The sequence below is a fragment of the Cibotium barometz genome, chromosome 26, assembly GCF_041138505.1.
Source record: "Cibotium barometz isolate CiBa-2024 chromosome 26, ASM4113850v1, whole genome shotgun sequence".
NCBI classification, from domain to species: domain Eukaryota; kingdom Viridiplantae; phylum Streptophyta; class Polypodiopsida; order Cyatheales; family Cibotiaceae; genus Cibotium; species Cibotium barometz.
Genome location: NC_141071.1, coordinates 54231184 through 54519541, shown reverse-complemented (window position 1 = coordinate 54519541; position 288358 = coordinate 54231184). Strand labels below are relative to the sequence as shown.

Below are 288358 nucleotides of genomic sequence, written 5' to 3'. Positions count from 1 at the left end.
TTGTCGACCTTTTCTGGATGGTAGGTGACTTCGTAGCAAACACCATCTCCACCCATGTACATGTTACCCTGGTCATTGACTAGAGGTGCTCTGTCAAGTTCTGAGAATATGTCGGCGATCTTAACAAGGTAGCGTTGTTGTGGGTCCCTAAAGATCTCAGCTCCTTGAGCATTTGTGTAGACATATTGGAGTCGCACATTGAGTGTTAACCCCATGGTGTCGGCCTCAAATGGATTAAAGGATCTTGTGGGTGTCCTATTTTGGGCTACGGGATAACTAGTTGATGGCCCTAGATTGTCCATGGACAATGAACTATTTGTTCTGGAGGAAAGGGTATCGGATTGGGATTCAGATAGGGTTTCAGCAATATCTGCCAAATTGCCTACCGATTGGGTCCCACTTTCCTGAGTAGGCACTCTAGAAGGTGCCCTAGGTCCTATGGCAGAATCTACAAGACGTCCCGACCGTAAGTGCATAAGGTCAAATTTTGTTTTGGTTTTTTTTTTTATGTGTTTGTGTTTTGTTTTAGTTTTGGTTTTTGTGTTTTGTTTTTTTGATAAAAATATATATATATATATGTATATATATATATATTTTTCCCTACCTAACCACTAAAGGCAACTAAAAAGAATATGTGGGGCGTAACTATCTATCCTAAGTTTTTTATTGTTATTATTATTATTATTATATATATATATATTTTTAATGATTTTATAATTTTTTTACTTTTTTTTCTCTTTTAATAATATACACAAAATTATGAATACTAACTATGCACAAAGTTACAAAAATTAAAAAATGCAGGTTACACTAGTTATGCAAAAAAAATTTTAAAAAAATGAAGAACTACAAAATAGACTCCTAAAAAATCAAAAATTTTCTTTTGTTTGTTTTTTTCTCCTTTTGTTGGTTTTTATTGTTTGTTGGTTTGTTTGTTTTTTATTATTATTATTATTTAATAAAATGAATGAATTTCGTGCCAAATCTAAAAATTATAAATCTACTAATTATGCACGTAATTACAAAAATAAAAAATGCAAGCTACATAAATTATGCAAAATTTTGTACACAAATAATGAACAAGGGATTCAAAAAATTGTTTTTTTCTTCTTTTTCTTTTTCTTTTTTTTTTCTTTTGTTGATTTTTGTTTTATATATATATATATAGATATATATATATATATATATATATATATTTTTAAATATATTACAAAAATTTAAAACAATGCAAATTACTCTAAATATGCTAAAAAATACAGAAATGAAAAAATAAAAAACATGCACACAATATGGACTCCTAAAAAAAATAAAAAGATCCTTGGCATTTTGGAAGCCAAATTGATGTTGCACCCTCATAATAACCTTGTGCTTTAAGAACCCGTTTTGGGACCCATCGAGTAACAATTTGAGATTTAGGCTTGGAAATGATGTGCTTCTTAAGAGGCTTAGCAACTGGACTAGATGGTACAAGTTTGTACGCATCTTTGGGTAGCCACATTGATGAATCCTTCTTGCCCGGCCTTCTTTGAGCAGCAACTAGAGTAGTTGGAACATGCCAGCCATGGCCCTCACTTGAGTACTCATCAATTATCCACATCATTAAGAAAAAAAGAGATTTTGAAAAAAGAAAAAAAAAATAGTGGAAAATCTTTTTAAAAAAAAGAAAGAAAGAAAAAAATTAAAATAAAAATTAAAATAAAAAAAAATTCTTTTTATTTTTTTTAGGAGTCCATATTGTGTGCATGTTTTTTATTTTTTCATTTCTGTATTTTTTAGCATATTTAGAGTAATTTGCATTGTTTTAAATTTTTGTAATATATTTAAAAATATATATATATATATATATATATCTATATATATATATATATAAAACAAAAACCAACAAAAGAAAAAAAAAAGAAAAAGAAAAAGAAGAAAAAAACAATTTTTTGAATCCCTTGTTCATTATTTGTGTACAAAATTTTGCATAATTTATGTAGCTTGCATTTTTTATTTTTGTAATTACGTGCATAATTAGTAGATTTATAATTTTTAGATTTGGCACGAAATTCATTCATTTTATTAAATAATAATAATAATAAAAAACAAACAAACCAACAAACAATAAAAACCAACAAAAGGAGAAAAAAACAAACAAAAGAAAATTTTTGATTTTTTAGGAGTCTATTTTGTAGTTCTTCATTTTTTTTAAAATTTTTTTGCATAACTAGTGTAACCTGCATTTTTTAATTTTTGTAACTTTGTGCATAGTTAGTATTCATAATTTTGTGTATATTATTAAAAGAGAAAAAAAAGTAAAAAAATTATAAAATCATTAAAAATATATATATATATATATATAATAATAAAAACAATAAAAAAAAACTTAGGATAGATAGTTACGCCCCACATATTCTTTTTAGTTGCCGTTAGTGATTAGGTAGGGAAAATATATATATATATATACATATATATATATATTTTTTCAAAAAAACAAAACACAAAAACCAAAACAAAAACACATAAAAACCCAAATGCACCACAAGATCATGTTCACAAAGATGATGATACTCACTAAGAGTAATGAAGATGAATCTCACACAAATGAATGTGATTCTACTTAGAAAGAGCTTGATTAGGGCTTGATTAAATGCTTCAAAGTGCCACTCAATGAGTCAAGGAAATCAGCCACTCTTGCAACAAATGCAATAGAGAAATCTCACAAATTGTAAGAGAGAATGATGATGAACAAATCACTCATGAAAACCCACACACTTCTCACAGAGAGAAAGCTCCCAAGAAGGGAGGCTCTGAATGTGAGAGACTAGACAATAAACATTATGAATGAAGATGCTAAAAAATGAACACCATGATTACCTTAATGCAATAGAAAGAATCATTTTTCCCACAAAGGAACCACCAAGTATACTGCCAACAAATGGTATGTAGCACAAATCAAGAACAAAGTCTCCTCTCATCTACACAATGAGTGTAGATACCTCAAATATATAGATCTCCATGGAGGTAAGCGCTTAGGATTCCTAAGATGCCTCTCCTTCCCTTGATTGTCTCACCAAACTCACCATAAAGTGACTCCTCAATCAAGGGTGGTACCTACCATGCCTACTCTGATTAAAAAGGGTAATTGGAGAACTTATGACCTTAGAACTTCTATCCCTAAGGTGTACATAGCATTATCCACTAAGGGCAAATATAAATGGATGCTAGATCACTGAAATCTCAACAAGAATGTCATTAGAACTAGCAAGTGCAAATAAAAATCTTGGAAGAGATTTCACAAACTCATCAAGAAAGGTTTCCTACCTTCGACAAAGCTAAGGCTCGACAATGATGGTCTATATTTAGACATCTTGACATAGAGAATATATCGGCTTATGTGGATAGGTTTTGTCAAACTTTGTTACACCAAGGATCAAAGAAGGAGGTTCATAGCAAGTTTGAAACCTACATTTTGATCAAAGGTGAATATGTTTTGACCCCTAGTCCCTTAGCTCGACTATTTCATTAGCCTTGAATTGTGAAAAGAAAAATGGTTTTCTTAAGAAACTAATGATAGCCCAAACCTCAACATCAACATTTTTAAAGCCTAAAACCTTTCCAAAATCATTTGATACATCTCTTAATGATAATAACACAACTATTAACACCAAGATAGATAATTCAACAAGCTAATAAACATGTTTCAAAGAAGTGTTACGGGTGTAACAAGATTGGACATATCATATCAAATTATCCACACGGAAGTTAAGGTTTATTTTACTTGGATTAAATATGATTGATGATAATGATGATGAAGAATACCACGATGACTACTCTAACTCTTGAGGTAACCTATTTATTTCATTTGATTATTTTTATAGTAAATTTTATTTAAGACTTTTTGTAAATTTCAAGGAGAGTGTTTATGCAGCAAAAGTAGAACTTCTTAGAGGAACTGGGCCTTCCATCTTGAACCATAGTTTATGAATTTTTGGTATGGGGACACTAGAAGTTATTACACATAGAAGTCCTTGATACAATGCCTCTTTGTTATAATTAAAGAAGATACTCGAATGTATATATTATAAGACAATTGATCTCCTTTGCTTGCAATAAGCAAGCATGCAACTGAGGTCAATTTCTTATCCACGCAGGAGGGATGTTACATAATGTCCACCCTTTAGATGCACAGGGACGCCTGGACACTAGTGTGCCATCCTAGTGAATTGGTATCATGGGTGAACTCACATTAAATATTGGTTACCTAATGTTATTGGTATAGATTTAGACCATACTTGATGGGTGTATGTTGTTGAGGTGTAACAAGTAGTGCCATGCTTGACAACTGTATTATGGTCAAAGTGAAACAAGAGGACTATGCTAGACAACTGCACTCAGTTGAAGCGTAACATGTGGTTTATGCAATTGATGTGCCATGCTAATTAAAAGTGTAACAAGTGTGGTATGCCATGCTAATTGAAGTGTAACAAGTGGCAATACATGCCATGCTAAATTATCTGTATAATGATACTCTCATCGTAGTGAAACAAGTGGTAAATGTATGTTGTGTTTGTGCCTATCAATGTTTTATATTGGGATTAATTGTAGAGAAGAGTAATTAATTGAAACAACTAATGTGTTTATATTTGTGAGATAGGTGATAAGCAATGCACGTGTCGCACATGAAGGATCTTGTCTATATCATCTTGAAATATTATTATTTCGCATGATTTTGTTGGCCACATGCGAAAAGATTGTACATATTTTTTATGCACGCTTGTGCATGGTGTTACTATATTCCTAGCACATATGTTAGAAGAGTTTTGATATTTACACTTAGTGTGTGGATAAGCTCTAGTGTTTGAGCTATTTTTGTAAAAGTGGAAAATCAAGCCCAATTTTGTAGACAACTATTATTAGCTCCTTGGGCTATTTATTGAATACAATTCTCAAAATACTCATGTCATGGAAGTTTAGCTACACACATGAGGAGGGAGATTGCACCCAGTAGTGTCTTAATAGTAATGTTGTTCTATTTCTCTTGTTTTATGCTATGTTATGCTCTATCATATCAATCTGATTCAAGTCTATGCTTTAATCTTGGATGTATATGTGAGCTTTTAATTATTTCCTCAAGAAGTACATAAGGTCCCGTGACATATGCTATGCTCTATCATATCAATATGATTCAAGTCTATGCTTTAATCTTGGATGTATATGTGAGTTTTTAATTATTTCCTCAAGAAGTACATAAGGTCCCATGACATATGCTTAATTTATACCTTCCCACTATAAGGTAGATTCCAACAATTGTGACATCTATGTTGCATGAATGTTATAATCATTAAAGTCTACCTTACCTTTTAGTGGGGAAGGCATAACTTAAGCATATCAACTCCAAATTTATCGAAGGTGGTAGATTTAGAATCTACTTTCCTAAGGGATTTCCAATGGTATGTCATATGTGGGGGTTTTAATGTAAGATATATAAGATTCACCTGCCACGGCCCCCTTTTTTTAATAAATTGATGATACGACTCTTCCTTAGAAGTCCCTTTGCCTAATGGAATGCCTCACTAAGTAGTAGCAACTGTAGTTTATGTAATGAACAGAACCCCCCCACTCTATTAGTTCATGGCATGATGCTTGAACAAAAATCTACTAATAGAAAATCAGATTTGGTACACTTGAAAGTATTTGCGTATATGGTATCTGATCTACAAGAGGTGATCTCTTTAAAATTCTTTTTTGTAGAAAGTTATTGTTGCTATGTAGAAGGGTTTGGCCCATTTTTGGAGAAGCTTATAAGCTTCTATAAGCTTTAAAGCTTTAGACTTTGTGTTAAATCTTTACCCTTTACCCAAAGTTTTTTAAGCTTTTCTTCTCTTTGCCCAATAGACCAAAGAAGATGCTCTATTCTCCCCTCAAGGTTTGAAAATTGGTTTGTACCCTTGGAGAATGAACACACTCCGAGTGACCAAAATCGACCAGGAAACATCTCCAAGTGAATGCAAAAAAACCCACTAATCAAATTTTCCAATGATAATATTACAACATACATTTTTGTGTTAAAATAAAGAAGCCAGTGGAGCACAACTTTCTTATCAAGCTAGCATCAAAAATATCATCTTTTTGGCTTCATTGTCACCCTTGACCTATGCAAGCTACAAATATATCTCAGGCATAAGATAGAGATGTGAAGCAGGATCACCATAAAATAAGGCTCATTTGTCCTCAATACACTCTTTGCATAAGTAGCCTATGATAGTTTCAAATGACCAAATAACAGACAAACAACCCAAACCCAAAACTTACTTCCGTCCAACACCACAAAACAAGACTCATTTGTCCTAATTATCATTTTCTTTAGGGGATTATGATGTACCATCTAGCATCATGACATATTATCAAGGTGTAGTGTGAGACCTGCATCCTGACAAGGGCTAGAATAGTTCCACCTTAGATAGAGCAGCTTGATGCATGAAGGAATGAGTCTGTGCATCCAAGTTTAGCACTTGCAGGAACACAAAGTGCATGTTTTTACAAGGCACACAAGTAAGGTCATTTTTGAAAGTCCTCTCAAGTGCAACAAAGCTTCCAAATTATGACGGAATAGTTCACACCCTTAGCATGAAATCCCTCCATTCTAACATAAAATATGTGTGATTCATTGCAAGACGATTGCTTCCCAAACCACTTCAGCTGAGATATTTTTTTCTTTTCAATTTTTTCATTGAACTCTTTAGTTAACTCCTCCTTCCATCAAACTACCTTGCTGTCTCTATATTTAGGAAGCACACTATTGGTTGACCTTGGAGTAGTGTGGTGATCTCTCTAGCTATTAGAGGCTGAGCTTCTTCTTTCCAAAACAAAACCACTTACACAAAGATCGTCAATCTCAATGTTGGTGAGACTTGTCCCAGTGAGGCAATCAGCCCACTGACCCGGTGGCCCCAATACCTGGGACGTATCCATATCCCATGAGTGTGTATTAGTGGAGTTATAAAACCATATAAAACTCTCCATTGTACCACCAAGGTAACAATGCCAACCCCAAAAACTAGGTGCAAGAACACCCTCATCTGTCGACTTCCCTACTGCAGGGTTGATCAATTTCCCACACCTCATCTTGCTCTTCGAAAACAATCCAAAACACATGACCATGCTATGCAGTTCCATTCTTCAATAGCTCACAAGGTCTTGCTAGCATCTACCTCCACAACATCCATACTAAATTGTCTTTTTGGCACATGTGGGCCCACTCTGTGATTCACTATTAATGGTCACGTGCTTCGGCGTGTGACTATCATTCTCAAGAACAATAACGGGAGTATTCAACATTGGACACTTATTTCACACACTACATTGTTCCCTATAAACATGCTACATCTCAAGAGAGTTTATGCCAGCCTCTTCCATTGTTGAATTAACCAAATCAATAAAATTTTTACCAGAGGTTGCGGGTCCCCAACCACCACTACATAAATTCTCATATGTCCTCAAGTTGTGGACCACTTCCCAAGTGCTTTCCTATAAGGAATGCATTGTAGTTTGAGCTTTACAAAACTACCAAGGACAAGTCTACACCATCAGCTTCATACAAAGAGATGTGGTTTTTAAATCCCACACTTGCTCTCATGCTAGAGTGCTTTGCCTCAACCAAATTTTTTGTTTGGACATAAATAATACATCCTCATTTTGCGCAAGAAACCATGACCCCCAATGGAAGGCCCTAACATCCCACCATGCTAGCCAAGTTTCTAAGCAAGGATTCTCTCCCTTCATGGCATGATTATTTCTCCGAAAAATTTGCAACTCTTTCTTGCACCATTCGGCAACCACATTTATGGGGGCTTCTTTCCATTTTCTGTACAAAACATTATGGTCCTTTTGCGAGGATGCACATATACATTTCTTTGTGTTATTGAGCATTTCTTTGTGTGATTAAGAGCATGTTGTGTTTCCAGTGGAAAACACAAGATCTCTCCTTACTCCATATGACCTTTTAAGCACCACCACCATTGTACATGGACTACATAGCTAACCAGTAGCACTAACCTCCTTGGCCATGAATCCTCGAAACTCTAGAGTTCCAAAGCTACACTTCTTCACCACAACATGCAACATTTTCTAGAACTCAATCTGGGCATGCCTATCCTCCACCTTAAGCTCACATGTGGCTATTGTCAACAACTCAAAAATGAACTTGGGGGGTTCACTGTATGTAAAATCTCTATATCACATGCATTCAAGGCCTAATTTAAAAACCCCTTATCTGTAATTTTTTCATGAATAAAATAAACCCTTTTTCTATTCAATCTGTAAATACCCCCTCTAAATGGCACCCTTGTGTATGTAAAAAATCTGTAAAAAAAGGATTTAAAAACCCATTCTGTTGAACCCATGTGCTACGCTTACATATGTATGAGTGACCCCCCTAAGCAAATGAAAGGGTCATACACACGGGCACCCATTGTAGACCAACCTTGAACTCAATGCACATGGTCAAAGTGAATCCACATATCTGTAGATTTCCACTAGGGTGCATTCTATTGACAAGGTCTAAGCCACTCCCTATTAATAGTGGACATTTTAAATACATGCAATTGGTGTGTGGTGTCTAGTTGATTAGGAAATAGAGAGGATTAACACACCTCGAGTGACCGAAGCTGAGCAGGAAGCATCTCTGATCGAGTCCAAAATAATCTGACCAATGATGATATCAAAACATACATTCTTCGTGTTAAATACAAGAAGCCATCAGACCTCAACTTTCCCATCAAGAAAGCATCCAAAAATATCATCAACTTGGATTCATTGTCACCCTTGACCTATGCAAGCTAGAAATATATCTCACTCGCATGTCAAAAATGGAATGCTACACCATCAAACAAACAAACCTACATCCAACACTACAATAGAACTCTCACTCGCCTTCATATTCCTCCCGATTCCTCAGAAGTAATTTTCTATAGCTCCATATTAGCCAGGGATTCATTGCAAAAAAATAAAAATCCACTGATGTGGAACACCTCAAAATAAGGTACATTCAACCTCAATACACTCTATGCATAAATAGTCTACGAGGATTTCAAAGGACCAAATTACAGACAAACAACCAAAACCCAAAACTTACTTCCATCCAACACCACTTCAGCCGAGAGATTTTTACCATTTTCAATTTTATCATTGAACTCCTTCGTCGAATCCTAATCCAGCAATGTGAGGGGCCATGCCAACCACTGAAATGGCCGACTCATACCAAGACCACAGGTCTATGCCCAACCTAGGATAGGAACCCACTCACCACGGAGTAGAAACCTCCTATATCAAAGGGAGAGAGGCCACCCTTAACAATCCTATCAACATGCAACACCTAGGTCCCAGTAATACCCACCTCTCGTGGAATGTATCTTGGATACCACACATGGGACCTTATGAAGTTCAAATTGGTCCACCATTGAGGCCAAGGACCACTAATGGTATACTATCTGCTCAGCCCAGCTCACCTGCCTATCTTACCCTAACCCTCACTAGCCCCAGCCATGGAAGGATTGACTCCATAAATGTTAAGAATAGCCATGGAAATAGGGAGGGGGTAGCTGCAAGAATAACACCACCAGCACCGGCTCAACTGGCACAAGGGACTAGACAGGAAAGAAATAAACCTACCCACATCTCTAAGTTGATCATCAAGTTTGATGGAACTAGATATCCCATACCGCATTTGGAAATGTTTAATCAAATTTGTGAGGCATTTGGCCATGTGGATGACCAGGTTAAGTTGAGTGCCTTCGGCCTCACCGTAGATAGAAAAGCTAGGCAACGATTTTGATCATTGAAAGTAGAAGATAAAGCCACCTTTGAAGCCTTAAAAAAGGCTCTCAAAGTGGGATACTCACAGCAAGGAACTCGATGGAGCCCACTTAAACAATTGCACAACTTAAGACAAAAGGATGGAGAATCCATTTGAGACTATATCAACCGGGTGAGATACCTCCATTCTTGTTATAACGGCAGAGACAAGTTCTCGGATGAAAGGTTGATTGGGAGGTTCCTCGAGGGCCTTAATTCCTTATACTCTCTAGCCCACACCTCCTTTGAACAATGTTGCAGGAGTGCTATGGACTTTAAGGACAATTTCAAGGGAAGTCATTCCCGAGAACTGCATGAGGGCACATCTAAGGCATCCTTCAAAACTACAAGCACAAGATCTGAAGGGAAAGGGAAAGAGTCCTCTTGAGGAGAATAGGTGGAACAGCTAGCAGCAGCAACCTTGATGCAGCAAATGACCCAACATTGGAGAACAGGAAAAGGCTAGGATCAACAACCCCATAGAGCGATGTGAGTATGGACATGGCTGACAGGTGCTCTTTGTTTTTTTCTTCTTTGTGTGATAATAATGATTTGCCTTCTTTGGAAGGTTTGGGAAACGATTCCTTTGAGTCAAAAAATGTGGACGGTTTTTGTGCGGAGCTTGCTAAGCCTGAGGATGTGGGTGGCTTGAAGGATGACTCATATGGGTTATATTTGGTGTGTAAGGATGATGTTGGGAATGCTGTGGTGGATGAAGAGATTGCAGGGATGTGTATAAGATGGTGTGGGGTCAATCCAAGGTGACAAAAGGAGCCTGGCAGTGGCAGCCCGGCTAAATTTGTGCAGGTGCATGAGAATGAGAAAAGAAAGTGCATGGGCCAACATAAGAGAGCCAGGTGGCGCGAAGAAACAAAGGTGGCGGCAGGGTTCAAGAAGGGGAATGGCATTCATGAGAAGAGGACTCCAAGTCGTGGTGGTGGCTAGAGATCACAAGAGAGACAGAGGAGAGCACCGATTGTAATGGAGTGGAATCCTACAATTCCATTTTCTTGAGTGAGGTTGCAGGCTAGAGATCCTACAGATGTTGAAGATCACGGAGAACAGCATGGTGTGAGAAGGCTTGTTTGGGTCAGATCAGAGGAAGAGCTAGAGATTAGAGTCAGCAAGGAAGTGTATGCCCTTGGACTTCTGTACAGCACCTCTGTAGATACTTGATCTAGATCAAATTTTCCTCAACTATAGCTGCTTTCTGTTAGCTGAGTCCTAAATCCTGTAAAGTTTGAAGTCGTGGGTCTATCTATGAAGGACCTTGAGGGTTTTTTGATTTTTTCTTCTTTTTCCTTGAAGCTTGTTTGTTTGTTTCAGTGAAGAATATAGCGTGTTGAGTTCTTTGTGAGTTGATGAGTTTTTATGCCATGATGCTTTAATTGTGTTGTCTTGATGAAGATGATAAAGGAGGAACACCTATGAGTACAAGTCTATAGACTGTTGGGTCAGTGCTGACTCAGTTAGCTTTTGTTGAGAGGTGACATGGTCAATTTTGTGTTAGTTAAACATCAGAACCATCAGCTAGAAGTGTGGGGACCCTAGTTTGGCTGGTCTGAGTGGGTGATAAGTGCTTGTGACTCTGGTTTGACAGTCATAACTGTCAGCCTTACAGCAGGGTCTGAGGTCGGGTTGGTTTTTGCATCAATTGTGTGTGAACTGATGTAAGCTAAGTGGTTATGAGGTTGGATATATGCCTAGTTTGAGTCTTTTGAGTATCTAGAGGTGTCAACAGATAGAAAGGAGAGAAATTTTACTCTATTTCGGACAGTCGGCAAGTGATGCAGTCTGAAGGGAGTCAAAGAAATGTCAGCAAAGGGCACTTGACCAGTATAGAGAGCTTCTAAAGCTAGGTTTCAAGGTGAGCTAATGTTGGAGGACAGTAGATGATCTTGGAGGATAGGTTTCTAACTGGGGACTAGTGGAGGATAGGTTTCTAACTGGGGACTAGTGGAGGATTTTGAAGGTAGAATCAGCCATTTCTGTGTCAACTGGGACTTGTTTTGGTTAGTTGGATATTAACTGAGATCAGGAGAAGTTCAAGGTGTATGATCAAAGGTGCTAGAGGTCTGAGCTAACCTGAGAGGACAATTTGAGATGGCAGCTGGATCAAAAAGGGAGGTTGGGAAGGTGTTGAGGTGTCCCTTTAATTCAGGTGGAGGGACGAGGATAACAGCTGTGTTGATTGGTGCCCTTGGAGTTGGGATTTGGGTGTCCCCCAGTTCTTATCCCATTGTGTATTCTTCGTGTGTGCCTATAGGTGGTGTAGTAGAGGCCATCACACCCAGCCACCACATAATGGATTCATAGAACCACAAGGAATCACCGGTGTTGATGGCACGGAAGCGGTAAAGCTGTTTACGCCTTTATAGAATGCCACACTTCCACACACGCATGCAAACACACCAGAACACCAGACCAGAGAGCATGAACAAGACTTATATTTCAGAACAGACCTTTATCTTTACAGAGATAGATATCCCAAATATCCCAGACACCAGCTTCATCAAGCACCCGCTCGCAATCAGCCCTCTCCAGCTCCTGGTCGCTCCCAATCCTTTCGTTCTTTTGCTTCTCTGCCGACCTTCTCGTTCTCTGCTCTGCACCTTAGCTGAAGTCCTCTCTGCTACACCACCAGCTCACTGCCAGTCCTCAAGGCAAAACCACAGTTACACCTTTAAACCTTCCTCTCTTTCTCTTGTAGTTCCAGCCTGTTAACATCTCTTTGTTTTGCAGACGACCCAGCCTCTGTAGCAGCTCCGCCAGCCCACTATTCCATCATCTCTCTCTTTCTCTTTGCACCAGCTACTCTCACCAGTGCCCTCCACGCTCACCACCCCAACAAAACCAGCACTAGGCTCTACTCCCTCCTTCACACGAACACCTAGAACCCACACTTACCTGCCCGACTTGACTCCTTTATTTGTAGCTCCAGCCCCACCAGTCGCCTGCAGCATCACCCTCAAGGCGGCTCCTTCCAGCTAGTCGTCAGTCACCCGGTCTTCGCCACCAGCCACAGCAGCGTCGTAGCAAGCCCAACTTGCCCCCACTTTCTCTCCTTCGTTGCCAGCTTCTCTGCAGCAAAAACAGCGTCCTCTCCACCTCTACCACGACCCGTCTTCCTTCTCTACTTACAGGCGCCTCACTCCACACGTCGGCACCACTTGTTTCCGTCACCACTAGCCTTCGCCGGCGCCAAGGCTCCTTGTCCTCCACTCTTTTGCTACCAGCTTCTCCCCTCTCGTCATCTCTATCCGCCACCGCTGCACCAACCCTTTCTCAGTTGCCAACTGCCGCGTGTATCCCAGCCATCGTAGCCACTGTTGGCAGCCGCACCGTCCTCTGCGCCAGCCTTCTCTGGCTCTGGTCCTGCAGCTACACCCGAGAGCCCCAGAGAGTCCCCCCCCTCAAACAACTCGGTGGCCCTCTCCACCTCTACCACGACCCGTCTTCCTCTTCACGCTTCGCCAGCTTCCAGAATTTGTGCTGGCAGCTAGAAAAAAACTCCACGTGGTTTACCTTATAAGTGGCCACGTTGTTTATCTTTTCTTTCATTTTGCTTAAAACCCTATAGATGGCCACCATTGCTTTTCACACTCATGCCCAAGGCAACCTTGGCCCTTTTCACCCTTTTTTTCCCCCATGCTCCACATATCTCAAATGCGACCTTCCAAGTGCCCATTGTATTATTGACGCGCCCACACATATTCAGACATCCGAGCAGCTGACATCTTCTCCAGCCGACCACTTTCCGGACAAGCTTGTGCTTCCAGAATTTCATCTGTTTTTCCTGCATATTCACTTCCATCAAAGCCAAAAGCCTGACTGCTACATCCACGACGCCCACACTGAGTCAATGGGTGCTCCCATGACCTTATCACAACACGAACATCACTCATGTACACATGTACAAGTTGAGTTTGAGGTTCCCCAAAAACTTCACACATATTTAGCAACCCCCTTTCTTCTGCTGAGACATTCATGTCCAGCAGCTGCATTAACAGAAACCATTTATCCTCCTGGATCAAACAGAAACCTCGGTGCATCTACCTTCCAATCCCTCAAGCATTTTCCTCCATCCAACAACTGTTGATACACCCTGTCATGATCCTCTGCTTTCAGCAACCCCCTTGGCTCTTTGTATATGGCATCATCACCATCCACTGTTGCACTTCCTCCTCCAAACCAGCTCACATAACCTTGTGAGGGAAACAACCATTCCTCACCTCTACTCCCCTCTGACACATTTGAGTCCCACTCATAATCATACACCGAAATAACAGACATCTCATCATCAACTCCCATCTCATGGTCGCAATCCAACTTGCAGCCTACATCATTGGCTTCCAACTCTCCCTCTGGACAAACTGCCAAACAAGGACTATAGCCAAACCACTCATCCATATGCTGAGCATCAACATGGGGTGTGTCCTTTATAAACCCATTTCCCTTCAGCCCATCAACACTAAACACAGCAACTTCATGCACTACTGCAGACTCATCATTGTCGCTTTCCTGCAGTTTCTCTAGCTTCAAGACCATTGGCGATCCTTCAAGATTCTCCACATCTTGCAAAGGCATCTCTACCAAGTCCAAGCTCCCCAAACTGCTAGGCAAAGCATCTTGGTCCCCCTGACCAACAACAATAGCCTCACATGCATCCTCACAACTCACAACCGACTCATTCTCTTGGGCATGACAAGGAACACACACCTTATGATCAGCATCCGCACCTGCGAAATCTATCACACCATCATCCAAAGTAGCATCCAGCTCACCATCAGTCACACCATCACTCCCTTCCTGCTACACAACTGGCATGCAAGTAGTCTTCTCCAAGGAAACCAATTTCAACAAATCATCCAGTGCATTATCAAGAACACTGTCCAACTCACCATCCACACTCTCACAGGCTGCAATATCTAACTCATCACCCAGATCATCCATGCATACTCCATCCACAGCATCTTCATTAGTAACACCTTGATCATCACACTCTACCTTGACTGGCTGAAGTACTGGCACCTGCAAGTCGTTACTCTTTTCTGAATCAAAAAGATCATCCAAGCCATATCCATACTCAAACACGTCAGGCTCCACAGCACTAGCATCACTTTCACAATCCACAGCTCCATCAATAATCTCATCCTTCTCCTCCTCACCTCCTGAAAGCTCTTCAGGGCTAATTTCAGAAACCTCATCCTTCTTCATTTCCAACAGGCTAATCTGTCCCATATCCTGCTCTGCAAATGTGACCTCACGGACCTCACAAACATTGGGCTGAATTGCTTCCTTCACCTGCATATTAGGGCCAATCACCCTATCACTCATTCCCAAAGACAATTGATATATACCAACATTAGCTTTGGTTGGTCTCTCACATTGCAGACTAATATGACCCCACTCACCACAATTGCGGCATTGCACATCACACGGATACCCTCTCTGTTGCATGACGAATGAAGATCAATACAAGGATGCAACAAAAAAGACACTTAGGGCTCTTGAAAAGAGTTCCAAGTTGTGGATGAGTGTGGGAGTGGGTTTGACAATAATCCCACATGGGAACTTTTGGGAGTTTTAGAGTTTTTGTATAAAAAGTGGCTCATTTGAGAGCTTATGGACACATTGGGCAAACTCATGTTTGAGCTCTCTTGAGACTAGCTCTCCCTCTTCTTCCATAGAGGTGCAAGCTCTTCTCTCTCCCCATCTACATTGTTGTAAGTTCTATTCTTTTGTTAATTCAATGCAATGAGTTGATATTTGTCTCTCTTCTCATGTCAATTCTCTAGTGTGCATGTTTCTTATTGATAGCTTCAAGGGTTGTGTGCATGCTAGGGAAATGAGTATTTGAGAATGAAGAATGCTTTGATCTTGTGTAAGCAATAGCTAAGCTTTCTTCTTGTTTGGATGTATGGATGAGTGGAATGTGGAGTTGAGTGAGCAATAGCAAGATTGAGCTTGAGTGTGTGTTGAGTCTATGTCATTAGTAGTAGTTTTCCTAGCATTCTCTCCATCAAATGGATAAGCTTTTGTGCACCGGTACGGGTTGAATCCCTAGCTCCGAAAGGGATGCAAATCCCATTGGATTGAGCTAAGTGTGGATCATACTACTCTTGCTACAAGTGAGAGAGTATTTCCGTCTCTCCACCCTCTTCCAATATCTGCTGAATTTCTTTCAAAACCAGATGATGCATCAGTCTTCCTTCCCATAACACTTATGCCTCTTCCTCTTCCTGCAGACTCTATCCAATTCATGCTTAAAGACTTCGTGAGCTCCACTGCTTCATGAACCTCCCTCTTCAAAGAATCCTCCTGTCTAGGAACAACAGCAGCTTTTCTTCCAGGATGCATACTGTCAGGCGTTTTTCTGAGACGTCTTTTTGGCTAGTGTATATATGGTGTGCATGGCAGTTGTGAAGGGTTGGCTTTGAAATGCGTCTTCAGGTGTTCAGGGTGAACAGTTTGGTGTTGAGCTTGTTGCAAGCTTGTCTGGTGAAAGGTCAGATGGAGGTGATATCAACCATTTGGCAGCTCTCCGTGTGTACGTGTCCCCAAGGATCGTGGGTTGCATTTGGAATGAGTATGGAGGCATGGGCATTAAAAACTGAAGGGGCCGGTGTTGCCTTGAGAAAGAGGTATTTGTTTTAATGATTGATAGGCTAATGTAGCCTTGGGCATTAGGTGGAAGGAATTGGTGGCTTTAAAGGGAAAATAAAAAATAAGGATGAAATGGCCAGCTGGTAACGTTGGCGTGGAACGTTGAAGGGCTGCCAACGCGACGTTCCAGAAGACGGTCGAAACTGGCGAGGCAGCGTGCAGTAAAAGGGAAGTCGCCGTGTTGTTTCGAGATGGGGTCCTCTCAGCAGGTGAATCTGCAGCGTGGCTGAAGCACCATGTGAAGTGATGCGCTGCCGTTGCAGCAAAGAGGAAGGCGCAGCAGGCAGGTGGCCGTCGTGCAGAGAAGCTGGAGACCTCCCGCGTGAAGAGCAGCACAACAACTGCAGAGTTGAGCGTGTAAAGAGCAGCTGGTCGAAGGACTGACGAGCGGCAGCCCAGCCGGTAGTAGGGCCGTCGTTTGGTGAGCTGTAGCAGAAACGGGTGGAGCCTCCCGTGTGAAGGGAGCGTGGATGCGTAGGAGACAGGGCTGCTGGACGGCTCTGGTGCGTGGGGTGAAGCAGCCTGGGCCGTGAAGGCTGGTGAGCCTATAGGCAAGGTAGGTTCAGAAGTGCAGCTGGAAGACAGAGCAAGAGAGGCCGTCTTGGGCCAGCGTGTAGTGGGTGATCAGAGAGCGTGTGGTGGGCCTCCCTTGTGAAAAACAACGAGGACTGAAGGGCACGCGTAGGCAGAGAGCTAAGAGAGCAGCCGTGTGTGGGAGCTGCTGAGGGCAAGGTGCAAGGAAAGAGTGGGCCGCCTTGCAGAGGCGTGGTGAGAGAAGAAGAGAAGTGGGTTTGTGGCTGTGGACAAGTGACAGGTTGGCTGGTGTGGGCCGCCTAGGAGACAGGGCAGTGGACAGAGAGCAGGGTGCTGAGTGAAGAAGACAGGGACAGGTGTTGCTGCTTGGTGGTGGGCCGGTAGCAAGGCAGATAAGCTGCCTGGGTTTGTTGTGAAGCTGGCAGAGGATCAGCACAGACAGAGACTGAGAGAGAGATGATGGGTAGCTGCTGCTGACAACACATGCAGAAGTGATGGGTCGCAGAGGACTCGAGGGTTAGCTGGTGTGGGCGCCTTCTGGAGCGAGAGTGGCCGGGTTCATTCTGGTGTGGTTGGTACAGCAGGCAGACGAGTGGATCATGTGATGATCGGGGATGTGGTGTATCCTCGGCTGACAGGCTTGAGTGTTGTGTTTGTGGCTGTGTGAGTAGGCTTCTGTGTTGAGAGAAGCTTGTATGAAATGTTTTGATCTGGGAATATAAAGATGGGTGTTTGTCTTGGTTTATGGTGCCCCTGTTTTGGGCTGTCTGTCTGGCGTGGGTTGGGTGGTGAGTGCGAGAATTGTTCCAGCCGGTGGCTGGTGGTGCCCCCGTTCGTGTGTGTTATTCCAAGTTTGCGAGGTGGAAGGGCTATAGAGGCAGGGTTTTCTTTCTTTTTTTCACCTCACACATACTCCCAATCTTTGGCATCTTCACAAACCTCTTTGGCTCTTCCCGCATTCCCAACTGCCTCAAACGCTTCACCTTCCACTCCTTCTCACACGAGCAACTCTGACAGCCTCCTCAAAGCTATCCAGGTTCTTCAGCTCCACCTTCAGTCGGATTGTTGGCTCCAGACCAGCCACAAACCGCTCCCTCTTTATCATCTGCGGGGGTACTTCAGGAATCAGAGCCTCACACCATAGACTCCACAGTCCACCAAACTCTATCAGATACTGATCCACATCCTACCGTCCTTCTGCTGAATGTTACACAACTCCTTCCACACTTCATTCGGACTCTTCACATGGACAAACTGTGCCAAAAATGCAGCTCTGACTACACGGTACTCAGGATCCTCTCGATGAACATTCCTGTGTGCAGTCACAAACATCTGCAGCCATGCTTTTGCATCACCCTGCAAGCAATAAGCCAAAATCTGAGAAAGGATCTCCGGGGTTGCCCTGTCTTTCATCAAAGCTGTAAACTCCATCTTCTCCAGGAACCTGACTGCACTCTCCTGTGGCAATCTCCAAAACACCGGAAAATCCTGAGCCATTTCCAAATCTTGCTTCACACAGTCCCTGTCTTCTTTCTCAAACCAGAGGAAATCTCCTCGTCTGTGGAGGCACCAAAAAGTGATGGCACGGAAGCGGTAAAGCTGTTTACGCCTTTATAGAATGCCACACTTCCACACACGCATGCAAACACACCAGAACACCAGACCAGAGAGCATGAACAAGACTTATATTTCAGAACAGACCTTTATCTTTACAGAGGTAGATATCCCAAATATCCCAGACACCATCTTCATCAAGCACCCGCTCGCAATCAGCCCTCTCCAGCTCCTGGTCGCTCCCAATCCTTTCGCTCTTTTGCTTCTCTGCAGCCGACCTTCTCGTTCTCTGCTCTGCACCTTAGCTGAAGTCCTCTCTGCTACACCACCAGCTCACTGCCAGTCCTCAAGGCAAAACCACAGTTACACCTTTAAACCTTCCTCTCTTTCTCTTGTAGTTCCAGCCTGTTAACGTCTCTTTGTTTTGCAGACGACCTAGCCTCTGTCAGCTCCGCCAGCCCACTATTCCATCATCTCTCTCTTTCTCTTTGCACCAGCTACTCTCACCAGTGCCCTCCACACTCACCAGCCCAACAAAACCAGCACTAGGCTCTACTCCCTCCTTCACACGAACACCTAGAACCCACACTTACCTGCCCGACTTGACTCCTTTATTTGTAGCTCCAGCCCCACCAGCCGCCTGCAGCATCACCCTCAAGGCGGCTCCTTCCAGCTAGTCGTCAGTCACCCGGTCTTCGCCACCAGCCACAGCAGCGTCGTAGCAAGCCCAACTTGCCCCCACTTTCTCTCCTTCGTTGCCAGCTTCTCTGCAGCAAAAACAGCGTCCTCTCCACCTCTACCACGACCCGTCTTCCTTCTCTACTTACAGGCGCCTCACTCCACACGTCGGCACCACTTGTTTCCGTCACCACTAGCCTTCGCCGGCGCCAAGGCTCCTTGTCCTCCACTCTTTTGCTACCAGCTTCTCCCCTCTCGTCATCTCTATCCGCCACCGCTGCACCAACCCTTTCTCAGTTGCCAACTGCCGCGTGTATCCCAGCCATCGTAGCCACTGTTGGCAGCCGCACCGTCCTCTGCGCCAGCCTTCTCTGGCTCTGGTCCTGCAGCTACACCCGAGAGCCCCAGAGAGTCCCCCCCCTCAAACAACTCGGCGGCCCTCTCCACCTCTACCACGACCCGTCTTCCTCTTCACGCTTCGCCAGCTTCCAGAATTTGTGCTGGCAGCTAGAAAAAAACTCCACGTGGTTTACCTTATAAGTGGCCACGTTGTTTATCTTTTCTTTCATTTTGCTTAAAACCCTATAGATGGCCACCATTGCTTTTCACACTCATGCCCAAGGTAACCTTGGCCCTTTTCACCCTTTTTTTCCCCCATGCTCCACATATCTCAAATGCGACCTTCCAAGTGCCCATTGTATTATTGACGCGCCCACACATATTCAGACATCCGAGTAGCTGACATCTTCTCCAGCCGACCACTTTCCGGACAAGCTTGTGCTTCCAGAATTTCATCAGTTTTTCCTGCATATTCACTTCCATCAAAGCCAAAAGCCTGACTGCTACATCCACGACGCCCACACTGAGTCAATGGGTGCTCCCATGACCTTATCACAACACGAACATCACTCATGTACACATGTACAAGTTGAGTTTGAGGTTCCCCAAAAACTTCACACAGCGTCCCCACACTATTCAAGTCAACAGACTACGGCAATACTTCAAAGGAGATGAACTCAATGCAATGCAACACTACCCTTAACCTTTGATGGATGTCAAGTCACCACCATCCTAGATGAAGGAGAGGGAGTGAGCATTATTACTAAACAATGTTGGGAGAAAAGCGGAGAACCTTCCATGGTGGGGATGACACAGCTTTACTTGTGAAACTTGCTGATGGAGCCACCGCAAGGCCCATAGGCCTTCTACGGGATTTGAAGATAAAGATCCTCGAAACCAACTTTTGGCACACCTTCGTGTGGTGATGAACTTTGGCCAACAGCATGTTTCCTATAATTGCATCCTAGGATGTCCCTTCATGAGAGAAACCAAAATGATCCACGATTAGAACACAAATTATATTTACATATGCACTTGCAAAGTCCATCCTATGAGTGGCCGACCTTTAGCACAAGATGCACTAACAATGACCTAATCCACTGCAATCTACTTGTGCCAAACATGCTATAAGACGCTCGATGAGGAGCGGGAAAGTGAAGAATTTGTGCCTCTTCCAAAGCCAAAGACTCTGAGAATTGGATGCAAATCCTTGCTACCTTTAACATACTTCCAAGACGCATTAGTACCAGATTTTCTATAGCTAACATGCGAGAAATCCCATCCCTGTACATACTAAGTGCCGCCTACATGCCCAATGCCACAAGCCATGAACCTGAGAGTGGCAGTGATGACGGAGAACCACCATTATGGGGAAAGCATTTGCATAAAACTCATAAACCAAATAGTTTTCTCAGAAAAGATGCATACATCTCCCCAATTAAGTTGGAAGAACATTGGTTCAAATATGTTGGAGCTGTCAACATGCATGCTTACTTCTACCAAGTTTGGCAAAAGGATCTTGCCGACATTCCCATTCCCGGTCAATACGGTCACCTCCAAACTGATGGAACCCGCTAATTCCCACCTTGAATCCCAAAATCTTTGCCTCTCTATGCGCAAAGCATGAAACAAAAAGTTAGCACTCATGGAAAAAGAGGCCAAAATTTTGATAGAAGAAGAAACCATTAAAGCCAAGGAGACTAAACAAGTCTCCAAACACTTCGGGGCCTTCAAGGTTATTGATTGTTTTATACAACATGACATAGCCCAAAGAATCCACGATGGGGAGCCAGGGACATCCTATGATGGTCCAGCCAAAGTTAGAGAAATTAACCTGGTAGGTCCAAGAGAAGATCCAAAAAAGACTTAGTCGCTCTTCTCACGGAATTCCAAGATTGCTTTGTATGGAATTACACAAACATGAAGGGTGTACCTCCCAAGTAGTCAAACATACCATCCCCATGGTAGAGAGAGTGACACCAGTGAAGCAAAAAGCCTACCCTATGAACCCCAAATATTCGAAGATGGTGCGGGAGGTAATCAAACAACTTATAGATGTCAGATTTATCTATACGAGATAGAGCACACAGAATGGGTTGCACCCATAGTGATAGTGCCCAAAAAGAATGGTAAAGTACGAGTGTGCATGGACCTCAAAAAGGTGAATGCCGCCACCATACGGGATCACTATCCCCACTACCTTTCATAGAGCATTCATAGAGCATGTGCTTGAGAAAGTCACTGGAAAGGAAGCCTATAGCTCCCTTGATGGATTTTTTGGTTACAATCAAGTGTTAATCGACCCACAGAATCAACATAAAACAGCTTTTGCTACTATTGAGTGGGGCACGTATGCGTACCGAGTCATGCCATTTGGGCTGACCAATGCCCCAAGCACCTTCCAACGCCTAATGTGCATAGCCTATAAGGAATATCCTTAGAAATTCCTTGAAGTCTTCATGGATGACCTTTGTGTCAACTCTACGTGTGGAAAGCACACTTAGAGTGTTTACGAAAAGTGCTAGCGAGATGCCGACTCTACCAAATATCTCTCAATCCTCTCTAGTGCCAATTTTGGGTTCGACAAGAAGTAATCTTAGGACATATTTCTCAAAGCATGGAATCTCCATGGACGACAGCAAGGTACAATTCATTCTTGAGTTGCCACCGCCGACCAATTTCAAAGGATTCTAGTGCTTCATGGGACGTGTCGGGTATTATGGACGTTTCATCTTCATGTACGTCGACATTACTCGTCCTCTCTATGGACTCTTAATAATCTTTGAATGGACAGAAGAGTGCCAAAAGGCATATAATTCCCTAAAGAAAGTCTTGGCAAGCGCTTCCATCTTGCGGTCTCTAGATTGGGAAATCATATTTCACGTTCACATCGACGCCTCTACCTTTGCAATTGGGTGTGTATTGGCTCAACCCAATGGCGCGAATATAACAGGGGTTTCCATATTAGCTTTGCCAATCACCAATTAAACAAGGCAAAACAAAACTATACCACCACAAAAAGGGAGGGGTTAGCCATGGTCTACACGGATAAAAAGTTTTGCCATTATCTTTTGGTGGCGACTAAGTTCATTTTCTTTGTGGACCATCAAGCTCTCTTCACATTGTAAATAAACCCTGCACCACTAGTAGAATCACTAGATGGCTGTTAAGTCTGTTGGAGTTCGACTTCACTGTCATGGTGCAGAAAGGCTCACAGCATGTTTTGGCAAACCATATGTCATGCAGCCCCAATGGTTAGCCACTGGTGGGTGTTGATCATCACTTGCCAGATGCTGCCTTGTTCTAGGCATGTTTTATTCTTGAATGGAGAGAGGAAATTGCAGACTTCCTCACCAATGGCCTCACCACCGAACCATTCCTCAACAAGGACCGAGCAAGAAGCCTCATTAAAAAGGTTGCCCCCTATCAATTGCATGGTAACTTTATAGGCAAGGAAAAGATAAAATCATGAGATGTTACATCTAAGAAGAAGAATATGTCTTTCTTCTAGAGCACGCCCACTCTGGAAGCACAGGTGGACACTTTGCACGACAGACATCACTAATCAAAAAATCCTCCTTGTTGCAGGATTGTGGTGGCCCACCTTATTTGGATACGCATGGGAATATATCAAATGATGTGATGAATACCAACATGTGGTGATTCCTTGAACTAAGGACAGAATTCCCCTGAACCTTATCATTTCCTTACAACTATTTAAGAAGTGGGGCACTGACTTTGTATGACCCACTATTACAGTGGCTTGACACACACAAGTGTGATATATCATAGCAGCCGTAAAGCCGATGCAAGATCCACAGCAAAATTTCTTTATGAATATGTAATCACTCATTTTGGCTGCCCACTCTTGAGTTGGTGAGTGATAATGGCACACACTTCATCAATGAAGTTATACAATTCTTGCTACAAGAATTCTTAGTCACTCACAGGAAATCCTTCCCCTACTACCCCCAAGCCAATGGCCGAAGCTAAAAGCACGAATAAAACTCTATGTGCTATCTTGACTAAGATAGTAAAGGCCAACCAAAATGATTGGGAACTTAAGTTACCAACTGCACTCTCGGCATATCGCACAGCATACAAAGTAGCCACAAATGCAACACCCTTCAGTTTAACCTATGGCACTGACACTCTCATGCATATGGAATTTTTAGTACCCATCTTAAGGGTAGCAATATGGGAAGCACTCACAGGCAATCTCCTAAGCTATCGACTTATGGAACTAGAAAGGCTTGATGAAACACACCTCAGAGCCGTGTACGGTATGATCATCAAAAAGCTAAGGCATAAATAGTGGCTTGATGCCCAAATTAAGGATAAGTAAATGGGGAGATATGGTCCTCCTCTACAGCACAGAATCACAAAAAGAAACTCAAACACAGAGGATTGGGAGCCCTATTCACTTGTATATTTCAACACCTCCCCTCAAGTGAATAATCCTAACACACCTGGACCCTATACCAAGTTTCCCTCTTACTTGATAGTCCGCGACCAGTGCCTTAAGTCCCTAAACTCATAGTCCTTGACACTCTCTCTCTCTATGTGTCCAAGGCTACTACAAGTGCCTGTGACCTTGACTAAAGTGCTCACACATACATCTACCACATGGCCTACATCATTGGTGGCTCAGAGGTGGTTTTACTCTGTTGGGGCAGGTTACATTGGGTTGTGGGGTCTCTCTCTCTCTCTCTCTCTCTCTCTCTCTCTCTCTCTCTCTCTCTCTCTCTCTCTCTCTCTCTCTCTCTGAGATTTTTACATGGCTCCTCACTTCTTGGAGCCTCACATCTTCTCTTGTCTTCAGTCTTCTTATCGTGGCAGCTTCTCTTCACGCGTCCATGTCTTCCTCTTCTTTTAGTCTTCTTGTTGTGGTAGCTTCTCTTCATGCGTCCATGTCTTCCTTCAATGCTTCCTTTAGCTCTTCTTCTCGGTGTGGATCTTCCTCTTGGAAAGAGATGTTCTTCTTCTTTCATGGCTGGGGCCATGAGCTTGACCATCAGTTTTTGCTCCATGTGAGCAACATGGAGTAAGAGGCCATCAGCTTGACCATCAGTTCTTGCTCCATGTGAGCAACATGTTTTAATGTATTGTTGACAGTTCTTTTGGGATTTCGATGTTTATCTTGTGTCATTATGCAATGCAAACCTAAATCTATGCGGGAGGTCTTGCCTCTTGCCTTATTTTGGACAAGGGTAGTGTCTGATCCCATTTTTACAATGATGTAATGTGCCCAATACATAATGCGTATAGCATTCATTCTTATGCACATTCCCAAATGCAACTCTGGCTGTGAATAATCTTGAATTTGAGTGTGATTTGCAGGCATTAACCAAGGGGTAAATGCAAAATGATGATTACCACAAATTTATCAGCATAATTTTACCAGAAATTACATAAATCAAGAGTAACGTACAGAATGGTTGGAGTATCAAACCATCTCCGAATTGCAATATGAAGCTATAGGGATCTGTATCAAATACCTAATGGTTAATTTGAATCCTCAATTGCACCAAAAATAATGATTAGCACTGATTAGCAAATTAATCCTATGTTTTCTGTGCAAAAAACAGAGTATGCGGGGAGCCCAGATCTGAGGCCTTAGAGTTCAAATGAGCTCAAATCCTTTCAAGGCCATAAATAGCAATTAGTCTAGTAGAGGATTAAGCCAAGAAACACAAGATTTGACCAAACATTAAATGCTTAATCTCTGCTTTACCAAAGTCACCTGCAGATTTGATAAAGAGCTTGGATCTCACTGTAGACTTGATCAAATCAAATTTTGACTTCACCAACTTGTAGAGCACCCTTGAAAACCCCTAGGACCAAGAGGAATTAGACCCATTGCAACTGATGAAGACAAGATCTCAGATTTTCTTCAGAAAAGTGGCACCTGCAAGATCACGAAAATCAACAGAAGCAGCGCGTGGCGGTTTGAGGTTTTGTTTAGATGGGCTGGAGCACAAGTGTGTTAGCTATGATTGCCTAAAGTGGCTTGAGCTAATTTGATGTATGATGGGAGATAGAGCTCCTCCACCAGCTAGGGGTACAGAGGGTTTGTTGAAAAAGAAGTAAAAATATTAATTATCTACTAATCCTAATTAGCGAGATGATTAGCAAGATAATGGGCTCACTAATTGATGGATTCTAGGCTAGGCTCTGATACCATGTTAAAATTATAGCAATGTGATGAGCTATGGTGGATCAAATGCTGGAATCAACATCATTAACAAAGAGATTAGATGATAATTAAGACGTGATTAGTGAGTAATTAACTGATAGCTTAATGTAGGCATGGATAATAAAAAATCAACAAATTCTCATTAGGCCAATGCCTCAATTTATAGAGTTTACATCCAAGCATCCAATCCCACTGATTTCTCCTTGATTCACTCCACCTCTTTTGCTTGATTCTCTCCACCTCTCCTAGAATATCTCCACACCTCTTTTGCTTGATTCACTCCACCTCTTTTGCTTGATTCTCTCCACCTCTCCTAGAATATCTCCACACCTCTTAAATCTCCTCATGCTACCCTTTATTTTCTCCCAGTGGATTCTTATCACCTTTTCACAGGTTCTCTCACATTTACAGATTCTCTTTTACAGCCTCTTGCCCAAGGGCTTGTTCCCGCACACACCCTATTCACTTGTATATTTCAACAAGGCTAACGAACCAGAATGGCTAAGTGAGTACGTTGATGTATTCCCAAAAGAGCTAACTAAGATGCCTCCAACTCGTGAAGTAGATCATGAGATAGAGCTAACCCCCGGAGCTCAGCCAATAGCCTAGCGTGCATACAAAATGCCAGTTCCTGAAGCCATAGAACTAAAGGAACAGTTAAGACAACTACTAGAGCAAGGATTCATAACACCCAGTGTTTCACCTTAGGGTGCGCCCATTCTCTTTCAGAAAAAGAAAGATGGAACGTTAAGACTGTATTGATTACAGAGGATTAAATCAGTTTTGATAGTCAAAAATAAATATCCTATCCCTAGGATTGATGAACTTTTGGAATAGTTAAGTGGAACCCAAATGTTCACAAAGATAGATCTCAAATTTGGATATTACCAGATCAAAATTAAGGATCAAGATATCCCCAAGACAACTAATAAATACTTGATATGGGCATTATGAATTTACAGTCATGCCATTTGGATTGATAAATGCCCCAGCAATGTTTAATCTTCTCATGCAGGACATTTTCAGAGAATACTTGGATGAATTTGTTCTTGTTTTCTTCGATGACATCCTGGTATACTCCAAGAAATCAGATGTGCCGATTACCTTCATAGAATTGTTGAGCTTGTAGGAGAGGCTTAGGGATCCACCTATAGGTAGTCGCGAAGGTGCGAGGGGGGCGAGGTTGGTGGTGATGAAGGTTTTGGTGCGTTGAAGGTCTTCACCGGAGGTTCTCCTACATCCTATTTGCTTGTGTGGCTATCTTGTGGGAGGACAGCGCGAGGTACGGAATAGTTGGTCTTGCCAGGGTGTGAATGGGGGAAGTGGATTGTCGGGTAATCCACAGAGTTGTAGCGCCCTCATAATATCCTTAGGCTACAAGGATCTTCTTGGGCACCCTAGAGTGAGACTTTTTTGGTTGGGTGCAGCCGAGGGGGCCGAATGGTTACCCCTGCAGTTTGTTAGTTGTGTTAGTGGGGTTAGCGGTGGTAGTATCCTCTTTATTGTGGGATTGAGCTGTTGATCGCTACAGATCTTACTGTAGATGAGGTTTGGCGAGGTGATGGGGTATTTAGGAGGGGGAGAAGTCTCTTTTTAAGTGGCATAGTTTTATGTGGATTAGGGGGCAGGGCGATTAGGTTTAGAGGAAGAGAGTGGTCTACTTGGGGTGGGTGATTGGGTGGCAAGGGGGGTTCTTTGTCTGTCATCATCAGAACTGTAACTTGCTTTGAGGTGAGTTGCAAGGTTGTCATCCTTGCATCCTAATCAATTTGACATCGATTGTGCTCCATCCATCCATGCATTAGAAAGATCTCTTCTTGCATTGTTCATGCATGCATAATATAAAACTTTCCTTCCAAGGGGTTATTTCCAATGTGAAGAAAAATTGTAAGTGTGCCTAAACATTGGACGGTATGTGAAGTAATAGTGGTGAGTGGCTGGGGTGTTCATTAGTGTTGGCCTCCCTAGGGAGTGCCATGTGTCATAGGACATCAGATTATGATTAGTTGGTGTGTCGGCAAGTGCTAATTTTGTGTGAAGCTCACAGGGTGGTCATGCCTAACCACAACTGATCGGGTTTCACTTTCCAATCCTCTTCTTTGAAGTCCACTACCTGGGCCATGTTCACTCTACTATGTGTGTCCCTAAGTTTTGCTTGTTGCCGTTCTTTGGCTTCATGCTATGCGGTTTCTTTCATTTCCTTGTGCTGATTTTTTCACTATTTTTTGAGGTGAATGGTTGTTAATGTATTATGAGTGAGTGGGTTGTAGTAGTGTTTTAGTTTGCTACCATTTGTGCGGGAACAAGCCCTTGGCAAGAGGATGTAACAGAGAATATGTAAATGTGAGAGAACTTGTGAAAAGGTGAGAAGAATCCACTGGGAGAGAATAAAGGGTAGCATGAGGAGATTTAGGAGGTGTGGAGATATTCTGGGAAAGGTGGAGAGAATCAAGCAAAAGAGGTGAAGTGAATCAAGGAGAAATCAGTGGGATTGGATGCTTGGATGTAAACTCTATAAATTGAGGCATTGGCTTAATGAGAATTTGCTGGTTTTTGATTATCCATGCCTACATTAAGCTATCAGTTAATTGCTCACTCACTAATCACGTCTTAATTATTGTCTAGTCTCTTTGTTGATGATGTTGATTCTAGCATTTGATCCACCATAGCTGATCACATTGCTGTAATTTTAACAAGCCTTACATTTTCTGTCTACTGGATTCATTTTAGACATAGACATTTTGCTTCTTTCTGAGTCCCTTGAGCAATTTGGAAGCTTTTACTAACTGCAGAACTGGGGATCCAGAAATTCCAGTTCCTTGAACTTGATTCCCGTGAAGGTCGAGGAAATTGATGGTTCCATTGTGACAGTGAATGTCAGCCTGATTCTTATGGAGCCAATCCTTTCCAAGGATTCCGTCATAGATTCCTAAGGATAAGACTCTGAAAGAACTGGCAGTCAGTTACATTCCCATCTAGATTAAACTAAATACGGTATGTCTCATGGTGTGTGAAAAGAATCTTTCCACTGGCCAATTCTACTTGCATAGGTTTCCCTATTTTCTGATCTAGGACTAACTTACGCAAGCATCCAGGGGAAATAAAAGAATGAGTACTGCCTGAATCAATCAAAAGCTTAAAGTGTTTACCCTTGTATTCTGCTGGAGTCTGAAGAACTGAGAACTGACGATTTTGCCCTTGATGTTCAATGGCGGCATAAATCTATCCTCTTTCTTCCTCCACTGCATTAGTTATAGTGACGGCTCTGGCTGTTGCCGTCTGGGGTGGGATTCTCTCTCTCTGGCTCCCCCAATTTTGGGAGGGGATTCTGAGACTACTTTGCATTGAGGCTGTAGGCTGAGCTAGCACTCTTCTAGGGTTGCCTTGATTTTGGCGAGAGGGACCTTGATTTGATTGATACGAAGGGATCGGTCTCGGCATTCTTGGACCTTGGCTTCCCTGGCCCATTGTCATAGAAGGAGTTGGGCAATCCTTGAGCTGGTGTCCAAAACCTTGACAGCCAAACACTTGTTCTCACTTCGAAGCTCATCATTCTGCATCCTGGAAAGAGCTGGAGTTCCAGAAAAATGTGCTCCAAGGAAAAGGCCTTCCTTCCATTCTAGAACTTCTCGTCTCCTGGTTTTGATTGGGACCTTGATGTCTCTTAGGAGGTGGAAAGTTGGAAGTGCTCCCTGGAGTTTGGAATCTTTTGAAGGACGAGGGAGCTAGCTTTGGCAGGACCTTGACAACAAAGGCCTTGGCGAGGTCCTTCGCCATCCGCACTGCTTCGGCCATGGAAACTGGCTTGGCATTCTTTACCAGGGTGTCCAAAGGTTTGTTCATTCCTCAAATGAACCTAGCCATCAACTGTTCCTCATCCAGCGGTGGCGACTATTTAAGGAGAAGAGCAAACGCTTGGTGATATTCTTCAGTAGTTTGACTCCCTTGGGTTAGCTTCAGGAATTCATTCATCTTTGTTTCCACGAAGCCAGGAGGATAGAATCTCTTCCTGAGGTATGCTTTGAGATAATTCCACGTTTGGGTGTTCCGATCCAAATGGTTTATCTCTCACAGTGGTTTCTCCATGCAACTCTGGCTATTTCTACAATCTTCAGCCTAGCAAGAGCCACTTTACTTTTTTCATTGTACCCAGTGACATCGAAGTATTCTTCCATGGCTTCGATCCACTTTTCCACAGCCTCGCCTAAGTGTTCCCCTTCACCTTTGAAGGGACCTGCAGTGAGATCTGTGAAGAGCTTTGCGAACATCAGGGTCAAACTCCTCCTCATTCGTGAGAGGATCTGACTGTCTACCACGATTCGCACATCTCGTGATTCTGTCAAAATGATACATCGTTAAATTTCTATTTGACTTCGTCTCAAGATCCTAAGACTTAAGAAGTTCAAAAATAATTACTTTAAACAAGGTAATCGTTCTTACTAAAGATCTACAACATACGTCCGAGAAAATAGATCTTATTTCTTTAAACTCGATATCTGGTAGTTAAAATCACTTGAACAACTGGAATTTTTGCAAAACATTCTTTATTTACATAAGGTTTGCAATATATACATAGAGCAACATGGCTCCATAAAATCAATGCCTCAATTGCATACGCATGAAATGGCGATACTGCGCTGTGGACATGCCACGATGCAATTGTTTGCTTACCACTATTGGTGCTACAATCTTACTTCGCGGGATAAAATGGCTAATAAGCCTGAAAAGATGACAAGTAATCCTAAAATCTCAAGCTGTCGGTGGTAAAGAATAACACCACGAACCACCTTTAGCCTTAACAAGACCATGGCTCAAGAGACGTTCTGCCTCAGCATCTAGTTGAGGCATGGATATATTGCTCTCCGAACCACTTATGCTGTCGTCTCTCAGCTAGTTCTGGAAAATATAGCTCCTCGAAATGATTAGCAAGACTCGCCCTGCTCGTTCGAGTTCATAGTAGCGGAGGAGAGGATATGCTCAAAAGCAAAAGCAGTCATATCTTGATTTCGAGTAAGATCAGGGATACCGGATCAGTACGGGGCGTCCATCTATAAAATCCAATTCATCAATTAAAAGACTTCATCAATTAAGCTTAATCTGAATGAAAACACAACATGAAAATGCACCTTTCTAAGATTTTATTAGAAAATTCATCTTTGATTCTTGAGCTTTCAACAAAGCTCTGATACCAGCTGTGAGACCCCTACCCCCCCTCTGCACACCGAACTCTAGAGTGCTAGCAACAGAAGTAGCAACCTCTTGCGCGGGGCAGGGTTTCCCACACTCGGGGCCTCGCCCGCACGGATGTCCAGGGAAGGGACTAGTCCGAAGGTTCTCCCAAAACCAAGACCAGAAAAACTTTCCTCACCCAGAAGACACGGGCGATTCCTCCAAGAAAATCTTCTAATGAGAATCTGTCTAACGGGGTGGTCAAGAGCCTTGATTATCCTTTCTATTTCAACCGAACCTGTAGGTCACATGGCTGAATCAAGAAAGGGACTTGCACTTGGTTCATAGAAATCATCGCTTTTTTTCCCTTAAGCGAGGCACAACCGTTGCTTCTGCTCTCTTCCAAACTTGAGCTGTAGCCTAGGTAACCTGGAGATCTGGCAGTGTAGTAGTCTTCAGGCAGGTTGCAGTCTGGATGGAGTGTGTTGGGTAGGAAGGGATCAGAGGGGGAAGGAAAAGGATGATGGGAGGGTGCTGGCAGGGATGAAAGACGGGGAGGGAAGAGTGGTTATGGATCTGATTATGAAATCATGACTGGCACAAGTTCCAAGGCAAAAAGTGCCATTCACATGTGCCAAGTTTCAAACTCCAAGAGATCTGGGTCCCATCCACACGTGTGAAAAAACGACTCCATTCCACACGTGTGGTATTTAGTAGCTGCTTTGTTTGTATTTTGCACTAATCTTTTCCCTCCTGTTTAATCTCTCCTATCTTGGCCCTCCCCTCTCAGCTCTTTGCCTCTGTACCTCCCTACTCTGGACCATCAGCATCCTGACCAACAGCACAGGTTCATCCCCAGCACACAGGGTACTCATCACCAGCACAGCACAGCACACCTACAGATAGCTTCCAGGTCAGTAAGACTCTCTATATCCTTATCTTCTTGTTTAATAGTATATTAGGATAAGGTACTGAGTGATGTGATGTAGCTTAGATGTTAGGATAAATATTATATGCATTCCTTAGCTTTTTCCACTGCAACCACAAGCAGGAAGACTTTTGAATTGGGCTGGTTGAGTGAGAGATTGATCACTTCTTGCCTTCCATAGACTCAATCCATCCTGCACCAAGTTGCAAACACAGTGAAATGACTGAAGGCATGTTCTAGTATGCTGCCTCATGAATTTTCAGGAAAACGTGAGGAGAAGGCTTTAGGAATTTCAAACAGTCGAAATCGCATTTTGTTGCAAATATAAAACTGTTGCTTCATCCACCCCTATCATTGTGATTTTGTGTCTTTCCAAGTTATCCATGGCTGTACACTCCTTGCATAAACTCAATCCATATTGTATTTAGTTGTAAAGACAGAGAAATCACTGTAGGAATGTAATAGCATGTTACTTCAGAAGTTTGCGAAAAATGCGAGAGTGAGCTGTTAGGAATTTCAAACTGTCAAAATCGCGTTTTGTTGCAAATTTATAAATGTTGCTCCATCCACCCCTGTCATTGCCTTCTTGTATCATTCCATGTTCTCCATGGCTATAATCTCTTTCCATTGCTTTGTATGCAGCTTGTCAGAGTGATGGCAAGAACCAAGTCAACTGCAAGGAGTGCTGGCAAGGGGCCAGGGCTTGCAGCAGCAGCAGCAGCTGGGGCAGGTATCAAGGAATTTAGTGTGCCTCCAAAGGGAAGAGTTGCACATGGCAGGAAGGGGAAGCCAATGAGCCTGCTCCAGCAAAAGGCCAAGAGATTGAAACATGGTGCAGGTGTGCCAAAGGAGATCAGGAAACAACGGAAAGCTATAGGCTTTGCAATCCCCAAGGCACCTTTTCAGAGACTAGTGAAAGACATATGTAATAGTTGGCACCTTGGTTTCAGGTGGAACAGGACTATCATTCTTTCCTTACAGGAAATGGCAGAGGATTACTTGGAGAAATATTTTGAAGATGCAATGCTGGTAGCAGCCCATGCTCACAGGGTAACTCTGATGGCCAAAGACCTCAACACTTTGTCTAGAGTGAGATGGAGGTATGACAAGCTGGTCCATCCTATGGAATGGCAGGACATCAAAATGAGAGACATATTATTAATTCCACCTACAAGAAAGTTGAAGGTAGATGAGGTTAAGGTTGTTGAAGTAACCCACTCAAAGAGCACCAGAGAGAAAGCTGCTTATGAGGAGTCACTGAAGTAGCAAATAAAAGAATCCAAATCTGTTATAGATGTGGAGACTGTACAGATGGAGCTGCACATACAGAGAAGGTTGCAGGAGCTGGGCCCTAACATAGTTGTCCATATTGAGGATGAAACTTCAGTGAATAATTTTGACTTGACAAAACCATGCTTGGCAGCATTGTCTCATAAGAATGAGTATTGCTCAGATACTATCATTCTTGCAATGCTCTAGTACGTGTCTTTTATTTTATATTTGTTTGCAAAACAATCCTTCTTGTACCTCCTTTACACCCTACCCTAATTATTGTTTGGTCCAATGCAGCATGATGAGAAGCTGGCTTAACCACGCTGTACAGCATACATTTCATATTATTGATCCTGCCATTTCCTTCAAGTTAAGAGATGCAAAGGAAACTCCCATGGATATTTCCAATTGGTTCAGACACTGCGATTTTGATGTTGTCGATGTTTTGCTACTTCCATACCATAACAAGTATGTGGGTGACTGCTTCTTTTGGGATTTTTCTTTAAGATTGAGAACTCTTGTAGCCTTTGATTTCTTAATGCTTTTTTCCTTACGCAGTGACCACTGGAGCTTTGCTTCTATTGACATCCAGCAGAAGCAATGCTTTTTATTCAACTCTCTTAAAAACACACACAGAGAGCTGAAATTATAAGTAGTGGTGTGTGCTATTTTTAACTTTAAACTTCATTATTTTGATTTAATGCACACTAACTGAATTATATGTATTGCAGTTGTATTAGAAGGCTTCTAGATGCATTGGATCACTATCCTCCTAATGTCAATCTTTTGGATTCAATAGAGCCAATAGATTTAGAGGTAGAAAGTCGTTCCCTCTACTGATGTCTATTTCATGCTATGCCTTTGAACTTATTGAATAATTTTGTTTTGTTCAGATATTAACAGTTTCTAACATATCTTTCCAACTATACAGACACCACAATAAGATGATTCAAGTAGCTGCGGTTGGAGAGTGCTGATCAATGCCAAATATATACTTTCAAGCTATTTTGAGATAGGACAGCCAGACCTTGTAAGAAAAAATAATTTTCATTTAGCTTCAAAATAATTGATATTGGTACAAAGTGTTCTAAATCATCATATGCCATTGCAGATGAGAGAAGATAGCTTCAGCTCGAGCTATGTATATAGTTTCAGAGCTGATACAATTTGGAAGTTTTTGAAGTATGCCTCCCCCAAACCTATTGTACCAGCTACTGTCGAGTTGGGTGAGAGCTCTAAAGTCCGAGAAGGTGTCATACACCTTGATGACACAGATGATGCTGATGTGGTGCCACAGGAACAAGGACCTAGTGCTGATGAGGAGAAGCCACAAGAACAAGGACCTACTGCTGATGTTATTGAGGAGAAGATGGAGCAGCAGCAAACAGATGCTCGAGGGGCAGTAGAGGAGACAATGGAGCAGCACCAAGAGATTGTACACGACAGGATGGAGTAGCAGAAAATAGATTCTCCAAAAAAAGATGATACGGTGAGCTTGGACCATGTAGAGCAACCTCTGGATCAGACTGTAGATAAATAGAAAATGGTTGTCAAGAATATGTTCTACATATACAATTAAACACTTCTGTACAAAATTTTACTTTATTGAATATAATACCTTTGTTAATGGAATCTGTTATCTCAATTTTCAAATTTTCAATGTCTTTGCATTTTATTGAACTCTCTCTTCTTTTGAGCACCTGCAAAAAAGCAATATGAAACAATAGGGTAAAGTAAACTAATAGCAGTGCTTAATGAGACTAGGATAAGTCAAATGGTGTACCTTCTTATTGTTGTAGATAAATAAAAAGTCCTTTGAAATAGAACCTTCTGTCTCAAACAGAATGTCATTGCGCAATTGAGCTAGGGAGCAACATTGTCTTAATGAGATATTGACTAGCACATCACCATTCTCAACAACATTAATATCAAGAAGTTTATTTTCTGCACCAAAAGAATCTTCATCTTGATCCACTGGGACTAGTTTTGTGCTTAGCATTCGACTGCGCTTATAATAAAAAGAAAAAATAAAATTTTGTGATGCAACCATGTACTTCAGTTGCATAGAATGTTGGACAACCTCACAAAACACTGAACTACATGTCTTCTTATCCCAACCTTTATCCAAAAATTGTGGCATGCATGCCAGACTTGTTGCTTTAACTGTGAACATTGTTTTTGAAACCTTCACTGGAAAGGTATTAAACAAGTCTACAAAAACTGTGAGAGGCATGCATAAAGAAATTTTTATTATCCTTGTGGCAATATTGGGCCTCAGAGCTTTCTGTACTTCTTTGAAAAGCTTGGCCCTATATGCCTCTGTAACACTAAAATGTGGGAGAGGCCAATCCACTGAATTCCATGCCGGAAGGTCTTATTTTCTTAACACACCATGTGTGTTAGCATTGTCCAGCAACAACTGATAAAAATGATCAGTAAAAAATATACCCGATCGAGCTAGCTCTGTTGCACATCGACCTTGGTATTGTTGTTCTCCTATCGATCCATGCAAAACATCTATAAATCCCAGAATACAATCGATGTTTTGCCATGTCTCATACGATGAAGGGTATAAATCTGAAATAAAATAACACAAGAATGTTAATAAGCAAGGAAAGAAAGCTTCATCTTAAAAATCCATACCTCATAAAGAAGAAAACCACAATAGAAAAATATACAATTAGGCCTGTGTTGCGGAAGATCATTTGGATAGTCTCACAAGACAAGTTCTTTATGCATGTACACATGCTGAATCAACTTCTTTCACCGGATATCTTCCCTCTGGTGATTTTAAAATCTCGTACTCTTCCCTTCCATGACACTAAGAAAATGTTTTTTGTCTGGGGTCTCTTTCTTTTGCTAGGTTGCATGAGCACCCATGCTCCTTTCGAAACACTAAACCTTTCCAAAGTTCCTTCCGTTTTGACTGTACTTGAATTCTCTACTGAAGAAATAGAAGAAGCAGGTCGACGGGATAAGGATGTGTGGTATAATTCTGCCTTCATAGCATTATCATCCACAGAGCGTCTTCCACAAGAACGGCCATAGTTTTTATTCACCATGGAGACCTTGTGAATCTGTAACAATAGCAAAGTAATGTAAACAAGATAACAAAGTGAAGTTTCAAGAAAGAGAAAATGGGCAGACAGACAGTTGACAAAGAAACATCTTACTCTAAGCCAAACAAGATCAAGGGAGCAGTTTTGGAAAAGAAGAGGCTGCCAGTGATATCTTCCTCAACTCCTCACCCCAATCGTTAGAAAATTCATCGTGTACCTTAGTGGCTTCGAGGTATCTAGGCATCCGTGGGTTTTCTTTGTAATAGGGCATTTCGTCGGCGGGTGTTATATCATTTCTATTTTTGCCATCTTCTAAGGCATTGAGCGTTGGTACGGCCTTGTGTTACGGTCCCTTCTATGCTAGAGGTTTCCTCTTTTGATTCTTCATCAATGGTTTGCCACTTAACCATACATATAGAGGTCATAGAGACATTACTAGATTCCACATACTGGGTTCCCCTAGGTTACATGCATCCAGTTTTCACTAAAGTCCAGAGGAGGAAGTGATGCATACATTTTCGTTTCCTCTTCTTCCTTGGAATTTTCCACTATGGTTTGGCATATTTGTACAGATGCAGTTGTGACCGAATCATTACCCAACAGTTACCCTTCCATATGGGATGTGCTTTCCATGTTCTCAGATCTATCTTTAAAATTTATGAATCCCTATGCACATACACATGATCTAATGCCCAATCATGCACCAATTGGGATTCCCTCATGAAGGATCTCCCCAATATTATGTCATATGAGTCAGGTTGGTGCAGGAAGTCTATTACCATAAATGTATGATGGTAGCAAAACGTAAAGAGTTTGAGTTTGACATTCTCCAGAAGTCCAATGGGCCTTGAAGATGTTCCGTCAGCCATTTTAACGATTAGATCTGCCCTTTTTAGATTGGGTTTTCACCAGTTCTCCCATCAACGCTTTGTGATGATGCTAACCTCTGCCCCACCATCCAAGAAAGCCGCCATGATGAATCGGGATTGTAGTATTTGTGTCGTCGCTTTCGTAACATCCCAATTGATTAACTGGTATCTTGACGACTCTGGTTTTCCTTGTGTGTCTTAAGATTCTTTCTGTCAGAGGTGGCAGAACCATCTCGATAGTATTGGCTGGATTTAGTCCACCTTCTATCCATTCCTTTATGTATGTCCATAGGGTTGGTGAATTGCGTAATAGTTGCCCCAATGGCATTTGTACAGGTGTGGATAGTACAGCCACGAGACTTTCGATATCTCTGGGTTCTCTAGTGATTGAGGGTTCCTCCCAAGTGTGTGTCTCATATTCATACATAGGGAAGGAATGGATGGACTCACCCATCACATTTTCCTCAAACATTCTGGACATTGTGTTTGCTTGAGATCCCTCTTCTGTTACTTCTGGAATAGGAGTAGGTACGTCCAATTTCCCTTCCCTTGTTGGCTCATTTCGTGGATACATTGTATCCCTGACCCGGTTAGCCCTTAGCTTGGCTTCATGAAGCCGTTGACATTCTTCTACTAAGGCCTTGGTGTCTTCAAGCTCTCTTATCTCCTCATCGGCATTGGGGTACTCATCGACTCCTTTTGGAGTTGAGGGTCGCTCCCTTTGCTCCTCTAGGTCTGGCTCTTTGTGGTTGATCCTTTGATCCCCTTCTTCTCTCAAATGGGTGGATCCAGTGTCGATTGTATCTTCTTCAGATCCATCTTGGATTGTGACCCTTGTGTCACCCTTACCTACTTTTTTCACTCTTCTCCTACAACCAGTTCTGGAAATGGTCGTATCTGCTCGGTTCTTCCCCTTGTCTCCCAATTGGGCTTGGACTCATGTCAAGACGTTGAGTGGTGGTTGGACTCATGTCAAGACGTTGAGTGGTGATATATTTTCAGGCTGTACACTAATGGTTCGGATGGTGGCCTGATTAGCAGCAGTGGAAGTAGAACCACTTGCGCGATATGGACAATCCTTGATCAAATGATCAATGACACATTTAGTACAAGTGAGTACTAGCATGTCATTGGGCGTAGCAGTCACTTATTGGGGTTGGTGCGTATGAACCATATTCTTGTTTGGGCACTCAGTGATTCGATGTGGCCCTCCACAACCAAAACATTGTAGCGGTCCTCTCCTCATGTTCGAGTTCATGTCCTTGCCCTTCCACTGTACCGTGGTTTGAAGCACAGGTACTAGCATGTTATTCTGTAGGACTTAGAATTCAGGCGTGACTTCCGTAGTTTCCTCATAGTACTCTCCGCTAAGTTTTACTTCACGTACCATATCAACATCTTTTGATGGCTCTTCAATCAATACTTGGTTGATTAAGGCCTGTGGTGGTTGTGGTGGTAGAGGTGAAGTGTCATGTACCTGGAACATCCCCCTAGGTAAATAGAAAGAGTTGGGTGGAATAGCAGTAATCTGTTCAGGAGGTGGTGCTGGTAAAGCCAATGGAGCTCTAGGTACTGGTAGCTATGCAACAGTTTGGAATCTTGGATATCTGCACATTGAAGTGTCATGATTCCCTAATTTTACACAGTGTGCACAATAAAGTAATGGCCTTGCTCTTAATTGTAGACATTCAGTGGTAGTGTTATTCAATCTGCACATAGAGCACCACACCAATTCCCTGCGGGGGTAAAGATGGTTATGCCCATGCCCAGATGTTTCTCTTCCCTTCTTTATCTTCAATTTCTCTAGTATTGCGTTACTGAGCTCGTCCATAGTCATGTTTCCGACTTGCTTGCTTCTAGTTCCAACATCTTGGTAACTCGAGACATGAGAAGTCATAGTTGCTAAAGATATTCTGACATTTTTCGGCGGTGGCAATTCCAGCATATTGTCTTCATATTCAATTGCCAATTTGCAACATGCATCTAGAGTGGTTGGTCGGGCTAATAATCATGCATCTTGTGGTCTCTAACCCCTCTCCGGAAGCAAGGCAATAACTGATTGTCTATTAACCTCTCTTGTAGCTTGCACCTTGAATTTAAGTGCTTAAGTCAAGACACCTAGTCTCTCATTGACTCCATTTCCTTTTGTTTGATATTGTGCAGCTGTGCCAACAAGTTCCATCGATCACCACTTTTGGCAAAGCTGGGTACAAACACAGTCATGAGTCGTGTGAAGTTAACCTTATCCTCAGGTTTGAGGGTTCGGAACCACTGATGCGCTTTCCCTTCCAGGGTCAGTGAGAAAGCATGAATCATTGTCACAGCACTGACAGGTCCGCAGGTTTTGCATGTGGATTCAAAAATCTCTACATGTTGGATAGGGTCTTCGTCCCCAAAGAAATTTTGGACGAGTTTGGAAATGATATGTGGCTTTATTTGGGAGGGTCGGGATTCTAGAGTGGTGCCTAGTTCCCTGACCATTCCTCTGCCCATCTTTGCAACCATATTCAACAGATTCGTCCTTGTGGTTGTATTAAGGTCAATGGGTGGATCCACCCTTGGTCTTTGAGGAATTGATCCCCCCCTACCGAAACCTCGTCCTCTTCCTGTGTTGGCTCTTCTAGGTATCTCCAATCCATGGGATGTTCCTGCCCACTGCACCTTGGAGTGGCTCATCATTAGTTGCCTCTGTACGCCTTTGTAGAATTAAAAGTTCCATGTCATGTAGGAACGTAGGATGATTGATCATTTGCTCAATATCTTTTTTGGTGTACAAACGGTCCTCCACTTCACCCGCTATTCTTGCTAGAATATCCTCTTCTTCTATGGCTACAAACCCCTCCTCAACTTTGGGCTCTTCATTTCCAAGTTTGGAATTTCTCCCTCACTTCTTCCCATGACTAATTTCGGCTCCTTACCCCATGATTGGAGTAAGTTTAAACCTCCCATCTCCTTTAGTTCAGCTCTCGTCCTTCGAGTGCCGAGCTCTTATTTCCTTAAGCTCAACTCTCGTAACTGTCGTTCCACCTCGATCCTTCTTAGATTTAACTCTACTTCATCTGAGGTGGGGAAGAATACTTGACCCGTCCTGGTCGCACTTTCCATGTCCCATCTCATTCGGGGGGTGCCAGTGTTTTACAGCCTTGAATTTGACGTTTGGATGGACACTTCTTGTCTTGGACCAAGTCCAGTGCTGGTTGACGGATCCATGCCCGCAGATTGTGCTTCTTCGTCATGACTGGTTTGGAGACCAAAAAATCCCCGAGCGATATCAATAATACCACTGGACCTGGTTGGGGAGGGCGGTTTCTCCTCTTTCCCAAACCCAGAGTACCTCAGCCCTTCTTTCATGGACTCTTCACTACTAGTTTCAACGGTGGTCAGGTTTCTTAAGACACTCAAGTGAGTGCTTACTGAGTGACCTGAACCCACACTTTTTTGATAGAAAGATCCTGGGTGATTCGATGCACTATCGTCAGGTGTAAGATCGTCTCCAATGAGCTTTCCAGATCGTAAGTGCATGTATGTATGATTTGATACGCTACTTTGATGACCCAATTTAGTTTTGATCAGATTATGTCGATCTATTTCTAAGGCTCTAAGATTGCAGAGAATAGTTCATGGCGTGAAGTGTCAGAAAACAGTTCACATCCTGAACGTTTTTTTGCACTTTCATGTGTTCAAAAATTTTTGCTCTTAGGGTCAGAATTCCTCGTCCTTGTTGTAGGTGTCACTCCTTTCCAGACCTTCATAGCCTTAACCTGACTATACCAAAGTCATGCGTTGGATTGGAGTAAACCGTGAGTTTGCAGGAAAATGTTCACGTCGTGAAAAATAATGGGTTCACGCCGTGAAGGTCTTCTAAATTGGTTCACGCCGTGAAGAGTTCTGAAACAGTTCACATCATGAACAAATTTCTACACCTTCATGATTCTTGATTTTGTCAAACCTCGTGGCGTCAGAGGTGTCAGGATTCACGCCTTGAACCGCTCTTGACATCAGCATCGTGAGATTAACACCGCAAATCATGGGATTACCTTGCCAGGATGACCCGCACTTGGACTATCATGACTTTCTTTAAGAATTTGGGCCCGAAAGTCACCAATAGTTGGTACACATACTCTACCCTTGTAGAGTAAGTACCTGTCGTCAATGGAGTAATTAGCATATTTCTCCCCCCGACGAAGTTTATCACTCCCCTTTGAAGCCGTGGCAGCAGTCAAAGGTGATGAAGGGCCTACGTCAGAGCTCTCCTGCTCCAAACTATACCCAGAAGACATGGCTAGGCTCTGATACGAGTGTTAGATTACTGTAACACCACTACGGGCGTTGCCACAAGAGGGGACGGCCTCTGGCTCACCACCCAGCCATAGAGGAAGAATGAGTATTGCCCCTCATCCCCCAGGCTATATAGTGTGTGGCCTGCCGTCCACACTAGCCTGGCTGCCCATGACTCCGCATGGGCATCCTCTCCCACTGAACCCCAGATGGCCACGTCCTCGGCACTCCGGCTGAGGCGTTGATGCTAAAGCCCTGTCTGGCCATCCGGTCTGCCGTCGGTCACAGGCGTTACAGCCTACGTGACACCGACGCTTCAAACTTGAGTCCCTTGAGGCCTTCAAGCTCACTTGTTAAGCTCCAAACCTCCAAGATCCACCTCCACACTGTCATCGTAGAGTTGCTCACACCGTCACATCGTAGAGTTGCTCACACCGTCACATAAGGCAATCACTCTCTCACTCTTCCACAGAAGCATGAATCATATAAGCATAGAAAAGGCACAATGCTATAATGCTCTCTCTCTCTCAATCTCTCTCAAGACACAAGGAAGAGCTATCTATAGCACAAAAGGGGATTGTGACTTTTCATTATATGAGAAAATGCCTTATATACATTTAGCCCTTATTCACACTTGGGCGCCCAAAAACTTACTTAACTAGGCCTTGGGTGGCCAATATCTCATAATGTACAACTTTTATACTGCTGTTTCATGACACTTATTAATATCCTCAATTGGAGGAGCATGCTTGTTAATCCAAAATGGGATCAACACTCCTACAATTAGTTATTGAGTATTTCTACCTGTATGTAGCTTCATCTTCTTGTAGAGAGCGTCATACAAAAAAACTTAGCCTTTGCAAGTAAAAGTGGAAAGATTACAAGGTCAACAGGTATGAATACTTGATTTATAAAGTATTAGTAAGGCTTGTTACTTTATCACATTCATGATTTGATTATGTCTCTTGAAGCAGGTGTGCAATTTTATACATACATATATGTGGTTGTAGGAGATTTGTTTATACTAGTAGATAGACAACATGACATGTAAGGATTGCATGTTTGCACACCAATTATTGTCTTGATCATAATACATGTACGTTATCGAATGATTGTTTCTTTCAGGATATCTGACTTCTTGGGCCAGGAGGATGCAAAGGACTTATCATATAATGGCTCACCTAGTTGAGAGGTAGTGAACCTAGTATGGGCTAACTTCCCCACCATAGGTTTGCGGGTCGAGCTATTGGATTCAAATGAGGTTCCGGAATGGAATGTCTTTAATCGTGATCTCTCCTTTTAGGTAAGAATAATGTTTACATGGAATGTCTTCAATCACTACTCTATTTATGTAGAGTCATCATTAAGAGGGTTGTTTTCCTATAGGTTTCGAAGTTCGCGCCTAACTATACTACTGATGAGGGATGGTACATTACATGTAGCTTGGTAGACCAATTCTCTCTTATATGTTACAATTCCAAGAAGCTAGTATTTGGTTTGCATCGGATATATATGTTGATGGTGGACCGTGGATATGTGTGTGAGAGGATGGGGAACAGGTAACATGGAAACTCTCATTATTACTTTCTTGCCTATTAACTATGTTGTGGAATTTTGTTAATGGATATGTGTTCCAGGCGAGAAGTTTACTCTTGGCTCTCTTTTGGTGAGAGGGATACCCAGTCCCAGATATGAATCGAGAAGCTGGAGAAGAGATAGACAAACAATTATTTCCCAACTCAAAGTAGTGTTTTGAGAGAGAGTCATCACGGAACGACATTCAAGGTAGATCTTATGTCGGGAGAGGTTCTGAGAGATCCGAGAACATACATAGGTGAGTGGATTCCACTATAGTGTTTCTATAACCTTAACATCATTATTATGATCTTGATATGTAGCATGTGAGAGAAATGAATATTGTATTTTACTATGCTAGGTAGTTACTATGCACCTTCACCGAGCTAGGGGATTCAGTGATCGATGTCTTTGCAGGATGTGGAGAAATGGGATGGGCATTAGGGGATTTATTCCACCACTGTCTCTGCATTGAGAAGGATGCTAACATAGTCCATACTCACCTCTTAGACCTTCCTTGTGAGCCAAATTAGTGGCATTATGCTAGCCACACTATATCTTTTTGTCTACAGTATATGTTTTGATCTTTGTGTTGGATTCAACTAGGGTTTTCCATTGGATAAACATGTTGATTTGCTATTTTGCTGAAATATCTATTTCAAGGATCTACATTTTCTTTCTCCATTAATTATATGCACATGCACTCGCGTCAGCCTCTAGTGCTTCTGTGTCAAGGAAATGCTAAGGTGTTGTCTCCACATCGAAGAAGATGAGTACATGCCTCACACTCTTCTTTAGGATGTTCCATGTGATATCCAAGTAGGTTTCACTTGGACAAGGCCCACTCTTTGATATGTATGGGTTAGATACTTTTTTTCAGCACTTTTGGATAGTAATGCTTTATGGGATGTTTATCCTATACTTGATATATAAGGATATTATTTTGCGGTATAATACATCGTGGTGTATGTTTTTTAATGACTTAATGGTTGGTGTTGTATCTGTGGAAGGGTGGTATTCTATATGTTATGTATAGGTTTTCAGAACTTTGAAGGGTGGTATTCTACATGTTATGTATAGGCTTTCACAATTTTGAAGACTATTACATGAGTTAACGCAAGGCTAGGTGATGACTTGGAGGTTAATGAATGCTTGCATGCTATAATGGGTTTGTTTTTTGTCGATCATATCTATGTATAGAACTTGCTTGGTCAATAGATCTTGTGTGGTGGTAAATTGTTTCTTTTCTAAAGGACATATCCCATGAAGGTTGGTATTGGAAATTATGGCATGAAGGTAGTGCATGGTGGGAACTTACTAGAGGTAGTGCATGATGTAACTAAAACCCTTCAATCTATTATGCAATGTAGTTGTTGCATGTTGGCCATGATAGTGCTATGTTATGAAGAGTGTGTGTATAGATTTGATGGAGTGTGTAAGCTTCAAATCTCTAGTTTAGAAGCTATTGGTTGGACTTTCTGCAACAATAGATCTTGGAATTGATATGTAGGTTACAGAGATGTTGGCAAAAGCTCGGAGATTACGTAGATTGTCAAAAAAGCTCGTGATAGAAAGGTCACAGAAAAATCATACCCGTGGAGATGCTCTAGGCTTGTAGCATACTACATGCACTCCAATGGGAGGTGTAGGTTCTTGCACTTCTCCTTCCTACAACACGAGGTGGTAGTGAGACCGCGTGAACAAAGCCTTAATGTCTTTGGTGGAGAGAAAACAAGTGAGGACTTGTTTTTTTGACTTATTTTGCTATTTTTTTAAAACTTAAAGCAAATTCCCTTGGTAAGTGTTCACGCGGTATCCCTTGGCGTGGCAGGTGCGGTCATGCAGAAGAAGGGTTTTCTCGCAAACCCTTGCGATACACTAAAGAGAAGATCTTCTAGAACAGTTCGTTAGAAGAAGGGATGGTGAAACCCTAGTTTCTTTCCAGGCGCCCATGAGCAGGGGAGAAGCAAAACAATCTCGTCACAGTAGCATGGAAAGAGTAACGCAGCAAGCACATACATCACCATCACCATCAGCAGGTACTGTTTTCCGTTTCTTGCCTGAAGATCTGCTTGAAAGAGTATTTTCTTTCCTCCCAGTGCCCAATGTGTTCCTTTATCGCCTTGCTTGTAAGCGTTGGAATGTGCTTCTAAGATCACATCAGTTCCTGCTGAGCTTCGATGGTCGAAACCGAAACCTTGAAGAGAAATGGATCACAGTCTTCGATGGATTAGGTTTCCTGGATGAGAGATCCCTTCTCCTATACGACCCTACCTTGCAGAAATGGCGGCGCATCTCTCTCTCGTTCCTCCCGACCCAGTTTAACATTGCCATCGCTGCAGCCGGTGGGCTGTTCTGTGTGGCGAGCAAAACTGCGGAGGACCAAAATGCAATGTGCATTTGCAACCCATTCACAAAGGCATATAAGGAGCTCCCATCTTTGCAGCTTGATCTTGTGGAACCTCATGCTATCATGGAGCGAAAAGACAATGGTTCATACAAGGTTTATGTAATGTCCTCTGGCTGTATGGCAGTTTATAACTCAAACAATGAGTATTGGGTCAATCTAAACATAGGACAGCCTGCGAGACCCCGCAGCCCAGTGATATGTAGCGGTGCAATTTATGGACTCCGTGATGAAGGATCGCTCTGGTGGCAAAGTTGGAAGCTTATTTCCTCTAACCTAGGCACCCTCTCTACGACAGATGATAGTCTTAGTGATGGTGGACTTTACGCCGGCAGTTGCAATTGGGCTGTCTTGAATCAAAGTGAGTGGGGTGAAATTCCGGCGCTCATTCGCCGTCCACGTCTGTTAGGTGCAAATGGATGTCTTTTGTTGATCGGGGGGCTTAAAAAATCTGTCCTTAGCTATTCTTGCTCAACATTTATAATCTTCAAGTTTGATTTTATGGCGCTAGAATGGTTGGAGATTGCAAGGATGCCTCAAGATCTGTACTGGGCATTTCAAGACATAGCATCGGTAAAGATCTTTGGAAGCACTCGAGATGTCTTCTTTTTTTGCGAGGGCTCCCATACAATGGTGGCTTGCAGTCTCCCCAGTGGACAGGTGCTGTGGCGCAAAATCATTGACTGCCCCAACTTGAAGTACTGTAGTTCTGATCTATGCAAAGGATTCACTTTTGATCTCAAACTTGGGAGTGTTGTACAGTTATGAAGGTTACAGAGATGGAATAAGTCAAGAAACCCATGTATGGATGGCTAACCATGCCTATTACATTTCTGAGGTGTTTTCTTATTCCTGCTGTAGCTGCATTTAGCACCAGTGTGGATTGTAGATGTGCCAGATTGTGGCTGAAGTTACGATCTAGCTTAGAACTCAAGACAAGCCTGAATTTTAGTTGTATGCTTGATATATTGTATGTAGTGGATCTGAAATCTTAATTGGATTGTCTGTTATATACTATTTTCAGGATGAAAATTATGCGTCTTGCATGATAAGTGATGTTTCTGATTTGCATCTCGTATAATTTGCATGGTGGCATTGAAATGTTTGAACAATGCTCCAATTGCCTTTGACATTAGTAGAATGAATTGCTGCTTGAGAGCTTGGGAGTTTAAGATCGACCTTCTTGTCCATGGGCATGTAGCCTGGTGGTAGATGTATTGTACTTGCTAGGCAGGGAACCTGAATTCAAATCCTGGACACATGTAGCTAAATATATAATCTCTTTCTAGAAAAATGATTGACCTTCTTAAACATGGAGTTTTAGTTTACTATCATATGGTTTTTTTGTAGTGCAACACCGAACTCCCAAATGCTCCTTACACTAGGTATCATTCTTTACAATGGATTATTTACGAAGAAGTCATTATTTCAAATGGTATGAGTGGGTGAATGGTGCTGTTGTCACTGTCAAGCTTTTTTCATTGAAGACAAGGTCACATTGTAATGACCATAGAGTATGTATGTGATTATGCATTTCTTACAAAATACATGTGTTTTTGGGACTCTTTAAGATTAGGAGTCTTCCTTGATAGTGGACTTTGGTAGTGCCCTACATTTGATATTCATTTATGTGTCAAATAGCTTAGCAAGCTAATCCCTTTAGATAAGAGTTTGTTGCTCAAAATGCAAGTAAACACAAAACATCCACATCTTTGTCCATGCATGACATCGGTAGTAGGTCCCACTGTCGAGGAAGGATAGATCATTTCAAACATGGGGTCTTTAGTATGCTTGTTAGCTTAGTTATCATATGAGAAATCCTTATCTTATTTTTGGGGTGCTGCAACTCTCAAATGCTCCTTGAATGAGGCAAATGTAATTAACATAGTCACAAGGGACGGGGGACGGGGACGGGGACGGGACGGGGGACGGCCATAAGTAGGGAACGGGGGACGGCCATAAGTAGGGAACGGGGACGGGGGAGGGAACGGCACTCAAAAAATACTTTTTTTTTAAAATTTTTCTACCCTACACTTATTCTACTTTGGAAGTACATCAAAATGAGCACAAATTTACACTAAAATGGTAAGCTTTTGAGTCATATTAATAATTAAGTAGATACAAAATGAGTCATGACTTAAGAGTCAGGACTAAGCCTTAAGGAGGCAGAATACATGGACGGACTCAAATGAGTCAATGACAAAAAAGTGCTGAAGACTAGAGGCTAGAGGCTAGAGCTAAGTAGTCATGATCCATGAATGATCATCCACGTGAAGTGCTCGCCTCATGGTCATGGGTAGCTTGTGCCAAAGAAGCATCAAGCTCATCCTCAGTCTCATCCTCACTGGCATGCTGCTCCTGCACCTCATCCTCTTGTTGCTCTTCTTGTTGACTCCTCTCCCACTCGGTGAAGGAATCTGCCTTCTTGGTCACGCTCTTGCAAAGCATTCGCAAGTTCGCGCTGACGGACAAGGTCATTGGCACGCTCTACCCCAAGTCGGTTCCTCTTCCTAGAGGCAATGTGGCTGTAGGTACTCCAAAGTTGCTCTAAAGTTGCTCCAAGCAAGAGGAGCTGACGGCCTGGCTAAGTATGCGGATGGCAAGCTGCTGCAGCTCCGGTCCATCTGAACCAAAGTCCTCCCACCATAGAGCAACACCAACTTTGGAGCGGTCAACCTGTGCATCATGACAGCCATAGGAGCCATGAAATGACCTGTACATCGAAAGCTGGTCCCTGATCTTGCGCCTAACCAATGCATCAGGCACAAGACGATCCAAGATGATCCTCCATCCAGCGCTCACCTCCCGGTCGCTCTCCTGCTTGTTGCCTTGGAATTCTGGGTCCACCACATAAGCTGCTGCATGCAATGGAGAGTAGTAGGAATTCCACCTTCCTAGACACAAGGCATGGATCTCCTCGTATTTGTCTTCGTCAGGCACGAAGTCTTTCAACTTCTCTATCATGCGATCCATGGCCTCGTAGACCTTGCCTATGCATGGTTGCATAGCGTCTACAATCCTCAATAGGTGGACTATGGGCCTCACCATAGCATTTGTGGTCTTCACACGCTCCCACCAAGAGGCGTCATCCGCCCGTAGCCTACACTCTTGGCCAGTGTTTGTATGGGACTCTTGCATGGCGACAAACTCGTCGCTAAGGAAAAGCCCCCTCAAAGCACCGCTACAATCCTTCAACCGGCCCAACATGAGAAAGTTGTAGGCAAACCGGGTGTCGGAATATTTGAGGAGAGAGAGACAGGACCTCTTGTTGAACTCATGCTGAAGTCTTTGGTGGTTGAGGACAAAGGAGACCATGGTGTTGGCCTCCTCAATGAGCGGGCTGATCCATGGTAATGCCCCGATGTCCTTGAGGAGGTTGTTTAGGCAATGAGCCATACAAAAGGACACCGTGACATGTCCATACATACTTTGGAGAATAGCTCCCGCTGCCCTATTGGAAGGCTCCCCATCCGCAACAAAGCCCACTACATGCTCGGGGCCAACGATCTCCATGGTGGTAGCCCACTCCGCCGCAAGCACATCCGCGCTCTTCCCAGTGCCAGATGCATCATGAGATGAGATGAAGTACATCTCTGCGCGGGAATATGCAACCATGCCGTGAATACTCCTCTTGCGGGTGTCACTCCATCCATCCACAATGAGGGAGACTCCGTTCCTCTCCCATTGCCGCTTTGTGTTGTCGGCCGCTTGCTCTACAATGCGCTTCTCCTTGTCGAGCAATGTAGTGCGCAAGCTCTCGGATGAGGGGGGCGTATAGGTTGAGCCATACTCCCCAATCTTCTTAACCATGACCTTGAAGTATTCCGACCTATTCAAGAAAGTAATTTACTAATGAGAAGGGGACTAGGATGATGAAAACATGAATGATGAATTGGCAATGATCGATTGCACTTACCTAGCCGCTTGAAAGGCAATGTGGTCGTGGAAGAAGAAGCGGGCCACCGCCATATCCACCTCCTCCTTCAACTTGGGGTTCCAATTCTCCCCAAGTGTAGATTGTCGCCGTGGGCCACATAATGATTGAGAGGCCGTGGAGATGGAGAGTGCTGGTGTCGTGGATGGAGTAACATTCCGACTTGATGGGGTGAAGGTGATGGTGTGCATAATCCCGATCCACCACATGACTCCATTGTAGAGGCTTGAGTTCCTCTCCCCATCGTCGCGGGATCCACGGCCACTCGTGGTGTCCTTCTTGTCGCTTCGACCGCTTCGTAGACGCTAAGCTTGTCAAGAAGTTCCCGCCTCTTCTCGGGCGTGACATTCGTGCAAAACCTCACCTCATGCCCACTCTCATGCAAGAGGTGGGCTTGCACTTTGTCGGCGCCACCCGTTCGCCGGTACGGGCAAAGCTTGCATACCCATGGCCGAGAACCGCCTCCATGAACGGATGTGGTGTAGTTAACCTCCTTCCACCATGTCCATCCCGTTGTCCTTCTACGAGAAGCCTCGGCACGTGAGGAGGATGCCATGGTTGAAGATGGCTTGACTCTTGAGCCTTGAGGAATGAGAGAGAGAGAGAGAGAGAGAGAGAGAGAGAGAGAGAGAGAGAGCCTTGAGGAATGAGAGAGAGAGAGAGAGAGAGAGCCTAGAGGCTTGGAAGTTGGAAGACTCGAAGAGTCAAGACTCAAGAGGCTTGAGGGAGAGGTGAGAGCCTAGAGCTTGGAACTTGGAAGTTGGAAGAGAGAAGATTCAAGAAGCTTGAGCAATGAGCCTTGAAAGCTTGAGCAATGAGCCTTGAGAGTTGTGAACTTGTGTGTGCTTGTAGCCTTGTAGAGGCTTGTTCTTATATAGATAGGCAAGAGAGAGAGAGGAAAGCCTCAAGGGCAAGAGAGAGAGAGAGGGCCAAGCCTCAAAGAGCCAAGGCCCAACAGCCATAAACGGCTCGAAAGGAGCAGGCAGGCGGCAAGCAGGCGCAACGGCCAAAAACGCAGCAACGGCAGGCGCAACGGCTCTCTGCCGTCCCCGCACAGCCCCGTCCCGGTAGGCGTCCCCGTCCCTGCGCCGTCCCCGTCGCCGTCCCCTGTGAGAAACGTCCGTCGGGGGACGTCCGTCCGTCCCCGTCCCTGCGCCATCCCGTTTCGCGATCCCGGCGTTCCAAGGCTCCGTTCCCTTTCGTCCTCTAAATTCCGGATCATGCACCTGTATCTAGGGATATCCCGTCGATACAGGACATGCAAACGCTTCCTATCCCTAAGAAACGTTTACGTCCTTGAAGACTATTAGGGAATCTCTTCATTAAATTGTTTACCTTCTCCCAAGTTGAGCTTTCTTGTGGCCTATCCTTCCACTTAACTAAATATTCTTTGTACTTAATATGTCGTGTATGTCTGGTTCTTATATCAAGAATTCTTTCTTAAGTTACTTGCATGAAACACATGATGCTTTTTGCATCCTTTTGGTAGTTTTAATTCATAAGAAATCTCACATGCCTTTCTAAGTATGGTGAAAGGGCCAAAATACCTAGGAGATAGCTTAGATAATTTAGAGCGTTTTTAGGTACCTTTAAAAAGACTTTATAATCTTTAGTGAACTCTACCCTTCTTTGGTGTAGGTTTATGTAACTTCTTGCTCTATCTTGAGCTTTTTTAATGCTATCTTGAGCTACTTGATCATTTCATTCATATCCTGAAGAAAGTCTTTGGCCGATCGTACCTTTTCCTTCTGTAACCAAGATTGGAGCTTTATGTCGGAATCCATATATCATCATAAATGGACTAAAGCATGTTGTTGAATGTTATTGTTATACTCTTCCCAATCGGTTTGCCTTTATTAACGCATGCACAAAGCATATCTTCAATGATTTGAATGACCTCTTGGTGAGACCATTTGTTTGTGCATGTTCAACTGCTTCGTATCCAACCTTTGGAAGAGCCCTTCAAAGTGACTATCAAGCTTAATGTCCCAGTCACTACCGGGTAGTCCATAAAGTCTAAGTAGGCACTCCACAAATAGACGAGTCTTCACATCTTTTGGTTGGAATAAAGTTAGCCATTTTCGTCAATGGATCTACTACTACCCACATAGACACATGCCCTCTCTATGGGGCAGTCCTGTAATAAAATCCATGGAAATGCTCTCCCATCTGTTGAAAGATTGTGAAGCAAATAGAAAACACAGATATAGGTCCAAGTACAAGACCTGTAAATGTTGGAAATTGATGTTTATTGCTGAAAATTGAGCAAGAGGGAAGCCCGTAGGTGTTGTACAATGGTAAGAAGCAGAAGCAGCTGCTAATGACCTCAACAAGATGCAGAGAAATGAGATAAACTGGGGAAAGGGGGTCAGCCTTTATATACTCCCGCAGAGTGCTGGTCGGCCAGTTGTAGCAAGCCGACAGCAGGACAATAGAATAAAATGCTATAAAATACCTAAAAAATGGTAGAAAAATGTTGAATAATATCTGCTAAGATATGCCAATGCAGGGCCTCATAAATGGCCAATACAAGCATGAAAATGGTGATGTAGACCATCTGGAGATGATATAATCCAACACCTCCTCTTGAGCGCCAGAGGGGCGGTCCAATATCAACATGCTGAAGTAACACCTCCATAGTAGCTCTCGGAAGTCGTTTGGTGAAGAGATCAGCCACATTGTCCTTGGTAGAACAGCAGGCTAGTCGAAGAAGTCCCAACTCGATCCAGTCACGTACAAAATGATAATGCACTTCAATATGCTTGGATCGTCCCCATATCACAAGATTTTGAGCTAGAGCAATAGCACTTTGAGAATTTGAGAAGATAGTAATCGGGGAAGTATTGGCATAGCACAAATGCTCTAGAATCTGATGAATCCAAAGTGTCTTAGTGGAGGAGAGAAGATAACCTCGGTGGAAGAAGCAGAAGCAGTCCTTTGCTTTTGAGACTTCCAAGAAACCAATCTAGAACCAAGCATGAAGCAATATCCAAACGTAGACCTCCGAGTATCAATACAGCCTGCCCAATCAGAATCTATGAAGCCAACCGAATCAGCACCACAAGAGTAGGTGATGCCATAATCTGAAGTACCTCGAAGATAACGAAGAACTCTCAAAGTTACCTGCCAATGAGACCTTCGAGCGATAGATGAGAAGTGACTGAGGACACTCATAGCATAGGAGATGTCTGGACGAGTGTTGGCAAGGTAAAGCAATGAGCCAACAATCTGCTGGTACTGTGTGGAACCCACCAAGGGTGTATCATCCTCCTTGGATAACTTGGCATTGGGATCCATGGGACAAGAGAGAGGTATACAATCTGACAACCCATAAAGTGAGAGAAGCTTCTTCACATACTTTTGTTGAGAAATGAAGATATAGCCATCTTTCTGCCAAACCTCCAGCCCAAGAAAATAATGTAGAAGGCCAAGATCAGTCATCTCAAATGTCTCTGAAAGCTTGGACTGAGCTTGTGTGACCAACCTAGTATCTGAGCCAAAAAGAATGAGCTCATCAACATACAAAACAATGACACAAATATCTCCATTAGAAAGAAGCACATAGAGATTGCTGTTGCATATGCCCTCTCAAATCCAAGAGATAACAAGAAGGCATCAATCTTCTGATACTAGGCACGGGCTGCCTGTTTGAGACCATAAAGAGCCTTCTGCAGAAGATAAACATGGGTGTCCTGTCCCTGAATCACAAAACCAGGAGGCTGCTCAACCTAAAAGGTGAATTTGGGCATGTTCCTGGATTCATCTAGGTATATATATAAAATCTCCATTCAAAAAAGCAGATTTCACATACATCTGGAACACGGGCCATCTCAAGTGTGCAACCAGAGCCAAAACAATCCTGATGGTGGTATACCTAGTTGTAGGAGCAAATGTCTCATCAAAGTCTTCACTTGCCTTTTGAGCATATCCTCGAGCAACAAGGCGGGCTTTGTACTTGTCCAAAGTACCATATGCATGAAACTTGACTTTGAAAATCCATTTCACACCAATAACACGACGATGTAAAGGCCGTGGCACCAAAGACCAAGTGTTATTCCTCTCAATAGAGGCCATCTTTGCTTCCATGGCTTGTTGCCACTGCGGCTGTGAAAGAGCCTCCTCTGCATAGTCACCAGAAAGGTTTCGGGACAAAACGTTTGGTCTTTCGACTAAGAAACACAGAGGTTTCGTAGTTTTTTCTATATAAATACAATAAAATGGTTTAGAACTTGTAGTTTGTAGAATTTTTTTGTAGGCCTACCTAGTGCTAGCTAGGCACTTAAAATATGGTAAAAGCTTAGGCAATTGTGGTCACAATTGGGCAATTGGGGAGTTGTGGAATTATGACTCATGAGAAATTGGACAATTGTGAGAAATTGGGGATTTATGAGAAATTGGGCAATTGAGAATTTAGGGAATTGGGAATATTGGGGAATTTGTGAGAAATTGGGGGGGAGAGGAGGAGGAGGAGGAGAGGTGATTGCAGGCCGCCTGCAAGAGAGAGAGAGGATGCTTGGGCTGTAGATCGTGTGCAAGAGAGAGAGAGAGAGGATGCTTGCGCTGCAGGTCACGCGCAAAGAGAGAGAGAGAGAAAGAAAGAAAGAAAGAAAGAAAGATATATTAAGCGTCTACTAAAGACCCAATGGGTGTCATGTGCACATATGCCCATACAAGTTCCTCAGCAGAGTAGTTTGGAGATCGGGCCGGGCTTTCAGAGAAAAGGGTTACCAAGGCTGGATGGATGACAGAGGGACGTCGGGAAAAAGAATGGGATGATGACAGTCAACCAAGAGCAGGTTGGAATCCCGTCATCAAGTTTAGCAAAGGGGGATGTCATGTGCACATATGCCCATGGACAAGTTCCTCAGCTAGTCCAGCAGGGGCAGCCAGAAAAAGACCAGAGTTTAGAGCATGCTACAGTTTTGGGGCCAAGGTTGGACTTGGAGAAGGACGTGGATACTCTGTCGGTTGCATGACTAGGTGCTGTCGGCTGCATACAGGTGTTGTCGGCTGTACCAGAGGGGCAAGGCGATTGCAGGCGCTTTAGAGGACAGGGCGGCAGTTGGCGCATCATGATCAAAGAAGAACACCAGTCGGGTAGCGCTGAAGGGGCATTTAAAGCACAAATGACTGGCCGACCAGCAGTCGGCCAGTATACCAAGTGTCCAAGACCACTATAAAAGGCACAGTGTGCTCATAGATAGAACTATTCAATCCTCTAGGGATTGAGTCCCTTAGGGTCCAAGTAGGGACCAGAATTTTGGTGTTTATCACCCTTTTATGAAGACAGCCTAGGGCTGTAGCAGAGTACCCTTTTTGTATTATATGAATATACTGAATTTCCAGCATCTCTCTCTCTCTACTCTCTCTCCATATCTGCGTTTTTGCATCAGCATGTTTCCAGGAGTGTTTAGGGCTGAAAGAAGACTCCCAGAGCTTCGGCATGTTACAATGGGCCTATGAGACCAAAGTGATACAATAATGTCCATGGCATATCAAGAGAGAGAGAGAGAGCCCAACAGTAAAAAAAAACACTTACATAAATTTTTTAAAAAAGACAATTTGTTTTTTTAAGAAACGAAAAAAAATCCCGTTTCTAAAACACGTTTCTGGCGTTTTGGCCGTTTCGGGGTTTGGAGTTTCTCAACCCAGAAACGCGTTTCTATGTGACTGCTCCTTTGGACTCTAAGGCTCATCGATCTCCTAGAGAGAAGTCATGAGAGCATAATTCACTGTGATGAGATGTGGAAGCCCGAGATGAACGGCGAGGTCCAGGGGTGGTGGTAAACATCTGGTTATGGAGCTGTGCATCAGTGAGACCAGAATCTCTAAAGAGTTGCTGAACCGACCGAGGTAGGCCAGCCTTCCTCTCAAAGCGTGAAGAAGACGATCCAGTTGCAGTTGTAGTAGAGGACTCATCCGATGCTACTGGAAGTGGTGATGAAGTAAGCACTGGTGTGGGTAATCTTGGAGTCAAAGCAAGACTCGTAGAGGGACTGGGAGATGGAAAGGCTAGTGCAATAGGAACGGGAGGTTGTAAAGTAGCAGTTGGCACCGGGGTTGTAGCAGGGGGAGGAGGAGCTAGACGTGGAAGAGGTATAAGATCACTAGCATCTGCTGGGAATAGAAAGTTGGATGATGCATCAGGTGGAGAGGGATCAATGTCGTTAAACCGAGCATCACGGGAAATGATGATGTCATCAACCTCCGAATCCCAAAGGCGGTACCCTTTGGATCTCAAACTGAAGCCTGTGAAGATCATCCTCTTTGACTTCGGTGCGAGTGTGGTCCTTTTCTTATCTGGGACATGCACATAAGCAACACAACCGAAAACACGTAGATGAGAAATAGAAGGCTTGTGGCCTGTAAAAGCCTCCTCTAGAGTCATCCCCTCAACCACTTTTGTGAGAGTGGTTACTGAGATAAACTGAGGTAGCCAAAGCTTCACCCGAGAAAGCAGGAGGAAGTCCTGCAGGATGCAACAAAGCACGAGCCATCTCTTTGACGGTCCGGTTCTTTCGTTCCACAACTCTATTTTGTTGAGGAGTGCAAGGAACTGTAGTCTGTCGGTGAATGCCCTTCGAAGCAAGGAAGTCATCAAATGGTACAAGCTCGCCACCATTATCAGTCCGGAGGAATGAAACTCTACCCCTAGATTGATTTTCCACCCTCGCGATCCAAGTCCTGAAACTGGCAAAAGCATCTGACTTGCGAGCCAAAAAACATACCCAGACTTTGCGAGTGTAATCATCCACAAGAAGAAGAAAATATCGAGCCCCGCCAAGAGACTCAACCTCCATAGGTCTTGCAAGATTTGCATGTATAAGCTCCAGTCTTTGGGTTGCTCGATGAGTGGCCTCCTCTGGAAATGCATCTTGATGATGCTTGCCCATCATGCAGGATGAGCAAATGTGAGAGAAAGAAAGAAAGATATATTAACGTCTACGAGAGGCCAAAGTCGGCCTATGAGACAAAAAATAATACAACTGAGGTAGTCCGTTGACAACCTGCGTAGAATGGAACTTTTGTAAGGCAGCAATGGGCACATGAACAAAGCGAGAATGCCACAGAGAAGTATCTGCCTCAGAAACGAAAGCCATCAAGGGGGAGAAAAGCTGATGAATATGGGGATCAATGTGAGGGATCTAGGAAGAAAAATCGGTGATCTTGTAGAGACCCCCATCATGGACTCCATTGGCAACAACTGAGAGAGTCTTCTTGTCAATTACTTCGATGACCTTATCATCAAAGTACACACCAAGTCCCTTCCGAGAAGCTTTGTATACCAAAAACAGATTTTTGGAAATCCGTGGAACACGTAGAACATCATGTAAGGTGGCAGAGGAACCCAAAGAAACATTACCAACACCAGTGACAGGAAGCGAAGAGTTGTCGTCGATATGAATTGAAGAAGGGAGTCTCTGGTAGTCCTCCAAGATATGGGCCTGATTGGTCATGTGGGCAGAAGCACCACTATCACCAACCCATTCCACCGCTTCCAGTGTGTCACTAACCTCTTCAGGAGAAGTCATATCTGTAATCACGAGGAATGAATCCTGTGAAGAAGTGGATGAATCTGAGATTGCCATGTATGCAACTTTTGCAGTTCCCTCCTCTGAAACTTTGCCTTTATCTTTGGTGTTGTCCTTGTCAAATGCTTTAGAAGCATCCTGGGCTTTATACTTGGCTTTGGCTGCTCGAGAATCATCACAACGAGCAAAGCAGCGAGCCTCAGTATGACCTGACCTACCACAATAATCACATTCATTGCTTTTGTCCTTGGATTCCTTAGAATCTTGTTTACCCTTGCCTTTGCCTTTGCTTTTGTTGTTGTTGTTGTTGTTGGAGTTCCCTTTTTTGCCTTTGCCTTTGCCCTTGTCAGAGGCAACAAAGACAGACTCCGACTTGCCTTTTCCGCGAAGCATGCACTTGTCGTGGAGATAACTCACGACTTCCTCAAAAGGGGGAAGAGGATCACAGAAATAAATATTACCTCTAAAAGAATCAAAGGAAGCAGGCAACTTACCAAGAAGTTTATGGATGGGATTGTTGATGGTGCTCCCGTACTCCTCAAGCTAGAGCTTGATACGGGTGAACTCTCCAACCTTCTCAATCAAGTTATCTGATTCATTGATTGTAAGCTTCTCCAGATCTGACTCCAATTTGGCAATCTTCATTGTTGAAACTCTACCATACCGCCTCTGGATCTTTGTCCACATCTGATGAGCATTACTGCGGGTAGAGACAAATTGTGCTTGTATAGATGGAGTCGTGCAATGGATGATGATAAGACGAGCCCAACCATTCAATATGCTTCTCAAAGCAGGGTCCACCAAGTGAGGTGTGGAGATAGCCATCCACACACCGGCTCCTTCCAGCAACAACTGAGTGTAGAAAGACCAAGTATGATAGTTTGTTGTTGGAAGCTTCATGGAGTCATTGACTTGGGGAGGATTGTAGGATGGTATGTGGGTGTGGAGATAGTGAGGTTGCAGAGGTTACTTGGCAGGATTGGGTTTCCACTGGTGGAACCCATGGTCATCCAGAGGCATTTTGTTCGTGAAAAGATTGTTGTTGATGACATCTTGCTAGAGTTCTGGTCGACGGGTGGACCTCTTCACGAAGTCTCTATCTTAGGCTATGCTCTGGCGGCACTCCAGCTCCTTGGGGTTGGTTCCACATCCAGGAGCTGAGAGGGGGTGTTAGCAGTCATCTCCTGTCTGTATATTTACACCAGGGCCTCTGTTGTGGGTGTGCCCGCCCGATTTAGATGTTTTCTCATTTTTCCCCACTCTCCATATTTTTCCCTATTTTTTCCAGGTATGGGAGGCTATCCTGTGCTTGTTGGCTGGTCCAGACACTGGCCGATTGCCCCTGTTGCTCCCCGACCTTCCCTGTATGCTGGCCGACTGGAGTTGCAGCAGGTCGTGGACCTTTTGAGGCTCTCGGCTGTCTTTTGAGCAGGCCGACTGGCTGATGGGGCCATATAAAATGGCCCCTTGGCCCCCCACACTTTGTATTCAGTTTTCGGGATTTTCTCTTGTGTATATAGCAGAGTTATACGCTTTTCTCTCTCCCTCTCTATTGCTGTGTTTTTCTGCAGTGCACTTGCTCTAGTTTTTCAGATCTTGTCTTCATCTTCGCTGCATATTCTGACAAGTATGTGGGTAGGGGTGGGAGCAAGACCTAGATGAGAGAAACTCAGAGAGGAAAGATTGGGAATAGGAACCGCATGTGGAGCGGCGGGACAAGGGATGTGATGGTGCTGGAGAATCAACAATCAATAGGAGAGGAGCAGTAGTAGAGAAACCTCGTGAAGCCATGTCCTTTGACAAGAAACCTTCTTTGAAGAAAGGGGCTGAAAAAATCAGCAAGTCCTCCTCTCAGGCTGTGCACAGCAACAAGAAAGGGGAGGGAGGGTGGGAAACTAAAAGAAGATAAAGAAGGAAGATCTCTCCAAGATGTAGATCCTTGTCCTCAGTACCTGAAAGAGGGCTTCGGCAATCCAATCAGCATAAAAATCAGCAATCTTTGCTGAAAATTCAGAAATACAATAGTCCCAAGTGTCGAATGAAGAAAACGTAGCAATCTTGAGGAAGCCTTTGCTCCGGAAGAAAACGCAGCACCTTCTACGCTGAAATCTGCAGAAAACGCAGCAAACTGTCTAAGCCTCTGCTCCAAAACAGAAAATGCAGCTCTCTTCTACTTACAGGTCAGCGTTTTTCTCTGATACCATGAAAGAAAGTGAAGCAAATAGAAAACACAGCTGTAGGCCCAAGTACAAGACCTGTAAATGCTGGAATCTGATGTTTATTGCTGAAAACTGAGCACGAGGGAAGCCCGTAGGTGCTGCACTATGGTAAGAAGCAGAAGTAGCTGTTAATGACCTCAACAAGATGTAGAGAAATGAGATAAACGGGGGGGAAGGGGGTCAGCCCTTATATACTCCTCCAAAGTGCTAGCTGGAGCTGGCCGATAGCAAGACAGTAGCATAAAATGCTATAAAATACCTAAAAAATGGTAGAAAAATGCTGAATAATATATGCTAAGATATGCCAATGTAGGGCCTCATAAATGGCCAATACAAGCATGAAAATGGTGATGTAGACCATCTGGAGATGATATAATCCAACATCTGCCGCTTGGGCTCTCAAAGAATTTAGCAGACTACCTACTTAAGACGTTATGTGAAACTGATAGGGGACCCAGAGGCAATGGACAAACACTTCAGATGCCAACAAAGATATGAAAACACAATGGAAAATAACCATAAACAATGCTAAAGGGAACACAACACTAAGAAAAAGAGAGAGAAGAATACACCTGACCATTGTACCACTGTACGGTCTGCACTTCAGGAACAAGAGAGAGAGAGAGAGAATGTCAAACTGCTGCCCGCCAGTCGCCCAGAAGAGGGAGCAGGTGGCTGTCCATGCTGGACCGTGCTGCTATACTTGCCGTACAGTGCTGTTGTACCTGCTATACGGCTTGTACCAGCGAAAGAGAGAGGTGGTGAGCTGGCTGGCCTGCTGTCCACAGTACGACCAGTGCAAGAGGAGGAAGGAGCTGCCCGCAACTGTACCTGCTGTATGGCCAGATCATAGAAGAGGATCTGCTGCTGTACGGCCAGTCACTCAGGAGGGAGAAACAGAGTAGGTTGGCCTGTAGAGAGAGAAAGCCCCCAGTATGCTGAAGATGGATGCGCATGATAATAAAACAGCCCAAACCTGCTTTAATAGAGTTGACTAGCTCTATTTTTGAAGTACTTTTCCCCCTTTTTGACTAAAAGGGCTGAACCAGCCCAAAATATCCACTTTATGCTTTCTTTGGCTTGTACTCCAAGTTTTGGCCCAAAAATATCAACTTTATGCTTTTCTTGGCTTGATGCCCAAGTTTCATCTAGGCGCCTCCTTTTGTCCACTTGTCCAAGCCCAAAAATAATAATATGTCCAGCCCATCATTAATGATATGTGAACACACCGACTTATAAATATTATAAGTCACTTTGATGAATAAATTCCCATGCTGCTTATGTTGTATGGCCATCTTTTAGGCCAAACCATGCCAATAAAATGCTCTAGCTTTCTTGTGTGGAAAATTCCCGTTCGCACCTTGGTTCCGCTCAGTGTGTGAAACACTCGTCAAGATTGGTGAAGGGACCAAACGATGACATTATGTCTTCGTCACTTGACATTTCTGGCACTTTGAAACACAATCTTGGGCGTCCTTGTTCGTACTTGGCCATAAAATTGCCTCTTCAGAAGAGTATTAAGTCTGTTGAATTATGGGGTGTCTAGTTCAGGATTGTCATGACATAAAGAAGTTGGCGCTTGAGATCATGATCTCATGGTATGCAAACACGTCCCCTATAGAGCAGATACCCATCTTCAATAGTATATTTCTTCCATTTGAGTCCTTCCTCAACACCTTCTTGTGGTGCTTCCTCATTTGCACCCATCCTTGATGCAACTTTTAGAAAGCCTCTCTATTTGTATTCCTTTCCTCTCACATCCACACTTTGATCCGGTGCCACATTGCAGCTGCCTTAGTGGCAAAGTTAGAGGCTATATATGGGCAGTTTGGAGGAGTTTTGAGAGCCCTATCAGTGCCCAAGACATTTACCAATGATTGGGACAAGTATTGGGCACAATATGAACACATTTATTAACATTTTTAATGATGTTTTGTGGCCTGAAAAGGGTTGGCTGATCGACTTGCTATCAAAATCCCTATTTAAAGGCAGGTCAAGGGTAAAATTAGTGTTTTTGCATCAACTTTTTTGCTTTTTCAGCATAGTAGAGTGCTAGAAAGTCTAGATTTCACCTTAGCATAGTTCTAGTGCAACTCCGTGTGGGGCAAAAAAGGTTTCTCAAAACACCGGACCATTAATACAAAATTGTAAAAGAGAGATGTGTACATCTGACAATACACAGAGGCCGGAATGGGCCGATCCTTGTAACTACACCGGCTAGGTGTGAACGTTCTTGGGCACCATCTTGTGAATAATACGCACGTCACACTTAATATGTTAAAGCCACATTGCACATAACAATTGAATGATACATCTTTGCACTAGATAATATGCCAAAAGGGACGAGCATTGGACAGTACACCACCACTGGGGCCGTGAACGGACCAACCCCCCTCAATACTGAAGTATATTATTGGAGTATTTAAATTTGTACAAAGTTCCAAGGGCTTGCCAACCATATAATCCAATGCAATGCAAGTATGAAGACAAGTTACCCAAACAATGCCCTACTTGTCGAATGAGTCTAAATAGCCTAGCCACCAGCCTCATACACTTGGAGGGAAGTGAACGCAAAACTTAGTCCAAGGACCAAGACCACGCACAAACAGGCACTCTCGTACCAGAGCCTAGCTCACACCGTCGCAAAGACCATGGCTCAAGCCTCCTTGGTACGAGTACACAAACATGTACAGGTACGGGAACAAGTACGAGTACACGAACAAGTACTGGTACGCGGTGTCAATAGCAGGTACTCAAGCAGGTACACTTGGTGCCAGTTCCCAAAACATACATCTGGTACTGTAGATGTAGGATGATATTCAGCAGGTACTTGCAGGTACAGTAGAGTTTTCAGCATGTACTTGCAGGTATAGTTAGGGCTTCAGCTTGTACTTGCAGGTACAGTTAGGGTTTCAGTGGGTACACAGTCAAGTACAGCAGGCGGCTACAGCAGGTACATCAGGTACAGTAAGCGGCTACAGCAGGTACATCAGGTACACGGGGAGGTACAGCAGGTACAGTAGGGTTTCCAGCAGATGAACTTGCAGGTACAGTAGGGTTTCTAACAAATGTACTTGCATGTACAGTAGGTTTAAGCAAGTACTGCAGGTACTGTAGGGTTTCCAGCAGGTGTACTTGTACCTGCAGGTGCAAGTACAGGGCAGCCAGGCGTGTGAGCCGAGCAATGATGCGCTTCCTTTCCAATGAGAGAGAGAGAGAGAGAGAGAGAGGGGGAGAGAAGCACTCGTGGGATAGGTTGGTGAAGGGGTCCAACCCCCATCTGACATGTGGCAGTGTCCACCTTTAATGAAGGTGGGCACCTCCTTTAGTGCCCACTGAATAAAGAGGGTTCACATGAGCAAAAGGGTGCCCAAAGATTGGGCTGCCCATACCCCGCTCACTGGCCAGTGGCCGGTGCCCAATTTTAATGAATGTGAACAGTGAAGGTTATAAAATCTTTATAAAATTAAACAAGGGTTTAAATGAATACTTACCACGTGTTCACATGCCACAAACCATCCGCACTCACCTGGTTCACAGGTGGACGTCTCTTACCCATGAACTGGACATGTCATAGTAGGCAGTCACACGAAAACAAGTCACGCGAAAACATTTTCAAGCAGGCAGAGATGCGTGCACATGCATTATGCAATGGATATATCTTATGTTCTTGGAACCTGTAAATAGCAGGCCTTCCCGAGCACGGAACTGGCTCAGTGTGAAGCCTAAACTGGGATCCCTGACAATGGGTTCCATGTCTAGGCCACACTACGGGCGACACGAGGCCTGGCCCTCCGTAGGTGATGCGAGTCCTGGCCTCAGTACGGGCAACACGAAGCTCCCTGGCCTCCTGTACCTTGGCACAAAATAGGGGGAGACAACTTGGGTAGCCAAATGGTGACATCCCCACCCCCGCTCCCCCCCTCCCCCCCCCTCCGGCTTCTAAATAGTTGGCCCCAACTGAAAAGTTCCAAATATGCATGAAGAAGCTGTGGGTAATCTTTGAAGTAGTCTTCATCAACCCATTTTGCTTCGAGAAAGCTTACCGGCAAGTAAGCTTTCTCTCCTTGTGAAACACAATCTACTCAGGTTAAAGAACTTCCTCTAGCTCATTAACCTCTAGCAGCTCTTCTATGATAGGCTCTTTTGGCTCTAGCCCCACATACTTCTGCAATAGACTCACGTGAAAGGCATTGTGAATCGATCAGGCAATGCAAACTGGAAAGCAACCTCATTGATATGCTTTGATCACCTTAAAAGGTTTGTAATACCTGGTAGAGAGCTTAAGGCATGCTCCATTTGTTCCGCACGAACCTGAAAAGATTCTTGGATTTCGTGAAAGAAAATTGTGTAATACGCTTATCACGGAATACAAGATCAAGTGGAAGGATCGTGTTGAGGAGGACGCTACATGGGAGACATTGACTACTCTTCAGAGAGATTACCCTGGCTTTTTAGTGAGCTCAGGAGCGAGGAAGGGGAGTATGTCATGTGCACAGTGTGTATCTACCGTGTGCTACACGCACGCAAGACTAGTTTCGAGGCTTGGGGAAGCTTAGAGCTAGGCAGGCTGATTGGCGAGCTGAGTTAGGGATATACTAACGGGCAGGTACCCAAGTATGGACGGGCGGGCGTTCAAGTGTGGACGCCCGATGACCGGCCAAGAGGCTATAAAAGGGTGGCCAAGGTTAGTTATTGGGATATAGAGAGTCTCGCGAGTTTGTGAGAGCTCTATGGTCTTGGAGCCTAGATCTAGTGCAGACGTGCACCTGCTTTACGCAGCCGAGGCCGGCAGCAATCTCGAGGCCCGCGAGGGTAGCTTCGTGGCGGTATGGGACATCGCGAGGAGGAGATTGGTCGGTACGTCAACCTAGTTAGCTCAGCTCGTGGCTCGGAGGGGACAGCCAAGTCTGTGGGCTTGCCCACGGCTGTCATGGTTGGGAGGTGAGTCGGGCCTGCACCCCCTTGTTTGTTTGTTTGTAGGATTCGAGTCTCGTACCAGGAACGATCACGAGGAGATCCGTGGGGATTTGACACAAGGTGTTACCAATCATGATAGTCCTGTAGTTGCTGGGGCCCATGGGGTCACCTGCTTTCAAGATAGGTACAATTGTATTCGATTTTATGGAATGCCTTATTTCTGCTAATACTTGTCTAGTCTTTCTTCATAAACTTTGTAATGTGAGACGTATTGTAGATGACCTCTTTGTTCCCGACATTCCTTCCTTTCAAGAGTTTTTGTATATCAGTCCAAATTCCTTACGTGGAGGGATCTATCCCAAGGAATTTTGCGAACTTAACTGCACCTCGAATAGCGATAGTTGTGCTTTTTTAGACCTTAAGATCACTCAATCATCTTCAGGCTTCATAGTAGATATTTATGACAAACGCTTACAACCTGAATATGCTAACTTAAAGATCATTCGGATTCCACACTTTTCTTCCAATATTTCTGATACAACTAAGTATGGTGTTATGTGCTTTCAACTTTTTAGATTCTCTCGTCTTTGCTCTACTAAATTCGGCTTTATTTCTCAATCATGCCATCTTATTTTGCTGCTTGTCGAAAAAGGTTATAGTTTCAATATGATTTTGAAAAAGGTTCGTTCTTTCATGAATCGTAGTAAATTTATCTTTGGTATTTGAGCTTTTGGAATGTTTAAAATGATAAGGAGTAAGTTTTACAGAAGTGGGGAGTTGAAAAGCCCACTTAATTCATAATTCAATGCTCTTTTTTGCAAAAGTGGCTTTGTTCTAGCTTAGAGTAGGGTTTGTTGTTTTAACTTAAGAGTAGGCCTTGTTTAGTCTTTTTGTAGTTCTTTCTTGCTCTAGCTTAATATAGTCTTAGTTTGGTTATTTCCTATGTTTTGTGATTCTTTGTTGTTATACCTTAGAGTAGACTTTGAGTGCTAGTCTCTATCATGGCTGAGTATGCCCATCACCTCCGGAGAGTGATAGAAACTCAGTTCGCTGGTTTTATAAAGCATGTTCTTTTGGACTAACCTTATACAAACTTGCACCTACTCTTGGGCATTGATGACGTGAGTAGGGATGTCATAGCTTATTGTCCACGCTATGCATGATAGAGTTGATGAACCTACACTTCATGTTCGGACAGGCATTGGAGTTAATGGTTGCACTTTTGAGTCGAAGTCTTTTTTAAAGTTTAGCTTAATGTTTGGTTCTAGCTCTTAAGTTTACAGTTCTCTGTTTTGCTATTTTGTGTTGTTGTTTAGTATCTCAGCTCAAAAGGTTTAAGTTCTTATTAACAAGAAGTGTGTATGCTTTTGTGCGTGTGTTTTTTATTATTTATTTTTTAAAGTTTCTTTCATTCATGTAATTGTTTTGTTTTGTTTTCTTTTTTTTTTTTGTTTTCTTGTTTTTGTTTTTGTTTTTTTGTTTGTTTTGTTTTGTTTTGTTTTGTTTGTTTGTTTTTATTTGTTTGTTTGTTTGTTTGTTTTTTATTTATTTTTGGTTAATGTCTTAATTAAAAGTCTTCGTTTGATATTATCTTTTGATTTCATCTCCTTAGTAGCTAGGTTTGTTAGTTTATTTATTTTTGATCTTTCAAATGCTTTGTTTTTGTCTTTGTCCTTCTTCACTATTATTTCTTTCTCAAATCTCTCGATTCATAAGTTCAGATTTTTCTGACCTTATGAAGGTATATACAATAGTATTCGATGACTAGTTGGTGGGGAAGCCCTCACATAGAGCCTTGTTAAACATGTGAACCAGTAAAGGGGCTAGCGTGTCCCTAGCATGAGAGAAATGCTCGATGAGGAGTCCATCATGATCTTGTGCTCTCCCAGTCTGCATCTTGTCAATAACATCTCTCACCATGCTCAAGTGAAAGAAGGAAGAGTGTGGGGGACGAGGTTCGGGTGGATGGGCGAGAGCTGGTTGCTCGGGGGCATGGTAGAGAGAGGTGGCATAGGTGTGCCAGGTGCCAGGTGAAGTAATCGGAGTCGGCATGCTATGATCCTGGAACTAGGAAAAAAATAACTTAAAGATGGGGGTTGCACCGATAGTGACAGAGACTCTATTCCACACAGTGACATACTGGCATAGGCTATGGGAGCTTCCACTTGATAGATACCCCTGGCTAGCCTTGGAGTCCTCGAGACAGTTGACACTTGAGGGAGATACAGAGTGCTGGTATGCACAGGTAGGCACTTGGTTTGGCATGCACGGTATGCAGATGGAGGCACTCCCCCCCTTCCAGTATAGCATAGAGGCCCCGTCATTTGCTCTCAGCCGCACAGAGCGGAACATGGTTATCAGGAAGGACATTGCAGACTGGATACTCAGAGGACATGGAGTTCACCTAGTCGTCCACTGGGGACAAAGATGGCCTTCTACAGAGATCACCTCCTATGCCTGACAGAGGATGGGTTCATCATCCGTCCACGCTACATGGACATACACCTATCCTTTGGGGTGAGTTGTGCGATCGGCCAGATCCGCACCTCGTCCCACCAGCTAAGAGTGGAGACTGCCAGATATGGGCCTAGGGCGGCCGCACCAGAGGACAGGATATGCCAGCTCTGTCACATAGAGCCCGAGAAAGAGGACCATTACATATGCCGATGTCCCGTGTACTATGAGATTCGGGGGAGGTTCCACTGCCTCTTCCGAGCTGGGTTCGGACCACTTTCCAGGATCATGGACTTCCCAGATCAGAGATGCCTAGGACTTTTTCTTCTAGAGCTCCGTATACACAGGGAGTCCTTAGTGAGATCCAGATCAGCTGTACTTGCTCGAGGACCAGCACAGAGAGCTCTCACTGACTTCTTCCATACCAGCACTCCGAGGGCCGATCCACCCATCATACCCAGACCACAGGCTAGTGTAGGAGCTCGGCCGAGAGGTGTGACACTCGATAGAGCCACTGAGTTATGCAGAGCTCGACGCCCCAGACCCCATGGCCCTCGCCCACGGCCACGCCACCACAGGAAGATCCGGGCCATCATCTCCCATCATCGCAGGACCTTCTCGTGCCAGCTCAGTTTTACCACCTTGAGCACCATGTCATAGCAGCCCATGAGGGATGTATTAGGGTGATATGAGAGCTCTCTGTTCATGTACCTAGATCAGATTTTAAAGTTCTAGATTTTTGTTATCTTTCTTTATTACTATTTTGTACCCAGGATTATGTACCTCATGGATATGATGTAACCTTTTGGTCTCATAGGTCATTTTGGCCTTTTGAAGACGTTAATACAACTTTCTTTCTTTCTTTCTCCCTCCTCTCTCTCTCTCTCTCTCTCTCTCTCTCTCTCTCTCTCTCTCTCTCTCTCTCTTCCATGGACAGTTTTGTATCACCCCAATGAGATAGCTATATTTATGTTTTCATTCTGTTTTATTTTCCATTCCATGATGAGATATGCCATGGACATTATTGTACCACTTTGGTCTCATAGGCCCATTGGGTCTTTAGTAGGCGCTTAATATATCTCTCTCTCTTTTTATGTTCTTAGTTTTCCATGACGAGTTTCCATGGATAGTTTTGTATCACCCCAGTGAGATAGCTATATTTATGTTTTCATTCTGTTTTATTTTCCATTCCATGATGAGATATGCCATGGACATTATTGTACCACTTTGGTCTCATAGGCCCATTGGGTCTTTAGTAGACGCTTAATATATCTTTCTTTCTTTCTTTCTCTCTCTCTCTCTACTTAGAATTTAGTACCTGGAGACTCTCTCTCTCATGAATCATGAATGATCATTGGTGACACACAGACTCTATTTTCAGCCTATTTTCAGTCCTCTATTAATTTTGCATTTTTTCCAATCATTCCCTCTATTTTCGGAAATTCAGCCCCTTGAACAATCCCTTTTTAATGTATTTTTTCCAATCCTCATTTCCGAATTTCTCTATTTTCAAAAATTCAGCGACTAATGTGGCTTCTAATGTTGATTTTTTTTAATTGCAGCTTGTCCAAGATGCCAAAGGCACCAAATCCTTACTGGGCTGCACACACCATCATACTTAATAGCACATCATCAGCAGGTTCAGGCACTCGTCATTGGAAGTGCCGTTATTGTAACTTGCAGCAGTCTAGCTCGATCACAAGGGTCATCTGCCACATGTCAAAGTTGGGGGGCAAGGGAATTGGTGGGTGCCCAAGTATTCCACAGGAGATGGCTGATGCTATTATAAGGGAGAATCCCAAGGAGTTTCCACATGGCAGAGAGATTCGTAGCACTATCGTTGATGACGATATGTTGTTGGATCCTTTGTCTACAGATGCAGCACCTAGCAGAAAGAGGGCTAGGATTTCTGAGGATGAGGAAGTGCTTGCTTCTTCTGCACCTATTGGGCAGCCTTCTACACAACGCAACATTAATTCCTCCTTGCACTCCATGTCATGGATCAAGGAGAGGCAACGTAGGGTTGAGATTGAGATAGAGCGCACTCTCATTGAGTGTAATATCTCTTTCAATGTGCTACGCATAAACCAATGGAAGAGGATGATTGCCGCTGTTGCAGCTATAGGCAATGTGGATGGGTGGACATGTTTAGAGTACAATAAGATGAGGACCACCATGTTGGAGGAAGAGAAGGAGAGGATTGAGACTTCTCTCCAACCTATCAAAGAAGGTTGGAATAAGTTTGGTTGCACCATCATTTCAGATGGTTGGAGTGACACGAGGCGGTGCCACATAATAAATATCTTGGTCTCTTCATGTCTTGGAACCTACTTTTTGCGTGCAGTTGATGCAGGCAAGGCAGGGGAGCGGATCATAGCTGATTTTATCTACCACCACATTCGTCAATCTATTGTGGAGGTGGGGGTAGAGAATGTGGTGCAAGTGGTAACAGACAATGCCTCTAACTGCAAGAGGATGGGTGAGCTGATTGAGGAAGAGTTTCCAAGCATTGTGTGGACTCCTTGTGCTGCACAATCCTTGGATCTTCTTATGGAGGATATTGGGAGCTTGAGTTGGGTGAAGCCCATCATCGAGGATGCTACACGCATAGCTTCTTTCTTTAGAAAGAAGCACCAAGCATTGGCTATTTTTTGCTCTCATAGTGCGAAAGATATCATACGACTCTCCAAGACCAGATTCGCTTATATGTATTTGGTCTTGGAGCGTTTGTATGATGTTCGAGATGCTCTTCGTCGATAAGTGGTATGGCAGCACTATTGCATCCTCTCTACAAGAGTGCAGATATTTTCATGGACACGACGCTTCTATCCATGAGAGATCAGTACATGAGTCATGTAGTGACCGATGAGCAGCAGGGACACATTGATCGAGAGATGATAGGATACTCCAATAACCTTGGAGAATTCTATAGCCGCGGTGTTTCTATGCTGCCAAAGGTGTGTAAGATGCCTCTTGATTGGTGGGAGACACATGGATACCATCAGCCTCAACTAAAAGCCCTTGCACTTCGGCTATTATCCCAGGTAATAATACAAAATAGTAAATACATATTGATTATTGATAAATTATTCGGCTTTGGAGTCTTTAAGGACCCAGGCTTTAAGATTTGTTATGACTAAGACTTGAATCTTCGTGGATTTAAGGATTGTTTCTCTGGAGCTTGTGAGAGAAACTGGAGTTCTTACTCTCTTATTCACACGAAGATCCGAAATCGCTTGAGCACAGCTCAACTAGAGAGGTTGGTGTTTTGCAAAGCCAACCTTCGACTAATTCGGAATCTTCGAAAGATGGATAGACCAAAATATGTACGTGATTTACGACATACTGAATCCTGATGCACTTCAAAGTTCATAGTAAGCTTAAAGTGATTAGTCACTAATAACTACTAGTGAATACATGCTCCATAGGTTGATGTTGAGGAGTTCGAGCGCCACAGCCAGCAACATGCCGAGGAGAGCGACATAGTGCGTGATGAGCAGGAGGAGATATATAGACAGCTTCACAGAGAGCTCGAGAACATTGATAGCTGAGTCACTTGAGCTCGGTCTCGAGCTCTCACTACCAGCTCCCTTACTTCTTCAACTCAGCAGAGGCACCAGGGTGTATACTCGTGGTGCACATGCCAGAGGGAGAGCCGCCAGAGCGATCAGTAGAGGTGGTCCAGAGTACCAGATGCAGACTCTTCCAGAGGAGATACCTGGGACCTCTACCATTGTTGAGGAGATACCTGGTGATGTGGGGGAGCGGGAGGCACTATATGATTCTGATGGAAATCTTCTCTCACAGATGGAGACTACTCATCATCCTCATCTTCAGGCTTGGACGATGATGAGTGAGGGCCAGCCATATGGCTATTGGCGTTTGTACTTTGTAGTATGTAGTATGTACTAGGATTTCAGCTTCAGCATGACAATCCTTCATGATATATGCAGTGCAGCTCATTTGACATTTATATAGCATACATGTTTGCATTTCAATTGTTTTTTGTGTATCTTTGTGTACCAATGTTGCTAAATTATGAATGATTTATATAATGTGTTTTTTTAAATATACACATTTTTTTTAAAAAAGTGAACGTACTTAAAGTACTCATCCCGATGCGTACTCGTACGCATACCGTAACGTACCGCACCATACCTAAAGCACTCAACCACTATGGGATGAAATCTTTGCTGCAGATGAGTATGTTCGAGATCTGGATACAACTCTCACAGGTATGGACAACCATACAAAGAACTCGGGAAAAACATAAGAAAACTGCAGATAAACATTGCAAGTGGAGGAACACCATGGAAGGGTAGGTATAGACCTTGGTGTGTGTTCTAGGCATGGTTTAGTACATGTGGAAGGACTCCATGGAAGGATTGAAATCTTGGTGTGAGCTCCTAGCACAATTGGTTGCATGTGGAAGGGCTCCATGGAAGGATTGATATCCTGGTGTGAGTTCCTGGCATGACTTAGTACATGTGGAAGGGCTTCATGGAAGGGGGGATACCTTGGTGAGAGCTCCTGGCATGCTGGTGAAGTCTCATGGAAGGTTGGACAGCCTGGTGAGCATCCTTTATACCTTTATGGGCGGTGCCCGAGAAGGGTTTAGTACAAGATGAATAAGTTGGGAGATGGAATCCAGAATATTATGTATAAAGCATTTTTCTGTGTTTTGACATGCATGAATGACTTGTCTTGACTACCTGGACAATGCCTGGTATTTCTGCTTGTGATTGTCCATGGGCTCCGAGGATGCCTGGAAACCTGTGGGGACGCGTGTGTGCACACTTGTTTGGGACTAAGGCGGTGGTCTTATGTGTTTTGCAGGTGGTGACCCCAAACTCAATTTACAGCTTATATTTTATTATACTAAGGTTTATGAGTGCAGGTGTTCACATACACTGAAATTTGGGTGGACAAATTATAAAGTGTTCACATACACTTAAGTTTGGGTGGACAATTTTTAAAGTGTTCACATCAAAAGGACCAGTTTTTAATAAAACTTGGCCACTACTCAAAGTGGGCAGCCCATCTAGCCAAAAAAGCTCCACGAGTTGCTATTCTGGGGGGAAGGGCCAAAATCAACTAGGCACCCCCCTTTCCAGCTGTTTTTGGCGGTGGAACATCTTGGGCTTGAGATAGTTGTCAGTGGAGCATGCAAAAGAGCTTGGGAGAGCTGGTCGGTGATGGACAGGGCTGATTTATAGCTGGTCGCTTGCCTCCACAGATTCTACAGGCAAAAGTGATTCTTCTCTCCCATGAAGCAGGCGACCCCTTCTGGCTACTCTACAGGGCTGGTTGACTGCTGTACAGCAGGTTTCTAGGCTGAATTTTGATGCTCAGAAGGCTCGGAGTTCAAGGCAAATGACAGGGCACCCATCTCATCTCTTGGGGTGACCTGTACAGCATATTTGTGGGCTGAAAACAGTGTTGTCCAGTCCAATTCAGCAAGGTTCTTCGCGACAAATTTGAAGGCAAACAGTCTCTGAACCTATGTGAAGCCTGTGGCTCTAAAGATGGAACCTTCGGGTGGCCAGAGCCAACGTTTTCATGGTTGGTTATTCAGGACAACACTACTACTAGAGGTTGTGATTGTGATCACGTACTAGAGTGTGGCTGTGCACGAGGACCTTGAGTTTGAGGACTCTGGCAATTGTTTGATTTGTTTTCATCTTATTTTGGATGTATCTGGTGCCAATTTGAAGAGTGTTTACTCTCTAGCATCCGTTCTCGAGCACTCTATTGGTAATAAAGATACCTCAGGGGAGGCTGGCCCAACTTCAGCCCTAGTGCTGTGTTTTTGTGCAGGTGTTTTTCATATTGTTGTTTCAGTGGTATCAAAGTATGATGATGATGTTGTCAGATGCTATGTATGATGCCATGATGTTATGTATTGTCATGTGCATGAATATGTCATGGACATTCTCAGAGATTAAAGACTAGGACATGGAGCACTGTGTGAAGTGGGGACTTGGAGATGACTTGAAGATGCTGTCGGCTGTGTACAGGAGCTGTCGACCAAAGGAGGACACAGGAGCTGTCGGCTGAGGCGGCTGCAGGCGTATCTACAAGTTGGGATTTATCTCCAGTCGGCTGGCCGACTGCTGGTCGGCCAGTTCCCCAAGCAAACCAAAGGCCTATAAATAGGCAAAGAGGCTCCTCATTGGAACCATTCATTCCTTTATGGAGTGGATCCTTAGGGTCCTTAGTCTAGGACAGATTTTGGGTGTCAATCACCTTTTGTATAAGGCAGCCTATGGCTATAGTAAGAGGTACCTTTTTGTACATCAGAATATACTGAATTTTCCAACATATCTCTCTCTCTCTCTCTACTCTCTCTTCATGTCTGTGTTTTGCATCAACATGTTCTCAGGAGTGTTTAGGGCTGAAAGAAGACCCCCAGAGCTTCCGCATGTTACATTGGTATGAGAGCATTAGGCTCAGCAAAGCTAAACACTGAATCAGTCCCATATGATGGTGTACAAGTCCAAGGTACAGGAAAGTACACGGATACGAAGCCCAAGGCAAGGAACAGAGAATTGGGAAGCGCTCCCAGGAGGTTTGTTGGTGGTGTTCCACAAAGCCAGAGGGGATGACAGTCCTGTGAGCCAAATAGGTTCTCGGGCAACGATCCCAAGGGAGGATTATCCTCCAAGGGGTGATGTGAGAGTGCCAGACTCATTTCTCAGGAATGAAGACCAAGACAGTGTTCAGAGTTAGGGCAAGAATGGATTGGGGACTAGATGGAACAGATGCATAGATCTTATTCAGAGACAGAGTGGTGTTGGAGACCAGGCCGGGATTTTAGAGAAAAGGGTTTGCCAGGGATGGATGGATGACAGAGGGACTTCGGGAAAAGATTGGGATGATGACAATCATCCAAGAATAGGTTGGAATCCCGTCGTCAAGTTTAGCAGAGGGGGATGTCATGTGCATGAATATGCCATGGACATTCTCAGAGATGTGCCTGTACACCCAGATCCCACAACTTCACAACAAATGCCCAATGTGCAAATAGAGGCAACTGGCACCTCTGGTGAACAATCTGGTACAGTGGTTCAGTAGGTACAGAGGCTGGTACAGCAGTTACAGAAGTTGGTATAGCAGGTATGGAAGTGGTACAGCAGCTACAGGGCTGGTACAGCAGGTACAGAAGGTACTGAAGCTGGTACAGCAGACACGGTCGCCAGCAGCAAGTATATGGACCGGTGCAGCAGCTGCAGACAGGTATGGCAGCAGTAAGGAAAGGTACGGTAGCAGATGGTAGTGTACGCATGTGTGCAGGCAGTGTGGGCTAATGTGTGTAGCCTTCGTGAAGGGGGGAAAAGGTTGGCGAAGCTGAAAATGGGAGCCCTTTTATGTTTTTCATAAACTTTAGGCTAAGGTTTAGGTAAGTGCTTGTTGGATTCTCACACATAGAGGGGTCAAGTATTAAGGTTAGGGTTTGCTGCAGAGCAGTACACAGAACTTGCAGAGATAGAAAGAAAGAAAAAAGAAAGATATATTTAACATCTGCAAAAGACCGCAAGGGTCTATGAGACCAAAAGGTACAATGAATCCAATGGCCATCTCCAACTATGGTTTTGTATCGACATTGGGTAATGGTGATGGACTTGACATTAGAGATTAATGGGGGCACATTTGATTTTGTTAGTAACTCTTAAGTAAAAGCTCAAGGATCCACAAGAAGTGGGTGAGTGACACAAGTGGGAGAGTAGAAGCATCCATTGCATTTGATGCACAAGAATATGGTGGCCTTGAACCCACATGGGGCCTAGATCCATGGGAAAGAAAGTAGGGGATTCTTTGACCTCATCAATGATGACACATATCTTGTACCTCAAGCCTATAGAAGAGGCTTTTTCTTGTCTCACACTTTATTAAGTTTGTCATTAGCATTTTAATTTCTTCTCTCACTAATCATGTTTTTTAAAAAAAAAACCTCCATGAGTATTCATTGATATCCCTATTATTTTGTCTATCAGAGCCTAGTTCTGTAGTTCTAATATGTGCTCCTTCTGTCGAAGTAAGGTAATCGACTCTGCAGGCAACTCTCTGATTCCGGGATCTGAATAGTGTGCTAGAGCCTGCAAGATTAGTAAGCACCAGCTGTCCGCTACCCATGCGTTAATAAAGGAAACAAACTTTTCAACCTTTTGAGTGTAAGACCACATTAACATAAAAAGGTTAGAGGGAGCAATAGTGGCCTCACACCAAAAATCCTTCAATGCCTAGCTCATGTGGATCATCCAATGAGAAACATCTCAAGAAAACAGAAAGAAGAAAAAACTTACGAAAATTACAAAAACTCTTTATTCCACATTTACCAAGGCTTCAGGGTTTTTAGACTTTCTTTGTAATAATATGCACGTGTATGGTGAGGGAGGATTCTAGAAGCCAAGTTTTGATAATTTTGTAAGAGAGCTAGACACTACCTTTGAGTAAAAAGACAAGACTCTCTAAAAAATGACATCCACATCGCTTCCCATTGAAAAGTTTTCAGGTCATGCCTTTCACACTTGGCAAGTAAAAATGAAATTCCTCTTAATAAAAGAAGGTGTTTGGGTCATAGTCAATGGTCAAGTTTCTAATGAGATGGAGAATTTACATAGCAAACAAAAAATGACAAAGTATTAGCCATGATTGTTCTAAGACTTGATAGCTATATTCGTCATGTTGGGATTGTGAGTCATCTCAAGTTGCTTGGTAAAATTTAGACAACTTTTGGAGTCCAAGGACTTCACAACAAAATAAGCTTAAAGGTGGAGTTCTACAACTTAGACATGAAGATGGAAGAAACACTGGCATCTCACATGAACAAAATGAAGAGCTTGATGGCTCAACTAGGTGCCACTAAGACGAGTGTGATGTCATTGCCATGTTACTTAAGTATATGCCACTAGAATTTGAAAAATGTTTTGCCTACTTTAAAGTATATGAAAGATGAAGGCATAGAGAGTACCTTGTTTGTTGAAGAAGAAAAAAGGATCAAAAGCTACTCAGGTTTTGTAGATCTTAAGCCTTCTATACCAAATCATAAACAAAGAGCATTGGAAATGGTATAAAATTGACTCATGTGGAAGACTTGGACACAAGCTCAAGGATTGCAGGTTTAAAGACATCCCAAAGTTGGAATGAACCTATTGTGGTAAACTTAGACATGTTAAAGATACATTCTACCACAAAAACAAAGTGGACGTTAATATTGTTGAAGAAGCCAACGCTAATATGTTTGCGGAAGTCTTCACAGAAGAGGCTAATCTCACCCACAATGATGATTAATGGAGCTTTTAATTCATGTCTTTTATGGATATAGTATAATGACATGCTTTGGTTAACCCTTAATGGTTTTTGCCTTGAGTACAAGATGGTCCTCAAGACAATTACAGAGAAAAAATTGTTATCTAGGTAGAAGCTCTTGATCATAATGGGCCATAATTGCTTTGCTAGTGGTCATTATTGCTAAGCTGGTAGACCGTCGACGGTGAACCCTTAGAGCTGGTTCACTCGCCAACACGTGGCATGCTTGAGGAATAGAGCCCATGCTTTGTATCTTCAACTTGTTCGTGGTCTAGGAAGCTTTTCTAGATTCGGTTATCTTTTGTCCTAGCCTAGGTGGTTGGCATCCTCCTGATTATTATCTCCGGACACGAATTGTATTCTTCTGGTTAGACTGTGTCTAGAGTCATGCACTCTTTCTCTGTCTTTTTCAAAACAATGTATGCTGAACACTAATCGCTCGTTCTTTATTTCGCTCGTTTTATACCTCATACTTATGGTAGTGCTACATATAAACAAGAACTTAACCAAGGGCACTTTTTCCCATGTGTTTTTTTCCCTTGGATATCCAAGGTGAAACGACACGTTATCATGCCCTTGGTACTTGGATATCATATTGGATGTTAAAGTGTGCTAGGATCGACTTGCACATTCACCCTTTATGTACTCTTGGTGTCTCTCTAACCATCGTAGGAGACTTATCTTGCTTTTGACTCGAGATTCATAGCCGCCAAACACCACCAATGGGTTGGATATCATATTGGATGTTAAAGTGTGCTAGGATTGACTTGCACATTCACCCTTTCTTTGTATACTCTTGGTGTCTCTCTAACCATCGTACAAGACTTACCTTGCTTTCAACTCAGGATTCATAGCCTCGAAACACCACCAATGGTTGCTATCTCCAAGCTCCTATGCTTTGCTTCTTGTCACCACCAAGAATACTCTGCCTCCTTGCAAGGACTCACCTCTCTCACTCACTTACTCACTCACACGATGAGCAAGAGGCACACTTACCAAGAGGCATACACTCGACTCTCGACTCTCAACTCTCTCTCTCTCTCAAACAACAAGATAAGAGCAAGTAGATAAGCACCACTCAATTCGGCCCAAAGGAGGATTGTCTACTTCCTCTTATCTTGTAGAGAGAGAGAGAGAGAGAGAGAGAGAGAGAGAGAGAGAGAGTTGAGTAGAGTGCATGACTCTTGGTACATGTGTCTCGTGCTCATTGTGTGAGAGTGAGTGACTGAGAGACGTGAGTCCTTGCATGGAGGTGGAGTATCTCCTGCATGGAGGTGGAGTATCTCCTTGGTGGTGACAACAAGAAGGAAAGCACATGAGCTTGGAGCTAGCAACCACTGGTGGTGCTTGGAAGCTATGAATCCTAAGCCGGAAGCAAGATAAGTCCTTTATGATGGTTGTTGTTTATTCCACATTTTTTAGAATGGTAGAGTTTTGATGATGTTGTGAATGAGCAATAACATTTTTGGCACAAGTAATAGAACGAGGAACTAGGCTCTAATACCATATGACAAAATAATAGAGATATCAACGAATACTCATGGAGGACAAAAAAAGATTAATAATATGATTAGTGAGATAAGAAATTAAAATGCTAAAAACACACTTAATAACATGTTTAAGACAAGAATAATATGTTAATCCCATAAATTTTTCATTGAGATAAAGTCTCTTGTATAAGCTTGAGGTACAAGATGTGTGATATCATTGATGAGGTCAAAGAATCGCTTACATTCTCTCCCATGGATCTAGGCCCCATGTGGGTTCAAGGCCACCATATTTTTGTGTATTAAATGCAATAGATGTTTCTACTCTTCTACTTGTGTGAGGCGCCCACTTCTAGTGGATTCTTAAGCTTTTACTTACTAACAAAATCAAATGTCTCCTATTAATCTCTAATGTCTAAGACCATCACCATTACTCAATGTCCATACAAAAACCATAGCCATTAGGAGCCAACTTCCAACACCCCCGTTGCCCCCTCCCTTGGTTCTTACATGGCCATCTTTTGGGCTCTATGTGGACAACCAAAAGAAAGAGAAGGGCTAGGATATGGCCACCTCAGCTGCATGTGTAAGTAGTTGTAATGGACACACTTTTGCACGAGATCACATCACCTTGGCACAAAAAATGATGAGATTTCATTTACTTAATTAGAGCAACATTTCGTTCATAGATGGCACAAGGAGCCACAAACCAATTGCGACAATGAAAACATAGCTACTAGCTAATCGCATGTGAGTCACACTCATCATCGACAAACAAGTTACATTTGTGTTGGTGCTCTTGACATCCATGATCATATCTACCATGCGTTTTTTAATTTCCTCAGCATACTTCACATATACAAAAAATAACAAGAAAATTTTTTAGGCCAAGTTATCATCTATTCCCAAAATAACGAGGAATTTTAGGCCAAGTAAACGAAAATTTTTATCTCCTTCAAAACATCTTTTAATTAACCACTAACAAAAAAATGTTGATATATGAATCAATGGTGGAAAAACAAAAATCATTGAAAGGTGCCAAACACAATAAAATAGCACCACTGCACTTAAGACATAACCAATATTTCCATGCCATTCACAAATCCATACCAATAGAGTCACGGTAATCCACCCAAAAAAGTTCTAATAGTAAACGAGATAGTAATAATAGTGCAAGTGAATATGAGGTGAAGGTACTCACTAGTCGTACGAATTGCCCCCCACTAGTGAATATGTGAAGTACTGGTCTCCTCACCTCTAACTGTATTCTTGCTATGAAGAAGAGGCTGTACATAAGACGTGACAACCCTATTGTCGACATCCATCGAAATGCACATACGACCAGTGTGAAAATATGTCCTCAGGATTGGGGTTGTGCCGCAACCTAGCTCCACTGCTATACTACTAGAATGGCAAAACAGCTCCAAATAGCAAGCCATGAATGTATAGATAATCTCCATGCTCCCATGCCACTCAGCACCATAAGGTCCCCTAGCACTTGTTGCAGGTGGCAAATGATGGTATGCAACGGACTCCAATGGCCCGCATCTGAAGGTACTCAAATAGAGGCGTACTCCGACAAGAAGACGTGTGGATCCATCCCCCGTCTGCGGTTCATAAACAATGTAGATGTACTATACTGCAAGGACCCAAAAAAAGACAAAGAACATATTTAGTAGCTAATGTTTGCAAAAGTACAAAGCACAACACAGCAAAGCATCATTAAACACTAAAAGAAGAGTGGGTATACCTCTATCGTAGATCCCGCAGGCTTCACATAACCATAGGCAAAGTAATGCATGACAATAACTCGATGCCAAATCTTAAGATCACATACACAACAATACTTCTCAATCCACCTTACGGCATGCCCTAAAAGCAAAGCACATAAATTATAATTTAATTCTTTGGATCACACCAACGTTTCCCATACAACAAGAAAAAAAGATTAATCACACCTCCACTGGATGCCATAATGAGTAGCCATCCATGATCAAAAAGCAAAGATACCACCCATTGATACCTCATATCGCACGTGCTCCTCTGTGATCATATCCCATGATGCAGGTCGAGGTGAAGAACCATACATAAATCCACCAAAGGAGAGATCAAGAAGAATAAAATATGCAGTCCACCCGACAGGTTTCCCCTTCCTCACACACTCTCTACCTTGAGGCCAATATCTCATGACATGCTCATGAATCTCAATGTACATGGGATTCTTCCTGCTGCTTGAGAAATCACAAACAATGGATATACACGTATGCTCCATCCCAACAGGCAATGAATCCATGCTATGCTTAAGAACATAGACAAAAGTGCTTCTTTCCTTAGAAAGCACTCGGCGAGTGTTGTCCGCACTCCCTTCGAAACATAAACAATGAAACAAACCTCATTTGAACCAACTACACTAAACATATATAATTAAGGAGCATATGAGATGGAATGGCTTCTTACCGAGAAAAGAACTATCGTCCTTTGAATAATTAGGTTCTCTATCCTCTGAAAGGTCAGGCTCCTTAGCTCGATGCTGACTTTTCCCACGATCTATCAAAACCAATACATAGGCCTATAGTCAATACATATTATTGTCAATTTGTATCCAAAACAAAACACAATGATCCTACCATGCAAGTAAAGTGTATCCCTTCTACCAACTTGTTCCACATCCTTCTTGAATTAAGCGTGATCGACAACCATTGCCTTGCCCTTAGAGGTAGAGCAACAATGATTCCATTCTCTTTCAAAAATAGTAGAAACCTATGTAATTGCAAACACACTCTACCAAAGCAACTTAGAATACAACGAACAAACACAGAGCTGTCTACAAGCGACCACTCTAAAATAGTATACTTGTATACCAGTCTTTGAGCAGCCATCTGAATCAAGTCAAGCTTTCTTAGAGTTTTAGCTCCCTTCTCTTTTCCCTCCACATGCCTGACCATATGAAACAAGAACTTTCTTTTCTCAATCATCACCTCCTAGTAATAATCAAGGAAAGGGTACTTGTTAGGAACTCGAATTCCACTAGGCACGTCGATGAATGGAACTACAATTCCACAAGGCACACCGATGAAATCCTCAAGCACATCTTGAGCTCTCAAGAATATCTTCTCCAACACAACCTCTCTCTGAAGAAGCCAACTACAAAATGACAACATTTCCAAGATTACATGATATTCGTTTATTTAGGTACTCATTCCGTGTTCCTTCAACATGACAAAGTACTCGTAATAAAGAGAAAGAAAGAGGTTTACTTTCTATAGCCATGGTCCCCTCTCAGAAGAGAAAACATGGATTTAGTCGCCTTGTTTGCCTCAAATAGAGACAACCAATATAACTTTGTCTCATTGGAAATATTACACATTACAAGCAAGTTTAGCTTCTCCAATGTGGCAAAGCTTTCATCCCGCCACTTCAGTGCTAAGATTCATTTTCACCACTCTCTTCCCCAAGGGAGGGATAAAAAATATTCAAGATCTATCCACAACAAAAATAGTTAAAAAAACAAAAAATGAGATGTTAGAGCAATAAAAAGACCAGGGCATATTGTTGAAAGACACGATTTCCAAGTTGTCATAGAAAGTTACCTTTCCAATTCTTCTCAACCTGCGACATAACTTACTCCCAAAATTAGAAGGGACTCTAAAAGTGTCCAAAGGAAGTGTAAAATGTATTTTCCTACTTCTAGGGAGCTAGATCTTGAAGAAAGAATGAGGGAACTGCAAACCCAACTCAAGAGGCATGAACAAGAGAAAGTGAGCCTAGATCTTTGCAATAGCAAATTGGCTAAGAGATGTTCCTCTGATATGGTAATTCTTGTGAAAGGGTTGCCGCCTCAGTGGATCGAGACATAAGGAAGACCCGGTCACACGAGATAGTGTTAAAGAGATTAAATAGACAATGGAGGAAGGTATGCGACCTCTAGAACCTATTTTAGAGGAGTCTCGAGAAAACCTGGCCACTCTTGCAAAGAAACTCATTTAGGCAATGATGATCTATTAAGAGAAAACATAGAGAAGATCTACACTAAGGCAAAAGTGGACATGATGTTGAGGACCCCATAATTTCAAGAGTATATGAGAGACCTCATTGGTTCTACCTTCTTATGCAATTCTTTGAAGAACTAAACCTATGGAAACCACATTATGCTATCACCAACTCAAAATATCCAATTCATAGACACTTGATGCTTGTTGCTTATGCCCTTGTCTTATCATATATGAAAACATCTTAAATGGTAAAGTTACACATGTGAAAATGTCTTATAAACATCAAATAACTTATATTATATACCAATCTGCCCAAGTATCTCCGTGTTAATGGAAACCAAGGCTTAGCTCCCTTGGTGTACTTCTTCCGAATTTTTGCAATGAGGTTGACATCCTCATCGAGAAACTCTTTCAAATAATCTTTTGGATTTTCCAAACAAATGTTGGTTGCGTTCACCAATTCATAACTCAAAGAGGTGGTGACCAATGCATGCATGCTAAGGCTACATCAATCCAGACACACCAACAGTTTAAAAGTTTTTCATCAACACTTTAATCTTAGAAATAAAATTTGCCTTGCTTGGTCTTGGCCTTCTACTGCCCCCTCTCTTTGGAGACTTGGCAACACGTCTGCTACAAAAAAAACATGGTAATCTAATCAATTAGCAAAACATACAGAACAAATTTTATTCATTTTCACCAAACATACACAACAAATTTCAATCAAAATGCCAAGCAAAGAGGCTTTAATTCCAAACAAATGCAAAAACAAAAGGTCCCTTTCATAGCTTGTGCCGGCACGGTCCATATTGGCCAAATTATATTTCACCAAAATACACAACGTAATTTCATCAAATATACAAAAAGAGAAAATTTTATTCTATCATTAAAAAAACAAAGTGTCTGTGATAGCCCGTGCGGTTTACCCTAAAATTCTATCAAAATGCAAAAACAAGGTCTCTATTGTAACCCCCGGCACGGTCCATATTGGCAATGTTAATTCTCTTACAGTTCAACGAAATTCCATAAAAAATTACAGAATGGTTTACCCTAAAATTCCATAAACATGAACTATATATACATTCTAAACAGGACATCCACTACAGCTATTCATGGTATGACGCTTGAACATAAGTTTAGAGGCAGAAGACCAGATGAGTCTTACTTGAAAGTGTTTGGGTATATTACATATGTGCATGAAGTAAGAATAAATTTGGATCTAAAGGCAGAGAAATGCATCTTTATTAGTTATGCTATGGAGCAGAAAGGCTATAAATTCTATAACCCTAGTAATCATGAGATGCGAGTAAGTCACATCCTATCACATCCCATTTACATCTTTATCACATCCCATTTACATCTTATCACATCCATTCACATCCTATTCCTATTTAGTAGCTTTTTCTACCTCGATACCGATAATGGGACTTTTTCTAAATTTTTGCCAATTGCTTGGCCTAGATAAAGGTTCTTTTTCTTGTGACGACTATTTCCATATTCTTTCTCAATTTCTCAAATGAATTATATTCAATATTCCTCTTTTGAATAAAAGAGTTCATGGGATTTACAAAAATCAATTCTACCCATATTTTCACTTTTGATAAATAATCATAAATTGAATTATACTAAACATTCATCTTTTTTCCATTTAATTTCTTGGACCTCAAATATCATGGGAATTCCTCTTTTTGCATTGAATTATTTACATTCCAATGTCATGGGAATTCCTCTTTTATCATAAAATAAATCTATCTAAAATTCCTCTTTTCTTTAATAAAATATCCATTAATTAAATATACCAAGAATTTCACTTTTCCTATTTAAATGATTGAATTTCAAATGTCATGGAAATTTCTCTTTTATCATTTAAATATTTCTCATGCATAAAATAAATTTATCTAAAATTTATCTTTGAATTTAAATAAAATATCCATTAATTTTAATATTCTAGGAATTTCACTCTTCCTATTTAAATGATTGAATTCCAAATGTCATGGGAATTCCTCTTTTATCATTTAAATATTTCTCATGCATAAAATAAATTTATCTAAAATTCATCTTTGAATTTAAATAAAATATCCATTAATTCCAATATGCAAGGAATTTCACTCTTCCTATTTAAATGATTGAATTCCAAATGTCATGGGAATTCCTCTTTTATCATTTAAATATTTCTCATGCATAAAATAAATTATCTAAAATTTATTTTTAAATTTAAGTAAAATATCCATTAATCCCAATATGCTAGGAATTTCACTCTTCCTATTTAAATGATTGAATTCCAAATGTCATGGGAATTCCTCTTTTATCATTTAAATATTTCTCATGCATAAATTTTTTTATATCTAAAATTCATCTTTGAATTTAAATAAAATATCCATTAATTCCAATATGCTAGGAATTTCACTCTTCCTATTTAAATGATTGAATTCCAAATGTCATGAAAATTCCTCTTTTATCATTTAAATAAAATTACCATAATTTTCTCTTTTCTTAATTATTTAATTATACCTAGACCTTAAAAATCAGTTTTTCCTTGAATGTGATGAAAATCATTCTTTTAGCCTAGGATATTCAATCCTAGAATATGGTAGGAAGTCCTCTTTTCACGTTATGCATAAGAATGAATTATGTGTCAATTTCTTAAAAATTTTACCATAGCTCTGCTACTATTACTGATAATTTTTTATATTTTTAAAAAGAATAAGACTTAGTAATGTAATTATGATAGTATAACTATCTTTTAGCCTTAAATCCAACTTATGGATTTAACTCATAAAATTACCATAATTTACTACCATATAAGTATAAAAAACCATTGTCTTAACCTCTCTAGCTTCACAAGCCTAGAGTTTGATTTGTGAATTGAGAATTTCTCCATGAGAAGCATCAATTGAATAGAGAATTGGTCATAGGAATGACCATTCTTTGGGAGAAAGAGAGAGAGATAAACATAAAAGCATCCTAATTTAAGCATAAATGTAAACTTTTCTTAATTGTTCATTACAACTCTTAAGAAAAGCTTGATTTGCATTATAAACACATAATTAAGAAACTTCTCAAGCTTGAGAGGGGTTGAGAAGTGAAAACATTGAGAATAGTAGAGAAAAACCATAAAATTACACTTTACGTCTTGTTTTTGCTTACTTCTCTATCATAGAAGAAGCCCCCAACCAATCAATTTGTTTGTGTGTTAAAAAGAAAGCTCCAAGGATGGTTGAAGAGAGAGAGAGAGACTCCACTCTCTCCAAAAGTAGAGGATTTTTAAGGGATAATAAAAAATATCATTATTTTAGTATAATACTGGCATGGTATAGTTCACAGATTTTTTTACAAAGGACTAAGGATCTATTTATAGGTGAGGGAGGCCTCTAACCAAGTCCAACTAGGTTCTAGAATTTTCCAAGTTCAGTTTGGCTGAATTTGGACAAGATTTGGACCTAGTTTGGCTCCATTTTGATTTGGTTTGATCCAGGAGAGAGGAGATATAAAAATATCACAATTTTTTGAGTTAAAACTCCACCACATGTATGAAATAGGCGCCTCCTTGAAGTCTCCCCCCTCCTTGATTTGGGGCCATTGCATTACTATTTTTGGGGATTCAATTTATGCAGCACAATGATGGCATTGTTATGCTGCAGTCAATATTCACAAAAGCTATTGAAGAGGTTTAATCTTGAAAACTGTAAACCTATGTGGAGACAGGTACTCGACTTAGTCTTCAAGATGTAGGAGACTCTTTTAATGCTAGTTTATATCAGTAAGCTGTGGCCAGATATACAATATGCGGTCTCACAATTGAGCAGATTTAAGCATAGCCTAGGTACGAAGCATTGGCAGGCTGTTAAGTGGGTTTTTCTCTATTTATAAGGCACTCGGTATTTTGGATTGTTTTATCCAAAAGGGGGTGAGTCACAGTTACATGCTTTTAGTGATTCAGATTAGGTTGGATACTCTGACACATGAGTGAACTTTCACCTTGGTGATTCATGTATATCATGGCTCAGCAAGAAGAAGCCTACAGTGGCCACTTTCAGCTACTGTGAAGCTGAGTATAGGGCAGCTTTTAGAGCTACAGTTGAGTGTGTGTGTGGCTCAGATGTCTTATGGCTGATTTGGGTGTTGAATAGTCGTCTGGCACTACGATTTATTGACAGCCAAAGCGCATTAGCAGTTGCGAGGAACCCAGTGTTTCATGCTTGCACTAAGCACATTGAGGTGCATTACCTCTATGTTAGGGAAAGACTCTCTACGACAGAGATCAACTTGGTCTATGTGCCTACACGTGATAACATGGTAGATTTATTCACGAAGGCTCTTCCTCATGAAAAGTTTGAAGCTTTTTGTAAATGTTGAATCATGAAAAGTTGAAAGAATGTTGAATCAATAGTTCAGAGCAGTGAGATAAGTGTGTGACAAATCAGGAAATAGATTGGTTGGCGTGAAACTATAGCAATGTGCCTTGGAGGTGCTATAGTCCAAGGAGATCAGCGGGCGGGTCTGGACTAAGTTAATGCAGCAACAACTGATACTGTAGCTATCAACACCAACAACTTTTGAAGAAATATTTGATGTGGGAGCATATGGAGCAGTAGATACAGGAGCTCTGCATCTGAGACTTGTGCATAAAAAAAAAACCTTGAGGCGGTGACCTCCACCGCAGCCAACAAACAGTAGCAAGCAGCGAACAAAGAAGAGAGGCAGGGCAGTGGACAGTAGCAGCTAGATTGAATGTGACCACAGTTGAGCTCTAGCCATGGCTATGGTCATAGTAGCAGAAATGTGAAGAAGAAGATGACCATGTGCGTGGGTCATCCGGCTACGAAAAAAAGGTCCGCCCATAGTAAATGAGATGCTTGACGTCATGGCGCGTAGCAGAGCTTCAAGACTGGCATTGTGCGACTAGCTTTAACAAATGCATTGAATATCCTACAACTAGATGCGGTGTAGGTGCTGCATAGAAGATCCATCTTTTTGTGTTATCAATGAATTGAAGGATTAAAAAAAACAATGTTAACATAACCCTTAGAGTTGATTCACACACCGAATTTATAAACCTTCAAAAGCATGAAAGTGTTCACACACACATGGGTTTGTTCTCGGCTTTGGTCAAAAGGTTTTGTAATTTTTATTTTCACCCATAGTTCATGATGGGTAACCATACTACATGAGCCTGTGTGCTCAAAACGAGGAATGATTGATTCAGCCATGGTATGAGGGTTCTCTGCCCGAGCCCACTTAGAGGCTCAAAAGTGGTTTGTATGTATGTGTAATTCTCAATACACTTTGAGATAGTTGTGAGAGTAGCTGGCTCTCGCAAGTGGTGGTGTACATGGGTTTGTGCCTTTCTCGAACACTGCGGTGGCTCAAAAAGGATGAGGGTGGATTCTCCCAAGAAAGTGGTGCTCAAACAAACTTGGTGTCTATGTTGGGTAGATATGACACATGCACGTTGTCACATGCGAGGGGGTCTAGATGCGTCTAGACACATGATGACACTCCAATTTATCATTGAGGGGGAGTTTTGAGATATATATTGCATATGGGGAAATTCTAAATTGTATGGGTGATGGGTGAGTGAGATACACCTCGCTTAAGAGGGGGTGTTGAAATATTGTTATGGCTCACCCTAACCCTCCCTGAAACACATCTAACAAGAGATTACTTGGTGAACATTTATTTTCTTGAAATGATGGACTAAGTCCAATATTTTTTATTTTCTTGAAATAATGGTCTAGTTCAATATTTTCCAAAAGAAAAAAAAAGAATGTGTCATGTCTTCAAATATTTTTAGTACACGTTGTTGTCCTCCAAGCCCTCCCCAAGGCCTCAAGGAGACTAGATGGGCTCGATAGGGCCCAAGCTAGCACCAAGCTAGACAGGGATCCTAGTCTTGGGCCCAGGTTGCCCTGTGCCCTTTTGAGCCCACCCAGCCCCCGTGAGGCCTTGGAGAGGGCTTGGTTACCCAACAATGTGTATTAAAAAAATAAGCATGAAAATTGGTTCACAATTATTTATTCTAATATGTCTCTTAATTAAACATTTTAGTCCTCAATTTTTCTCTTAATTTAACATTTGATTTTCCAATTAGATTTTATACTAAAAATAAAAGAACCAAGACTAATAAGAAAGTTGTTAAAAACCTTAAGTGGGATAACTACATTGATTAACCTATTGAAAATATTAATTAGAATAACTATATAGATTAAATTGTTAAAAATCTTAATTAGAACAACAACATTGATTAAGTTGTTAGGAATTCGACAATAGCTACATTGATTAATGGCACACAACTCCATCCAACCTTGGCATGCACCCTAGAGCCCCTCGATTGCCCTAAATGGCCCCAGTTAGGTTTTAAAAAGAGGGAGGCTCGCATGGGGTAGCCTAGGCCATTTAGGGCAAGGGGGGCTTTGGGGGCATAAGGCCCAAGAAAAAATGATAGAATGAAATCACAATATTTTATCTCTTTAAAAAAAAATTATATTTCAAACCTATTAATTATAAAATGGCTCACATCATGATTATTCAAGCTTAACATACCAAAGAACAAAAAGATATGAACATTCTATTTAATCAAGGGAAAAATTTACATGCTGAGAACATTGGTTATGCCCATTACAAGTCATCACATTGCAAAAGTTGTGCTAAATTTAGATTCTTTATCATTATTGTATGCTCTTTACATGGATAGCACAAAGATTTACAAGGATACTGAAAATGCCTCTGCAGCTTCTTAAAGAGCTCCCAAGGTGAGACTTTATAGATGCAACTCTTGAGAATAACTCTACAAGATCTCCTTGACAATGATTGAGAAAAGGGCCTTAGGAATAATGAGATTAACCATATTTTCTAAAATTGGCGTAACATGGAGTGCCTATACCCCATCAACTCATACGTGACTGTCGCACCTGTGGTGGAGGCACCGTCGGGTTCTAAGGCCTTGTTAGCCATAAACATACTACCTTGCAAGAGAGGGAGAGAAGAAGATAAAGATGCCATGCAAGGGTCGATTTGGAGACTAGAACTTAGCCAACCTGAATGAGGGTTAACTCCCCCATGTGAGGCCACTAGGGGCTCACTCCACCTCCACTTGTGCCACTCAAATGGAGCCTCACAAGCTAGGTAGTGAGCAAAGAGGAAGGGAGCTATGGAGAGCTCTACCTCAACTAAATGCTAATGTGTATGCAGGAGGATACAAGAAGAGGGAGAAGAGAAGACAAAAACAAGAATCATCCACTCCATGCACACACTCTAGCAAGCAAGCATTCACCAATACAAGCTTACCACCATAACCACAAGAGAGAGAGAGAGAGAGAGAGAGAAGGCAAGACTTAATTGTGACAATGGGACTGTCCATTTTCATATTTCATAAATCACTTATATACCTGAGCTCACTTTTTACAATGGCCAGCCGTCCATTTACAATTGGGGGGCCAAAATTGGCTTCCTAGCTCTATGTACACCTAGACTCATTCCTGTGACCGCCATTACACAAGTCATAAGGTCGATCATCCCCTATATCTTTTTCATTACAAGCGCTTAGCAGGGTTGCATAACAATGGATTACACGAAGCGTAACCATGCTTGAAAAATGATGTTAACCAGTGTGGTTAACATACCCCCTCCCTAATTCAGATCCATTCTCGGAGCTAGCAAGAGTGCTTAGGAGTAGATGGAGTAGGTGCGGATGAAGTCGCACTGCGACTTGGGATGTGGGTGGGATTGACGGAAGACCTTGTAGCTCATCCGAAAATTGGTCTCCATCATGTCTTCAAAGGTTTGCATGCGCCAGGTGGTAGGAATCCATTGGATGCACTCGTTGTAGTGGTTATGCCCTCCATGAGGCCACAGTGGCCAACCATCACATCCAATGGGCCGCCCTGGAGGATCGTGAGCTCACCATCGCTAACACACTGGCCTTGATCAAAAACCTTTAGCACCAGCTCCTCCAAGTGGCCCAAGAGGTCAAATAGCAAGCTCTCCATGCCCTCTCTCTCACCTAAGAAGAAGCCCATGACCTTCAACAGAGAGTGGCCCAAGCTTAGGAGAACCATCAAACCACCAGCCTCTCTGTTAAAGCCCAGGACCTTCAATAGAGAGCAGCCTCTTTGTTAAAGCCCAGGACCTTCAATAGAGAGCAGCCCAAGCTAAGGAGAACCACCAAACCACTAGCCTCACCTTCCAACAGTACAGGGAAGTCGTCGAGGAAGCCCTCTGCCACAAAGACTCCCAACTCCAAGCCACCGAGGCCTGGGCTACCCAACCTCCACCTACCGCTTCTGGCCCTATCCCCAACATAGTCAAGAACAAAGTCGACGTACTCATGGACACTGCCACCAAGCTCCCCGCCCTCGCCATCCCTCCGCAAAACCCTACCCAACTCCTCGAGTTCAACTTTTGAGTCATCCGCTGTCGTGACGTGGGCGGTGTCGCTGGGGAAGTGCGAGACTTCTGGCTGTGAGAGTAGCTTTCAAATCTAGCAAGGAAACCAAACAGATAGCTCTTCAAGGAGCACCACCAACAGAAGCTGGTACCATCAAAGATCGAGTACCCAACTATACATGTGCATCCTCAAAGCCAATATTGGACACATGATACATATAAAAATTGACATTAACATGGCTTGTCTCATCTCATATGGCTTTGCATTCCAGAAAATCACCTCATGGTATTCACATGAAAGTTATACATGGCTATCATGGAGCATCAGAGGCTCAACATCCAACAAAACTATATATCAAACCCAACATAGACACCTCATATACATGACCAAACCAACCATCTTATGGTTCCTAAACCCAAGAAAAACCATAACATTGTGACCCCATGATCTCTGAAAGACATAGATCTTTGGGTCAGCCATGCATCAGCTTCACACCCATTTGCATATCAATCTTTTGGGATTCAAGGACTGCATTGTGTATCACTGCCTGTTTGGAATCCCTATAAGTTAATTCCCTGAGCTTGCCACAGCTTTGTGGCTGGAACATGAGAGAGCAATCATTTGTTTAAGAAAGCAGCAATTGTTTCCTTACTCGTGGAAAGTATCTCAAACCTGTTATCTTGGTACAGCAGCTAGGCCAGGCATCTCCTTTAACGCCAGCTCCCACACTTTATCTTGTAGCTGCTCCAGACCTTGCCCATAGGCGGCCTCTATACTACAGCCCACGAGTCAGCACCCTCAGCTGGCGGCCTCTGCATCCACTGTACTTGCACCACCTCACGCCCTTGTGGCCGCTGCTTGAGAAGCTTTCCCCTTTGTATACCTGCTGCTGCTGGTCACAGTTTGTGAGTGTCTGAGAGCACCAGCAGCTCTACACGGTGATCTGCACACTATCCTGCGCTTGTGGCTACAGCTCACCACACAAAAAAACACACACGGACCTCCTCTGAAACAAGACCGCCTCTTTCCCTGCAGTTCAATTAGAGCTCTTGACACACAGTCCTCTGCCAGGACGCTCCAGTTCCCTTGCGCTTATGTGTTGTAGACTAGTCGGCTTCCAGTCGAACCACCTGTCTCTCTGCTCTCCACAAGAGAGGCCTACCACCTCTGCAGCCCGTCAGTCTTTCGACGAACAGCAGCTTCCTTGCATACCCATCACTCTGCGCCCCAGCCTGTCAGCTGCTTGGCCTCCCCTACCTCTTGTGGCTGCTGCCCGTCAACCCCCCATCAGGCTTCACACCTTCGCCTTTTTCTTTTTGTTGCGCCCCTCAGCGCCACCTTATTCCAGCCCGTTCCCCGTCTGCAGAATCTTCTTCTACACTCTACTCGGCCCTCTTCTAGCATGCGGGTGACCTGTTCATGGACAATCTGCCTTCCCCACTCCTTCTTACCTTCTTGCTCTGTTATGGTCTGCTCCCAGAGAGCTTCCTCCGGCGACTTCACGTACCAGGCTTCAGCAGCCTCCTCCCCACACACAAGGCTACACCTCCCTCTTTTCTGCAGCAGCTGTCGCCCCCCTTTTCTCTACCCGGGGGTTTCCTCTCTAGGCGGCCACCTTCTCGATTTTTCGCCAGCTTCTAGGCTACGTGCTGGCAGCCACCATATCTTCCACGTGGTCCACAAGTTGGCCACATTATATTGTATATTTTTCATTTATTTTCTTTTTTAAAGCTTCATAATGGCCACACAATACAATGGCTCCTCCTCTTCCTTGTATTTTTCCTGGACAAACGGCGCCCACGCTTCCAGTACAAGAGCTGCCCATGCTTCCATACTACTTCAAACACAGCAAACGAGTGCCCACTCCATACACCTTCATACAGCTTCCAATGCCACTGTATCTGAGTGGATACCTTCCATATCTGTCCTTGCTGCTCAGGGCCCAGATTCCACATAAGTTGTTCCATGAACATGCTTTCACTGCATAGACGTGCCACAGCACGACATCCACCCCCTCTAAACCTGCACATGCTCCGGTATGTGCCACACAGGTCCTGGAATTCAGTGTCCATGCATTATTTGTACACCAACATTGGTATATGTACAAGCATCCAACTAGGCGTCTTAAACCCTGTCAAACCTTACCCAGTTGGTATCACCCTAGTAAACATGAAACAGTAGAAGAATATACATAGTGCCACTCACAAGGGGTTATCCTTTGTTGAAACATAGCATGACATCTTAACCTAACCCCCTAGCCTGCAAGATATTTATATCTTAGCAATCACATCTGAATGGTTCTGCTTTCCCACCTGGATCAAATACCAATCGCTTTTGGCATATGTGCCATATCCTTTGCTCATATGAAGCCCTATCCTCACTTAGATTCCCTGCATATGCATAATTACCCTCATCATTCAAAGTGGGATGCTCTTCAAAATGATTTGCTTCAAAATTTTCCTCAGGCCATGTTTGAAGCCTTTCCACCACATATTGTATGGCCACACCAAATAACAACTGCATTAACAGCATGGAACACACACTTGGTAACATCCCAACCAAATCTACCTTGCCTGGATCCAGCTCACCCACTGACAAACATTCATTCTTCTCATCCAAAGACGGAAAAGCATGGTCTTCATTGGCTTCCTCTATGCTATTATATACCTCTTCTTTAGGCCGTTGCAAAGTATGCAAAGCATCCACACCATCAACACATACAAAGTTCAACAAGGCATCATCGAGAATAGCCTCCAGCTCTGGATCAATCTCATCATAATCATTTGGCTTACCTAACACCTGTACATCCTCACTTGCAACCGACAGTTGACTAGCATCAAGCATAGAAGAGCCCAAAGCTGATGGGGATCTATTATATACCATGAAATCATCCAATGCATCATCTAAGATAGCATCCAATCCAGGATCAATTGCATTGAAGCCATTATCATCTTGCAATCCCACATGTTGATTATCATGAACATTCATACCCCCATAGCTATATCCATTTGGTTGCTCATATGCAGCCTCATGAGGCTCTGTGGCCACACTTTGCATATCCTGCATGTTATCTCCCAGTATTTCTTGATACCTGTCTGCAGATGGGCTTAGAATTATGGGTCCCTCACCCAAGTACCCTTGAATCTATATGTCATTGAACCCTGTATGATCCAAAAAGACAGATTCAATTTTCCTCTCCAAATCATCATCATAAACAGGCTTCCAAGCTCGAGATTGTTGCTCACAAATGTGGTTGCAAGGTAACCCTGACACTGATGACATAGCATCACCCTGTTTATTGTCGGAACACCCAGTTAGCATTCCAGGATAACCCAAATCCAAAGAACCTTGGCAACCAGCTTCAGAAGCAACATCACTGTTGGAATCACCCATATCACTCACCCCCTCTAAATCAATCACACATACTTGTGGCCCATCTTGTAATATTTTATTTTCCTCACATGCATATTCATGTACATCATCCTGCTTATAAGCACCATAACCAGATAAGAATGCAGTAATGATAGCATCTTCTTCTTGTCTTAGATCTTCAAACTCTGCAATCATGCTTTCAGCAAGAAGCATTGGTTCCTGCTGTTCTTCACACATATGATACGACACCTGAGGAATACCCTTCAAAGGAGCACTTTCGTCATGAGAATCCTCAAGTTTACACAGCTTACATGCTTCACAGCCCAAGAGGAAACTATTTGCGATGTCCTCTTCCTCGTGTATTGGGTCTTGAGCACCTGTCCTGAAGCTCTCTGAATCAAGTGTCTCCTCAAGCATAGGCATACACACATCATTTGGTATGATTATAGGACCCTGTATGTCTGCACCCTCAAACAAGGAAGACAGATTATACTTGCAGAGTTCACCCAGAGTTCACCCATTGCATCTTTATGAGGCTGTAGCAAAGCATCCCTTTTTGTACTGTGAAGGCCTTGTTGCTCACTAATGGCTTTTTGCAGTCCCAATTTAGCATAAACAGCCTCCACAATCTCTGTATCAGCCTTGAATAGCAATTGATTATCCTCCATAAGACATGCATCGACAACCGCTTCTAAATTGGCCCGGATTGTTGCTGGAACACTATCACAGCTCACATTATACCTGGAACTCGCATAAACAAGTGCATCTGCAAAATCACTCCATCGTTTGGAGTGATACTCTGCTAGTTCCAGCACTTCATCTTTTAAATCAGGACTTATAAGGTATGCAAAAGATGCAATCATCATGTTTTCTGGAACCCCTTGATTCTTCATCTCTGTCTCGTAACACCTTAGATAGCTTTCTGGATCGAAACCATCAAATATATTGACCCTGTTATATACCAATTGCACCGCAATTTCCACCGCTTCCTGAATTCGCTTTTCTTCTTCAATCTTCCTGAACCGCTCTTCAAGCTCTTTCATCTCTGCATATAAATGCTCCATTTTGCTAGCCATCTCTACGTACTCTCACCCCAACGGTTTCACGTCGGGTTCACCAAAGCTGTCGTGACGTGGGCGGTGTCGCTGGGGAAGTGCGAGACTTCTGGCTGTGAGAGTAGCTTTCAAATCCAGCAAGGAAACCAAACAGATAGCTCTTCAAGGAGCACCACCAACAGAAGCTGGTACCATCAAAGATCGAGTACCCAACTATACATGTGCATCCTCAAAGCCAATATTGGACACATGATACATATAAAAACTGACATTAACATGGCTTGTCTCATCTCATATGGCTTTGCATTCCAGAAAATCACCTCATGGTATTCACATGAAAGTTATACATGGCTATCATGGAGCATCAGAGGCTCAACATCCAACAAAACTATATATCAAACCCAACATAGACACCTCATATACATGACCAAACCAACCATCTTATGGTTCCTAAACCCAAGAAAAACCATAACATTGTGACCCCATGATCTCTGAAAGACATAGATCTTTGGGTCAGCCATGCATCAGCTTCACACCCATTTGCATATCAATCTTTTGGGATTCAAGGACTGCATTGTGTATCACTGCCTGTTTGGAATCCCTATAAGTTAATTCCCTGAGCTTGCCACAGCTTTGTGGCTGGAACATGAGAGAGCAATCATTTGTTTAAGAAAGCAGCAATTGTTTCCTTACTCGTGGAAAGTATCTCAAACCTGTTATCTTGGTACAGCAGCTAGGCCAGGCATCTCCTTTAACGCCAGCTCCCACACTTTATCTTGTAGCTGCTCCAGACCTTGCCCATAGGCGGCCTCTATACTACAGCCCACGAGTCAGCACCCTCAGCTGGCGGCCTCTGCATCCACTGTACTTGCACCACCTCACGCCCTTGTGGCCGCTGCTTGAGAAGCTTTCCCCTTTGTATACCTGCTGCTGCTGGTCACAGTTTGTGAGTGTCTGAGAGCACCAGCAGCTCTACACGGTGATCTGCACACTATCCTGCGCTTGTGGCTACAGCTCACCACACAAAAAAACACACACGGACCTCCTCTGAAACAAGACCGCCTCTTTCCCTGCAGTTCAATCAGAGCTCTTGACACACAGTCCTCTGCCAGGACGCTCCAGTTCCCTTGCGCTTATGTGTTGTAGACTAGTCGGCTTCCAGTCGAACCACCTGTCTCTCTGCTCTCCACAAGAGAGGCCTACCACCTCTGCAGCCCGTCAGTCTTTCGACGAACAGCAGCTTCCTTGCATACCCATCACTCTGCGCCCCAGCCTGTCAGCTGCTTGGCCTCCCCTACCTCTTGTGGCTGCTGCCCGTCAACCCCCCATCAGGCTTCACACCTTCGCCTTTTTCTTTTTGTTGCGCCCCTCAGCGCCACCTTATTCCAGCCCGTTCCCCGTCTGCAGAATCTTCTTCTACACTCTACCCGGCCCTCTTCTAGCATGCGGGTGACCTGTTCATGGACAATCTGCCTTCCCCACTCCTTCTTACCTTCTTGCTCTGTTATGGTCTGCTCCCAGAGAGCTTCCTCCGGCGACTTCACGTACCAGGCTTCAGCAGCCTCCTCCCCACACACAAGGCTACACCTCCCTCTTTTCTGCAGCAGCTGCCGCCCCCCTTTTCTCTACCCGGCGGTTTCCTCTCTAGGCGGCCACCTTCTCGATTTTTCGCCAGCTTCTAGGCTACGTGCTGGCAGCCACCATATCTTCCACGTGGTCCACAAGTTGGCCACATTATATTGTATATTTTTCATTTATTTTCTTTTTTAAAGCTTCATAATGGCCACACAATACAATGGCTCCTCCTCTTCCTTGTATTTTTCCTGGACAAACGGCGCCCACGCTTCCAGTACAAGAGCTGCCCATGCTTCCATACCACTTCAAACACAGCAAACGAGTGCCCACTCCATACACCTTCATATAGCTTCCAATGCCACTGTATCTGAGTGGATACCTTCCATATCTGTCCTTGCTGCTTAGGGCCCAGATTCCACATAAGTTGTTCCATGAACATGCTTTCACTGCATAGACGTGCCACAGCACGACACCGCCCCCCCTTAACCTCCTCCAACACAACATCTTTCTCGATGAACCCATCACCCTTGCCACCTTCTCATACATCATCCTCACCAAGATTCCCCCTGCCTTCATCTCCCTTCTGGCCCCACCCTTTCTTCTAAGGCCAAATCTCCTTCACCCAACCCCAAACCCTCTTCGATCTCCCCACCCACCCTCATCAACTCAGCACATCTTCTCAGGTGCGGCCACATCTTCTCAGGTGCGGCCACAAAAGCACTAATGAATCCATTGACCTTGCTATCCCAAATGGGCTTTACCCCTATCCCTACGCCTCTACCCACACTCCAGAAAGCCTTTGCTTCCTTCACCATCGGGGGTGGAACATCGTCTATGCCGCCTATAGGCCCCTCTGCCAATATGCAATCCCCCCTTACACCCCTGAAGGCCTTCTCATTCTCTATCACAAATGCCACTTCCAACTCGAAGTTATCCAGGCCAAGGGGTTCATGTGATGTACATCATGGATATATTATTGTAATAGCATTAGGCCTCTTATGAGCCTAAAATGCTCAACCGGCCATAGTTTAAGTGAGTGTGAACACTTATGGCCATGTATATAAGTGAAAATATCACATAATACAAAGGACTCTCCCATTGTGCAATAGAGTCTTGATCTTGCTAATCCTCTTGATAATCTCTCTCTAATCCATGCTAGTGAGTGTATGTGAGTGAAGTGAGGTGAGGTGAGAGGAGGGACGATTACACATAGTGCAATGCGGCGGTGTGACAACACACGCGGGAGGCTACGGTGGAATTGCTTCTCAAGGAGTTGTGGAGCTTAGAGACCTAAAGGGTTATGAGCTTGGCCATCAGAAAGATCCCCATGACGATTGTGGTTTGCCAGGTAATCTTCTTATTGGATGTGTTTCGAGACGAGGGTTTGGGCAAGCCATAACATTCTTGGCGTCGCTACCGAGAAATCATTCCTTGGCTTTTTCCACCATTGTATTTCTCTAATCTACGCATTACCCATTTTCCATTGTCTTTAGTAATGGTTTACTATGAAAAAGATGTGGTTTTGATGGTGATTTGTGTGTGATTTGGTGAAGAATAGCTCTCTCTTTTTTGTTTTATAAAGAATATTTTTTTGATTAATTTTCAGCTTAAATCATTGTTTTTTTTGTTAATTTGGTTTTTAATGTTCCTAGGGCTTTCACATAGAGTGTATTAGGCTTTGTTTGCTTCCATTACATCAAAAAATGCAATAGGATGCATTTTTAGTGATTTTTAGCTCTCTTTTTTAGTTTAACATAGAGTGAAAATCGTTAATTTTTGCTTAATTTTCATGTTTTTGTTAGATTTATTTGCATGTGTGTTAGTAATAAATTAGGGTAGCTTAATCTCTCAAAAAAAATCTCAAAAATATTTAAAAATTCTTGGAATTGATTAATCTTCACTAATGGACTGGTTTTTCTCGTTTAGGAGCGATTGAATCCATTCCAAGATTTAAAATTCATAAATACGTTGCTTGGAGTCCATTTAGATCATGTAAGAGGTCGAAATTTGTATTCTAGAGTGTTTTGAGAGCATCGAGATGCATTAAAACACCTAATTACATCAATTTCTTCATCAATTGGAGGAATTTTGCTCTCTTTTGTTTAATTTTGCATAAAGAGAAGAGACCAAAATTAAGAGTTTAATCAATCTCTAATTATGGACTAATTTACACATTAGTTGATATACATAGCTTAGTAATTTCATGTCCTATCCAATGATATGCTCAATGGTGTGAATTAATTAATGATTAGTGGTTAATTAGAGCCATTAACTAGTCCAAAAGAGAGAAAGATTAGTGGATGGATTAATCTTTGATTAATTGTTAAGTTTTTTTTTTCCATAACTCATTAAGGCCAATGAGCATTGAATGAAAAGATGCCCCTTAGTTTGTAAATGGCCACTTTTAGGAGTCATTTATGAAGGGCATAAGGGGGTGTCATAAAAGTGTTAACTTTTTTTATTCACTTACCTTTTTGGAAAAATGCCCATATCTCCTCAATTTAAAATTCAAAAAATATTCCCTCCACACAAGAAAACTTGAATTTCTCTCTAGACTCCAAAAAAAAACATGAAATACCCCATTTCACGGCGTGAAAAGGTCCCTTCATTTCATGGCATGAAACAGGTCAGTGGGTTTTTTTTTAAAAATTGTGAAATGCATTTCACGCGTAAGATGCATTTCACGACGTGAAAAGGTTCTCGTATTTCACAGCGTGAAAAAGAGTCTACGCAAAAAAAAAAATCCGTGAAATACTCCATTTCACGATATGAAAAGGTCCCTACATTTCACAATGTGAAATAGGTTTGTGGGATTTTTTTTTAAAAATCCGTGAAATAACCCATTTCACAAAGTGAAAAGGTCACTGTATTTCACAGCGTGAAAAGGGTCCGTGCAAAAGAAAAACCACGTATGTGTTTGCTCATTACGTGGGCCCATACTGAGATTGAACCCAATGGTTGAAATCTTCGAGCCGTTAAGATTCATGTCCCAAATGCACTTCCCAATACCATTTTCCATGTCAACAACAAGCATTTCATCAGGTTTTACATCCCCCGTCACATTAATCTTTCCCGGATTTGGTCCCTTGCCTAGCACTACCACAAGACCTAAACCTTTAGAAGTGCTAGATACCAATCCTTTGTAGCCCCCCCTAAATGCCCAAACCTTAGACATATTGACTAATCTAGGAAGGGGGGTTGCCCAAGGACCAAATGAGGTTCTAACCCGACACATGGCCTTAGTGACTCATCCAAGAACGTGGCGTACGAACATACTGTCAAAATCATGGGCAAATACAATGGAAATACTGATTTTGTTCAATTCATGATGCAGTCATTTGAACAGAAATGTGAAGCCTTTGGAAATCCAAACTGCCCCACCAAGGTACATGCGTTGCTAGTGGAAAATGCTAGTTGATGATTCATCACATTAATGCCTGCAATTAAAGCAAATTTCAGGACCTTGAAAACAGCCTTTATCCATGGCTTTTCAGCAACAAGGTGATCGGTGGAGTGCAGCAACAAGGTGATCGGTGGAGTGCAGTAAGAGAACTCTATTTGATTTTAACAAAAACAAAACAAAACCATTAGAGATTTTATCCTCTTTGGGTAAAAATCTTGGACTCACGATGTGAACCATGGGAGAAACTAAACGATGCTCAATTAAAGAGATGTTTCATGATGGGCATAAAGAAAAACAGCTTACACAACTTGATCATTGTATCCAATCTGGAGACATTCGATCAATGTTGTAAAGAAGTAATATGTTGATGACAACATGATGGAGGATGATCATGATATGTGATATTCCTCATCTAAACCAAGTGACGTAAAGGCTAAAGAATATTTGATCTCGGAATTGTCATTCCCTGAATTCTACACAGCCTTGCTTAAAAGCTTTGAACTAGAATCTCCAAGAGAGGATGAGCTCCCTCAAAACCAAACATCCTTAATGTCTCTCAAAGGGATGAGCTAAATGCCTTGTGTTCATTGCCATCACTACGTCCATCCCAATCCCCAATGTGTGTACCCTAGGTCTATCTTTCTGTACTATATACATTGTGTAAGATCCTTGTCCCCACCGCGTAACAAATTCAAGGGTGTTAGCAGCGGAAGTAGCACTTCTTGCACGGGGCAGGGTCCCACACTCGAGGCCTCGCCCACGGATATCCGGACAAGAGACTAATCCATCGGTTCTTCCAAAACCGAACTCGAAAAAACTTCCCTTGCCCGGAAAGCACGGGCGACTCCTCCAAGATAAATTTTTCTCTAACATAGTCAAAAGCCTTAACTAACTGAATTGATCTGATTGAACCCATAAGTTCCATAGTCAGATCAGGAAAAAGATTGCACTTGGATCATAGAGACCAATGCTTTTTTCCTCATTGAGAGGCATAGCTGTTGATTCTTTTCCATAGAACAATTTTTGTCCGGGATTTACTTCATCTATCGTACCATATGTGATGGGATCCAATTAAGAATTTGGTTAGGTTTTGTCCCGGGTACTAGGGACAAGAGTTTCCAGGCCCCCTAGCCGGATATTCATGCAAACTTAAAACTAGTTACACCACTTACACACCCAATATAAAATTGCTTTTTTCACAGAATGAGCTATCTTTAAAAAACAATCTTTTAATGAAACCATTGTGTCACTGATCATAATTCTCAAAATCTCTGGTTGAATCCTTATTTCCAATCATTCCTTCATCGGTGTACCTATGGCATCATTGGCAACCAGAACGCTCACCACCTATAAAATTACCTTTTTCACAGAATGAGCTATCTTTAAAAAACAATCTTTTAATGAAACCATTATGTCACTGATCATAATCCTCAAAATCTCTGATTGAATCCTTATTTCCAATCATTCCTTCATCGGTGTACCTATGGCATCATTGGCAACCAGAACGCTCTCACCACCTATCCACTCAGGGGCCTTTTTGATAGTTCCTAGCTCATAGTAAGCTGGCAATATATTCACATATCAAAAATGGAATCTCCATTGAAGATCAGTAAGATCAACCAATGGATCCATATAAAAGAGCCATGGACTCATCCGTTGAGGACCAGCAAGGTCAATCAACCAGATCCATGCTCGAATTCAGAAAACAACTCTTACTCCTTGTTCCAATATCTTCCACGATGCACGTGTGGGTATTGTCGGTGACCGGGAGCCCGAGCACCCTCTAGGATCCTTCGCAAGTGACTTAGTGCTTCACTCATAGGCCGCTTCCTTGGTTCCTCATCCACCGTATTGGAAGCTCACCATTTTAATCGAACCGAGGCTGGTCAAGACCTCAGCCGACCTTGCTATATGCGAGACATTCTCCAATGACTCTCCGTCAACTGTTGCAACTTTATCAGATTAGGTCTCCACGACCTCATTCACAAGATGGTCAAAATGCTTCTCCAGCATTCTTGACATAAAACAGTCATTTAAAAACAGTTCAAAAATACAGTTTCTATAACGAACTCTCGTCTTTCCACATTGCTCCACATCAAACCACATTAATTAATTCCACAACCATTTCATAAGTATTCCTATTCTCATCCAATCACATCATTTTCATCTCATCACATCTTTCCTCAATTTATCCTCATCAGATCTCATCCACTCGTATCTACCCATATCCACATCACATCTCATTCATTCACATCTATCCCGATTCACATCCCATCACATCACATTCATTCATATCCATCACATTCACTTTCATTCATATCCATTCACTTTCATTCATATCCATCACATTCATTCTCATCACCATTATATCACATCACTTCTATCCACATCATATCTCATTCATTCATATCTCATCTCATTCATCCACATCCATCCAATCGTTCAGATGCACGACTACTCGCATCTATCCATACATTCATATCTATCACTTCACATCCACATATACTCATGTCACATCTCATCTCTTTACATCACATCACATTCTTTCACATACACATCTATATCCATTCTTTCACATATATCTACATCCATTCTTTCACATACTCATTCACATCCATTCTTTCACATACATATCTATATCCATTCTTTCACATACTCATTCACATCCATTCTTCACATACACATTCACATCCATTCTTCACATACACATCCTTATCCATTCTTTCACGTACTCATTCACATCCATTCTTCACATACACATTCACATCCATTCTTCACATACACATCCTTATCCATTCTTTCACATACTCATTCACATCCATTCTTCACATATACATTCACTCACATCTCATATCATTCATTTACATTCTGATTCACATGACATCACATCTCATCACATCTATTCACCTCACATTCTCATCATCTCTACTCACATCACATCCATCCATTCATTCATTCCCATTTATCTGATTCACATCACATCTCACATCTATTCACCTCACATCTCATCACCTTTATTCACATCACATCCATCCATTCACATCTATTCACCTCAAATCTCATCACCTCTATTCACATCACATCCATCCATCCATTCACATCTATTTAATTCACATCACATCTATCTAATTCACATCACATCTCATCACATCTATTTACCTCTCATCTCGTCACCTCTATTCACATCACACCCATCCATCCATTCATTCACATCTAATTCACATCACATCCATCCATCCATCCAATCATAATCTATCTGATTCACATCTTATCTCATCACATCTATTCACCTCATATTCTCATCACCTCTATTCACACCACATCCATCCATCCATTCTTCTCATCTATCTTATTCCCATCACATCTCATCACATCTATTCACCTCATATTCTCATCACTTATATTCACATCACATCCATCCATCCATTCGCATCTATCTAATTCACATCACATCCATCCATCCAATCATCATCTATCTAATTCACATCTTATCTCATCACATCTATTCACCTCATATTCTCATCACTTCTATTCACATCACATCTATCCAATCATCTATTTGATCCACATCTTATCTCATCACATCTATTCACCTCACATCTCATCACCTCTATTCACATCACATCACACCCATCCATCCAATCATCTATCTGATTCACATCTTATCTCATCACATCTATTCGCCTCACATCTCATCACCTCTATTCACATCACACCCATCCATCCAATCATCTATCTGATTCACATCTTATCTCATCACATCTATTCGCCTCACATCTCATCACCTCTATTCACATCACACAGGGAAAACGCAATTTATAAGCAAGGGGGTAATTGTACCTTGGGAAAGTTTATGCACAAGGGAGTAATTTATAAAGCAAGGGGCTAATTATATCTTTGGAAAACTCACTTGTAGGAGACTTGCTATGCCTAGTGGAAAATGAAATGATCTCCTTCCCTCTTCCAAATCCCATGAAGTTTTCTACACATCCCTAAGTTGTGTACAACCTAAATTATCATCTTTTTACTCTCCAAATGATTGCTTAGAACCTTGGTAAATCTAACCTATGACCAATTGGGCATGTGCTAGACCAAAAACCAAGCAAAAATGGGTCTCCTTTCTCTAGACAAAAATTCATGGATTTCCAATGAGGGAGGGGGAGAGAGGGGGTGCTTTTTATATTTAAAAATGATAGCTATCTCATGCAACTTAACCTTAGACTTCATGCATCCACCCACTTTCTCATACACTCAACCACTCTACATACATCCACCCATACATGTGGTAAACCTTCACATTTATACATGGACAGAGTTATTTATTAGCTCACCATGCTTATCTCCACATATTAATTTTTATCTTTCTTTCCCAAAATCATCCCTAAGGTTTTTGCATTTACCTTTTTTAATCCAATTCTAGGATTAATAAGAGCTACCGCCATTATCTTACATCAAGGAGTCACGATAGATACACCAAAGGGTCATACATTCAAGACATGAAGCAATAGTGGCCAAAACTACAACTTGGACGGGCGCCCGTAATGATGTGACGGAGTATTTATGGTGATTTCCGCTTCAAGAGTGTGTGGTAGCAAGATAGGATGAAGTCCTAAGTGATGTACTTCATGGATATATTATGAGAGTAATCATTGTAAATAGCATTAGGCCTCTTATGAGCCTAAAGTGCCTGGCCAGCCACAGTTTAAGTGAGTGTGAACACTTAGGCCATGTATATAAGTGAATTTCTCTCATAATACAACATACTCTCCCATTGTGCAATTGAGTCTTGCTCTTGCTAATCCTCTTGCTAATCTCTCTCCCTAATGCATGCTAGTGAGTGTGTGTGAGTGAAGTGAGGTGAGAGAAAGGACGAGTACCCATAGTGCAACGCGGCGGTGTGACAACGCTTGCGGGAGACACGGTGGAATTGCTTCTCAAGGAGTTGTAGAGCTTGGAGACCTCAAGGGTTACGAGCTCGGCCATTGGAAAGATCCTCTCCTCAATGACAGTTACGGTTCACCAGTTTGTGGATAATTTTAATGTGTTTGGGAATAAATCTGAACACCTACATCAGTTATGGTTACATCTAGACAAACCATGGTAAAATTGAACTCAGCCAAATACGCATTTACACAGTAACAAGTTGAACCTTTCTAGGGCACATAGTGTTTGAAAATGGATTGGATATTGATCCCAAGAAAATAATGGTGATCATTAGACTAAGCCCACCTTAAAATAGCACAATATATTTCTAGGGGAAATGAAGTGACACCAAAGATTCTTTAGATATCTAGCTCATGTAGTTTACCCAATGTGAATGCTATAACAAAGAAGTATGTGATCCATGAATGGTCACAAATGTATGAAGAAGCATTCAAAAATTTTAAGAACATACTCACTACAACGCCTATCCTTTAACTCCTAGGCTGGTATAGGATGTTTAATGTTTTTATAGATACTTGAGATGTAACAATGGGTAGTGCATTGATGCAATAGTTGGATTGAGGGTGGTTCAGAAAAATCTACTATGCAAGTAAAATTATGCAAGTAAAATGTTGTCTAGGGTAAAGAAAAATAGCACAACAAAAATAACGTTGTCAAGTAGAATGTTGTCTAGGGTAAAGAAAAACAACACAACAAAAAGAGAGAAAAATTGATTAATATATTAAGTCAGCAAATTACATACATTACGTTTAGGCAATCAATTTGTGTTTCATACAGACCATCAAGCCCTATTGTACTTGATAAATAAATCGTACTTGTCAAGTATAAGCTAGCAATACGGATGTTCTTATTAAAAGAGTTTAACTTCACTATTGTCTAGGAAATGGCCATGCATTAACTTTCTAAGTTGATTGAATCTAGAGGTAGAGTGCATGACCAATTCCTAGATGTAGATCTATTCATCACTATGTCAGATTCCTTAGCTGAAAACTAGTATTATGACATGTTTGAGTTCTTCAACCAAGGAATTTTCCCTAAAGACATGATAAAAGACCAAAGCATGCTTCTAAGAACCAAGGACAACCAAATAAACAAATTCATGAACAGATCTAAGTAATGGTTATCTTTCCTTTCTATCTTTATCCATTTAAGTGCATACGTAGCGTCATGCATCCTGCATACATGCCTTCATTCATCTTTAGTTTAATGTACGATGTTAGCTTCATACTTGAGGTAGATCGAGAATAGCTACATTTTGCATGCATGTTGCATTGGGCACAGTAGTGATAGTTGTTGCTTTATGGAGCCAACTAGGTGTTTCTAAACTACTAAAGTGTTAGGTCTTGACTAGATAGTGACACTTTTGGTGATCCTACTAGGGAAAGGACACTTGGAAAGTGGCACTCTTGGAGAAGATGGGGAAAATTAGCATAGTTGCGAGAGTAGTTTCTAGGTGAGTATAAGGATAGTGGCGGATGAGGTCAGGATTGGAATGGTGGAGGAATCAAGATTGTGAGGCTAAGAGATGAACACTAAGGATCAAGATTCTGTGCTTGCATGAAAGTCTACAATACAAGATTCTGTGCTTGCATGAGAGTCTAAAATACAAGATTCTTGAGCTTGTCTGACAGTCTTATGCAATAGAATTGGGAAGCCGAACTCTGTATGTGGATTGTTATCTAGAAAACACATAGGATCAAGTGTGGGAATGGTCTGCATTAGTTGTGCTGCATTTTGGGTCTAGTTGACAGAGTAATCTTTAACACCATTAAGAGTGGTTATGAAAGGGATTAGTAACCTAGAACCTACATTAGGGACATCAAAATAGTGTCCTTTTTGAATTTCTGACCCATTCTTAAACCTGGGTAACTAGCTACCATTCTTGTTTGAAGAGGAGAGCAGGAGAATTGTAGAAGCCTAGAGGAATGGAGAAAATTTAGACTGCCCAGCGAACAGTGAGGAGAACCATCAAAGAAGGAAGCAGAGCACACTGGTGAAAACTGGAATCTTCGAAATCAAGAAGGGCAAGAAACTGAGTTAGCTAGAGGAAAGAAGTGAATTGAAAGATTTCTACAGATGAGAATAACCATGACATGGGTGAATGCTTGCAAGATAGCAAGATGTGCCCCTATAGTGTTAAATTTGTAGCAATGAGATGAGCTATGGTGGATCAAATGCTAGAATCAACATCATTCGAAAAGAGATTAGATGATAGTTAAGATGTGATTAGTGTGAGCAATTAACTGATAGCTTAATGTAGGTATGGATAATCAAAAACCAGCAAATTCTCATCAAGCCAATGCCTCAATTTATAGGGTTTACATCCAAGCATCTAATCCCACTGATTTCTCCTTGATTCACTCCACCTCTTTTGCTTGATTCTCTCCACCTCTTCATTTTTCCCAGAATATCTCCACACCTCCTAAATCTCCTCATGCTACCCTTTATTCTCTCCCAGTAGATACTTCTCACCTTTTCACAGCTTCTCTCACATTCACAGATTCTCTTTTATAGCCTCTTGCTAAGGGCTTGTTCCCATACACACCCTATTCACTTGTATATTTCAACATCTCCCCTCAAGTGATAACTCCTACCACACTTGGACCCTATACCAAGGATCCAATTTCAAGATTCAAGGGTAGTGTCTACCCTTTTACAACTCAACCTGGTGTTTAGGTGATGATTACAACGGATTTATCAACATAAATTCACCAAAAATTACATCCAGAAATTACATTAAACTAAGGGTAACAAATCTGTACGGAATGGTTGGAGTATCAAACCATCTTCGAATTGTAATCTGAAGTTATAGGAATCTGTATCAGATACTCAATGGTTAATTTGAACCCTCAAAATTGCACCAAAAAATAGTGATTAGTGTTGATTAATCATTGATTAGCAAATTAATCCTCTGTTTTGTGTACAAAAAACAGAGTATACGGGGAGTCCAGATCTGAGGCCTTAGAGTTCAAATGAGCTCAAATCCTTTCAAGGCCATCAATAGCAATTAGTCTAGTAGAGGATTAAGCCAAGAAACACAAGATTTGACTAAACATTGAATGCTTAATCTCTGTTTTACCAAAGTCACCTGCAGATTTGATGAAGAGCTTGGATCTCACTGTAGACTTGATCAAATAAAAAATTATCTTCACCAGCTTGTAGAGCACCCTTGAAAACCCCTAGGGCCAAGAGAAATTAGAGCCATTCCATTTGGTGTAGACAAGATCTCCAATTCTCCTCAGAAAAAAGGCGCCAGCAATTTAGCAAAAATCTGCACTTGTAGAAGGCGGTTTGGCAATTCGTTTGAATGGGCTGAAGCCTTTATAGAATGTCAAAGAATTCTAATTATTTTATATAAAGATTCTTTACGCATCTAATTAGGCATAAAGATAACTTTAGTAGGAATAACACTTTTATAAAAATCCTTTTTTGCATCTATTCAAGCATAAATTCAATTTTAAGAAAAATAACACTTTTGAATTAAAAATAAACCTTTGATGCATTTTACTATGCATAAATTAAATTTTAATGAGAATAACACTTTTCAAAATAAAATTAAATCTTTTATGCATCTTCCTATTTATAAATTTAAGTTAATAAGAATTACACTTTTAGAATAAAAGAATTTCTCTTATGCATCTAATTTATGCATAAAATCCATTTATGATAAAAATCACACTTTTAATATATAAAAAATCTTTTATGCATATGTTTATGCATACAAATCATTTATGATGAAAATCACTCTTTTAATATAAAAGAATTTCTTTTATGCATAAAAATTATTTATGATGAAAACCACACTTTTAATATTAAAAAATATCTTTTATGCATACAAATTATTTATGATAAAAATTACTCTTTTAATATAAAGAATTTCTTTTATGCATCTAATTTTATGCATAAAAATCATTTATGATAAAAATCACACTTTTAATATTAAAAAATATCTTTTATGCATATGTTTATACATACAAATCATTTATGATGAAAATCACTCTTTTAATATAAAAGAATTTCTTTTATGCATCTAATTTATGCATAAAAATCATTTATGATGAAAATCACACTTTTAATATAAAAAATATCTTTTATGCATATGTTTATGCATACAAATCATTTATGATAAAAATTACTCTTTTAATATAAAAGAATTTCTTTTATGCATCCATTTATGCATAAAAATCATTTATGATAAAAATCACACTTTTAATATAAAAAATATCTTTTATGCATATGTTTATGCATACAAATTATTTATGATGAAAATCACTCTTTTAATATAAAAGAATTTCTTTTATGCATCTAATTTATGCATAAAAATCATTTATGATGAAAATCACACTTTTGTAATCAAAATAACAATTTCAATATGCTTCTTTCTATGCATAGAATTTAATTCTAAAGAAAGTAACACTTTTTTAATAAGCATTTTCTTATACCTAGGATGAAAATTAACACTTTAAGAATACATATACGATGGAAATTACTCTTTTTGAATAAAAAAAGTAATACTTATTTTATACAATTTTAGAAAATTTTGCCATAACTTGGCTGACCATTTTTTAATTTTTAATTTTCTAAAATTAATTAGAAGTTCACCAAGAGTATTTAAATCATTCTAAATGTAAACATTTTCTACTTATCAAAAGAGAAACATTATGAAAAACTTGATTTTATCCATTAATCATTCATCTAGGATAAAGAATGGTTGGATTTACTAAAGAAGAGAGGGGAATGCCTTTTTTCAATGAGGCATAACATCATAATCATTTTAGAGAAGACAAAAATCATAAAAATCATTAAAATTAAGCATAAATGAAAATTTATGTATTTCTTTACTACCATTCATCAATTAACTCAATAGCATTAAAAAGCCATTCCAATTAAGCTTCTCAAGCTTGAGAGGGGTTGGGAAGAGAGAAACATTGAGAAATTATAGAAAAAGATCAAAATTCACCCTTTATCTTATAAATTGCTTGATTCTTTGATCACGGTAGAGGCCCCCAACCAATCAATTGGTTTGGTATGTTGATGGAGCCACCAATGGAGATTGAAGAAGAAGGGAAGCTCCAATCTTCTTCAATTTGGAGAGAATTTTAGAGAATAGTAAAAATTATCATTATTTCAGCATAATTCTGGCATAGTATAATTCTCCTCTTTTTTTACAAAGGACTCAAGTTCTATTTATAGGAGAGGGAGACTCTAACCAAGACCATCTGATTTCTAGAATTTTCCAGATTCAGTTTGGTTGAATTTGGATCTAGTTTGGTTCCTTTTTGATTCGGTTTGATCCAAGAGAGAGGAGAGATAAAAATATCACATTATTTTTTAGTTTAAAACTCATTCAAGCATGTGAAGTAGGCGCCTCCTTGAAGGGACTCCCCTTCCTTACACATGTGTCAAAATGGAATCATTATATCCAAAATATCTCATTTTTTTAGTAATACTCATAGTTTTTTACTAATAACCCTTGTACATAGTCAACTCTTCATCTTATGTGAGCATTTACTTATTTTTGGGTATTTTTCTTTTACAAATTGGATTTATCTCCTCCCCACACATGGTTTGATCTTATTGGCCCATAGGAACCTTAATTTAAAATTTCGAAAAAATCTTGACCCTTACGATAAGGCCTCTTGAACAGGTTGTACATGCACCTTCTGAAAATCTTTTTGAACTTCTGTTTCGGGGGAACTTATTTTAATAAGAAGAGATGTTTTTCCATCCAAAAATATTTAAAAACTGAATTACCACTCTTTAGAAGATTTTCTCTCTCTAGGCCAAAACTGGTAGAAACAAGATCTTTTATATTTCTGAAGAGGGATTTGACTACAGGGGAAGATACTGGACATCCTGACAGGCTGGGGAGGAATCTTATAGGATCTCAAAATATATGGTATGTGGATTCTGTCACCTCTAACCACATGACCAGTCATGCTGAGTGGTTTAGAGATATGTAGAAAATGAAAAAACCAGGTTATGTAGAAACAGGTGATGATACTGAGCATCCCATTGCACATGTTGGTAAAGTGCCATTGTCTATGCAAGATAGCAAAATGTACTTGGCTAATGTACTTCATGTTCTGAATATTACAAAGAACCTGGTTTCTGTTGGACAGATGGGTGAGCAGGGTCTGCTCTCAAGGATGTTTTGTGGAAGACTTCAAAAATAAGTGTTGCTTGGTTGCAAAGGGTAACAGAAATGGTAGGATGTTTACTTTGGATGTGAACATGCCTAAGATAAAGGTACCCATGTTTGCGCATGGAACAAGTGTCATCATTGCAGATATTGACATATGGCATAAGCACATTGGTCATGTGAATGTATGGCAACTGAAGTCTATGCAAGCCCAAAGTATTGTTGTAGGTTTGCCAAAGTTTGGTTGACGGTATGCATAAGGTATGTGAAGCATGCCAACTTGGTAAGTAGGCCAAACATGCTTTCCCATATGAAAAGCATGTCAGTGAAAGGCCATTGGATGTCATACATTCAGATGTATGGGGACCAACCAAGACTGCAACAATTGCAGGTTGTAGGTACTATGTTACATTCATTGATGACCACACTAGGAAAGTGTGGGTTTATTTCATGAAGGAGAAAAGGGAGGTGTTTGCTTACTTTCAGCAGAGATTTAAATCCTTGGTCAAGAAGGAAAAAGGCATGCAAATAAAATACCTAAGATCGGATGGTGGGGGAGAATATTTCTCCAATGAGTTCAGCGAGATTTCCTAAGAAAGCAGGTTATCAAGAGACACTTTACGTGCATGTACACTTCACACAATAGAATGGTGTTGCAGAAAGGAAAAACAGGCACATTACAGAAGTGGCACGTGCCTTCACGGTGGCTAAAAAGAATATGCCACATTCCTTTTGGGCAGAAGTAGTAGCAACTGCTATGTACATTATGAACAAGACACTCACTACAGTTGTTCATGGTATGACTCCTGAACAGAAGTTTACAAGCATGAGACCACATGTGTCTAACTTGAAAGTGTTCGGTTGTACTGCATATGTACATGTTCTTGATGAAGTGAGAACAAAGTTGGATCCAAACGCAGAGAAATACATCTTCATTAGTGATGCTATGGAGCAAAAAGGTTATGCATGCTAAAACCCTACCACTCGTGAGATGTGAGTAAGCAGAGATGTCTTCAATGAGATGAGTAGCTGGTATGCACCAGTAGTGAAGGCAACAGAAGATGCAGATGTAAGAAGTGCTCATGTTGCACCACATGTAGAGCAGCAATCACAGGTGCTGAGTGGACCTGGGGAGTCCTTGAGCAGTGGATCCAATGTTAGCCCATGGTCAGGCAAGTTGAGGAATGATGCAGGTACACATGTATCATGGAAAGAGAAGGAAAAGGTAGATCAACCTTTTGTTCCTGATCTGTCAGCAGGTCACTCATATGTGGATGGTGACTCTAGTGGCTCTGAGTAGAGCCTTGATGAGGAGCTTGGCATTCCATCTATGGTTACTCCTGGTGTAAGGAGAACCATGGCTGTTTTGAGGACACCTGGTAGTGATCCAGGTGTACGAGGGTTAGATACCATGTTGATAGGTTGAGATATGATGGATATACAGCCCATCATTATGCTTACATGGTAAAAGAAATACAAGAGGTTGAGCCCACTTGCTTTGAGCAAGCAATTGGAAATAAGAAATGGGAAGATGCCATGGATGAGGAGATGGTAGCATTGGATGCAAATGTAACATGGGAGTTAGTGCCTTTGCTTAAGGAAAAGAAGGCAATTGAATGTAAGTGGGTGTATAAAGTCAAGCACAATTCTGATGGTTCAGTGAGCAGGTACAAGGCAAGATTGGTTGCCAAGGGCTATGTGTAGACTTATGGCATAGACTATAAGGAGACACTAAGCCCAGTTGCAAGAATGGCAACCGTGAGAGCTGTCATTGCTATGGCTGCATCGAAGGGTTGGTCTTTACATCAAATGGATGTAAAGAATGCTTTCTTGCATGGTGATTTGTAAGAAGAAGTGTACATGATGCAGCCACCAGGTTATGAGAGTGATGCACATCCAGATTTTGTGTGTAGGTTACGCAAAGCCTTGTATGGCTTGAAGCAGGCACCCAGAGCATGGTCAAACAAGATCAGGGAGTATCTTGTTACCATTGGATTTCAGATATCCAATGCAAATTTTTTACTATATGTGAAAAAGACAGATAGAGGGATCATGCTTTTAGTCATCTATATGACTTTATTATCACTGTAGATAGTGATGTAGACATACATGATGTCAGGATGCTTTTGCAGAAGTTTAAGATGAAGGATTTGGGTGAGCTACGGTATTTCTTGGGCATAGAGGTGGTGAAATCACCTCATGGCATTTTGCTATTGCAGAGGCGGTATGGCTTAGACATGTTGTCCAAGTATGGTATGATAGGTTGTAAGTCTATTTCAGTGCCATTGGAGCAGAACACAAAGCTTTTCGCAGATACAGGTGAGCTTTTAGAGGACCCCACTACATACAGGCGCATAGTGGGTAGTTTGATTTACAAGACCATTACAAGGAGACCAGACTCGAGCTATGTTGTTGGACTTGTGAGTCGGTTTATGCAGGCCCCTAGGAAGCCACACTTGGATGCGGCTAGACGGATCCTCAAGTACATAAAGTCCACAGTTGATTATGGACTTTTCTATGAGGCTAGTAGAGAGATACAGTTGCATGGGTACACAGATGCTAATTGGGCTGGTAGTATTGCACACAGGAGATCTACCAATGGTTTTATGTTCTCATTTGGGAGCTGCTATGAGTTGGAGCAGTAAGAAGTAGCCAACAGTTGCCTTGTCGAGTACAGAGATAGAGTACAGGGGTGCTACTATGGCAGCTTGTGAGGTAGCTTGGTTTCAGAAGCTACTTGGTGATATGGGAGAGCCCATGGATAGGGCAGCTGTCATATATTGTGACAATATGAGTAGCATACAATTGGCCAATAACCTAGTATATCATGCTAGAATGAAGCACATTGAGGTGCATTATCACTTTGTGAGGGAGAAGGCTCTAGCAGGAGATGTAGATCTGGTATATGTCAGCACAGAGGATCAGTGACTGACATCTTCACGAAGGCATTGGGCACAGAGAAGCTCCACTGGTTTAGGAGCTTAGTTGGAGTGCAGTGTGTGGAGTTGAGCTCAAGGGGGAGTGTTGAGATATCAAGCTCAACTAGTGCTACGGCGGACATTGATGACCCGCCTCGATGATAGCTTCCACATCTACACCACTAGCATGGTTGGTGAGATTATGAGTGATATGCAACCAGTGGGATGACAGGCTCTGTGTGACAACCATTTTGGATTACTAGAGACTGGCATAGTTATAGCGCCATCTCATTTAGTCGGGTTCACATTATGGACCGACCCTTGTATATTGTAGTAGTTGAGTACTAGCCCATGAAGTGTGTACTCTTATCTTTATGTTATGTTGGTTGAGTAGAGAAGAAGAAGATAAAATAAAATTCAGCTATCTATCTCTCTCTTGTGTCTTGATCTCTCTTGTGCGTGTGTGTTTGCTTGCTAGGGTTTGCTAGGGTTTGAAGCTCTCCCTCTCCCCCACATTCTCTTTAAACAAGACTAACCACACAACCTGCTACTACAACACTAGGAACAAGAATCCTAGAGTATCCACCAAGAGGCAACATAGCCCACGACACCAGCACAATAGTCAATCAAGTAGCCTACCAAACCTCCGAATCGACCTGCATATTGGAGAGGAGGTGGTAGGTTTAGCCAAAGAGGGGCTACATTGACATGCTATTACTACAATACACCTGGTCATAGATGCACGGATTGTCCATTGTGGCAAAAACACAAACAGGAGTTGCAAGACTCAAGACAAAAATAGAACACAGTCTTGGAGGCTCATGATGCAACTGTCAACATGGTGAAGGTGGATGCTGACCCTATAAGATAGGGAGAAATACACCCAAAAGTGATGGCAGTAACAAGGTCACAAAGGCATATGGAAAAAGTAATGAATATGAATTCCAATCATGATAGCAAGCTAAAACTAGCATTGGGCAGGACATCAAGTAAAACCAGAGCATTCAGTAGGACAACAGTAGAGAGTTTGAGAACAGGTCACTAAGCTTGTAAAGACAAAAGCATGACACCAACAAGAGCTGCAGGACTCAAGACAAAAGTAGGACACAGTCTTGGGAGCTCGTGATGCAGATGTGTCAACATGGTGAAGGTGGATGCTAACCCTACAGGACAGGGAGAGATGCACCCAAAAGTGATAGAACTAACGAGGTCACAAGGGCCTGTGGAAAAAGGAACGGATATGAATTCCAGTCATAATAAGATAAAACCAAATCATTGGGCAGGATAACAAAGCGTTTAGGAATAGGTCACTAAGCTTGTGAAGAATGCACAAGCAATGGTCTGTGGGACAATGCATAAAGACCTAAGCCTAGGAGAGCAAGTCAATCAAGGAAAGAGTGTTCTAGGTAAGAAGCCATAATATAGCATTAATATAAAAAAGAGAAGGTGCAAGAGTTCCAGAAAGAGCCCAAAGAGGTAACCCAAGAATGGAGAAAAAACCCTTAGTACTCCTCCATGGCCGACACCCAACAATCTAAGCGGAGATTGTACCCAACATGTCATACGTGATAGCCCTCTACAGCCCATCTCCCAACAAGCCCTTTTCAACCCATCTCCAAGTAGGTTCTACATAATTTCTTCCATCAACCACCTGTCTTGTGGAGAGGGAGTCCTACACTGTTCTCCCCCCCGTGTGAATAGACTTAAGGGGAACTCTCTTTCTCCTCCCTCTAGTTCAGTTTCCAACTTTGCCCCCAACTTAAGGACACTCTACCTTTTGCCCCCCCCCCCCCCCCCCCCCCCAATTTGCGAAGACTTAAGTAAGCACACTTTGGCTCCTAGAGGTGGTTCCCACGAGTGAGTTTTATGCTGATAAAGTGAGCAAACAAACTCTGAATTGCAATCTGACTGAAGCATTGAGTTTGCGATGATGCAAAATACAAGAAGGTGGATAATATGGCTCATCCTTGAAGATGCCAAAATGTTGCCTTGAGAAGCATGCATAACAACGACCCTAGAGGGAACGTACGCCTCGGACGCGGTCCTAGCTCTTCCCGTGGGAGTCCCACATGAAGCCAATGGCCAAGTTAGCTTAATAAACATTTAAAAAGAGGTTTTTTGATTAATCTTTAATGTTAGCATTAATTAAGTAAGAAAGAGGGTTCTATTTCTCCTTGTTTCAAATTACGAAATTTCTTGCAAAGTTGTCGCTTTCTCGAGAAGATAATGTGGTTTCTTGTATCCTATGATTTAGTTAAACAATTATGTTGCTGTCTTGATTAAATTAAAGTATAGGTACATCTTCTCTCTGCCTTGATGCTGACCCCATTCTTGTGCTTGTGTAGCCGGGCGGCAACATTAGCGAGGTCCAAAGTCAGCCCAAGGTATCCCTCCTACTATTGTGAAGTTGGAACTCGTTGGTTTGGGCGAGTGTTATGAATGCTGCCTAGTTCTATGGGCCTAGGCTAGTGTGGTAAATAAGCCCACCCTAGCGCATAGACATCCCTAGCGCATAGACATCCCTCTAAGGAGCGGGAGGAACTCGCTGGTTTGGGTGAGTGTTATGAATGCTGCCTAGTTCTATGGGCCTAGGCTAGTGTGGTAAATAAGCCCACCCTAGCGCATAGACATCCCTCTAAGGAGCGGGAGGATCAAGTGATGGAGCCTAAGAGGGCGATGGGCCGGCTTGAGTCCTCGCCAGCTATCCTGACAAGGGATTTCCTAGTCTATGGAGACTAGAAGGTGGAATTCTAGATTATCAGCAGAATAAAATACGCCTTGATCTAGCTATGGATAGATTTGAACATTGTATCTGTTTTTAATTAAATCCCTTGTTTTCTAGTATTGTTGTATCATTGTTAAGTGGTTGTTTTAACAAACACTATGTAAGGTCTTTAATAAAGGAACTTGTTTATATATGTTGCACATCGTTGCAGGACTAATTAGAAAAAAACATTGACGCGTGAGTTGGGTGGAAAGTTGGAGGATGGGATGCCCTGATGGCATCATCCTATGAACGGGTGGACCCAATTAGTTGGGTAGCTTTCCAACAAAATTAATTGAAAGCTCTACGTTAGGTAAGTAGGTCCCTCGGCAACTCTACTCTAGAGGATTAGGCGAGTGGTTGTGCCTCTCATAGATGGGGAAAAACATTGTTTTCTAGGAATTAAGAATAGAGGTTGCCTAAGTTAAGATCAATCACTCTATGGGTGATTTGATTTTAAGAGTCATTTACGAGACCACGCTCCCCCTGCGGGGGATAGAACTAGGTCTTACCTATTAGTTGTATCCTCACATCTTTACACAGTCGAGGTGTTAACAAGTAGGAAATTCTTCATTTGTTAGACTTAGTAAACTATCTTAAGGTTCCCCCTTTTTAGGTTGGGTGACCTTACATCAGGCTTTTGAGCCAAGGCCTTCCTAGCTGCATTGGATATGCACCTGATATTTTTGTCATTTTCAAGACATTAAATACCACTGGGAAAGTGCATCTTACTATTTCAATTTCCTCCCCTTAGACGATTCTGACTAGCCTAAGTCTTCTTTAATATGCCAATCTTATCTGGAAAAGGAGAAGGCTATATTGTCAAGATCCCCAACTTCCTTGCCAAGATATTCAAGAGTATGTTTACTCTCGATGCTCTATGCAGAATTACCTATGATACTATCTGCCCTCTTTACTGTTACTTTAGGGACAATAGTGTCACATTCCTACACTTGCTCAATGATTCTACAATTTACAGTCAGGATCTCCACTTCTACATTTTGCACTTTTACTAGATTTTTGGCGGGTATGATTTCCTAGAGAAGCTTTTGCCTATAATTTAGCCTTAGAGTCAAGAATTGGTCGAGGATGATTTTTAGCTTCATTTAGCTGAGGTCTTCCTAGAGCTCATACCTCGCTTTGTTGGGTTTCCTATCTTTATCCAGACACGACACATTTCGACTTATGTCCATCTTTTCTTGATCCTTGTTCTTCTCCTTATCCTGGCTACTATTTTCCAGCTTCATCACTCCATTCTTCTTTTCATTCACAATGGTTTTTTCTTCCTGGGTTGTTTTAGGCTCTCTTGCACCATTTTTCCCTCCATCGCTGGTTGCTTCGGGCTCTCTCTAGCACTCTTTGCCGGCCTGCCTCGATATGCATGCCAATGCGCCTGACCGGCTGCAAAAAAATTTTTCGGTGAAATTGTCCGGGGTCGTAGTGGTGTAGTCCGTTCATCAATCAGACACCCAGACGTTCATTTATTAAGGTCGGAAGTTTATCATTGACTAAAAATTTACGTAGAGGCTTATTCCAGTATCCATTTTAAGTTATTCCGGTGTCCATTTTAAGTGTTGTAAATTATATATTAGGGTAAAATTGCACACAAAGATTCTAAATTTGGACTCATAATTTTAAGATTCCTAGTGAAAATAACTCAATTATTAAAATTGATGATTCCTACACTATAAAAAAGGACCATAAAATCATCTATTAAATGGACATTTATTATTAAAGATGGGCATGTTACATCCTTCCCCCCTTTAAGAAATCAAGATGTCCTCATCTCGTCTCCTCATGAATTCGGGGTAATCTCTTAAGAGTGTAGCTTCATCTTCCCAAGTTGCATCCTCTTCAAGGTAGTCCTTCCAGTGCACCAGATGTTCTATAAGAGTTACAGAGTTGCCTTTCTCTAGAATCTATGATCCTACTAGGCTACAACTCAAGGAATCTTTGAGTTGGATTCACAACTTGCTCATCATCAAGAATATGATTGAGACTGGGTACATAAGGCTTTAACAAGCTTACATGAAATACATTGTGGACCTTAAAATGGGCTAGGAGCTGTAGCTTATAGAGGCATTTTTGCCCAGACACTTAATGATTGTATAGGGTCCACAATATCTTGGGCTGAGATTCTTATATTTCCCAAGTGACAGAGAGCTAGGTTTAGGTTGCACCCGTCTCGCAGAAGGACTTTGTCTCCTTCCTTGAAGATCCTTTCAAACCTCCTTGTGTTGGCATAATGCTTTTGCCAATCTTGAGCAGCTTTAATATCTTTCTGGATACCCTTGGTTTTCTCTTCCATCTCCTCGAGCATTTTCTTGGAGGCTTTGACTCTTAAGGTTAGATCAAAGAAATTCAAAGGAGATAAGCATCCCTGCCCATATAGTGCTTTAAATGGTGACATCCCTATGCTCTGGTGATAAGATGTATTATAGGCAAATTCTACTAGAGAAAGGTATTAAATCCATATTCTCGGATCCTGCCCACAATATGATCTGAGAATGTCTTCAACTACTTGATTGACTCTCTCAGTCTGGCCATCGACCTCTAGATGATAAGCTGTACTGAAGCAAAGTTGAGTACCCAAGGCCTGAAATAAGGACTTTCAAAACTTTGAAGTGAAAGAGTCCCGATCGGTTAACTATCCTTTTTGGTAAACCATGAAGCTTGAAGACCTCCTTGATGAATAATCAGGCAACATCAGAAGATTTGAAGGTTTTCTTTGCTGGTATAAGATGAGCTACCTTGGTGATGAGAAAGTATACCACCACAAAAATGGAATCATATCCTCCTTTGTGACAAAATCCATACTCGTGCATTCTCACTTCATTTGGGGGATATCCAAGGGTTGAAGCTTCCCAGCCATCTTGACTCTTTCAGCTTTAATCCTTTGACATGAGAGACATTGCTTCAAGTATCGAAGAACATAATTTTTCAAGCTTACCCAATGATACCTTCTCCTTAGGAGTATTCAAGGTCTTTGCATAGTATGGGTGCCCTGTAGTAGGGCTATCATGAGCTTCATGGAGAATTAGCTTCTTTAGGGTAGGATCCTTAGGAATACATAGCATGTGATTGAAGTAGAGGCACTTATCTCATGGGTGAAGTAACCCTTGATTATATTTTTTTCTTTCTATATGAAGTACCCCCTTCTTTGACTAATTTCACCATCCTTTGGTAACCAAGATCATGAAATGAGACTTCTTTCACCTTAACTAGTATGGGATCATTTGGCAACGAAATTGCACTCAAGAAAGATTTTCAGCTAAGTGCATTTGCTACCACATTATCCTTCCCAGGGAAAATTTTAATGTTGAAGTCATATTCTTGTAGGATTTCAACCCATCTTCTCTGCCTCATATTGAGGTTAGGCTAGGTGAAGATCCACTTTAGACTCTTGTGACCGGTTACAAGCTAGAACTTGTGCCCCAAGAGATAATGTCTCCATAACTTGAGGCAACGAACAACTGCTAAGAGTTCCAAATCATGGGTGGCAAACTAATAGTGGCCATAACGACGAGTATTAAAATCTTTCTTGGGTATATCTGCTTCCTTGACTCTGATCTGGTAGTAGCCAGACCTCAAGTCTTTTTTTGAGAAAACCTTGGCCCCATGAAGCTTGTCAAGAAGCTCATCGATGAGATGGATAGGATACTTGTTCTTGACAGTGACTTGATTTAGCCCCCAATAATCAATGTAGAGATGAAGAGTGTCTTCCTTCTTTTGGAAAAGAACGGGTGCTCCCTAAGGAGAGCTGCTCGGGCGTATAAATCCTTGATCAATGAGTTGGGAAAGTTTCTCCTTGTGCTCAATGGCTTCAGGGAGAGACATCTTATAGGGTGTATTGAGATAGGTTAAGCACTAGGAATTAGCTCGATTTCATGATCGACTTCTCGAGGAGGTGGTAGCCATGTAAGCTCGTCAGGAAAGATGTCAGAGAGTTCTTGGAGCCAATAGGGTTCTGATTCTTTACTGGGTTTAGCAACTTTGTTGAGCTAAACTAGGAAAACTTGATGTCCCTTGCATACTCCCTTGAGAAGATGTTTTGCTTTGACTACCCTAGATTTGGGTTACATATCTTTCCTTGAACTGATAGTACTTGGTCGTGCTCATTTTTAAAAGTGATACTACCCTGGTTACAGTGAATACTAGCATTGTTTGTGATTAACTAGTCCATCCCAAGGATCCCATCATAAATACCTAATGGTAAGACCCTAAAATGGCCATGAGTTTGTTCACTACCCAATTCAAAGTCAAGGTTTCCTACAGAGTGGTGAGATACTAATTCCTTCCCACTAGCTAGCTCCACAACCATTTTCCTAATTGGTTTTTGACCAAGTTTAATTTTTGTAAACACCTTAGAGAAAGAACCGCAATCAATCAAAAGCTGGAATGGCTTACCATGATGAGTGGTTGGGGTTTGAATAACACCAAATTTTTGGTTATAACCTTGATGTTCTACTGTCAAATGGACGGTGGCACACTCTTCTTTAGCCATTTCCAAAGTTGTTTCTTCATTTATAGCACAGGTGCGGGCAACTTCTCCGTGACCTCTATCACGTCCACCACCTCTTGCACCTTGGTGGATGGGGGTTCCAAGACCTTGATTTGCTCAACCACTTTGCGAAAAGGATGTTGCTAGCTTGGAAAATTGGACTTAAAGTGTCCCAGCTCATTGCAATGAAAACACACAAGGGTATCTCTAGAAGAAGCAACATACGAGCGGGGAACAAAGGAGTTGGTTTGCCGACCTCGATTGTAATAGGGAGCATTTTACTAGCGGCTTCATGTACGACTGATCCTAAGGGTTTGATTCAAGGTGAGATCTCTTTTGGGGCCTAGCTTTGCCAGACTTTAGCTCCTTCACAAGAGGTTTGACTCTTAAGAGAGCATCTTGCAATGTACTTGGCCTCATTGCTTTCAAGGCAAGAATCCAAAGGTTCATTCAAGCCTTGGCAGAAGTGGGCCACTAGCTAGGAGGTAGTCATGGATGGGGTATACTTCTAGAGAGTGATGAACTTAGAGTAGTATTCTTCCAAGGTTAAACTGAGCTGCTTGAGGCTAAGGAACTCATTCATCTTGATAGATTCATGAGAGGGGGGGAGATACTGCTCCTTCACAACTTGTTTAATGTCATCCCAGGTTTGGGAGTGCTCGGTGACTCCCTTATCATGGCACCATTGCTTCCACCAGAGTTTAGTATCCCCAGTGAAGCGAAACCGTACAAGCATAGATTGGTTCGCAACTCCAATACTGAAAACTGAGAAGTAATTGTCCATTGCTTCAATCCATACTTCAGCATCCTTCTCAATTTTTGAACCTTCCCCCTTAAAGGAGGGAGGTTGCATTTGTTTTTGAGGAGGAGCTTCTTCTCTTGGGTATCTGTGTATAGCGCATTGGGGAGAGGAGTTTGATCGTCTTGGCCATCATCTCAAGATTAAATTTAGGATCACGAGATTCATACTTTATAGTACACTCATGATTTAAAAGTAAAACCTTGAAATCATTTTATTTCTTAATTTAAATATTTACAAGGATTTGAGACTAATGTATTTAGTCTTTATTCATCATAAAAGAGACTCCTAGGCTAAACTAGGACATAAGACTTGAGCGGTCCAAGTAGGTGAAATATGGGGGTTCCACTGTGGTTTTTAGGATACGAAAGAGTAATGGTAGGGGAAGTAGACTCAGGATTGCATTGTGTTCCATAACAGCTACTCTATCGGCGGATATGACTTGCATTACTTGGTCATATACCCAGTGGTTCTATGGTATACGGTTCCCCTCTATGATCACATAGCTATCGGGTTTGGGAGTATGCGCATGAACCAGAATAAGCGGACCATCTTCAGCTTCTCAATCCAACAAACCCACTTTAAATTGATGGTGAGGTTCCCAATTCGGTCTGCTTGGATGATGAAGTACCTCGGCCCACGAATCCAAAAGTGATCTCTACCCCACCCTCTTTGGATACGAGAGTGATAAGGTAGGGACAACTTCTCGAGTATCTGCATCATCGTATCATAGAATTCAAAATTCAAAGATCGACAAGCTATCTGAAAGACGCATTGGAAGACTAGGAATCTGGAGTATGCGTCTTCCTCTTCCTACAATCATTCAATCACTAATTCAAATTATACTAATAAGGTTTTTTATCAATCAGCATTTATTTTAGGTAAAATATACATTCCAAAACAACCTTAAATAAAAAATCCTAGGAACTAAGATCGGCTTTGATACTAATTGTATTTAATGTCTTGAAAATGATAGAAATATCAGGTGCATATCCAATGTGGCTAGGAAGGCCTTGGCTTAGAAGCATGATGTAAGGTCTCCCAACCTAAAAAGGGGGAACCTTAAGATAGTCTACTAAGTCTAACAAATGAAAAATTTCTTACTTGTTGGCACCTCGACCGTATAAAGATGTAAGGATAAGACTAATATGTAAGACCTAGTTCTATCCCACAAGGGGAGCATTGTCTTATAAATGACTCTTATTGACCTTAACTTGGGCGACCTCTATTCTTGATTCCTAGAAACAACCAATTTTTTCCCATCTATGTGAGGCACAGCCGCTGGCCTAATCCTCTAGAGTAAAGTTTCCTAGGGACCTACTTACCTAACATAGAGCTTTCAATTAATTTTGTTGGAAAGCTACCCGACTAATCGGGTCCACCCGTTCATAGGATGGTGCCATCAGGGCATCCCATCCTCCAAGTTTCTACCCAACTCACACGTCAGTTTTGTTTTCTAATTAGTTCTACCACGCTGTGCGACATATATAAACAAGTTCCTTAATTAAAGATCTTACACAGTGTTTGTTAAAACAATCACTTAACAATGATACAATAATACTAGAAAACAAGGTAATTAAAAACAGATACAATGTTCAAATCTATCCATAGCCAGATCAAGGCTTATTTTATTCCACCCGATAATCTAGAATTCGGCCTTCCAGTCTCCATAGACTAGGCAATCCCTACGGGACCATACACCTCATCGTTGGTAGCCGGCCGCCAAGGACTCAAGCGGCATGTCGCCCTCTCAGGCTCCGTCGCTTGATCCTCCCGCTCTCGGAGGGATGTCTACGCGCTAGGGTGGGCTTATTTTTCATACTAGCCTGGGTCCACAACAAAACTAGGCAACATTCATAACACTAGCCCAAACCGCGAGTTCTAACTTCCCAATGGTAGGAGAGACACCTTGGGCCGACTTCGGGCCTTGCTAACGTCATCGCCCCGGCTACATAAGCACAAGAACGGGCATCAAGGCAGGGAGAGGATGTACCTGTACTTTAACTTATTCAAGATAGCAACACAATTGTTTAACTAAATCATAGGATACAAGAAACCACATTATCTTCTTGAGAAGCGACAAGTTTATAAGAAATTTGGTAAATTCAAAACAAGGAAAAATAGCACCCTCTTTCTTACTTAATTAATGTTAACATTAAAGATCAATCAAAAAACCTCTTTTTAAAAGAAATTCTGCAAGAGCCTACTTGGAGATGGGATGAAAGGGGTTTGCTGGGAGATGGGGTATAGAGGGCTGTCAGGTACGGCATGTTGGGTACAGTCTCCGCTCAGAGTGTTGGGTGTCAGCCATGGAGGGGTACTGAGGGTTTATATAGGGACTGGTACAGGTACGCCTGCAAGGAAAGAGAGAGCAAAGTGGGGTACAAAGGACGGTGTACGATTAAAGTACATTGGTTTGTGGTTGCATGGGTCTGGGGAAAGGGGTGGTGCCTATACGCGGCCAAAGGTGGGGTATGCATGGGTGTCCACATGGCGGCCAGTGGGGACCATACGCTAGGGCAACCGGCCTTTTGTCCTTATGCGGCCGTTGTATAGGTGCCCGAGTATGTGTATGGCATGGGTGTCCACGTGGACACCCACCTTTGGTCCGCGTATAGGCACCACCCCTTTCCCCAAACCCATGCAACCACAAACGTGTACAAAGGACAATGTACCTTCTGACCGCATATACAAAGGATGATGTACCTTCCAGGCCAGTGGTCGCATGGGTGTCCACGTGGTGGCTAGTGGGAACCATACGCTAGGGCGGTCGACCTTTGGTCCTTACGTTGCTGTTGTATGAGCGCCCGAGTATGTGTACATCTTTTGGGGCGGGGACTCCTTTTTGGGACACCGAACTCAATATGTGTATTGGTGCACCCGGCAGCTACGAAAATGTTTTTCAATGAAATTGTCCAGGGTGTTTCCCTAGTCGTAGGGGTGCAGTCCGTTTGTCAATCGGACACCCGGACATGCTTTTATTAAGATCGAAAGTTTACCGTACTTTAACTAAAAATTTACATAGAGGCTTATTTCGGTGTCTATTTGAGTGTTGTAAAATCTTACACTAGAAAAAAATCGCACACAGATTCCAAATTTGGACTCTGAATTTTAAGATTCCAAATGGAAATAGCTTAATTATTGAAATTGGTGATTTTTACACTATAAAAAAGGACCATAAAATCATCTATTAAGTGGACATATCTTACATATGAAGATCAAGCACAACTAGTAGGAGTATGATTAGACCACCATCCAGAAAGGAAAGAAGAAGGTAAAGGTGTTATGGCAAACAAAGACAAATAAATACTACCACTCAACCTATGCATCCAGAAGGACTAAGTACTAGGAAGGTGTAGAAGATGATGAAGAGGGGCAGATACTAAGGGAGAATCCAAATCTGCTATCCTTGTTTGAGGTAAATGTAGAACGGATCGTGATGAAATATGATCCTAAAGTCTTGATGATGCATCTAGACCAAAAGAGCATCAAGAAGAGTCTTAGAAGGTAGGAACCAGTAGACAAATGTCTCAGGAAGAGATGGGTGAAAGGAAAAGGAAGAGTTAACGGTCAAAGAGGAAGAGAAAGGAATAGCACCCATAGCATCAAAGTGAAAGAGGATGAGCTAGAAGAAATTAATCTAGGTGTAATGAATAGGAGCAACGCCGATTAGTGCTCAATTAAGCTAGGATATGAATAAAGATCTACATAAATTGCTAATGTCCTATAAGGATATATTTGCATGGAGCTACACTGACATGAAAGGATTGACCTAAGCTTTTATCAGTATAGAATCAATCTAAAGGAGGATGAAATTCCCATAAAAAAGAGTAGATATAAGATGAATCTGAACTATGTAAAGAAAATCAAGGAGGAGATCAACAAACTCCTCTGAGTTAGGTTCATCTACCCAGTGGTGGACAAGGCTAAATGGTTGTCGCGCCCATAATCATTGTCCCAAAGAAGAATGGGAAGCTTAGGGTCTCCATTGACTACAAGAGCTCAATGTTGCAAGTACAAATGCCCAAGTATAGATGCCCAAGTACAGATGGCTACAAGAAGCTCAATGTTGCAACAAGTACAGATGACTAAGGAGGACAAAGAAAAGACTACCTTTTGTGAAAGAGTGGGGAGCAATTGCCTCCAATATCATGACTTTCAAGCTTAAGAATGCTCCTACCACATTCTAAAGGATGGTTCATGAAATTTTCTATGAGTACCTGGCCTCCTTCATGAGAGTCTTCACACGGATGACTTCAGTGTGTTCGAGAAGAAAATGGACCACTTGAAGAAGCTAATGCTCTATCTAGAGAAGTGTAGAGAAGACATGCTAAGTCTAAAGCCAGCCAAGTGTGTATTTGCTATCACTCTAGTGGATCCTTTTTGGGGCACACAGTGTCAGCAACAACAGAAGGGTGAGCAATAGATCTAGCAAAAGTGCACATGATTGTCAAGCTACAAGCCCCAAAGAATCCCAAAGAGTTAGCCAACATCCTAGGCCAAATCAAATGGCACAATAGATTCATAAGATTTTTGGCCAATATGGTGATGCCTCTATATTGTCTGACTGCCAGGGATGCAGAGTACGTTTAGTCCGAAGGATGTCAAGAGGCATTCCAAAATCTGAGAAGGAGATGCTTGTTTTTTGCTCCCATCTTTTAGCAGCCCAATGACAAGCTGATATTCCTCATGTTTATGGATGTCTCAAATGTTGTAATCGGCAGCGCCCTCATGCAAGAAGAGTAAGAAGGATGGTTCCAGCTAGTAGCATACTATGCGAGTAGGAGGCTCTCCAAGGTAGAAAGAAACTAATCCACCACAAAGAAAGAGTCCTCGACCACAAAGAACGAGTCCTTGGAAGTGATCTACTCTATCATGAAATACAGGCATTATCTCTTCGGGAATGCCTTTGAATTTTATATGGATCACAAGGCACTCTTGTACCTTGTAAACAAGATGGACTTGATTGGAAAGATGGACTTGATCAAAAAAGAAATACAAGCATTATCTCTTAGGGAATGCCTTCAAATTTCATATGGATCACAAGGCACTTTTTCACCTCATAAACAAGATGGACTTGATTGGAAAGCTGGCTTGGTGGATGTTGTTGCTACAAGAGTTCAACTTCACTACAAACATACTCCTAGGTCTCAACATGCACTGACAAATTTCCTATCTAGACTACAGTCCGGATGAAGCCCAAGAAGGAGTGGAGGATGATTTCCGAATACACAGCTCTTTGCAGTAGAGGAAGAGAGACTGAACTGGCATGATGAGATGCTATGATTCCTATCTAATTTATCTTTTCTGGGGTACATGTCAAGAGACTAGAGGAAGAAATTGACGCTCCGGATTAAGTCGTTCATGGTAATAGCAGGGTAGCTATACAAGATAGGCATTGAACAAATCCTAAGAAGATGTGTTTCAAAGCATGAGCAGCAACTATATTGGAAAAAGCACACCAAGGAGTCAATAGTGGACACTTTTTTGAAGAAATCACAAGAAGGAAAGTGTTCCCAACAGGACTATGGTGACCAACAACACTCATGGATGCACTCTTTTGCAAGGAAATGTGACACATGCCAAAGGCTGGGGCTTTCAATAGAATGTCACACAACCGAATACTAACCTTGGAGCCATTCTAGAAGTGGAGGCTAGACATTGTGGGTCCATTTAAACTAGCAGCATAGACCATTCTACTATTGATTTATTCTGATAATGCTCCTCTGCAAAACAAAGCTCCACTATGTTCCCTGATCTCTCTCTCCTACCTCTAGTTGTACCAACAAAGTGATGGAGTGCAAAAGCATCACATCAACCTTGTACAAAGAGGTTAATAAGCATGCAGATTAGCTAGAAAAGGTGGGCTTGAAGAAATTTGTAGAGCTACCATGGGACAAGCTATAATAGATTTTTAAGGCTGATAAGCAGTTGGAACAATTAAGGAAGTCCAACATTATCACATTACCCTCAGGAGAAAAGAAGAAGTTCTCACTGTTGTATGAGGTAGAGGTGTCCGGGCTCCCTGTAGAAGACAAAATAGAGGTAAAGCTTGCGAGACGACGAAGATCTCATAGATTAATTTAGGCCGCTTGAGGGCAAAGCCAAAGAATACAAAATAGTACTAGACGAGGACAAGCAAAAGAGGATGAAGTTAATTGTAGAAATGATATATCCCTCTCACTCAAGCCTTAATGCATGTCGAGGAGGAGCTATGGACTAGTAAAGACTATAGAAGCTAGGACACGAGTGGCCTAGGTTGAAGTTCTTTACAATAACCTCAAGGAGCAGTTGAACAAGCCTGCCAGGAAGACAAAAATGAGTGGTTATTTGCTAAAGGCACTATTCTAAGGAGCTGAGGGGTAGCAGCGGAAGAGAAAAGAGGTTGGATGAGTAGACTTGGGAGGGGGTGTGCTAGTCTTGCCACCATAGTCTGAGAAAACATCGAAGTCCACTTCTCTCAGCATAGAAGGAAAGAAGAGGGTCTTCTCTTTTCTCTTTCGGAGCAAGACGTCCATAGCAAAAACAGGGGGACATAAATAAGTGGCCAGCGCCTCATAAACAAGAAATGAGCCAGAAACATGGGGCATAAAGTAGCCAAGAAAAAAAGTGCAATTGTGCAGGAGAACCGACATCCTGACTAAAAGCCTACCTGAAATGAGAGAGGCGAGCAGGCAACAGTTGAAGCAAGGAAGCATAATAATTAAGGAAAGAAAATGTTGAGTTGGCACAAGAAATTGAAGTGTGGAAAAGCAAGTTCACAACACTAAATACTGAAGGTAGGAGAATTGTTGCAAAGCTAGATCCGTAAAGCAAAGGTAAGGGAACAACATTGTGGACTTGCATAGCTATTGATAGCATACCACTGAATAAGCAAAGGAGCTCAGGAGCAAGGATTAGATGATCCCAGATTTTCAAGAATGGGCCAACCAAGAAAACGAAGCAAAGACAACAGAAAAGGTAGAGCATACTAGTTGACAGAGGCAAGCACTTGGATACCTATAGTACTTGTACACTTAGCACAACAATCTAGATGTGTGTAACCATGCAACTAGGTAGAAATAAGGAAATTCATGAAGGGAAAGCACACACCAAAGAGCCCAACCGAACTACAATCCCCAACACGAGCCAAGAATCTAGATCAAGAGCTGTACATTATGGAGTGGTAGTGTGTCATGACCCCTGGACTCGGGTGAGGAGGCAGAGGCTCATTCATAGAGCAAGGGTGTTAGTGCCTCTCACCAATGGGCTAGACTGACCACAAGGTAAGAACAAAGGCAAGTGGTGCAAAGCATTCGGTGCAGCAGGAGACAAGAAAACCACCTTATGGATGGGCATGGAGCCCAAGCTATAGAGGAAGGATTGAAAAGCAAGAACCACCCATTTATGAGGATGATGCCATTCTACTAGAACTCACTAAACCGCATGCCTTTGCAACTAGGACGCCCATTACAGTCTTGAATACACCAAGGGTAAGGTTTCAACACGCCAAGCCCATTGTCATGGAACATAGAAGGCCAAAGGAAAGAATGAGGATTAACAAGAGCCAGAGACCATATGAGCTAAGGTATGCATCAAGAATGCATATCAATTTTGTTTCTAGAGGGACCATTGCTCAATGGGATCTGAACGACAAAGGATGGGATAGAGCATGAAGGAGTCAAGATAGGATTTCGGAAGTCTTTCTAGACACAAGAACCTTTCCACACTAAAAGATGTTTTTGAAAGGAAGAGAGTTTCCAAAGCCAAGCATAAGGGAGTTGACTATTAGAAGCTATTAGCCCCACATCTAGCAGAGCATTGGGAGCATAGAAGTAAGAGGTTGGTTAAGAAGTGAGTATCCTGACTATCCATAGCCTTTAAGGCATGGTTCGTGAGACTAATAAAGAAATCACTCCTGATGGAGTCACCAGGAATGCCATGTGTTCATAGCCCTTAGTTCACTGCCAAAGGGAATTCTAACGGATTCACTTCAGTTATCATGAACATGACTATTTTGTCGTGACAACTTCTACTCAATGAGTAGTACTCAGAAGAGGAAGAGTGGGGACACTCCTAATATAGAGGGTCTGAATGTAACTATTGGTATATGAGAGACTTATGAGACTTCTAGAGGAATTTTTGACAAAGGACTTCTGAGTATGACTCCTCAGAGAACATGTTTTTGGAAAGATATGAATGAAGCAAGGAGAATATCATCTATTGTTCTAAGCTATCTTTATGTCATCTCTCTCTGTAAGAGCTTGATGCATAGGTATGGATATCTTTTGCTTGCTATCTTTGTCCATTCAAATGCATACATAGCATCATGCATCATGCATGTCTTTGTTTGTATATAGTTCAATGTATGATGTTAGCTTCCTCCTCGAGGAAAAATAGAGCATAGCTGCATTTTACATGCCTGTCGCATTGGGCATAAAAGTGATGTCACTACTCTATGGATCCAACTAGGTGGTCCTGAACTATTGAAGTATCAAGTCTTGACCTCACAGTGACACCTAACATCGTGGGGCCCAAGATGAACCTTGATGGTTGAGGGGAAAATGCATAGCAATTTCTTGTTCATCTTTATGAACTAAGTCTACACCGTGGACAATGCCACCAACTATGACCGCAGACGGGGCCACCCCATGTATACAGGCCTATACAAATACATGACCCCTTCTCCACATAATTCATTAGTCATCAGTGTGAGTTTCCTCCCGAGCTTCTGCTAGCATACAACCATCAAAGCTCCCATTCGAGAGCATATGGGTGTTCGTTGGGCGTTATTATCTATTGTATCACTTCAGTAATCCAATATTCTTCTCTATCTCTATTTTTGTGAAATATGATTTTTAAAGTTTTGTGCTATGAAAGATTCTTCTTTGTGAGTTTTCTCTTGTATACACTACACATTATATCCTCTACTCTTGTATACACTACACATTATATCCTCTTACATGGTATCAAAGCTTTGGCTTGCTATAAAACTTCTTACTAATTAATGTCTCGCAGTCGCTTAGGAGACATGACATCTTTTGTAAGACCCTACCCACCATCATTCAATGATGATGGAAAGCTTAACGGTACCAATTATCCTCTCTAGAAGTTTAAGATTAAGTCTATCCTTTCCTCCTATGAGCTTTGGGACACTATGTTTTAGTGTTGATGTTCAACCCCCCACCAACAATGGATGCAAATGGTAATCGTGTACCAACCTTGTCCAAGCTTGGAGATAAAGGGATGTAGATGTTCTCTTTGCTATTTTCAGAAAGATGTGTCAAACACTCATTCTTCTCCAAGAATACTAGTTTTTCTTTCAAAGTTATTAGCTTAGGAGATTGCCAAACTAAGAGAGTGAGGACGGAACACGTTCACATCAGCTCTAATAGTAGGCTTGAGTCCAACAATAAACTTTTGCTTTGTTCTCTCTCTCAACAATAACTTTTCAACTTAGACTTGAAGTAACAATTGCCAAAACATGTTTCCATAATGAAACATGTTTTGTTTCTCTACTTGACACAAGGCATCCCGTTGGTGCCTTGCTTTGGTCCTATAATGAGAACACAAGAATTATTTCTTGACTAACTTTTGGAATTTTTTCAAAGTCGTAGGTTTATGCCTGCCTTCCTTGTGATGACATTCCACCATAAAGCAGCGACCTCCATAAAGTGGTTGCTTGCACACTTTATTTTATCCTTCTCATAAAATTCCTCTCATGAGAAGTAGTCATCTAGCTAGCTAAGGCAACAAGCGATCATAACCAAGGAATCCTTTTTCCTAACATAGTTGTGAAAGGAGAAAGCCTTTACACTTATTTTCACATAACTTTGGGCACGGAGAGCTGCTTCAATGCTATGTTGAATATGGTTATCCCCCTGTCATGATAGCCTTGGAAGAATCTCATCTTCGATTTATGCCTCAAGATTTGACACTCTAAATTAAGCCTAAGTTCCCTTTCTACGTCAATTTGATTTTGCAATGTTGAAAGCTGTTCTTGAATTATGGGTGGTGCAAGCCTACTACCCATTTGTGTTTGTGTAAGAAAAATAAATAAATAGATTGAGGTAATTAATAAAAAATGAAAAAATAGGACTTAACTCTTTTGCTCCCGGTTTGTTGACACTCATTTTTGTTGAAGTTGAGCATGAAGACTTTTGTTGACAGCGCTTCTTGCCAACTTGTGGGTAAGGCCTTCTCCCACACATTGGTATTTATATATTATTAAAGCTAAGCCACTTAAAAACAGGACCGTGCATTTATTTTTACAATGGACTAGTTTGCATGAGTTCCACTTTTGCATGCATAAATTTAAGGCTTGCATGCTTTATCTTTTATAAGTTCAAGCACGACTCTTGATTTCTAAAAAGAAAAGATAATTACAACTTGCAATTTATCCTTTGAATGCTATTCAAAAATGAAAAGCCTACACTAGACAAAGGTAAGCTAATTATTCTCCAATGTGCACATGTGTTGCACATTTGCTTATTGTGCAACACCTAGACTTTAGTTCATGTGCACATATGCATTTAATCACATTCCTTTTTACCTATCTTACAAACACAAATGTAGGCTTACTCAATCAATCATAACAAATACATTAATAAGCACAAATTGTACACCAATAAATAATTACAAGTCACAAAAGTACCCAAGTATTTCCTTCTCGTACAAACCAATCTAGCAATTTGTCAAAGCTCCATACACCACTGTGGCCACTAAAAGTATTTAATATTTAAATATGGAATCACTGTGGTCACTAAAATTATTTAAATATAGAATCACCCATGATATCAATTCAATTTAGCATGGTGTAAAGATAAATTAGGCATCCCCAAGATATCTAAGAAGACAACCACATGACAAAAAATGATTGCTGCAGAAATTAGGCTACTAAATGAACAAAATACTCCATCTTGAGTTACAGATATAATTGAGACAATCGAGTCACCTTCAGGACTTTGGGTGGGCTCTTTATGCTGCTATTTTGTAGAAGAGATAAAAGCAGTTGTTTGTGACCTCTAAAGATGATGAAGAGTCTAGAAGCTCTGACACACCAATGAGAGTTATTGGCTCGAATGGGAAGAAGACTTTGATACCAATGTTGCAAAAAGGAATAAGGAAAATCTAACCCTATTCCTACACACAAAAATCTTGAAGGACTACATCTTAATTAGCATGTCAAGATATGCATATACAAGATGTAAGGCAGAATACTCACAATGTGAGGATACCATCTAGATAAAATAATACCATGTGGAATTTGTTTTGAGACTCGTAGTCGTATTGTTTAATCTCAATACGATTCTCACAAAACAAATCTACTAGTGTTTGTTAATACTTCACCAAATGAAAATTCCCATCTCAAAGAAAAAGTGGAAATCCTTGACAACTTATAAGCTTGATTTAGAATGGTATCATTTCCCATTCTAAGAAATGACTATTGAAAAAGCATACATTCTCTTTTTGGTGCCAAAGAAATGTTGAGTAGATCAACCTTTGAGATTCTCTCAAGATCACTAAGAAACCCTCATAAATATGGAAGAAAGCAGTCTCTCATGAACTTGGATAACCATAATCTTTCAAGAACTCGTAGCTTGATTCAATTGAGAAATATTGAAAATTTTAGTAAACATGGTAGACATACTACAGAAGCAAGTGGAATGGAACTATGGAACTCACTCATAGGGGGATTACCTGTGCTACTTATGATTCATGAATTCTTGCATTTCGTGAGTCACTTGAGAAATGGAGACCTTGCCTAGATGGATCACAGGCTCTCAGCAAGAGTGATCATCTCAGAGGGAAGTATTTGACCTCAAAAAAGTATGATTCTACAATGATTATCAAACTTGATGTAGTTATTGAGAAATCCAATGGTAGCTATGGTGTAAAAGGTTACCATTGCCTGCTGCTCAATCTCGTATGGAAACAAAGGACAGGCAATTGTGCTGTAGCCGTCCAGCACAACCTTCCTTGCTTAGCTGCTGGTGAATTTTACTCATCTGGGCAAAGGAAACCATGGAAGCATCGTGCTAACTTGTGCAACTTTCATACACGTGACATTATAAAGCATGGAATGGAAATGAACCAATGCACACATACCAATGCCATAATAGTTCCTTAATTGACCTCACTTATTAAGCTTCTACAAAGCACTATAATGTTGGTATTAAAAACTGGAATTACCTCATGACGGCTGGATTCAAAGACAGATGAGTTTGGATGAAGGCTTGGAATGATACTGTCTTGCTGGGAGTACATAAAAAGGAGCATTTTCATTAAGATTGAACAAAGGAACAATTAAGTAATATTAAAATAACATCATTGAAAAAACAAATTTTTCTACCTGATTTGATCCAAAAAAACTTGGCAATGAAATTATTCTCCCTGCATACAGAGAATATTCTCCACCCCCCCCCCCCCCCCCCCCCGCCCCCCCCCAACCCCACCACCCACCCACCGACCCACCCACCCACACCATCCAAAAAAAATAGAGAGATTAAATATTTGCAAGGTTATAGTGGAATAAAATAATTGAATAAGACACCTTGCAAAAATTGGAGACTTCTAAGAGACTTATTTCTACCATGTTTTCTTGTGATAACGTCATCAAACATCTTCTCCAGCTCTGATAATGGCAGTTCCACCTAATCCAAGAATGTATAATTTTATCAAAAGGTTCATCCAAAATAGTTCTGATAGTAGTTGTGAGAGATTAAACAAATAAGAGTATGGAAATCGCTAGACCAAATGATGCAAAGAGATTCTGAGTGATTAGACCTCCTGATAAGCCAAGCTATAAGGTTTGCAGTGATCCACCATGCCGAACCCAAAACAATATGATGCAATCACGAGGAAGAAGAGCTCACCTGAGCTGCAGTCATAGTGAGCATACCACCTCTTGTAAAATAGCTAGTGGGCAGCTTAAAGTCAATATATGGATAGGCTTTTAAGAAAGCCCTTCCCACACTCAAAATGTCTCCCCTCTTACGTGCTGCTTCTCAGCCCAACCTGTCAACAAAGTTGGAGATCTCAGCTTTGCAAAGCCCAAATAATGTCATGGAGAGAGGGCAGCCCTGTTTCATCCCAATTGTGCTCAAGATCTCCTATGACATGCCTCCTAGGGTTCTTACCTACTCTATGACTGATTCATAATATCCAGCTCTTCTAAGAGTCGGAGTAGCCGTGCCGTGACACCATAAAAAATCTTGCAAAAGTCCACAAGGCTGCTGTAAGTCCATCGCTTCTTCGACCTGGCCTCCTCGATGATGGCTCTCAATCTAAAGATATGGTTTAGTGTTTCCTGCCCTATGGCTTTGTATCCCTCTCTCTACTAGAGTATTCTTTTGACATTTTATCTTTGCCTTCCAACTACTCCATTTTTCTCTTTTGTTTTGCACAACAATGTATGATATGAAGTTGGCATACCACCTTTGCATGGAATCTACCTAGCATAATATAGTGCTTGCCAACAACCTAAGTTGGCACTGTTACACTGTAGCCACCCTGGTTGCCCACTCCTGCGGCCACCTTGGTCCTTCACTTTTGGACCGGACAAATCTGCCAGCTACCTTAGACCGGTCTAGCTCATCACTTTTGGACTGGACAAAAGTGCCAGCTACCTTGGACCGGCCCAGCTCATTGCATTGACACCTAGGCCAGCGCACCACTTGCACTGATACTACAATGATGCACCACTTATCTCTTGTGCTCACTTGATGAACACCACGCTCCTCGGCAGTGAACAGCAGCAGGGCCACTTAATGGTCACCCTTGGACCAGTCCAAAGGCGAAGCGGCATTGTACAAAAGCATATGGGATTGTGTGATGGTCTCATCTATTTTCGTGTTATGGCCATAGTCACGGGGAATGGGCATTTTTAGGCTTGGGAATGTTGGGGATGGCATCATCTTCCCGTTCCCATTCCCGTCCCATGTCACTCTATAGTCACAGGGAATGGCCATTCTCAATCGTTTCCGTCTCCATCCCCATTTCGCGTCCCATGTGACTATGGTTCTGGCGTTCTCTCCACTCTCACTGCTCTTGCTCATCTATGTTCTTGTTCATTTGTGTTCTTGCTCATGTGTGTGTTCTCTGTGCTAGCGAGCTATGCGTGCGACCCTTAGCTCACGTCTCTCTTACCTTGTGACGACTCCTGAGGGTATACTGTCCTAGAGGGGACCCTGTGTTCACTACGGTGTACATTGTCTTAGGCATGCCCGGGCAAAGAGGTGTGCTGCAGGTACACTAAAAATTTGGCAATCCTGCTGGGGAACTCTAGTATTTCAAGAGTTCTTGTTGAGTCCACGATAGTATAGTGTCTGCATGCCCATACACATTCTCATGCTAGTACGGCCAGTCCAATCAAGAGTCCTCTGTCTATACGTTGGTACAGTTGTAGGAAGGTCAATTTCGTACCATCCAGAACTACAACTCCATCTCTACCCATGACTACAACAAACCTTGGTAACCCTCATCTTGGCAACAACCAAGGTAACCAAGCTAACAACTGGGCAGCGTAATTTCTCTCATGTGTTCTGAGTTTTCTGGATTCATAGGCCACTGCATGACCTTCCTGCATAAGAGCACCGCCTAAGGCAAACCCGTTGGCATCAGTAACTACCTCAAAAGGTTTGGTAAAATCTGGCAATTTAAGGACACGGTTGGTTACTAAGGCTGTCTTCAATTTATCAAAGGCACTCTGACACATTGCAATCCATTGAAAAAGGGTACTCTTCTTTTGAGAAGGTTAGTTAAAGGGGATGCTATCTAAGCATACCTGGGTATAAAGATCCTATACCATCCGGTTAATCCTAGAAATCCTCTGACTTCCTTTACTGTCTTGGGTTCTGGCCAATCTACGACTGCTTGGATCTTTGCGGAGTCGAGAGAAATCCCATCTTTTGACACTATGAATCCCAAGTATTCCACCTGGTCAACAAAAAAAGAACACTTGCTCTTTTTTGCAAAGAGTTGGTGTTTCCTTAGGATTTCCAGGACCTTGCGCACATGATCTTCATGATCTGCAGCACCGTCCGTCCCTCTCGTAGTCTAATCATTCGATTTAGTTCTAACGAGGATTTTCTTCAGATAAACATCTACTTTTGGATAAATACCAATTTAGTGATTTAGCCACATAAAATATCTAAAGATATTCTTTCTACCATTTAATTTCTCAACTTAATTCCCTAGGTAGAATTATGGTGAAAATTCATCTTTTGACACCTAAAATTAATTCAAATCTTTCTTTTCTTAAATCTCATAAAAATTTTCCAGGAAACAACCAAGGGAACCCCCAACTGGAACCGCTCCACACCACAGTGTTGGGCCGGCAAACTTCCCATCTTCAAAGGCTCTGCTTCAGAAGATGTGGATGACATGTGCGGTGTTTCCTCTCTATGTGAAGGAGCAGAGGCTTGGACAGGGAAGATGCCTATGAGGCTCTCTTCCCGTCCACACTTGAAAATTTTGTAGATAAGTGGTTCAGCCAATTCCCAGCTGATCATTTTGCAGACTGGGCCACTTTGAGGGACACCTTTGTCCAAACCTTTAGGCCAGGACACTATGAGGACGGCATCCACCAAGAACCGGGAACTCTACAATTATATCATGGAGAGACAGTATCTGAACTCATGACAAGAACCACAGTGTTGGTGGCCCATCTGCCGGCCTACCCTGGTGATTTCATGGTGCGACAATGGGTGTTGCAAGCCTTGCCTCGGACCACCCAACAAAAGATCCACGAGAGTAAGCCGGCCACCACCTTGCTGGAATTTCAAGAGCTAGCTTCCCAGCTAGAAAATGCAAGGCAAATGTTTGAAGGCTCAACCTCAAGTGCTGCAACCTCACTGGAAGATCCAGTGGCTATCCTCACAAGGGAGCTGGAAGCTTTGAAGCTTCAAAAGACACAAGGAGAGGATGGCACCTTAGCTTAGCTGAAGAGGGAGATTGAAGCACTAAAAGGCCAGCAAGAAGCAAAGCAAGGGGTATGGTGTGCCATTTGCCAAATGCCAGGCCATACTCCAGAAGAATGTTCCAAAAGAAGATATTGCACCTTCTTGCCCAAAGTGACCATGAAGACAAGGATTGCTACTATCTCAAAGGTGTCCGCCAACTTAACCAACATCAACAGAAACTTGCACCTGCCCAAGCCACTGTTCACTACACTACAACTCATGCCCCTTCTTCCCCACCAGTGTACCACTAATCTCCTACTCTTTTCACACAAGCCTATGCACCTGCCACTCCTTCCTATCCACACAACCCCACTCCACCACCATCATACCTTTCACCTCTCATCCCTATCCGACTTGCTCTTCCCATTGCTTTCGCCGCCGCCCTGACACCAGCTACTCCTGCACGGCCACCTCATCTACCAGCTCCCTGTAATCGTCCCATCCTGTGTTACAGGTGTGGGGAGTATGGCCATTACCAAATCCGTTGTTCCCTTCCAGAAGGTACACCTCCTTGCTGACACTGTCCAGAGGACAAAAACCACTATATCCGCCTGTCCAAAACAATGGGCATCAACCACTACTGACTTCACGTTTCCAACCCCACCTATTGCCCATCTAATCTCAGTTCAAAATGAAGCCCCACAAACCCTTCCCATCCCATCCTCATCCTTGGGTATAACCCCTTCTCCACTATCCTCACCACCAACTCAGCACCTCACCACTGCAGCTGTCACCCGTGCTCAATCCAAGGCCATGGGGATTATAGAACCATTAGTCGAAGAACAAGAAGTAAACTCTTCGCCTATTCATCATAACTTGGTGGATAGGTGCCAAGTTAAGGTGCATGGGAGTATACCTCTCTCACAGATTACTGAAGTCCTCGAATCACTATGCAAATTAATGGCACACCTCTGCCTGGTGCAATAGTAGATGGTGGATCTGGTGTCAACTTGATGCCTAAATCTACACTCCATGAAGTGGAACTTCAGATCACTCATCCGGCCAACTTCTGTGTCTGCATGGCAGGCCAGTGTGAGGTGCAACCCCTTGGGTTGGTGGAAGGAGTCACAATACAAATTCAGGATACTAGCCTCTTAGTTGATTTTGTTGTTATCAGGCTTCCAACTGTGAAAGATGCTTACTCGTTACTCATTGGCAGACCTTGGTTAAGTGGTGCATGTGTGCTGCATGATTGGGGGAGAAATGAAATGAAATGTTATATTAACGTCTTCAAAAGGCCAAAGTGACCTATGAGACCAAAGTTACAACCATGTGACATCTGATACACTGTCTGGAAAAGAAAAGAAAGAATTGAAGGTAGTATCTAGCCCTACAATACATTAGTAGGGAGCATCTGGAAGCAGCAACTAGGGAGAGTGGGAAGCTAATGCTACTAGTCAAAATGGGGTACATGAGTACATGGATACATGAATACATGAATATGGGGGAGTACAAAAGTGACAGTGAGTATAACAGTATATGGCTGGAGTGGTAATCATCCTAGGAACTCTAGCATGGGTCTCTACCGGATGGCCTCGATATCTGCCATAGTGAGATGCCTGGTCGGACGAGCCCGATGCCTCGCAATGATGCTCTGAATCCTCCGGTGTAGGCACCGTCTCCGATGTGAGGATCCGCGAGCCCTCGGGCGTCTGGATCTGCCCAACTGGATAGCTCTCTCAACTAGAGTCCCACGGGGTACCCACTGCTGGGCTGTCGCCTGTGTGTCCTCCCGGGTAGTCCCTCTAAAGAAGTCAGTAATCTATCTCTGTGTGGACTCCCTGCCAGTCGGGCGTCTGCTCCTGATAATGGACTCTCTGAGCCTGCGGATCTCCAGGAGATAAAAACCCAAGCATCGCTGATCACAATAGTCCATGACTCTAGCCAGTGGTCCAAATCCCTCTCTGAAAAGGCAATGGTAGCGCCCTCAAATCTCATAATATGCTATGCAGCGACAGATGTAGTGCTCCTCCGTCTCTTGCTCTATCCAAAAAATCTGACAAATCCTGTCCCCTGGAGGTATGCCTCTAAATTTGCCTGTCTCTATCTCTAACTGATGTGAAGAGGTGCGGATCTGCCCAATGGCGCACCTCAATCCATGAGACACATGGGTATCCATGTAGCTCGGTCTAAGTATAAAGCCATCCTCAGTGGTGCGGAGAAGATGGTCTCTATAGAAAGCCATCTTCATCCCCAACTCTTGTGAGGGCTCTAGCCATGTCCTCCCAGTGTCCATTTGAATGAGGTCCTGTCTGATGACTCTACTAATCTCAGAATGTGTCAAGGTGAGAGAGGGTGCCTCCAGAGAATACTGGAAGGGTGGAAGTCTCTCTAAACTAAACCCATGGAGCTCAAACCAGGATGCTATCTGCGCATACCAACATGAAGTGTCTCCCTCCATGGCTAGCTGATGAGAGGACTCTAAAGCAAGTCGTGCATACCGGAGTCAAGGAAGCTCCCAGGTGCTATGAATGAAGGACACTGATCTGGCAAGAGCCTCGACTACAATCGGTGGTGCTCCCATCTCGGCTCTGATAATCTCATGGGGTACCGAGGCCTTAGCCCGAATCATCCTAGAGATCATGGACACAAGTGGTCTCTCCATCGATCTCCATCCATCGTACGTGCGTCCTGATCGACTGTGATGATCTAGGCTAGGCCCCTAGATCTGTACTCCATATAGCATAGCCAATGTGACCAGCGTGTCAAAAAGCCACAGCTTAGTGCGTGGCTCCCGAAACTATACTTGTGAGCACATCCTCTCTAGACCTCCTAGTGCTGCATATCGTCTAGTCAATCTGGCCTTTGTTGCCCCCCTCATGGAAAATGTGGGCCCAATGAACACCACTCCAAGATATGTGTATGAGTCAACATACTCCATTGTCTCCTGCCCATATGTGAAAATAGGCGCTGATCTCAGTTAACCTTGGTAAGACCAAGGTTATGGCGTTTAACACTACAGCTCAGTGGGTCTGGAGATGCATAAGCATGTAAAGTATCCCAGTGCCTCTGCCTACCCTCTGGTGAGTCTGCTATAAGCACAATATCATCAGCATATAAGAGTAGAGGTATCCAAGTGCCAGCCAACTGGGCTCCTCTGTCCCCTCGTGTCCCAATATAATCAGAGATCTCATCAATGTATAGTCCAAATAGAGTCGGAGAGAGCGAGCAGCCCTGTTTCACCCCTATAGTGGAGTGTACTGGCTGGGAGAGACCCTCTGAAGTCCGCACCTGCCCAACTACTGTCTCATAAAGTGTCATAATACCCCAAATGAGCTCACATGGAACCCCCAAGTCTTGTAGCCTGCGCATCAGTCTAGCTCTCGGCACTGTGTCGTCAAAGGCCTTGCGGAAATCCACAAAGCCACAGTAGATCCTCCTCCCATGTGCTCTACCCTCCTCAATGATAGCCCTGAGGGTAAAGATATGATCCAAAGTAGAGAATCTCCTCCTGAAACCGGCTTGTCCCTGAGCTCGGACCCCTTGTCTCTCTGCCCATCTGCTCAACTCCTGCTCAAGAATAGTAGAGAATCTCCTCCTGAAACCGGCTTGTCCCTGAGCTCGGACCCCTTGTCTCTCTGCCCATCTGCTCAACTCCTGCTCAAGAATAGAGGCATATAGCTTGGCCAGCGAGTGACCAATCATAATGGTGCGGTAGTTAGTCGGCAAGCTCGGATCTCTAGACTTGAGTACCGGCACAATCGTGGAGGTACTCCAAGTCCCAGGAAACCCCTCGCACATGGCTCTATTAAACATGAGAGCTAGCAAGTCTGCAATCATATCTCTAGCATGTATGAAATGCTCGGCTACAATGCCCTCATGATCCTGTGCCCTCCCTGTATGCAATATGTTGATGGCCCTCACCATCTCTGCTGCGAAGAAGGTAGAAGTGGGTGGACAAGGCTCTGGAGGGTTCGGTAGTGGTGGCTGCTCTGGTACTGTGTAGAGGGAGGCTGCATACTCACCCCATGTATCTGGAGAGGTAATGGCCGGAGGCGAGGGGTGCTCTCTAAGCAATCTCCAGGCCTCCCCAGAATCCTGACTCAAAAACAGCTGATACATGTCTCTCTCCAGCCGAGCTAAGAATGCTCTCTTCTTCCGCGCCGAATGAGGCATCAAAAGATGATGCGTGACTATCTATATGTAGTAACACCTGTGGCCACCTCTCTCTGTAGCCGGGCTCTGAAGGCCGTCGCTGCAGCTGTATGTAAAGCCTCTGTCAGGATCTGTGTGAGCTCTGTAATGGCCTCTGTGGATCCTCTGCACTCAACAAGCTGTAGATCTCTGCAGTGTATACTCCATCAGTCTCTCTACAGAAGGTATATCTCGGGTGATAGGAGGACTGCCCAACCTGGCAGGTACTGTAGTGGAAATCCACCGTAAAGGAGAGAAGTGCATGATCCACCGTAACTCCGATGGGCCTCGGGCCAATCGCAAAATCCTGGATACTCGGGATGAAGGTCGGCGAGGCTAAAACATAATCCACTATGCTGGCCATGTCTGTGTGGAAAGCAAGTAAAGCTATTGGCAACTGGATACCTCTCTAGGCCATTTAAAATGGCCAGCCCATGTGCAGTCCCCATCTCCAAGAGGTATCTCCCATACTCAGTACACTCCACCTCATCCTGTGATCTCCGGGTCAAACACATCTCCTCCACATCTATCTCTCTCAACATCTCCTCCGAAGTGTCAAAGAAGGTCTGGTACTGAGCCGTTCGTCCCCAAGTATGATAACATCTCCCTCCCTGGAGAACTCCCATATGTCCTCATCTAGAATCATATATGGAGATCGCCCCTTGGGCGCTGCATAATGAGATGTGCTGGGTGGAAAGTAACATATAGCAATGTATAGGGGTCTACCCTCATCTGCCCTCACTCTGACACACATGTACCTCGCGCTCTCATCACGGCGCATAACATGGATGAGTGGCTGAAGCTCCTCTCTAAAAAGAACTGCAACTCCTCTAGATCCGCGACCACCATGCTTCGCGGGCCTCCTGTCTACAAGTCGTCTCCCATCAACAGCAAGGCTCCACCGAATTCAAGTTGGAGGAGGGACCAGACCAAGGAGAAATTATACCTTCCTCAACAGCAGGGCTCCACGAAATTCAAGTTGGAGGAAGGACCAGACCAAGGCATGCAAGGGGCCACAGTCACATCCACATTATCCATCCCAATCCTCATTGAGCCCAATGAAGGTATAGTACCTTATGGTGAAGAGTCTGATTTATTGGACTGGTTGGAAGCTACCGAGGAGCTCACTTGCTACATGGTGGAAATCTCAGAACTTCCTCCTTCCCTGGAACCATCAGAACAATTTGAAGTGGTTGGCTTGGGAGAGCCCATTATAGACCAACATCGGGGCAAGAAGTTTACTCCTCAACCACCTGCCACCCAACCAACCAAGGCCGGTAGTGCTACTCTCCGTCCCCCTCGCCTGCGCCGACAACAAACTGATGATTCTCTCAAGGAGCCAGTCATCCATTCCGAGGCTCCCAACTTCCTGGAAAAAGGAGCAGGGTGGAGATTTTCCACTTGATCCCCACCATGCTCACGACCCAACTACCCTCTACAAAGCCGCCGATACAGGCGAACCTCTTCCAATTCCAGTGTGCCAAGATCCAATCAAGGAATATAATCTTGGTACTTCGGAAGATCCTCGTCCCATCATGCTAGCATCAGGGTTGTGGATCACCCCGCCCTCTTGGACCAAGCCACCTCTTTTTTTAATTCCTTCAAAGATGTGTTTCTTGGACCTACAAAGATCTAGATGGTGTGCCGGCAAACATTGGGGTTCACACCATTCCCCTCCAAGAGGGTACCAAGCCAGTTAGGGGACGCGCTTACAAGCTCAATGCAAAATATGCAACAGGCGGTCAAAGTGGAGTTGGAAAAAATGGAATCTGCCAAAATACTCTCTCCAGTGGAACACTCAGAGTGGCTTTCCCCAATGGTCATCACGCCCAAAAAGAAAACAAATAAGAATCGGGTATGTGTTGATTTCCGTTCTCTCAATAAAGCCACAATCAAAGATGGGTTTCCTCTCCCTTTCATGGACCGGGTTCTCGAGGATGTGGCCAGTCACAATCTCTACAGCTTCATGGATGGGTTTAGCAGCTACAACCAAGTGGCAATCCACCCAGCTGACTGGGCTAAAACAGCCTTTGTCACCCAATGGAACACATACTTCTACAATAAGATGCCCTTCGGCTTGTGCAACGCGCTGGCCACATTTCAACGCCTTGTCACTAACATCTTTAGGGAATTTCTCCTCACTTTCCTCGGTGCTTTCATTGATGATTTTTCCAATTTCATTGGTACTCACTTATCTACTTGTATAGAAGCCTTTGCTGAACACCTATATCAATTATCCTTAATATTCGCCAAATGTAGGTCCTCCAAGCTACGCCTTAACACTTTTAAGTGTCATTTTTTAGTAGTGCAAGGTACCCTCCTTGGTCACATAATCTCTACGCAAGGCCCTGCACCTGACCTTGACAAAATTGTAGCCATTCTCATGTTGCCCCCTCCCATCAGTCCCAAAGGCAGTCAAATATTTGTTGGCCACACTGGTTATCACAGAAGATTCATAAGAATGTATGCTGACATACCCCTACATTAACCCGTCTTGTCAGTCCCTCCACTCCCTTTCAATGGTCCACCATAGAATCCAATGCTTTTTCTTACCTCAAAAAACGGCTAACTGAGGCCCCCATCCTCATTCCACATGATCGGTCCATCATCTTCCATGTCCATACAGATGCCAGCCAAACTGCTATTGGTGCAATATTAGCCCAACCAAGCCAGGAACATCAAGTGGACAGGCTAATCTACTATGCCAGTCACTTCAGAAAGAAATTGCAGCACCACTGAGCAGGAAGGTCTGGCAATTGTCTATACCTGTCAAAAATTTAGGCATTATCTTTTGGGTGTTCATTTCATTGTCATCACGGACCATCATGCCTTAAATTACCTTCTCAACAAACCCCATGTGGCTGGGAGGGTGTGGCGATGGCTACTCCCCAATAATGTCCTTTTCAAAGTTGATCTTGCCCCGGACTGGTACGGGGATGTGCTCTTGCTTTGTCTACAGGTTCCTACCCAATTGGCCTCTCCCGCAAAGATAAGTGTCGTCTGCTGGTCAAAAGCAAGCCCTTCCGACTGGTAGTTGGTCAACAGTACAAAGTAGGACATGATAGGATTCTCCTCCACTGTGTCAGTCCTCATGAGGTGCCACATTTGGTGGAGGATGCTCATGCTAGTCCAGCCAGTGGACGCTACCCCGGGTTAACCATAGCCAACCATCTTTTTCTTTATAGAAAGGACACTTCTATTAGGTATGAAAATTTTTTACAAAATGGAGATTTCACACCAAGCAAGGTGGAGCGGCCCTGTGCTGCTAATAGGGTTCTGAATGAGAGGATGTGTCAACCAAATGATAGAACCAAAAGATATGATAGCATCCCTCTTAATCCTACCAAAGAGGTGTGTAATCGCAAACCAAACCCTTTGTGCTTCCCTGCATTCCCATAAACAATGGTAAACTGACTCCGAAACTCCTGCACATCTAGGGCATGTTGGGAAAGCACCAGTAACAGACCTCCACTGATTGGTGGCCAAACCACCATGAAGAGAAACCCAGATAAACGAGGAAATATGTGGCTTCCTATAAGAATGCCACAATCTCCGCCAAAATACCCTCTGAATGTCAGTCGAAATGACGTTAGATTCCCAATGGGGTCTAAGAGTAGGGACACTCTGATTGTGTCCCAAGATAAGATGTCTGGCATTCCGCACTGTATAACTGGAAAAAGGCATGCTTTTCAAAGGGTTACAAGCATCCTTCCACTCCCACTCACCGGGGTCCCAATGCAAATGTCTGATAGAGCAGCCACCATACAACCAAACGCTAACACTCTCTGTGATCATCCCAAGGGGGGGAAGGGGGGGGGGGGGGGGGGGGGGGGAGGAGAGGGTCAACAAAGATGTGCTTCCCTACCTTGCCAACAACTCTGATTGGACGAATCTGGGGGCCCTCAATAAGGTCTTGCACGTCACATCTCTCCAGCTGCCATCCACCCTGTACAGAAAAAAAGACCGGTACATCATCCTCCCTAGGCAAGGGGAGACCCATAACCTAAAGAGGAACACCTGTCCCATAAAAAACCCCAAACCAAGAATGATGACGGCCATCCAAGAAAGATCCAGTAATCCAGTGGTTGGGAATAGCTGCATAAATTTGTGCAATCCTCCGGGTAGAGCCTCTCAAATGCTGCGTGAAATCCAATCTTTGCACCTCGGTGAGGCTCTGAACCCTCTTCCAGGCCAGCACTATGGGGCATAGGGTCTCCCAGCCAGCCCAAAGAATATGCATAGCTGCCCCAAGAGGCCCACCATGCACATCTAAGATCAAATCATTCCACAGAATGGGCTGCCAGTTAGCTTCCTCCACTGAACACAGGGGGATGTGTACCAAAAAACTCCTCAGGCAGTCCCAGGCCTGTAGGAGGGACCTAACCAGGAGGAATGAAGGGGAGCGGTGAACTGCATCCGAAAAAATAAAGCGTGAGCTAAGAGTCCAGTCACCTCCGCGAACAGGGGCACACTTCGTGATCTGCTGCATGAGAAAGTCCTTCCATGGCTCACTGCCTGGAAGAAAGCCCCTAACAACAAGCTTACAAAGCAAAGCCTTACATTGCACCTCAGGGTCAATGATATTCAATCCCCCTTCCTGCTTAGGACTGATAATGGTTTCCCAAGCAACTCTGGCCCTGGTGCGTACATTTCCATCAAGCCCTCACCAAAGAAAGTTCCGAATAAGACGACAAAGCTGGCCAATGCAGCCCTTATAAAAAATCCAACATGAAGTAATAAACCAAGCCGTGGCTAGTAAAACTTGGTTAACCACCAAAGCTCTAGAGGCCAAGTCGAGCTTCCTCCTACTCCAGTGATGAAGTTTTCTTTTAATGCTTGAGAGCACTGGAGTAAACTGTTGTGCAGGGGAGATATCAACGCCCACCTGACAACCAAGGTATTTGACAGAGCATCCTCTCTCAATCCAAGTAAAACCAACATCTGTATCCCAATCTGCAAGAGGAGAATCACTCATCCAAAAACCAACTGACTTATGCCAATTGATAGTAGCTCTTGCTGCCAAACAAAAGGCCTCCAAGGCTGTCCGGAAAGCACATAAACAAGCATGTGAAGCCTCAAGGAACAACACCGTATCATCTGCTAACTCAAAGTCCAAAAACTCTTCCTCCATGCATAAAGGCAGCCTGAGACCCACAACAACAGGGGCAGCCCGAAGAAACCTGCTCATAGCCTCAGCTACAATAAGGTACAGTAAAGGGGCGAGCGGATAGCCCTGCCTCACTGAACGGGAAATCTGAAAACTCTCACCAGGCCCCCCACAAGCTAAAACAGTGCTATGAGGCCTCCCTGTATAGGCAGGACACCCCTCTGATCCAGTTTTGGGAAAACCCCATGTGTGCCATAGTGCCCTCCAAACAATCCCAATCCACTCTGTCATAAACTTTTTCAAAAATCACGCAAAAGAATGGCAAGAGGCTGCTGACTAGACTTTGCCCACTCGACAGCTTCCCAGAAAGAAAAGTTGCTATCAAATATACTCCTTCCTTGGAGGAACCCATTCTGTGTATCATGGATAGTCCTTTGGAGAATCGGCTGCAACCTTATACTCAAGGCTTTAGCTTAGATTTTATATGCAGATCCAAGGAGGGTGATGGGCCTCCATTGCTTGATGTCAGTCTTGTCCCCACTCTTGGGGATAAGGTGAATCAACCCCTCTGTGAGGTATGGCGGCATCATACCCGACAAGAACATTTCCTGAAGGGCAACAGTGATAGCATCTCCAAAATGATCCCAAAAAAGAATAAAGAAGGCGGGAGAAAGACCATTATCCCCTGGGCATGAACCACTGGAAAGAGCATGCAGTGCATGAAGGAATTCATCCTTCGAGAAAGGGGCATCCAGGGAAGAACACAGAGAATCTGTAATGAGCCTACATCTTCATCTGCACAAACACCAAGAAATGCCTCATGACTCAAAGCCCTACTAAAAGTTGGAAGCTTTGGGAATCAACTCACATGGTTGGAAATAATGTCGTCATCTCTCCACTGTTGTGTGCATTCATAATTTAATGCAGGATTCCTTGCAACTTGAGAAACCGGTTGATCAGACAACTCCTTTGGGCTGCGATACCTATTTGAGTGACCATGGCTTCTTGGAAAATTCTCTCCTGCCTTGAAATCATCACCCTGAATGGAAGGATCCAAAGATGATATTGATGAAGGTTTACCATTCTTTTTCTCTTTCACTTTTCGTAAAGAGCAAGCAGGCAAATTATGTCGAGATTCTGGCTCCACTGTTTCTTTTGCCTCCTTCAATAACCCAGCATTCTGAAAATATCTGAGAGATGGTTGCTTAGCATTGTGCATCTTTGAATTGTGAAAGGATTTGTTTATATTTTCGTGTCCTGCTGTGGAATCCTGTGTTGTTAGCCCCTTTTTTGGAGCTCCAACAATACTTTCAGCACCATCATGCCTGAATTCACAGTCCCTCATGATGTCAGGGCTTTCTTCAGGACTTGATTTCTCATAACTGAACAGTCGGCTCTTGATCTGACTAAAATTCCTCTGCATGGAAGATTCAAAAATCCAGTCAAATCACAAGTCCAAACAACAAATGTGATTAAGTTTGGTGTGAACTGGTGCATTTTCTAACCTTTTTCCTGAATAAAGCTGTGCCCCTGAACTTTGCCTTAAGAAGTCGAATTTTCAGTTCAGGTTCCAATCTTGAGCTAACCATAGGCTTGACCTGTGAAAACAAATGCAGAGGTTTTTCATGACTGATCAATCTATTTTCTTCCAGTATTTCAGAAGGTTGAGTGCAAAATATACATATGAATTAAACGGCACACGTATCAGCACAAAAAAAAAAGGACAAGGGAGAAAGCAAACAATGATATGAGAACTAAATTATGAGAAACTAAGTCTCGCTATAAGTCTCTTAAAAGACTCCATACATCCACAATCTCCCGGAAAAGATCCTTTCGAGAGCAAGATTGGTAAAAAAAGTGTATTCCTCTATACCCACTGACTCTAATTGGATGTAGCTGTCCACCAATCAAGAGTACCCGTGCTTCTGATTTCTGCAATCTCCCATCTTCTCTAAGTTGTCTCCCCTACACCCAAGAGGAGACCTGATGCCTGCAAACACCTGAGCAAGGTAGCGTGCCAAAGTATGCAACCGCCAATAGAGCCACCTGAACTGTGCACACCGGAAAAAGGAAATGGAAGGATTGTTCTATACAATTCCATGCCACAACCATGCATACAATTCTATGCAACACCCATGCAGACCCTCTTGGTTTCATTCTACATTTGGAATGTTGTCCAAAACCTTCTTGCAACCTTAAACTAATTCATGTAGCCATTAGCTCTCAAAGAAGTCTATTTATCTCTCTTGAATATAATAAAGCATCTTTACTGTCCCAGACGTTTCCTCTATAAATCCTTGCCGTGAGCAAAGCTATCCTTAATCACACTTACATTGTCTCCTATTGGGAATGTATATGATACCAAAACTTTGACAGTTGCAGAAGATATAACATGCATCTCACATGCCATTAATAGCATTGGAACATCGGTTGATGTCTCTTTCATTACACAAGCACCTTCACAGGATCTTTACAGGTCCTTTGTGATGCTTTATGCAGTCCCATGGTCCACACTACGAGCACATATTCCCAAGTATTAAGCTCCTTATTTGGACTGACTAGTCAAAAAACAGAAACTTGCTGATAGCAAGCCAATTTTACATTGAGGCAAGAGACCACTTAGCTCCCCGAACCTTGGCCTGTGCCCCTCTGCCTCTGTGCCTGTTTCGCCCCCATCCTTCCTCCGCCTCCCATCCTCCTCCACCGCTGTTCGCCCCTGCCTCTGCCCGCCCTTCTTCCTCCCGCTGTTGTCTCCTGTTTGCGCTGATTCGCCTCCCTTCGTTCCTCCACCTCTGCGCAGCCCTTGTTGTGCTGCCCTTCCCCCGCCCAACTTCGCCTGTGTGTCCAGCCATCTTCCCCTCCCCCTTGCTTCCCTTTCCTTTTTGCTTTTCCTTTTTCCACCCTCCCTTCCTTTCCTCCGCCTCCTTACTTGCCTCTTCCCCTTGGTTCGGATTGCTCCTCATCCGGGTTCAAGTCGGCCTTTTTCTTCGATTAGCATCATGGCTAATCATTCTCCCTCGGCTGGGCGAACCATTGTTTTTTCCGAAGCCAACCTCGCGGTCCTCTTCGCCGAAATCGAGAAAGACTCCAAAACGACCCTCATTGCCAGAATCTTTGGATCTCACCCTTCCCGTCTCCAGGCTCGGGATTGGGTCCTGGCGGCTCTGCCTTCCGACCTCGCTCCACACTTTCGAGATGTCAAGTTGCTTGGAAGAGGTTTCTTCCAAGTGGATTTTGATTCTGAGGATGCAGCCTCAGAGATTTTGAAGGGCAGCCCTTTGCCATTGGGCCCGAGGAAGGTTTTTTTTCTTCCCTACTCTAGCTATTTTGACCCTGTTGTGGAAGACCGGAACCGTTTCCCAATTACTCTCACATTCCCAGGTCTTCCTCGCGCATATTGGCCTATGCTAGAGGCCATCGGGTCCGCCTTTGGGCTGGTTCTGCAAGAGCCCCCCCTCCACACCTTGCCAACATCTTCCTCCCAGGTGGTCATTGCCTCAGCGGATGCTGTCCCCAGGGTCATGGTTCTTGCCCGTGACAGTGAAACCTTTGACCCGTGACAGTGAGCCCTTTGAGGACTATGTTTTGCTTCCGGGCCTTAGTCGTCCTTTTAAGCAACGTATAGAGATAGCAGGTAAACCCAATCAGTGCCGGGACTGTCACCAACACGGTCACTTTGCTCGAGATTGCCCTCGGACTCGAGGTCGCAGGAGGCCTCGCAAGCGTGCTTCTCACGCGCCACCTCCCTTGGATCCTTCCCGTCCTACAGTCCACCAGGTGTGGTGAGCTGTCTCTCACGCCCGCCCCCCTGGTGCGATTGATGGGAAGACCTCCTCGGATATTGTACCTCAGATAGATGATGTTTCTGGGTAGAGGGATGTATCAGCTCATGCATCTTTGCAAGGAGATGATATATCAAATTAGGATGATTTTGTTGAGTCCTCTCTACTTGGAGGGGGCGATATGCACAATTTTCAACACAGTGGGGATCATCTATTGCAGGATTTTCAGCATGATGCCATTGCCCTTGATGTCCCGCAGGGCACACAGGTTTCTCGTACATATGTAGGTACTCTGCAGGGCCTCCGACAAGGGCATGTCGGTGGACTTCGCCCCATGGATTATCTCGTCCTCTAGCATTATGAGAGGCGTCCTCAGGCTCTACCCATCGTCTTCTTAGATCGGGTGTCAAACGCCTCCCCCTCTTCGCCCTTTCCAGCCTTTTCCCTTGCTTCCCTTCTTTTTTTTTCTTATTTTTTCTTATTTTTTGCTTTTACCTTTTCCACCCTCCTTTCCTTTCCTCCACCTCAACACCTCCCCATTGGTTTGGATTGCTCCTCATCCGGGTTCAAGTCGGCCTTTTTCCTCGATTAGCATCATGGCTAATCATTCTCCCTCAGCAGGGCGAACCATTGTATTTTCCGAAGCCGAGCTCGCGGTCCTCTACGCCGAAATAGAGAAAGACTCCAAAACGACCCTCATTGCCAAAATATTTGGATCTCACCCGTCCCGTCTCCAGGCTCGGGATTGGGTCCTGGCGGCTCTGCCCTTCGACCTCGCTCTACACTTTCGAGATGTCAGGTTGCTTGGAAGAGGTTTCTTCCAAGTGGATTTTGATTCTAGCCTCAGAGGTTTTGAAGGGTAGCTGTTTGCCATTGGGCCCGAGGAAGATATTCTTTCTTCCCTACTCTAGCTATTTTGACCCTGTTGAGGAAGACCGGAACCGTTTCCCGATTACTCTCAGATTCCCAGGTCTTCCTCGCGCATATTGGCCTATGTTAGAGGCCATCGGGTCTGCCTTTGGGCTTGTTCTTCAAGTGCCCCCCCTTCACGCCTTGTCGACATCTTCTGCCCAAGTGGTCACTCCCTCGACAGATGCTGTCAGGGTCATGATTCTTGCCCGTGACATTGAGCTCTTTGAGGACTATGTTTTGCTTCCGGGTCCTTGTGGCCCTTTGAAGCAACGTATGCAGTTTGCAGGTAAACCCGATCAGTGCCGGGTTTGTCACCAACAAGGTCACTTTGCTCGAGATGGCCCTCGGGCTCGAGGTCGCAAGAGGCCTCGTAAGCGGGCCTCTCAGCAGGCACCACCTCCCTTGGTTCCTTCTCGTCCTTCAGTCCGCCAAGTGTGGCGAGCTGTCTCTCACGCCCGCCCCCTTGGTGCGATTGATGGGAAGGCTTCCTCGGTTCATGTACAGATAGATGATGTTTCTGGTCAGAGGGATGTGTCAGCTGATGGATCTTTGCAGAGAGATGATATCTCCCGTCAGGATGACTTTGTGGAGTCCTCTCTACTTGGAGGGGGCGATATGCAGGACGTTCAGCACAGTGGGGATCATGTATTGCAGGATTTTCAGCATGATGCCATTGCCCTTGATGCCCCGCAGGGCGAACAGGTTTCTCGTACATATGCAGGCACAGTGCAGGGCCTCGGACAAGGGCATGTCAGTGGACTTTGCCCCGTGGATTTTCCCGTCCTCGAGCATTATGAGAGGCGTCCTCAGGCTGCCCATCGTCTTCTTAGATCGGGGGTCAAACCCTCTTCTCTTCCATGAGAATCATCTCATGGAATGTTCATGGCCTTGGAGGGCTTCCCACCCGTGGTAGGAAGCGCCTTCTGAAGGACCAGCTTCACCCTGTTGTTTTACGGGAGGGCCTATGGATGTGATTTTGTTGCAGGAACACAAATTGGATAGATCTCAGTGTGGCAAAACTGGTAAGATGCTTTTTGGCCACACCTTCTGGTCCTCGGCAGTTGGGACTAAACGGGGTGTTTGTATTTCAGTGGCAGCATCTATTATACCTCATGTTATTGGGCACGGTGTTATCATCCCTACTAGAGCGCAGTGGATCTTGATCATGCATGAGGGTTAGAAATTGGGAATCTTGAATATCTATGCACCTAACGTGAGAGGTCAAAGGGTGGCCTTTTGGGACACCATTACAAATGTCATTCCCCAAGTTGATCATTGGATAGTGAGAGGAGATTTTAATATGGTTGAGCAATCTTCTGACAAGAAGGGTGGACGCGAAGGGGGTTTACACCCTTTGGAGCGAGCCTCATGGGAGAGGTTCACGCTTTCCTTTTTTGGTAGGGATTGCTGGATTGAGGATGACTTCCAGAGAAGGCCAAATTCCTTATCTTTCTCTTGGCACAACCGCCACAGGAGCGGGGATGAGAGCATCTTTGCACGTCTGGACAGGTTTTATGTCGATGATTGGTCCTTGGACAAAGGAGGCACCATTGCTATTATGCCTGGCACCACCAAATCCGATCATTGCCCCGTCGTTTTGTGTCTCAAGGAGCCTGGGGCTCGCTCGGCCTCTCCTCGCATCCGTATCCCTAACTCTCTTTATCTAGATGCTTACATCTCCCTTGAGATCAGAGAGATATGGAGATCTTGTGACGGTCCTGATCCTCATCATAATATTGCGCTAGCTCTTGAGAGGACCAGCCATCATTATCATAGCATTGCCTTGTCTAAGAAGAAGGAGGCTCTGGACAAGGAGAGAGCTATTAGGCGTAGGATTGCTGCTCTTTAAAGGGAACATGAAAAGCATCCACATGCGACTTGGATTACAGACCTCTTGACCACAGTTAGAGCAGAGCTGCAGTTGGCCATGGACAGGAGGGCTGAGTTCACCTTTCATGCGAGCAAGGCCTTTTGGACTCAGATGGGTGGCAAATGCAACAAAGAGTTTTTTTCAGCGCACAGGAGGGATCCTGTGAGGTACTTGCAGGATTCACAGCGTGAGGTTCAAATTGAGCCTGATAAGGTGAGGGGTATTGCTTCATAATTCTATCGGTCTTTGTTGACTGCAGAGGTGCCTTCCCCTCAGAGAGATGTGGCACGGCAAAAAGTTTGGGAGTGCATGCCCAGGCTCATTTCAGATGCTATGTGGTCTTCCCTGGATGCCCCTTTCTCGAAGGATGAATTCCTTCACGCACTGCATGCTCTTTCCAGTGGTTCATGCCCAGGGGATGATGGTCTTTCGCCTGCCTTCTTTATTCTTTTTTGGGATCATATTCGAGATGCTATCACTGTTGCCCTTCAGGAAATGTGGTTGTCGGGTATGATGCCTCCATACCTCACGGAGGGGCTGATTCACCTTATCCCCAAGAGTGGGGACAAGACTGACATCAAGCAATGGAGGCCCATCACCCTCCTTGGATCTGCATATAAAATCTTAGCTAAAGCCTTGAGTATAAGGTTGCAGCCGATTCTCCAAAGGACTATCCATGATACGCAGAATGGGTTCCTCCAAGGAAGGAGTATATTTGATAACATCTTTTCTTTCTGGGAAGCTGTCGAGTGGGCAAAGGCTAGTCAGCAGCCTCTTGCCATTCTTTTGCTTGATTTTGAAAAAGCTTATGATAGAGTGGATTGGGATTTTTTGGAGGGCACTATGGCACACATGGGGTTTTCCCAAAACTGGATTAGAGGTGTGTCTTGCCTATACAGGGAGGCTCATAGCACTGTTTTAGCCTGTGGGGGGCGCGGTGAGCATTTTCAGATTTCCCGTTTAGTGAGGCAGGGCTGTCCCCTCGCCCCTTTACTGTAACTCATTGTAGCTGAGGCTATGAGCAGGTTTCTTCGGGCTGCCCCTGGTGTTGTGGGTCTCAGGCTGCCTTTATGTACGGACGAAGAGTTTTTCGACTCTGAGTTAGCAGATAATACGGCATTGTTCCTTGAGGCTTCACATGCTTGTTTATGTGCTTTCCGGACAGCCTTGGAGGCCTTTTGTTTGGCAGCAGGAGCTACCATCAATTGGCATAAGTCAATTGGTTTTTGGATCAGTGATTCTCCTCTTGCAGATTGGGGTACAGATGTTGGTTTTACTTGGATTGAGAGAGGATGCTCTGCCAGATACCTTGGTTGTCAGGTGGGCGTTGACATCTCCCTTGCACAACAATTTGCTCCAGTGCTCTTAAGCATTAAAAGCAAACTTCATCACTGGAGTAGGAGGAAACCCGACTTGGTCTCTAGAGCTTTGGTGGTTAACCAAGTTTTGCTAGCCACGACTTGGTTTATCGCTTCGTGCTGGATTTTCCATAGGGGCTGCAGTGGCCAGCTTCGTCGCCTTATTCAGAACTTTCTTTGGTCAAGGCTTGATGGAAATGCACACACTAGGGCTAGAGTTGCTTGCGAAACCATTATCAGGCCTAAGCAGGAAGGGGGATTGAATATCATTGACCCTGAGGTGCAACGTAAGGCTTTGCTGTGTAAGCTGGTTGTTAGGGGCTTTCTTCCAGGCACTGAGCCATGGAAGGACTTTCTCATGCAGCAGATCATGAAGTGTGTCCCTGTTCACGGAGGTGACTGGACTCTCAGCTCAAGCTTTATTTTTTCGGATGCAGTTCACCACTCCCCTTCATCGCCCCTGGTCGGGTCCCTCCTACGCGCCTGGGACTGCCTGAGGAGTTTTTTGGTACACATCCCCCCGTGTTCAGCGGAGGAAGTTAACCGGCAGCCCATTCCATATAAGTTTTTTGGTACACATCCCCCCCGTGTTCAGCGGAGGAAGTTAACCGGCAGCCCATTCTATGGAATGACTTGATCTTAGATGTGCATGGTAGGCCTCTTCAGCTATGCATATTCTTTGGGCTGGCTAGGAGACCCTTTGCCCTACAGTGTTGGCTTGGAAGAGGTTTCAGAGCCTCACCGAGGTACAGAGATTGGATCTCACGTAGCATTTGAGAACCTCTAGTCGGAGGATTGCACAGATTGATGCAGCCATTCCCAACCACTGGATTACTAGATCTTTCTTGGAAGACCGTCATCATTCTTGGTTTGGGGTTTTTTTTGGGACAGGTGTTCCTCTTCAGGTTATGGGTCTCCCCTTGCCCAGGGAGGATGATGTACCGGTCTTTTTTTATGTATAGGATGGATAGCAGTTGGAGAGATGTGACGTGCACGACCTTATTGAGGGCCCCCAGATTTGTCCAGTCAGAGTTGTTCGCAGGTTAGGGAAGCACGTCTTTGTTGACCCCCCCCCCTAGGGATGATCACAGAGAGTGTTAGCCTTTGGTTGTATGGTGGCCGCCCTATCAGACATTTGCATTGGGACCCCGGTGAGTGGGTGTGGAAGGATGCTTGTAACCCCTTGAAAAGCATGCCTTTTTTCAGTTATACGGTGTGGAATGCCAGACATCTTATCTTGGGACACATTCAAAGTGTCCCTACTCTTAGACCCCATTGGGAATCTTATGGCATTTCGACTGACATTCAGAGTGTGGCATTCTTATAGGAAGCCACAGACTTCCTCCTTTATCTGGGTTTCTATTAATGGTGGTCTGGAAATCAATCAGTGGAGGTCAGTTACTGGTGCTTGCCCACCATGCCCTAGATGTGCAAGAGCTTCGGAGTCAGTTTACCATTGTTTATGGGAATGCAGGGAAGCTCAGAGGGTTTGGTCGACGATTGCACACCTCTTTGATAGGATTAAGAGGGATGCTATCATTTCTTTTGGTTCTATCATTTGGTTGACACAGTCTGGGCCTCACCTGAGATTCGAGAGGACTGACAGGAGCTTGGCCATTATGGTAAGGCAAGGAGTTGCTCGGCAGTGTTGTCTTCAGGATTTGCCACTTTCACACTTTGTCCCTCCAGCACAGAGGTTAGACAGTTCTTGGGAGACTATTGCTAGCATCTGAGCCTGGAATATCAGGAAGGCTAGATGCACCAAGGCCATTGAGGGTACTCCCATTCTTGCTTCTCAGTGTCTTTGCAGGATTTGGAGTGATATTATTCACACCATCATGGCTACGTGGGCCAGAAACCAGGGATCTTCAAGGGCTCCGGAAAAGAAGCGCAGCCAGTTTATGAGAGAGTGGGACATTGGTATCTTTTTCACGTCCTCTCATTCGGGACCCTATTGGCAGCACAGGGCTCCTGATCGGTTGAGATCTCCACCTTTTTTGGTGTGAAATCTCCATTTTGTAAAATTTTTTCATACTTCATAGAAGTCTCCTTTCTGAAAAAAAAAAAAAAAGATCGGGGGTTAAACTCTCTTCTCTTCCATGAGAATGGTCTCATGGAATGTTCAGGGCCTTGGAGGGCTTTCCACCCGTGGTAGGAAGCACCTTCTGAAGGACCAACTTCCCCTTGCTGTTACAAAGAGGGTCTATGGATATACTTTTGTTGCAGGAACACAAATGGGATAGATCTCAGTGTGGCAAAACTGGTAAGATGCTTTCTCGCCACACCTTCTGGTCCTCGACTGTTGGGACTAGAGGGGGTGTTTGCATTTCAGTGGCAGTATCTGTTATGCCTCATGTTATTGGGCATGGTGTTATCATCCCTGCTAGAGCGCAGTGGATCTTGATCATGCATGAGGGTCAGAAATTGGGAACCTTGAATATCTATGCACCTAACGTGAGAGGTGAAAGGGTGGACACCATTACAAATGTCATTCCCCAGGTTGATCATTGGATAGTGGGAGAGACTTCAATATGGTTGAGCAACCTTCTAACAAGAAGGTTGGACGCGAACAGGGTTTACACCCTTTGGAGCGAACCTCATAGGAGAGGTTCACGGTTTCTTTTTTTGGCAGGGATTGCTGGACTCAGGATGACTTCCAGAGAAGGCCAAACTCCTTATCTTTCTCTTGGCATTTCCGCAAGAGCGGGGATGAGAGCATCTTTGCACGTCTGGACAGATTTTATGTGGATGATTGGTCCCTGGACAGAGAAGCCAACTTTGCTATTACGCCTGGCACCACCAAATCCGATCATTGCCCCGTCGTTTTGTGTCTCAGGGAGCCTGGGGCTCGCTCGGCCTCTCCCCGTGTCCATATCCCTGACTCTCTTTATCTAGATGCTGACATGTCCCTTAAGATCAGAGAGATATGGAGATCTTGTGACGGTCCTGATCCTCGTCATAATATTGCGCTGGCTCTTGAGAGGACCAGCCATCATTATCATAGCGCTGCCTTGTCCAAGAAGAAGGAGGCTCTGGATAAGGAGAGAGCTATTAGGCGTAGGATTGTTGCTCTTCAGAGGGAACATGAAAAGCATCCACATGCGTCTTGGATTACAGACCTCTTGACCAGAGTTAGAGCAGAGCTGCAAGTAGCCATGGACAGGAGGGCCGAGTTCGTGTTTCATGCGCGTGGTGTTGTGGGTCTCAGGCTGCCTTTATGCACGGAGGAAGAGTTTTTGGACTTTGAGTTAGCAGATGATATAGTGTTGTTCCTTGAGGCGTCACATGCTTGTTTATGCGCTTTCAAGACAGCCTTGGAGGCCTTTTGTTTGGCAGCAGGAGCTACTATCAATTGGCATAAATCAGTTGGTTTTTGCATTAGTGATTCTCCTCTTGCAGATTGGGGTACAGATGTTGGTTTTACTTGGATTGAGAGAGGATGCTCTGCCAGATACCTTGGTTGTTAGGTGGGCGCTGACATCTCCCCTGCACAACAGTTTGCTCTAGTGCTCTTAAGCATTAAAAGCAAACTTCGTCACTGGAGTAGGAGGAAGATCGACTTGGCCTCTAGAGCTTTGGTGGTTAACCAAGTTTTGCTAGCCACGGCTTGGTTTATTGCTTCGTGCTGGATTTTTCATAAGGGCTGCACTGGCCAGCTTCGTTGCCTTATTCGAAACTTTCTTTGGTTAGGGCTTGATGGAAATGCACACACCAGGGCCAGAGTTGCTTGGGAAACCATTATCAAGCCTAAGCAGGAAGGGGGATTAAATATCATTGACCCTGAGGTGCAATGTAAAGATTTGCTCTGTAAGCTTGTTGTTAGGGGCTTTCTTCCAGGCACTGAGCTGTGGAAGGAATTTCTCATGCAACAGATCACGAAGTGTGTCCCTGTTCACGGAGGTGACTAGACTCTCAGCTCACGCTTTATTTTTTCAGCTGCAGTTCACCGCTCCCCTTCATCCCCCGTGGTTAGGTCCCTCCTACGGGCTTGGGACTGCCTAAGGAGTTTTTTGGTACACATCCCCCCGCGTTCAGTGGAGGAAGCTAACCGGTAGCCCATTCTGTGGACCCCGGTGAGTGGGAGTGGAAGGATGCTTTGAAAAGCATGCCTTTTTTCAGTTATACGGTGCAGAATGCCAGACATCTTATCTTGGGACACATTCAGAGCGTCCCTACTCTTAGACCCCATTGGGAGTCTTTTTTTTTTTTCCGAGAAAAGATCCTTTCATTAGTTTATATAAAAACGCCCGTAGGGCTACAAAAGATCTCTCCTGCTCATAAGAGAAAAAGAGCAGTGAATCCAGCAAGGCAGCCCGGGAGACTCCCTAGGTGCTGCAAAATACAAGCATCAGTACTAAGGACTGAAGGGCTAAATCATACAATAGGGGGGGGGGAATAGCCAAGCAGGTGGCCTGTAATGCCAACGGGGGGATCCCGTGTGTAAGGTGTAGAAGGGGCCGCTGCACCAGGTGGTGTGAAAAGCCTGGCGCCGCAAGATCGCCTCGTCCGAGTCGCCCCGGATGCGGTCATACTGTCCTCGTAAGGTGTGGATCAACTCCTGCCAAATCCCCCGTACAGTCTCTGCTGGTGGCTCCAGTCTCCCCTCAAAGGCCGTGAAACACCGGGCCCTCCAGGTGAACCAGATGGTGAGGCTGCTGAGGAGCTCCCATCGTAAATCCCTCTCCTGTGTCCAGCTGGCGGACGAGAAATCCGGTGCCGGAACCAGGCGAGGCTGGCCCCTAATAAATCTGATGGCCTGACTGCCCTGCTCCATCTCATAGCCCAAGCAGGCCCTGACGAAGTCGACCAAGCAGCGGCGCCCCACGTAAACATACCCTCTGGAGAGAGGGGGGCCAGAATACGCAGCATCCGCAGCCAAATCTGCTGTGCCTGAGGGCAGTCCCAAAGGCAAGTCTCTGTGTCTCCATAGGGTGGCCGCATCGAACGCAGGCCGCCGGAAGACCGCTGTAAACAAGCCAGGTGCCAACTGCTGTGGGCGACCAGCCACTGAAAAGCCGAGATCCTGCGGGCCTGCCGACTAGCCCAGGGCCGAGCCCAGAAGTCCTCCAGGAACTCCTGTGAGAGTCCCTGCAATCGCCAATGCCCCGCTGCCGCTGGAGAAACCGTCCTCCTCGCCGTCAAAATATGCCGTCCCAGCCGAACAGTATACTGGAAAAAGGTGATCTCTGTGGCCTCAAGGGGATGCATAAGGATCATGCCACTCGTACTCCCCGGGGTCCCACTGTAGCCGGGCCAAGGGGCGCGCTGCATATGCCCATATGCGCCAATCCGGGAGCACATCAGCAGGGTCGGGGTCAATATGCCACTTCCGAGAAGCGGCTACCACTACCCGAATCCTATGAAAGGTGCACTCTGCAACCAAAGGCGACTCCACCTCCACTCTCTGGAGTCTACCCTCATCCTGAATCTCATAGTAGAGGCATCTGCCATCCTCAGTGCTAGCTCTGACCGCAATCAGGATCTCCAACTGTGTAAAGGCTCCCATCCACCGTGGGGCCACTGGCTCGAGAGGCGTGAACCACTCCTCTGTGAGAGCCTCCTGTATATCATCCCTCATAATCAACCCCCCTCTGAAGTGACTTAGCCTCTCCACCTGGATCTCCTCTGGTAGACTGCAGAAAGCCTGCCAGTCTCCAAAACTACGAGCTGGGCCTGCCGCTAAAGGTCCCCAGGCTAGACGAGGCCGAGAACCCAGCATATGACCCTGCTCCGTGCGAACCGCTGGGCTCCAGATGAGCGGCTGCCTGGCCCGCTCCTCAACACAAGAAGGAGGCCGCTGAGAGAGTCCCGGTCTCAGCAGCTCCCAAGCTCTCAGGATACTCGAGGCAAATCTGTCCTCCCATCCTCTACTGAGGCCTGTCCTCCTCATCTCTATGAAGATCCAGCGAATCTCTGGTGCCCAAGTACCCCCTGCAGGGGGCGCCCGAGCCTGCAGTCGCTGCAAGAGGAGCTCTTTCCACGGCTCAGCGCCTGGAAGCAACCCCCGAACAATAAGCTTCCCCAATAAGGCTCTGCTCTGATCGACTGGATCTATAATGCCCAAACCGCCCTGAGCCAGCGGAAGTGTAATAACTGCCCATGCAATCTTTGCCCGAGCTGGCTGACCGTCCCGCCCAGACCACAGAAAGTTCCTGATCAGCCTCTGTACCTGGCTGATGCAAGAGCTCGAGAAAATCCAGCAAGACGTAATGTACCACATGGTCGCTAACAGCACCTGATTTGCCACCACCACCCTCCCAGCCAAGGATAGTCGAGCTGTACTCCAATACAATAGCTTCTTCCGAATGCTCAGAAGAAGCGGGGCAATCTGCTGCTCAGGTGACAAATCGAGGCCAATCTGGCATCCCAAATACCGCACTGCTGTGCCTGGAGGAATCCATCTAAAACCGGGGTCCGGGCTCCATGCCGGAGTGGGAGCACTACTGATCCAAAAGGCCACTGTCTTGCGCCAATTGATCAATGCTCCCGAAGCTGCACTAAAAACCTGGAGCGACTGCTCAGCCCGAATAAGATTGGCCTCTTGGCCATGCAAAAATAAGCCCGTGTCGTCTGCAAACTCAGCATCAAGCAAATCCTCCCCCCGGACTGGGAGCTGAAGTCCTCTCAAACCAACCTCCTCTGCCGTCAAATACATACTCATAGCCTCCGCAAAGAAGAGAAAAAGGAAAGGGGCGAGAGGACACCCCTGACGGACTGATCTGGTCAGCTCAAAACTCGGCCCCCGTCCTCCTGCAATCAGCACCTGGCTGCGAGCTGTGGAATACAGAGCTGCCACCCCTCTGATCCATCCTGGCTCAAAGCCCAGGCGAAGCATAGTGCCCTCTAAGAATCCCCAATCAACTCTATCGTATGCCTTCTCAAAATCGAGAAGCATCACGACCAAGTCCTCGCCAAGAAATCTAGCTCGGGCCGTCGCCTCCCAGAAAGTAAAGATGTTGTCAAGGATACTGCGCTCCTTGACAAATCCTGTCTGAGTAGCATGAATCAACTCTCCCAGGAAGGGCTGGATCCTCAAACTCAAGGCCTTTGCTAAGACCTTGTAGACAGTATTGAGGATCGTAATAGGCCTCCAATGCCGAATGTCATCTGATACTCCCTCCCCCTTGGGGATAAGATAGATCAAGCCCTCTGAAAAGCTCTGCGGCATCACCCCAGTGTCCAAAACATGCTGAAAGCCCCTGCGGAGGCCTGGTCCCAAAAGGTCCCAATAGCGCATAAAAAAGGCCGGCGTCAGTCCGTCCTCCCCTGGGCAACTATGTCGCGGCAGGACCCTCAAGGCCTCGGCAAGCTCAATCTCTGACAGAGGCGCACCTAGAACTGTACGCATATGGTCTGTGACCCTCCTCTACACATGGGCCCACACAGTCTGTCTCCAAACATCTCGATCCTCAGTGGCTGGCTCCGCTGAAAGCAGGTCACTATAAAATGCAGTGGCAATGGCTCTGATCTCCCCGAGCTCAGTAGCAACCGATCCATCCGGTCTACTAAGCTGGCGGACTCCTGCTCGCGCATGACGGGGTCCAGTGATCTCAAAAAACTCCCCAGTCACTCTATCACCAAGCTGCGTCCACTGAGAGGCCTGACGACGATAGTAAAACTCATGTCTCTGCTCCTCTACCTCTGTAACCTCCTGACGTGCCTGGCTCAACTGGGACGCCACCCACTCACATGCAGGCTGCTGCTCCTGAAGGCGCTGTAGCGAAGCAAGGCTGCGTCTCAGCCGTTGCTCCCGCTCGCGAATCTCTCCCAGTCGTGTCAAAGCTGCAGCGTGTAGAAAAGAGCTAAGATCAATGAGTCCCTGGGCACATTGGCCCGCTGCATCCTGGTCAGAGCACTGACTATCATGCCAGATCCTCTCAATGTCCTCAGCAAGACTGGGATCTGCAAGTACCCTCTCTGGGATCCTCAACTGCAAGCTGGGCTCCCGTGTCCCCTCCTCCAATGTCAATATAACTGGCGCATGATCTGAAAATGAGGTGCCAGCAAGAATGCCGACGGAGCCCCCTCGCTCCCCTAACCAGTCGCCCACATAAAAGCGATCAATCCGTGATAGATTAGTCCCTCCCTGCCGGCGATCCGACCGAGAGAAACTAAGACTGTCCTGAGACCGGGAGAAAGCCCCATGCTGCCATGCATCAGTGATCCTCAGTGACATGCAAAACCGGTCCCAAGCTGCAAGCTCCGTGCCGTGCACTGTAACATGACTGCCTCCCACCCTATCTGCCGGGTCCTCAAGCATGTTGAAGTCTCCCCCAACACACCAATGTGCGGCCTCTGGCAATGCATCTGTAACCTGAGTCCAGAACTCTGCTCTGGCACTAGCATGATTGGGCGCATAGATGTTAAGCACACCCAATAGCTCATCATGCATCCTCAGAATGACATACTGTGCTCTACCAGGCACAATGATCCCTCGATCCACAATGGCCTGCCGCCATACATCTGCAATAACCATGCATACTCCTCCCTGTCCACCCAAAGGACCAAACCCTGCAGACCAAAAAGTGTCCCATCTACCAGGCATCACCGAACCATATCTCCGGATCCTGCTCTCACCCAAGTGGTGCTCCTGCATCATCAAAATGTCAATGCTGCCACCAACCAGGCATCTCTGAAGCTCCTGCCTCAAGCAACCTCGATAGCGTATAAAGTGTGCTCCGCCAAGGCCCTGTACATTCCATGAGATGATCCTCATGGATGCCCTGCTGAGGTGGATGCTGTCTCAGCCGTACGGCGGGCCTTCGCAAGCGGCTTGGATGGAGAGTAGTCCCCATCCGAACGGCTGCGAATCTGCCCACCCGGTGTACTGCAAGAATCCCGGATCAGGCGCCAGTGGCTGTGGCCCATGGCGACTGCCTCCTGCTCTGACAGAGAAACCTCGTGTATACTCACATATCCAGGGTCACGTGCGAAGTCTGCCACTATGCGCACGACCAAACGCCGAATCCCTGAGGTGTCCACACTCCCGGGATCCAAGAAAAAATGAGCCAACTCCCAAAGTCGGCCTATCACATCTGTCACCTCCAGATCGCTCATGTGGTGAGAAAACTCAACTGCCTGAGTCTTCAAAGTGCTGAGAGCGAGCTCTAGAGTCCACTCCCGGTCACAAGGTCCACATAGAGGGAACGAGAAGGCCACCGCTGAGTCTAGTGCCTCCTCCCCGCGGGCCGGAGGTATCACTACATGAACTCGAATGGGTGCTGGCTCATGGGGGCCCTCTGCTCCAAAAAGCCGTGTGAAGGTATAATCAAAGGCCTCCGAGCGCTGTCTAATGCCAAGGAGACTCAGCCGACTGCGGATAGATGAAATCCGTGAGGCCCTAATCGGCATAGGTCTCCTCTGTGATGCTCGAGCGAGGTCAGTGCTCAGCGCTCTCCGGACTGCAGGTGAGCGCCAGGGAACTGCCAGGGCCTCCCGGGAAGGTGAGGCGGGCGGAGGGGGAGGAGGGGGGGGCGAGGGAGGTGGAGAGGGAGCCGCTGCCGAAACCGGAGTAGGGGCGGGAGGAGGCGATGGTGGAAGCGAGGCGGTGGGAGGGGACGGGGGTGGGGGGGGTGAAGGAGGGGGAGCTGGCATCTCCTGGACCTCGGTCGCTGCAGGGGTCTCCTCCTGAAGGGGAGCAAAGCTGTTCCTCACGGGAACCCAGTGAGGCTGAGACTGCGGCTGCTGCTGCAGCGGTCTCTGGGCGTGCTGCTGTGGCTGTCTCCCTCGGCGGCGCCCCTGTCCAGGCTGCCACTCCGAGGTCTCTGTGGCCTGAGCAGGTGTCCCGGAGGCAGCCTGCCGAGCCGAATCTGTGGGCGGGCCATCAGTAGCCTGCTGCTGTGGTGAGGGTCGAGGTCTCCTGCGAGGGCAGGCCTTGGCCAGATGACCGACCTGCCTGCAAATGAAGCACTGGTTCGGGAGCCCCGAGAACTCCACTCTCTGATCTATCCACCCCCCCCCCTATCCTAGGTAACTGAATGACCTTAGGAAGGGAGGAGATGTCAGACACCAACACTCTGACCGAAGGTAGCCCAGCTGCTCTGGCCACCACTGAAGCTGCTGAGGGGCCCGTCTCTAGTACCGAGCCCACCAATGCTCCAAGCCTGGAGAGGAGTGGAAGATACTCCCGGCGGAGACCAGGGAAACAAACTGTAACATGGAAGAGGCGCTCTCCCTGCTCCGCCGCTGCTGGGTCAAATCCATGCTGCCAAGGTCTGAAAAAAGCCCGAGCACCCCTGATGTCAAGGGGACTCATGGCAAGGACCTTGGCAACGCTCTGGGCGGCCTCGAACTCGATCTGATAATGTCCCCGGCCCAGAAGCTGTACATCCAGGATCTTGCCCACATCTGCAAGAAGGCGGGCCTGAAGAAGATCCCTGATCTCCCCTCTGCTGGGGCGAGTGCCGACTATACGGCAGATGGTGGAATGAGCCTGGAGGCATTCCACCTCTGCGGTGAGGCTCGCTTCCTCTTCCGGCGAAAGAGAAAGCCTGATGGGGGTGACCTCAGGGGCGGGCGAGGGGGCTGCTGATGAGTCCCTCTGAGGCGGGGCGGGAGGAGCCTCCATCAGAGTCTGAAGCTGCGGCGAAGGCGAGGCGAAGGCGAGAACCTGCTGGAAACGAGTTGCACACAGAGAGGCGGAATACGGAGCGAAAAATGAAATCAAAACCCCCAGGGGGCGGAAGCAAGAAAAGGAGGGAGGGGGGGGGGAGAGGCGAAAGAGATAAAACCTAAAAAAAAAAGGGGGGGGGGGAGGGCAGGGGGCTGCGCGCAAGAGGGATGGGCGGAAAAAAAAAAACGAACTGGCGGAAAAAAACCAACTGGCGGAGGGGGGGGAATAAGTCGCTGCAGAGAGGAGGGCGCGAAGACAAGGGGGGGGAGGCGTAAGGGAGAGGAAGGCGGCGAGCAGAGCTATGGGCAGCAGCGAAGGCAGGCGGAATGGGGGGGCGCAGCAGCGGACGTAGACGGGGGGGCTAAACGACAGGCGGCGGGGGTCAAAGAAGGCGGGGGACAATGCTGGCGGCGGGCAATGCAGGGAAGGCGGAGAAGGAGGAAGCGAGGAGGAAACGAGGGGGCGAACAGGCAGGGAAGGTGAAGGGCGCAGTGCAACAGCGCGAGCAGGGAGAGGTGGGCGGGAGCTTCAGCGAGCGCACGGGCAGATTACCCCCCCATTGGGAGTCTTACGACATTTCGATTGACATTCAGAGGGTATTTTGGCGGAGATTGTGGCATTCTTATAGGAAGCCACAGATTTCCTCCTTTATCTAGGTTTCCCTTCATGGTGGTTTGGCCACCAATCAATGGAGGTCTGTTACTGGTGCTTGCCCAGCATGCCCTAGATGTGCATGAGTTTCGGAGTCAGTTTGCCATTGTTTATGGGAATGCAGGGAAGCACAAAGGGTTTGGTCTGCGATTGCATACCTCTTTGGTAGGATTAAGAGGGATGCTATCATTTCTTTTGGTTCTATCATTTGGTTGACACAGTCTAGGCCTCAGCTGAGATTCGAGGGAACTAACAGGAGCTTGGCCATTATGGTTAGGCAAGGAGTTGCTCGGCAGTGTTGTCTTCAGGATTTGCCACTTTCACACTTTATCCCTCCGGCACAGAGGTTAGACAGTTCTTGGGAGATTATTGCTAGCATCTCAGCCTGGAATATTTGGAAGGCTAGATGCACTGAGGCCATTGAAGGTACTCCCGTTCTTGTTTCTCAGTGTCTTTGCAGGATTTGGAGTGATATTATTCACACCATTATGGCTACCTGGGCTAGAATCCATGGATCTTCGAGGGTTGCGGAGAGGAAGCACGGCTAGTTTATGAGAGAGTAGGACATTGGTATCTTTTTCACATCCTCTCATTCGGGACCCTATTGGCAGCACAAGGTTCCTGATTGGTTGAGATCGCCACCTTGCTTGGTGTGAAATCTCCATTTTGTAAAAAAAAAAATCATACTTAATAGAAGTCTCCTTTCTAGAGAAAAAAAAAAAAAAACAGAAACTTGAACTTCTAAATCCATTTCCTGTCTCTATGGTATCTGTGACCCTGACCTCCACACCCAATTCACTGGCTCCATTTCATCTGGAATATGAAGCTTCTTTCATACATCCACAACCTCAAACAAAATTCAAATTCGAAAGATGGAGGACCTAGCAAACCAAGATCTTTTTTGCTGAGCCGAAACCCTACTAGGATGACCTTACACATGCTCTATAGATTGCTACAAACACACCTTATGGAGCTTTTTTGAATAGTGTTACATAATGATTGCTCACAACAGGCAGCAGCCAAGTGTGGAAAAAACCCTAACCATCCCTTGGACACTGTCAATCCACAGGAAAAAAAACTGCATCTTTCTGATTGATCTTCTGCGATACTCGTCTTGACCCTGGGGTCATAATCCATTACCTATGAACCGAAACCGCTTTGCTCTTTGTCCCCTGTAGATCCCACATATGTAAAACTGTGTACACGGTGCCTCTCAAAATCAACATCTATGCTACTTTTGTTTTCTACATTACTGATCATGAAAAGCAATAGAATGAGTACTGGTTCAACTTTTTTTGGGTTTTTGCAGAGAAACAAGCAGCAGTTATTGGGAACAAAACAATAGGTAAGAGCTTAATATAAGAAAACTGCCGAAGTAATGTTTCTTAAAAAATGCAAAAGTACTGGGTAGGATAGAGCTTTACAGGACTTGCACCTTAGACCAGTCAAGCTTTTGAGGAGGCATCGCTTTGGACTTCCTTCGCAAGAAAGGGTGCTTGGGGATATCGAGATTCTGAGACATATCTTCATAGTCAGAATCATCCATAATTAAGCTGTTTCTTTTCGCTGAAGACGTGTCTGAAGCTCTCTCTTGAAGTGAAAGGAAGGGAATGTTCTGCCATAGCTCAATAGCCTGTTCTGTCTTCCTAATCCCACCATTTTCAATTGAACCTTTTCTTATGGTTAGTTCAGGAGAATGGCCCCTTACAGGTGGTTTTGGGACCTCGTCTTTGCTTTCATGAGTGCTTTTACCTTTAACCTTTTCACTCTTTTCTTTGGCAGGAATTGACTGCTTTTCAAAATCCTCTGGCCTTAAAAGCATCACCCGTGAGCTGGGCAGTGATGAAGCTTTATGGTCAGCTTCAGAAACCAGATCATGGCTTTCAAAAATTTCTGGCTCTGATACGTTGGAGCTTCTGGGTTGAATTTGTTGTTGTTTCGATTTTTGAGAGCTTGTAAAATTTTCCATTGAGGATTTTACTGATACATGTCCCAGGGTTCCTGCATCTCCTACACTAGGAGATTGTGAAGCTGTACTTTCTGCATGTGTTTTTTTGGATGTACATATAACTAAAGGAGTTGATGGACACCTTCGCAAAAATACACGAGCCGCATCTTGTGGACCTGTTCTCCAAGGTAAATGAGCATCAATTACAACTCTGGATTTTCTTAAAATATTATCAGCAGATAGATTGGTACATATATCCATTTTTTTTTTCAGAAAATAGACTTCTTTTAAGTAAAATAAAATCATACAAAAGGAGATCTCAAACCAAAAGGTAAGGAGATCTCAACCAATCCGGAGCACTATGATGCCATAAAAGCCCCATAGGAGTGGAGGAGAAGAAAATACCATGGTTCCACTCTCTCATAATTCTATTGTGTTTGGCCTGTGCAGCTCTAGAAGATCCTTGTATGCTGGCCCAGGTGGCCAGAAGAGTGTGAACGATGTCACTCCATATGTTGCAAATACATTGTGTGTCATAAACCTGAATACCCTGTAAGGCCTCAAAGCCTCTAGTTTTCCAGATATGCTATGCCGTGATACTAGCAATAACCTCCCAAGTGGTCTCATAAACCTGAATATCCTGTAAGGCCTCAAAGCCTCTAGTTTTCCAGATATGCTATGCCGTGATACTAGCAATAATCTCCCAAGTGGTGTCAATACTCAACGAAGGTGGTGTGTATCGTAATTAGGGGATATGCTGAAGCAAACATCTCTGAGCTATGCCCCGATGGACAAGTATAACAGGATCTGCTCCCCTGCCCTCAAAAAGAAGCTGTGGGCCAGACTGAGTCAACCATGCAATAGCACCTCAAGTAATATCGATAGGACCACTCCTCAATTTTCCCAAAAGCTAGCCTATAGATACCTAAATCCTCTGTGCTACTATGCACTCCGATACAGTGTTTCGGATGGAGGACATCTAGGACAAGAGGGGTGCATGGCAAAAATAGATCTCCACTTGTTGGTGGGCAACTTATGCAGTAGAAACAGCCAAAAGAAGTAGGATAACTGGCGCCTCCTGTACGAGTGCCAAAATCTCCTTTGAATGGGGGGGGGGGGGGGGTAAGGGGGGTTATATCATATGGCTCCCAGTGAGGCCCTAGAGTGGGAACTCTCTCGGTCTGTTGTCCAAGCATGAGCAACCTGGCGTTACATAGTTTAGCTGAAAAAAGGTATGCTCCTCATGGGGTTAGTCAAACATCTGTCCATTCCCACTCACTAGGGTCCCAATGTAGATATCTGATATATAGCCATAGGCACCATGAAGCATGAGTAACCATCACTGCGGAAGGGTCGGTATACCAACGATTCCCAGAGTGACCAACTACTCTCATTGGACCGATCACAAAGCCAGGTGTGATGACCTGTACATCCGACATCTAGACTGAATAGAATAGAAGGCAACGACCTCTTCCTCCTTTGGTTTCGGGAATCCCATCACTTGAAGGGGCACACCTGTCCAAGAAAAAATGCCCATCCAGAAGTGGTGATCCTCATCTAAAAATGTATCGGTGATCTAGTGGTTAGTTATAGCTCCATCAATCTCTGCAATCTGTCGGTGACTCCCTCTGATATGCTCGGTAGATGCCTCTCTCCGAACATCTGGAAGACTTTTAAAGTTCTTCGAGTCAAAAAGTGTCACTGTGCATAACTCCCAACTTGGCCACTGCATATATCATGCTGCACCCAGGGGTCTACGAAGATCATCTCCGTAATAAGGTCGCTCCACAAAATAGGCTGCCTATCAGCCTCATCTACTAAGCTTGGGGGCCTGTGACATAATACTACTCCAAGCCCGAATGATGGAAGAAACCAATGGCGGAGGGGGGGTGGTGAAACCTGCCTTAACGAAAATAAAACATGTATTGTGCCTCCAGTCATTCACCAACGTTGTCAAGCACACATCTAAGAATATGGTACATGAAGAAATCCTTCCAGGGCTCATTACTAGGAAGGAATGCTCTAACCACCAACTTGCAAAGCAAAGCTGATGAGGTCATAGATCAAGTGGTAGAGATGTTTGTCTAGGACCAAGAGGTCCTAGGTTCAAAACCCCACATGGTGCTTCCTTGGCTGCACTGCCTATGGGTGGTGCCTACGGGCGGTGAAAAATGGTAACTACAGGAGTCAAGAAAAAAAGTAACCCTGATGCTAACCTCTCTCCTCAAAGGATCCTGAATGGAGCAGCTTACGGATAGGATCGTGCAGGAAACCGCGAGCTCCCCGAACTGCGCCCCTTCTTCCTCTATCGCTGCGCCCCTCCTTCCTCCATCGCCTGAATCGTTCCCTTCCGCCTCTGCCTTCGCTTCCCTCCCTCATCGCTGCCCCCTCCTTCTTCTTCGTTTTTTCCTGAGCTCCCCGATCTGCGCCCTCCTTCCTCCATCGCTGCGCCCCTCCTTCCTCCATCGCCAGAATCGTTCCCTTCCGCCTCTGCCTTCGCTTCCCTCCCTCATCGCTGCCCCCTCCTTCTTCCTCGTTTTTTCCTTCGCTGCGCCATTTCGCTTCTCTTCCTGCTTCGCCCCTTTCCTCCTCCGCCTCCCCTCCTTGCCATTGCCCGCCCTAGCCCTCCTATTCATCGTTTCGCCTCCCCTCCTCTAATCGCCTCCCATCCTTCCTCAGCGCAGCGCTGTTGTGCTGCCCCTCCCCCGCCCCTCTTTACCTTTAAAATATCAACCTCTTCCCTGCTTCCCTTTTCCTTTTTGCTGTTCCCTTTTCCACCCTCCTTTCCTTTCCTCCGCCTCAACGCCTTCCTCTTCCCCTTGGTTCGCATTGCTCCTCATCCGGGTTCAAGTCGGCCTTTTTCTTCGATTAGCATCATGGCTAATCATTCTCCCTCGGCCGGGCGAACCATTGTTTTCTCCGAAGCCGAGCTTTGCGGTCCTTTACGCCGAAATAGAGAAAGACTCCAAAACGACCCTCATTGCCAGAATCTTTGGATCTTACCCGTCCCATCTCCAGGCTCGAGATTGGATCCTAGCGGCTCTGCCCTCCGACCTCGCTCTACACTTTCGAGATGTTAGGTTGCTTGGAAGAGGTTTCTTCCAAGTGGATTTTGATTCTGAGGACGCAGCCCTTTGCCATTAGGCCCGAGAAAGATATTTTTTCTTCCCTACTCCAGCTATTTTGACCCTGTTGAGGAAGACCGGAACCGCTCCAGGTCTTCCGCGCGCATATTGGCCTATGTTAGAGGCCATCGAGTCTACCTTTGGGCTTGTTCTTCAAGTGCCCCCCATTCACGCCTTGCCGACATCTTCTGCCCAGCTGGTCACTGCCTCGGTGGATGTTGTCCCCAGGGTCATGGTTCTTGCCGGTGACATTGAGCTCTTTAAGGACTATGTTTTGCTTCCGGGCCATTGTGGCCCTTTGAAGCAACGTATGGAGATTGCAGGTAAACCCGATCAGTGCCGGGTTTGTCACCAACAGGGTCACTTTGCTCGAGATTGTCCTCAGGCTCGAGGTCGTAGGAGGCCTCGTAAGCGTGCCTCTCAGGCGCCACCTCCCTTGGTTCCTTCCAGTCCTTCAATCCGCCAAATATAGCATGCTGTCTCTCACGCCCCCCCCCCCCCTGGTGCGATTGATGGGAAGGCTTCCTCGGATCATGTACAGATAGATGATGTTTCTGGTAAGAGGGATGTGTTAGCTGATGCATCTTTGCAGAGAGATGATATCTCTGATCAGGATGATTTTGTGGAGTCCTCTCTACTTGGAGGGGGCGATATGCAGGATGTTTAGCACAGTGGAGATCATGTATTGCAGGATGTTCAGCATGATGCCATTGCCCTTGAGGCCCCGCAGGGCGAATAGGTTTCTCGTACATATGCAGGCACGGTGCAGGGCCTCGGAGAAGGGAACGTCAGTGGACTTTGCCCTGTGGATTTTCCCGTCCTCCAGCATTATGAGAGGCGTGGTCAGGCTGCCCATCGTCTTCTTAGATCGGGGGTTAAACCCTCTTCTCTTCCATGAGAATCATCTCATGGAATGTTCAGGGCCTTGGAGGGCTTGCCACCCGTGGTAGGAAGCGCCTTCTAAAGGACCAGCTTCACCCTACTGTTACAGGAGGGTCTATGGATGTGCTTTTGCTGCAGGAACACAAATTGGATAGATCTCAGTGTGGCAAAACTGGTAAGATGCTTTCTGGCAACACCTTCTGGTCCTCGGCAGTTGGGACTAGAGGGGGTGTTTGTATTTCAGTGGTAGCACGTATTATACCTCATGTTATTGGGCACGGTGTTATCATCCCTACTAGAGCGCAGTGGATCTTGATCATGCATGAGGCTCATTAATTCGCAATTTTGAATATCTATGCACCTAACGTGAGAGGTGAAAGGGTGGCCTTTTGGGACACCATTACAAATGTCATTCCCCAAGTTGATCATTGGATAGTGGGAGGAGATTTTAATATGGTTGAGTAACCTTCTGACAAGAAGGGTGGACGCGAAGGGGGTTTACACCCTTTGGAGCGAGCCTCATGGGAGAGGTTCACGCTTTCTTTTTTTGGCACGAATTGCTGGGACTGAGGATGACTTCCAGAGAAGGCCAAATTCCTTATCTTTCTCTTGGCATAACCGCAGGAGCAGGAATGAGAGCATCTTTGCACGTCTGGACAGGTTTTATGTGGATGATTGGTCCTTGGACAGAGGAGGCACCATTGCTCTTATGCCTGGCACCACCAAATCCGATCATTGCCCCGTCGTTTTGTGTCTCAAGGAGCGTGGGGCTCGCTCGGCCCCTCCCCGTATCCGTATCCCTGACCCTCTTTATCTAGATGCTGACATTTCCCTTGAGATCACAGAGATATGGAGATCTTGTGACGGTCCTGATCCTCGTCATAATATTGCGCTAGCTCTTGAGAGGACCAGCCATCATTATCATAGCATTTCCTTGTCTAAGAAGCAGGAGGTTCTGGCAAGAAGAGAGCTATTAGGCGTAGGATTGCTGCTCTTCAGAGGGAACATGAAAAGCATCCACATAGACTTGGATTACAGACCTCTTGACCACAGTTAGAGCAGAGCTGCAGTTGGCCATGGACAGGAGGGCTGAGTTCGCCTTTCATGCCAACGAGGCCTTTTCGACTCAGATGGGTGGCAGATGCAACAAAGAGTTTTTTTCAGCGCACAGGCCTTCCCATAGCAGGGACTCTGTGAGGTACTTGCACGATTCGCAGGGTGAGGTTCAGATTCAGCCTCATAAGGTGAGGGATATTGCTTCAGAATTTTATCGGTCTTTGTTGACGGCAGAGGTGCCCTCCCCTCAAAGAGATGTGGCACGGCACAAAGTTTGCGAGTGCATGCCCAGGCTCATTACAGATGCTATGTGTTCGTCCCTAGATGCCCTTTTCTCGAAGGATGAATTCCTTCACGCACTGCATGCTCTTTCGAGTGGTTCATGCCCTGGAGATGATGGTCTTTCTCCCGCCTTCTTTATTCTTTTTTGGGATCATATTGGAGATGCTTTCACTGTTGCCCTTCAGGAAATGTGGTTGTCGGGTATGATGCCTCCATACCTCACGGAGGGGCTGATTCACCTTATCCCCAAGACTGGGGACAAGACTGACATCAAGCAATGGTGGCCCATCACCCTCCTTGGATCTGCATATAAAATCTTAGCTAAAGCCTTGAGTATAAGGTTGCAGCCGATTCTCCAAAGGACTATCCATGATACCCAGAATAGGTTCCTCCAAGGAAGGAGTATATTTGATAACATCTTTTCTTTCTGGGAAGCTGTTGAGTGGGCAAAGGCTAGTCAGCAGCCGCTTGCCATTCTTTTGCTTCATTTTGAAAAAGCTTATGACAAAGTGGACGGGGATTTTTTGGAGGGCACTATGGCACACATGGGGTTTTCCCAAAACTGGATCAGAGGTGTGTCTTGCCTATACACAAGGAGGCTCATAGCACTATTTTAGCCTGTGGGGGGCGTGGTGAGCGTTTTCAGATTTCCCGTTCAGTGAGGCACGGCTATCCCCTCGCCCATTGTAGCTGAGGCTATGAGCAGGTTTCTTCGGGCTGCCCCTGGTGTTGTGGGTCTCAAGCTGCCTTTATATACGGAGGAAGAGTTTTTGGACTCTGAGTTAGCAGATGATACAACGTTGTTCCTTGAGGCTTCAAATGCTTGTTTATGTGCTTTCCGGACAGCCTTGGAGGCCTTTTGTTTGGCAGCAGGAGCTACTATCAATTGGCATACGTCAATTGGGTGGATCAGTGATTCTCCTCTTGCAGATTGGGGTACAGATGTTGGTTTTACTTGGATTGAGAGAGGATGCTCTGCCAGATACCTTGGTTGTCACGTGGGCGTTGACGTCTCCCCTGCACAACAGTTTGCTTCTGTGCTCTTAAGCATTAAAAGCAAACTCCATCACTGGAGTAGGAGGAAGCTCGACTTGGCCTCCAGAGCTTTGGTGCTTAACCAAGTTTTGCTAGCCACGACTTGGTTTATCGCTTCGTGCTGGATTTTTCATAAGGGCTGCATTGGACAGCTTCGTCGCCTTATTCGGAACTTTCTTTGGTCAGGGCTTGATGGAAATGCACACACCAGGGCTAGAGTTGCTTGGGAAACCATTATCAGGCCCAAGCAGGAAGGCGGATTGAATATCATTGACCCTGAGGTGCGATGTCAGGCTTTGCTATGTAAGCTGGTTGTTAGGGGCTTTCTTCCAGGCTCTGAGCCGTGGAAGGACTTTCTCATGCAGCAGACCATGAAGTGTGTCCCTGTTCACGGAGGTGACTGGAGACTCAGCTCACGCTTTATTTTTTCGGATGCAGTTCATCGCTCCCCTTCATCCCCTCTGGTTAGGTCCCTCCTACGGGCTTGGGACTGCATGAGGAGTTTTTCGGTACACATTCCCCCGCGTTCAGCAGAGGAAGTAAACCAGCAGCCCATTCTGTGGAATGATTTGATCTTAGATATGCATGGTAGGCCTCTTGGGGCAGCTATGCATATTCTTTGGGCTGGCTGGGAGACGCTTTGCCCCACAGTGTTGGCTTGGAACAGGTTACAGAGCCTCACCGAGGTACAAAGATTGGATCTCACGCAGCATTTGAGAGGCTCTAGTCGGAGGATTGCTCAGATTGACGCAGCCATTCCCAACTACTGGATTACTCGATCTTTCTTGGAAGACCGTCATCATTCTTGGTTTGGGGTATTTTCTGGGACAGGTGTTCCTCTTCAGGTTATGGGTCTCCCCTTGCCTAGGGAGGATGATGTACCGGTCTTCTTTTCTGTACAGGATGGATGGCAGTTGGAGAGATGTGACGTGCAAGACCTTATTAAGGGCCCCCAATTTCGTCCAGTCAAAGTGGTTGGCATGTTAGGAAAGCACGTTTTTGTTGACCCCCCCACTGGGATGATCACAGAGAGTGTTAGCCTTTAGTTGTATGGTGGCTGCCCTATCAGACATTTGCATTGGGACCCCGGTGAGTGGGTGTGGAAGGATGCTTGTAACCCCTTGAAAAGCATGCCTTTTTTCAGTTATAACTTATACGGTGCGGAATGCCAGACATCTTATCTTGGGACACATTCAGAGTGTCCCTACTCTTAGACCCCATTGGGAATCTTACGGCATTTCGAGTGACATTCAGAGGGTTTTTTGGCGGATATTGTGGCATTCTTATAGGAAGCCACAGATTTCCTCCTTTATCTGGGTTTCTCTTCATGGTGGTCTAGCCACCAATCAGTGGAGGTGAGTTACTGGTGCTTGCCCAGCATGCCCTAGATGTGCAGGAGTTTCGGAGTCAGTTTACCATTGTTTATGGGAATGCAGGGAAGCACAGAGGGTTTGGTCTGCGATCGCTCACCTCTTTGGTAGGATTAAGAGGGATGCTATCATTTCTTTTGGTTCTATCATTTGGTTGACACAGTCTGGGCCACAGCTGAGATTCGAGGGGACTGACAGGAGCTTGGGCATTATGGTTAGGCAAGGAGTTGCTCGGCAGTGTTGTCTTCAGGATTTGCCACTTTCACACTTTGTCCCTCCGGCACAGAGTTTAGACAGTTCTTGGGAGATTATTGCTAGCATCTCAGCCTGGAATATCTGGAAGGCTAGATGCACCGAGGCTATTGAGGGTACTCCCGTTTTTGTTTCTCAGTGTCTTTGTAGGATTTGGAGTGGTATTATTCACACCATCATGGCTACCTGGGCCAGAATCCAGGGATCTTCGAGGGCTGTGGAGAGGAAGCGCGGCTAGTTTATGAGAGAGTGGGACATTGGTATCTTTTTCACGTCCTCTCATTCGGGACCCTATTGGCAGTAAAGGGCTCCTGATTGGTTGAGATCTCCACCTTTCTTGGTGTGAAATCTCCATTTTGTAAAATTTTTTAATACTTAATAGAAGTCTCCTTTCTGAAAAAAAAGTAAAAAAGTAAAAAAGTAAAAAAAAAAACTTGCTTTGCACTGGATCTCTAGATCAATGATGTTCAATCCACCTTCATGCTTGGTAAGGATAATGGTTTTCCAAGCAACTCTAGCCTTGGTATTTGATATGCCATCAAGCCCTCACCATTAGAAGCTGCAGATCACCCTCAGCAACCAACTGTCTAATGCATCTATGGTCATAAAACCAACAAGAAGTGACATACCAAGCTGTGGCACGCAACACTTGGTTTACAACCAGGGCTCTAGACGCCAGATCAAGCTTCTTGGAGCTCCAATGAAGGAACTTTTTCTTTATGCTCATGAACGCAGGGGGCAAACTGCTGGGCAGGTGTAATGTCTGTCCCGACCTGGCATAAAAGGAATCTGCATATATCCGTATTTCCAAATAACAAATATGGAAAATCCAAAAGGTTTCTTTGATTACCACTCAATGCTGTCTGCAGCTGCAGCAGCTTCTGTTGCAATTGCATGGACAGTTGGGGAAGAAGATTAGGGGAAGACTCTGAAGTTGATTCACTGCACATTTCTTGGAGTAGTAGTCGAATTTCCTGAACAAAAAATAATTAAGCCATAAATATATTGGACAAGCATTTTCACAAAATCAAGAAAAACAAGAAAAAATAAGAAATGTAGCAGTATGTACTTGTTTGGGACCTTCTAGCATAATTAATCTTAGAAAAAATCAAGTTTGAAACAAAAATGGCTTCAGGAAATCGAAAGTCCAAGCAGACACAAACAGGAAAAGCCTATGGCACTTATCACTGAAGGTCATTGAAAAGGGACAGGTTACCTGCCAGCACACTTATTTATCCTCCTTTTAAGGGAAAAGTCTTTTGTCGAAAAGCTGCATGTACTCTATCAAGGATAGAGTATGCTGGATGCTTGCATTGACAATGCTACATTCGGATGGTCATGCACCACCTAAATGGCAGGGCATCTTCATGTTCAACAGCTCCTCTTTCATTTCCACCAGCCATTTCACGTGGATGCAAACAGGGTTGAGCTTGTGATCAAAATGGACCTAGGTGTAATGTGAGATGGGCGGTGGTAGCGGAGGAATGGGTGGTGTACAGGTAAGAATGAAAGAGAGGTAGGCATGGTCAGCTTCAAAGGCGGGTGGCAGAATGGAGAAGTCGGGGAGAAGGTGTGTGAAAGCCAGAGATCCCATCAAGTAGTCCACGGTGCTGGTACCTCCCGAGTGAGGGTAGCAGGTGAGAGTGTCGGAGGAGGGTCATCGCCTCGGGACATCCATTGTAGATAACAAGACCATATGCAGCTCCCAGCTCTAAGAAATGTCTCCCATACACCATGACCTCCTCACCGTCTTGTGATGATCTCTACGACATCCAACTCCTATAGTCTGATAGAGTCATCCAGATCGAATAGTGGGACCTGCTAACTCCCCATCCTGGCATTGATGTCCCTGAGTAGGAGGACGTCCCCCAACTCGGAGAACTCCATAATATCCCCATATAATGGTAAGTACGATGACTGGCCATGCTACTCTAAGAGCTGCACTGACTGTACAGATATGGCCACGTGGCATCAAGTGTGGGATGCACATGACAGATCCATTCTTGGGGGAAAAAGTCAAAGATACACTCCACCTCAAGTGAGCCTATAGAATGTGGCACTTCTTGTGTGTTCATGTTGTGATCATTCCCGTGATTTGGCTTAATCTATTTCATGGGGACATGACAAAGATTGATTGCCAGATCTGATCTGGCTCTTCACCTATTGTAACAAAAAAATGCACTTGCAAGGGGAACAAAAAGAAATATACAAACAAAAACATTAAGAATGTACCCACCTCTAAACAATATCCTTGAACATCTAACTACCTACAATCAATCATGTATTTATTTTTTATCCAGTCCACTATGATTTTACTTACTTTTGTGATTTGAAATGTTCATCTTCTGTTTTGGTCCTATTGCTCGTTAAGGTCCTTGGCTCTTAAAATGTGAGCTCCCCCAGTGTTTCACTGTCACCCCCCTTCGCCATCACATACCCCCCTCCCTCCTGCACATTCTGTGCACCGGTGCCTACCCCTCCCTGCCACCTTTCCTCGACTTCAAGCTCGAGCCCGAACATTCGGCAAGAGTCCGCCTTCTCTGGTCTTCACATTCTAGGACTCCATGGCAGCCGCTCTATCATCCCCAGCCAGGGCTGCCATCCCTTCCTATCTTTCAGAGGCAGACCTCGAGCTCTTAGCCTCGACAGTATCCTCCCTCCTTACCTCTTCGGCAGTCAGCCATCATCAATGAGCCCGGAAAAATCACCGGCATCCATTTCTTGGACTTGGCTACTCTCATGTGGAGGTTGATCCACCCGTAGCGGTTGATCATGTGATGTAGTGTATCAACTTCCTCGTAGTAGTCTGCTTCCCTGGCCTCTGCCAGAAGGGGTATCACCCACTGACTCGATCAATTGGATGATTGATGGGGCACGTTTTGGAGTCCCTGCAGAGGTGGAAAAGACAGCAGGCATCCCATCCATCAGAGCTTGCATTGCCTCCCCAGAGAATCTTCCACAGCTTATTGCACTCCTGAGCCTCAAGGGTGACCCGATTCTTCAGTGGGTGTATGCAGGTCTTTCCGGCCAGTGCTTCATCTATAGGCAAATGGGCCACCTTGCTTGGTCCTGCCATTGACGTTAAGCCCACGGAGGACGCCCCCCTGACCCCCCACTCGAGAACTCAACATGCGCGACCGGTAAGAGCAGGGGAAGCAGGGCCTGTGTCCAGGGCAGAGGTACTTGACTAGACAATCCCGGTGGCCCAGCCTCCCTCCGAAGCTTAGTAGGAGGGCACTAGCCGTTGGCATTCAGTCCGTCACCCTAGTTGGCGCCACCAGCCAGATCACCATCATGCAAGTGCCCCCCCTCCCCCCTCCAAGGTAACGGTGCTGCCCACTGGCAACTGTTTATGTGTTCCTCCACCTCAGTCTCACTGTCCCTTTGAGGCCCAACTTCCGATTCCTCTATTTGCAATGGATGGAGCACAGAGCAGGCATACCGCAGGGCTAGAGCGGAGTGGAGGTTTATGGAGGACAAGATCAGGGATCACCGCATCTAGCCCCAGTCACATTGTGGTTCCCTTCCCCCCACCCCCCCCCCGCACCCCCCCCCCCCCCCCTTTCAAACCCACCCTGAAGACGCTCACTGGAGAGGGTGCCTTGGGCAGGTCTCACTCCTCCCATCCTTAGCTATGTGGATCGTCTCTTGGAATGTTCACAGGATGGGTGGGCCCCCGCTTCCTCTAGAGAAGAGGGGCACTTCTTTACGAGCTTCAGAGAACACGCATGAGAGGCCTAGTTGAAGTCTTGTTCCTGCAGGAACATCACCTTTCGGTAGGGCATACCCGCAAATGCGGGAAGATTTTGCCCAAACGCAGCCATACCTTTTGGTCCCCTGCTTTCAACCCTAAAGGGACCAAGGAGGGGTGTGCATTTTGGTCAGTGAGCAATTGCTTCCATCCGTGCTAGATTTAGGCATCATGGTTAAGGCCGGGTGGACTGAGTTCTGGGCCCAGGTGAAACATGCACTCCCCCTAGCAAATTTTTGGTACACGGGTGGAGATTATAACATGGTGGAGGGTCCAATGGACCGTGACAGGGAGGAGGCTTGGATACTATCACAAGGAGTGAGTACACGGCCTGGGAGGAGCTGGTCCTCTCCCTGAGAGGCTAGGATCCATGGCACTTACTAGAGTTCGACGCACACTGGGAAGCCTTCGCTTCTCTAGATCAAACTAGAGGATGCAGGGACCAAACCTCTGTGCATTGACATATTTTATGTGGATGAGTGGTCTTGTAGCAGAGGTAGTTCAATTGGTATCTCGCAAGCACCACGCTGATAGATCTTTCGCCAGTTGTACTTCTCCTGGAGGACAGATGCAAACCAGAGCGTCAACCAAGTGTCCGCTTCCCCAATTGCTTGGTCTAGGACTTAAAGATAGCCGAAAGAGTGAAGGAGATTTGGGAGTCCCTCACTTTTAGGCCAGGAGAGGCGGCAAACAACGCTCGACTTTGGACTACAGGAGATCAATATCCTTTTATGGAGCGCAGCCCAATACAGACTCACCAGGTTTAGAGAGTAGGAGAGTTCTCCACAGGGGCCTAGCGTCCCTCTAGCGGCTACAGGAGCAAAGCCCAGATAGTCCGTGGGTGCAGTCTCAGATGGAGGCAAACCAGCATAGAGATCTAGTCGATCGAGGAGTATCGATACCATGCCAGAGCCTCCTTTTGGACTTAAGTAGGGGACAGGGTCACCCCTGATTTCTGAGAGACAACAGGCCCTCACCATCGCAGAGATGGGGTGTAGAGGTCGAGGAGCCCATATGGTACCATAGAGGCACATCCCCCTCAGGTACGGGCCATAGCCACACATTTCTTCAGAGATCTCCTTTCAGCAGATTCCCTCACCCTGTAGGTGGAGGCCACGAGGGAGAACGTCTCACAGCATATGTGGGAGGTGGTTCCCCCAAGCCTCCAGCTTCTCTCCATGGATTAGCGGTTTGGGGCCTATGGGACACAGACCAAGCAACTGACAGAGATACACATGGCAGTATGGAACTGTAATGGTTCACTATGGGTGCAGCATGGACGACTGGAGCATGTTATGGTGGGGAGAGACATCATACTTCTGACAGAGACACATCAGAGCCCAGAGAGAGGGCTACCTCGAGTAGAGGGATTCCAGTGGGAGTCAGCATACAGGAGGACCACACGCCAGGGTACCTCGAGAGGGTCGGGGGGAGTAGCAGTCCTATTCAGACGGGAGCTACAGGGGAGACTGAGAGTGGTAGCACAGGATCCAGAGGCCAGATACATGTGGATCAGCTTACAGCTCTCACAGGACAGGGTTATATACATAGCTCTATGTTACTTTTCTCCATCAGGATCCTCCTATGTCATTACAGAGGACATGCCACAGGAGGAGGAGACAGGAGCCTCGCCATACACTTGTCTGTCAGAGGAGATTATGCATTATTCTACACTAGGGGAAGTATTTCTTACGGGCGACTTCAATGCCCACACACAGAGCAGACAGTGTGAGGTGTATGACTGATGACATGGAGATCCTCCACCCTGTGGATCCAGAGGAGATAGGGGCTAGTCGGGCATCAGAGGACACTGGACCAGACAGAGGACATTATGGGGACCACTTACTAGAGTTGGGAGCCAGGCATCGTCTCGTTATTTATAACGGGATGTTACAGTGGCCGGGATCAGGAGGGCTGACATGCTTCCCACATGGGGGTCATACACGGACCGGAGGCACGGTGGTAGACTACATTATGGGGTCTGTGGAGGCATCACAACTTGTCACCTCATTCTCCATTCCACCTCGTCCTCTTGGGGCAGATCATACATACTTGGCATTTTCACTAGCCGGATCACCAGTATCACCAGTCCCCCACATACCGACGCCACACACTACCATCTACTTCACACATGACATGGCAGACATATACACTGGCAGAGTAGAGGATGGACTCCTACTCATGGATCCCCTGGCACCTATGGATACCATTACAGCCCAGCTGGCATCACTCCTACACACGGCTGCATTACAGAGCTTCCCACATCGTGTACACTCAGGAGGGCCTGCGAGACCTGGGACTATGCCCTAGAACAGATGGTATGATGACGAGTGCAGAGCCCTATACTCACGGCTCCGCATACAGAGAGCCTTGGGAGCCATCACAGAGCAGGAGTCGAGGAGAGAGATGAGGAGACTTACTCGCCGCAAAAGGCGGGCCTTCGCAGAGATACAGGAGCTAGAGATCTTTCATTTCTTCATGAGTAGAGATAGCCCTGTCTCATGGCGGCACTTCAAAGAGCCCCGGACCCCGACACCTATTGCAGACCCACAGACATGGCACACATATGCAGAGGGTCTATACCATGCCCCACAGCAGCCACCTATACCTCAGCCACAGGAGCCTCGACCTACCACAGCTAGCTTCTTTACCCACTCGATGGTACAGGAAGCTATCCGCCGCCTACAGCATGGACGGGCCGCCGACCATATGGGCCTGCAGGGTGAGCATCTCATATATGCAGTAGATTCTTTAGCTCCTTTTCTTGCACACCTGTTTAACAAGGCACTAGCAGAGGGTTTGCCTGCGGAGTGGACGATGCACACCATTGTGCCGATTCACAAAACACGGGATATGCTCGATCCGAGCAACTACAGGACGGTTATGGTTGGCCACGTGCTGGCCAAACTCTATGGTGCAGTGCTGGAGCAAGAGCTTAGCTTATATGCTGAGCGAGCAGGTTTACGCTCATCAGGGCAGGCAGGCTTCAGGAGAGCTTTCTCTACCACTGACCGTGTATTCACTTTGAGATGTATGATTGATCAAGCCAGAGTGAGGAAGAGAAAGCTCTATTGCTGCTTTGTGGATTTCCGCAAGGCATTTGACACAGTACCACGAGAGAGGCTCTTTCAGCGCCTACAGTCTCTTGGCATACCAGCAGATATGACATGGGGCATCTATGCATTATATGAGCAGGTTTTTGGGCGAGTCAGATGTCCAGGAGGTATGTCCAAGACTATTGCTAGCACCATTGGTGTGAAGCAAGGATGCCCACTTTCCCCCACGCTATTTGGGTTATACATTGATGAGGTGGCTGACTTCATTACACGGGGAGGCGGAGATGGAGTTGATTTAGCACGTACCTCAGTACATATTATGCTCTATGCTGATGATATTGTATTAGTGTCTGAGTCTCCAGGTGGTCTACAGCAGCATCTACATGCACTCGATGATTTCTGCACACAGAGGGGTCTTACTGTGAACCTTGGGAAAACCAAGGTTATGGTCTTTCATACATCGAGACAGGGCAGGAGTCAGCTGACATTCACTCTCGCAGGATGCCAGGTGGAGGTGGTGACATCATACGTGTACCTAGGGGTTACCTTCTCTGCAGCAGCCACACGCTTCACCATGGGTTCAGCAGCCAGAGCTAGATTGACACGGGGATATGCAGCATTGGCTATGCTAGAGAGACAGTGCCACCAGGTGCATTTTCAGGAGCCCCGGACGAAGGGGTGGCTATTTGACACATTAGTCACACCGGCATTGATGTATGGAGCAGCGGTATGGGCGCCAGGCCTTGCTACCCATCGGTGGACACAGATAGAGAGACCACAGGCCCTCATGATGGCATGCATGATACGCAGCAAACCGTCAGTACCTCATGACATTATCCGAGCAGAGTTTGCTACGCCTCCTATGATGGTAGAGGCCATATTTCAGACTATATGCCTGTTAGACAGATTCCGAGAGATGCCACAGGACAGATTGTCATACAGAGTTTTTGAGGCATCTAGACTAGACAGCTGGCTGAGGCAGGAGACAGAGGATCATGGTATGCACAGGTCACACATTGGTTCTCACAGCATGGCCTAGACATGGATCATCTACCACCATTCCAGTATGACAGGAATGCACCACATATCCGTCTCTCATAGTGAGAGGAACAGAGTATTGAGACAGGATCTATGGCAGCTCTATACACGAGAGACATGGATATCGCCTACACAGCCTCTTCCACCGAAGATGCTATACTACAGAGATCACTTCATGAGTAGCACTGATGATGGATTTATAGAGAGGCCTAGATACATGGAGGGCTTTTTACCACACGGCTCCCGAGTGGCTATTGGTCAGCTCAGAGTTTCATCACACCGATTGGAGATTGAGACTGGCAGAGCAGCACGGATCCCCCGAGAGGAGAGGGTATGCAGATTGTGCAGAGAGGAGGTGGAGAGTGAGGAGCATTATGTATGCAGATGCAGAGCATATACAGCCATCAGAGAGAGATATCCCATTTTATTCAGAGAGCCACATTCCCTACGCCAGATCTTTGAGGCAGCAGACCAGCGCATACTGGGGAGATACATTCTAGACATACAGCGCCACAGAGAGACATTATTAAAGGCTCAGACAGCTCCAGAGGGGGGGCGACAGACACAGATTACTACATTTTTTCAGAGATCCATCCCCCTCCCAGCCCCTACACGGCAGGGAATTACTCTCCAGAGAGCAGAGACACTTAGAGCCCGCAGGAGACAGAGGACACCTGGCTTTCGGACACCACGCCTATACCAGAGAGAGATGACAGAGATCAGAGCTCAGTTTCACAGAGAGGGTGCGGAGCGACTGGCTCGCTTCAGAGCACACCCAGGCATGTTCTTCAGGGAGCTGTGGCAGTGTGGACACCCCCTTCACTGATGTATACCATTTTATACCCCCAGTATGGTACAGGATGGAGCTAGCTAGGTTGCATATCATGATTGTATACTCCATGCATATAGCTTTGCATTCTCCTAGTAGTAGAGCTCCATCCCCTGCACACCCAGATTCAGCTTTTTTTTGTTCAGTACTTTTTCATTTTGTTGGGATGACAGAGGATACCCCATACAGGTACTCCGATTTGTCTCATAGGCCGAGTTCGGTCTTTTGGAAGACGTTAATAAAATCTTTCTTTCTTTCTTTCTTTCTAATCGGGTTGCAAGATTCACTTCAAGCCCTTCCGCAGGGCAAGTGTCTAGGCAAGGATGGTTTGGCGGTCACTCTCTTTCTGCGTCATTGGGATCTCATGGAAGGTCGTTTCATGGCCGCCTTCCATGAGATCATGGCCTCCAATCACATGCTCCAGAGACTCTCTGAGGGGCCGATTCACTTTTTTTCGAAGGAGGGTGGTGATCGTTTGGAGATTCAAAAGTGGCGCCCCATCAGCCTCCTAGAAAACAGTTACAAAATCCTCACCAATGCCATCAACTAACTCTTGCAACCTCATCTCCCATGGCACTCAAACCGGCTTCATCTAGGATAGGAGCATCTTGGATGTCGTCTTCACTTTTTGGGAGGCGACTGTCTACTGCCAGGCTTCGCGGGGAGAACATCACAGTTCTACTTCAAGATTTCAAAGTCAAGTTCTCAAAGAGGACAAGGGGGACATGTTTCCAATTTCCAAATCACTCAGACAAGAATGCCCCCTCGGTTCCTCTTGGTGGCAGAGGCGATCAGCAACTTTCTCTCCACACAGGAGACAAGACTCCAAGGTCACAGCCTCCCCATTACATCCCACGAGGAGCTTCTTGACTTGGAGTTTGCAAATGTTACAGCCACCTACGTGAGTGTAAGTGGACAGACCCCTTTAGCCTAGAGAGCCCTTCCAGCCCCTTTTCTCACTACTCAGCAAGCCTAGGTCACTGGATCCAAACGCATGAGATTGACGGTATTCCCGCTTCAACAGACCACTGGTCCTCCCAGGACAACTTGCAAAGCTTTGTCGGAGACTACTCAAAGCAATTGTGGGACAGCTTCTGACCTTGGAAGGTCATTCTTTTTCTTGGCAGATAGCTCACAGGAGTTTAGCAGTTGGCACATGACTGGCAATTGGTGTTCATCCAGCAAGGTGCATGAGGTGAAGCCACCCGTAGGAGTCGCAACAACGTTGCCTTTGGGACTGCCTCAAAGCGCAACACATTTGGTTCTTCGACTATTCACCACCTCTCAGACTTCTTCAGGTGAAACCGGCCTCTGGTAAAAACCAAAGTGCGGTAGACTAGCAGTCACCCGTCCACTTGTAGTCTAGATATGAAAACAAAATAGATTGGAGCTAGAGTGCCCCAAATCCGAAAATAGAATGACACCTGTTGGCCCCAAAGCTTGGCGCCCCTTGCGGTATTTCTTTATTCAATTCCAAAAATATGAAAGGCTTGAGTACAACAAAACCAGCCAAGAGAATACACCTGTATGGCCAATCTGGCAACCCACAATACCTCTTAGCACAGAGGATTCACACACATAGATCTCTGTCTCAAAGCAACACTCTGTGCTTCCCTCTGATCAGCCAAGACCATTCAGCAGGACAGCCTTGAGCATACATCTGGCATATCTCATGCACCTGATTCCACAACTCAGCACAAACATACATTCACTGTCCCAATCTCTGTTTCCACCCTTTTCAATCTGCCATACCCCTCCTCTCACAAGGGGCCAGATAGCACAAATCTGCAGCATACATAAGCCAATGGAAAGAAAGACAGATGAACAAGTTCAGAGCTTACCAAGTCAGCACGTGGTTCTGCACCCGCGGAGCAGTTCGTACCAGTCTGCACTTGACAACGACTATCTGTACTGTTTCCACTTGACCTCTGCACCAACCAAGCTCTGGAAAAACTCTGTGTGCTACTGAAGATGTTGTATCTGTCCGTACAGGTAAGTAATTCAGCACTGCACCTGTCCGTACAGCCTCTGCACACCTGTCTGAATCTGTCCGTACAGAACTGTACAGATGGTTCTACTGTCGCCTGAGTATACTGGTGCGCCTACTGTACCCGACTGTACCTGATGGTACAGTTCTGTACCTGCAGCACAGCCACCTGTCAGCAGTCGTACATATACTGTACCTGCTATCCGTACAGTTGTACCTGCAGTACAGCCTCAGCAATACCCACAGCGCCGCCTGTACCTGCTCAACCTCTGTCAACGCCGCCTGTACAAACAGAGCAAATCTGCAGCAGCCGTACTGTACTTGCAATCGTACAACTCTGTACGGCCTGCACACGTGGGTTGTATTGGCAGGTTTGCACAGAAAAACAGCAGCAAAAACCAGCAAAACAGCAATCGACTTGCTTCCTTTCTCCTTCTCCACGCTTGAGCCTACACGACCTCCAAAAAGCTAGAGAGAGAGTAATGTGAGAGAGGCATGCACTCCAAAAGTGGAGTTGCCCCCTCTCCATACTTATCCTAGGGCCCTAACTTTAATAATTATTAAAGTTCCCTAGGGGCCACTAAGGCCTAGGGGTAACCATACATTTAACATTAAAATATTAATGTTCTAGTTCCCCCCTTCACACCTAGGGATATCCACACATCATTCTCTCTGTCCGGGCACCCCAAATGTGAATCATTTAATATTTTGGCTCAGCAACCACCATGCCCACACTTGTGCTGTTCCATTTTCACAGGGCCATGACATACCCCCCTCTTGAAAAATGGCAAGCGTCCTCGATTGCATTCTGGTGATACAGCAAAATATCCAAAGTGAAATATACAAGATGGCAAGATTAGCGTCCCAATCTCTCTAAGCCATGCACATGTATCAATATCATTCACTGCAAAGCAATGGCGTAGTAGTAGTCCAAGTTGTATACCACTGTGAACCATACACAACCACAATATCCCATGTGACTAGTACATATATATCATAGAAGTCCCATAAACAGATGTACTGTCAGCCATCAGTACCTTCAGGTGAGATAAAAACTGCATCAAGCGACCTTTGGATATAATCTGAGCCTGTCTGTATCAAGGGAGTGGAGGTGCTACCCCCCTCTTGAGCATCAGGTAATGCTCCAGACCCATGCTCTGCTGAACCTGAATGAGCCACAACAAGAGTCGGCTCTAACTCAAAGGCATTGAGATAAAGCTGCAAAACCTGAGGTGAATCTGTTAAGTCACCTTCCTCCATCCACTTCGCATCCATCGGTGAATAGTTCTAAAGGCGCCTTGCTTGTCGAGGTATGTACAGTGTTGTTATATGCAAACTCCACCAAAGGAAGATACTTTTCCCATTGTTGCTTGTGCTCTGACAAATAACACTTAAGAAGATCCAACACTGTAGAGTTAGCCTCTTCTGACTGACCATCTGTTTGTGGATGAAATGACGATGAAAACTTGAGAGTTGTACCCATGTTGTCAAACAACCCTCTCCAGAACAAACTCGTCATCCGTGGATCATGGTCACTAATGATAGACGTAGGCAAGCCATGATACTTGAAGATGTTCGCCATGAACAACTTCACCATATGATCCACGTTGATCGTCTTACGCACGGGAATGAAATGAGCCTGCTTACTGAACCTGCATATGATAGTCCAAATGCCATCATTACCCGTTTGTGTCTGTGGAAGATCAAATATAAAATCCATGGCAATGCTCTCCCAAGGTCTATCTGAAATAGGTAAAGGCTGTAGTAACCCTGGTGTCTTTTGACGGTCAAACTTTACCTTCTGACATACGATGCATTGCCGAACAAAGGCATCAACATCTCTTCTCAAGGTTGGCCAATAAAAGAAAGTCTCCATTGCTTTGACCGTGGCGTCAATACCTCTATGACTTGCATACGGTGGAGCATGACTTTCAATCATAACCTTGAGACGCAATGGCCTGGTAACACACAGTCTGCCATGCATCAATAAAAATCCATCTCTGAGAGTATAATGCTCATGCCGTTGACCCTCAGACATCTGATCATACAACCTTTCAAAATCCTCATCATGGGCATACTGCTCTTTCATTTCATCAAGCTCATGATGATAAGCAAGTGAAACTGCAGAGACCTGTGGCTTGCGTGACAAAGCATCTGCCACTACATTCTTTTTGCCTTCCACATGCACAATCTGGAAGTGAAACATAGACAAAAAGTTTGCCCAACGCATATGCTTCTCTGAAAGCTTAGCTTGCGTGAGGAAATAACGCAAGTGCCAAGGTCTGATGATCTGTCTGCATACTGAAATCAGCCCCAAGCAAGTAGTGTTTCCATGTAGAAAGAGCGTGAATTACAGCCAACATCTCTTTCTCATAAACCTGTAAATGCTTCTCGGCATCTTGCAATATTCTACTCTCATAGGCTATCACAAGTCCCTCTTGCATGAGTACTGCACCAATGCTACTTCCGCATGCATCACACTGGACAACAAAAGCCTTTCGGAGGTCCGGTAACACAAATACTGGATCCGAAGCAAGCTTTTCTTTGAGCTTTTTGAATGCTGTAATTTCCCGATCAGCCCATCTAAACGGAGTTGCCTTCTTTGTCAAGGCATGAAGAGGCGAAGCAGTTTCAGCAAAATACCGTATGTACCGCCTGTAATAGGAACACAATCCTAGAAAGCTGCGTACATCATGCACGGTCCTCAAATCTGGCCAATTAAGAATTGCTTCCACCTTTGCTGGATCCATACAGACTCCATGCTTAGACACAATATGCCCCAAGAAATGTATCTCTTGCAAAAAGAACTCACTCTTCTTGCCATTAACAACCAGCCTATGGTTCCTGAGTTCTGCAAACACAATGGCCAAATGCCTTCTATGCTCTTCCTCAGTTTGTGAATGCACAATCATATCATCAAAGAATGTGCCCACAAACGCTCTATGAGGCCTGAAAATCCTGTCCATCACTGTGTTAAATGTGGCAGGTGCATTTGTCAAACCAAAGGGCATAACCAAGAATTCATACAACCCAAACGTGGTTCGAAATGCTGTCTTACGCACATCCTCGGGTCTAATACGTATCTGATGATACCCACTTTTCAAGTCAATGCGACTAAAGACTGTGGAGCCCTGTAAGCGGTCCAAAATGTCATCGATCCTCGGTATGGGGAATCGATTCTTGATGGTATTCTTGTTCAGCGCCCTGTAGTCAAAACACATGCGCCAAGAACCATCCTTCTTTTGCACTAAGAGTACAGGTGAGCAAAAGGGTGATGAGCTAGGCTGTATCAATCCCTTTATTCAAAAGCTCCTGCACCTGACTCATAATCTCTTCCTGTTGGGCTGCACTAACACGGTACGGCGGTCTATTCGGTGGAGTACTACCAGGAATTAGATCAATGGCATGATCTTCTGGCCTCTCAGGAGGAAGTTCTCCTGGCAATGACTCGGAAAAACAATCTTGGAACCCACATAAGAAATCAGTCCTGTCCTTATCTAACATAGACAAATTAGACTTAGACTCATCATCTTGTGCATCCTTTACATAAATCAAGTACGCGGAAAGATGCTTTTTCATTACTGATGAAATTGCCGAAGCGGGTACAATAGGAACAAATTCCCCTTTAAGTTTTACATCCAAAACATGTTCTTTCCCTCTATGAGTCAGAGTGATTTTCCTATTGTATGTATCCACCACCGCATGTACTCTGTGGCACCATGGCATACCCAACAAAACATCACAGCCATCAAGTGGCATGATGAAGAACTCTTCGCTGTCCACATAACCCTGCAAATGAAGCCGAAGCTTCCCAATGATAGGAGTAACGGGTTCTGCATACCCTGGACAAGCCATGTTAGCCTCATATAACGGCCCCATCTCCTCTGCACGAATCCCCAATCGGCCAGCCAAATCTGGTGAAATGAAGTTGGCTCTAGCACCTGTGTCAAAGAATATCAAGGCATTCTGATCTCTCACTTTGCCCCATGCCCTGCACAACTCTGTCTTCTCACCACCTGGCTGTTCCCCCACACGATCAGGAACTAACCCCGGAGAAGGTTTTGGTTTCTTTGACTTGGGCTCTCCTTTATTGTCAGAGTCCTTTTGGGACTTTCTCTTGGGACAATTAAATGACATATGCCCCTCTTCAGTACAGTAAAAACATTTCCGAGCATCTCTCAAAGCCTGTCTTTCCTCAGAAGATCTCTTGGGCATTGGCAACTTCTTATACCGCGTCTCTGAAGACCCTTTAGCATCACGTGAAGCATGCCCAGATTTTTCAGCTTTCTTGCTCAAGTTCTTACTGCCTTTAAACCCAGATGATCCTCCAGTGAGTAACGCATTAGCTGTCATAGCATTCTCTATCATCTGTGACATGTTTGTTACTCGAGTCTTGATACAATAATCTCGCACCTCTTTGGGCAGCCCACAACAATACTTCTCTACCTGCTCAGATAAAGGCACTGCACGGTAAGAAGTCACTGGGAGTAAAGCTTCCCAAAACTTCTTGTTATAATCTTCCAAATTTTCACATTTTGAAGCATCCAACTTGTGCCATGCAGTCATAACATCCACCTCAAATGTAGATGTGAGCCATACGGAAGAGAAGACCTGTTTAAATTGTACCCAAGTAGTGGGTGCTATGCCCTGCAAAAGAAGAGTAGACCACCACTGCAAAGCAATGCCCTTGAGAAAAGTGGCAGCTTTCCTCACCTTAGAGGACTCTGTGTAATTCCCACCAGAAAAAGCTGCATCAAACTGCTGTAAAAAGGTAAGTGCTTTTAATTTATCTTTGGCTCCACTGAATGTATCAAACTTCACAGCAGCTCCCCCTTCCTTATAATCCTTCGCCTTACCCATAGGCGTTAGATTATCATATGGAAGTGGCTTCGCAAGATTGCTGCCCCCAACATTCATGCCCATCATAGGGTCAACATTACCCATTCCCACACCTGGCATGCCATACATTCCAGCCATGTTTCCAAACATACCATTATGCATACCTGGCTGCATGCCACCATACATATTTGCTTGCATTCCAGGTTGCATGCTCCCAAACATATTTCCTTGCATACCGGACTGCATACCACCATACATATTTCCCTGCATACCAGGCTGAAAATTTGCTCCAAAAGGCCCTGGCATACCCATGCCTCCCTGAGGATAACCCCCAGTCATAGATTGGAACACCAAGCCACCACCAAAATAACCTGGATGCATAGTCTGCTGAGGAATAGATGGCTGTCCAAAGAAGGAACTCTGAGAGTTAGCACCATAAGCATGTTGCATGTTCGGAAACTGGCCAAAAGATGGATCCTGTAGGATGGCACCACTACGACCCTGAGGAAGGTTCTTAGAACGCACCTTCTTCTTCTTCTTTTCAGGCTCTGTACGGGATCTCATAAATTCAGCAAACTTCTCACTTTGTGTGAGCTGCATAAACACATCCATAACACTAGCCAAACAATCTTTAAACCGAGCATCATCATCCTCTTTACCAAGTACATCTTCTGGCTGTGTTACATCCTCATAATGCTCATCATCTGCAGCCTGTTCTCCTGCAAAAATATCCTCAGATGCATTTCTCTCAGGAGAGGTCTCTTGCTCTTCCTCTTCATGATAAAAGTACTCGTCTTCGGTATCAGACATGTTGCTGAATTTTTCAGCGATGGCTTTCCTCAAGGCAACCACGAGCTCACCCCCTTAAGAAAGTTGATGATTGGTCCCGGCAACGGAACCTTGAAACCGGCCTCTGGTAAAAACCAAAGTGCGGTAGACTAGCAGTCACCCGTCCACTTGTCGTCTAGATATGAAAGCAAAATAGATTGGAGCTAGAGTGCCCCAAATCTGAAAATAGAACGACACCTGTTGGCCCCAAAGCATGGCGCCCCTTGCAGTATTTCTTTATTCAATTCCAAAAATATAAAAGGCTGAGTACAACAAAACCAGCCAAGAGAATACACCTGTATGGCCAATCTGGCAGCCCACAATACCTCTTAGCACAGAGGATTCACACACACAGATCTCTGTCTCAAAGCAACACTCTGTGCTTGCTCCCTCTGATCAGCCAAGACCATTCAGCAGGACAACCTTGAGCATACATCTGGCATATCTCATGCACCTGATTCCACAACTCAGCACAAACATACATTCACTGTCCCAATCTCTGTTTCCATCCTTTTCAATCTGCCATACCCCTCCTCTCACAAGGGGCCAGATAGCACAAATCTGCAGCAGACATAAGCCAATCGAAAGAAAGACAGATGAACAAGTTCAGAGCTTACCAAGTCAGCACGTGGTTCTGCACCCGCGGAGCAGTTCGTACCAGTCTGCACTTGACAACGACTGTCTGTACTGTTTCCCCTGCAATCACTTGACCTCGTATCTGTCCGTACAGGTCAGTAATTCAGCACTGCACCTGTCCGTACAGCCTCTGCACACCTGTCTAAATCTGTCCGTACAGAACTGTACGGATGGTTCTACTCTCGCCTGAGTATAGTGGTGCGCCTACTGTACCCGACTGTACCTGATGGTACAGTTCCGTACCTGCAGCACAGCCACCTGTTAGCAGTCGTACAGATATCTGTACCTGCTGTCCGTACAGTTGTACCTGCAATACAGCCTCAGCAATACCCACAGCGCCGCCTGTACCTGTTCAACCTCTGTCAACGTCGCCTGTACTAGCAAAGCAAATCTGCAGCAACCGTACTGTACTTGCAGTCGTACAACTCTGTACGGCCTGCACACGTGGGTTGTACTGGCAGGTTTGCACAGAAAAACAGTAGCAAAAACCAGCAAAACAACAGTCGACTTGCTTCCTTTCTCCTTCTCCACGCTTGAGCCTACACGACCTCCAAAAATCTAGAGAGAGAGTAATGTGAGAGAGGCATGCACTCCAAAAGTGGAGTTGCCCCCTCTCCATACTTATCCTAGGGCCCCAACTTTAATAATTATTAAAGTTCCCTAGGGGCCACTAAGGCCTAGGGGCAACCATACATTTAACATTAAAATATTAATGTTCTAGTTCCCCCCTTCACACCTAGGGATGTCCACACATCATTATCTCTGTCCGGGCACCCCAAATGTGAATCATTTAATATTTTGGCTCAGCAACCACCATGCCCACACTTGTGCTGTTCCATTTTCACAGGGCCATGACATCAGGCCTCATCACTTGGGGGGTAGTTGCATGGCTGATAAGAGTCACAGCCCACCCTCCACGATAAGGAGACAGCTGATGGTCAAGCCCTCAGGCTCACCCACTGCAAGATAGAGTCTATTCCCACCCCAAGGCCTCTTCAGGAGAGGCATGTTCCCCCAACACTTGTCAGAGGTGGGAGATCATCAACAGCATTGCAACATGGCACATTTGGTAGGCACAGTGCAGTGAGGCCATTGACTGCACACACCCCCCCCCCTCCCCCTCACCATATGGACGGATATCATCCATACCCTCCGTGACTAGTGGGGGAAGCTACAGGGAGATTCCAACCACATGCAGAGACGTCGAGAGGCCTTCCTACACATCTGGCAGCAAGGCCCCTTCCTCTCAGACAATGCCGGTAACCTCACTTGGCACAGTTTGGCTTCCCCCCCACCCCCCCCCACCCCTCCCTTGCCCCATCCCCCTGCGCCCTTATGAGGTAATTCTCTACAAGAGCAGCTAGCCAGGGAGAGAACTACCCTCACCACTGTTTTCCTCTATTGGGCTTTCATATAAATAGAAGGATCTATTTCCCATAAAAAAATAAAGGTCCGTGAATCTTAAGGTGTAATGGCAAAGGATAACAGTGGTTCCAGTTCCAACTTTCTGTTTTGTGTACAGGCAACAGGCAACACACAACAGCCCACTGCAAACAGGTGACTAGCAACAGGCAATGGGTGACAGGCAACAGCAACAGTATTTTTGAGAGGGGCCAAAGGGGCAAACATCACAGCAACAAGGGAAGTAAAATTTGGGGAGAAGAAAGGAAACAAGAGAAAGAAAGAAAGAAAGAAAGAAAGAAAGAAAGGAAACAAGAGAAAGAAAGAAAGAAAGAAAGAAGATTTTATAAACACCTACAAGAGTCCCACAGGGTCTATGCGAGCAATCCTACTATGAGAGCAAACAGTCGGATTGTTTCATAAATAGACTAAAACTGGGAACATGGAAATAAAAAAAGAGAGGTCCACTGACTATGCAGACCCACCAACAAGTGCAAAACACTGTAATGTATCCAATCAGAAGAGGGAATCATGTGACAGAGGGAAAAGTAAGGGATTCAAGAGAAAATGGGAGAGGAAAGAAAGGAAGAGGAGAAGGACGGTGGGTGAGAGGAAATATAAAAAAATCTAAGCTGTTTTGACATAAACCTGACCTAAAACGGGGGGTGCAAAGGGGAAATGTCTTTTGCTAGTGCGGAAAAGGTTCTGAGCATGTACTTCAGCCTATTGGCTGGGTTTTCATATAAATAGAAGGATCTATTAAAAAATAAAGGTCCTTGAATCTTAAGTTGTAATGGCAAAGGATAACAGTGGTTCCTGTTTTAACTTTCTGTTTTGTGTACAGGCAACAGGCAACACACAACAGCCCACTGTGAACAGGTGACTAGCAACAGGCAATGGGTGATAGGCAACAGCAACAGTATTTTTGAGAGAGGCAAAAGGGGGAAACACCACAGCAGCAAGGGAAGTAAAATTTGGGGAGAAGAAAGGAGACAAGAGAAAGAAAGAAAGAAAGAAGAATTTATGAACACCTACAAGAGTCCCGGGAACAGGGTCTATGAGAGCAAGCAGTAGGATTGTTTCATAAATAGACTGAAAGTAGGAACATGGAAATAAAAAAAGAACCAAAGTAAAGGTCCAAGTCTCAGTGTATTAGTACTATATGGGGTGATATCATCCATACTCTCATGGCTACTTGGGCTCATATTTAGGGGTCCTCTCGTTCCGCGCAGGCAAAGCGCGTTATATTTATGTGGGAGTGGGACCATGGCATTTTCTTTTCCTCTAGTCCCACAAGTCTCTCATGGCATCATGATGCTCCTCAATGGTTGAGATCATCTTACATGTTGGGGTGATTCTATTCTATTCCGGCTTATAGCCGTGATTGTTGCATGCTTTTTTCATACTTAATAGAAGTCTCTTTCATGGAAAAAAGAAAAAAAAGGTCCACTGACTATGCAGACCCACCAACAAGTGCAAAATACTGGAATGTATCCAATCAGAAGAGGGAATCCTGTGAAAGAGGGGAAAGGAAGGGATTCAAGAGAAAATGGGAGAGGAAAGGAAGAGAGAGGAGAAGGACGGTGGGTGAGAGGAAATATATAAAAAATCTAAGCTGTTTGACATAAACCTGACCGGAAACGGGGGGTGCAGAGGCGAAATGCCTTTTGCTGGTGCGGAAAAGGCCAAAATGGCAGAGGGGAAGACCTGAAATGCCAATGTGCTGTTTTGTTTTTCCCAGAAAAAAGACTTCTATTAAATAGCAAAAAATCATACATGAACTGTGTTTCAGACCCCACGTTTCGGGCATTTCCTGTAACCATGGTTTTGGGTGAAAGGAAAGAATAAGAAGCGGGGGAGTTTCAAAGTGTTCACTATTACAAGTTCTTTTCCTGAGAGAAGATAATTCTGTTAGTAGAGAAAACGTTTCACATCTGCAAAAGGGCACATATCAACCCTCTAAAGAGGAAAAAGATCTTTATAAAACTGGAAGGATAGCACCCTCCATGGCTGGCCACTCTCGGAGATGTACTACAACAAGTTGTTCATTACAATTTGATCTTTGTGAATGAAAGTTTCTACAATTTGAGAAACAAGGAGTTCCAGGTAGCTGTAAACTTTAAGCGGAGAACCAACCTTGATTTCTTTCACAATAGTTTGCAAACGCCGTGATTTGAGTCGTCGCCGAATACGAGCACCCTCGGTTGTTGCTTGCAGTCGTTCCATCAGTCTCACAAATTTCTCTGTCAAACAAAGTCCTCCCTTTCAAAGAACGACCCCAAAACTAGAGAACCTTTCAACACACAAGGCAGAGGTAAAAAAAAATGAAGCTTGATTTCAGGCATCCCATATCAAGTCACTTCCAGTGCTCCTTCATTGGCTCTATACATCAGTCTTTAAATTATGCATTTGCTCAAACAGTTGAAAGAAGCTCATGCTGGTATCAATAAAATAACAAAAAGAAAAATGAGATCTAAGCATATTTGAGGCATAGCACTACAGACTTTGTCACATGAATATTTAATTACATCTTCTACTTCATTATTTTGATACCCAGACTGATTGAATCGTAGAGCACCGTACAATATTTTGTAAGAGACTTAATTACATCTTTTTTAGAGCAACAGTTCCCAGGTATAAAGACTGTACTGTCATGGTGTGGGTTTCTTTCTCCAAATCGCTTCTTTTAGTTCTATGCTCATTGTCTAAGCAATCCCAGAGAAAAATTCTCCCTACAAGAAAGTCCTGGCAATTCAGGAGATTAGATTAGAGAGTATGTTCACAAGAAATTCTAACATCTCAAAAGAAAACTTCTTTCCTGGAAGTAGCACATGGTCAGCATGAGGACCTAAACTGAGGAGCCTCGATTTAAAATGTAACCAGAGGGATAAGACAGCAGCAAAACCGAATCCTATTGGAGTATTGGGAAGGCAAATGATAAGACTTGTCCCCAAGGCGGTAGCCTAGTGCATAAGACTTTGGACTTTCTACGGGAGGTCTAGGATTCAAATCCTCTTGGGGACATCTTATACTAAGGGTGTGTTCGCGTGCAGGTGGGCACGTAGGCAGCCATCCGCACTCCTTAGGCCGTCATCGTTCAATCATCATGACGCTTGCTTCCACCTTCCTCTTCGGCGATCCTGTGGTGACAAAAGTGTGCAATGCTTGCCCTTCAAGCTCACGCTCTAGATCAAGGACGATGGTTGCCATGGACATCAAAGATCATGACTCGACTTACGACACCCCGTTCTACCAAAGCTGTGCAGGGTGTTCACTCCTATCGGCTGAGCAACTAACTTGTGCGTTCGTCCCGCGGCTTGTCCCCACTGCCTATAAAGTGGCCAATATTTGGAAAGGGTGGTACCCCCTCGTGGTACTCGGTGTGTGTGGGGGGTTAGTATGGTGTGTGTAACCGGGTGAAATTCCCGTGTGCAACTAGGAATGGAATAAGCATAGTCACAGGGAATGGGCATTTTTAGACTCGGGAATGTTGGGGATGGCAACATCTTTCCATTCCCATGTCACTCTATAGTCACAGGGAATGGCTATTCCCAATCTTTTCCGTCCCCGTTCCCCGTCCCCATTTCGCATCCCATGTGACTATGGGAATAAGACCTCATGAAAAAAAAAATGATAAGACTTGAGTAATTGTTTTTTGTTCCCATGTGTTTGATCTTTTAAGATGGACAAATGTTTCATCCATAATTGCCAACAAATATGAGTCAAGGCTTAATAAACGATCACGCCTAAGGAGAATTGATCTAAAGAAAGATGCTGTTTAAAATAAGCTGACAGCTGGAGCATAATAGTGAAGCTTTGCAAAGTGCATGATTTTATTTTTATTTTATTTTTTTGCAGAAAGGAAATTCTATAGAGTATGAATAGACCATACAAATGCACGGCTACAAGCTAGAACAAAAACACCTCATCCCAGAATGTAGGTTGATCTCAACCAATATGGGGCACAAAGGTGCCAAGAGAGCAGGGTCATAGGAAACACCGTTCCTTGTAGTCTGGAACGGCGGAACACTGTTTCCCTTTCATATGGAATGCCGGAACGGCTCGGAACGAGTGCCGACGTGGCAAGTCCTAGGGAACGTTCTTACTGCTTTGGACCGAGGAGTGTCAACAAGCTTATGATGCACTAAAGCAAGCCTTGGCCAATGCTCCAATCTTGCGAACACGTAGCTTGGATCTCATCTTCTATGTACACATTGATGCCCCGATCTGGAACGGCCGTTCCATGTGACGGCTTGTCATGCAACAGCCGTCTTGCTGCAACCTAAGGTACCTAATATAGTACCTAAGGTACTAAAGTACCTTCAAACAGGTGCTTGCTTTGTTGATAAGGGCTAAATGAAAAAAACGGGCTGCTATTATGTGTGCGCGCTGGCCCGCGGCGCCTCACTAGGATTGAACAAAGACTTCAGCTCCTCCACAAGTGGTCCGTGAATCCTTCTCACATGCCGTACACAGCAATCAGCACATCTTGGCTGCCTTGGGAGTCAACACTCTCATCTTGCCTGCCTCTCGAGTCTTAGCATTCGTTCCTATGACTGGACCTTGTAGACTGCATTTTATTTTTTTAGTCTAGTGGCTAGTCTCTCTTTTTGTTCTTCCTCCTCATTACTTTCATCTTCTTCTCCTTCAATCATCAATCATTCAATGGCACCTAGAGCTTCAGGCAGCAAATGATCCAAGAAGCAAGCTACTGTTCATGGTGAGAAGAGGTGGACTCTGATGAGTCATATGCAAGTGGAGGTGCCAAGAAATGGAAGTGCAAGTACTACAAGCAAGCAAAGTCAAGAGGTGTCAATCATGTGTGAGCTCATTTATGCATGAACCTGGCAATGATGTGGCCTTTCACGAATGTGTCTTTGCAAATCTATGACTACTTAGTCAGCTCTACAAAAGCACTCTACAGTCCAGAGGCAGAGAGTTTCGTTGATGACAGATGTCCACCCTTCTTTAAACTTATACCAGCTCGTCAAAAGAAGCGCTCTTTTCTCCCAATACAAGACGAGACTCATAGCAGCTCTTTTTGAGCCAAGATAACTCAAGAATTTGGCGCATTCGTGAGGGAAAAAAAACCCACACTATCACAGAGCCTAGCCTTTGGAAAGCCTATGCATGACAATTGTATGATGTGCCGAATTAGCCTATACCGCAAATGTCACGCATTCCTCGGACCACATCATCTTGCCTCTCGATGCTCTGAATGTTACTAGGGCTCTTAAAAAGCTGCATAATGGGAGAGTAAAAGATCATGAGGATCTAGGCACGGAACACTTTGCCCAAAGGCACCATATATTGAGGCCTATTCTTGCAAGTCTTTTTAACAAAACACTTTGTGAAGGCTTCCCCCCCTCTTGGAACACCCACACCATCGTCTCCATCTTCAAAGCAGGAGACACAATGGACCCGGGCAATTACAAGACTCTCATGACTGGCCACACAATGGCCAAGATATATGAAGTAGTACTAGATGACATGATGAGCTCTATGGCAGAGAGTATGGAATACAGAGCATCAAGCTAGGCAGGCTTCAAATGAAACTTCTCCATGCTAGACCATACCTTGACTATAGGAGCTATCATAGAGGCGGCAAGGTCATGGAAGACACGTGTATTGCTACTTTGTGGATTTCTACAAAGCCTTTGACTCCGTACCCCGATCCTATTTGATAGGACGTTGTTAGGAGAAATTGGCAAAACCCAATACCTTGTACACGAGTAGCCAAGGCTGTGTGTGTTGAACTTTGATATACTCAAATGAATGCACTTTGTGTTTGTGATTGCAGTAGTAGTAGGATCCTCTAACAAGGGTGCACTAATGATCAACTAGTATGCTTGCATTGTGGATTTGAATGATGCATCAACTCATCTTTGTATATATAGCATGTTGCTTTTTGCACAATGTGTGTGTGTTTGTGACAAGGTTCAAGAGATGATGACAACTCTTCTGAAGAAGCTCTCGGTGACATTGCACTCTTGATCTCAGAGACTTTGATAGCTTGTATCCACTTTGTGGCTTGTATTGTACCGCTCATACTCCTTTCATACGATGAAAGCTGTGTTCACTCAAGCGTTGTAGATTCAAGCTAGTGATCTTTTTTTTCACTGGGTGCTGGTTGTTGGCTGTGGATCTGATTCAAAGTGTGTGGTTGGGTTGCTATAGAGGCTCTGCGTGTTGCGTTGCTCAACCTCACGATGTTTTAGTGCCCCCACTGAGAATCGGAAATCCTTCAGTTTGTGTGAGAAGTGAAGAAGTGAAAAGACAACCATTGAGGATGAATGCCTTTTAAAGTGTTGTGAGGAGCTGAGATAGCGCAGAAGAAGTTGTTTCAAGCCACTGAGGCACTTCCTCAAAGCTTTTCAGTTTATGCTGGACCTGGATGCATGTTGTGGTGAAGCTCTTATCCATCGAAGACAATCCTTTGGTTTGTTGTGAAACAGCATAGAAGTGAAGGAAACAAAAGCTTCGCGATGTGTTTATGAAGATGATGTGGTGTGAAACTTGGCTTGGTTGTAAGGTTCCCAAGGTCGTAATCCCAGGTGTGTTGCACTGGTTGCAATCCCTTGGTGGTAATTCCAAGTTGAAGAGTTTGGTTGCAGAGTTGTTGTGTTATTGAAGATTGCAGACATGGCTCAGGACTTTCCTGAGTTCAATGGGTTGCCAGATGAAGATGTGAATAGGGTCCTGGAAAAGATGCAGTTTGTTGCATTTCTAAAAGGCAAAGACGATTCGGGTATGCTATTCAAGATCCTTCTTTTCTGCTTGCAAGGCAAGGCAAGATGCAATGAAGATTGCTCAAGAAAAGGAATGGAAAATGTTCAAGCTGGGCTTGACCAACATACCTTCCTTAAAAGAGAAGCCTATGTTCCAAGTGCCTATGTATACTATGTTAGAGTTGGGTGTATGCGGTGTTGATGGTATTTACTTTGTAGCATGAGGCTTTTATGAGGTTTTGTTTTATGAGCCTCGTTTTAAGCAAATGCTGTTGGAAAAATCACCATTGTACTTTGGGGCACAAATGGTTCATGTATTGCCATGGTCACCTACAAAGGATTATCAAAGTTTGATACGTCATAAATGCCGGGTGTGGGTGGAGGTTGTGGATTTCCCCAAATGCCTCGGGGCTGCTTTGCCACAGATTGCTACCAGTTTGGGAAAAGTTATTTGTCCTCCGAGGCCTAATGGCAATGGGAATAGGTTTTGCATTCTCTGGGATATGGATGTACCCACTCCTCCCTCGATTATGCTGCAGATTGATGACCTTACCATGGGTCCTGCGTTTTTTGAGTTGAAATGGGGCATATTTGCAGGTGCTTGTTTTACATGCAAAAAATTTGGACATATGGCCTCAGACCCTCCTGCAACCTCCAGTTGCAAGCCATGCATCCTTCAAAAGTGGCTGAATTAACTCAAATGCAGTAGGATTAAAAGGGCAAACCGGTTGCTTTTGGGGATCTAATTTGTGATAAAGGAAAAGGCAAGATGCTTGCAGTCCCACAGGTTATCTACTCAGGCCAAAAGTGTAGAGAAAGATGATGCATCAGCATGGCAATGGCCTAAAAAGCCAATCCATGCAAAACCCCATGTGGTCCCCACTCATAACTGGACCGCTTCAATACCCTCTAATGGTCAATCTAGTTGCTGTGTTGAAATTAGTGGTGTGGGAAGGCCATGGGCTGCGGTCCTTAAAGAGGGTCCGTTCTTTGCCAATAACATTTATGATGTGGGTAATGTTTCAATGGGCTTTGAGGTTCTTGTCCCCTCACATGGTGATGCAGGGAGTCATGCATCTACGCAAATGGAATCATGAGTTTCTTCATCCTTCATCATTTCCATATGTATATACCATTGAAATGCATTAGCTTTAACATACAGGGCCTCTGCGACCCTAATAAATGGAGACTTTTTTGGGCATATGTAAATAGTATGTTTTCACAAGTAGCTTGAATTTCCGGTGTATCTAGAGCACATATGTCACCCTTGGTTTAAATTAAAATACACAAAACTAGAGATGCATAGGGTAGAAATGTGGCACTCAAGTTCAGGCCCCCAAGGCAGCAACATAACTCTCTCTCTCTCTCTCTCTCTCTCTCTCTCTCTCTCCTCCCTGCCTGAGGGAAGCGCTGCAGAGTAAGCTCGAGGAATGGCTCCGAGTCTCCAAGAGAAACTTGAGGCCCTCGAGACGGTAATGAAGGCACTAATCAAGGAGAACAAGAAGACATCCGATTCCAACCTCAATGAGGTGGAGAACAAACTACACCGGCACATCATGGCCCTCGAAGCACGGGTCATGGACCTTGAACAAGAGAACACAGCACTCAAGGAGGAGGTGAGTGCATTGAAAGTGGAACTAGTAGCCATCAAGAACACCGAGAAGGAAGAAGGGGAGATCAATGACAACACTCTCACGGCCATCAAAGAAGAGATCTCCAAGGAGATCACAAAGGACATGGAGGGAAAAACTCGAAGCCAAGCAGTCAGGATGGGTTGAGGTGGTGAAGAAGAACATCCGTAAAGGGAGGAGACTCAAAGGGAAGAACACCAAATCATTCACACCACCATTGAGGAGGAGAAGATGAGGCATGCCTGCCACCTCAACATTTGAGTCACAGGTATAGCCGAGACACCCGACTCCACTCCCGAGAAGATGGACAGCTTCTATGCATGAAGCTCGGCTATAGGGAAGAGGACCCTCTCCCCTTCATCAAAGCATGGAGAGCCGGGAAAGACTCAACACGCAAGCGAGCCCTCATCCTACAGTTTGCAGGAGAGACGGAGAGGGTCACCTTCATGAGAAAGAGGGTGATTCTACGAGGATTACACGGAGATCCCATCTATTTGGATGACGACCTTACAAGGATGCAAATAGAACACAGGAAAACATGCATGCCGAGAGTCCTACAGGCCCGGAAAGAGGGCAAGAGAGCATTCTATCGCGATGGCCGTGTCATCACCGATGGCAAGGCCACCGATTAGCGCCAGGCGGCCTATGGGACATCGGCTATGGAGGATCCAGATTCACACATACACATAGCAGTTTGGAACTGCAATGGAGCACTTTGGACACATCCTGGGAGGATGGAGGGACGGGACATCATACTACTTACAGAGACGCACCAGAGCCCAGAGAGGGGGCTACCCAAAGTAGAGGGCTATCAGTGGGAGTTTACATACAGGGGGACCACACGGCAGAGCACATCGAGAGGATCTGGAGGTATAGCGGTACTCTTCAAGCGAGAGCTACAAGAGCGCCTACTACAGGTGGTAGCACGTGACCAAGAGGCTAGATACATATGGATTAGACTGCAGCTCTCAGCAGACAGGGTGTTATACATTGCTCTATGCTACTTCTCTCCTAGAGGATCGAGATATGCCATGACAGCACACAGGATGAGAGTAGAGGCGAGGAGGAGGACACAGAGCCATTGGGAGAGTCACCATATGCAGCTCTTTCAGATGAGATCATACACTACTCCAACCTGGGGGAAGTCCTCCTTATGGGGGACTTCAATGCACGGACGCAGAGCCGATAGTGCGACATTTATGATTCGAGCACCCCGAGGTGATGCACACACTAGAGGTGGAGGACACGGGAGCTTGCACGGTGTTAGAGGACATAGGCCCGGATAACAGCAGATATGGTCATCACTTACTTGAGCTGGGAACGCGACACCATCTCGTTATTTATAACGGGATGAGACAGTGGCAGGATTCAGGAGCACTGACATGCTTTCCAGGATCAGGGGGGGTAGCACCATGGACTACATCATGGGGTCCATGGAGACCACACAGGCAGTGACATCTTTCACCATCCCCCCCTATCCTATTGGTGCGGATCACACGTATCTCTTACTGTCACTAGCGAGCTCCACACCAGCACCCACACAGCCCACACAGGCATCGCATACAACTTTCTACTTCACCCATGACTTGGCAGACATATATGAGCATCATGTATATGACGGGCTATTCCAAATGGATCCCCTGTCACCTCTAGACACACTAACCACCCAGCTGTCATCTCTACTACATACGGCCGCCACCCGCAGCTCCCCCCATCATACACACATTGCACACACAGATAGATCTGGGAGCATGCCCCAAAATCGGTGGTATGATGATGAGTGCAGAGAGCTATATAGACACCTCCGTGCCCAGAGAGCACTGGGGACCATTACACAGAGACAGGCGAGCCGACAGATGAGGATCCTCATACGCCGTAAGAGGCGTGCATATGAGGAGGCATAGTACTGGGATATATACCACCTACTCATGAGCAGAGATGCAGCCACTGCATGGCGCAGGATGAGAGAGCCTCGCCCTCGTACCCCGATTGAGGATCCACACACATGGCACACATATGCAAAGAGCCTCTACCATATCCCTCAGGAGCTGCCCATACCACGGCTACAGGAATCCCGCCCTACCACCTCTACTTTCTTTACCGCCTCGATGGTAGAGAGAGCTATCCGCCGGTTACAGCATGGGAGATCGGCTGACCACACAGGTATACAGAGTGAGCATCTTATTTATGCAGCTCACACACTAGGACTCTTTGTTGCTCACCTCTTTAATAGGGCACTAGTGGAGGGCCTACCAACTGGACTATGCACACCATCGTGCCTCTCCACAAAGCGGGAGACATGCTAGACCTCAGCAACTACAGGACTATCATGATTGGTCATACATTGGCCAAACTTTATGGCGCAGTGCTCGAGGCAGAGTTGAGCTCATATGCAAAGAAGGCGGTACTGCGAGCACCAGGGCAGGATGGATTCCGACGAGCTTTCTCCACTATTGACCATATATTCACTCTGAGATGTCTGATTGACCAGGCTAGGGCGCGGGAGAAGAGATTATACTGCTGCTTTGTGGATTTCCGCAAAGCATTTGACACGGTGCCACAAGAGAGACTCTTCCAACGCCTATAGTCATTGGGGATCCCATCAGAGATGGTTTGGGGCATCTGTGCTTTATATGAGCAGGTCTTCGCGCGCATACGATGCCCCGGGGGGCTATCTGATGTTATTGCTAGCACCATAGGTGTGAAGCAAGGATGCCCACTCTCTCCTACACTATTTGGGCTATACATCGATGAGGTGGCTGACTTCATTGGTCAAGGTGGTGGGGACGGGGTAGACATCTCAGGTACCACAGTCCACATTATGCTATATGCAGATGATATTATTCTGGTCTCTGAGTCGTGGATGGGACTACAGCACCATCTCCATGCACTGAACCTTGGGAAAACCAAGGCCATGATTTTCCACACCTTAGGGCCAGTTCATCTTCACACTAGCAGGAGGACAGGTAGAGGTGGTAGACTCATATGTGTACCTCGGGATTACATTTACGACTCCGCCAGGAAGATTTACTATGGCACGGGCAGCCAAGGATAGACTCACACGAGGGTATGCAGCTCTGGCCATGCTAGAGAGACAGTGTCACCAGGCACACTTCCATGAGCCCCGCACGAAGGGGTGGTTGTTTGACACACTAGTCACCCCTGCTTTGATGTATGCTGCAGCAGTATGGGCACCTGGGCTCGCCACCTCCACATGGTCTCAGATAGAGAGGCCTCAGATTCTCATGCTCTCATGGATGATCCGCAGCAAACCCTCCGTCCCACATGACATTGTCCGGACGGAGTTTGCTGCACCTCCTATGCTAGTAGAGGCCCTCTTCCAGACAATTTGCTTCATGCAGAAGATCAGAGATATGCCACCAGATCGACTCTCACATAGAGCTTTTGAGGCGTCCAGGCAGCTCGCAGAGAGTGGAGATAGGAGATCATGGTATTCACAGATGATACAATGGCTCACTCAGCATGGTCTTGACATAGATCACCTACCACCTTTCCAGTATGATATACATGCACCACACATCCAGCTCTCTCACCGTGAGAGGAACACAGTCCTTCGGCAGGATTTATGGCAGCGATACGCTCAAGAGACTTGGATTACACCCAGTCAGCCTCTACCGCCGAAGATGCTATACTACAGAGATCAGTTTATGCGTATCTCAGCGGATGGATTCATACACAGACCTGGATACATGGATGTGTACATGCCTCACAGTGCCCGAGTGGTGATTGGCCAGCTCAGAGTGTCATCACACCAGCTTGAGATTGAGGCAGGTAGGGCAGCACGGACCCCAAAGCAAAGAGGATATGCAGACTATGCCAGGAGGAAGTTGAGAGTGAGGAACATTATGTATGCAGATGCAGAGCATATAGTGTCATTAGAGAGAGATACACCACCATCTTCAATGGACATCCCTCACTCCACCAGATCATGGAGTCCACAGACCAGGGCAGATTTGGCCAGTTCTTGCTAGAGACACAGCGCCACAGAGAGACACTGCTACGGACTCATACCACAGGGAGAGGTGGGCGACAGCTCCAGCTCACTGATTTCTTCCAGAGATCTATCCTAGTGGCTATCCTGACGCAGGAGGGGGTTACACTTCAGCGCGCTGCGGACCTCCGAGCCAGACGGAGACCGAGAGCACCAGGCTACCAGACTCCGAGACTACATCAGAGGGAGATCACAAAGATACGGGCTCGACATGAGCACCATATCCAGGAGCAGCTAGCTCACTTACACTCACACCCGGAGATCATGCTCCGAGGTATTTTTGCCTCGCCATCACCTATGTATCACATATTACACCCCCATTATGGTACTAGTTGAAGCTAGACAGATCTGCATTGCATTCTTGTATACCCTGCGCATATAGGTTGCATACTGAGCCTCTAGCAGTAGTGCTCCATCCATCACACCCCCCCACTAGCTCAGTACTTTCATAGTTTATTTCATGTTCATTTTGTCCTCTTTTTTTTCTGGACATCCAGAAGACATTGACAATTGTACATTGATTTGTCTCATAGGTAGAGATCGGCCTCTGGTAGACATTAATACAGCTTTCTTTCTTCTTTCTTTCTCTCTCACACACACACACTTTTTTTTTTTAAAGAAAGGGTGCACACACACACACACAGTTGCACCCAAGGAGATGACCAAAACGAGCAGAAGGAGAGGGATCAGGTGACAAACGGTAGGCACGCAAGAACTGCAGAGACAACAACTGGCGGGAGGAAGCAGGACAAACAGCGCTGCAGAGACAGCAACCGGCGAGAGGAGGCAGAAACACATGACACTGCAGAGGCAGTAGGCGAGAGGAGGGCAACCAACACTGTAGGCTCAGAGAGGGATGACAGGAGCCAGCGCTGCAAAGCAGTAGGCAGCAAAGGATGGCAGCCAGAAGGTGGCCCTGCAGAGCTCCACAGTTTCACCACGCGTGCACACAACACTAACACACCTCAGCCAACACACTTTCACCACATGGCTTGCATCTTCAAGCTACCCATGAAGATGTAGTTCTACAGAGATCATTTCTTGAGGGTCACATTGGATAGGATTCATCCAGAGGCCGGTAAACATGCACAGGCACATGTCACATGCCAGGCTGATTTTGATTGCACAGATTCGACCTTGGAGTGGAGATAGGGAGAGCAGAGAGCATTGCCAGAGAGGACAGTATCTGTCACCAGGATGTGTCAAATCTACCCCACAGAGGTCAAGATCTGTGGGAGATTCCATTGCCTTGACTTTCCCAATCAGCATCTCTTGGACTTTATCTGATGAAGCTCAGCAAGCACCAAGAGTCACTCTTTAAAGAGAGAAGATCCCAGCCCCAGGACACCTCACAGCGGACCATCACTAGAGGATGGCAGCACCAATCAGCAATTCAAAGAGGTACCTGTGCCCACAGATTTGACCCTGGAGGTCTAGCTTCCCCCATGTGCCACCTCGACCTCCTAAAGTCACCCTGGACTGCACCCACCAGCTACAGGCTACTTGACATCCACGGCCACGGGCCCGAGGTCAACAACAGCTCTCCACACAGCAGCTCCCGATGGGGGAGATCTTCCACGACATAGAGACAGCCCCCAACTAAGAGTGGACTTGGCAAGTATCTCGGCAATCATAAACTCACCTATGCTGGGCGCTGGATATTCTGGATGGACAAGGATAATGATATCGCACATCCACATGAGCCCTCCTTTTCTTGTACCGACTCAGAGATGTATCTTCCACATGATATTTCACATGTATTCAAATGGGCTATGAGACCAAAAGTCGTACAAGAGTTCCATGTGGTACTAGCCATGGAAAAAGATTAATGAAACTGAAAAAAAACTCATACAAAAAGATAGATTAGCTGTATGTGTATCTCATCATCATCATCATCATCAGCAGCATGGTGTGCACTATGGTGAGCATGGGAATACAGGGTCTTTTGAAGACGTTTAATATAACGTTCTTTCATTTCTCTCTCTCATGTTGTCTTGACATCCAGTTTACTCATGGATCATATGTAACATCTTTTGGTCTCATGAATCCTTCAAGTATTTTAGAATCTCCCTTAAAAAGGAAGCTCGATTCAAGATAGAAAAGGGGTAATACGACTTGGACCGAATTTGGGCAAAAAGAAAAACAGGAAGGGGCCTTTTTGTAACTTAGTAAAACAAGAAGCTTGCTATAAGGACAATTCCCTTAGTTTCACACACTCCAAAAAAAATGTAGGAAGAGCACATCAAGGTAATCCCTGATTTATCTTCTGATTACCATAGCTTGGGGGCGTACACCCTTTGTACATATGCCTCCACACAATCAACTTATAAAGCTCCTGCAAAACAGGAACGCCTTTTTAAATTTTAATTGATTCCCAATTCAGTATAATGCAGATGCCATGACACCTAAATTATTATAATGTGAATAAAGAGTAGGCCTTCCGAGCTTATCCAATTGAGAAATTACTCTTTATTGCTGTTGGATTTGTGTGATGGTGGTTATCTAAAAATCACATGATGATGCTGGCTTGTACGAGGATCACATGTTTATAATCTACTGACCTTCAACTCCCGAGGAAGAGTTTGAGGAGCAAGCATTTTCTCTTTCTTCCTCATCAATGCTTCTTGCCAAGCATGCTGAATAACTTTAGCTGCCCTATGCATGGAGGAATGCCATCTTACCAATTGCCCTCCTCTCATTGCCTGAGTAAAGAGCGTTCATGGATAACTTAGGTACGAGATTTCTTTGTCTGTTTATTGGCCTTTAGCAATACCATATTTCAGAGTTTCTTAGATGAATTTTATTGCAGCCAACACAAAAGACAGACCGAAAGTCACTAGTGGTTGGGCAGAGATTCTTTTCCAAAAACAATATCACTAGTTTTTAAGCTGCTAAGACTTTATACCGTAATAGCCATCTGCAACAACCGCTCCTGACCAGCAGGCATTTCAGAAATGAATTTTAGAGCCTCCAATCGCCTTCTCTCTTCTAGCTCTTTTCCTTTTCTTTCGGCATGCTTCCGCCAGAAGTGTTGAATGCAAGAAGCTGCTCTTTGCTTGTGATTAACAACCTGGATTTTCCATTAAACCAAAACCTAAGTATCAAATTTGGACTGCGACCAGCATCAGTTTGTTTCCTTTTCCACCCAAAAAAAGATCCATTTGTTAGTAAAAAGAAGAAACATCTTAGAGAATCCAGATCACCACCTCATATAGAGACAACCATTCGGAAGAAGGGGGGAACTCCCTGTCATGTGCACGCTAGGGGCAAGCAGATTCGCGAGCTAGAGTGTGATATGTTGTGGGCGGACATGTGCTTTTTGGTCCGCTATTGATAGCGTGTGCTTTTTGTGTGTTCCTTCCCTATTTATTGGGGGGAGGGGTACCAGTTAGGCACACACCGACAGATGGAGCACAGGAGTGCAGAGCGCGTGGAATGGGAGCACCATCACGCAGGAGGCCGTCGTCCTTGGGGGACAACCCGGGTGGTAGGGGACACTAAATGAGGACGATGGCAGGGCACTCACGAGGGCATGACGCTCTAGCTCATGGCTCGGTGGGGACGGCCAAGATTGTGAGTCTCGCTCACGGCTATCATGGTTGGGTGGCTCAGGTATTTGACAGTGGTATCAAAGCAACTCTGAGATCGCGCAAGGAAAGATACAGGTAAGATCTTTCCTGTTTTTGCAATAGCGTGTGTGTACAGGGCTGTTGCACCCTTGGCCTTATGGGCAAGAGAGTGAGACAAAGAGAGAGAGAGAGAAATGAAATGAAATGATGTATTAACGTCTCTAAGAGGCCATAGTGGCCTATGAGACCAAAACTGAGAGTACATCTGAAGTTGGTGTTTCATCAAAGAGAACAACTAAATGAGACTAAAAAGTACAACTAAATGAGACCAAAACTGAGAGTACATCTAAAGTTGGTGTTTCATCAAAGAGAACAACTAAATGAGACTAAAAAGTACAATAAACTGATTGTCCTACAGTTATAAGAACAGAACTGTAAGACTCCGAGATGATACTGAGTAGAAAATACTGGAAAATACTAAAAAATGTATATCAGGTAGATCCATGTATGCTGATCGGTTGAAGTGTTGCCCTCTCCTTAGATCAAGTATCTCCGCCATGGGGCTGTCTAGAATGGAGAGATCGTAGAAGCCAGGTAGGCGCCTCCGAAGCCGAGCAACAATGGCTCTGATCTGGCGATGGTGAGGATCTGGCGAGAGAGAGCGTCGGCTGTACAAATACCCTGCACCCGTTTTGTTTTTTTTGGGCAGGTTGAGTTTTTTTTATAAAACAAGTGTCCATTTTTTTTGTTTAAGCGGGCAGTTTTTTTTAATGAAAAAAAAAACACTTACCTTCCCGAAGCCGATGGTGCACATGGGGGTCCCTTACCTGGTCGCATGGGTGACAGACGTGGGAAGGGCTGTCGACGGCACTTGTGAAGGGCTGTTGGAGTTGACCAAGGCTGTTGGCGGTTGCAGGGACCGTCGAGGCTCGATGGGGCTTGTGGCAGCCCACATGGGGACTGCACCTTGCTGATGGGGACCCCTTTGGGGTGAGGAAGCCCAAGTTTTTGGGGCTGTTTCCCATGCAGCCACGCATGACGTGTGTGCACGCACTCATGCAGATGCAGGGCAGTCTAGCAAAGCCGCACATGCCACAGCCATCCGTGTTACCCGAGGTCTACCACACACAGCCAAAGGTTGTGGACAGCCACATGTAGGTTGTCCGGACAAAGGCATACGATCGTCAGTGGGCTGCCCTACAGCAGCAAGTGATGGCGACATGTTTTTCTACGATCTCTCTTCAGATTCTTCTCTCTCCAAGATGTCTAGGTTGTGTACGGGACTTTGTGTACTTGCAAGCTTCGGATGCACGTGCTTCGTTCTATCTTAGTTTTGGACCAGCGTGTTATGAGGTATGTGTTTGTTTTTCAAATGCAAGGAACATGCAAGATAGTGTTTAACAATAAAAGCACAGTGTTGTACCGTGTTATGCAAGTACACATGTTTGTTCTAGGGTACACATGGGATTTTTTACTCCAAGAACTTTACGGATACACACACACAAGAGTTAGTCATGGACTTGTACCATGCAAGACATAGACCTAATATATCCAAGGTACTCATAGACTTTCTGAGGTCTATTTGGGAAGTTAGACTTCCAAGGTGACGAGTCACAAAGTACAGATTGATAATCTTTTCTAGAAGATCGGTTCTTCTCTTGTTTGGGAAGAGACTCCTATTGTGTTCCACTTGGTTCAGGCTTCAGTAGTAGGTTCTGGGTTTTTCTAGTTTTGTGGTTTTTTCCAGACCAGATTTATAGAGGACATCAAGATGAAAGCATGGCAGTCAAATGGAAGATACTTTTGGTTTCGGGATAACTCTTTAGGACAGTGGTTGCTTACCACTCGTACTGGTAGCATTGTCAGGTTCGAGTTACCCAGTTGATCCATTTGCTCCAAATTAGGCTTTTGTGACTAGGAATTGACGCTCATGTCATGTTACTTGAGCAAGTCGATCTCTTAGTCGGATTGTCCTTGAGACTATTGGTTTCGACAAATAGAGGGTATTTTTCTAGTGTTGCGAGTGTGACAACTTCTGCTTGAGTTCTTTTTCTTGAGCTCAAGAGTGAGCTCTTTTGAGGAAGGGGAGTATGACATGTGCACGCTAGGGGCACGCAGATTGGCGAGCCAGAGTGTGATATGTTGTGGGCGGACATATGTTTTTTGGTCCGCTATTGATAGTGTGTGCTTTTTGGGCATTCCTTCCCTATTTATTGGGGGGAGGGGTACCAGTTGGGCACACACCAACAGATGGAGCACAAGAGTGCAGAGCGCGTGGAGCGGGAGCACCATCGCACAGGAGGCCATCGTCCTTGGGGGACAACCCCGGGTGGTAGGAGACACCAGATGAGGACGATGGCAAGGCATTCACGAGGCATGACGCTCTAGCTCGTGGCTCGGTGGGGACGGCCAAGATTGTGAGCCTCGCTCACGGCTGTCATGGTTGGGTGGCGAGTATGCCTGCAACCAGATATGTTTCTTCCGCTTTGCCTCCTAGGGTTAGGGTTTGTTGCTTTGTCTTGCGTATCATGACTTGTATTGCAGGTTTCCTTCTCAAAGAGATCTCGGGTATTTGACACTCTCTCCATGGCTTGTTGACCCTCCCCCTAATATTGTGACCCATGGGTCTTGCTGCTTATGGCTATCTAGTGGATGTCCTATCAGATATCTTCATTGGGATCGTGATGAGTGGGAGTGGATTGATGCAGCCAATCCAATAAAGAGTCAGCCTTTTTTAAGCTACACTAGCCGTAATGCCAAGTTCCTCATATTTAGAGGACTCTTACACTCAGACCACAGTAGGAGAATTCTGATATTACCCCATTGCTTCAAAAGAGATTTTGGCATAGACTTTGGCATGCATATAGGAGGGCCAGATCTCCGACTTCTTTTCGTCATTCTTACATCGTGGCCTTCCCATTAATCAATGGAGGGTTATTTTTGGTGCAGATTCCTCATGCCCTAGATGCCCAGTAGCTTCTGAGACAGTACAACATTGGATATGGGGGTGTAGAGCTGCTCAAAGGATTTGGGGCTCTACAGCTCAGCTTATGAGCAGTTTGAGGAGAGTTACCATCTCTGTTACTTGGGGTGCTATAGCTTGGCTCACTCAGTCTGATCCACATATTTTTGAGGGCAGGGATTTGGACATGGCCATATGGATATACACATATTGATACGCAGAGGTGTGGACCAACATCACATGCTACTCGATATTCCTCATACACAGTATACACCACCTCTACAAAAAATTGATACCACTTGGGAGATCATTGCGACTATCACAGTTGGCAGATTTGGACGGCCAGATGCACAAAAGCTGTAGAGAGCATTCAGATATAGGACACTCAGGCATTTGTACTATATGGGGAGATATGGTTCACACTCTTATGGCCACATGGGCTCGTATATCGGGACCATCCAGATCTTCCCCAACAAAGCGCACTGTTTTTATGAGGGTGTGGGATAATGGGATCGTTTTTTTTCATCTCACAAGACTCTCTTGGTGCCCCAGATTGGTTGAGATCATCATACATTTTGGGATGATTATTCTTTGCTCTAGCTTCTAGCCGTGATTTTGTATGGTCTATTCATACTAAATAGAAGTGGCTTTTTTGCAAGCAAAATAAAAGAAGAAGTGATGTTTGCCAAAGATGCCGCATTACAAGCATCAATTGTGTACAACAAACCAACTTTGGCAATTCTTATGATTAAAATCACATATTAGCCCCCATTTCCATATTTTAAGTTGCGTAGGATGGATATGCTTTCTGCAGGTGTCTTTGAATCCCAATCTTTACTATTTTTCCATTTTCTCCATACAGATTTTATAAATCTCAGTTTTTCTGAAGCTGTCTTTGAATCCCAAGCTTTACTATTTCATCTAGGGAGAGGTGAATTTGGGCATGTTCCTGGATTCATCTAGGGAGAGGTGAATCCAGGAGCATGCCTCTCCCAAATCCCCTCTATCCTGCTGCAAATCTCAGGATCCTAGATGAGGCTATATCGAGTCCAGATACTCGAATGTTTGTCCTACCTCCAGGAGTCATCCCGGGAGAAAATAACCAGTGCGTGATCAGAGAAAATAGTGCCAGCGAAAAATACCAATCAGGCCATCATGACCACAAGCCCACTCATCTACATAGAACCGATCTAATCTAGATAGGTTGGGACCAGTACTCCTCCTTTCGGATCTGGAGAAACACATATTCCTGGGGCTGCGTTCAAACTCGGGAAGATGCCAGGGGTTTTCCCCTCAAAGCCGAAATCAACTCCTCCCAAGCCAAGTACCCTATAACACATATTGTAGCCATGCCACCTCCAAGTCTGTCCTCTGTCGACTCTAGCATTTAAAAATCCCCACCCATGCACCAAAAGTCAGCCTGTGTGGCAGGGACTAACAAACTAAACTGTAGAAGGTGGCCCTACTTACTGCAACATTCGGTGTGTATACATTCACGAAGCCCACATAGTCCTCTCCAATCCCGATGGTCACCCACTGAGCTCGTCCAATGACAATGGTGCCTAAGTCGACCACTGCCGGCAACAGCAGCCCACTCTTTTGGCCCGTAGGGGCCAAAAGAGTGGGACCAGAAGGTAGTGGGGAGAGTTGTGGAGGGGGGGGGGGTGCCACGGCTAGCTATAGAGGGTCAACAAGCCTCTCAAAATATTGAAAGCCTAGAGAGGGATCTCGACGAGGTAACGGTCTCCAAAAGGGGGGGGCGGAGGCGAGTTCCTCCAAGGTATTGAAGGGGGTCCATGACTGTCCAGGATTGCTGACATAAATGCTCGTAATGGTCCAGGAACATGCCCAAATTCACCTTTTAGGAACGTGCATGTTATATACTCATGGTAGTCAATCCACAAGACTATATAACTATCAACTCCTTTACGCATAGTATGGACTAGATACTACGACATCCCCACTAACGTCATCAGTGCCCAATAGTGGGTGTAGAACATTGTATCAAGATATGCTCTCACACACGCACTCCACACACACACACACACACACACTTTTTTTTGGTAATATCCAGTGCAGTATATTTATATGCTCATAAATTTACAAGATGGGGAGTCTCCGAAGCGGAGAGTATCCCAAATGTCAGAAACATAAAGAGAAAAGCTCTAAACAAGAAGCATCCATATCACCCTCATGGCAGGCATCATATAAGGATTGCCGCAATGAGGCTCTGAAGGATTCATATGACTGGTGATTCTGCCGAGTATGCCAAATTATGCTCACTCCAAATTGTCCAAAGAGCCCAATATCTCACCCAAGAGAGAAATAGTGAGTATTGGGACAAGGACCGCATATATCTGCCAAAAAGCCAGAAATGTTTCCCAAATCTGTGACTCGGGAAACGGAGCCGAAGAAAATCTGAAATTCTCCTGAGGAGGATCCTGGAACAAGGGCAGTGCCAAAGCAGATGAAGAACAGTCTCTGAGGGAGCCTGACATCTTAGACATGTGGAAGGTGCAATGTGACGTTTAGCAAGTATGACCCCCACTGACAATGTGCCTGTCAAACATCTCCAAAGAAAAAGTCTTTGTTTCAATGGCATTTTACACTTCCACAACATCCGGAGATTCTTCCGTCACCATGAGAGGGGCTTCCTTATATGCCACAGAGAATTAGCATGTTGATGAATCCATGGGGCAGGCTGAAGAAGCCTGTAGGCTTTGATGGAGGTTAAGGTAGGAAGGGGAATAGGATGAATGCATGTAGTAGATGGCTGCAATTGCCAATCCATAAGCCTGTCTGTGTCAGCCACGGGTGGAATAGGTAAAAAGGGATGCAATAAATCAGCAATTTTCTTCCATATCAACCTATGATGCATTCCCAATGCATAGGAAGCAGTGGCCCGGGGAAAGGATAAGACATATCCCCGATCATCTACCACATCATGTATGTACCTAATTCCCAATTTCATAAGATTGTATGCCCGAACAGGTTCCTGTAAAGCAAGTGGAGTGTCAAAGATGGCACTCCAATGAATACTTTCTTTCCTCATCGAGTTTGTCTCCAAGCAATTATCAGGAGCCCATTTGACCTTAGAGAGAACTTGTTTCCAGTCAAGTATGAGGGCAGTAGAGAAAGGACAACCTGTTATCCTCCCTACAAATTTCCCAATCACAACCTCCCAATGATCCGTAATCCAATGACCATAAGCACAAGTCCTCATGTTGACACACATGGATGCTAACATACAAGTCCATGGCTGCTGTTGACGGAAGAAAGTATGCAACATTGTAGCCTTCCTTGCAAGTACATGATATTTTATATTGAGGACATTAAGTCCACCATGCATCCTTGGGGAGCACACCATTTCCATCTTCATCAGTCTCAATGCTTTCACAGCAGTTTTTGTCTTCCATAATATCTCCATAGCTTGAGACATAAAAGCTGAAATATCCCTGGAGGACCAATGCAGCAAGGGCAAATAGAACTGGCCATAGGACATCACAATGGATTGTACTATTCTAAGCCTGACATGAAGAGGCCAAGTAGAAATCTTCCAGTATTCCAGTTTATGTTGAAGTCTTTGGAAAATCCATTTTAACTGCTGCTTTCTGGTGATATGCCATCCTATGGGATATCCCAAATGCCTGACTATATCTCTGGAATGCACCACCTGACCCGGCCAAAGAATAGAATGCCAGTCACATTGTTTCAGGGGGAGTAATTTAGATTTGTCAAAATTGACATGCAATCCCGCTGCTAACCCATATAAAGAAAGAGTGGCCATAAGCATGCGAAGTTCCTGAGGAGAATTCTGTGGCATGAAGAAGGAATCATCAGCATATGCTTGTGCCAAAAAAGATGTAGCCCCTGGGATTTTGAGACCAGTCATCTGTCCTGTGTTTGTAAGATGATCAAGATAAATCAAAAGAGGATGGATCGCAATGGCATAGAAGAGAGCACTAAGAGGGCAGCCCTGTCTAACTGATCAACCCAATATCCATGACCGAGACAGATGGCGCCCAAGAATGCACTGAGCAGTAGAGCCAGAATAAAGCCAGTAAACAGCATTTGCCATCTTGGGACCAAAGCCCAACTTTGTCATGATCTGAGAGATGAAATCCCATTGAACATTGTCAAATGCCTTAGCAATATCCACCTGCAATATAAGCACATCTTGATGCGAATACTTAGCATATTCAATTGCAGTCAAGGCATTGGATATATTGTCATGGATTTGTCTTCGCGGCACAAAACCATACTGATGAGGATGAAGTCCTGCATGCAGTATCCTGTGAAGCCTATGTACAATCATTTTGGCAATAAGTTTGTAAAGTACAAGCATCAAAGTAATAGGCCTCCAATCTGATATATGATCACACAGATGTTTTTTGGGGACAAGCTTGACTATACCATGCTTCCAAGAGTGCGGCAACTGATTTTCTTGCCAGGCCACATTGATCATTCGCAAAAGGACCTCTTTCAAATCATCCCAAAAAGAAATATAAAATTCCACTGTAAGGCCATCCCAGCCAGGGGACTTGTATTTGCTGAGGTGGAACAACGCATTATCAAGTTCTATGTCAGTAAAAGGCCTCTCCAAGGTAAGAGCATCATCCATTTCAACTATTCCAGAAACATATTGAAGAAATTCAGTCCTGGCATCAGTCACTTGATTTGAAGGGGAACCAGGAGCAGAAAACAATTTCTAGAAATAATTGTGGCATCCGTCTTGGAGATCAGAGAAAGAGTGAGTCCAAGAGCCATCTAGTTTCCTAACCCTTAGACATGAATTTTTATTTCGAGTAGCATGCAAGCCCTAGAAAAAGGATTTTGAAGAGCAGACCTTATCCATGAGGGGCTTCATTCTTGCCCTAATCTGCCATTTGTGCAATGTCCTCTGATCATTAACAGTAAGTTTAAATTGTGCTTGTGAAAGGGAATCCTTTTTTGAATCAGAGAGTGGCCTCGACTGAGAAAATTCAGTCAAATGTTGTGCTGTCCTTTTTGCCCATTTAACCTCATTCCTCCATTTTGTCATATGCCATTTGCCATACTCCCTAATGACATTCTGAATACGAGAGACGAAGCTGTCCCAAGCATAATTCATGTCCTCCTGGGCATGAACTGGCAAAGGATGAATGGCAAATCTGATCATTTGCTGAAAGTTGTGATGTTGGAAATAAGCCCGATTAACATGCAATAATCTACTGGAGAGAAATGGCAAATCATCTAGAGGCATGCCAAGCTGCAAATTCATCCACCATGGAGCATGATCTGACAAGCCCAATGAGAAATCTATAAGGAGGTGAGGGCTAAAATCTGCAAATTGTTGTGGATAAAACAAATACCATCTGTCAAGCCTTGCCCGATACGTAGTAAGTGCATTATGATGAAAAGTATATCCAGGGATTGACCCTTGGAGAAGTACCCATAAATCTTCAGCATGCACAGAAAGAAGCATGTCATCCCATTTGTGCCTTTCCAATGATAGCATATGAGATCGTGAACTGGTATTATCTCTAGGCAGAGGGGAATTATTAAACTCCCCACAGATGAATGCATTGGATCTCCATGGATATCTGCATAAAGAATCCCACAACGAAGCCCTCATGGCAGAGGTCTGGGAGGCATAGACTGATGCAAACTCAAAAATATCACCATTAACATTGCATTGTATTACTATCCATCTGCCACTATTGTCATTGAAGGCCAACTGAGGCTGCAACTCATGTCTAACCAGTATGCATACACCTGAATAGGTAGCAGTACCAGCATAATATATATCATAGCCGTGCAAAAAACCATGTTGTCCAGCCATGGAGTGTTGATTATCCTCTTGCAAACAAACAATATCTGGCTGCATTTTATGTACATAAATCCATAATAGCCTCCACTTTGAGACATTGCAGAGGCTCTGTACATTGTATGTAAAGCACTTAAGTGTTTGAAGCATGAAAAGGTATGTACAGCAGAGTGTGAGGATAAGAACCAGACATTAGAGAGGCTAGGCCTCTGCCTGCATAGGCTGCATGCCTTCATTGCCCATGAAAGACATAGCATTTTCCTCTTCTTCTGAATCACATATGGGGATGCCCTTCTTCAGTACGCCCACCCAATTTTGAAGGATAGGAGTAGAGGCTGAAGTAGAAGTTTGTCCTGGTGAGGGAGAAGAAGCATCCCATTGACGAGATTGAAGGGGGCGTTGCTTCAATACAACCACCTTCTTGGGTTGTTTAAAACCGTCCTGATCAATCCCCACAGTTTCCTTCATCTTCTCTTTCCCTTTATCTTTTCCTTTTCCTGCAAGTGCGGGCACCTGATTGACTGATTTTGCATTCTTTGCTCCATTTGTATTTGCTGTCTTGACTTGCAAATTCTCATTCTTTTCCCGTGTCTAGGGTGGCAAGGCATTTGGAGGGGGCTGATGCAGAACCATTGAGCATTCAGAGGCTAGATGCCCAAACTTGTGACAGGCAAAACAAGCACCTGCAAACACACCCCACTTCAATTCAAAATACTTTTTGCCCAATTGCACTCCCTCAACTTCCACCGCAATAGAAGGAGGGGTAGGTATGTCAGTGTCCCAGAGAATGCAGAACCTGTTACGATTTCCCATGGGGTGTGGTGGACAAATGACCTGTCCCAAGGAAGCAGCCAGGCCAGGCAACTCTTCACGCATATAGTCCGGGAAGTTTGCAACCTCAACCCATAAAGGGCAGTGATGCCGTATAAGACTTTGATAGTCCTTGTTTGGGGACCAGGGCATAGCATGTACCATTTGCCTCCCATAAAACAGGGGAGAGAACTCAAGAAGCCTCTGCTTGCATGAAGCATCTGATAAATGCACCTCATAAAAGCCTCTGGAAGCAAAATACACTCCCTCTACAAAGCATCCTCCAAGGATGGACTTAATCCACTGCGCGACATCGCTGGCCGCAGGGATTCTTCCTGGAAAGAATATTATAACCGCAGTTTGAGACAACTTTCTGAGAGGGTTTACCAGGGACGGCAACTTCAATTTGTAGGTGACCTCTCGAATCTGTTTGCCCCATTCCTGTCGTGACTGCTGAAAGTCATCCTTAAGGGTATCAAACACATACTGAGCTTCCAACGTAAATGCATCAAAAACATCTAAAGCTGAAGCCATTGATAGAACCACGGAAAGGGAAAGGCTGTGAAAAAGAACAGGCAGATATTGACAGAAGGAGGCTGTGAGGTTACGAAGGCAAGAAGGAAAGTGGAATAGAACAGTAATGCAGAAAAGGTGCAGGAAGGCGGTAGAAAAAAACTGCAAAAGGATACTATAGAGTTGTGGGAAAAGTAGGGCGGGGAAAGGCTGAATCGTGCAACAGGGGGCATGAGGCAGGACAGTCCCGGCGATAAAAACACATACACACCGACCCTTACACACTTTTTTTTTTTTGTAAAACCAGTTGAAATTGCATTATATCATAAATGTACAAAAGGGTTTGAAATTGCATGAGGCAATCCTTCTTTGAGCCAATTTCACTCCCACTGGAAAAATACCGACAATGCATCTCCAGAGAAAGAGTCTCTGTTTCAATGGCATTTTCAACTTCCATATCAATGTCAGTTTTGCTTTCCACCAAGCTAAAGACTTATCCAGATGCCAAAGAGAATTAGCATGTTGAGCAATCCATGGAGGAGGTAATATCAATCGATAAGCCTGTATAGAAGTCAATAGATGCAAAGATTGAGAGGATAATCTTGAACTTGAAGACTGAAGATGCCAATCTTGAAGCCTGTCTCTTACATCCAATGTTGGAATCGGAATGAAAGGGTGTAAGAGATCTTTAATAGCTTTCCATATAGATCTATGATGCATCCCAAGATTGTATTGTTGACATGCTGCCGGAAAAGAAAGAATTTGCCCTCTAGTATCCACTACGTCATCAATGAACCGGATGCCCAATTTCATAAGATTGTAAGCTCTGATTGGTTGTTGTACAGCAAGGGGAGAGTAAAAAACAGCACTCCAATGTATGCTTTCCATTCGAAGCGAGGAAGCTATAGAAGCAGGATGGGGAGACCATTTGATGCGAGAGAGCACTTTCTTCCAATCCTGAATCAAGGAAGTAGAAAATGGACAACCAGGGATTTTACCTTGAAATTTGCCAAGCACTACTTCCGATGGATCAACCAACCAACGACCATAAGCATTTGTGCACATCCGACCACACAAAATTGCCAACATGATAGACCAAGGTTGCTCTTGTTGAAAAAAGGTTTTGAGCATAGTGATCTTTCTTGCCAGCACATGAAATTTGATGTTTATAATATTCAAACCACCATGCATTTTTGGCGAGCAAAGCATGTCCATTTTGAGCAACCTTAAAGCTTTTTTATGAAGCTTAGTTTTCCAAAAAATCTCCATGGCTTGAGACATAAAAGAAGAAAGATCTCGAGATGACCAATGTAAGAGAGGAAGGTAGAATTGGACATAAGCCAGAACAATGGACTGAACAATTCGAAGCCGTACATGTAATGGCCAAGTAGAGATCTTCCAATATTCTAATTTGTCCCTAATTTTGTTTAGCACCCAAGATATTTGTTGTTTATTTCTGATTTTCCAGCCAATGGGATAGCCCAAGTGTCTTACTATGCTTTCCGGATAAATAATCTGGCCGGGCCACAGGATAGCATGCCAGTCACAATGCTTGAGAGGTAAGAGTTTTGATTTCTGAAAATTAATTTTTAAACCAGCTGCCAACCCAAAATCTGAAAGAGTACCCATCAATAGACGAAGCTCCAAAGGACTGTTCTTTGGCATGAAGAATGAATCATCTGCATAAGCCTGTGCAATGAAAGGCCGTGAACCAGAAATCTGAAGCCCCTCTAACTATCTAGTATCAACCAGATGATCCATGTAAAGAAGCAAACGATGCGAAGCAATATCATAGAACAGAGCACTGAGAGGGCATCCCTGTCGAACTGATCGTTCTAGAGTCCAAGACTCAGACAAATGTTTCCCTATAAAGCATTGAGCAGTGGAATCTGAGTAAAGCCAATATATGACATTAACTAGCTTTGGCCCAAAACCAAGTTTAGACATGATTTGAGAAACATAATCCCACTGCACCGTATCAAATGCCTTTGCCACATCCACCTGCATGACCAAGACATCTTGAGCAGAGTATTTTGCATATTCCATTGCAATGAGAGTATTGGAGATATTATCATGTATATGCCTTCTTGGAACAAAACCATATTGCCTGGGATGAAGTCCATCATGAAGGATATCCTTTATCCGGTGTACCAACATTTTAGCAATAAGTTTATATATAACAGGCATCAAAGTCATAGGCCTCCAGTCATCCATTGTCTCACACAGAGGTTTTTTGGGCAGAAGCTTAACCAGACCATGCTTCCAAGCTGAGGGAAGATGTTGATGCTGCCAGGCTACATTAACAAGCTTTAAGATTGGACCCTTCAATTCAGCCCAGAAGGCTACAAAAAATTCAACCGTCAAACCATCCCAACCTGGGGATTTATGTTTACCCAAATGCTTGAGGGCTTCATCCAATTCTGTATCTGAAAAGGACATTTCCAGCATTGAAGCTTTTTGCAAAGAAACAATAGGAGAAACAAGCTCAATAAATCTGCTCCGAGCCAATGCAGCCTGAGATGTAGAAGAAGATGGCAGAGAAAAAACAAGCCGAAAATGATCCAGACATTGTTTTTCTAGCTGCGATAAAGTCTGGGTCCAGAGACCATCCGGTTGCCTGACTCTCATGATAGATTGACTTTGTCTGTACGTGTGTAAGTTTCGAAAGAAAGATTTCGAGGAGCAGCCCTTATCTAGCATAGGTTTAACTCTAGCCCTTGTCTGCCATTTGGAAAGCTTGCGTTTATCATTAGCATCAATTATGGAAGAAGCACAAGACAATGAATTCTGTTCAGAAGCAGAAAGAGACCTTTGATGGCTAATCTGTACCAAGGACTGCTTGTATGATTTTGCCCACTGGATATGCTGTCTGGTTTCTGCCATGTACCATCTTCCATATTCCTTAATGACATTTTGAATACGATGTACAAAAGAGTTCCAAGCAAAATCCAGATCCTCCTGAGCATGAGATAACAATGGCTTACAAGCCAATCTGATCATTTGCTGGAATTTTTCATGAGAAAGATATAATTGATTAACCTGCAAATGTCTGACTAAAGAGAGCTGAATATCATCCAGAGGCATACCAAAAGAAAGGTTGAGCCAGAGTGGAGTATGATCAGATAGTTGTTGAGAATAATCAATCCACATTTGACATGTATAATCATCATATTGCTGAGCATGAATGAGATACCATCTATCAAGCCTGGCCCAATATTCTGTAAAAGCATTATGATGATATGTGAATCCCAAAACCAAAGGGTGAGTTGCTGTCCATAAATCTGCAGTATGAAGAGAAGAAGTCATATGTTCCCATCGCTGGATTTCAGAGGGAAGCATATGGGATTTATGTGTGGTATTGTCCTTCCAGTGAGGAGAATTATTAAAATCACCACAAAGTAGAGCATTTGAAGACCAAGGATATTGGTTTATGGAGTCCCACATTTGAGCTCTGGAAGCTGAAATTTGAGAGGCATACAAGGAGCCTATTTCAAAAATCTCTCCATTGATCATGCATTGGATAATCATCCATCGACCACAAAGATCATTATATGCTACACAGGGCTGCAGATCATGTCTGGCTAAAATGCACAGCCCAGAGAATTGTCCAAATCCTGCATAAAATATATCATAGCCTGAAAAGAACCCATGCTGGCCAGCAAAAGAATGCTGATTATGCTCTTGCAAACACACAACATCTGGATGAGTATTATTTATATAATGCCATAGGAGCCTCCATTTATGCTGATTGCAGAGGCCCTGTATATTATAAGAAAAACATTTAAGAGAAGTACGCATGAAAATATGTATAAGAGATGAGCAGTCCTCAAAGAGAAAGGGAGGCATCAAGCCTCTGCCATTGCCACAGGGTCTTGCTGACCCTCAGAATCCAATTCCCTGACTAAATCATCTTCTTCACAAAGTGGAATACCCTTCTTAACTGCATTGACTCATGCCTTTGAGATGGGGCTGTCCGAAGAGGTAGAAGGTTGACCAGGAGATGGAGCAGAAGCATCCCAATTGCGAGATTGGAGAGGTCTTTGTTTGAGAGGCACCGTCTTCTTTGCATTCTGCCAACCCTCGTGAGAAGATGAATTATTTTCCACTAGCTTGCTTTTTCCTTTATCCTTGTTTTGGGCTAAATTGGCTTGGTTCCTTGTATGAACTGAAGGCTTTGCTCCTTTAGCTTGAGTCTTTTCCACATAAGTCTTTTGACCTCCTTTATTAGATGGCGGAGGAATGGCAGCTGGAGGAGGCGGATGAAGGATTGAGGGACACTCTGAAGCTAGATGCCCGAACTTCTGACAAGAGAAACAAGCTCCAGCAAAAATGCCCCATTTCAAAGTGAAATATTTCTTTCCCAAATTAACACCCTCAATCTCAACTGCAATAGAAGAGGGGGTTGGTCTATCAGTATCCCATAAGATGCAAAAACGATTTTTGTTACCTGTGGGACAAGGGGGACAGATCACTTGTCCCAATGTCATCGCTAAGCCTGGAAGCTCTGTTCTCATGTAATCTGGGAAATCAACGACTTCAACCCATACAAGGCAGTGATGTTTGATGAGATTCTGATAATCCTTATTAGGAGACCAAGGCATGATGTGCACCATTTGACGACCAAAAAATAAAGGGGACATTTCCAGCATCTTTTGTTTTGTCAATGCATCCAAGAGATGAACTTCATAAAATCCTCTGGAGGCAAAATAGACTCCTTCTACATAGCATCCACCTAGGAGAGAATTCACCCATTGTCCCACATCATTAGCCGAGGGTATTTTACCTGGAAAAAAGATGATGACTGCAATTTGAGAGAGCTTCTTCAGAGGATGCACAAGAGAAGGCAACTTCATCTTGTAAGTGAGTTCCGGAGCAGGTAGTATCCATTCTCTTCTACTTTGTTGAAAATCCTCATTCAACATGTCAAACACATAGGAAGCATCTTCAGATGAAGGAGCTATGGGGGGCAGAGATTCCCTTGATTGTCTTTTAGGTTCAGGAGAAAGAGCTCTCTTGACATAATACTTGCTTGATTCTGCCATCGAGACTATTCGATTCGGCAGGAAGACACAGATCAGAAAAAAAAGGGGGACAGCGCTATTGGAATACAATCTTACAAGGAGGGGAAAAACAGAGGCCTGAAGCGACTTACACAGAAGGAAAAAAGTGACCTGTATAGCGAGGCACATACACACACGCACACACACACACACACTCCTATACACACACACAGGTCGCGGAAGAGAGGAAGAAGAGCAAATTGGCGATGAGAAAAAAGTGCAACTGGGAACCCTAAGAAGGTCGCGTAGATTACTGCAAGGCCGACACAGTCCAGGAATGAAGGCCGATACAGTCCGGGGACAAGCACCTCACCACACGTGCTCACCCAAAAGGGGCGAGTAGGTCGAGGGAGCAGGCGAGCAGGTCTTCGGCGGCCGAGGAGCGACAAAACACCCACTAACACAAACACACACACACACACACACACACCTCGACCCCTACACACACACACACACACACACACACACACACACATACACACACTTGGAAGCCGACAACTTGCAGGCAAGTGACGTGCAGAAATAAGAGGCCGGTGCTGCGAAGGCAGTGAAAAACGACCAACAGTTGGTGCTGCAGAGGCAGCAAAGGGGGCAGGGTGGCTGGCACTACAGGAGCAACAGACGACGACAGAAGCAGAAGATAGCAGGCGGCGCTGCGCAGGCTCCTCGCTTTCACATCACACACACACACACACACACACACACATAAGAGCATATATTCACACAAAGCTCTTCGTACTAATTTTCTGTCAAACCTCCGGAGATGCAAGGCAGGCTCAACCATAATGAAGCCTAGCACTAAGGGAAGTAGCAAATAGAAAGAATTAGTACAGCAAATAAGTAGTTGAAAGGGCAAATGCAACGCTAAAGATAGAAAGAATTAGAACAATATCAACGGGCCGCAACTCAGACGAGAACTTCACAATGTGAAATCTGCATGTTCGCTAATACGGCTGAATTATATACCTAGATGAATCCAGGAACATGCCTAATTTTGTAATTTTCCTAGATGAATCCAAGAACATGCCTCTCCCAAATCCCCTCTATCCTACTGCAAATCTCAGGATCCTAGTGCGTGATCAGAGAAAATAGTGCTAGTCAAAAATACCAATCATGCTATCATGACCACAAGCCCACTCATCTACATAGAACCGATCTAATCTGGATAGGTTGGGACCAGTACTCCTCCTTTCGGATCTGGAGAAACACAGATTCCTGGGGCTGCGTTCAAACTCGGGAAGATGCCAAGGGTTCTTTCCCCTCAGAGCCGAAATCAACTCCTCCCAAGCCGAGTACCCTGTAACAGATATTGTAGCCATGCCACCTCCAAGTCTGTCCTCAGTCGACTCTAGCATTTAAAAATCCCCACCCATACACCAAAAGTCAGCCTGTGTGGCAGGGACTAACAAACTAAGCTGTAGAAGGTGGCCCTACCTACTGCAACGTTCGGTGTGTATACATTCACGAAGCCCACATAGTCCTCTCCAATCCCGATGGTCACCCACTGAGCTCGTCTAGTGACAATGGTGCCTAAGTCGACCACTGCCGGTAACAGCATCCCACTCTTTTGGCCCGGAGGGGCCAAAAGAGTGGGACCAGAAGGTAGTGGGGAGAGTTGTGGGGGGGGTGCGGGGGGGAGGCTGCGAGGGCAGGCCCATGGCTAGCTATAGAGGGTCAACAAGCCTATCGAAATACTGAAAGCCTGGAGAGGGATCTCGACGAGGTAATGGTCTCCAGAAGGGGGGGCAGAGGCGGGTTCCTCCAAGGTATTGAGGGGGGCCCATGACCGTCCGGGATTGCTGACATAAATGCTCGTAATGGTTCTCTGACACAATCATATCCTCCTATATCCGGCCAGCCTAGCGTGCTGGTTAGCACAGATTTGCTCTGGAAGTCGGCCGAAGGTTTCACCTCAGGCCAATGGTCTGCCAGTCTCATTCAAGGTCGGGTCCTGGTGATCAAGTTCATAGGAGCCTGTGCCATGCCCACCCCCCTAGGGAAGGTCTGAGCTAGGGGCCCGCGAGGGGGACAATTGTAGGCTGCCTCTTGGACTATCAAGGACAGGCTCTAGCAAGGGTCCCATCTGTCGACGGATGAAACATTGGCCTGGGAGGCCAGAGTACTCCACTCTCTGCAAAATAGGGTCCCCCCGCAGACTAGGGAAAATCTCAAAGTGAGGAAAGCACTCTGCTCCAACTCAAGAAGAACTGAAAACCCAACAAGAAGCCAAGAAGGGGTTGTGGTGTGCCATATGCCAATCTCTAGGACACACCGTCCAGGAATGCCCAAAGAGGAGGCACTGCTTCTTCTGCGAAAAGGGAGGACATGAAGATAAAGACTATGTCTAAAGTGACATGAGAGCCCAAAATCTTGTCCATTCAAAAAATGGAGCCCTTCTTGCTAGCCTCCTCTCATATCTGCAAAAGTTCTTGGAGAAATGTGTACCAGGTGTGAGGTGAAAAAAAGAAGAAAGAACCTGCCTCTATAGCCCTTCCACCTCGCAAACTTGGAAACACTACCACGAACGGGGCACCACCAGCCACCGGCTGGAACACTCTCTCAACATTCGCCACCCACCCACACCATAAGACAGCTCAAAACCATGAAGGACAGATGATCATTCAACAAAAAACATATACAGCATCAACCATGTACAAACTCAGCAAATACACCAAGACCAGGACTCTGGCCAGGATTTACTGCCAAGGGAATACACCCTTGCGTCTGACGACCAAGCCTCTGTTTCCCAGTCCCTGTAATCTCCAGAGGGCGCCCACACCAGCAACCCTTCTTCACTTTCTCTGTAGCTCGGCTATTCTCTGTCTCCAGCTGCTACCTGATTGTCGTAGGCGAGCCCCACTGTCTCCAGCCCACACATCAGCACCTCTTCTGCATCCAATCCACACAAAAACCCAAGGCTCCCTCTCCGGTCAGCATCCACGCACTGCCTGCAATCATCGCCCACACAAGACCAGCTACTCTCTCCAGAAGGCGCCCACACCAGCTAACCTTCGACTCAGCAGCTCCCACTCTCTCTGTGTCGTGACCAGCAGCTTCACCAACCACCAGAGCCTTGCACAATCCTCAGCACCACGAACTACTGCTCAACGTAGCATCACCATCCCTTGCATCCAGCCAAAGCCACATCATATTCACCATTTCCTAACAGCAGCCCTCCCTTGCTGCTCCAATCACCAACCCATACTATCACGATCACCCAAGAGACTTGCAGCCTCTTCTGTACTGTCACCAGCCCCTCTATAACCAACATACAAGGCCCACACCAGCCTCTGTATTTTTTCTTGGCAACCACCACTCTCTTCAGACTCTCTGCAGAATTGGCTGCGCTCCCTTCACACCATATGGCTGTAGCTGCACAACCACCAACCCTCTCTCTGCTACTAGGCAGTTATATGCCTCTGCTCCCCAGAGCCTTTGACGGTCACCCCTCATTGCTACACAGCAGCCGACCACCAGAGCCTTCTCTTAGCAGCTGCAGCGCCCGACTCCTCTGCGCTGTCTGCACTTGACGAGGGGAGGCCCCACTCACCTCTGCAGCCCTCTCTGTCACCTTCTACCTCCTAGGCGGCTCCTGTGCTCTGTCCCTTGGTTCGACCACCTGGGTGTTTCCGGCTTCGTGGCGACCTCTGCAGCAACACTGCCCTCGCACAAGGCGGCGCCTTACCTCTCCCGTTGTAGCGACTCCACCAGGCGTCCTCTGCCCTTATGCAGTCGTTGCCAACAGTCGTGCGCTCCTCTCTCACACCCGGCTCTTTGTCTACACAATAGGCCTCCCCCCGGGCACTTCCTCTACAGCAGGCACCTCCAGCTCTTGGACCCCGTCACCTTCTCGAAGCGGCTATCACGCTCGCCTTCTAGACAATGAGTTGGCAGCCCACCATACCTTCACGTAGCTTTTTTTAATTGGCCATGTTATATTATTTTTTATTTTTTTCAAAAAGCCTCAAAGCCACAAGTAATGGCCATCCACTAATGTTTAAAAACTCTCCTTCTCCTTATACTTTTTCCAGAAGATACGGCGCCCATAATTTCCAAATAAATGCGAGAGTTGCCTGCCGTCTTCATCAGCATCATTATCATCTCCAAACACTACCATTCCAGTCGTCGGTGCCCTGCATTTAGTATCCATCTGCACACCATACTGATGCAATAAAACTCCAGATCTCCAACGTTTTTCCGGAAAACAAAACACGTGCATAAACCAGCTCACAACCAAACCACTCGGCCTGTACACTTGCCAGGGCATTCAGGGCAAAATTTATTCGCACACCACACGCACCATATGTACACTGACCAAAAACACCTTTCAAATTTTAGCCTGACATACTTTGCCCAACCCCTAGCCTGCTGAATCATTTATGATCAGCAGAAAGCATATGACCACGTTTCCCTCCGTCAATCCTCTGAGCATCATACAGTGTAACCAACACATCTCTATTCCAGGTGATCAAAGAAACTCTATCATCCTCCACAGGCATAATTTTCCATCCCACTTCCCACAACATATCACCAGAACCTCTGGAGACAAAGCTTCTGACATACACACCATCCCGTCTCATCTCAAGCCCAAAATCCCTGATATGGTCAGCACCAATATCGGAGAACCAGTGCAGCAACTCCTGCTGAGGGTAAAAATTGATGAAAGCTTCATCAAGAAAAACCTGTTGTGCCATAACATTTTCTTGTCCATCCACATGAGAAGTATCACCATCAAAACCGGCCACTACAGGCAAAACAAACTCCCTTTCGAAAGGCACCATTGCCAAAGCATCCACCTCAGTTCCTGTATCCTCATCTTCATCAAGGCCACCAAGAAATTCATCCATTACAGCATCCATAGACTCATCTATAACAGCAGCATCATTCAAAGTCTTCTGGTGTTTCTCTTCCTTCATAGCCTCAATTCTGGTCATGGCTTTCTTAACATTAATACACATCTCGTCATCCAGCTCCAACTCAGGCTCATCATCCTGTAGACTGTCTATTTCCCACTCATCCCACACAGGTTCATTATCCAAAGACTTAAAAGCAAGCTCTTTCACATCACATGCATACCTTTGCTCATGACTCACTTGTACTTCCTCACATTCTTCATGTATGGTCTCTTCTTGTTCAGCAACCTCATCACCAAGCACTTCCTCATCAATAACCACAGCATCCATGTCTGCATCCTCCTCACTAGATGAAGTATCCTCTGTTCCCTCACTAGTAGTGGTGCTGGTCGTATCATCACTCGAATCAGCTTCACTTTCCTCTTCATTATTGACAGGCTTCTGGTTATCCATATTAAACTGCTTCTTATCCCCTCTCCTGTCATACAGAGTAATGACCCCTTTCCTCCAATCCTGAACAGCCTTCACCGCTCTCAGCCATGGTCTTCCCAAAATGATGGGAAATGCACCCATTCCTGCAGGCATAACATGACAATCCACAAGCACCTTAATATCAAAAGCTTGCAATTCCAATTCCTTGATCATACCTAAACATTTGACCTTCTGGTGATTGGCCAACCGAATACGAAAACCAGACGCTTCAGTAAAATTAAGACCAAGCCTCTCCATAGCTGCCAATGTGATCACACAAATCTGTGCTCCACCATCTATGTATGCCTCTCCCAGATTCTTCCCTTTATACCAAACATTCACCACAGGACATATATCAGGCAACTCCTGGACAGATAGAACAGTCACTATCCCTTTGGCAGGCTCCTTCTCTCTCGGATTCACAAGTCTTTTCCACTGACGCTTCAAATTGGGAGCTAACTCTATCAATTGCCCAAAAGTAATGTTAGTTTTCCTTCCAGCCATGTCCTCCTGCAAACTGTAACTATCCTGCCCACCCCCTAGTGGAAAATCAGTTACCTGAAACTTCCTACGAGACCTCCTCTTCTGCTTGACCTTCACATCTTCTCCTTCCTTTACTTTTCCTTTCTTCTTGCTGGGCCCTGCAGCATCCTTGCCTTCTCTTTCCTGTGGCATCCGTTTCCCCAAAGGCATCACATCAGCTTCTGCCTCCTTCGTCTTCTCAAGGGTGACCACATCTATCACCTTAGTTTTTCCCTTCTCTTCAGCTGTGATTCCACTGGGACCTGCTTGATCCCTGATATCAATACCATAATCATTTGACCTGTCAGGTAGCTGTGAAGGTAGTGGGTACATATCACCACCCATACGCTGAGGCTTATCACAATCTGTACTCAGATGACCAAGTTCACCACAGTTCCAGCATGTAGGAATGAAATGACGGCCCCTACCGCGACCACGTCCATACCCTGCTTGTCCATCTCTCCCTTCAGGATTATTACCTCGGCCTCTACCACGTCCACCACCTGTACTTCCCATTAAATTTAAGCTCAAATTCTTCATAAGATCAACCATCTGCTTCATATCCTGCCGCAATCCCTCATCTGAACCTGCAGGAACCATAGGTACCCCTTGACTAGCTTGTCGCACCATCTGTGGGCTTCATCCTCTCAATCACTGCACTCATGGGTGTAGCCTCCACTCTACGAATCTCCGGTTGTGCTACAACTGGAATCATCCTCAGCTGATTCATTCGTTGCAGCTTCTAGTCTTTTGACTTAGCAATTTCTACCGCATCCTCATAAGACCTGGGCTTCTTCAATTCCACTTTCCAACGAATACTCCTCTTAAGCCCGGCTACAAACTTATTTTTCTTCATCATATCAGGCGGCACCTGGTCTTCCCCTAAAGCCCTGCATAGAGTCTCCCAAAGCAAAGAAAATTTCTTCATATAATCATCTATTGATTCAAACTCACCTTGTGTCAGAGCTTGCACCTCATGCCAAACCTTGTCAGGGTCTTCTATCTTCTTGAACCTGTTGCTGAGTGCTGTCTTTAATCCATTCTCAGTCATCTCAATGCGTGGAACAGCAACCCTCAATGACTCCTCATAAGCCCTGTACCAGATCCTTGCATCCCCTTTCAAGCAAATGCTCAGTAGCCGCAACACCTGTACCTGCTCACTAATATGGTTGCTTATGCATGCAACCTCCATCCTTTCCAAGAAATCTGCCACATCCTCATTCGGACCACCATAAAACACTGGGTAAGACATCATCTTAACCCCAAAACTTCACTTCCAATCCCAAGCAAAACCAGAAACACCTTCCTTCAATCTCCTACTCTGGGGCATACACCCTCGTAAGAGAAATCCCTGAGCAATCCTCAGTGGGGGCACCAGAAGGATGTGAGGTGAAAAAAAGAAGAAAGAACCTGCCTCTATAGCCCTTCCACCTCGCAAACTTGGAAACACTACCACGAATGGGGCACCACCAGCCACCGGCTGGAACACTCTCTCAACATTCGCCACCCACCCACACCATAAGACAGCTCAAAACCATGAAGGACAGATGATCATTCAACAAAAAACATATACAGCATCAACCATGTACAAACTCAGCAAATACACCAAGACCAAGACTCTGGCCAGGATTTACTGCCAAGGGAATACACCCTTGCGTCTGACGACCAAGCCTCTGTTTCCCAGTCCCTGTAATCTCCAGAGGGCGCCCACACCAGCAACCCTTCTTCACTTTCTCTGTAGCTCGGCTATTCTCTGTCTCCAGCTGCTACCTGATTGTCGTAGGCGAGCCCCACTGTCTCCAGCCCACACATCAGCACCTCTTCTGCATCCAATCCACACAAAAACCCAAGGCTCCCTCTCCGGTCAGCATCCACGCACTGCCTGCAATCATCGCCCACACAAGACCAGCTACTCTCTCCAGAAGGCGTCCACACCAGCTAACCTTCGACTCAGCAGCTCCCACTCTCTGTGTGTCGTGACCAGCAGCTTCACCAACCACCAGAGCCTTGCACAATCCTCAGCACCACGAACTACTGCTCAACGTAGCATCACCATCCCTTGCATCCAGCCAAAGCCACATCATATTCACCATTTCCTAACAGCAGCCCTCCCTTGCTGCTCCAATCACCAACCCATACTATCACGATCACCCAAGAGACTTGCAGCCTCTTCTGTACTGTCACCAGCCCCTCTATAACCAATATACAAGGCCCACACCAGCCTCTGTATTTTTTCTTGGCAACCACCACTCTCTTCAAACTCTCTGCAGAATTGGCTACGCTCCCTTCACACCATATGGCTGTAGCTGCACAACCACAAACCCTCTCTCTGCTACTAGGCGGTTATATGCCTCTGCTCCCCAGAGCCTTTGACGGTCACCCCTCATTGCTACACAGCAGCCGACCACCAGAGCCTTCTCTTAGCAGCTGCAGCGCCCGACTCCTCTGCGCTGTCTGCACTTGACGAGGGGAGGCCCCACTCACCTCTGCAGCCCTCTCTGTCACCTTCTACCTCCTAGGCGGCTCCTGCGCTCTGTCCCTTGGTTCGACCACCTGGGTGTTTCCGACTTCGTGGCGACCTCTGCAGCAACACTGCCCTCGCACAAGGCGGCGCCTTACCTCTCCCGTTGTAGCGACTCCACCAGGCGTCCTCTGCCCTTATGCAGTCGTTGCCAACAGTCGTGCGCTCCTCTCTCACACCCGGCTCTTTGTCTACACAATAGGCCTCCCCCCGGGCACTTCCTCTACAGCAGGCACCTCCAGCTCTTGGACCGCGTTACCTTCTCGAAGCGGCTATCACGCTCGCCTTCTAGACAATGAGTTGGCAGCCCACCATACCTTCACGTAGCTTTTTTTAATTGGCCATGTTATATTATTTTTTATTTTTTTCAAAAAGCCTCAAAGCCACAAGTAATGGCCATCCACTAATGTTTAAAAACTCTCCTTCTCCTTATACTTTTTCCAGAAGATACGGCGCCCATAATTTCCAAATAAATGCAAGAGTTGCCTGCCGTCTTCATCAGCATCATTATCATCTCCAAACACTACCATTCCAGTCGTCGGTGCCCTGCATTTAGTATCCATCTGCACACCATACTGATGCAATAAAACTCCAGATCTCCAGCGTTTTTCCGGAAAACAAAACACGTGCATAAACCAGCTCACAACCAAACCACTCGGCCTGTACACTTGCCAGGGCATTCAAGGCAAAATTTATTCGCACACCACACGCACCATATGTACACTGACCAAAAACACCTTTCAAATTTTAGCCTGACACCAGGCAAACGCACATAAACTATGCAAGAAAAGTGTACCAGGCAAACGCACAAATAAACTATGCAAGAAATCTGGCACGCAAACGCTTAGATAAACTATGAAAGAAATCATGGGTGTCAATACAGTGCCATAGCTAGTGTTGGATGGTCTCATCAAAGCATGAACACCTTGGACATTGAGCAATAGTAATCTTTCTGTTTGCTAGTACTCCTGCAATCCATCTCCAGAAGAATACTCGTTGTTTTAGTTGCTTGCTTTTCCATACTTTCTGCAAAGTGTGTTTCCACCATTTTCCGACTTATTCATATATCAAACATGTTTGCATGCTCTGGAACCAAGGCTACGAAATGATCAATCTATAGACTCTCACTCTCGTGATTTGTGAGAAAGAAAATTTTACTGAAACAAGTGTTTCGTGTCCTTGTAGTATCCAATCTTCCAATCTATTGTGTTGAGGGTCATGTAACACATTCTCAAAGGGATACAATTGGGTTCTAATTTGCAGCCATGGATGTCTATAATGCCTTTTAAAAACCCATCTTCTTTGAGCATGTAGGAAAGATAAAACACGCCCTCAGTACATATTCCTTTAATAGACAAGAAATAAGATGGTCAAGGTGTTGTAAGCACCAACGGAGCAGCAAAAGGTCTACTCCGATGTGTATTTTTGTGCCTCAAAGAATTCCTATCTGTGGAGGCCTTCTAGACCAATGTAGATATTGGAGCACTTCTTTCTAGTCAGCAATCAATCTGCTTGTGTATGGGCATCCAGGAATCTTTCCATGCACATATCCAAATAATGTATTCCAATGTGTAGCTGCCATTTGCTAAATCAGCATGTTTGAAACTTTGTACGCATTGCTACTACCATAAGTGTCCAAGGTTGTTCTGTGCAAGAAAAGTGTGTAGCAATGCCGCTTTTCTTGCCAGTACATGATAATTAATATTAAGAACATTCAGTCCACCATGCATTTTGGGCGAACACACACACACACACACACACACACACACACAAAAAAAAAATGGTAGCTAGCTAGGTAAATCGCACTGCTTTGGATAGAAAAAATTAATACAAACTAGTTGGACAAAGGTTTAAAGAGAAATCTGCATGTTTGCTGATACGGCAAAAAGATATACCAATAATTTTTTTCCCCCCAAACTTAACAACAACAAAGTGCAATCTTAACTCCATGAGAGTCTACTCACAAAGCTTCAAATCTTCAACTCCATTATGCAGAGCACTGATTATGTCCTATGACATACCTCCTCGCCTCATCAACGCCCAAGAGTAGGTACCGGTTCATGCTTAGAGATATGTCACCTTAGTAGACAAAGCTTCATAGATAAACCATCAAATTGAGTCTGGGGTTGAAGGGCAGACTAAGCCATCATGAAGGCTAGCACTAAAGATAACACACACACACAGTAGCTGGTTGGGCAAATTGCACCGCTTTGGATAAAAAGAAGAAAACCAGCTGGCCGCAACTTGGACAAACACTTCATAATAAATCTGCATGCCAGCTTATACGGAAAAAGATACACTTATGGAAAGTTTAGGTTATTTCCTAGACTTAACAAAAACCAAAGTGCAATCCCAAGTCTATGAGAGTCTACTCACAAAGCTTCAAATCATCAACTCCATCATGCATAGCATAGACAAAATGCCAAGACATTAAACAAAACCCTGTACAAGACCCCGAGAAAGAGCTAAAGGTACGTTATTGAAAAGCAGTTTTCCAAAGTTGTACAAGACCCCCCCTTGCTACCTTCTTGTTTATCTGCTTCCCACCAAAAGCAAATGTTGTATCGTCATCATCACTGGGAAAAGATTGTTCCTCTCCTGGTGGCAACATGCATTTTGTGTTCATTTCACCCTGTACAAAGACTCGAGACAGCTTTGGTCATAGAAAGACTTCTTTATATCACCACAGAAAGTTACTACAAACAGGTGAATAGCATTCAAGAAAATGTGCTGACCAGTGTCAGCTGCTGTACAAGTATGACGAAGATCAAAACATTCAAGGTACATACCAAGCTAAGAACACCATTTTCTGCAACCTTTGCAGCAAAATCTTCAATAGTGGATGAAGACAGTCTGCTTGAAAAACATGAGACATCCCTTGCATCATTCAAGTTCGCTTCTTCCTGAATTTCAGGTTCCATTCTTGCACTTAAAACTGGTGAGGCCTTCTCAGAAGCATGGTAAGAGCTAGAGCACCTGCTCATGTCCTGTTTCAAGCCATGAGAATATGTGAGTCCAAGACAAGAAGTAAAGTGTTTTTTCCACATCAAAGAGGTGGAGAATTATAAAGGCTAATACCTACAAGACATGTAAGTAGTGGTGCCCCATAGAAATTAATGGACTGTTTGACTTCTCACAGGTCATAATGTAAAGTATAATCAACACACTTTGTATGCAAGGTGAAAGCAAAATATCACAGAGCTCGAATTCGACAGACGCATCATCTAGAAAAAGTTATATTAATCGTCTACAAGAGACCCAAAGGGTCTATGAGACCAAAAAGTGTACAATGATGTCCATGGAATCTCATCATGATGGAAAAAAAGCAGCACACAACAACAAAATGTATACAATGATGTCTCGAGATGGATTAATGTGTATCCAATCCTGATCTAAAGCATCAATCTATCAATATCCATGAGCATCTCTCAACATCAGCTGACTAAGTCACTCCTATGGTACTGGGAGCGGCCCAAAAAAGAAAGAAAGAAAGTAACATTAAAGTCTACAAAAGACCCCAAGGGATTATGAGACCATGAGTGATACATCTGAGAAGTATCATGTCAAGACCCATGAGGCCAAAATAATACATGATGAAATGTAATAGAAGATGTCACCAACCTCGACATTTCCCAGTATGAAAGGGGTCTGGTGGACTCCAGGATGTCTAAATATTTGGAAAGTACAAGCTTTGGGAATGGGGGATTATCCTAGAATACAAAGAACCACACTCCTAAAATTTAGGAGAGTTGCTATTTTTGGCCCAACTCCGATGGAAATTCTGTTCGTGTCATTACATCTGGAATTGAGCAGATACCAAGAGTTGGCAAAGTGCTTATGACAAAATGTCTACTAGTTGGGATATTTTTAGAGGTAAAGATTATGGGAGAACCCATCTCTTTTGGGACATGTGGCAAGAAAGTGGATCAAAGTGAGACAAGTGGCCTCACACCTGTCACTCCAGCTATTGTGTGGCTCTCCACTTGTCATTGTAGCCTTCTCTTGCCATTTTAGCTCATGGGAGGCCCAAATCTATAAATTAGAGCCCTCTCTCTTCATTAAAAAAGACTCTCTTGCTGCACACTAGCCTCTACCACCGCTACAGGTTGCCCTAATGATGGCTACTCTGTGAAACCGGCCCCTCTGGTAGAAACCAAAGTGCGGTAGACTAGCAGTCACCCTTCTAACAAAATTAACTGGAGCTAGAATGCCCCAAAACTGAAATGAAATCGACACCTGTTGGCCCCAAAGCTTGGCGCCCCTTTCGGTATTTCTTTATTCAAATTCAATGAGATATAAAGCTGAGTACAACAAAACCAGCCAGGAGAATGAACCTGTATGTCCAATCTGGCAGCCCTCAAGACCTCTTAGCACAGAGGATTCATACACAGATCTGTGTCCCACAAAAACAACACACTGTGCTTCCCTCTCATCAACCAAGACAACTCAGCAGGGCAGCCTTGAGCACACATCTGGCATATTCCATGTACATGGTTCCACAACTCAGTTCAAATTTACATCCACTGTCCAGTCTCTGTTTCCACCCTTTCAAACGGCCATACCCCTCCTCTCACAAGGGGCCAGATAACACAACTCTGCAACAGACATAAGCCAATGGAAAGAAAGAAAGATGGACAAGTTCAGAGCTTACCAATTCAATGCGTGGTTCTGCACCCGTGGAACCGATCGTACCAGTCTGTACTTGCCAAAGACTGTCTGTACTTTCCTCCCTGCAACCACTTGACTGATGCACCAACTATGCTCTGATAAAGTCCCGCCTGCAGCTGGAGTTGCGCCGCCTGTTACTGTTCATGACTAAACAGGTCAGTACCTGCCTGTACTTGTCCGTACAGGTCAGCAATACCTGACTGTACCTGTCCGTACAGGACTGTACGGACTGTGCCTGCAGTCGCCTAAATTTGCCCGTACAGGTGTTCGCCTGCAGTACCCGACTATACCAGCTTGTACAGTTCTGCACCTGCAGCAGCCGCCTGTGTCAGCTGACGTTCAGCAGCCGCCGCCTGTGTCTGTTGTACGGTACCCTGTCAGCGTCACCTGAACCAGCCTGCAATAGAGCTGCAACCGCCTGAACCAGCGTCGCCTGAAACTGTACCTGCAATCGTACAGCAGCCACGTGGACAGTACTTGCTGTCCGTACCTACCAGCGCCGCCTGAATCTGCAACTGCCTGCCGTCTGCACTTTGGTCGCCAGCACCGCCTGCAACCACAGCCGTCACCTGCTCTGTACGGCCTGGAGTCTTTAGGTCTGTACGACCAGTACTGTACGGCTTGTCTGTACGGGCAGTTCTGTACGCAGCCAAACACCAGCAGCCAGTCCACTCACGTTTCCCTTCTCCTCAACGCATGTAGCTTGCACGCTTCCCCAAAAGCAAGAGAGAGAGAGAGAGAGATGAGAGAGGCGTGTAACTCCCAAAAGTGGAGTTACCCCCCTTCCAATAATATCCTAGGCCCCTTTCTTTAATGTTCATTAAAGTTCCTAAGGGCCACTTATGCCTAGGGGCCTCCCAAAGTTAAAACATTAAAAATATTAATGTCCTTGGTCCCCCTTCACATTTGAAGATGTCCACCATACTTCTATTTGCCCGGGCACCCCAAATATGAATCATTTAATATTTATCTTGCTCACCAACCACCATGCCCACACTTGTGCTGTTCCATTTTCACAGGGTCATGACATACCCCCCTCTTGAAAAATGGCAAGTGTCCTCGATTGCAATCTGGTGATACAGCAAAATATCCAAAGTGAAATATACAATATGGCAAGATCAGCGTCCCAATTTCTCTAAGCCATGCATATGTAACAACATTCACTGCAAACCAATGGCGTAGTAGTAGTCCAAGTTGTATACCACTGTGAACCATACACAACCACAACATCCAATGTGACTAGTACACATATATCATAGAAGTCCCATAAACAGATGTACTGTCAACCACATCAGTACCTTCGGGTGAGACAAAAACTGCACCAAGCGACCTCTAGATGTCATCTGAGCCTGTCTGTATCAAGGGAAAGGAGGTGCTGCCCCCCTCTTGAGCATCAGGCAATGCTCCAGACCCATGCTCTGCTGAACCTGAATGAGCCGTAACAAGAGTCGGCTCCAACTCAAAGGCATCGAGATAAAGCAGCAAAACCTGAGGTGAATCTGTTAAGTCACCTTCCTCCATCCACTTCGCATCCATCGGTGAATAGTTCTTGAACTTCACAAGATAGCGACGGGAAACTTTACCTCGTACCTTTCTTTCCTTATGTGCCAGTATCTGCTCTGGAATAAGAACCTCATCAAGTTCCTCAACTTCCGGCTGAGCCTCATCTGATACATCCTCAGGCACATCCCCACAGAAAGGTTTAAGGAGATTCACGTGAAATGCATTGTGAATCCTCCAGTGATCTCGTAGCTTCAAGCGATAGGCCACCTCACCAATCTTTTCCAATGCCTGAAAAGGTCCATAATAGCGCATGCTCAACTTAGGGAATAAGTGCTCTTTACCCTTCATCTTCTTGAGCCTAGCCTTTTCAAATCGCAAAAGAACCCAATCACCCAATGCAAACTCTAAAGCACGTCTGTGACGGTCTGCTGCTTTCTTCTACTTTTGCTGAGTTTTCTGGAGTGCCAACTTAACTCTCCGATAAGCTTCATCCATATTCTCCACATACTGATCAGCCTCAAAGATCTTATCCTTCGTGTGCAAAATGGGTGGTACCTTCTTCCCTCCTTCCACAATCTCAAAAGGCGCCTTGCCCGTCGAGGTATGGACAGTGTTGTTATGACAGTGTTGTTATATGCAAACTCCACCAAAGGAAGATACTTTTCCCATTGTTGCTTGTGCTCTGACACATAACACTTAAGAAGATCTAACACTGTAGAGTTAGCCTCTTCCGATTGACCATCTGTTTGTGGATGAAATGAAGATGACTTGAGAGTTGTACCCATGTTGTCAAACAACCCTCTCCAGAATAAACTCGTCATCCGTGGATCACAGTCACTAATGATAGACGAAGGCAAGCCATGATACTTGAAGATGTTCGCCATGAACAACTTCACCATATGATCAACTTTGATCGTCTTACGCACGGGAATGAAATGAGCCTGCTTACTGAACCTGCATATGATAGTCCAAATGCCATCATTGCCCATTTGTGTACGTGGAAGATCAAATATAAAATCCATGGCAATGCTCTCCAATGGTCTATCTGGAATAGGTAAAGGCTGTGGTTACCCTGGTGTCTTTTGACGGTCAAACTTTACCTTCTGACATACGATGCATTGCCTAACAAAAGCATCAACATCTCTTCTTTTTTTTTCCGAGCAGAGATCCTTTCATTAGTTATATAAAAACGCCCGTAGGGCTACAAAAGATCCTCTCCTGCTCATAAGAAAACAGAGCAGAGAACAGAACCAAGGCAGCCAGGGAGACTCTCCCTAGGTGCTGAAAAGTACAAGTATCAGTACAAAGAACTGAGGGGCTATATCATACAATAGGAGGGGGGAAAAGCCAAACAGGTGGCCTGTAGTGCCAACAGGGGGACCCCGCGTGTAGGGTATAGAAGGGGCCGCTGCGCCAAGTGGTGTGAAAAGCCTGGCGCCGCAAGATCGCCTCATCCGAGTCGCCTCGGATGCGGTCATACTGTCCTCGCAGGGTGTGGATCAACTCCTGCCAAATCCCCCCAACAGTCTCTGCTGGTGGCTCCAATCTCCCCTCAAAGGCCCTAAAACACCGGGCCCTCCAAGTGAACCAGATGGTGAGGCTGCTGAGGAGCTCCCATTGTAGATCCCTCTCCTGTGTCCAGCTCCAGCTGGCGGACGAGAAATCCGGTGAAGGAACAAGGCGAGGCTGGCCCCTAATGAGTCTGATGGCCTGGCTGTCCTGCTCCGTCTCATAGCCCATAGCAGGCCCTGACGAAGTCGACCAAGCAGCGGCACCCCACGTAAACATACCCTCTGGAGAGAGGGGGGCCAGAATGCGCAGCCTCCGCAGCCAAATCTGCTGCGCCTGAGGACAGTCCCATAGGCAATGTCTCTGTGTCTCCACTTGGGTGACAGCACGATCCGGAGATATGGTTCGGTGATGCCTGGTAGATGGGACACCTTTTGGTCTGCAGGGTTTGGCCCTTTGGGTGGGCAGGGAGGAGCATGTATGGTCATTGCGGATGTATGGCAGCAGGCCATTGTGGATCGCGGAATCATTGTGCCTAGTCGAGCACAGTATGTCATTCTGAGGACGCATGATGAGCTCTTTGGCGTGCTCAATGTCTATGCGCCCAACCATGCTAGTGCCAGAGCAGAGTTCTGGACCCAGGTTACGGATGCATTGCCAGAGGCCGCACATTGGTGTGTCGGGGGAGACTTCAACATGCTTGAGGACCCGGCCGGTAGGGTGGGAGGCAATCATGTTACACTGCATGGCACGGAGCTTGCAGCTTGGGAGCGATTTTGCATGTCACTGAGGATCACTGATGCATGGCAACATGGGGCCTTCTCCCGCTCTCAGGACAGTCTTAGTTTCTCTCGGTCGGATCGCCGGTAGGGAGGGACTAATCTATCACGGATTGATCGCTTCTATGTGGGCGACAGGTTAGGGGAGCGAGGGGGCTCCGTTGGCATTCTCGCTGGCACCTCTTTTTCAGACCATGCGCCAGTTATTTTGACACTTGAGGAGAGGACACGGGAGACCAGCTTGCACTTGAGGATCCCAGAGAGGGTTCTTACAGATCCTAGTCTCGCTGAGGACATTGAGAGGATATGGCATGATAGTTAGAGCTCCGACCAGGATGCAGCAGGCCAATGTGCCCAGGGACTCATCGAGCTTAGCTCTTTTCTGCACGCTGCAGCCTTGACACGGCTGGGAGAGACTCGCGAGCGGGAGCATCGGCTGACACGCAGCCTTGCTTCGCTTCAAAGCCTTTAGGAGCAGCAGCCTGCATGTGAGTGGGTGGCGTCCCAGAGCTGAGCCAGGCACGCCAGGAGGTTAGAGAGGCAGAGGAGCAGAGACATGAGTTTTACTATCGTCGCCAGGCCTCTCAGTGGACGCAGCTTGGTGATAGAGTGACTGGGGAGTTTTTTGAGATTACTGGACCCCGCCATGCTCGAGCAAGAGTCCGCCAGCTTGGGAGGCCGGACGGATCGGTAGCTACTGAGCCCGAGGAGATCAGAGCCATTGCCACTGGGTTCTATAGAGACCTGCTTTCAGCGGAGCGAGCCACTGAGGCTCGGGATGCTTGCTGACACACTGTGTGGGCCCTTTGTGCAGAGGAGGGTCAAAGATCGTATGCGTACAGTTCTAGGTGAGCCTCTTTCAGAGGTTGAGCTTGCTGAGGCCTTGAGGGTCCTTCCGCGCCATAGTTGCCCAGGGGAGGACGGATTGACGCCTGCCTTTTTTATGCGCTATTGGGACCTTTTGGGGCCAGGCCTCCGCAGGGGCTTTCAGTATGTTTTGGACACTGGGGTGATGCCACAGAGCTTTTCAGAGGGCTTGATCTTTCTTATCCCCAAGGGGGAGGGAGTATCAGATGATATTCGGCATTGGAGACCTATTACGATCCTCAATACTGTCTACAAGGTCTTAGCAAAGGCCTTGAGTTTGAGGATCCAGCCCTTCTTGGGGGAGTTGATTCATGCTACCCAGACAGGATTCGTCAAGGAGCGTAGTATCCTTGACAACATTTTCACCTTCTGGGAGGCGACGGCCCGAGCTAGATTTCTTGGTGAGGACTTTTTTTTTTTCGAGAAAAGATCCTTTCATTAGTTATATAAAAACGCCCGTAGGGCTACAAAAGATCCTCTCCTGCTCATAAGAAAACAGAGCAGAGAACAAAACAAGGCAACCAGGGAGACTCTCCCTAGGTGCTGAAAAGTACAAGTATCAGTACAAAGAACTGAGGGGCTATCTCATACAATAGGAGGGGGGAAAAGCCAAACAGGTGGCCTGTAGTGCCAACGGGGAGACCCCGCATGTAAGGTATAGAAGGGGCCGCTGCGCCAAGTGGTGTGAAAAGCCTGGCGCCGCAAGATCGCCTCATCCGAGTCGCCCCGGATGCGGCCATACTGTCCTCGTAGGGTAAGGATCAACTCCTGCCAAATCCCCCCAACAGTCTCTGCTGGTGGCTCCAGTCTCCCCTCAAAGGCCCTGAAACACCGGGCCCTCCAGGTGAACCAGATGGTGAGGCTGCTGAGGAGCTCCCATCGTAGATCCCTCTCCTGTGTCCAGCTGGCGGACGAGAAATCCGGTGAAGGAACAAGGCGAGGCTGGCCCCTAATGAACCTGGTGGCCTGGCTGTCCTGCTCCGTCTCATAGCCCATAGCAGGCCCTGACGAAGTCGACCAAGCAGCGGCACCCCACGTATACATACCCTCTGGAGAGAGGGGGCCCAGAATGCGCAGCATCCGCAGCCAAATCTGCTGCGCCTGAGGGCAGTCCCAGAGGCAATGTCTCTGTGTCTCCAGAGGGTGGCCGCATCGGACGCAGGCCGCCGGAAGACCGCTGTAGACAAGCCAGGTGCCAACTGCTGAGCCCCTGTGGGCGACTAGCCACTGGAAAGTCGAGATCCTGCGTGCCTGTCGACTAGCCCGGAGCCGGGTCCAAAAATCCTCAAGGAACTCCTGTGAGAGTCCCTGTAGCCGCCAGTGCCCCGATGCAGCTGGAGAGACCATCCTCCTCGCCGTCAAAATATGTCGCCCCAACCGAACAATCTACTGGAAAAAGGTGATCTCTGTGGCCTCAAGGGATGCATAAGGATCATGCCACTCATACTCACCAGGGTCCCACTGGAGCCAGGCCAAGGGGCGCGCTGCATATGCCCATATGCACCAATTTGGGAGCACATCTGCAGGGTCTGGGTCAATATGCCACTTCCGAGAAGCGGCGGCCACTACCCGTATCCTCTGAAAGATGCACTCTGCAACCAAAGGCGACTCCACCTCCACTCTCTGAAGTCTGCCCTCATCCTGGATCTCATAGTAGAGGCATCTGCCATCCTCAGTGCAAGCTCTGACAGCAATCAGAATCTCCAACTGTGTAAAGGCTCCCATCCACCGTGGGGCCACTAGCTCGAGAGGCGTGAACCACTCCTCTGTGAGTGCCTCCTGAATGTCATCCCTCATAATCAACCCCCCTCTGAAGTGACTCAGCCTCTCCACCTGGATCTCCTCTGGGAGGCTGCAGAAGGCCTGCCAATCTCCAAAACTACGTGCTGGGCCTGCCGCCAATGGTCCCCAGGCTAGACGAGGCCGAGAACCCAGCATATGACCCTGTTCTGTGCGAACCGCTGGGCTCCAGATGAGCGGCTGTCTGGCCCGCTCCTCAACACAAGAAGGGGTTCTCTGAGAGAGCCCCGATCTCAGCAACTCCCAAGCTCTCAGGATGCTCAAGGCAAATCTGTCCTCCCATCCTCTACTGAGGCCTGTCCTCCTCATCTCTATGAAGATCCATCGTATCTCAAGTGCCCAAGTGCCCCCTGCTCGGGGAGCCCGAGCCTGCAGCCACTGCAAAAGAAGCTCTTTCCAAGGCTCAGCGCCTGGAAGCAGCCCCCGAACAATAAGCTTCCCCAATAAGGCTCTACTCTGATCAACTGGATCTATAATGCCCAAGCCTCCCTGGGCCAGCGGAAGTGTAATAACTGCCCAAGCAACCTTTGCCCGGGCTGGCTGACCATCCCGCCCAAACCAAAGAAAGTTCCTAATCAGCCTCTGTACAACCTGGCTGATGCAAGAGCTCGAGAAGATCCAGCAAGACGTAATGTACCACATGGTCGCTAAAAGCACCTGATTTGCCACCACCACCCTCCCAGCCAAGGATAGCCGAGCTGTACTCCAATACAAAAGCTTCTTCCGAATGCTCAGAAGTAGCGGGGCAATCTGCTGCTCAGGTGACAAATCTAGTCCAATCTGGCATCCCAAATATCGCACTGTTGTGCCAAGAGGAATCCATCTAAAACCCGGGTCTGGGCTCCATGCCGGAGTGGGAGCCCTACTGATCCAAAAGGCCACTGTCTTGCGCCAATTGATCAATGCTCCCGAAGCTGCACTAAAAACCTCGAGCGACTGCTCTGCCCGATGAAGATTGGCCTCCTGGCCATGCAAAAATAAGCCTGTGTCATCAGCAAACTCAGCATCGAGCAGGTCCTCCCCCCGGACTGGGAGCTGGAGTCCTCTCAAACCAACCTCCTCTGCCGTCAGATACATGCTCATAGCCTCAGCAAAGAAGAGAAAAAGAAACGGGGCATGACGGACTGATCTGGTCAGCTCAAAACTTAGCCCCGTCCTCCTGCAATCAGGACCTGGCTACGAGCTGTGGAATACAAAGCCGCCACCCCTCGAATCCAACCTGGCTCAAAGCCCAGGCGAAGCATAGTATGTACCGCCTATAATAGGAACACAATCCCAAAAAGCTGCGTACATCATGCACGGTCCTCAAATCTGGCTAATTAAGAATTGCTTCCACCTTCGATGGATCCATACGGACTCCATGCTTAGACACAATATGCCCCAAGAAGTGTATCTCTTGCAAGAAGAACTCACTCTTCTTGCCATTAAAAACCAGCCTATGGTTCCGGAGTTCTGCAAACACAATCGCCAAATGCCTTCTATGCTCCTCCTTAGTTTGTGAATGCACAATCATATCATCAAAGAATGTGCCCACAAACGCTCTATGAGGCCGGAAAATCCTGTCCATCATTCTGTTAAATGTGGCAGGTGCATTTGTCAAACCAAAGGGCATAACCAAGAACTCATACAACCCAAACGTGGTTCGAAATGCTGTCTTATGCACATCCTCGGGTCTAATACGTATCTGATGATACCCGCTTTTCAAGTCAATCCGACTAAAGACTATGGAGCCCTGAAAGCGGTCCAAAATGTCATCGATCCTCGGAATGGGGAATCGATTCTTGACGGTATTCTTGTTCAGCGTCCTGTAATCAATACACATGCGCCAAGAACCATCCTTCTTTTGCACTAAAAGTACAGGTGAACAAAAGGGTGATGAGCTAGGCTGTATCAACCCTTTATTCAACAGCTCCTGTACCTGACTCATAATTTCTTCTTGTTGGGCTGCACTAACACGGTACGGCGGTCTATTTGGTGGAGTACTGCCCGGAATTAGATCAATGGCATGATCTTCTGGCCTTTCCGGAGGAAGTTCTCCTGGCAATGACTCGAAAAAACAATCTTGGAACTCACATAAGAAATCAGTCCTGTCCTTATCTAACATAGACAAATTAGACTTAGACTCATCATCTTTTGCATCCTTCACATAAATCAAGTACGCGGAAAGATGCTTTTTCATTACTGATGAAATTGCCGAAGCTGATACAATAGGAACAGATTCCCCTTTTAGCTTTACATTCAAAACATGTTCTTTCCCTCTATGAGTCAAAGTGATCTTCCTATTGTATGTATCCACCACCGCATGTACTCTGTGGCACCATGGCATTCCCAACAAAACATCACATCCATCACGTGGCAAGATGAAAAATTCTTCGCTATCCACATAACCCTGCAAATGAAGCCTGAGCTTCCCAATAATAGGAGTGATGGGTTTTGCATACCCAGGACAAGCCATGTTAGCCTCATATAAAGGCCCCATCTCCTCTGCACGGATGCCCAATCGGCCAGCCAAATCCGGTGAAATAAATAAAGTTGGCTCTAGCACCTGTCTCAAAGAATATCAAGGCATTTTGATCTCTCACTTTGCTCCATGCCCTGCACAACTCAGTCTCTTCACCACCTGGCTGTCCCCCAACAAGATCAGGAACTAACCCTGCAGAAGGTTTTGGTTTCTTTGACTTGGGCTCTCCTTTGGTGTCAGAGTCCTTTTGGGACTTTCTCTTGGGACAATTAAAAGACATATGTCCCTCCTCCGTACAGTAAAAACATTTCCGAGCATCCATCAAAGCCTGTCTCTCCTCAGGAGTTCTCTTGGGCATTGGCAACTTCTTATGTCGTTTCTATGTAGACCCTTTTGCATCACGCGAAGCATGCCCTGACTTTTCAGATTTCTTGCTCGAGTTCTTACTGCCTTTAAATCCAAATGAGACTCCAGTGAGTAACGCATTTGCTGTCATAGCATTCTCTATCATCTGTGACATATTTGTTACTCGAGTCTTTATGCAATAGTCACGCACTTCCTTGGGCAGCCCACAACAATACTTCTCCACATGCTCAGACAAAGGCACTGCACGATAAGAAGTAACTGGGAGTAAGGCTTCCCAAAACTTCTTATTATAATCCTCTAGATTTTCACACTTTGATGCATCCAACTTGTGCCATGCTGTCATTACATCCACCTCAAAAGTAGATGTGAGCCATACGGAAGAGAACACCTGTTTAAACTGTACGCAAGTAGATGGTGCTATGCCCTGCAAAAGAAGAGTAGACCACCACTGCAATGCATTGCCCTTGAGAAAAGTCGCAGCTTTTCTCACCTTAGAGGACTCCGTGTAATTACCACCAGAAAAAGCAGCATCAAACTGCTGTAAAAAGGTAAGTGCCTTTAGTTTATCTTTGGCTCCACTGAATGTATCAAATTTCACAGCAGCTCCCCCTTCCTTATAATCCTTCGCCTTACCCATAGGCGTTAGATTATCGTAAGGAAGTGGCTTCACAAGATTGCTACCCCCAGCATTCATGCCCATCATAGGGTCAACATTACCAATTCCCACACCTGGCATGCCATACATTCCAGCCATGTTTCCAAACATACCATTATGCATACCGGGCTGCATGCCCCCATACATATTTCCTTGCATTACAAGTTGCATGCCCCCAAAACATGTTTCCTTGCATTCCGGACTGCATACCACCATACATATTCCCTTGCATACCAAGCTGAAAATTAGCTCCAAAAGTCCCTGGCATACCCAAGCCTCCCTGAGGATAACCCCCAATCATGGATTGGAACACAGAGCCACCACCAAAATAACCTGGATGCATAGACTGCTGAGGAATAGATGGCTGTGCGAAGAAGGAACTCTGTGAGTTGGCACCAAAAGCATGTTGCATGTTCGGAAACTGTCCAAAAGATATATCCTATGGGAAGGCACCACTATGACCCTAAGGTAGGTTCTTAGAACGCACCTTCTTCTTCTTCTTTTCAGGCTCAAAACGGGATCTCATAAATTCAGCAAACTTCTCACTTTGTGTGAGCTGCATAAACACATCCATTACACCGGCCAAACGATTTTTAAACTGAGCATCATCTTCCTCTCTACTAGGCATATCTTCTGGCTGTGTTACATCCTCATATTGTTCATCATCTGCAACCTGTTCTCCTGCAAGAATGTCCTCAGATTCATTTCTCTCAGGAGAGGTCTCTTCCTCTTCCTCTTCATTATAAAAATATTCGTCTTCTGTGTCTGACATGCTGCTGAATTTTTCAGCAATGACTTTCCTCCAATCAACCACGAGCTCACCTCCTTAAGAAAGTTGATGATGGGTCCCGGCAACGGAACCTTGAAACCGGCCTCTGGTAGAAACCAAAGTGCGGTAGACTAGCAGTCACCCTTCCACTTGTAGTCCAAATAAATAACAAAATTAACTGGAGCTAGAATGCCCCAACACCTGTTGGCCCCAAAGCTTGGCGCCCCTTTCGGTATTTCTTTAGACAAGGGTCATATTTGTCCTAGTCAGAGTCCTTTTGGTACACCAGTTTTGCTTGTGAAAAAGAAAGATAAGTCAATGCGACTTTGCATTGATTATCGTGCCCTCAACAAACTGACCATTAAAAATAAATATCCTCTTCCTCAAATTGATGAATTATTTGATCAATTGCTTCATGCCAAAGTATTTTCCAAGATTGATCTCAAGTCCGGATATCATCAGATCCATATTCGTGAAGGTGATGAGCATAAGACTGTCTTCCGCACGAAGTATGGACATTATGAGTATTTGGTCATGCCTTTCGGGTTAACCGATGCCCCGGCAACTTTTATGAGTCTCATGAATGACATCTTTCGACCATTTCTGGACAAGTTCGTGATTATTTATCTAGATGATATTCTGGTATTTAGTGCTTCAATCGATGAGCACAAAAAGCATCTACATGCAGTTTTTCAGGTTTTACGAGATAATGCACTTTTTGTCAACCCAGAAAAGAGTGAATTTTTCAAGGCATCACTAGAGTACCTCAGGCACATCATTTCAACTGAAGGCATTTCTGTTGATCCTAAGAAGATACAAGTTATTCAGGATTGGCCGACACCACAAAATATCCATGATGTCAGATCATTCTTGGGTCTTGTCAATTTTTATCACACGAAGGTCTTTAAGTTTTCAGAAATTGCAGCACCTTTGATAGAGGTTTTGAAATCAGCACCTGCTTCCCGATGGACAGATGATGCTTCTCATGCCTTTGATAAGCTAAAGGTGGCATTGACAACAACTCTGATAATGGCAATCGCAGACCCCAGTCTTCCTTTTGAAGTTATGACAGATGCTTCTGATCTTGCAACTGGTGCAGTTCTCATGCAACAAGGCCGAGCCATCACCTTTGACAGTCATAAGCATTCAGCAATTCAAAAACGTTATCCAATGTATGATAAGGAATTCTTGGCAATTGTTCATGCTTATCGAGCCTGGAAACATTATCTTTTGGGAGCAGATTCTGTTGTGAAGACAGATCATCATTCCTTAAAGTATATTTTCACCCAACCAGTTATGAATACACGACAAGGCAGATGGGTGGAGTATCTGGCAAACTTCCATATGACTATTGAATATGTTCCTGGCCTTTCTAATGTGGTTGCCGATGCTCTTAGCCGAATGCCTCAAGCCTTAGAAATGGTGATTTCTATAGTTCAAATCGACATTCCAATAGCTTTTGTGAATCATTATACAGACGATCAAGATTTTGCAAATGCTTTTCGAGTGATTACAACTCCACACTTTAGTCCTTCTGATTTGAAGATTTATGCAGCTTATTCTCTTGTCCATGGCTTATTATGTTATTCGCATTTGTGTCCCTCATAACACAAGTATGCGTAAACTCTTGGTAAAGGAACATCATAAGATTCCTTATGCAGCTCATCCTTATGCACAACCGACATCGCCGACATGATGAATTCAAAGAAGGTGACATGGTTCTTTTGTTCGTGGCTCCTCATCGATATAAAACAATGAAATCAGTTTTTCCAAAATTGTGACCACATTACCATGGTCCTTTTCGGATTATTAAGAAGAATTCTCCTTTGAGTTATAAGTTGGAGTTACCACTTTCATGGGGAAAGATTCATCCGACTTTTCACATATCATGGATCAAGAAGTTTGTACAAGGAGATTCTCCAATTCCAGATATTTCAGATTATGTTCCAGAGATTGAAGATGAGCATATGATCTTAATCCCATAAAAGATTCTTGATGTACGACATAAAGAAACTCGGCAAAAGATTATTACAGAATTCTTAGTACAACGGAAAGACTTGGATGATTCAGATTCAACTTGGCAAAGTGATGAAAATCTACAACAGTACCCAAAATTACTTCAAGAGTTCTTTCGCCAACAACAGTCACTTATATAACCATGGATCTTATTTTAAGTGTGAGGGAATGTCACGATTGTGACTTAATTACCCTTAATTACTTTTAATCATTTAAAGGGACACATCTATTGAGTAAAGGACACACCTCTACGTCCAAAAGACAACGATGTGCCTCTTCATTTGTACCTCTTCGGGTCCTATTTAACAAGGCCTTGTGTCACAATGCAAACAACTCAGTTTTCCGCTCTCTAATTACCTTTAGCTCTTGTATTCAATTTTAATTATGTCTTAATAGACTAGGAAGTCCTCACACATGGCTCCCGCCGAAGAGAAAGACAGTTCCTCACAAAGTTTCAGGACCAAGGGACCCACAAAGCAGTATGGCTTGACAAAAGACTATCCACCTTTATTGACGAACTATTTGGAGGCTATGCAGCTTCCATCAAGTTAAGCAGAAGGGGATGTCACGTGCATCCCGCACTTGGATGCCATATAGACATATCTGAACAAGAATGTGCAAGACCTAGAGTGGAAACTAGTCCCATGTGAGCCCAGTCCAGGACGAGTCAGCCAGGGTTCCACTCTACGCGTCCAAGGTCAAGTGTGCATTATCCTACACATGAAGCAGTGCATTATCGTACTATGAGTCTCCCTCTGGAATGATGTCAAATGATGTGTGTATCTAGTTTGCAACTAGATGCCGGACGTCTCTAGATGCATGTAGGATTGCATGTAGAAAGGGACCAGCCCATAAGGCTACCCCAGAAGGGAGCTTAACGCTCCTATAGTGGCCATGGGGCAGGTTTAGAACCACCCCAAGGGGCCAGGAGGGCCCCATGCTGTGCCCACCAGCCCTAGTATGGGCTGGGAAGGCTGTTGCGGCCAGCCCCAGGGGCCCTGGCCAGGCAGCCAACAGGGCCCTGAGCCCTGCCCAGCCAGTCGGCCTGATGTGGGGGCAGCCCACATGGCTTGCACAAGGCTGCCCAGCAGCCTGGACACCATCCAGTCCTTTAATGCTATTGTGGCCTGGTCGACGATATTCAGCAGCCTGACTTCTGTTGAGCTGGCTGACCAGCATCAGTAGAGGGTAAAAAAAGCCCAGCCATAATTCAGTTTTAGCATCTCATTATTCACGAAGTGGTGGTGCGTTCGAAGGGCCAGGACAGCCAAGGGGAGTGCTCCAACCAAGGTGAAAAGTGCAGGTCAAGATTCAGTCTTTATTTTCAGATTTACATCATTCTAATAAAGCAAATACATAATTTTGGGTACCAAGTAATGTGTCCTCTTCTCCCTCTCTCTCTCTCTCTCTCTCTCTCTCTCGAGTGGCTATTGGTCAGCTCAGAGTTTCATCACACCGATTGGAGATTGAGACTGGCAGAGCAGCACGGATCCCCCGAGAGGAGAGGGTATGCAGATTGTGCAGAGAGGAGGTGGAGAGTGAGGAGCATTATGTATGCAGATGCAGAGCATATACAGCCATCAGAGAGAGATATCCCATTTTATTCAGAGAGCCACATTCCCTACGCCAGATCTTTGAGACAGCAGACCAGCGCATACTGGGGAGATACATTCTAGACATACAGCGCCACAGAGAGACATTATTACAGGCTCAGACAGCTCCAGAGGGGGGGCGACAGACACAGATTACTACATTTTTTCAGAGATCCATACCCCTCCCAGCCCCTACACGGCAGGGAATTACTCTCCAGAGAGCAGAGACACTTAGAGCCCGCAGGAGACAGAGGACACCTGGCTTTCGGACACCACGCCTATACCAGAGAGAGATGACAGAGATCAGAGCTCAGTTTCACAGAGAGGGTGCGGAGCGACTGGCTCGCTTCAGAGCACACCCAGGCATGTTCTTCAGGGAGCTGTGGACACCCCCTTCACTGATGTATACCATTTTATACCCCCAGTATGGTACAGGATGGAGCTAGCTAGGTTGCATATCATGATTGTATACTCCATGCATATAGCTTTGCATTCTCCTAGTAATAGAGCTCCATCCCCTGCACACCCAGATTCAGCTTTTTTATTCAGTACTTTTTCATTTTGTTGGGATGACAGAGGATACCCCATACAGGTACTCCGATTTGTCTCATAGGCCGAGTTCGGTCTTTTGGAAGACGTTAATAAAATCTTTCTTTCTTTCTTTCTCTCTATTTTTTGCACATCTTCTTCAGTTTTGTGCATTATATTCGTTACGTGAATGATTGCTGAATTCTGAGCATTAAAGTTACCGATTCTTCCACGAAGCTTCCGCATGTTACAGGAAATATGTTGTGTAACTAATGCTAATCCTTGGGATCATAGCCTAATCTAATAGTGTTAGGGTAGCCTTGGGATTAGGGAAAGCAAGCTGATTCAGGTGGCTAAGGTGGATTATTAGTAAAACCATAGTTACTAGCTATTTATGAATAGCTGGTTATTTAAAGCAACAATAATCACTATATAAGTGACTTGTGGGTTTATTATTGACAGTTGTTATGTTGTTGACAGTGGATCTAAGCCTAGACCAAAGACTTGCCATTGTCTTCGCAGATGGGAGTGAGCCTCTTCAGCTCAAGAGTGGTTTGCAATCGCAAACCTACGGTTGGGAGGTGAGCTACCTACACCCCTTTTTGTTAGTACTAATCTTATTGCTTATGTTTAGGGAGATCTTGGAGAGATCTTACAAGTGGGAGGTGAGCTTCCTTGCACCCCTTCTTTTTAGTACTAATCTTATTGCTTATGTTTAGGGAGATCTTGGACGGATCGTACATGTGGTGGGTGCCCACGTGTGAAAAGACACATTATGTATTTAAGGCTAACACCTAGGTAAACAATCTAATCCCCAAGTTAGCCAGTAAAAGCTATGCTTATGGGATTATTAACTTAAAAGTCATTTTATGAATTTATTAGCCTTAGCCCTTATAATCAACCTACTTTTACTAATCTCTTTCCTTTAGAACTTTTACATAAACAACTTAAAGTGTGAAATGTGTCTTTTATATTCTAGCCCTAGCTATTATTAGCACCCCCCTATTATTACAATTTTTGCTATTTTTAGCTACTAGTATGCTTTTAATTGTAGAATTTTTGCTAAGAAAAAATCTTTTTCAAAAATGGAAAACTGTGATAGGTTTGGAAAAAAGAGATGGTCGCGATTAAAAAAAAAGAAGGGGAGAAAGCTATCTGCGTTAGCGATCAAGGCACTTGGTGAAGATATGCAAGGGGGAGATAAGAGTCGATCTGAAGCAGGGCTATCTAGTGATGAAGATCTCGACATCTTATACAGCCGTAAAGATGAAATATCGGCCTGTCTTGATCATGATGTTATTTGCAGACAAGATGGAGAAAGCTCACGCAATCAAGAGAGGGAAAGTTCGCCTGGTCATGAGCTGATTAGGTCACACAGTCAAGAAGCGGTAAGTTCGCCTGGTCATGAACTAATTAGGTCACACAGTCATGAAGGGGGAAAATCGCCTGTACCTCTACCGGCAAGTGTGCAGCGCGATCTGACAGAAGTGGGAAAGTTACCTGTCATGACAGGCCTAATGCCATCTCCAGTAATTGGTGAAGATATGCAGATGAAGGAATGGGCTGATGCTCAGGACGAGATGCCTCTGCTGGGGGTCAAACAGGCCATTAATAAGGTGAAAGGAGGTAATAAAACTTTTATGGATTCTCTTGGACTTGATGCCATGGCTTGTCAAAGTATTGAGTGGGCTAAGAAGAGAATGTATCAATCTCTACAAGAAAAAGGCATGTCAGAAGTTCAACACATAGAGGGAAATAGAGGAGAATCTTCTGCAAACTCAGTAGAAGTCTCAGTTTCTTCTGAATTCGTGGACAGACAAGTAGCACTCTTTGCCTCATGTGGGTTAATGCTATACTGTACAGGGAAGGTTCTTTCCAGACATGAGATTAAGGGTTGGCTGGAAAAGGAGATTCTACAAGCACCTGTGGTTAGAGAGATCTTCTATCTAAAAAAAGGGTACTACGATGTCCTTCTAGCTGATCCCACTTGGGTTCCCAAGGTGCTTGCCAAGGCCCCGTTGTTTTTTATGAAAAGCTTTATCCATGTTTTACCATGGGACCCATGCTTCAATGTGGATAATGGGCTCATCAATGCATGTCCGGTCTCGGTGGACCTACCACCTTGGCTATGGCCCTCTATTGGAGATTTTGCGAAAGCACTTGGAAGACCCCTGTTTGTTCCTTCTAATCCATCCCTTGGAAAGGGCTTAAACAAGGTTTGCATTACTTGGGATACAGAGGTTCCCACCCCCTCAAAAATGAATATAAACCTGGGTCAATAAGGTAAGCTAAAAATTAGCTTATATTTTGGTTCATTTGCAAGGGCTTGTTTCCATTGTGGGAAATTTGGTCATTTTGCCAAGGACTGCACTTCCAACAATGTAGTTATGGGTTCGGAGAAAACCAAATGGGAAGAGCTTATTATGCAAAAGAGGCTAGTGGATGCCTGGGACCTTGGGGACTGGAGTTTTCTTCACCGGGACATACATATTTCAGCTTGCAGTATATATCTAGCTCTTCCAGGATTGATAGAGTTTATTTCAACAAGGATGCAGAATGGATCCCTCACACCTTAAGGCATGGGTTGACCATGCAACCACCTCTTCTGATCACTTTCCCCTAAGGTGGGTTTGGGAGAGCAATAATTGTTGGGCTGAGGATAGATTGCCTTTTCATAAGAGGAAACTCATTGTAAATAATTCTCTCATCAGGGAAGATGCCTTTGTGGATGGAACTAGGGCTGCAATTACAAGGTTGGACTTAAGGGCTTATCACGATGCCCAGGCATGGGATAAATTTGTGGGAGAGATGCAATGCTTAATCAGAAAAGTGGGAAAGGACATGGCAATGAGGAGAAAAGAACAAGAGGCACTGCAGGAGGAATGGGATGCTTTGATTTTGATTAGACAGTCCAGACCCCTATCACAAGCAGAGTTGAGAGATTTTATCAAAAGTAAAAATATGTGGAAGGAGATAGAAAACAGGAGAGCTCAAAAAGGGAGATTATTGTCAAGAAAGCTATACTTTGGTCAAGCTCAAACCCCTTCGAAATTCTTCTTCAAAGCGCTCAAAGAGAAGAGGGATAGAGAATACATATCCAATCCTAGGGATAGCAATGGTAAAACGATCTCAAACCCCAAGGAATTGGCTGCTGCCTGGACCACATTCCTTGGGGATACAACCTGAAGGAGGATGAGTCCACGGAAAGATTCTTTGCTGAAAATTGGCTTCTGGACATTTTCCCTCAGGCAATGGAGAGGGACCAAGCCAAATGGATTGAGAGGAATATCCAGGAAGATGAATGCTTGGATGCTTTGAAAGCAATGGGGAAGGATAAATCCCCTGGCTGGGATGGCCTTACTGTGGAGTTTTTCCTCGAGTTTTGGTCATATCTCAAGGTTCCAGTCACCTACATAGTGAATAAGGCCTTCAAGCATCAACAATTGGAGAAAAGTGTGAAGGAAGGACTAATCAAACTGATTCCTAAACAAGTGGCCTGCGAATGTTTTTCACATTGGAGGCCAATCACCATGCTTACAGTCTTGTATAAAATCATCGCTAAAGTTGTGGCAATGAGAATGACTCCTTTATTACAAAATTTGATTTCCCCCAGACAACATGGCTTTGTTAAGGGGAGATCCATAATGGACAACATATATGCAGCCCTATTAGGGAAAGAGCTAGCAGAGAAGAAGCAAAAATGCATCATGCTGCAACTGGACCTAGAGAAAGCCTATGACAGAGTCCATTGGTGATTTCTTAGTAGAGTGCTTGCCAAGTTGGGTTTTGGACCCTTAATCTCAAACATTATTTATGTGCTCAGCTTTGGTGCTAAGTCAAGTCTTATGCTCAATGGCTTTGTGGTTGGTGTCAAATCCCCACGGATCCCCTCGTGATCGATCTTGGTTCGAAACTCGAATCCTGCAAACAAACGAACAAACAAACAAGCAAGGGGGAGCAGGCCTGACTCACCTCCCAACCATGACAGCCGTGGGCAAGCCCACAGTCTTGGTTGTCCCCACCGAGCCACGAGCTGAGCTAACTAGGTTGACGTACCGACCAATCTCCTCCTCGCGACGTCCCATACCGCCACGAAGCTGCCCTCGCGGGCCTCGAGACTGTTGTCGGCCTTGGCTGCGTAAAGCAGGTGCACGTCTGCACTAGATCCAGGCTCCAAGACCATAGAGCTCTCACAAACTCGCGAGACTCTCTATAATACAATAACTAACCTTGGCCACCCTTTTATAGGCTCTTGGCCGGTCATCGGGCGTCCACACTTGGCCGCCCGCCCATATAGCCCGTTAGTATTTCCCTAACTCAGCTCGTCAATCAGCCTGCCTAGTTCCAAGCTTCCCCAAGCCTCGAAACTAGTCTTGCATGCGTATAGCACACGGTAGATACCCACTGTGCACATGACATACTCCCCTTCCTCTAAGAGCTCACTCCTGAGCTCACTAAAAAGCCAGGGTAATCTCTCTGAAGAGAAGTCAATGTCTCCCATGTAGTGTCCTCCTCAACACGATCCTTCCACTTGATCTTGTATTCCGTGATAAGCGTATGACGCAATCTTCGTTCACGAAAGCCAAGAATCTTTTCAGGTTCGTGCGGAACAAATGTCATGTCCTGGACATCTATAATTTCTTGAGGAGTAACTAACTGATCTGCTCCACTCAGTACTTCCTTAAGTCTACTGACATGAAATACAGGATGAACTTTCACATGAGAAGGCAAATCCAATTCATATGCAACTGAACCAATCCGTCGTGTAACACGAAATGGTCCACAGTATCTAGGGGATAATTTCGGAGATCTACCTGTCCGCAAAGTCTCGGAATCTTTCGGAACTCACAAATACACTATCGTTCCTTCAGAGAACTCTCTAGGTGAACGATGTCTATTAGAATAAAACCTGTCTCGGTCTTGAGCACTTCTAATAGATTCCTTTGCAACTTGTAACATTTCCTGTATATCTTGCAAAAAATTACGTGCTGCATCATGCTGAAGTCCTGAGAATCCTACTGTAACAGGTGATCTAGGTTGAAAACCATACATAAGCATGAAAGGACTAAACCCTGTACTCGTATGCTTAGTACTGTTATATGCAAATTCTAACATAGGAAGATAATCCTCCCATGAACTCTGTCTTTTGGATACATATGCTCGAAGCATATCGTCCAAAATCTGATTCACTCTTTCAGTCTGGCCATCAGATTGAGGATGATCTGAGAAACTCGAATCCTGCAAACAAACGAACAAACAAACAAGCAAGGGGATGCAGGCCTGACTCACCTCCCAACCATGACAGCCGTGGGCAAGCCCACAGTCTTGGCTGTCCTCACCGAGCCACGAGCTGAGCTAACTAGGTTGACGTACCGACCAATCTCCTCCTCGCGACGTCCCATACCGCCACGAAGCTGCCCTCGCGGGCCTCGAGACTGCTGCCGGCCTCGGCTGCGTAAAGCAGGTGCACGTCTGCACTAGATCCAGGCTCCAAGACCATAGAGCTCTCACAAACTCGCGAGACTCTCTATAATACAATAACTAACCTTGGCCACCCTTTTATAGGCTCTTGGCCGGTCATCGGGCGTCCACACTTGGCCGCCCGTCCGTCCATACTTGGGTGCCCGCCCTATCACTGACTATGTCCTGCGGTAACCCGTACAGTCTAAACAATTGCTTGATAAACTGCCGAGCTAATTGCGTAGCTGTAATATTCTTCCGAGTCGGTAAAAATCTAGCCATCTTTGTCAAGCGATCTACCACAACCCAAATAGAATCGTGGCCTTAATGTGTTCTTGGCAATCCGGTAATAAAATCCATGGAAATACTTTCCCATTTATTACATGGGATTTGCAAAGGATGCAACAACCCAGCCTGTCTAAAGCGTTCAACTTTATTTGCCTGACAAATCTGACACTTGAGAATATAATCTTCTACATACCCTTTCATCTTCGGCCAATAAAAAGTGTGTTTCACTAATGATAGTGTCCTGTGTACCCCAGGGTGTCCAGCAGAAGGGGCGTCGTGACACTCCTTAAGAATCTTGGACCTAATGTCCGGGATCTGTGGTACACAAATTTTGTCATTACGGAATAGCAAACCATTCCGAATCATCCACTGACCGCCTGCAGCCTGAATAGTAGACTGTTCAGTCACCGAGTCTTGGTCAATCAATGAGCTCCCGTCCTGGATCTTTTGCCAAAATGGACCAAAATAACTATCAGTCCTGCAAAGCCCTCTCAATGACTGAAATAAGTCAGTAGAAATCTCGGTGAACGACAAAGTATTCACCTCTCTAATCCGACTAAGCGCATCTGCAATATTATTCATGGACCCTTTCCGATAACGGATCTCAAAATCAAAATCTTGCATTAACTCTGCCCAACGAGCTTTCCTGCCTCTCAAATCATCCGCATCACACACATACTTGATTGACTGATGATCAGTCAATACCACAAACTTGGAGCCATATAAATAATGTCTCCAAACCTTGAGAGCATGAATCACAGCATAAAGCTCCTTCTCAAGGGTTGGCCAACGAGATTGAGTGTCGTCTAGCTTTTTTACTTTCAAAAGCAACCAGTCTACCATCTTGAAATAAAGCAGCCCCGATAGCATAGTCACTGGCATCAGTTTCAAGAACATAAGGCCGACTAGGATCAGGCAATGCTAAGATAGGTGCTTCCTTGACTTTATCTTTCAAAAGTCTAAAGGCCATATCCAAATCGTTATTCCAAGTGATAGGCTGATTGGACTTACGTCCACGACCTTTCAATAAGTCGGTCATCGGTAGTGTGAGCTGAGAGTACTCCCGTACAGATTTCCGAAGAAAAACAACAAAACCGAGAAAAGAACGAAGTTGTTTCACTGTTCGCGGTATAGGCCCCATAAACGCGGAGCAGATCATGCATGCCAAATACCTTAGAATTGAACAGACAATCAGAACAAGTACTAGGACGAGAAAGTACAGTAATTGACGTACCTGTCAAAGACAACTGGTTAGCTGCCTTTGGCTTGGGTCCTACGTTTGACTTGGTACCCTTTTGCTTCCGGCACTCATTACGCATGTGTCCTTTTTCTTCGCGGATAAAACAACGTCCTTTCTTCTTGAGCTTTAAAGCCCGAAGGAGTCGTTTCTTCTTTGCTGGTGTCGAACTTGAATTCTTCGAAGGTTGGTCCGAAGACTTGCCTTCAGTCGTGTTAGCCATAGGTGCGGAGAACTTTCTTTCATGCTTGTTCCCTTGCTCGGTAACGGGTTTCGACTTGGAAGAGACCATCGTATCATCATAGATACGAGCTGAATGAATGGCCTCGTCCAAAGTTTTACATTTGTTATTTTTAACCTGTAATCGGTACGAGTCGGGTAAACCAGCTACGAAAAACCCCAAAAGAGTAGTGGGATCCATCTTTGTAGCTTTCATCTGCAAGTCACGAAACTTCTGGAGATAGACCTCATAAGTGAGGTGCTGCGAGGTCATGGTCAAAGCTGAAAACCGGGCAACAACATCATAGTCATCCTCTTTCTTGAGGAATTCTTTCTTGAAGATATCTTCAAATTGTGCCCAAGTCGTTGGCTTTGGGTTCAGTTCCTTCCACCAAAGCAAAGCTTTGCCGGACAGGAAACCTGCTGCTAACTGGATCTTCTTTCCATCATCATATGGATGAAACTGAAAGTGAACTTGCCACTTATGTAGCCACGTGTCCACGATCTCCTTGGTTCGCTGCTTTTGCTCGCCCCCGAACGGTTCCGGAGTAATATTGGGACCTAAAGCTGAAGCCAAGGTATCCATACCCGAGAAAGTAGAGAGGGTAGTGGTCAATAGAGCGATGGAGTTCTGCAAAGCTTGCATCTGGGCTACGATTTGTGCCTGACGTTCCGTCGAAGAAGCTTCGAGAGCTACTTTGAACTCTTGGAAATCTGATTTTGACACAAAATCGTCAAAAAGATCGGCATCGGTACCTTCCGTAGCCGGCAAGCCTTCGCGTTCCACGAGGGGCTCCAACTCTGATTCTTGGGTTGACATCGTGAAGAGGGTACGTGGAGAGAAAATTCGATCTTTGCACAACAAAAGTGCGAGCGAACTTGAGAGCTTGAGAGCTTGAAAACTTGAGAACTGGAGAGATGTGTGGCAAGAAGCCCACGTGAGGGGGTTTATAAAGGTTTCCCAAAAGCCAAAAAATCTTCAAAAGCTAAGCTTAGCTTTTGCTTTAGCTTTTGTGTTTTTTTTTTTGAATATATATATATATATATATATATATATATATATATATATATATATATGGATATATATATTCTTTTTCTTAAAAAAATTAAAACACCTTAGAAACCTTAGAAACCTTGGAGGAGTTGTTAAACCTCTAAAAAAAATAAAAAAAACGAAAGCCCAAAACGAGTGCTTTCCTTGTTTTTTTTTTTTTCTCAACCCCCCTGGATTAGCCCGCCGGGCTGCCATCGTGGACTACTGACGTCGCGAGCTGGTGCCTGCATGTCATACGTGCTACTGTCGCTGACGTCAACCTGCACTGCAGGAGTTTGCTTTCCAGCCGGCGCCGCCTGTGCGCGGTCTTTGCCACTCTTGCCTGCCCGCCTGGCCTAAGCGCCTACGTAGGCCTGGCCTGGGCACCAGCCCGCCTGGCCTAGGCGCTGCGTACGCCTACTGGCCGCCTGGGTAGGCCTGGCCGCCTGGGTACATGGCTGGTTGCCTGCGTACAAAGCCTAACAGCCTGCCTGCGTACAGAACCTGCCAGCGCACAAGTCTCAGCCAGCGGTACCCTGCGCATACCACAGCAGGCGATGTTCTCCTCTCTCTCTCTCTCTCGTTCAATCAACGAAAAGCAAACATGCTTTTTTTTCCTTTTTTCTGTTTTCTCTTCCTGCAATGCATGCGACTGCACAACAATTCACCTCTTCCTTGCAAAGCAAAAAGACCCTATTTAACTACCATCCCCCCCATCAACATGGGTTTCTTTGATGAAGGAAAAAACACATACTAAACTGAAAACTGCAGTATGCACAAAAAAAACAGCAAGCTTTTTAACACATACCGTTCTTCGACCTCTTCTTCTCTACCTACCGACTTGCTCGTTCACGAGGTATGCTCTGATACCACTGTCAAATCCCCACGGATCCCCTCGTGATCGATCTTGGTTCAAAACTCGAATCCTGCAAACAAACGAACAAACAAACAAGCAAGGGGGTGCAAGCCTGACCCACCTCCCAACCATGACAGCCGTGGGCAAGCCCACAGTCTTGGCTGTCCCCACCGAGCCACGAGCTGACCTAACTAGGTTGACGTACCAACCAATCTCCTCCTCGCGACGTCCCATACCGCCACGAAGCTGCCCTCGCAGGCCTCGAGACTGCTGCCGGCCTCGGCTGCGTAAAACAAGTGCACGTCTGCACTAGATCCAGGCTCCAAGACCATAGAGCTCTCACAAACTTGCGAGACTCTCTATAATACAATAACTAACCTTGGCCACCCTTTTATAGGCTCTTGGCCGGTCATCGGGCGTCCACACTTGGCCGCCCGCCCGTCCATACTTGGGTGCCCGCCCGTTAGTATTTCCCTAACTCAGCTCGTCAATCAGCCTGCCTAGTTCCAAGCTTCCCCAAGCCTCGAAACTAGTCTTGCATGCGTATAGCACACGGTAGATACCCACTGTGCACATGACAGTTGGCTCATTCAACCTTAAAAGATCGGTCAGACAAGGCTGCCCACTTGCTCCTATTTGTTGTAATTTCTCATCCTTTGATTCTAGCTCTTGAGTTGGCAGCTCCTGAAAATCAAATAAAAGGTCTACAAGTGAATGATGAACAGCAGATGGTGATTCAATGCTTTGCGGATGACTCACTTCTTTTCTTGGATGCATCCAATGAAAATGTTAGAAAGGCTTTGGCAATTCTACAAGTCTTTGCAGATGCATCTGGCTCCAAATGTAACATTCACAAGTCAAGGTTAATCAATTTAACCGAGGATGAATCCTTTGATGTCACCAGATGGGGATGCCAAGTTGTGAACAAAGGCCAAATCTTTAGACATTTGGGATGCCCCATGGGAGTGGATGTCTCAGGTAAAGGCATAGCGGGCTGGCTTATGGACAAATTCATAGCCAAATTTAGAGCTTGGGATAACGTATATCTTCCCTTTCATTCAAGGGTAGTAATAGTAAACATGGTGTTGTTGGCATGCTTTCACTTCTTTACTCCTTGTATAGATTTTACAGCTTGCCTCTGGAAGAGAGCTCGAAGCTATGCTAAAGCTTTTCTATGGAAGAATAAGCAGGGCAAGAGACCATGTTCCTTCTTAGCATGGCAGAAGGTGTGTAAACCCAAGAAGGATGGGGGAATTGGCATCCTAGACATGGAAACACATGCAATGGCGAGAATGCCAAAAATGTTGACTTCCTTTCTACAGCAAAGTCAACCTTAGACTAGGATGCTTAAAGAGCTTTCCCTCTATATGATTGTGAGTTGGCAAGGCAAATGGAGGGGACTCTCTTGGATTGATAAGATTTTTTCCCATGCTCCACTTGTCTTTAAAAATATGCCCTTTGCTGAATTTCTGATTAAGAAATGGAAGAGGATCATTCCCCTCATCATTCAATGGCAAGGATCTCCCAGAATCACGGGAAATTCACTATGCATGTATAATGTTTGGTGGTCCCCAGTTTTTTTCCCTCCATTAGCCCTCATTGAGCCCAAAGTGAGCAAAAGACTCAACAACAGAGGGATAAGCAGATTTGAGGATTTCTGGGATGGTCCTCTTCTGGGGTGAAGAGATGATGAACAACTATCTGTCATGTATGGTCTCTCAAGATTTGATAAGAATCATCTGCATGTAATTATTGGTAAGCTCAAGACGCTAACTATCAATACTTCTCAGCTCACGGAAAGGTGGAGCAAAGATTGGGGGTGGACAGATGGACTTCCCCTTGGTCGTGAATCAACTGCCAAGTTTTATCAGATGTTAATGCAAGAGGAGAGATTTTAAACATTTCAATACAATATGGAAAGTAGCTTGGCCGGACAAATGCTGGGAGTCCAAATGTAGAAGAATTTGGGGATCCAAACTGCCAACACATGCTCAGACTTTTTTGTGGAGAATCATGGTTGGGGCTCTTCCGTTAAGCTGTAAGCTGATGATCAGAAATATGGCCTCATGGATATGCCCAAGATGCAAAGCAACCATCGAGGATTTCAAGCATGCCTTTTGGGATTGCCCAGCATTAAGATCCTTTTGGACACAGCTCTCTAAATGGGGGGGGGGGGGCATTTTTGGGCTGCAATGTACATGGTCCCATTGGGTTTTGGGTAAAAATATTGGTCCAGCAGAGGAGAGTAATAGCCTTTTTGGATTTGCAAGATTTACATGCCTGTGGGAGATTTGGTCTACGAGGAACACTCTGGTCTTTGTTAAAGATGGCATGCAAAGTGTAGATCCTAAGAAAGTTATATGTTTAGTGAAAGCTAACATTGCTAGTCTGGTGAGCGTAAACAGATGGGAGTCAAATACAATGAAACTACTCACTAAGAGGATATTGGATTGAGCAGTTTCTGTGGGTAGTTCTTCTCTTGATTGTTTAAGGAGACTAACCCACAGTTTATATGTACTCTTTTCATATTATTAATATAAATACATCCTCACTATAAATTTTAAAAAAAAGAAATAGCTATAGCTTTTACTTTTTTTTTCCATTGTTGGAGATGTGTGGTGAGGTGTGCTTACTTATTATATCCTCAAATAGATGCACTTTACATATAATGATGGGGTGTTCTATTTCTAAACAATGATAGAGAGAAAGAGAGATACATTTTCATCATGTAAGTGATGAAAACGTATTTCATCATATAGGTTTTTCAACAATGATAAGAGAAATGAAATGATATATTAATGTCTCTAAGAGGCCATAATGGCCTATGAGACCAAAACTGAGAGTACATCTGAAGTTGGTGTCTCATCAAAGAGAACAACTAAATGAGACTAAAAAGTACAATAAACTGATTGTCTTACACTTATAAGAACAGAATTGTAAGACTCCGAGATGATACTGCATAGAAAATACTTGGAAATACTGGAAAATACTAGAAAATGTATATCAGGTAGATCCATGTATGATCAGTTAAAGTGTTGCCCTCTCCTTAGATCAAATATCTCTGCCATGGGGCTGTCTAGAATGGAGAGGTTGTAGAAGCGAGGTAGGCGCCTCCGATGCCGAGCAATAATGGTTCTGATCTGGCAATGGTGAGGATGCCGTGGTCAGGATCCTGGTGGGTGTGGCCGATGAGCACGACATAAGATGAATGCTCTATCAATGGTGACTCCCTGGGAGCGTGGTCGGTGCCCTGATGGCCAAATGGAGAAGGTATCAGGAGATGTGTGGGCTGGGTTGCTGGTGATGGTGCCGAAGAAATCTATCAGGGTCCTCTGTCTAGGTACATCATGGCTCGGTCTCCTGTCTGCCAAGAGGGTCTCTCTGTGTCTCCTGAGCTTGAGGGACCTCCCATAGCCGCTGTAAAAAGGTAACTCCCTGGAATAGGGCCTCGGTCACTACTAGTGCGGCACCCAGCTCAGCCCGAACAATCTCATGTGGTACTCATGATTTGCTCCGAATCATGCGGGCAATCATCATAATCAGTGGTCTCTCCATTTGCCTCCATCCCTCGTCCGTCCCTCTCCGAGATCTGTGATGTATGCTTGGCCCCCAAATTGGAGCTCCATACAGGAGGGTCGGTGTGACAAGCGTATCAAATAGCCACAATTTGGTGCGCGGCTCCTGGAACTGTATGTGTGCACACTGCCTCTCAAGTGCCCCCAAGGCTACATGCCCTCGAGCTAATCTAGCTGTTGTTGCCTCCTTCAGGGAGAAACGCGGTCCTGTGAAAGTAACTCCCAAGTAGACATATGACCTGACGTACTCAACCGGCTCCCCTCAGAAAGTGAACTGAGGCTCTGATCTCATCACCCATGCCTGTGTGGTGTTAAACACCATAACCTTGGTTTTCCCAAGGTTCACTGTCAGCTCTCTATCCGCACAGAAAGCCTGTAATGCATCCAGGTGTCTCTGTAATCCCTCCGGAGAGTCTGAGATTAGAACAATATCATCAGTATATAACAAGATGGGTATCAACACCCCTGCCAGGCATGCCCCTGGGCCTCCCAATCTGTCTACATAATCAGAACCACATCAATGTACAGTCCAAAGAGGGTGGGCGATAGCGGGCATCCCTGCTTCACCCCTATCGTGCTGGTCACCATATCGGATAGTCCGCCTTGAGCTCGGACTCTGCCCGTCTCACAGACTCGTACAAAACATATACCCCCCTCTGCATATCCTCGGGTACCTCAATGTCATGCAATCTGTGCGTAAACCTGGCACGTGGTACGGTATCGAAGGCTTTGCGGAAGTCCACAAAGCAGCAGTATATCCTTCTCTTCTATGCCCTGCCCTCTGTTGAGATTCCAGCTCGATGTCAGTGTGTGCCAGCTGTGCTATGTGCTCGCATGTTAGGTAGCAGCATGTGTGAGACATAAATGACCGCGTCCAACTGATCATAGTGTGTGGACATTAGCTAGGATTAGATGTGTGTGGACACAACTCATAGTGTGTCTTGTGTATTATGGATTATGGCTTTATGCATTGTGTGAGTAGGGAGATGGCTTCCCTCTATGGTTAGGGTTTGCAATATACATTAGGGTTTGCTCCTGTGTGTGTATCTCCTCTCCCTCTACCTGTTTTTTCAACATGGTATCAAAGCCTGGTGCTCTCTATTAGGGTTTATGAGTGAGTGAGAGAAGAGGGAGAAGAAGCTGTGAAGGTTGCCATTGATGCTGTGAAGCTTGGAGCACACCAATTTCTATCAGATCTGAGAGCTTGGCCTACCGGGTAAGGTCTACTAAACAACCTTGAGCGGATTGCAGGTGATTCAAGCAGAAACAAAGCAAATTAGGGTTGCCCAAAGTAAACGAAAATTCTGGTTTTTTGGAAGCTTTCCATTGGAGCTTGGAAGCGGTGATGTATGGTGAAATAGATGCAAATCTAGCAAAGAAACATGTATGTGACAAGAAAGAATGTATTGGCAACTCATGTACAAGCCCTACACTGATTTTGGAGCAATTTTGATGCATTTGAATGAGTGAAAATTACTGGTTTTTAAGCTCTCACAAAACAGAGAAAAAGAGGTCAATTTTTTATGAAATTGGAGTAAGTTTTTGGCAAAAATCATACCATTGATGGGTTGTGCACTTGCATAGGAGTGTTGAGCATCAATATATGCCATCAATTGACAATTAAATCAGCCTAAAATCCCTCAGGAGCAGGCGGCGCAGCCTGGTATGCAGAAACAGAGCATTTTCTGATGACTTTGATTGGTGGAGGACTTAAATCAACTCTTGTGACTAACAAATTCCAAAATTGGCTTAGCAAACTTGTGATTCACACTAGTGAGGAGGTTGCTATATAATTGGATTGAGCAATTATGATCTATGGAGCTGGAAATGAGCTGATTAAACAGGCTGTCTACTGAGTTCAGTGAAACAGAGTGTGATTAATCGACTAATTACTCTCTGGTCTTAAACAATTGGTCTAATTCCTTTTACATGGAGTTAGTGGACATCGTTGCTTAGGTAATGAATGCCTGGTTGCTCAATCTGGACAAGGATTGAAGAAATTAGAGCAAATCTACTACTGGTTTTTCTGGTTTTTCTGGTTTTTCTCAAACAGAGAAGGGGGTTTGACAAAATTGGTATGTACGCATCTTGGATAGTGTTGATATTCAACATTGAGGTTGTTTAGGTGTCAATGCAAGTTATCCACACTTGATTGAACCACTACATTGCAATTTGGAGCCTTGGAAAGCGCATCAAAATAGGGTATCTTGGACTGCGTGAGCCAATTCATTTTGGATGCATACAGTTTGATTTTCTACATCAAAATTGAAGTTTGTTGACTACTTTGGAGTATCTGGAACACTCATTCGAGTGTGGTTGAACTAAAGAAGGCTCGTTTACAGATTTGGACGTGTGCGCAAAGTGTATTTGCATTGAGCAATATGTCAGATAATCCAGTACAAATTGTTGGTGAAAAATTGGATAGGAAGAACTTCCAGGCATGGAAGTACAGGATCAAAAGTTTCTTGACGGGAAAATGTTTTTGGAACCTCATTACAGGTGCTGAGCCAGAGCCGGAACTTCCCCGACAACCTACACAGCAACAGGTTATCGCTCATAAGCAATGGTCAGAAAGAGCATACAAAGTGCTGCATTATCTGTGTATATGTATTTCGGATGCCATACTCATACACATACATGATGCTGAGAATCCCAAGGATGCATGGGATACATTGGTAAAGTTGTTTGATACAGACACTAGTGCTCGCAAGTCTCAGTTGCGACAACAGATTCATAATGTGAAACGGAATAGAAGAAGCATCCATGATTATGTACAAGAGATAAAGAAGTATGCAGATGCATTGGCAACAATCAATGCCCCCATGCCTGATAATGATTTGGTAGACATTACCTTGCGTGGTCTTGGCAAGGAGTATAAATCTTTTGATACATCTATCTCAGTTCGGAGTACACGTTTACCAGACTTTGATGAGTTGGTTTCATTCTTGCTTGTTGAGGAAATCAAACTCAGTGACACTTTTCATGATACATCTACTAGCCATGATGATAATGACAGAAATCAGGCTTTCTATTCACATAGAGGATCTAGAGGCAAGGGGAGATTCGCATCACGTGGCCGTGGTAATGGTCGTGGATGACAGGACAGGTCATCACAACAGAATTTTCAGCCTACATATGGTGCTAGAGGTGGTCGTGGATATACACCTCAGAGAGGCAGAGGTAATCCTCGTGGTAGAGGACGTTGGCAAGGCCAACAAACATCTATGCAAGATGTGGAATGCCATTACTGTGGGAAATTTGGTCATATGGCACGTGATTGTTTCCGCAAACAAAATGATTTGAGAGGGGGTAGAGCACAACATCGTGGACATTTTGCACAACATGGTGGTGGAAATTATGCATCAAGCAGTAATGATGGCAGCGCAAATCACTTGTTTGCCATGAAACATGTTGTGGGATCTATGATGACAAATGCTGAAAATGATGACACTTGGTATATGGACTCTGGAGCATCAAACCATATGACTTGTCATGGTGAATGGTTTGAGCATATGAAGCCTATGGATGTGAAAGGCTATGTGGAAACAAGAGATGATACCCAGCATGCCATTACACATGTTGGAAGTGTACCATTGGTTATGCACAATGGTGAAACAAAGTCTATGTCAGATGTATTGTATGTGCCTTCTATTACAAAAAGTTTGGCCTCAGTTGGTCAAATGGTGGAACAGGGATTACAGGTTCGTTTCAACGAGCATGGTTGTTTCGTTGAGGATTTCAAAAATGGATGTAGAGTCATTGCCAAAGGCAAGAAAGAAGGCACGTTGTTTAAGCTAGATGCTGGGATTCCTGAGTTGAAATCAGCCATGTTCTCTAAAAGCCGAAATGTGGTACAAGACATTGACATGTGGCATAAGAGAATTGGACATGTGAATATACAAAGGTTAAAGAACATGCAGGCAAGAGGCATTGTTAGTGGGCTGCCTAGATTCAAGTATGATGGAAATATGCATGTTTGTGAGGCCTGTCAGTTTGGAAAGCAGGCAAGGTTACGGTTTCGTAGAGAAGGCAACATGAGTAGCACGCCACTTGAGATAGTACATAGCGATGTATGGGGTCCTGCACAAAACCCATCCATTAAAGGCAGTTTATATTATGTGACATTCATTGATGATTTCAGCAAAATGACATGGATTTACTTTCTCAGAGAGAAAAGTGAAGTGTTGGGAAAGTTTATGGATTTCAAAGCTTTTGCAGAGAGCAATATGGCTCTTGGATTAAATGTTTGAGGACAGATGGAGGTGGTGAATACACCTCACATGTTTTTGAGCATTTCTTGAGAAAGCATGGCATAAGAAGATAGTTAACTTGCAGGTATACACCTCAGCAAAATGGTGTGGCTGAGAGAAAGAATAGAGTCATTTGTGAAGTGGCCAGGGCAATGCTCAATGAAAAGAGCATGCCAGATTATTATTGGGCAGAAGCATGTGCCACTGCTGTGTATATACTGAATAAGACACCCACAACAGCCATACATGGAAGTACGCCAGAGATGCGGCTTACAAGTTTTAGGCCAGACATTGGACACCTCAAAGTGTTTGGATGCATAGCTTATGTACATGTGCCTGACGAAAGAAGAAGGAAGTTGGATCCTAAGGCAGAAAAGTGTGTGTTTGTTGGATATGCATAGGATCGTAAGGCATACAAATGTTACAATCCACAAACTAGGCAAGTGGTTATCTCACGAGATGTGGTGTTTGATGAGCTTGCTAGTTGGTACAAAGCAAAGGATGAGGGTGTCATTGATTCTCTTGAAGCTGATGTGCATGTGAACTTGCCACAAGCAAGTTCTAGTTCTACTACTATGTCTGGGCTAGTAGAGTCAGAGAGTAGCACTGTACGTCCATGGTCAGGACGCTTGAGGCATGAGAGTGTGAGCACTGGGAGTAGTGCTGTGGATAAAGGCAAAAAGAAGGTTGAAGGAATTGGAATTACAGGTTATGAGTCGTCAAGTTCAGAGAGTTTAGATGAGGAGCTTGACATACCTGTTTTACGCACACCTGGTGCTAGGCAAGATAGATATGTGCCACCACATGCTAGAGTGACAGGTGTTCACAGTGATCCGCATGCATTGCGGAGATCCCAAAGGGTCAGATATCCAGTTGACAGGTTGATATACCGTGATTTTGCTATGCATTATGCATATATGACGTCTTTGGTGAAGCATGTGAAACCTACATGCTATACAGAAGCTATTGGAAAGCATGTATGGGAGAAGGCAATGGATGTTGAGATGGACGCATTGGTTCATAATGACACATGGGATTTGGTTGCATTACCACAGGACAAAAATGTTATTGGTTGTAAATGGGTTTACAAAGTGAAATGCAAGTCAAATGGTTCCATTGAGCATCATAAGGCGAGATTGGTAGCTAAGGGTTACGCACAAACCCAAGGCTTGGACTATGATGAAACATTTAGTCCAGTGGCAAAGATGGGAACAGTGAGAGCAGTCATTGCTATGGCTGCAGCAAATGGTTGGGAAATGCATCAAATGGATGTGAAAAATGCATTTCTAAATGGTGATCTACAAGAAGAAGTGTATATGGCACAGCCAGAAGGATATGTACACCCAAAGTATCCCACTCATGTATGCAGATTGAAAAAGGCATTATATGGTTTGAAGCAAGCACCTCGTGCTTGGAGTGATAAGATGAGCAGATATCTTATCTCCCTTGGATTTCAGGTTTCTACAGCAGATTCTTCACTTTATGTGAAGAAAACAGATCATGGGATTGTTTTACTTGTCATCTATGTGGATGACTTGATTATCACAGGAGATCATGGTACAGATGTGATGCATGTCAAGAAAGCATTAAGTGGGTAATTTGACATGAAAGACTTGGGTGAATTGAGATACTTTCTTGGAATTGAAGTGATCAAAGACCATGCAGGTACATGGTTAGTGCAACGCCAATATGCATTGGATATGTTGGCAAAATATGGCATGACAGGGTGTAAGCCAATGAGTACACCTTTGGAGCAGAATGTAAAGTTGCGGGCTGATTTTGGTGAGGAGTTGGATGATCCATCTATGTACAGAAAGATGGTTGGAAGTCTCATTTACATGACTATCACGCCCGGATTTGAGTTATGCTGTGGGGCTAGTAAGCCAATTTATGAGCCCCCAGAAAACCTCACTTGGATGCAGTGAGACGTATTATGCGATATGTAAAGACCACTGCACATTATGGTCTTCTTTATGAGAGTGGTAAAGGCTTGGATATACATGGCTACACAGATGCTGATTGGGCAGGTAGCTCATATGACAGGAGGTCTACTAGTGGTTATGCCTTTACACTTGGAAGTGCCGTGGTGAGTTGGAGTAGCAAGAAGCAACCTACTGTTGCTTTATCTAGTACAGAGGCTGAATACAGGGATGCAGCCATTGCTACTTGTGAAAGAGAATGGTTAAAGAATCTCTTGGCTAATTTGGGTGAGCCTATTGATGGCAAAGTTGTCATTCATTGTGACAACATGAGCAGCATACAGTTGGCCAAGAATCCAGTGTTTCATGCGCGGACCAAACACATAGAGGTCCATTATCACTTTGTCAGAGAGAAGGTGCTGGATGGTACAGTGAATCTACAGTATGTGAAGAGACTGAAGAGCAGGTGGCAGACATCTTTACAAAGCCACTTAGCAGGGAGAAGTTTGAGTACTTCCGTTCTATGTTGGGAGTACGTGGGATGAGCTTGAGGGGGAGTGTTGAGAGCTTTGATAGCCCAAGCTCATCTACATCTTTATCTATGGCTCTACATCATGAGCTTGAGAGGGGCTGTTGAGATTCAAGCTCGATGTCAGTGTGTGCCAGCTGTGCTATGTGCTGGCATGTTAGGTAGCAGCATGTGTGAGACATAAATGACCGCGTCCAGCTGGTCATAGTGTGTGGACATTAACTAGGGTTAGATGTGTGTGGACACCAGTCATAGTGTGTCTTGTGTATTATGGATTATGGCTTTATGCATTGTGTGAGTAGGGAGATGGCTTCCCTCTATGGTTAGGGTTTGCAATATACATTAGGGTTTGCTCCTGTGTGTGTGTCTCCTCTCCCTCTACCTGTTTTTTCAACACCCTCTTCAATAAGCGCCCGAAGTGTCAGTATGTGATCCAAGGTAGTAAATCCTCTCCTGAAGCCAGCCTGTCCATGTGCTCGATAACCATGCCTCTGCCCAGCGGCTCAACTCCAACTCCAATATAGAGCCATATAGTTTGGCCAAGTAATATGACCAATCATGATCGTCCTGTAATTGCCTGGTACCATGGGGTCCCCACTCTTAAAGAGTGGTACAATGATATGCTCTGTCCAGCTTGCCAGGAAACCCTCACAAATGGCATGATTAAACACATGTACGATGAGCGGAGCCAAAGTGTCACGCGCATATGAGAAATGCTCTCCAACTAGCCCATCATGATCCTGTGCCTTTCCATTCTGTAACCTGTCTATTGCATCTAGCACCATCCGCATAGTAAAAAAGGTGCTGCTAGCCGGTCTAGCTCCTAGTGGAGGGGGGGTGGGGGGCTGTCCTGGTGCATCATATAGCTCTCTAGCATAAGTATGCCATGCCTCAGGTGCAATAATCGGAGTACCAAGCTATCTCTCCTGAAACATCTTCCATGCCCTCTTGCTGTCCTTCCCCAGGAAGAGTTGGTAGATCTCCTCTTCTAGCTTAGCCAGGTAGGCTCGTTTCTTCCTCTGCACAAGGCACCGAAAGATCATCCTGGCCTGTCTATGCGTGTGAGTCCCAATGGCAATCTCACGCTGTAGCTGTGCTCGTGTCTCACGACACTCATCATCATACCAATTGTTCTGTGGGGCAGTGCTGCGCGGGGGCCGGGGGGGGGGGGCGCGCGGAGGGGGGATCATAGTGCAGGGAAACGCATATGAGGCGGATGCATGTAGTACACCTGCCAATCCTCTCGTGATCTTGTCCAGAGGGCTATGCGGATCTAGAGCAAACAAGCCATCAGATACTGCATCTCGGTAAACCCCAACTGTCTCACGTGTAAACTAATATCTCGGGTACCTAGGTAGATGAGTGGCTAGCCCATCTCTTAGGGATCTACCTACTAGTGTGAAACTCAGGTATGCATGATCGGCTGCTATGCCAATGGGCCGACTGGAAATCATGAAACCCCGCACATCAGGTATCAATGAAGGAGATCCCATCAAGTAGTCCACTGTGTTTTCATCATATAAGTGACCTCCCTACAGCATTGTCCCGTTCACTCTTTAACTCTTTACACTAAAATTTGAACCAAGGCCAATCAAAACCTCATCCTTGCTAGACCTTAGCCTCCTAGGTGGGTCCTATCTGCCCCTATGCCTGGCCAATCCTTGACCCTAATTTTGGGTTAGTCTTTTAATCCTAACCCTCAGCCTTAGCTGCCCCTAGGTTAGCACATCCCCTTAGCCTCAAGTTAAAACTATTTGGGATTTAAGAGACCACCACTAGAGAAAAAAGAGATGGAAAGGAAATGCGAGAGGAAAGGAGGGACCAGCAGCAAGCGCACAAACAGGAGGGGGAAGTGAGGGAGCTTGCACAATGTACATGATGGATAGATACACCCCCTTTTGTTATATTTTGGTCTCATAGTCTACTTTTGTAATATGTTAATACAGTTTTCTTCTTTCTTTTCTTTTTTCTTTTTCTCTCCATAATCGTTAGTGGTCACATCAATGCAATTTCCTTTCCTTTTCTATTTTCTTTTTCTTTTTTCTCTCCATGATCATTAAAAGCCCAATCCACAATAGGATAATCCCTGAAGATGGAATGTGTACCTGTACTTGGGACAGTCGAATCAGCCGTATTATTTCTGCCTCTTCGTCAGAAAGCCAAAGCAGCTTTTTAGGCTTCAACTTTGATGGTGGGCCTCCACAATTAGTTGTTTGCTGATGTATTGAAGATGTTCCATGAAAGTACTGTGAAGGATGCTGGAAATTTTCATCAAGAGCAGGAGAATGGCATGGATAAGGCTGCATTACATTGTCATTTTGAAATTGGCATACTGATGTAGAGCTTTGAAACTGTTCTCTGCAGGAAAGGCAAAAAGAACATGAGGTGGTATCATATGATGGCATTTGCTTTCCTTCTTCTGGAAGAACCATCGAGTGATTGGTACTGAAGTGCCTTCTGTCATGATTCTGATGGCACAAGGAGTGTGGATGTGGCTGAACAAAGGAAGGGCAACTTTGGGCAAGGGGATTGCATCGGCATGTTGCATAGTAAGGATGAGTTTTGAGACATTTTTCAGGTGTGCATTGATATTTGCATGCATGGGAGTGTGACCAAAAATGTTGAAAAGTTTGGGGTGAATATGAACCAGATAAATCAGCTTTCATGTTCCATTCCAAGGAGCTCCCCTTTGGCCTTCTAACAGGATCTTTGGATACTGAATGTTTGGTGGCTTGCTCAAGCCATCCTTTAGGGAAATGTGGAAACTGCCCTGAAGAGTAAATATTTGACTCTGAACCAGGCCGGCTAGCCATGTTACAGTTGGGTACCATATGTTCAAATTTGCGCTGAAAGTGATTGCTGTGCATGTGAGACTCTCTAGAAGTTGTCTTTTCTTCGAAACTTTCTGGCCGCACTTGGTTTTTCAAGCCTGAGCACTCCTGAAGATGATTGATATAGTCAGCTTTGGTCTCTCTCTGGGACATACTTTCGATTAACTCTGTGGACAAGCTTTTGTTTATATACTGAGACAGGGTTCTAGAATCACCCAAGTGGCTTTCACCAGCATGAATATGGGAAACTCTGGGCAAAAACTGCTTTGAGTCTACTTCTCCATCTTCTTGATGTTGGTGACAAGGTATAGCAATCCCCCTCATATTGCTGGCTGCATCTGAGGTAGTACTCAATGTTGAGCTTGCTGCTGGTTCAGCTATTCTAGTAGATGCTGAATGAGGCTGTGTTCCTGCATCTTCAGTTGAAAAACCTCCCACACTTCCCCAGCAAGGATCCAACTGCCCACCATTTTTGCAAACCACATCCTCTGGCGTGGTATGAAATTCATTTTGATCCGAAACATCAATCAGATGTCCTGATGGAGCATAATTCATCTGTCTGTTTGTGGCATCACCTTCTTTCAGAACATCGATGCCGAGCTTCGGAGTTCGCCCGCTCTTATTTCTCTTGTAACTCGGATGGAGGTGCCCCTTGTCACCTTTAAGCAAGTTTGCTAATCTTGAAGAAGCTAGAAAAAATCTTGTTGATCTTGCTGTAAGACCTAACATGTCTCTTAGGCCCACCCCCTGCAATGTGAATGCCAAGCCTTGCTTCAATGCATGTTGTAGCAAAACTACCAGATTCCCGGATACAGGAAGCGGTGGTATGTGCTTCTCAACCAGGCAGTCTGAAATACTCCAATCCAGCCTCACCATGGCATTGTCTTGAGAAATCCCCTGTTCGTCCCAGTGCAGGCTTTCCTCCTGATGTGAACCGTCTTTTTGACACACAAACTGGTCGTTGACGACGTAATCCTTATCAAACGTGGCATTGTCAAACAGGATGCTGAAATCTGCAGCATGAGCATTCCCAGAACTGCATGGTGGTGAGCATTCCAAATCCAGAGAGCTCAAGGTCACCTTCTCAGAGCTCAGACTTTCTTTCTCAGAGCCTCCTTTGGAGAAATCAAAGGCCTCTTCCATGGATAACCAAGCCTCTTCAGATGGAGATCATCTTGCTTGGAAAATGCGGTTGGAGGATTTGATGTGGGTCAAGTGTGTTTCTTGAAAATGTGGGTAGATTGAGGAGATTTCTAGCAGCCGTTTTATTCTTTTTTTGTAGCAGGTGTGCAGAGTTTGCCCTGATTTCTGATTAGAGAAGCTGCTTAGAAGATGGAGAGCACTTACATGGCATGTATGAGACCTTCCAAAGTGTGTGCAAAATCAGAAGCCCTCGCGAGTGATGGTAAAACCAAGACTGCGGTAGAGGTTGGCGCCCTTCTTCTAGCTTTCGAAGGCTGTTGTTTGTCCAAGAACTTTGACGTCATATAGGCTACCAATTTCACAGGGAAAAAAAAAAGAAAGAAAAAAAGAACATTTTGCTTAACAAAGGGAAAAAAAAACTTTTAAATACAAATTTTACAAGGTTATCTTGGAAATCGATCTGGTGATTTTTTGGCGATTAAAAGGGCTCTACAATGAGTAGTGAAAATGTAAAATCATTAATTAATTTTGAGAAAAGGCATTCAAGAATTGATTTGCCAAGGTTGGAAACCTTTGCTTTTTATGAAAAAAACAGACGTCACAATTGTTTGTCGCGCGCAATGAAGGTCTCTCAATCACAACCGCCTGTGTTCGCTTGTGTCTTCTTCAAAACTCAATTCCTCGTCAACATCCAACATTATGATGAGCATGCAAGCGACGACTCTTGCTAGAGGGGGAGAGGGTAGCAATAAAGCGAGGGGGCCGTGCAGCACGGAGAGGCCCATGTTCAGACTATTGCAAGCTCTACGATCTCGTTTGTGAACGATAAATATTTTACATATAATAAGAGAGTCATTTGTGAAGGATAAATCTATACATTTAGTAGAGTCGTCACCTAGAAGCTTAGCAAGAGACATTAAGGGTACTTAATCATTGTTGATACTCTCTCACACATTAAGGGTACTTAGTCATTATTGATACTCTCTCACACATTTTTTTTCCCCATAGGAGTTTTTGGCATGATTTTTCATAAAAAAATAAAATCTATGGTTGTATTTCGTGCTTCAGTGTAGTAAATAGGAAGCTATGTCTTTTTAGATGGTTGTATTGCGTGCTTTAGTGTAATAAATTGGAAGCTATGACTTAGTAGAGCCAATAGTTGTTGCTACTTCGGACACCCTCACCTACATTTGGCAAAGTTGCTAAATAAGGAGGATAGTATAGTAGATGCATTAGTAGTATACACATAAGAATACACATAAGAAGTAAAGGAAAAATCATTTGGCATTATATATGATTATTCTTAAGAATAGGGGCAAATTATTATGCTATTCAAATTTTTTACAGGACAATGTCAAAAATGAAGAAGAGAGCAAAAGAAATGGAGACAATAAGATTTTTTGATTCCAAAGAGTCTAATGTTGAACCAAAGAAAAGTAGAGGTAGGCCTAAGAAGTTATCAAATGTTGACGATATAAAACAATCAAATGTCAACTACAAAGTTATTAGTTTGAGTATGACAATATCAGTAGTAGGTGGGAGTGATATTGATGAAGCATTAATAATTCGTCTCAATGAATTTCTCACAAAAGAATGCCTTGCTGGCTGTTGTTCATTAGAAAGAGAGGTATAGTTTTCCATCGACACTATCAAATGGTTATTATAATTCATGCAAAGTCAATCATTGCTATAGTTTTCCATCGACACTATCAAATGGTTATTATAATTCATGCAAAGTCAATCATTGCTATTAATAAACTGATCAAAAAGCATCTTGAATGGGATAAGAGGGGCCCTATTGGTGGAATTGTAATGTGTAGAGCTTTAAAGCAATAGAACATTCACACATTTCATGGGATGATTGTTACTGCATGAAAGATCTGGATAAGCCTCATTAAAAGAATGTTTTGCATAATATTAGCACACAAGGTATTGCTTTAAGAATAGAAATTTACATGTAGTATGGTGTAGATGATGCAAAAGATTTGTGTGTGTGTGTGTGTGTGTGTGTGTGTGTGTGTGTGTGTGTGTGTGTGTGTGTGTGTGTGTGTAGAGAGAAAAATGGGGTTTGGTCCTAAGATGAGTAATGTTATATATTGGTTGTATAAGGATAGCACTGCTAGATGCATTCTTGGTGGTGATCTCTCTCCCTTTTGGATACTTGGTAGATCAGTACAGCAAGGCTGCCCCCTCAGTGCATTGCTTTATGCCATTGCCACACATCCATTGCTATTATATATGGATAAACTCATTGTTGTGGGACGTTTGCATGGGCTGCAGGTAACGGATGGAAAGCATTTTGTTGCTCAAGCGTATGCAGATGTGGACCTGCGATCCATTATGGATGCTTTGGATTTGTATGGATAAGCTGTTGGGCTGCAAATTCATTTTCACAAGTCAAAGCCCTTGCCTTTGAATGATAAGGATTGGCATGACATTTTGTGTCCAGGAAATATTGTGCCACCAGGACGAATCATATGACACTTTGGGCTATCCCATAGGCTGGTCTGTTTTGCTCAAAGATGAAACCCGATGGGTGATGCATCGCATACAACAAAAGCTAGATTATCGGAAGCTCTCAACATGGCCTTTGCATGTTCCCCTGAAAATTGTTCAATCGATCATTATGGTGTACATACGGTTTTACTTACCACTTCTAGCATGGAACAAAAATGATTTGGATGCTTTTATGTCACAAGCTATGGAATGTCTATGGAAAACCCACACTGATAAAAAAGCACTCCACCTTATGAAATTTGAATCGGTATGCTCTTCTAAAATGCATGGAGGACTCAAGATCCTGAACATTCACTATCACTTGATTGCGAGGAAAGCTACCATGCTCCATACTTTTGCTACCCAAGTGCAACCCTGGACAAAAATCTTGGCTGAAATGTGCACTAGGGTGTAGACTAATGCATTCGGCAATCGGGAGACCACTCTATGGGACTTTATCACGGGCTGTTTCAAAGGTACAATTCCTGGCAGCCCTTTTTCCAACTGTCTGATCACAAACCGGCAAGAGATCTTGCGATATATGTGTTGGTCGGGGAGACCTCCTCTGGTGGGCAACAGCATGGCGTTGGAAAGTGTGCATTGGAGTCATATGTTTCAAACGGCCCTTGCAGTGGCTGAACCCAGAAAGGCATACTTTCTTGTCTGTAAAGGAGTCAAACATGTGCAGGATGTTATACAACTTGATGGTTCTTTTATGTCTTTTCCGTTGGGCGATAGGCGCTATGGTTTGGGTATACACTCCCGGCCAATTTGGCATAGACTGCGAGAGTTGCTTCAACTCTTCCTGCCTGTCCCTAGAGATGCAGAATCGTCTGGATAATTGGAAACTAGATTGGCAAGAGACTGGTTACACTGCCTTTCCTATGAAGGAAATAACAGCAGAATGCAAAGGACTATAGAATATTGATTCCCCCACCATGGATAAAGCAACATGCCAATCAGCTTTGGAGACTTGATAAACCTCTCAAATGGTGGACTCGGTTTCTACGCTGTATATGGAAGAATGGTCTTCCTTTGAAGCAAAAAGTTTTCATGTGGAGATGTTTGCTTGGGGTGTTACCGGTGGGGATGACATTGGCAAAATGACGTATTGCATCATCGCACTGTGTGCGCCGCTCCGCTGCAGTGAAACCGTTCCACCCCTATTATGGCAGTGTTTGGTAGGCAGTTCATTGCAGCATTGTCGGCACGCTTGCAGATTTGTTTCCCATCGCAACGTTTCTTGAATCAATTTTGGCTCTTTGGGAAGTTCCCCTCATCGCTGGATGCATATGCTCCTTTCTTTGCCCTTGGCGTAGACATAAGTCCCCTACCAACCAGGTGTCATGGCCACTTTACCACTTGCACTCCGTGTTGGTACTATGACCACACATCTTGGAGGAGAGGTGGGCTCAATTGTATAACATAAAATAAGAATCACTCACAGGCATAGATATCCTGGTGCTCCATAAACGTTTCTGCTACACATAGTTTATAGGCATTTCGGCCACCAATAGTTTTGTAGGCATTTCGGCCGCCAATAAAAATCCTCGATCCAGGAGATAACCATGAGTTCCTTAAGTCTGATGTATCCCAAAGAAAGGAAGCCAAAAATTCCACAATCTTCAGCTCTAAAAATATCCCAGATGATAGCTAATTTCACATCAGCGCTTTAGCAATACTCGATCTCTGTCGAATTCCGGAGGTAATGAGGCGAATGGAAATTCCATCGGAGATTGCCAAAAATAGCAACTTTCACTAAAATTTAGGAGATGATCTCTTTGTGTTCCACCACATGAGAAATACATGTAAGCACCATAACCCATATCTGTGTCCAAGAAACTGTCTCGTTGCCTTGACTATGCTACAAACACTTAGTCCTCTGTACTGGATAATCCCCCATTCCCAAAGCTTGTACATTCTTGATCTTTTGGGTGTCCAAAGCCTTTCCACACACATGAATTTTGGAGATGCCCAATATGGTGACAACATTTTTCATTGCATACCTCTCTATATGATGCCTATCATATAAGAGACATTTCTCTACATATGTTAGAAGTGTTTTCCCATTATTTTTCTACACTAGGTTAATTGAAAGCAGTGGTTTCACTAAAAAAGTGTGTATAGAGAGGTGTGTGTGTGTGCACGCTTTGGACCTTCCCACTTGCACCCTACGAGAGAGATGGCACACATAGCTGACTTCCATCGAGGAGTCCGAGTGATATGAAAAGATAATGCACATTGCACAAACAACTTCGTGACCTCCCTAGTTGTCTCTTTCATAGCTGCCTTTTGCATGGATGCTCTCATATCTGCTCTCTTGAATAGAGGAAGAGCACTTCTCTTAGCTTTTGGCAAGGACCTTGAGCTTGTAGCTTGCGACACCTGCGTGCTCTCAACATCATCGTTCACATCGATCACTGACCTCTGAGATGCTAGAATAGTTGCGAGAGATGTCTCAGGTTGATCCCATGCAAGCACTCTATCAATAGAAATGCCCAACATTTCAGCTTTCCAGGCCTTGAGGCTGTCATACATTCTTTGGCACTTTTGTACAAGGGCCAATGCCAAAGCCCTTTGTTCGGGAAAAATGAGCGTTCAATCTCTGAGCAACTCCACGGTGCTTCTCGGAACAAAACTTGCAAGTCCATTTTGTTGTGCCGCTCCCACCATATCTTGCATTCAAAACATCAAAGGTCACGTTGTCCCACAGAGGAGAGCTCTTCCTTGGCATGATGAGATTCGAGAGATAGAATAGGCTGCAGGCAAGAACAAGAAGAGAGTGGGTGAAGGCCCAAGGTTGACAAGATCACCTGTGCTTGGTCCGAGGAGTCCAAAATTCGACGTTCTCACGAGTCAAGGCGGCGGGTACTGTACGTGGCTGTACTTTCAGAATCGCTTGTGGAAAACAAGGCAGCCCGTACGAAACGATTGATGTTTTTAGGTTTTTAAAAAAAATCGTTTGAAACCATGTTTCTTACGTATAAAACGTTTAGACGTTTCATACATGTTTCTTAGACGTAAGAAACGTGTTTCATTGCTATTGTGGAGGAGAGAAAGAAGAAAGGGAGGGAGGTTGGGGTAAAAAAATAGAGAGAAAATCTCTTAGGAACCCTGTCCTTAGCACCTAGAAGAGAGCTTCAGCCTCCAACAGCAAAAACGGTGCAGTCCCAGGCTACAGATGCAGAAAAACGCAACACTCTTGAGGAAGCCTATGCTCTAATCAGAAAAACACAGCACTTTCTTGCCTGTAGGTCAGCGTTTGGCTCTGATACCATGAAAGAAAGAGAAAACACATGTTATAGGCATAAACTATAGAAGGCTGTAGACAGTTGATTATTGCTGAAAATGAGGACGAGGGAAGCCCATAGGTGCTTACAAGCATAAGAGACTGTTGCAACAACCAATGACCTCTAGCAAATATGGAAGAATGAGATGGGAAATGATGAGAAGGGTGTGAACCCTTATATATGTCCCATATGAGCCAGTCGGCCAGCTGTAGCATGCCAATAGTTGTCGTGAGGCAAAAATATGCCATAAATAGCCTAAAAAGGACTCATAAAATGGTAGAAAAATCCTAAATGATGTTTGCGATGTAGGGCCTCATAGAAATGACCAGAACAAGCCTGTTAGGGTACATGTAGACCATGTAGAGATGATATATTTTCCAACATCTCTCTCTCTCTCTCTACTCTCTGTCTATGTTGATTGTCCTTGCATCAAGAGTTCCTATGAAGACTGAAAGAAGACTACCTAGAGCTTCCGCATGTTACAGTGATATTAGAGCATCAAGCTCAGCTATGCTAAGTGTTGGTGGTGTCCTAGAAGAAGTGCACAGGTCCAAGGAGAGAAACTCAGAATGTGTCAAGACCCCTAGAAGCTGGTTGGTGTTAGGCAAACCCAAGGGGAGGGTTTCATGAGAGTTGGTAGCCCATTGGGGCTGCCCTGGTTCATCCAAGGGGTACCTGCAGATTTGTTTCCCATCGAAACGTTTCTTGAAGCAATTTTGGCTCTTTGGGAAGTTCCCCTCATATCGTTGGACGCATATCCCCCTTTCTTTGCTTGGGTCAGATTTACTGCTTTTTGGACTATCTAGCATGATAGGAACCATCAGACCTTCATGCATGCCCCCTTAGATACGTATGCATTTTTAGGCATTCTTTGCATACCTCTCTATATGATGCCCATCTACTACTGCTAGGGTTTTGGATGTGTCCCATTTCTGTTTTGACCTACTTGTTGTTTCTTCCTCTGCCCGGCTTCTGTCCTTGTCTCTTCTCTGTACGGCTCTTTCTGTGGGTGGGTGGGTGCGTGCGTGTGTGTGTATAAGGGTCTGTGTTTTTTTCGTCTTCTATCAACCATCTTGTGTTCTTGTCCCAATATCATAAGCAACCCAGTCGACGTCCGCTACAGGCAGCAATCACAAGTTTCCCTTTTATGTCTACTTCTTCTTCGGAGTGGATTTTCTCCTACAAATGCAGGAAAGACATGGAGAATTGGCTAGATGAAGATGCCGGTTTACATGAGAGTTTGTCAGAAGAATTTGCTTAAGCAAGTAAGACATTGCCAAACCTGAAATTTCAGATTCCAGCGCAGGATCTCATGGACCCTTTGAAGCAGTATGTGCAAAATGCAGTCATTTTGTTTTTCCTTGGCAAGATGCCTTTGGCCCAAGATGTGCCTCAGTGGATAGTCTCCATCCTAAAAAAATATGATGTGCAACGAGTTTTCTTTGGTGCTCGTGGGGTCTTGCTATCGGACAATGATGCAAAAAATCAACTGTTGAAAATGTCTCCTCTTATGTTCAACACACAGATGTTGCATGTGTTGCCTTGGTTGCTGACGAGGGATTTCCAAAGTTTGATAAGACATAAATGCCCAGTATGGGTCGACGTTGTCGACTTTCCCTGCATGTGGAGACATTTGTTTCCTAGAATTGCGGCAAGATCGGGGAAAGTAGTTTGCACCCCCAGAATGAATGGAAACATGAATCGATTTCGCATCTTGTGGGATACTGACAAACCCACCCTTCCAGGTATTGGCATTGACTTAGGGGACCTTGTGATAGGAGAAAGGCCTTTCAAATTAAAATGGGAAAAATTTGCAAGTGCATGTTTCCCATGTGAGAAATTTGGATATATGCAATTAGAATGTCCCGAACCATTGCAGTTACCTCCGTTGGCTATCCTTAAGGAGCAAGATCTTGTTACAGCAAGGCACAATATCCAATAGAATGCTAAATCGCCAGGTATTACACATACTTAGAACAATGCAAATGAAAAAGGCAAAGGAAAGCAAGTCTCGGTATCTCAACCAGTAACTCTGGCGTCTACCTCGAAACAAAAGGGCGAAATGTAGGTTTCTAAGGCTTCGGAGGGTTGGAACCTGCCAAAGAAGCCTCCTAAAGCAGAGCGACCAGTAATTGAAAGAAACTATATGGTTCCTATGTCTGATGGTGGCAAGAAGCCAAATGTCTATGTGAATGAGGGAGATGATGGTATAACCATTGCCGATGCTTGGGTAAAAATTGCAAGACACAGATAAGGATGTCCTCACAGCTTCAGGACAATAGTCCTATCTTAGGGAGCATTTCGATGCTTACTTTCAAGATGATCTTGGTAAAATGATGTTTTGGATCCGGGTGATGTTCCCATAAACACCGCATGATGTCCCATAACTATAGTTTCATGGCCTTGTACATACATTGACAATCACATTGTGCATAGTAGAATGGCCCTAGGGCCATTCTAAAGCACATTGTGCATGGAAGAATGGCCTTAGGGACCATTTTACCATCCACCACCAATAGTTCACAAAAAAGGGGTATTGAATGGCCCTAGGGTCACTCTATGAGGTATATTCTTGATATATTAGTAGGCATGTAAGGTGTAGAGAATGTCCCTAGGACCATTCCACCATGCACCAATAGTTGGCACAAGGGGGCACATAATGGCCCTCAGAACATTCTACAAGGTAGATTGATATTTTTGATCTAGCACAACTAGGAATAAAATGGACCTAGGTCCATTCTACCAAGCACATTGTGCATGGAAGAATGGCCCTACAGACCATTCTACCATGCACCAACAATTGGCACAAGGGGGTATAGAATGTCCCTAGGGCCATTCTACGAGGCACATTCTTGATATATTATGCATGAAGGGGGGTATAGAATTCCCCTGATACCATTCTACCATGTGCCAATAGTTGACACAAGGGGTTGAGAATGGCCCTCGGGCCATTCTCAAGCACATTTTGCATGGTAGAATGGCTAAGGGCCATTCTACTAGGGAGAGACTTTGTATACTATGCATGTAGTAAGGGGTAGAGAATAGCTCTGGCACCATTCTACCATGCACCAATAGTTGGCACAAGGGGCTACAGAATGGTCATGGTGCCATTTTGCCAAGTAGATTGATGTTTTGATCTAGCCCTAATGCCATTCTAAATCACATTGTGAAGAATGGCCCTAGGGACCATTTTACCATGCACTAATAGTTGACACAAGGGAGTACAGAATGGCCCTAGGGCCATTCTACTAGGCAGATCAGTGTTTTGATGTAGCACAAGGGGGCATAGAATGGCCCAAGTGCCATTCTACCAAGCACAATGTGCATTGTAGAATGGCCCCGAGCTCATTCTTTCAAGCACATTGTGCATGGTGGAATAGCCCTAGGGTCATTCTAAATTACATTGTGCATGGAAAAATGGCATTGGGACCATTCTACCATGCACCAATAGTTGGAACAAGGGGTTACAGAATGGCCATTCTACAAGGGAGATTGATGTTTTGATGTTGCACAAGGGGGCATAGAATGGCCCAAGTACCATTCTATTAAGCACAATGTGTAGGTACAATGTCCCTAGGGCCATTCTAAATGACATTGTGCATGGAAGAATGACCCTAGGGACATTCTAATATGAACAAGGGGTATAGAATGGCCCTAGGGCCATTTTAGCATGCACATTACAAGGGGGTATTGAATGGCCTAAGCGCCATTATATCACGCACAATGTACATTGTAGAATGGCCCTTGGGCCATTTTTTCAAGCACACTCCGCCTAGTAGAATGGCCCTAGGGACATTCTAAAGGATATTGTGTATGGAGGAACGCCCTTGGGACCATTCTACCATGTACTAATAGTGGGCACAAGAGGTATAGTCTGGACCTAGGGCCATTCTACCAGGAAGATTGATGTTTTGATGGAGCATGAGGAGGCATAGAATGTCCCAAGGGCCATTCTACAAGAACAATGTGTTGAAAGAGCTGTCTTCCCTTGGCTTCCACATGGATTGATATATATCGTGTATGTGTACAAAGGTCTAAAAAGACCTAGATATAAGGTCAAATGACCCTAAGGCCTCTCCATCCCTCCAAAACCCTTTACGGGAGAGTGGGTTAAGAGATTGAAAGGGCTCTGGGAAGGTGGCCTCATTGGCCATCCATCGCGTGTGCGTGATTTGCACTTCCTCTTCTCTCAACATGGTATCAGAGCGGGTGCTCTTTCGCGCCTTACTCTGCTCGTCATCTGCTCCCACATGTGTGTACAAGCTGCTGGATTGAATAAAGCCAAGCTCGTAGTAAAGCCTCTGCACCCAAGTTCACCATGGCCTCTAAGCCAAGCTGCTACACCATGGCCAAGACTCTATTGGCTTTGAGCCTAAGTTGTTGTTGTGCCTTTGAGACAAACCATCGATTTGATATAGCCTCTGTTGGTGATTGTTGTGGAGTCGAGTTTGACGCCATGGGGTGTTGGAAAACCCCTCATTCCCTGGCTGCCATGTGGATTGATATATATCCCATATGCTATACAAAGGTCTAAAAAGATCTAGATATAGGGTAAAATGACCCTAAGGCCTCTACATCCCTCCACCACCCTTTATGAGTGAGTGGACTAAGGGATCAGAAGGGCTCTGGGGAGATCAGTCATCCATTGCAAGTGCTTTTTTGCGTTTCCACTTCTCTCAACACAATGTGCATTGTAGAATGGCCCTTGGACCATTCTTTCAAGCACATTGTGCATGATAGGATGGGCCTAGGGCCATTCTAAACACATTGTGCATGGAAGAATGTCCCTAGTGCCATTCTACCATGAACAAGGGGGTATAATGGCCCTAGATTCATTCTATTATTCACATTCTTGATATCTTATGCATGTAGGGGGTAGAGAATAGGCCTAGGGTCATTCTATTATTCACATTCTTGACATATTATGCATATAGGGGGTAGATAATGGCCCTAAGACCATTTTACTATGCACCAATAGTCGGCACAAGGGTGTATACAATGGCACTAATGCCATTCTACCAGGCAGCTTGATGTTTTGATGTTGCCCTAGGGCCATTCTAAAGCACATTGTGCATGGAAGAATGGCCCTAGGAACCATTCTACCATGTACCAATAGTTTGCACAAGGGGGTACTAAATGTCCCTAGGACCATTCGACTAGAGGCAGATTGATGTTTTGATGTAGCACAAGGGAGCATAGAATGGTCCCCAAGGGCCATTCTACCAAGAACAATGTGCATTGTAGAATGGCCCTCGGGCCATTCTTTCAAGCACATTGTGCATGGTATAATAGCCCTAGGGCCATTCTAAAGCACATTGTGCATGGTATAATAGCCCTAGGGCCATTCTAAAGCACAATAAGCATGGAACAATGGCCTTGGTACCGTTTTATCATGCACCAATAGGTGGTACAAGGGGTATAAAATGGCCGTAGGGACATTCTACTATGTAGAGTGATGTTTTGATGTAGCATAAGGGGGCATAGAATGGCCTAGGCACCATTCTACCAAGCATAATGTGCATTGTAGAATGGCCCTTGGGCCATTCTTTGAAGCACATTATGCATATAGTGGAATGGCCCTAGGGCCATTCTAAAGCACATTATGCATGGAAGAATGGCCTAGGGCCATTCTACCATGAACTTTTGGGTATGAATATTCTTGATATATTATGCATGTAGGGGGTAGGGAATGGCCCTCAGACCATTCTACCATGTACCAATAGTTGGCACAAGAGGTACAGAATGGCCCTAGGGCCATTCTACAAGGAAGATTGATGTTTTACTATAACACAAGTAGGAACACAATGGCCCTAGGGCCATTTTCTACCAAGCTCATTATGCATGGAAGAATGGGCCCCTAGGGACCATTCTACCATGCACCAATAGTTAACATAATGGGGTATATAGAATGGCCCTAGGTCCATTCTACTAAGCATATTCTGAATATATTATTCATGCAGGGTGTAGAGAATGGCTTCAAGACCATTCTACCATGCACCAATAGTTGGCACAAGGGGGTACAAAATGGCCCCAGGGCCATTCTACCAGGCATATTGATGTTTTGCTGTAGCACAAGTGGAATAAATTGGCCCCTGCCACCATCACCCAAAAAAAACGTTGATTTCCTTGCACGCTATTAAAACACAGCCAGAGTAAATTTAATTTTGGGGTGCTAATCCAAGGTAAATTTTTATATTCAAAGGGTACAAGAACAACTCTATTATTGAGCTCACCACAAGAAACTTCAACATAGCCCAACCATAACAAAAAGTTCCATGATATGTCAAGGTGCTATATTTCAGCAACAAAAAAAAAAGTTTCACTATATTTTAAGGTGCTATATTTCAGACAAAATGTTCCACCATATGTAGGCACCACATTGCATCACACTGAGGGTCTGAAATAACTCCACCTTGGTGAGTGTTGCCTACTGTGTATGAACTTATGAGACAATGAATCCAAGCATAGAACCCACAAGTACACGAAGTATAAGTGCTTGCATGGCATGTATGCCT

At 44.5% G+C, this 288358-nt stretch overlaps 4 protein-coding genes across 19 annotated transcripts; 2 read left to right on the top strand and 2 right to left on the bottom strand.

Moving 5' to 3' along the window:
• The first annotated feature begins 44902 nt into the window (after nucleotides 1-44902).
• On the top strand, nucleotides 44903-46126 carry LOC147624102 (SKP1-interacting partner 15-like). The gene has a single exon (XM_086820853.1). The coding sequence runs from the start codon at nucleotides 44903-44905 to the stop codon at nucleotides 46124-46126; it is 1224 nt and encodes a 407-aa protein (XP_086676979.1).
• Nucleotides 46127-66056: 19930 nt separating this feature from the next.
• LOC147624101 (uncharacterized) lies at nucleotides 66057-71247 on the top strand. 2 transcript variants are annotated; one of them, XM_086820763.1, is made up of 3 exons: nucleotides 66057-69461; nucleotides 69582-69743; nucleotides 69846-71247. In XM_086820763.1, exon 1 carries the CDS (start codon nucleotides 67945-67947, stop codon nucleotides 69175-69177), a length of 1233 nt encoding a protein of 410 aa, XP_086676889.1. In that variant the 5' UTR covers nucleotides 66057-67944; the 3' UTR covers nucleotides 69178-69461; nucleotides 69582-69743; nucleotides 69846-71247. The 2 variants fall into 2 exon arrangements, with proteins under 2 accessions (XP_086676889.1, XP_086676888.1); XM_086820762.1 differs by having other exon boundaries at nucleotides 66057-69743.
• A 7041-nt stretch (nucleotides 71248-78288) lies between these two features.
• LOC147624100 (uncharacterized) lies at nucleotides 78289-80767 on the bottom strand. Of its 7 annotated transcripts, XR_015269305.1 has the most exons (5): nucleotides 80075-80767; nucleotides 79671-79760; nucleotides 79172-79577; nucleotides 78964-79085; nucleotides 78289-78852 (listed from the first exon to the last, which is right to left on the bottom strand). XR_015269305.1 is itself a non-coding variant. In XM_086820961.1 (3 exons), exons 1-3 carry the CDS (start codon nucleotides 80186-80188, stop codon nucleotides 78772-78774), a joined length of 285 nt encoding a protein of 94 aa, XP_086677087.1. In that variant the 5' UTR covers nucleotides 80189-80767; the 3' UTR covers nucleotides 78289-78771. The 7 variants fall into 7 exon arrangements, 2 of the variants coding, with proteins under 2 accessions (XP_086677087.1, XP_086677088.1); XR_015269307.1 differs by having other exon boundaries at nucleotides 78964-79577; nucleotides 80067-80767; XR_015269304.1 differs by having other exon boundaries at nucleotides 78964-79577.
• Nucleotides 80768-132358: 51591 nt separating this feature from the next.
• On the bottom strand, nucleotides 132359-276750 carry LOC147624099 (uncharacterized). 9 transcript variants are annotated; one of them, XR_015269260.1, is made up of 17 exons: nucleotides 274189-276481; nucleotides 235994-236191; nucleotides 235729-235836; nucleotides 209023-209187; nucleotides 208679-208819; nucleotides 208392-208452; nucleotides 195883-195989; nucleotides 176232-176355; nucleotides 166867-167555; nucleotides 147752-147844; nucleotides 147115-147663; nucleotides 133636-133696; nucleotides 133396-133454; nucleotides 133236-133298; nucleotides 132949-133051; nucleotides 132744-132863; nucleotides 132359-132642 (listed from the first exon to the last, which is right to left on the bottom strand). XR_015269260.1 is itself a non-coding variant. In XM_086820756.1 (16 exons), exons 2-16 carry the CDS (start codon nucleotides 276055-276057, stop codon nucleotides 132962-132964), a joined length of 4377 nt encoding a protein of 1458 aa, XP_086676882.1. In that variant the 5' UTR covers nucleotides 276058-276406; nucleotides 276629-276750; the 3' UTR covers nucleotides 132359-132961. The 9 variants fall into 9 exon arrangements, 6 of the variants coding, with proteins under 6 accessions (XP_086676882.1, XP_086676883.1, XP_086676884.1 ...); XR_015269259.1 differs by having other exon boundaries at nucleotides 132744-133051; XM_086820756.1 differs by adding an exon at nucleotides 276629-276750 and having other exon boundaries at nucleotides 132359-133051; nucleotides 274189-276406.
• Nucleotides 276751-288358: the final 11608 nt, after the last annotated feature.

Excerpts from the sequence above, each read along its gene's own strand:
- LOC147624102 (XM_086820853.1), top strand. The coding sequence starts at position 44,903 with ATGAGCAGGGGAGAAGCAAAACAATCTCGTCACAGTAGCATGGAAAGA.
- LOC147624101 (XM_086820763.1), top strand. The coding sequence starts at position 67,945 with ATGTGGCTTCTAATGTTGATTTTTTTTAATTGCAGCTTGTCCAAGATG.
- LOC147624100 (XM_086820961.1), bottom strand. The coding sequence starts at position 80,188 with ATGATTGAGAAAAGAAAGTTCTTGTTTCATATGGTCAGGCATGTGGAG. Across the intron at positions 79,761-80,074 it reads AGATGGCTGCTCAAAGACTG|ATCGTGGGAAAAGTCAGCAT; the intron begins GTATACAAGTAT and ends TGGTTTTGATAG. Across the intron at positions 78,853-79,670 it reads GGACGATAGTTCTTTTCTCG|TATAGTACATCTACATTGTT; the intron begins GTAAGAAGCCAT and ends GGGTCCTTGCAG.
- LOC147624099 (XM_086820756.1), bottom strand. The coding sequence starts at position 276,057 with ATGGAAGAGGCCTTTGATTTCTCCAAAGGAGGCTCTGAGAAAGAAAGT. Across the intron at positions 147,845-166,866 it reads AAAAGCTTGACTGGTCTAAG|GTCAAGCCTATGGTTAGCTC; the intron begins GTGCAAGTCCTG and ends TTGTTTTCACAG. Across the intron at positions 133,697-147,114 it reads ACGACATTATTTCCAACCAT|GTGGAACTGCCATTATCAGA; the intron begins GTGAGTTGATTC and ends TTCTTGGATTAG.